This window comes from Xiphophorus couchianus, chromosome 5 (assembly GCF_001444195.1).
Source record: "Xiphophorus couchianus chromosome 5, X_couchianus-1.0, whole genome shotgun sequence".
NCBI lineage: Eukaryota > Metazoa > Chordata > Actinopteri > Cyprinodontiformes > Poeciliidae > Xiphophorus > Xiphophorus couchianus.
Genome location: NC_040232.1, coordinates 35,662,976 through 35,925,772, shown reverse-complemented (window position 1 = coordinate 35,925,772; position 262,797 = coordinate 35,662,976). Strand labels below are relative to the sequence as shown.

Sequence of the window (262,797 nt, the reverse complement as noted above, 5' to 3'; positions counted from 1 at the left end):
ATCTATTAAAGTGCTTCTGCTTCTCTATTGTCTGAAAGTCTCTTTGATTCACCCATGTTCATGTTCTTTGCTCAGTATCTTTTTGGTTTTTTTATGGTCAGCGTCACTCTTTTGACCTCATTTCCCTCCCATAAAACTTTGGTTTACTTAATTCCATCTTTCTATATGCCTCACCTTTTTTTGTCACTCACCATCTTGCTGTCTCTCTCTACAGATCTGTTGTGTTCAAACGAGACATAAGCAGAGCTCACATGTAGCTCTTCTACTGCGAGGCTCTGTGTGACGAACTAGTCCTCGTTTACCATGACTGACGTCTGCATGTTAGTGTGTTACGAAACAATAGGATTGACTACGGATGACTTAATAAATGCCAAAGATTTAATCAATTTGATCTAATTTGGATCAAATTGACCAAGTTGGGGCACCACCTGATTATCAGAAAATAATAGTTTGCAATCTAAGTTAGTGAAAACGTACCTGATAACGCCTAACATCAGCTCAATACCTTAACTTCTCCCTCCTTAAAAGGGCCTAATTCTGAAGGCAAAACTAATGATCATGTCTTTGCTTTGTGTTGATTGCACAGCATCCACAAACATCATCAGGATCAGTAAACCTGCTAAATGACACAATTTATTCTTTTTAATTCCAGTTTATCAGATTTCGAAGGACACGCTTGAAGCAGAACTGAAAACTGAAGCACAAACATCAAAAAATATGAACGCTGTCAACTAAATACGTTAGCATGGTTAGCATAGTTCACTGCTCCTCTCTACCGTTTTGACGTACGTACAAATCAAAAGACTGTTTTGAGGAAGAGTTTTCTCACTGTTACCTAGACAACTTGTTTTACTCGGTGTGCCTACACTTGGAACAGATGGTCTCATTATGAACTCAACAAGAAAAGGAAACAAGCTGCTTGTCATTTTTTTGGTTCTTTTTTTTAAAAGCTTAAGCCAAACTTACAATGTTCTATTATTTCATATACACAGTGTAGGCAAACTGTTCTGAATAAGGATCTACCCAAACTCTAGACTAATAGAAATAGAGGAGATGAAACAAGAAATATAAACATATATTCCAATAAGTGCTGTATCTACCATGCACTACAGAAAACATGCAAAGAGGTAGAGGTGTTTGGAACTAAGTTTTTAATAATCTGTAAAAAGAAATCTTGTACTTTTGCAATAACAAAATCCAATCAAATTCAAGTAGGATAAACAGAGGCACTTTGTCTTATCCCAGGCTGTGTTGTGTCTGTACGCCCCGGACGAGCCCCCAATACATCACACAGCCTACACAGACACACACTTACACACTTACAGCAATAAGGGAAAGATTGAAGGGCCAATTATCGTAACCTTTGAAAATGAAATACCCATGTTTCACATTTTTAGATCCCATAAATTAAATGTGATAGTTTTCCAAAAAAATACAAACAAACTTAAATTTTAAAAGTCAGAAGGGCTTTTTAGTGCCAAGCCACTCGAATCAAGAAATCGCTTAAATAAGGCCTGCCTGTCATTGTTAAGTTGGTGAAAAGAGTCTGAAAAAGAAAGACCCTGTGCGCTGATGTAAAGGAATTCAACAACAGATAAGGAAACAAAATGAAATCCAGCCATTTGGGAAGGGTTACAGAACTATTTCTGAGGCAGTGGGAGTCCAGCAAACCCCGGTGAGAACAATTTTTCACAAATGAAGAAAGCATGAAATATTGGCAAACCATCCTGGGAACAGCTGGCCAACCAAAATCAATCAATCATCGACAAATCAGGAGGTCACGCAGGAACTCAGAACAATGCATGGAGCGCTGCGGACCATACGGTAACCTTTAACACTGACCTCAGGTAAGGTCAGTGTTAAAGATTCAATGCTAAGATAGACGCATCCATGGGAGAGTGCCAAGAAGATACACGCCGCCGTCCAAAAACAACTTCTGTGCTTGTCTTATATTTGCTCACAAATACCTTATAGATCTCAGAAACGTTTGGAAAATATACTCTGACAAAAATGTATGTATAACCGAACAGCATTTCAGAGGAAGAACGTCATCTGTAGAGTGGAAAATGTTGGTGGCATTGTTACGGTTTGCGGCTGCTTCAGAACTCGGAACAATTTTCCATAACTGAATCTCAGGTTGAGTTTTGTGAAAAGACTGAACGCTGGTTCACTCGGGAGTTTTCTACGTGTGAAACAGAAACAGAACCCTACAAAAAGTTACAAACTAATAAATTGATTCAGACCGAATGAAAATTGGTTCATTTGGTGTCAAAATCAACTAAAACTCACCAGCAAGTGAATGGATTAAAGCAAGAAAATGTGACATTGCTTCAGAGTGAAGCAAAAGATTAACTGCCAATCATCAAAAACACTTAACTTTCTTGATTAGCTCCAAGGGCTGCAAATGTAGTTGACTTAGGTGGCAATTATTTATCCAAATATGGGCATGGACATCTTTTTCTCTTAATTTATGAAACAATCTTTTGAAAACTGCCTTTTGTGTTTTCTCAAATTATCTTTGACAATCAAATTAGAGGAAAAGTGGAGTACGGTGGAGTTAAATTTGGAAAGCCTTCTTACTGTATTTATTTATTCTAAATGTCTGGAGGTTTTTTTTTGTTATTCCTTGCTGTCCTTACTAAACATTTTTCAATTTATCCCATCTAAAAATGTAGACTGGATATTTCGAAAGAACCACGACGTGCTAAAAATGACAAAAGTATTTTTCATCGAACAGACACCGTAGCTGTTTGTAAACTAAGGAGGGTAAATTGAATATTTTCTGAAAATCATTAAATCTTCAGGGACTTTTGCATTGACAGCCTTGTACCTCTCTCTTCTGTTCTGGTTCCCTTTTTCAAGGATTTATCGCTACCAAGGAAATCTCATCAATACTTTAACAGATTATGTGTTGGAGTGCATCCTTTGCTTGCGCATTGTTCAGGCGCCTCCTTGTTTATATGATTTATTCATCCGTTCCCAGTGTATTTTATCATTTCTTCAATGTCACTCTTTTACGCCTATCATTTTCCCCTCAAAAATTGTTTTATCCACTTGCATCTTCTGTTATCTGCGCCAGCTCTTTTATTACTCACCGTCTCCTTTTATTCATCTCTTCGCTGCATGAGGAAAAACCACGGCCGTGTTGTTTTTTTTTTTTTTTTTACAGCCGCGTTACCCAGGGACTGTGCTTGAGTGCTTCCTTTTGTATGTTTTTGAATAAGAGTAATAAGAAAAAAAATCCACATTTGTCTCACCTGTTTCTCAATTCACGACCTTCTCGCAGGTGCTTGCGAGTATCTCCCCATCATCTGACTCATCTAGAGCGCTGAGGTCAATCCGAGTTTCTTTTTGATTAGGTTCAGTGACTTCCTGCGTTTCAGACTCGAGCTTCAGTATGTTTTTGTTGCCGTTCTTTTGTCGTCTGTCTTTCACTTTAGACTAACGCAGGAGCGTCAGACTCATTTTTCATTTTGGCCCATATCAAGTTCACAAATGTCCTCTAACTGCCTGTTGTGGCTAAAGCTACCCATTAACAAACTTTAACAAACTGTTAAAATATTAATAAATACTGTAGACTTCTCTGTGTGACGGCTATTTCTCGACTCACTACACTCTGCCCTGTTCTGAGGTTTCTCTCCAGACGTCTGAAACAAATACAACCATGAAGCGTCGGGTTTGTTACACTCTCTCTTCAAATGTAAGTTAGTCATTTTGTCAAAGTGTCACATGTCCATACCGGCATGAGGTAGCTACAGTCCTTTGTGACTGTGTGAGGAAGGAAGACTCGCTCTGGGTTGCCAGGGGTGATGGGATGGTTGACCCAGGCAGTCGTGAAGTGGACTGCTGACCTCTTTGCCCGTGGCGCTTTCGTCTCCTTGCCCGGTTCAAGACGGTCCCCTCACGTCTCCGATCCTCCATTTTCCACATCGTTTCCCGTTGATGGTTCTTCAGTTGGCAGCGCCACTGGAAGTACCGGTTCTGGGTCAGACTACTCGCTCATTTGAACTTTTGCACGTAGCCGTTTCTCAGCCCACATAACTATAAAAACAGCTTGGATTTTGCAAAGGAGAATGGACAAGCATTTGATTAAAAGTCATAAAAAAGAGGCATGGAGGACCTGCTGGGACTGTGTCTGAGGGGGAAGCTGCTTCCACAAAGTATTAACTCAAGCATCCTTTCTTTCCACTTCACAGCTATGTGCTTTTCCAGGTTGGTCTACCACATAAAACCCAATTACAGAGCAATGTTGTGGTTGTAGCATCAAATAAATAAATCTGGTATCATGTTTGGCTGGTGTAACAAGGCCTATAAAAACTATTCACCCCCTTGGATGTTTTACCCTTTTTTGTTGCGTCTGCAAATGAATCATAATCAACTTTTTCACAAAATGTACAAAAAACCCAACATTTAATACCAAGGTGAAGACTATTTTCTACAAAATATTGACAATGAATTAAAGTGTGTAGCATAAAATAAGTGGCCGCATAAATATACTTAATAAATACGGTTTATTAGTCAAATAGCTTTTGGTCCAAAAAAAACAACTAATTTTGTTGATTGTGATTGAATTGTATTTTGTTTTTTAACCTGGTCAGTTGATTTAGAACAGATTCTCATTTACAACAACCTTTTAGGAAACATTAAACAGAACATCATACAGCAAACAAAAACTGTAACAGCGGCAAAAGGTTAAAACATCGAAAGCAGTGTGCATTTTTACAGGCACCGCGTTTTGCATAAACTGAGGGAAACCATGTCTCAGTGTTTACTGTACAAAAACACCACGTAAAAGCCATAATTTCATGTAATTGATTACGAATCTTATTTGTATATGAAGAAGTGGAAAACCAACTTTTTTTTTTTTTATTATTGCTGGTACTGGCTTCTGAAGAAAAGCAAAAAACCAGAGTCAGGCAGGCAGGCTGGACTCAACCCACTTTGAGCAGGAAAGAGCTGCAGATGAACATGAAAACAGTTTTCTATGAATTTGTGCCAGAACAAAACAAGCCGGTGACGGAAATAATGGCGTGCAGTTTCTGCTCTGTTTTATACTACAGTATGTGTGTGCTGTGGGTTTTTTTTTATTCATGCTTCAGAGAGCTGCAACTGGTCAAAACCTTATTATCAAAATCCACCCATCTCACAGACTCTCACTATTTAGTCACCCATGGCATCTTTAAGCTTTTTCTTCTTCACGTTTTCACTATTTATCTTTTCCTTCGTATGACTTCTCGTTAAATTGACAATGAGGCAAGCACACACACATACACGCCCACACGCCTACACACACACACACACACACACACACACACACACACACACACACACACACATCCCCACATGCTAAGGAAAAACGATATGTCTGACTTTTAAAAAAGTAACCCAGGACTCAATTCCATAAACATTTTGAATTATAGATAAGTGGGAAATGAAAACTGTAACGCCATAAAAAATAGGCCCAGCAGAAAGCAAAAGCAGCAGCCCAGAGCGTAACTGAAAGCTAAATCGGGGACATCAGTGAATTTATTCATTTTTTTCCCCAAACAAAAATCCCAAGTTTCTCCTGCGCGATCGAACACAAACCTTCTGCTTCCAGGATAATTTGATCTTAAACTAGTAGTTTGACGAAATCAAAAGCCAGATAGATGTTCTCTTGAAACTGAAAGTTTAAAAAAATAACTATAAACCCACAGAGAGAGAAAAAGAGAGACAGAGAGAGAGAGAGAGAACTGAAACCAGATGTTTACAGCGCTGTGTAAAAAGACGAAACGCTTTTCAGACTCTGCTTCAGGTCAGCTGGGATTACTAACATTATTTCTATTCGCAAAGACACAAATTTCCTCGATCTGTGGTAGAATTTGTTGTTACATTGTATGACCTACAAGTGGAATAATTTTTGTTTGCCAGAGGTTCCGGCTCTTTAGTCTGAACTGGTGTAACTGAGTCAGCTTTTAAGCCAAGTTGTAGCCGATTCATCTTCCTGCTTAAAGCGACCGTCAGTTTGAAAGAACCATTTGTGCTCAACCTTTAACCCAAGCGGCTACTTACAGACGTTTCCCCAACTTTCCCACATAATGTTCTCTACTTATGATGTCGTCTTTGTAGTGAAGTGTGAAAATGCAACAACGGTCACTAAGGCCGAGCACTTCACTGTTGGGTTCATCGGATGACGGGACATCAAATTACCTTCTTTGTCCCTGAAGGAATTAATAAACTATAACCAGACTTTCTTTTTCTTTTTTCTTTTTTTAGCTTGAACCAGCAGTTTTATAATTTATAGGCTGAGTCAAAATCCTGATATTTGGGTTTGGTTTGTTTTGGCTTTAACATGTTGCACAGGAACACAGTGGCTTTGAGAAGTGCTTCTTATTATGTCGGTGTATAAATTTCACTAAAATGTTGTGAATTAAACTTTTCCAAAACTCACAGCAACCGGGACATCATCAACTAGGCTCTCTGAAATTGTTTAATAGGTACAGTAATCTGAATCTGTGACATTAAGAATTGCCAAAAAACTAAGAAAAAATAAAAATCTCTGTCATTAGTCTGGCATTAAAGCTGCAGAATGTGACTGTCATAAAAAAAAAAGGTTTTTAGATGTTGTGTTAATAAAAGATAACATAAACTATCCCGTGTTCATCCCTTCCCGCTTGCTCTTTGCTAAACTGCCACGAATGCCAAGACAAATTAGCATAGCCACCGATGATGGCGGATAAACAGTTTTCCTGTAATGGTAAGTTGTTTATCCATCATTAGCACATGAGCAGCGTACAGGAGGTTGATTGACAGCGCTAAGACCCTCCTCCAGGCTCTGATTGGCACCAGGGAGGTGAAAGAGCGACATTTTTTCCCACACATTACCTGTCTCATACCATACTGTCACGACATGATCGCACTTACAAAACACGGACAAAACATATTTTTGTAAAAGGTACATACCGCGGCTTTAAGCAAAGTAAAGGTTGTAGTAGAACCAGGCTGAATCAACAATCTTTCTGAGCAAGGTAGCTTCTTTAAAATTTGACTCCACCTCCGAAACTACTTTATTTTTTACTTTACAGTTAATAAAAACATTTCGCTCTGGGCCTGTTGAGAGCCAAGTCACACCGGCGGGACGCGGATCGACCGTCTGCAGTCGTGACACGTCGTTTTGACCCGCGAACAGAGAAGGACGGCAAAAACCTCAGTTCCTCCGCGAATAAAATACTCTCTCCGATTAGCAGCGAGACCTGCTAGTGGGTTGACAAGACAGATTCTGAATAAGGGTGATGCTGGAGGCATGGAGGGGAAGGGATTCAGTTGGGGAATGGTGATAAGTCCTATAAACAGATGGCGGAGGACGCTGGGAGAATTCTCTTCCCATCATGAAAGGCCCATCAAGCACAAATCTCCAGCTGTGAGGCGCACTGACAGCAACCGCTGAAAGGCAGCAGCCTGCCAACAAACACCCACTAATTAATAGAGAGAAAGAAAAGCCTGATTCAGAGGCGCGTTGAATGTAAATAAGAGAGCACGTGGCCTCGCTCTGGTGGGGCGAAGGAGGTCCGAATACCGTCGTCCGCATTTGTCAAATGGTCACAGCCAGTTTCTGCATGATCCGCAGGATTGGATAGATTCAGAGTCTGATCACCAGTGACAGGTGGGAAATGGAGGGAGTGGATTTCCAGAGATTTCTTACGCCGCTTCGGTGGTGGAGGGGGGGGGGGCGCGAAGGAGACAACGAGGTGCAGAGTGACAGAAACAGCCATGCAGAAAAATGGAAAAATTACGCCAGAGAGGGACTTGTAATGGAGAAAAAGAATGAAGACAGGGGTAAATGGGTGGGTAGGAAAATATATAAAAAAAAGAAAAGCAAAACTGAAAGAAACACCAGATGTAAATGAAACAAGATCGAAGATGGAACACGAGCAAAATGTACAATGCGACGTTTATCAAATCTGCACAAATATGTTGCCGTACTTCTTGTTTACAATATCTGAATTGATCATTTTGCCTTGAAATTATTTGTAACATGTCATGTTACCCTGCCGCGTGCTCTTTCAGCGAAAACCAATTTGAAAAGAGAAAAAAAAAACACAAAAAAACCCCAGACTGCTTTTCTGTGTGTGTTGATATTCTCTTTGCCCTCGCTCCCCACCCCATTCACCACCGAGAGGCTGCCAAGTATACAACGAGCAAGCCAATTTTAGATTTAATTTCAGCTCAAATTAATCCAGAAGCAAGGGGAGTTTTATACAAAAAAAACAACAAAAAAAACAGACTCTGTTGGATTTCCAAGGATTAGCCTCTCCGCTCTGCCGCTTTCTGTACGTGACTGATGCTTGACCAGGAGCTGACGTTCTGCTGCAAACCGTTTCCTCCGGATTTCTTTTCATCCGAGGGTCTCGAACGAATACTAGAGATGAACCTTTTGCCTCGATTGTTGCCTATATTTACGGGGGCCGAAGCATCGGCCGTTCGTTCCGTGTTCATCAGACAAAAAGAAATCTCTGAAGAGGGGCCTTTGAGGACGCGAAGGCTAACAGAGTTGTAAATGAAAACATTTCATTTCGGCTCACCGGTTGGCAACTCCAGAGCGGCGTTAAGCTCGACTGCCTGTTACTCTGTACGGGCCCCGTCTCTTAACGGCTGTGATGAATAAAGCCCAGCGGTGGCGCTTCTTGCACGGAGGACGCCCTGGGCAAGCGCCTCGTTGTGTTGCCCCGGAAACCAGGCAAAGCACAGGAATAAGCAGCAGGAAAAATTGAAACTAACAGAAAAGTTTAGAGACTTAATTTACTAATTGAGTGGCTTTTGTCGATCACTTTTGCAGGCGATTAATAAAATGGTCCGCTGCTAAAAATGAACTCATACAAATATTTAATTGTGGTGCTCAAAAAATAAAAAGAATGTTTGTTTTTTAAGGAATATGAATGTTTTTGCAAATAGGTATGTTACTCACTTTTGCTAAAGAAAGTGCTGCTCTAAAATGATCATATTTAATCGGGAAGTCAATGCAATTCTTTAATTCCAAATGTATTATTATTATGCCCCTCAGATTAGAAGTACTTGAGTTAAAACTCGCAGTTTATTTAGGTCATGTTTTGAATTGAATCTTCATTTATCTTCTTAAAAGTTAGCAGCAATGTTGTTGTGAGCCAAATACCCCGTGATGGCAAAAATAATTGTATAGAATCAATCATCTCCAACAGATAAATTGCGGATATTAATACAGTGAATGCAAAAGGAACCCAATATTATTATAGTAAAAAATATTCAAACCTGCTTACATGTGAACATTTGCATGCAAAATGCCATGAAAGCCCACGAACTGCACTCACACTGCAAATACATCAAATCCTACCAAATGTTGTTGGTCTGTTTTTTTGTGCAAATATCTTTGTACACTTGAAATAAGACAAACTGACAGGCAAGTCATTTTTCAGAATGATATTGGAGCTGATATTCAATAATATATTAATACTGATAAAAAAAAAATACTAGTTATAAGTGAAATAAAATGCCAATGGAACAATACATTTTTTGCCATATTATAAATTAAAATATCTTATTTCACTGGCAGATTATTTCACTTAGAGCTAGTACCTTTTTAATAGAAAAAAATATATATTTTTGTGGCCCTCAAGAGCTTTTAGGGGTTTTTTTTTTGTTATTATTACTGGCTTATGATTTCTCTCTTTTTTTGAGTTGTAGTTCTACGCAGAATTCCAACACCTGGCTCTTAAATGTATTTTATAATCCAAACAGCTGCATACGTTACAACGTGTTTGCTCCAAGGAACATCTGGCGAGTAATTGACACTTTGACCGGAAAAAAAAAAAAAAAAGAAAACACGACAATTTTCAAACATGACAACAGCAAGCGACTGTCGGTGTGGAGATGAAGGTTTTTGGTACGCAGGAACACAACAACGCGTCTTCAAAGCGACGTCTCGCGTTCCTTCCTCTCTGTCTGAGTTTGAACTTTAATTGTAACTTTATCATATATACAGTAAGTCTTCTGTCGGCGTACGCTTAGCCGATCACATTCTAATAATACCGTGACGACAGAAGATGGAAGGAAGTGTTGTGGGACTTCATTTTGACCGTCGTCCCGGATGCACGCTGTTTTGTCAGCGGTAGAATCCCGAGCCACATTCTGGTATCAGATCTGAGGCAGCCCCGATTAAAGGAGGACAAGTCAGGATGCCCGGAGTCTGCCCCGGCGGGCCGATGACCCTGGAGTCCTCACCCTGCACTTTACTTTCACAAAGGCGTTCTTTTTGTCCAAATGTGACTGTTATGAATTTAAAACTAAGGGTGGGATAAAGCTCAAGTGTCACCAGACTGAGAAAAACAAAAAGATGACCTCTCATTTAAATTAAAATTACAGTAGCTGCTGATCAATACCAGATTTGAAATGAAAACAGCCTCTTGCAAAAAAACAATTTTCTGTCATTTCCATTATTCACTTCCCTTTCGCTGTTTAAAAGTGTATATACCGTTGCAGTATAAAGATGTATTTACTGTGTTTTTCTGTAGTTTGCTTCCTCTAACTGAGCAAAAAAAAAAAAAACATTAATGGGAAATAAATGAAAGCCAATTAAATCGAGCAAAAAATAAAGTGCTGAAAAAGAAGCGATAGTCTTGAAATCCTCACGGGTGTCAAATTTTAATATTAAACTAGTCAAAAATCACAAGAATGATTTTACTTTGGTATAAAGGATATGAGATTACCTAACTGTTAAACCTTTTCACTCACAAATAGACACTTGTAATTGGACCTGTCACAACAGGTGGACGATAAATTGTCCCAGAACTTATTGCGATAAACGATAATATTGTTGTTTTGAGGCCATTTATTATAATTGTAATGTCATAATAATGCAAGAACACATTCTCAAGGCTCAATAAACTTTAAATTGTAATGAATATTTAAACACTTGAACTGGGAGACATTTCAAATATCTAAAAATAAACAAGCAAAACAACAGAAACAACAAATTAAATGAATTATGAAGTCTGCGTAAACAAAGTTATCTCCCAAGGAAAGACCAAAGCACCAATCTGTAGACTTTTATCATTCAGTTTTTGATTAAAAATAAATAAATAAAAGAGAGAGAGAAAACAGAAAAACGACGACTAAAGGAAATAAAAAATATTCAGTTTCTTTTATTGTGCGATTAATTGATTCATTGTGACAGGCCTACTTTTATTTGCTTCTTGACTCAATTGCAGTAAAGTATCTGGGCTGAATTTCAAAATCCTTAAAATCTTAAGCCATGCTACATCTATTCAGAAATGACCACTGTTGTTCTCTTAAAGATTAGAGTGGTTTAAATTGTACATTGCATAATGTGGAGAAAAATATTTTTGCACTATGTGTAAAGAAATCATAACTTCAAAACTGACTAAAGGTGTACCTCAAGGCTGAAGTTCTTGGTCCACCTCCTTTCTGATTTTTTTTTAGTTTACATATAAAGGATTTCCCATATCTGTGTCTTGTTGCAGGTTTCCAGATATGATCTGATTTTATAAAACTAAAATGCCATCAAAACCCATTCAGGCATCTTAACAGAAATATGAATTCAATGTCATTTGTAACAACAGTTAGTGCATCTTTTAGGTTTTTGTACCAGATGAGCAACTCAGAGATGGTTTCATCCATTTCTAACCAACAGCTACAGTATATGCGCAGTCGCCGGTGAACACACACACACACACACACACCCACACACACACCCACACGCTCTCTTGCAAACAACTTGGCAGGTGGTGGACCAGCAAACCAGTGAGGCATTAAAACAGACAATCACAAATGTGTGTCCCGTCGCACACAGACACACACGCCGCTGTCCTCTCTATACACAGATACGATTCCTGCCATATCTTCAGATTGCTTCGCATTCTCCGTCTCCTTCACAGCCCTTCCATCCCTGCTAATCTCTCTTGACATTTTTTCCCATTTCCCTGCTCCGCTCCAGCCCCACAGATGCTGCCGTCATCCTGAAATGTCCCAGCTAAGAGGCGGTTATGCGTCCCCCTTTTGTCGGGAGGACAACGCATCTGGACCTGAAGACAACGTGGAAATCTACTTGAGTTATCCACAGAGGACAGTGGGGAGTCAGGGTTGTTTGAGTCTGTGGCCACTTTGCTCAAGGATAATCAGTCACTCTGCTTTAGCAATAAAAAACAAAGTACACCGGGGTTTCAGGCTGTTAAAAGATGCTGTAACTACTTTATTGCGGGCTCAATTTCAAAGTCTGTCTCAGAGCTTCAAAGGGTTTACTTTTCCTTACGGTCCAGTGATCGATTAGATACAAGTTTAGAGCAGACTTAGAAAGTCCAGAGAATACTTCAACTTATCTATCATCCCAGAAGTCCAGAGGATACTTACTTAATTACACTTATTTAGCAACCCAGAACAGGGATTAGAACTTAGAGTTCAGAAAAACTACCTTAGCAATCACTTTTTAGACTCCTATTATTCCAAACCAGAAAAGGAATTAGACCAGAAGATACTTACTTATACTGATCTAGCATCTAGAATAGGAGAATCTAGTTTATTTACTTTGGATCATTATTAGCTTTTTCTTCTTTTGCTCTTTTCTTTAGTTTATTCTGTTTGTATTTCCTTTTAATTCCTGTAAAGCACTTTGTATTGTCTTGTTGCTGAAAATGTGCTTTATAAATAAAACTACCTTTACCTGAAAAAATAAACCAACAGCTTTGACCTGAATCTTCCAGAAAGTTTTAATAAAATAAAATAACATCCTCGCCGCTTATGTTAAGCAGTGGTCACAGCGGCTCCACAAAATACACTACACTATATATCGGTATTTTTAGATCCTCACATTTGTAGTCTGTCCTTGTGATTTCAGAACTGATTCGCCAAATGTTGTTTTTGCTCTTAAACAGATTTAAGATCAACTTCCTTACTCTACTGTAATCTGTATTGTTTCCAAGAAGTTATCAGGCTGTTACTTTTGGGTACATGAGGTTACTTAAATGTTACATCTGTGCAGTCATATCCAGAGACTTGTAATTGCTTCTTAAATATACAGAGCAACTCATGACACAATCAGAATACAATATCTGGGTTGGATTTTAAAATCTTTACATTTTAAGCCATAATATTTCTATTCAGAAATGACAATTAAGGAGTTTTTTTCAAAGAAAAGCTTAGTATATTGTGGAAAAATGTGTTGTCATATGTGTAGAGAGATCGTTGCTTCAAAAATGACTATAGGTGTACCCCAAGGCTTAGTTCTTGGCCCACTGCCTTTTAGTGTTTTTTTGTTTTTAGCTTACATATAAAAGATTTGCCATCTCTATGACCTGGTGCGAACTTCCAGATATGTGTTGATAACTCTTTCAGTATCTGGAGTTTGTTGTTTGACATGTTACGTCTCACATTAAATGCAACCAAACACCGACTATTTTCATGTGTTCTCGAGCTCAAACTATCGTAAACAGTAATGATTTTAAACTGACGACTCTTCTCTCTTCTCCGTTTTGAATTGCGAGAATCAGCAAGTGGGTTTCACAAACAGAACAAACGCCCAGTGAACGCGGTCAGCGCCGTGGCCAGAGCTTATGTGCTGCAAGCACGCTTTGAGCGGTGGGTCAGCGGGTTTGGGCGGCTTCCTTCAGCATGTTGGAGACGAGAGCTGGACTGGAACAGGATTGTTTCCTCCGCCTACACTTGTCTCCTGCCTGTAAGGAAAGCAAACCGGTCATTTGAGCTCCAGTTCAAGAGCAAAATTACAAAAGAAAGTAGATGCCTTAGTCTTTCAACCCCTAGGGGGCGCTTTGATGATTTTGATTGTTTTTTTTTGACAACTTTTTTCGTTTTCTTTTATATTTTCTGCTTTAGTCACCTCACGTTGTAATTTTTTCGTTTTTTATTACACTATACTATAACATAACATAATACGTTTTCAGAACCCTCGTACACATTTTGTTTTATGGTTGCTCACTGATGACGGCGGTGTTGTGTTGCCTTAGTGTGAAATTGATGTCTTAAAAAGGATGATTAATATGAGCAAAATATCTTCATGCAGGTTTATTGCTGTGAAATTTATGTACACTATACAATGGGGTTTGTTCTTTACAGAAAAAAAACCCTAATCTCTAACTGAACACACCCTGAGGCCAAAGGTGAAACAATGTCCAAGTTTTCACTCAGCTGTACTCAGTGAAAAATGTTGTTTTTACAAAGTGATCCAAGTTTGCATCAAAAGTTAACCACAGCTATTCTGAAGGACTTGATCATAACGCCTGGGTGTGACGTTTAGACCGCAGAGAAGCAGAGAGGTGAATAATTTCAGAAACAGGATGGATTATAAACTAACGCAGCGAAAGCAAATACCAGTGGGTTTTATTGGCTTTGGTTCCACTCGGGTTTTAACACGGACACCCATCCACTTTGTCCAATCGAGCGTCGCTGCTGTAGCGCCTTTGAAAGCTGCTGTGCCGTTTCCCACTGTGTTGAGGACATTTTTATGAGGTTCTCCTTCATTTCTGCTGAGCTGCTTTACATTAAGCACCTGCTGAAGAGCCTCTGAGGCTCCGTTTCTGCGGGTGTCAACACGAGGGCAAAAGATTTTTTTTTCTTCTTCATTGTACGAGGCACTTAGACATTCTGATTCGTGTCACACGACGAACGTGGCTTTTTTTTTTTTAAAGCTTTCGCGTAATATTGAACCTTTATGAATGGACAGGCGCTGGCCACTTAGAGATTTATTACTTTATAATTAAATACAAGGCCCTGATTTGCTTTAGAAGTAAAGCGCCACATGGCAATTTGTCAACAGCTAAAGACTCGACAAAATTATGCTTCAGAATGGTCTCGTTTAACACCTGGATTGCACTTGAGTCCATATGTCAAAGAAGATTTCAATCATCCTTTGCAACAAAAATAAAAACTAAAAGGAACCCCATTCTGGTTCTTCTTTCTCTTGGTTTGCGTTTGTATTCACGGGATGGGATTTCTCATTTCTTTTTTTATTGGATTACAGGAGGAGGACGACGTGCTGTGACAAAGTTTTGCCTTTCAAACAGAGGTAAAAATGATAGTAAACTGCATTTGTAAATAAAATAAAAATAATGAAGGCCTTCTCTTTAATGAACAAATGAAAACCTAACCAAACAATTTAATCAAACTCCTACAGGGAGCACTCCAACGTACAGATGCAATTCATAAAGCAGAGTGATACAGTTAGTGTTAATTTTGGTGATTAGTTACATCTTATAAGAAATCAACGATTCTAAAAATAAATAAAAAAATCCAATGAGAAACTCAACAAAGACAGGCAGGCCAATGTCAAAGCATTTGGCTGTTCGCTATATGCTGCATTCAAAGCGTGTAAAGGAAATGTTTAGTGGAAGTAAAAAAAGAAAGAGCGATATAAAAACCAAGGCGAAAGAAAACAAACGGACTGGACTCTAGGATACCCTCTTCAGCTTTAAGGACATTTCACATGCAATGTGGAAACCGAGGCTCCAGAGGGAGAAAGTGAAGATTCCAAGTCGCTTGAGGTCCTGTGTAGCATTTCCTCAGGCAGGGACGACTTATGGAGCCGCATCATCTGCTGCCGTTGGTCCACCGTGCTTTACCAAATCTAACCAAGTCTGAAGTCAACACAGTTGTCAGCCAGGAAGTTTCAGAGCACGTCTTGCTCAGCCGAAAAGCTTCGTGGAAATGCAGATGTAATGTTTCAGCATGACTTGGTGCCTGCCAACACTGTCAACACAACAGTACCTGGTGTAATAACCACATTTTAGGTGTGCTTGCTGCAAGCGCACCGCAAGCAGCTCGAATAGAAACGTTAATGGAAGCTGACAGACTCCAGATCTAGAAATGTAGACAATCTGGAGATCCCTATGAAACCTTGGTCTTAAAATAATAATAAAACTTTTTAAGACAGAAACATTTTTCAAGGCCCTATTTTTCAAGTTTTGCAAGTTCGTCAATGAGAACCGATTTGGGCAGTTTGGATGAAGCATGTCGGGGCCTTCTATCACAAATATTTATCGATGTTCTGCGTGGATGAGCTTGTTCATGCTATAAAATATCATGTCAGCATCAGATGTAAACAGCTGAATGAGATTCAGCCACGGCGCTGGCGCTCATCAGCTATCAGCCAATCAGAAGAAACGTCAGCGTCTTATTCAGGCGTTGGAGAGACATACATCTATTTAGAAACAGCTGAAAAAACCCACCTCATCCAAGCTCAAACCCTTAAGAATAAATGTCAGTATTTTATTTATTTCTTTTTTAGATAGGTGTGTTTCCATTCAGCAAATATACTTTGGTCATTTCAATTTGTGCAATTCTTTGATTAATGGAAACGGCAGCTGCTGAATTACCAAACATTTCATCACAACCAAATGGGCTGGGTTAGCACTATTTCCTCATTGGTGACTAAAATGTTTCTATTCAAACAATTTTTTTCTTTTTTTTTTTTAGCAAGTCAACAGTGAAATGAGAGCCACAGCTTTCAACCTAATCAAGGAGATGGAGCTGAGGAGCTCAAAGTTTTACTTGGTAGTTTGTTGATCTTCTGCAGTCACACAGACAGCGGAGGCCGCGGTGGAGGACGGAGTCAGGAGCAGCATTTCAAAGTGGCTCCCGTGTAACAACGTTCCTCCTGCGTGTGTTTAAGTAGGGAAAGGTTGGACTGTAATGTACTGGAAGAAAAACTCCAAGGAATAGAAAGAGAGAGAGAAGCAGAAGAATAAAAACAGATAAACTGATATCAACCAGACATGCTGCTGGTTGGTGTCCGTGTGTGGAGTAGCCAGTGGTCTCCTCGCTGTCAGCCCATTTTCCGTCAGCAGAGGAACGAGAAGACAGGCACAACCGGGGACTAAGATCAGCTGTCCACTAATGTCTGGGCGAGAGACATAAAGAGAGGCTGAGATCACGAAGGAGGGAATCTGCCTGTCTGCCGCTCGTCTTGCCTCGCTGCTGTTACTATGACAACAGGCTGAACCCATGAGAGTGGCGCTTGAGATTCCCCTCGTACTCCTCTTTCTTGTCTTTCTCCTTTTCTTCAGACGTCTTTTCCCTTGACCCGCTCCCTCTCTACTTCCCCCCCATCGCCTCCCTTTGAGCTCCTGCAAAATTCCTCCAGGTCTCCACATTCCTTCTTCTGTTCTCCGTTTGACTCATTATTTCTATTTACTTATTTATCTACAGACATACATTGTACGATAAATCTCATGACGGTCGACTGGACCCAATTCCTGGTTTCTTTCTGTATTCTCCACTCAGTTTCACCACCCAACAAAAACACCTCTGAATGCCAGTTTCTCAGTGAAACCTTTCTATTGTTTTGATGGTAATACAATTAGCAGTCTTGGTATCATCAAAGGATGTAATGCAAGAGGACAGGCGACCTGTCCAGGGTGTACGCCTCCTGACCAATGTCCGCTGGAGACATTCACCGTACTTTATGGGAAAGAAAATAGAAACAAAGTTAATGGCAGCAGCAGATCAGACAGCGTTTTCCACTGTACAGGTCTGGCTTAGTTGAATGGTGTCATCATTTGATTTTGCAGTGTTCATTTTTTCACCGGTGTAAAAAAAACAAAAATCCATGATATTACCTTTAACGAGACGATACGTCGCACTCCTACTTCCTCATAAAGAGTTTGGCCTCGTCATGAACGCACGGACCAGATCATTTTCATAATTCTGTCTTAGTGTCTTCAGTCAGAGGCTCCGTCGGATTCACTGTAACACGGGCTGCTACAAGAAATCTCTCCTGTCAACAGCCATTACCATCAACAATGACACGTTGAAGACTTTGAATTAATGAGTTACAACAACATTTCATTTTCTTTTGGGGTCAATAAAGTATTTTTGAATTTGAATTTTAAACTCTGGGACTTTTTAAAAATATGTTATTTTACCTATTACACAGGTAAAAGTAAAAAGTCCTACAAACCTAGTGTTGTCTTTTACCAAAACACATCCTGGCCAAAGACAACAACCTGTGTCCAAGTTAGTGTAATCCAGAATGAGTGATAGATTAAGTAGTTATTGTCCAACTGGTCCTTGTCTTCTCTTTAGCCTTGTCCTCTCAAGAGGACTGAGGATAAAGCCTCAGAGAAAGACATTTGGTTTGACCAGAACATAACCGTCGACAACACAAAAGTGTGACTATACGGCTTCAACAACAGGATGAACAAGCGGCACCATTTATGACCCGCGTGCGGGCGGCGGTTTATTGAGTCGGATCTTTCCGTCGAACGCTGCCAGCAGACGCTTCTGTTCTGTTCTGTCACTGCATCCTTCAATGTGACGATCTTGTCAAACTTTTAACGGCGCTGGCGAGATAAACAAACGGTCTCGCTCAAATGAAAAGTGGTTTATGACATTTATTGGGACGTACCTCCGCGTCCAAAGTGTTGTGTAACAGCGAGAGTGGTGTGGAACGGCTTTGCAATGACAAAGCCTCTTCACGCAGTCATTAGCAACCGTTTAGTTTACGACCTCGTGACGGCACTGTTAACCTATCAACATGACGTACCAGAACGTCAGGGTTTATACGCCTGATATGTTCTTCTAAACGTCAATGTCTCCTAAATAACTACACGTTCCTTACCTGAAGTACAAGTGCAGATATTTGGGACAGAAAGAGTATGTTCTATGTGTGTGTGAGTTATGAACAGATCTACATTTAATAATTGTTCTCAATGATAAATCTTTTTTTTTTTTTTTTTTACATATACTGCCCTGCATATTCGTGCCCAAGCCTAACAGTCAACGTGCGTTCACGTGGTTTTGGGATGTTCGTCTTCACACACACACACCGATTTGGTCGCAGAACAAGTTGTGGTATACGTTGTCGTTTTACAACACGCCGATCACGGCAGAGAGAAAAGGCTATTCCGAGTGTACAGCAGCCATATTGTTTTGTGCAAAGTCGGAGTACCCCGGGAGAACCCATGCAGGCACCGGGAAAACACGCAAACTCTGATTCAGTTTTAAAAGCACAAAATCTTTTTTTTTTCTCCTACCATTCTGATGGTTCAAAGTCCTTCTACATAATGAGATGCCAGAGAAAGTCCCAGAGGGACCAATTTTCTCTGAGCAACGCAGCGCTGCCCTTCCCCCACATGTTGTTGCTCCATGCCGGCTGAAAGAAGACTGCTGAACCTTTCCCCACCGACTACAAGAAAGAGAAATTTGGTGATTTGGAAATGGTCCAGAGATGGTCAAAAGTAAAAGCTGGAATAAAAAATAAAAGAAGCGCGACCCTTTTTACTTTCAAGACGGTGCCGTTTTAAAGCTAGAGTTGGCAAACTATACGCAGCATATCTGGGAGGTATCCAACTTTAGACTTTATGAATGTTTTACCATTAAACTGTTGTTCACTTGTTTTGGCGCTTGTTGGGTAAATTGTATTATTAGTATTATCAAATATTCGTTGTATCATGTAGTCTTGTAGTTACATTTAGATAATGTTTCTGTGTGTTAAATAACTTTGATTCCTTCCTGTGACTTCCTTGAGATGCCATCAGCAAAGCCTGGGAGATAGCGGAGACAACTCTTCTAGCAGAGTTTATTGCCAGCAATAAACTCTGCTCTCCTGTGTTATATACAACTTGTTTTACTCAATGCCGGCCGTGTCTGGTACTCGAATGGAGCAGAGGGATTTAGAGTGTATATAACATGTGTCTAAATAGTAAAAGTCATTAGCGCTGCAACTATGTGATAAATTGTTTTGCCCCTCCCTTTTAGAAGTTGCAAAGCGCCCAATGTACGAGGGTTTCTGAGAGTAATAAAAAGAGAGGAGCGGCCAGATGTGTTTCAGAGCGGTAGGAGATTTGTAACTGAAAGCACATCTCTGTCCGTTCTCCTCGCGAGAAACAAAGAATCTAACTCTCTTGTCTTTCCTGTGTTTGTTTAAATTGTCTCTAATAGGTATTTAGACCTGACAGCGCTGTAACTTTGTTGATGCTTTTTGGCAGAATCTGTGTGACTTTATCCACAACAACATAGAAGCACAATTTATTCTGTTATGGGAAGATTTCTTACTTGGCCTCACTAAAATCATGCTTAACAATTCTGAGTTTCTCATAAATCCTTTATTGTCACTAGCTAAATATCATATTCATTGTTCCAGGTAGAGAAAGCCATGCCTTGCTGCATTTTACAATGAAGTTAAGTTTTATATCCTGACTATGAAAGACTCTGACAAAAAATAGCCACTAAAACAATTTAAATCTGTACTGCTTTGAGTTGGGAACCGAAGCCCCTTAGCTTTTTCTTGAATATGTTTATCTGTATTTGTTTTTCTTGAGGCATAACAAATGTTTCACTCTGTCGTTATACAGTGTATCTGAGAATAAAGTTTTAAAAAAAACATCCCCCCCCCCGCCCACGCAACAGACTTCTTGTGGCTTTGATGTGAAGCAGTGATGTCACTCATCCTGTCTGTGACATCACTGGTCACTGTCTCTGTATTCCCAGATTCCACAGAAAAATTCATTTGCAGTTTTAGGTTCGACACGAAGAGACAAGTACCATGGCAGAGAAGGATTTTTTTTCGGCAGAAATAAAAACCACTTCAATGGGAGGAAACGTTTTCCTGGTGGAAAGAACAAACAGTTTTGAGAGGAGCTGCATGAAATACGAGCGCGAAAACAAGGAGCTCAAAGAAATGGTGGCAATGTTGAGGAAAACAATCGAGCGTCTCCAACGTAGCCAGAGCAAGAGCGACGTTAGAAACTGTCAAACAATGAACGAGATGCTACGAAGTCGCAATGAACATTATGAACAAAAAATCAGACGACTCAATTTAGATTTGGACGAAGCCAGGAATACGACACAACGATTACAAACTGACTACGACTCCATGGCGAGAACCAATGTGCTCCTGGAACGGACAAACAGAACTATAAAAGAAAACGCACGGGATTCTCTGAGGAAGATGAGAGAAAAGATTGAATGGCTGGAAAGGGAAAATGATCAACTTAACAAAGAGATTATTGTTTTGAAAATGAAGCTGGACAGAGCCAAATCTAGGATGGAAAAAAAATCAGAGGATGAGATGTTGTTGCTGGAAGAAACTCCAAAGACCACAATATTTCACAGAATCGGGCACGCTTTTCTGGACATGTATGAGTCGGGAACGATAGGGAACTGGTTGTCATCATGGTTCTTTTAATTTTTAAAGTCTTCTGTGTCCGTTCCAGGAGCACATTGGTTCTCACCATGGCCTGATTCTACCCCGGAAAAGGGTAGAGTGCCTTCTCCGGGTCAGGGGGGGTGTCCTGCCCCAAGTGGAGGAGTTCAAGTATCTCGGGATCTTGTTCACGAATGGGGGAAGAAGCGAGCGGGAGATCGACAGGTGGATTGGCGCAGTGTCTGCCGTGAAGCGGGCGCTGTACCGGTCCGTTGTGGTGAAGAGAGAGCTGAGCCAAAAAGCGAAGCTCTCGATTTACCGGTTGATCTACGTTCCCACCCTCATCTATGGTCATGAGCTTTGGGTCATGACCGAAAGAACGAGATCGTGGATACAAGCGGCCGAAATGGGTTTTCTCTGTAGGGTGGCTGGGCTCTCCCTTAGAGATAGGGTGAGAAGCTCAGTCATCCGGGAGGGACTCAGAGTAGAGCCGCTGCTGCTTCACGTCGAGAGGAGCCAGTTGAGGGGCATCTGGTCAGGATGCCTCCTGGACGCCTCCCTGGTGAGGTGGCTCGGGTACGTCCCACCGGGAGGAGACCCCAGGGAAGACCCAGGACACACTGGAGGGACTATGTCTATATGAGGGGCTATAAACAATGACTATGGCCTGGGAACGCCTCAGGATTCCCCCGGGAGAGCTGGAACAAGTGGCTGGGGAGAGGGAAGTCTGGGCCTCCCTTCTGAAGCTGCTACCCCCGCGACCCGATCCCGGATAAGCAGAAGAAGATGGATGGATGGATTTGCAGTGAGTAGCTTTGTCCCATGTTTATTAAGATTGCGTCCGCCTCTTCCAAAAAAGGTGAAAGCGCTGCCAATAGATCTAGAGGTTATTGATGAAGGTCACTGAGCTGGCAGAGCAGCTTTTAATCAGCCATTTGTTTATCATGCCCAGCCTGGAGTGTTTTTTGTCTGATGAATTGGACCACTGAGAAATAACTTCATTTTTAACTTTCCCATAGTGTTCAGAAGAATATTAAAGTCCTTTTTCAGAAGTTTCTGCTTTGCCAGATTGTTGGCTCCAACATGCACAACTAAAGTAACATAAATATTTGGCCGATCAGCGGTTAGAGAGAGAACTTTGCGAGTTAAATCAGATACAGTGTCACCAGGAGAAGAAATCACTCTCATTTTCTTGGGATTGCAAACGTGACTGATTCCATTTACTGCCTCATCTCCAACAATAAGCACTTTTGGGATACCTTTCGTTTAGCTGGTGGTTTACCTGCTTTGTCCTTTAGGGTTTGGGGGGTGGATGTGTTGGTGTTGCCTCCTTGTTGATGTTTGAAGGCGAGGTTTCACTCAGAGGCTCAGGCTGGAGTGCAGAAAATCTGTTTTTCAGTGGGATTCCCACAGATTCAGAATGTTTTGAGGCCCGGGCTGGTAGCTCTGTCTTTGGGAGCGCGGTCGGTAGAACCGTTTTGGTTGCAGCTGCTTGTTTGTTTTCTTTTGGTTTAGCAGGTGTTGAGGTTGAAGGTGGGTTTCGGCTCAGAGCCGGCCACGCCAATTCGTCCAGGTGAGGGATTTCTCCCTGTTAGTTGTCTCCACGGATCTGCAGTGTGAGACTTTTGCTTCGGCTTGGCACCCAGAGCGTTCCAGGGTGAGCTGCTTGATGCGAGGCGTACGGCCAATCCGTTGATTTGAGGAAGAGTTGTCTGATTTCCACAGGTAGCGTTGATCTCAAAGTTCACTTCCAGCAGTTTGATTTTCATTTCTATAGACTGAAGTCGTTGTATAATACTGCTAATGTCCCTTGGGGTTAGCTGGAGGCATTTTGCCCTGGTTCAACTTGGAGATGAAGAAAAGTAAGGTAAAAAAATAAAGGTAAAAGTAAGAAAATCCCCCAGTCCTTAGGTTTGAAGTAATCCAGTTATCATGTCGATAATGTAAATATAACTATAAAAACTGTCACTTTAAAAATTAACTCACAGGCAAAGTTACCAGTAAAGACAGGAGAGAGCAGGATAAGCTGTTCCTCCTTCAGCTACCACAGCACAATATGTCAAAAAATTTAATCGATAGAGTGATTTATGACCTTAATTATTAATTGCTTTTAATTTCTGGTGACTGAATGCCTCCCTCTCTCCCCCTCCTTAAAAAAATAATCATTCTTTTGACATCTGTTAATCCCATCTTTGTGACACTTTGTTTTCATAAACTCCTTCTCACCTCTATGATTTTTTAAAAAGAATACAATTAAGTAAGAAAAACAATAAGTGTTACACTTAATCAACAATACTATGTACAAATAAACCACTGGTTTTCCATTATATAAAAGATCAGTTCTGTTTAATTAAATATCCTGTAGTTCATCTAAACAGATTTAAAAAGTAAATTGTAGCTGACTACATCATCAAGCAGCTTATGGAAGGAAAAAAAAAATTAAGAGAAATGTAATTTCTTTGTTTTGCCATCAGTAGGCGATATTTACAAGATATTTTCCAGGTGACAAAAACTCTGGGAGCGTCTGCTACACAACGGCAGAGTGAAACGGTACGGAGGAAACAGCGGGCTTTTGCTGTGTCTTTTGAACTTCAGCGGGGCAATGAACTCTGACCTTGTCTTGGGGGTGGGGGGCGGGGTTGCACAGTATGGTGCTTACTGCTGACGAAGTACAGACGCTCTAGTTTCAATGATTTATGTTCCACCGCATACTTCAGCGTGAGCAACATCCAGTTTAAAGGCCTTGACGTTGTTGGATTAGTAATTGTGAGACTGTAGGCCACTCAGTTTTATAGCTGATCAACCAGCTTTAAAACTGCATGTAAAATTAAATTAATATGAATAGTTGGAGTGGTAGGAAGTTTACTTTGAAGCTGGTTTATGTAACTCATAAAAGTATTTTCACCTTCCTAAAATAATAGCCAAAGTCATTTTTTGCCAATAAGTGATTTAAGCAAAAAAAGAAAAAAAAGAAGACCCCAATGATGAGTAAAAACATTGGACTTGGTGTTCCCTCGCCCGGACGCGGGTCACCGGGGCCCCACTCTGGAGCCAGGCCTGGAGGGGGGGCACGATGGCGAGCGTCTGGTGGCCGGGCTTTTACCCATGGAGCCCGGCCGGGCTCAGCCCGAAGAGGAAACATGGGCCCCCCCTCCCATGGGCCCACCACCCGTGGGAGGGGCCATAGGGGTCGGGTGCACTGTGTGATGGGTGGCGGCCAAGGGAGGGGACCCTGGCGGTCCGATCCTCGGTTGCAGAAACTGGCTCTTGGGATGTGGAATGTCACCTCTCTGGTGGGGAAGGAGCCGGAGCTAGTGCGTGAGGTCAAGAGGTTCCGGCTAGAAATAGTCGGTCTCACCTCGACGCATGGCTCTGGTTCTGGAACCAGTCTCCTTGAGAGGGGCTGGACATACTTCCACTCTGGAGTTGCCCAGGGAGAGAGACATCGGGCAGGAGTGGGCATACTTGTTGCTCCCCATCTCGGCGCCTGTACGTTGGGGTTCACCCCGGTGAACGAGAGGGTAGCATCCCTCCGCCTACGGGTGGGGGGACGGGTTCTGACTGTCGTTTGTGCTTACGGGCCGAACGACAGTTCAGATTGCCCACCCTTTTTGGAGTCCTTAGAGGGGGTACTGGAGAGTGCTCCTCCTGGGGACTCCCTTGTTCTGCTGGGGGACTTCAACGCTCACGTGGGCAACGACAGTGAGACCTGGAGGGGCGTGGTTGGGAGGAACGGCCCGCCTGACCTGAACTCGAGCGGTGTTCTGTTGCTGGACTTCTGTGCTCGCCATGGATTGTCCATAACGAACACCATGTTCAAGCATAAGGGTGTCCATATGTGCACTTGGCACCAGGACACCCTAGGCCGCAGTTCGATGATCGACTTTGTCATCGTTTCATCGGATCTGCGGCCGTATGTCTTGGACACTCGGGTGAAGAGAGGTGCGGAGCTGTCCACTGACCACTACCTGGTGGTGAGTTGGCTCCGGTGGTGGGGGCGAAAGCCGGTCAGACCTGGCAGGCCCAAACGTGTTGTGAGGGTCTGCTGGGAACGTCTGGCGGAATCCCATGTGAGACGGAGCTTTAACTCCCATCTCCGGCAAAACTTCGAACACGTCCCGGGGGAGGTGGGGGACATGGAGTCTGAGTGGACCGTGTTCCGTGCCTCCATTGTCGAGGCGGCCAATCGGAGCTGTGGCCGCAAGGTTGTCGGTGCCTGTCGCGGCGGCAACCCTCGAACCCGTTGGTGGACACCTTTGGTGAGGGATGCCGTCAGGCTGAAGAAGGAGTCCTATCGGGCCTTTTTGGCCTGTGGGACTCCGGAAGCAGCTGATGGGTACCGGCGGGCGAAGCGGCATGCGGCTCGGGCGGTTGCTGAGGCAAAAACTCGGGCGTGGGAGGAGTTTGGAGAGGCCATGGAGAAAGACTTCCGCACGGCTTCGAGGCGATTCTGGTCCACCATCCGGCGTCTCAGGGGGGGGAAGCGGTGCAGCACAAACACTGTTTATAGTGGGGATGGTGTGCTGCTGACCTCTACTCGGGACGTTGTGGGTCGGTGGGCAGAGTACTTCGAAGACCTCCTCAATCCCACCAACATGCCTTCCACTGAGGAAGCGGAGCCTGGGGACTCTGGGTTGGGCTCTCCAATCTCTGGGGGCGAGGTTGCCGAGGTGGTTAAAAAGCTCCTCGGTGGCAAGGCCCCGGGGGTGGATGAGATCCGCCCGGAGTTCCTTAAGGCTCTGGATGTTGTAGGGTTGTGTTGGTTGACGCGACTCTGCAATATCGCATGGACATCGGGGGCAGTTCCCCTGGATTGGCAGACTGGGGTGGTGGTCCCCCTGTTCAAAAAGGGGGACCGGAGGGTGTGCTCCAATTATAGAGGGGTCACACTCTTAAGCCTCCCTGGCAAGGTCTATTCAGGGGTCCTGGAGAGGAGGGTCCGTCGGATAGTCGAACCTCGGATTCAGGAAGAGCAGTGTGGTTTTCGTCCTGGTCGTGGAACACTGGACCAGCTCTACACCCTCGGCAGGGTCCTGGAGGGTGCATGGGAGTTCGCCCAACCAGTCTACATGTGTTTTGTGGACTTGGAGAAGGCGTTCGACCGTGTCCCTCGGGGAGCCCTGTGGGGGGTTCTCCGGGAGTATGGGGTACCGGGCCCTTTGATACGGGCTGTCTGGTCCGCATTGCCGGCAGTAAGTCGGGCTCATTTCCGGTGGGAGTTGGACTCCGCCAGGGCTGCCCTTTGTCACCGATTCTGTTCATCACTTTTATGGACAGAATTTCTAGGCGCAGCCAAGGTGTTGAGGGGATCCGATTTGGTGGCCTTAGGATCTCATCTCTGCTTTTCGCAGACGATGTGGTCCTTTTGGCTTCATCGGATCGTGATCTGCAGCTCTCGCTGGAGCGGTTCGCAGCCGAGTGTGAAGCGGCCGGGATGGGGATAAGTGCCTCCAAATCCGAGGCCATGGTCTTCAGCCGGAAAAGGGTAGAGTGCCTTCTCCGGGTCAGGGGGGGTGTCCTGCCCCAAGTGGAGGAGTTTAAGTATCTCGGGATCTTGTTCACGAATGGGGGAGGAAGGGAGCGGGAGATCGACAGGCGGATTGGCGCAGCGTCTGCTGTCAAGCGGGCGCTGTACCGGTCCGTCGTGGTGAAGAGAGAGCTGAGCCAAAAAACGAAGCTCTCGATTTACCGGTCGATCTACGTTCCCACCCTCATCTATGGTCATGAGCTTTGGGTCATGACCGAAAGAACGAGATCGCGGATACAAGCGGCCGAAATGGGTTTTCTCCGTAGGGTGGCTGGGCTCTCCCTTAGAGATAGGGTGAGAAGCTCAGTCATCCGGGAGGGACTCAGAGTAGAGCCGCTGCTCCTTCACATCGAGAGGAGCCAGTTGAGGTGGCTTGGGCATCTGGTCAGGATGCCTCCTGGACGCCTCCCTGGTGAGGTGTTCCGGGCACGTCCCACCGGGAGGAGGCCCCGGGGAAGACCCAGGACACGCTGGAGGGACTATGTCTCTCGGCTGGCCTGGGAACGCCTCGGGATTCCCCCGGAAGAGCTGGAAGAAGTGGCCGGGGAGAGGGAAGTCTGGGCCTCCCTTCTGAAGCTGCTACCCCCGCGACCCGACCTCGGATAAGCGGAGGAAGATGGATGGATGGATGGAAGAAAAAAAAAATCAGTTTTGGCAAAAAAAAAAGACTCTGTCCATTATTTTTAGGAAGGTGAAAATATTTGGGGGGTTTTTACACATATTTGTTAAAATGATCACTTTGATGCGACTTAGACAGATGAGCTGTGAAAAGCTCACGTTCCTCCATCTCATGCCGGTGCTGCTATTGCCGTCTGAAGAAACGCACCGCTCCGGTCAAAAACAACCAATCAGAGCCAGGAGGAGCATCTTAGTGCTGTCAATCATGCTTGTGATCGATAGCGACATCCTGGGTTTGAATTCTAGCTTGGAGTCTCTTTCTATGAAGCTTACCTGTTCTCCCTTTGGATCCTTAGATTCGCTCCAGGTTCTGCTTGGTAATAGCTAATTGATGAATGGATGGCTGGAAGCTTTATGCAATAAATAGCCATGATAGGAGTTAAAAATGAAGCCAATTCCACTAGATTCACCTCCTGCTAACAGATGTATTTATTTGAGTCATATAATTTTTTGTTCTTAGAGTACTAGATTATGATTACAATATAGGAAAATAATGAAACATCCCCATTGGATGTGGATTGAGGCATTGCCAGTACAAAACCTCCCAGAGTAAAAGAGGGGCTTCACACCAGAAAAGTGGCAAATGAAACATCTAATATTTCAAGAGCCAAATGAGTACACTGCAAAAACAAAACATTTTTGCCACGTTTCGTTTGTCTAGTTTCTAGTGCAAATATCTTAGTACATTTGAAATAAGACAAAAACTAATTTAAAAGTAATTTTTCAGCCAGATATAGGAGCTATAGGAGTCAATAATTCTTTAATATTATGGAAAAGGTAGATTATCTCACATATAACATGGGGAAAATGTCTTATGCGAAGTAATCTGCCAGTATTTATTAAAGTCAATACTAAGAAACGACAGACATGAAACAAGTTCCTGGATCTTGCTGAAAAGTTACTTGTAAGTTGGTTATGTCTTATTAAAAATTTACTAATATATTTGGATGAGAGACATAAAATACTTGATAATATTTTCTGTTTTTGTGGTGCAGCAACTTTGTCATTTAACTTAGAGGTATTGATGCAAATGTTAAGTGAAACTTTCGGGTTAGCATTTATTACCTTAAATGACAATACGTCTGAGTAACATTATGAATGTCTGCGGCCTTATTATTAAACTCAAATAGGAAGAATCAATATGGGAAGGTTTTGCCCTTTCTGGCTGTTTGTTATCATGCTGCCACCCAAACCGCTGACACCCCACTTCCTGCCTGGTGACTGATTTGATTGACTCGTCCACGTACACAGTCTAGGATGAAGAAGACAGCGGTGCCATTATAAACCTGAAAGGATGCTCGTAGACTCAAGCTGGCCCACTGGCACCCCTCACCCATCTGACCCGCCACCTGCTGGGCTATGGGTACAGGCCGCAGACCCTCTGCTTCACGGCCCCCTTCCGAGTCACTCTGCCTCAGCAGAGTCACCTTGACCAAGTTGCAGGAGGGAATGAGTTTGAGGTCCAACGCCACACTGACTGTGCCACTCTCCCTGAAGACAAAGTCCTTTTTCTGATTCGGAGATCCTTTCCCCAACAGCCCCATTTGCGGCACCTGGGGGCTGGTCTGGTGGAAGAACAGAGGCTTGTTCCGTACTGCTCCAGATGGAAGGCCAGTGTTGGCCACAGAAGCAGTCATAGAGGATGAGATGGCAGCAGGGACCCAAAATAGACTGAGAAGACTGATGCCGGACTCATCGCCAAAGAATCGTACATTGCACTGAGCTGGAGAGAGGATCTCAAAGCCAATGGCATCCCCGGGACTGACTGTGGCGGCTCCTGACAGAGATATAGATGTGTCTCGGTAGTGAACCCCTGGTTTGAAGACCCGAAACATCTCAGTGGAGGTTCCATTTTTGTTGAGATATGCCACGAGCTGAAAGCCGTCACTCACACAAGCTTGGCCCATAGAGTACAATGCTTGCTGGAACACAAAACGCACAGATCCGTTCTCTGCGAAACGGATCCCTCGACTGTCGTGACTCAGCCCCACTACGTAGGGGTCAGAGGTGGAGGAGATGCGGAAGGCCGGGTGGTAATTTGTGTGGTAATGTGCAGAAACCACGGCCTGTGCTGTCATGGCAACAGCCCCGGTGTCGTGAGAGAGCCAGAGGAGGGAGAGCATGGCTGCAGAGGTGTCGTAAAGCTGCAGACCTTCGCTGCTTTGGTTGCAGTGATGGCTGGCGCTCCGAAGAAACAGGGACATAAGGTGACCCGGGGCGACTTCCGTGACCCCACTGATGCTGACGCCTCGAAGAGACCTTCGTTCCTGGTGCTCCACCCGTATGCCGCTCAGGTCACGGCCGTCGGACCCGTCTGTGTGGTTTACACGTAGGCAGACCTGGATGAAGCTACGGCAGCCGTGACCAAGCGACAGAACTCCGTCGAGCCAGACCAAACCGTGCTGCTTTAGGATCAGCTGCCCATCCTCAGCTGAAACCAGACCCATGTCGTCTCTTCCCTGTATGTGAAGCTGCGCGCTGGGGAAGGCCTGACCCAGGATCTGGCCTTTTGGACCCTTCAGACTTATGTCTCCAGACCAGGAGAGCGACAAAGCGGGAACATCGTTAACGGAGCCGGAGCAGACAGCGTCTGTGACTAAGGTGCAAGGGGAAACAACCGGTTCCCCATCGCACTCGCTGCAGGCCTGACATTCATCCATCTCAGAGTTGTAGAAGTAGCCATGGCCACACATTCCAGAGTTGGCGTCACGTACCGTCATGCCCTGACACTTGAATCCGCCTGGTGATACGACAGGAAGCAAATTGGACAAGTAGGAATAAAAATCCGTGAATCGGAAAAAGGAGAGAAAATATTGCAATGTCGATAAATAAAAGCATGATTCATCGTACCTGGAGTGTTAATGCACTTCTGTTTATCTCTGCACAAGTCTGATATTTCAAGACATTCATCTCGGTCCTGTAATAACAACAAACTTGTTGGAGCCACTGGTTGCAGTGAGCAGATGATGAATCAAGACTCTGCCTGCTTGTTCCCTTTACTGGAGAAATACAGTTCAACCATTATTTTATGTTTCATTAGCACATAATAGCCGACAATAGCTGTGTTTCCATTGGCAGTGCAATTATGGGAATTGGAACTGGAAAAGAAATTTGCTAAATGGAGACATGTTAACTTTGAAAAAAACTCACATTTTTCGAGAGAAGGTTTTTACGGATGAGGTGGCTTTTCAGCAGAATTGAAATGGGTGTGTATTTCACAAATCTCCAATATAAACACTTTTTTGCATCTCACGAGTCATGTGACCTGTGTGACGTTACTACCGGTGGAAAAAACAAAGAAGAAAAAAGTGGTAGGAGGATGACGGTGGGACATGTTGTTTTTTTTAACAACTTATCACATGAACAAGCTTATTCACGTGTAATTTTAATTTCGCATCTTATTGAATGGAAACACTGCAATTCCTAAATTTAGTTTTTTCGACATTAGCAGAGTATTGGCAAAGTTTAATGTTCAATATATATATATATATATTTTTAAAGTCCAAACTGGCAAGACTCAGTTGAGTTAAGAAAGCCATTCGTCGAAAGCGTAAAGTTGCAAACCTGGCAGATCCTGTCAGCATGGACAGAACACTGGGCAACCAGGAAGAAGCCAGGAGGGCAAACCGTGCACTTTTCACAGCCAGGATGTCTGCTGCTGTAGCTGCAGTACTCCTCCGGACCGCAGCTCCCACAGGCCAGCTGGGGTTGTCTCACCTGATCACATTAAATGCAGTAAAGTGAGAATCCCTGAACCAGTAGCAGGACTGAAGAGTTAATCTGGTGTGATGGTTCAGGAATCTTCCCTTTTTTAAAAAAAATTTGAGGCAAATCTAGATACCTCAATGTCTAGAATAACATGAGCTCACCTCCATCACACTGGCCTCCATGTCCATTTTATGCAATGACATAGCTTGTTGTGTTCGATGGGGTCTGACTTGCCCACTCAGGGTTTCCATGTGACTGTCCAGCTCCTCCTGAAGGTTCTGGAAGGACGTCTGCTTGACGGTGTCCATCAAAACGCTGTACTGGGCTTTTACCTGCACACATAAATCTCTTCAGTTCGGTGTGATCATTCGACAGACGTCACACTTTGAACACAAAGATGCAAAACAACACATCCATTCAAGGATTTAGAGAGACTTCAGAAAGACTGGGGCTGGACTCAGTGCATCAAGAGACAAACAAATCCTACACATGGACTGCAAATGTTACATTTCTCGTGTCAGGCCTCTCATAAACCAGATCTGGACTGTTGCCTTCTTCTGACGAAAACAAAGTTTGTGTTTTATTACGTCAAGTCGAGGTCCCAGAGTCTGGAGGCAGAGTGGACAGACACGGAATCCACGTTCCTCGAAGTTGAGTGTGAAGTTTCCACAGTCAGAGATGATTTAGGGTTTGCCATGCCATCTGCTGGTGTTAGTCCACTGAAGTCCTCTGCGATGCAGCTGTCTACCCGGAAAGTTTAGCACACTTAATGCTTCTCTCTGCTGACACGTTTTGTGGAGATGCTGATTTAATTTTCCAGCAGGATTTATCACCTGCCCACTCTGCTAAATGTACCAACATTTGGTTAAGTGACCATGGTGTTACTGTGATTGTCCAGCAAACTGGCCTATCCTGAAACCTAAAGAGAAGCAACGGCGTACTGTCAAGAGGAAGACGAGGAACTCCAGACCCAACAGTGCAGATGACCTGGAGTTTGCTGTCAAAGCAACCTGGCCTTTCAGTACAACCCAGCAGGACCACAGACCAGTCACTTCCATCCCACATTGCTTTGATTGATTCATGCAAAAGGAGCCCCAACCAAGTTCTGGGTGAACAAACTTCTCAGAAACCTCACATTTCTGTTTAATATAGCTCTTAGCAATCAATATCTTCTATTATTTTAAACAAGAGTGGGAATAGTTGCTGCTCTAAATACAACGGAAGAATTATGGAATATGTTTTTATGCAGCTTGACTCGAGGTCGTCGCACTTTAAGAAACTCACACCAGTCCACCCCGACTGCTTTGATAGGAAAAGAAAACCTGGTTAGCATTTGGAGCCCTGTCATTTGTTGGGGTTACACTAGCAAGGCAAGAGAAATTATGAAACGGCAAACATAACGCTGAATGTGACGCTCGGCGTTGCTGTCCCTGTTTTTGGTCATACAGCTCCCTAAAGGTCTGTCAGCCTTCATCCCTTACTATGGAAATGTACCCACTTCACAACATCGCCCCACCTTCAGCGGTTTAAAAAAAGTCAAATCTTAGAATATCTTCCATCTCCCCCTTTCCCTCGTTTTCCTCTTCTTAGGCTCGCTTTACTACTTACTTTCCTCCTCTGCAGAGAAACAGAGGTTTCCTATTGACTGTCCTCAAGCCACTTTGCAAATTAACACATATTTCATCCAGAGAGAGAAATCCACAATGACCCAATAAACCGCACAGCTTCCCCAGTTTCTATCGTGCGTACCCAGAGTATTTTTTATTTTATTTTTTTATGCAAGCGTATGCATGTGTGGGTGGCAGCGTGTAAGATTGCATTACAGCGGCGAGCCTCGAGGTTGTACAAGTTATCATTCCGACGCAACACAAAGCTATTTGAGAAACCGGGCGCGTTTATTCCAATGGATCCCGCACTTCTGCTTCACTTGGTTGAAGAGCTTCTGTTTGTCGTTTATCTTTCTCTCCGTCCCTCGCTCCCTTGTTCTTTCTTCTGCTTTTGTCTGAAAAGAGTGATAGCGGTTTCCTGCAGGGTTTACTCTAACTGAATCAGCGGCACCTTCAGCCGCTCCGCTCAGCTTTTCCTTAGGCTTCCCCCTCCTTTCCTCCCTCTCTGTCTCCAATATCAGTTCATTTGGACTCCTTGTCTTTCTTTTCTTCTTCGGTCTTTTTCATGCGTGTCATTCCTTCAGAAGTAGAAATGGCCTCTCAGGACTTGACCCAAGTTCTCTGTATTAGCAGCCAAAGGGCAAACGGGATTCTCGGTCCGTGAAAATGTGTTAACGGTGATGTAGACTTCACTGCAAATTCGGCCAATTTCAACATCTCTCTGTCCTACACTGCAGGTGAACAGTATATAAGCATGTTCACCAGTGAACTGGGTCTTTAAGAACGGATTTGAACCGTTATTACTTTCAAGGGTGTGATGGTTGTGCGACCAGAAGATTAAACGACTTTTTAAAACAAGAATTTGGTAAATAAAGAAATAAAAAAATGCACCCTGGTGACGATATTGGAGATAAAAATGAAATTACGTTTTACACCTGTCTGAGTCAGACAATTGATCAAACAGAAACTTTGCATTTTGTTGTAACAGACTTAATTTTCTCGTCAGTCCTATGATGGAACTAATGCTGCCCGTAATAAAAGAGACCTTACTTTGATTACATCCCTCCCAGTAATGTGCAATTACGTGTTTAATTGCTTTGCCTTTCACTCGCAAAGTAACACAAACCTTTACAAAATGATAAGCAGCCAAACTGTCAGCTTAGCCCCTGAACGATTAATACTTCAAGAATATCTTTGTGGTGGGCGTTAAATGCATATGAAAACACCAAATATTTCTCTAAGTAAAGAAACCTTGAGCACAGCCTGGAGCTGCCTCCCGTTGTTCTCCGCCTGCAGCCGGAGCGCGTTCAAGTTTCGGCTATTTGAACGTCCGGCGTTCGCCGGCTGAACGAGGCGGGATGACAGCAGCATGCCGGCTTTAATGGGCCGTGAGAATACTTGGTGCTACTGCATTTCTGAGAGCTCATAAAATATTTCATGATGCAGATGATGGCTTCAAAGAGCTGCATGACAAGATCCATTAGCATTACAGGATGGATGGAGTTGTTTGTACCTTCTTATTTGAGTGCGGCCTTGTTTTTTGGGTCTCGTCCTGCTTGTCAGCTACACTTTAAGTTAGATAACTAAAAAATAGAGAAATTTAATTCTCTAACAAACATGCTTTATTTACATTGATTGCTTTGAAAAATGAGAGCAACAAATCAACACTCTGGAATAGGTGATGCTATTGTCTGATATTGAATGTCTTAAACTCTTTCGGTTTTACTTCTTCAGTTAATACTGTCGATTCAGTCTGTCAACTCCAATTTTTGGATTAATTCAAACAGCAATAGAAAACAGGCAGGTTTAAGTAGCCTTAGCTTTTTTTTTTTTTTTTTGAAGCTAAAAGGCATAGCTTCAGAATAGAACAAACAGGAAGTACCTTAAAGGTTCCTGGAATATGGTTTGGATACCTTTACTGGCAGCCCCATTAGCCCTGTTAACCTCGTTAACCCCGTTAACCCCATTAACCCCGTTAACACTGTTAACAATGTTAACTTGACATAAATTCATCTGCTATTATTTTACACTGACATGAAATAAAGTCACCTTTTAGCCGTCCCATGGTCTGGACAGTGGCAGATGCCCCATGACCACTGTCATGGTCGGGCAACCGGGGATACAAAGGGTTGACCCATCAAAGGGTTGACCCATCAGACCGTCAGTTCCCAAAACCACGCACAAAAATATCCCTCCAAAGTGCACGCCGGGTCAGTGTAACCCCACTGGTAAAAAGCTTGTGTGATCCAACTGACCTCGTCTCTTAAGACTGTGGGAGGGTTAATGTGTTTTAAGAAAATCACAAGTGGCACAATGGCTGGAGAAAAGATTGTACGGGTAAAATGTTAAATTTTAACTTAACTTTTAAAAAGTTGACAAAAGTTTTTACAAACTGTAATCTACCGTATGACTCTGTTTCCCTGGTGTATAAATATGACATGACTCAAAAGCTGATTACTTGTTGCTATGAACCAGTGGAACGGAGGAAGCTTCATGTTTACCTTTTACCAATAGTGTCAATAAATGTAGGCGCCGCTGTATGTGGAAGCTATAAAAATGTAACTCACAGAAAGTAAAAAAAATTATTTATTTGGTGCTGAATCACAGCAGCTTTTGGATCAATAAAAGACAGAAGTAAATTGAGTTTTTTTCCCCTAAATGTCAAACTTTTGAATTGTTTGAAACATTTAATACTTTTTGGACAGGCAGAGGTCAGAAGAGTTACTGCTCTTGCATGCAATGTTCTCAACAACGTAATAAAGAGGAATGACATGATGATTAAAGATTTATTTGGCAGTCGTGTGTGAAACTCTTATAATAACACTATTTTTAAGCTCTTTAAAACATTTTTCACAGGTAATTTAAGTTAAAATTAGTCGATATTCAAAATACATGTTGTGAAATTACATTGTTTTCGGAAAGTGTGGAACCACTTTGAGACTGCCACATATTTTTAGCGTTCCGTCATCGTACCTTTGAAACTGGCAGACATTTTACTAATGCCAAAGAAAATTGCCAGCATGTGGCGGGAGGTTGTAATGTGATTGTCTTGTGATGAACTACCAAGATTTGATCTCTTCATTGGAAACACACTTACTTAACACAGTATTCGAAAAGCTGACTTTCCCTGAACTCAACATAATTACCTTTAAATGTGCCAAACAGAGACTCTGTGAGGGAAACATTCAGTCACTGTAAAAGGTTACGGGAAATGAAATGCATTATTACCAATCCGCTAAGATTCAGCACCAACATGGTTTGAAGGTACGATTTTTTAAATTCACTCGGCTTAATCCATGTATTGATACTATTAATGTTAGTATTCTAACTTTTGATTGCAAAGATGCAAAATGACCAAACGGCTCAACAGGAGCAATATGTTGGTTTTCATTTCCCTAAACAGCCTTTGATTCCAATGCCTTGTTGCTCCATGTGATTATTTTCTTAGCAAAAGAAATTGAATATTTGGACAGCCGCCGGAGAATTTTGATTGGATGATTCATAGTTTTCTGATTTGGTAATTTGACAATGACAGTAGATTGGCTGACTGGAGAACAATGATTGATCACTTTTGCCTTCTCAACTTGTCGCAACCAAAGATCTGTATGTGCACCTGCGTGTGTGTGTGTGTGTGAGTTTGTGTAAATATCTCAGGTATTAGGAGTGTGTGCACACGCCCGTGTGTTTTGCTGGATGTTCATGTGCCTACATAAGTTTGGAGGGAGGTAAAGTGAGAACCTCACGTCTGCAGCTGAATCTTTAATTGGCAGGTGATGCCATGTGGAAAAACTCCACTTTCTCTGCCGCATTGAGAAGTGAAACAACCGTCGGCGATTTGAAATCAAGCAAGTGCAGCTCGACAAAGAGACTGAGCTGCACCCAAAATCAGCAAAAGAAAAAAGAGGTGGTACTGAATAACAACAACCCCAACGAAGCAACGAAAGAGGGAAAAAACAGACCTGAAAAGACAAGAATTGTAACTCTGTTGGTGAGGAAATGCCTCACAGGGCACAACTAATACGTTTCACCTGGTAGGGGATGGTCCAGTTCAGCGTTTCTTAGCCCCGGTCCTTGGGGCCCGTTGTCCTGCAGGCGTTAGGAGTTTTCCTTCTGCCACACACCTGACTGAAATGAGTGGCTGATTAGAAAGCTTATGCAGCACTCAGAGGCGCGCCAAGAGGCCAATGTAATCATCTGAACTGGGCGTGTTGGATTAGAGACGCATCGAAAACATGAAGGACTACGGGCCCTCAGGACCTGGACTAAGACACGCCGGTCTAGTTATTAGCAAATATGAATGTGTCTAAAGACATGTTAATTAACATATTTCCTCATAAAATGAGTCACATTTTTCTTGAACGCCTATAACCCAGGAGTTATTAACACGACTGGTTTCAGTCATATGATCCTACAGGAGTGAATTTGTCACCAGTAATGAAGTTTTGAAGTGGTCAAAATAAAACACAATTAAGCCTGTCCATAGCGAGACGCAACGTAAACAGGGGGACGTGAAAACCTTTGCAAAATGCCAAACATGTCACTGCAGTACTACTATAAAGTTCAAAATATGCAAAAGTCTGTTTTTAAAGCTTACTTGAAACCAACACAAACCACAGTTGGACTAAAACACGGAATAAATCAAGTAAGAGATAGGACCCATAAAGGTATTAATAATTCATTTCAAGTAGAGCAGAAGAGTTGTCTTTGGTTGCAATGCTCTCTCCTGGACTCGATATGACAGAAACACTGTTGTTGAAAACACACAGTGTTTAATTACATGTCAGTGAATTAGTTCTCCTGTACATTTACAGTAGGATGAAATTGCCAGTTATCTAATAAAAAAATGTTATTGCAAAATATATATATATATATATATTTTTTGGTTGTTTTATATATATATATATATATATATTTTTTTTTTAAGACATTGTACTGAAAAATCACATAAAAACCCAAACATATAAATAACAGAGTCTTACCTGTGGGGTTTGAATTCCTTCAGGTCTGCGTTTCATTGGCTCTGACGGAGACAAATCAACCGGTGAAGCTGTCAGACGTGACACCATCCAAACTGTGATGGACCTGTGACCAGAGCCGAATAATTGGCTGTTATTATCTCCAACGACTTGGTTGATGACAGCAGTGATAGCACTACAGCAACAATGAGACATGCTGCTTTCTGTGGATGGAACTAATGGACAGCCCGAGCTGAGCTGGGTGACACTGCAGCGTGCACAAACATCACTTCTGCATATTCAGACCTTTATTTTCCTTTTCTGACCGTTCAAACCAGGACAATGCAATTTCCATGACTGCTGTGGGTGAATGAGAAATCTCCAGTCCACCATAATAAGCATGAGTCGGGTGGCTCATATGTGGGACACGTTTGGGTATTTCTATTAGAGGGCGTTGAGAGACTTCAGTCTGGACACACAGGGAGACGAAGAAATTGAAACTCTTCACTGGTTGGAAACTCCTATGAGATCAGGATCATGGAGGAGGAAACAAAAGTATTATTAAAAGTATCAGAGGTGAAATTGATTAAATGAATGCAATAGGAAAATTGCTTGTGCACATTTCTGAAATCTTGCTGAACTCTTATGAAGACAGTGATTCTTTCTGCGGCGCCAGCACTTTGACAAACTCTCCAACAGGGTGAGTTCTGTTAATATTTAAAAGTATTCACTAAATTGTTCCGTGCTGTAAAAATCTACTGCGTGTGTAAATCTATAGATATAGATGAACTGATCTGATATTAATGTCTGTATTGGTAATGAGGAACATTCTAGGGCTGGACGATAGCAGAAATACCTAATATCCCAACATGTTTCCTTTATATCATGATACACAATATGTATCACGGTACTTTTAGATAACCACATCTTATCATAAACTACATAGCATGTAAAATGGCACTGGTGTGGACCATCGTGTGTATTTCATTGAATACAAAATCAAGATAAATTTCAATATTTCATTGTAGCCATCGGTCGCACACAGATGTTTTTCACTAATGAAACGACTGCTGCCTGTTTCTGTGGACAACACTAGACCTTTAATAAACAAGACGACAGCAGCAAAGAAACAAAGCCCTTTTAGTCTTTGTAAATTGAAATACTTGATACATACTTGACACATTGCCCAGTCCTAATCTGGATTCAGCCCAATCAATGTGGACAATGTGCCCAATATATAAGGGCAGATCTACTCAAATTCCTTGATTTTTGCTCTAAGCGACATTGTGCTTTATTATTTATTTGACATTATATTTAGAATTCCTAATTGCACTTTCTGAACCATTTGAAAGAACGTTTGTTGCAGTTTATTTTTACGCATTTGACCAAGACAGTCAACCTATTATTGCTGTCAGTTTCAGTTTCCCTGCTATTTATTTGACTTTGGCTCTTCTACATTACGATGTCACCAGGTGACTCAGAGCCCATCCAATCACTGAACAGATGCTTAGAACAGATAAATGTGTGGATGTGCCAAAACTTTCTCCAGTTGAACAGAAACAAAACTGAAGTTATTATTTTTGGACCTAAAGAGGAACGATCTAGAGTTATAGATCTAGAGTCAATGCACAGCTTCAGTTATTACAACTAAAACCAGAGATCAGGCCTGAAACCTGGGAATAGTGATGGACTCTGAAACTGAACCTCCAGAGCCACATAAAGACAGTTACAAAGTCGGCCTTCTATCACCTGAAGAACATTTCCAGGATTAAAGGACTGATGTCTCAGCCAGATCTAGAGAAACTCATCCATGTGTTCATCTTCAGTCGTATTGATTATTGCAACACCGTCTTCACAGGTCTGTCCAACAAATCAATCAAACAGCTGCAGCTGATCCAGAATGCTGCTGCTCGCGTTCTCACTAAAACCAGGAAGATAGAGCACATAACACCAGTTTTAAAGTCCCTCCACTGGCTCCCTGTAGCTCAAAGAATAGACTTTAAAATACTGTTGTTAGTTTATACATCACTGAACGGCTTAGCAACACAATACATTAAAGATCTGCTGTTGTTGTATGAACCTTCCAGACCTCTCAGGTCTTCCGGTTCTGGTTCTGCTCTGCATCCCCAGAACCAGAACCAAATGAGGAGAAGCAGCTTTCAGCATCTATGCACCACAAATTTGGAACAAACTTCCAGAAAACTGTAAAACAGCTGAAACACTGACTTCTTTTCAATCTAGACTAAAAACCCACCTGTTTAGGATTGTATTTGAAACGTAATCAATTACAAATTTATTGATGGAACTTGACTTAATGTCGTGTTTTGATTGTTGATTCTATGTTGCTTTGTGTTTCTGTGTTTGTTATGATGTAAAGCACTTTGAAATGCCTTGCTGCTGAAATGTGCTATACAAATAAAATTTGATTGATTGATTGATTGATTCTAATCCTAATCTCACCGACTGAACAAATTAAAGTTGGGTTGCTTTTACCTGTTTGCCTTGTGAAGATATTCCTCCCTTCGTCCAAAAACATTCATGCTGGGTTAACTGATCTCTCTAAATTGTGGTACGTATACCACTACGGTTCGTTTCGTGGCTCTCTGTTGTCCTGGTAACCAGTCCGGGACGTACCCTGATGATACCCTGCACACACCGGAAGGTACAGGCACAAGATGGAGAGGCTAACGAAGCTGCTGTGGTAAGCTAAACCGTGAAAATATTAAAATAGTTCTGTGTCTAGCTAGACAGATCATAAAACAAAATTCTAATTTTAATTTTATTTCGATTTCTCTTGCTTTTAATGAAAAAAAAACTTTTGTCAACTGGTGGTGCACAATTTCCAAATGAATTGACACAAACATAAAAGCTATCATCAGAAAATAGCCGACATAGTTTTTCTATACTTCTATGTTTTTCTTTCTGTCAACAATCAACTAAACCGTATTACATTCAGACAAGAATGCATGCATTTCCTTCTGAAAGAAAGTATTTTTTCGCCTTTCATTCCTTAATACCAGAGCTCACAACAACAAGCAGCAGCTGTTAGTGTGGTGAAGTTATCCCTCTGAAAGTTATGAAAACTACTGGAGCATATCGACACATCTCAAAAGAGCTTTTTTTTTTTTTTTTTTCTTGCACAAAAATAACCTCGCGTTTCACAAAATGACATTGCCGAGATTAATTAGGAGGAGAAAGACAGCTCAAGGAAAACTGGTGACGATTAAAGAATTAGACTAAGCTAATTACCATCAATCAGTTTTAGCATTTAGGTTAAAAAAAACAAAACAAACAAAAAAGACAGCGAGAGTTTGCAAATGACAGCGGGTAATCCATTACCTTTAAAAGTTGCACAGCCAAAAGGGCAGCCTTCAAAGCAAAAATAAAAATGTAAAAGCATGCAAATGATGGCAATATTGTTGCCACCATTAGCCTTAAATTAAATAAAAAAAAGATAAAAATTGTGTAATGCTGAGTTTGTTTTCCGTGACAGATCTCTCTGCGTCATGAGGAACACAGACAAAAACCACGAGCTCCGATTTTAAATAAAGCCAACAATCAGCAAGAAAGTCATTGAATATCAACAGCAATAAGTGCCAGCCTGCATAATTTTCTACTAAAACGCCTGTTTTTGAAGGAAATGCAGAGGATATTGAGCCCCTGCTGGAAATATCATGATTCATTTCAAAAAGGTGAAAATGTGCTTAGTTACAAAACTTCACCTCAAACGCAGCTGAGGGCCTCAAGTCGGCAAATATGCAAACATTTTTCTTGCAGATATTATGTTGTAATATGCTACAGCTACAGTGTGTAGCTTTTATTTAAAAAATTATATATACATTATTTTTTTACATATTTGTTAAAACTGTCACTATGTTGTGACAGTTTGGTCTGAGGCAGATAATATGTGATAAAAAGTAAATCAAGCTAATCTGCCTTCTCCCAGTTCTCCCTGCTGCCCTCTGAACAAGTACACAGCTCAGTCAGAAACAGCCAATCAGAGCCAGGAGGAGGGTCTTAGCGCTGTCAATCACTCTGGTGTACAAGACGCTCACATCCTGACCCCTGGCTCATCCTGCAATTTTAAAAACACCACTGATAAAACCAATTTAAGAAACTATTTTTAAACTTTTGCTCAAATTATGTACGCCTTTCTCATTCTGTGCACTTTCAGTGAAACAACAGCTGCATACCAAGTTGTGCTACTATTCCTGGCTAACTTTGTCCTGTATTTATTTATTTACCCCCTCCCCCCCTACCCCTTGTGTCTTTTTTGCTGATGCAGCATCTTAATATCTCCTCCACGTAGGCCAGATAACTTCCAGACCCTCAAGATTGCTGTGCTCTCAGCCGCCTGCTAGGATCTTATTTTAGATTTAACAATAAGAGAGAGAGAGAAAAAAAAAAAATGGCTGACTCATTTGTTGTCCCCAGCACAGGCGAGGAGACGGTTTTGTTACTTTGAGTGGACACGAAAGGAGCAACTTGCTGCAGTGAGGAAAAAAAATTACATTTGTCTCACGCCGTTTGCAACACATTGTAGGTTACAAGGAGTGGGTGTGTAAGGGAACGAGGGGTGTGTCCTTTCAAGTAAGAGGAAGCACTTGCGTGTGACTCAGAGTGCAGTTATGATCTGATTATGTCATTTAAGTCAGAGGTTTTCTGCCGGATACATTCACTCATTAATGAATTTCAATATTTAACATTCAAGCAGTCCACTCTGTGGCTCTGGAAACCGAACAAGTCTGATCATTTGCCTTAGAGTAGCTGGAGGAAAACGGTCATCCTGACTCTGATCATTCATCAGGTGATCAAAAGGTGCGTTGCCTTTGTTCCCCCGTGGGATTCGTTTTTAACTTCTGTTTTCAGAGAGGGAGCTCAATCGCTACTGACGTTACCTTAAACTTTAGGCCCTAAAGCTTTTTGGGCTCCGTGGGGAATACTTTAGTCAGACAGTTGCTTTGGCATTAAATCGAAATTTGCAATGGCGGCACTTAACGTGACCCTCAGCAGAGGAGTACGAATGTCTGGCCGTGTTCAAATTTAAACAATTTACACGTATCTATGATACTGTTTAGATGTGAAATGAAATAGATTTTCCCGGGTTTCATTCAGCACATTCAATGTTCTCACTTTAGTTGTTGAAATCAGACAAACCAAACTTAATTTTACACCTCCTGCCACCATTATTGTGTAGCTGCTTTGCAGTTTAGATGCCAAAATGAGAAAACATTTGGTTTTAAGTAAATCTTCTTCTCTTTCAGCCTTTTTCCTTTCAGGGGCGGCCACAGCAAATCACCTGTCTTCATTCAGTCCTGTCCTCTGCATACTCTCACACCACATTGATAAATCTTGTTTTTGGGCTTTGTCTCGGCCTCAGCGTACTTCTACCAACACGATCAGTGTTTCTCCTCTGAACCTCACTGACTTTATTTCCAAACGTATAACATTAGACGTCCCTCTGATGTACTCACTCCTGATGCTGTCCATCGTCTTCACTCCCAAAGAGAACCTTCTCAAATCTTCATGCAAGAGCACGCAGTTCCCTCTAGCCTTCCTTGTACGTCTCCATCAGCATCTGTATCACTCTTTCTTGGCATAAAACTCACAAATGCTCACTTCTGACTAAAGCCTAGCTGCCAGCACTCTTTCCCACGGCGTCATCCTATGGCTCATTAGCTTTATTCCCCCGTAGTTGAAAAGGTTCTGCACGTCTCCCTTGTTCTTAAAAATCAGCACCAGGACATTTTTCCTCTATCCCTCAGACATCTTGTTCTACTGCCACCCTCTCCTAGACACTTCCATACCTCCACAGGTATGTCATCAGGACCGATTGCCTCCCCGCCCCCTCTTCATCTTCTTCAAAGCTCGCCTCGCTTCACCCTCGCTAATCTTAGCGGCTTCGCGATTCACAACAGTCTCCTCTTCCACTCCACATTCTCTCCCATTTTCCTCACTCATCGGCTCTTCAAAGTACTTTCCATCTTCCCATCACACACTTGGCACCTGTCAGCACCTTTCCATCCCTCTCCTTGATCACCCTAACCTGCTGAACGTCCTCTGCAGCTCCGTCTCTCTGCCTCATCAACCTGTGCAAACCATTCCCTCAGTCCTCACCGTCCAACCTGGCGTACTTGACTTTAAGTAAATAACACTCCAGAAATCTTGCACCATCCCCCTATTGCAGAGGATTTTTTTTGTTTTGTTTTCCCCTCCTAAACTACTCTTTCAAAGTCAAAAACACAGTTGTGCTGAATGACTGTCGCATATCGCTGTGAAGTTGCCTTGGGATGGCAGAAACACCAACTCATTATAATTCTGCAAGCGTAAAATGAAAATAAATCCATGAATCCAGGTGGCATAGGCATAATTCTGATCATGAGGTAGTTAAAACAGCATGAAAAACAAAACAACCTGGATCTATTTAAACACACAAGCTAACAAACTCCTCAGTCACGTAAATGAAAGAAAACATTTGTGCTTTATTTTGGCTATATTTGCTTGTACGACAGTCTGGGGCTGGGAGAGGGGGGATGATGGAAGGCAACGTCTCTCCTCGACCCGAAGAATTAGGGTTAAAAAAAAAACTAGACAAAAAAATATACATTATTCATCTCCTTTCAGCATCATATCAAGATCTTTTCTGACGGAGCACATGCATAAATTACTCGCTTTGGAAAAGTTGACATGGAAAGCTGCGGACGGACATGTACGAAGGCAATGTCTCGAGGCTCAAGAGGCTGTGTGGAAGAAAGTTTGATATCAGAAAGTAAAGAAAAAAATTTTTTATTGGTTGATAAAGGCGTCAAAATACAACCAGGATGTAAATCTTTGGAGGTAATAAGAGTTTCCGTGTTGCTGCTGCAGTTTGTCCGTCTGTGATAAAACAAGTTTCCATTGCTGTCTTGACTTTCTTGTTGATAGTTAGACACTTCTGTAATTACTCTGATTTGTGAAGGTAAACTTGGGTGTGAGGAGGCAGGTGAATGCAATCACACTGGTCAACAGCCAAAGAAATTGTCTGAGGTTTTTCCATCTGTTTCAGGATCATTGTGATGAGCTGAACCCAAAAATCACTTTGGTTTTGCTCAATCAGGTCAACTTTCTGAACTATGGAGCAACATGAGCATCAAAATGCATGACTTGTTCTCACACCTGGATCGGTTTCCTGAGAGTGACGAGGGGAGGAGAGATTCCACCAGGACAGAAAAGAGACGGAGAATTTTACACAATGAAGATGTAATGTTCGATTCGCATGTCCTTACTCTTATCAGTGTTTGCAATTCAACTTACAGAAATCCAAGTTTGTAACATTTAGCTAATACGCTCTGTTAGAAAAATGTTTTTTCTCTCCTAAAACTTTTTTTGGATGAGAAATATTAACAAAAATGAACTGATGATGTCCTAAAGACGCCATTGATTTAGGCAGAAGATCGGATTTCCCTGAATCAAATTAGAATAAAAACCTGACCCGACTGAAAACTATTGATGTCGTTTTTTTGGATTCAGCCGTGCAAAATTAATCCTGATTCAGTTGAAAAAAACATAAGACAACTTCCAAAAAATATATTTCTTTGTAACCCGGTCTAACTGGTTCCGAAGTTTATTCTGCAAAACTGGGTAAAATCTTTTGCTCCCCCTCAAACTGAACATCATTAAATTATGCCAGAATCAACGTGAAAAGCTGTAATTTAGATCAGAATTCTCAAAAAAAATAAAAAAAATATAAAAATCAGCTCCACAAATCACTACTTTTACCTGAAACAATGACGAAATAATAACGTCACTTAATCTCACACCCAACGCTGAGGCTTCCTCTGATGAAAGTTAAGTCTTACTGGCGTGTTGAACACAGAAGAAAACCAGAAGGTGAGACCAGGTTTCGCAAGAGAAGACTGTAAATTTCACATCCTTTATTCTGATCTGTATGTAACCTAAAAATAAGGATTTTCAAGAAATTGTGAAAGCCTGGTTGAGGTGCTTTCAGATATTTTTTCCCCTCTTTCCCCCGTCAACTCAACACCGACTGCTATGAAACTAACAAGCTGTGAACAAGTAAACTACTTTTGGTTTGGTGAATTCTTCCTCCTGTAAAATGCAAACGAGTCTCTTTTTGTACTTTAGCAGATTGCTTTGACAGAGGTACGCGTCTTTGCGGTGTTTGCTGAGCAGCTTGTCCCTCATGAATCGGATATAATAAACATTATTATTATATGTTTTGTTGTTCACAAAACATATCTTGTTGTTCACTTTAAAAATAATCCAAGCTATCCAGGATCTCTGGGCTTCATTTAATCAAGTCTCATTACCCGCAGGAGCCATGCGAAACAAAATCAAAGCCTTCTGAGAGTGTGTTTTCCTCCTCTCTCTCTCTTACTTAAATGTGTGTGTGTGTGTGTGTGTGTAGTAAACCCCAGTGGTGATGTAGGCCATTGAGCTCTACTCATTTGTGGTAAAAAGAGAGTCCAGTTCATTTCTCGACTTGCCCTTTCAGGCGTCCCTGAGTCCCAAACATTGACCCCTGCCGTCCGTCTATCTGACAGACGGCGCCTCGTCTTTTTAAAACTTTATTTACCGAGGGAGGGTCTGCCGAGCTGATTTTCAGCTGTGCCCTTTTTCTCACCCCCACTGGTCAAGTATTCGTTTCCTGCGAATAAGCTCGGACTTCTATGACTTGATCATGACCCGAGATGCGAGGGCGTCTCACGTCTCACATAAAGATCTTTATACACCGACCCCCTCCTCTGGGAGGGGGGGGGCTTTTTTTTGTTTTAGAAAATCTAATGAAGTAGACAGTTATAAGTCTTAGAGGGAGCGGAGGGGTTCAAGTTTCTGTTTGCTTTCTATTTAACTTTCACGTTGATGCTGAGACCCGTAAATTTCCCCAAATGAGGGACAATGAAGGGAATTATTATTCATTCAAAAGTATTGTGACTAAAATGGCAAAATTAGTAATTTAATGTTCCTTTATGACTTTCCAGTGCCACTAAATGTCTTCTCCACTGTTGGGGATAATTAGGGCAGATTCACTTGAAAGTTCCCTGTACATAATGAACCTTCGTCAGACCTCCCGCTTGGTTCTCAGTCAGATCCGCTCATTACACTTATTGCACGTTTTGTTCAGTGTCTGCACTTTTTAATTTTCTTGCCAGCATTTTGCTTCATGTCGAAATCAAGTTACTCGATTCAGATTTCCCACTTACCTCTTTTTCTAGGGTCCTCTTCTCGCTCAAACAGTTGATGATAGCAGTGTTTGTGTTGACTTGAGAGCAGCGTTTGGCTCATTATGAATAAGCTGTGAAGACTATAGACCTCTGTTAGGGTTAGGGTTACTGTTTGTGGCCCCCAGGACTTAGGAGAATTGGTAAAACCATTTTCAGTATTTTTATGACTAGATCATTTTTAATCAAGCTTTCTTCTCTAGATCTATAAACTTGTGAAACTTTAATAGGACCGGAGAAATAGTTTGGGTATGCCAATGCAATGGTACAAACACTCAGAATGGTCACATGAGTTTTTCTGCACACAACATGGTGGTACAAACGCCGATCTCACCTGTACATGAGGTGGAGAAAAGACCATGTTTGGACTCGTCGTACAGTTCTGTTACTTGTCTCTTAATGGCCAGAGGCAAAAGGAAATACTCGTCCGAATGCGAGGGTGAGAGCAGAGTGGTTGTGATTTTTGACAACATCCGATCTGATATTACAAGAAACTAAGGAAGGAGTGTGACGTACCTTTCTCTCTACGTAACCAGAGCCTACGTTTCAATTCTTCGAGCTTTTCGCATCGAGTGAGCCAGCCAGCGAATCAGGCGGCAAGCCAGACAGGAAGCACGCACTGAAACATTTTCCTATCCTTGAAACTTTTTCATTCTTCTCTCACTGTGTTGTACAATCAATCGTCACCTGCCGAAAAAACTCGACCTAACCGAAACCTGACTGTGTCGTGTGGTTTAGTCACAGACACAAACGATTGCTTCCATACGTGAATGATCATCCATATGTATATTTCTCATAACACAAGGTTTTTAAATGATACATTTTGTGTTTCGATCCTGCGGGTCGCTAGGGAGGAACACGCTCTCTACCACTGAATGATTGCAGTGCCACCGCTGCGCAGACAACCTGCATCTCGTTTGTTTTTTTTCCCTTTATATCATTGTTCTACCAGCAGGAGGTGTGCCTCTGAGTTGTGGAAAGCAGGCGCCTGTTTATCTGAACATCAGATAAAGCTCTTGAGGTTCTCTAGATAAAGCAAATCTAAAACAATAGTGGCAAAGAACAAGAAAGAAAAGCTTCTCAAGGAATTTTAAAAAGAGAGAGATCGAAGTCTCTCCCAGTTGTGCAGATTCTAATTTTGAATAAACCCAAAACAAGTTATTCACATATTCATATTAAGAACAAATTACACATGGTCCAACTCACTCCAAAACAAATTTCAATAGAGGCAAATTCACTTGACTATGTAATGCACAACTGGTAAAAACATTTAGTAGGACTGCAGCTACTCACAGACTCCAATCGCATTAGAAAGGAAGCGTTTCTTTTGAGCAGGTCAAGGCTCAAAATGAGCAGCCATCTGCTGCGACTGGCTGGAGCTGAGAGGACAGGAAGGGCAGAATTACTGGAAGAGGAGTACTGTCTCTTGAAAAGGAAAAACGAAGGGAAAGGCAGCAGCGTCGCCGTCGGCGACTCAAGACGGTGACGCGGCCGATCACAGAAGCATCGAGCCGGGAGAATTTTCTCAAGCAAAAAAATAAAACAGAAGAAACAAAAAGTTAACGGCGCCACCGTATCCGTCAATACATCCCTTCAGAAAATAGCCACAAACAATAAACAGCTAACCAAGGAGTATTTTCTATGTGAATACAATTATAAACAGATCTAATGCCGTTCGTTTGTTAGCAGTCAGAAAAAGGCAAAAATTAGGTTTCCATTGTTCCACTCCACCCAATGTTTTCCCAACATGGGAGATCAATGCTAACACGGAGAAGATTGTTGTACGGCTTTTGTTGGGATTGTATCTGAAGGAGTATTCATTTCACAGTAATGAGTGTCCATGTTGAACTGAACTGTACTGCACCGGCACAGAGGTGCCCGACTCCTGCAGTAGACAATAATCTCATCCGTACAAGAAAGTGTACATGGATTAAATACTATTTGCGTGTTTCAAGAGCCTAACTCAGATTTGTCAATAAGCCCGTGCGGATGCACGGTGGTGAAGACACTGCTGTAATCCTCACTGACGGAAAAAAAAAAACATTCACAAAGCTGTCTGTTTGCCTGCTGAGCATGTGATGAGATAATGAGATTGCTAGGGATATTTGTGGAGAATTGTCTTCCACTTTGACAGGACACCAGGGAGAACAAGGGGGAAAAAAGAACAATAATAATAAAGGAGATTGGCTGCATTAGCTGAATCTGGCACTTCTGAAGGAACTGCGTACATTATAGGATTGTTGAGGCCCGGCTTGCGTTACTTCAGCTGATCTGTCTGACAACCTCAGCACTGGCAGAGTCCAGGACTGCTCCACGAGAGCGCGGCTGGATACTGTTTTTACAGAATGTCAATTGGAGGGGGACTAACACAAACACGGCACTTCTTCAGGAACAACTTTCCCCTTAAAGACTTGAGCAACATTGGAATTAGAGAGTAGACATGAAACATGGCCAGTCGTGAACGCATTTCTACTTGACTGAGAAAAGGAGATGAAGTTCCAGCTCTAAAGCCGGTGAGGTGAGAAATGCCAAGGTTCATTTTTGCGCGTCAGGAAGGTGACAAACTTTGGATGAAAAATGTGAGAATAGAATCTGCACCAGTCACATTGTTTTGTGGAGTGCATGTTTATGCTTATAGGCAGAGTAAAGGAAACCCTTAATGAGAAAAGAAACAGACTGTTGATTTACAAGCAGCTCGCTAACTGACTACAAATAGTGGTTAGAATAATATAAAACCGTCATTTGAGTCCAATTTTAGTACCGACATCTGACTTTTGTGCCAGAACCAAGAAGTCTTAAAACAATCCTCCAGACCAACGGAATCAAAACTGGATCAGCAGCAGAATTCACTAATTAAAGGGAGATATCAATCTCCAAGGTAGACAAAAAAAGAATGTGCAGATAGTTCAGGGAACAAATGGAGAAGTCCAAATCTATAGACAAAAGGAGGAAAAGACGATTAATGTACACCGAGAATTAATCTGAGAGCATGGCTCATCTGATGCCAACAAGGATGCTCCAGGTAAATCCATTTAAATGAAAAGAGAGAGAGAGAGAGGCAGCCATAGGAGGTAAGCAGATCTGCTAAAGATGTGAGACAAAAAATAAGAAGCACACAGACAAGTAGAGGATGGCTATCTCAAAGCAGCTCTGCCTCTGAAGCTAAATACAGTCTATCAAACTTGGAGACCTTCATTATTCCCTGAAGGATTCCTATTTCTGTCCGCTGCACCATTGCGGAGAGTTCTCAGCTATAACGTAAGACACAGAAACATTTTTTGCCTTTAATGTCCTAATTTGTGTCTGAGGAATGGATATGGATAATCACAGAAGAGCAAAGGACTGAAGATATATTGGACTCCTGTCTGTTTTGCGGTTACGTATTTGCAGGTTGTCCATTTCACAGTTTTTTTGTGGAGTGCAACTCTAAATTATTTGCAGAAAGTTTATTTACTGATCTTTTTTTTTCTGTAAGGCATATCTAAAATATTCAGAATAAAATGCAGCTTGTGAAGATGACATACCTAGAAATGATGCTACTTCACTCCTTCTTGGCTGCCATTTGCAAAGCAGCCAATCCGTGGGCACCAGTTATGTTCCTTGGCTTTGATTGGCTGCAGCCAAGATAAGGAAGGCGGCAGATGTTAGCTTCTGCTGTAAGACTGATCCACTGTGCATATGTGAAGGTGTATTTGATGTTCAAACTATTGAAACAGACAACTAGTCCGTACAGTGGACGTTTCTGATATGTGTCAAAGCATGTCGCTAAAAGTGAGAGAGAACGTGAACAATTCAGCTAAATAGCCCACAAGAACCGTTTAGCAATCATTCCTTGGACAAAAGAATTGACTCACCTATGGCACACAAAAAAAAGCAACAGTGAGAAAACACTGACTCCACCTGGTGGCGCTCCGTGTTGCTGTTGTGATTTGCGCCCTGTGACTCTGGCGGTGCGTCTGCACTTCAATTTCACAGCAGAGCAGAACATCATAAAACCGTTTCTATTTGCCTAGATGGTTTTTGTGGTTTTTTTTTTCATTGGTATCTTAATCAAATTCAGAAAGAAACCATTAAATCATTTACTGGATCGCAACAAATGGAAACGTAGCCCGCGGTCAGGGCCGAGTAATAACCAGTGATCAGGTTTGTTTGTTGGTTTATAACTACAAATTACACAGACGCCCCGATTCACGGGAGGGGGACAAACATCTTAGAATAAGACAATATCCAGGGTAGAGTCACTGCACTGGACATTCACCACCAAGAGCATTAACCCCCATCGCTTTGCACTGTTATTGTTAACAGAAATCACCCATTTTGCATGTCGTTAGCGGAGTCATCGAGAGTGTAGACGCTAAAACAAAAATGTTGGGGGAGATAAACATGATGCATTACAGGAATGGGACGGTTATTATTGATTCATTTCCAGCAGGTTTATTGTCTCCACCGTGTAGGTGTTCAGAAAAGCAATAAGCTGATATGACTTGCTGGAATTTTGAAGTTAAACACTTCATCACAACACGAGTCTGTAATGGCAACTGCAAATCAGAGAGAAAAGTCATTTCACCTCCTCGTCGTGTAGTTCGGTATGCACCGAAACCCCTGATGATGTTACCTTTCAGCTGCTTTTAATGGCTTGTTGCTCTTGTTCCACTGCAAACAGACGAGAACTAACCGCTGATCCCCATGGCCGTGCAGTCACAGCGCGAAAGCGGTGACCGGAGTCTGAATTCATGGGGCGCAGAAAACATGTGGAAGAAAATGTTCTGAGTAGAAGGCAACGTGTGTTGAAACTTCAACCCACATGCAACATAATGTACGTAGAGGAAAAGCACGCCACGGGGGCAGGAGGTTTTGGAGTGGCTATGAAAACACTGTCGAAACCATTTCAGGCGCTGGATCTTGCACCTCTGACAACTACTTTTAAACTCTTCCATAAAAACGTAGCCGATGTGTTTTTCTTTACATTCGAACCCGCCGTCATAAAGCCAGTAACGGCGGGCGCATGCGCCCGAGCCCCGGTCTGCTCTTCTTGATGGTCCATCAGCCTCAACCAGGAAGCGGCGGGAAATTGCTTCCCCTCTTTAGACGAACCGCAGAGGCCACTGAGCCTCTCTTTCGCCATGTTGCTCACCTAAAGCAAACAAATGGGAGCCAATTACACAACACACTGTTTGTCTGTGTTCAGAGCCAGGCAGGTTGAAATGAAAACCGAATTTAATCTGCAGGGAAGCAAGAAGAACGGAGTCAACTAGAAGGTTCTGGTCATGGACAGATGTAAAGTATAAGTGTGATTGACCTGTTATTATTTCTTATATCTGTCTTTTTATAAGTTTCAGAACCCAAAATCTTTACTTTTCACAATAATTGCTTTATTGTAAGCATTACTATAAAATATATGATAATAAATAAATATTCTAAAGCTGGAATACATTTTTTTTGTCTTTTTATATGTAGGCTATACTACCAATATAAAACAGTAATTATAATCATAGTGATGACGAAATTGATAGCTAAAGATGCATAAGATGCTTAAAATGAAATAATATCTTAATGCAGAAGCATAATTTCACATTTCACAAATATGTAACCTTTGGGTTTGGTGGATGTGTTCAGTGGATGAAAACATCATGTTAAGAAATGATTTCCATCATAATAAACTATTAGTTTTTACAGCCCCATTTAACCAGTATGACATCACCCTGTATGTTCCTAAAAAAATGAACAATGTTGAAGAACAGAGAGAGGAAACGTTGATTCTTCAACTTCAGCAGGTCTGAGAGCCGAGGAACATTTGAATGATTCTCGGTCTGGTACAAAGTTTCTTTGTCGACTTTGCCATGACGTTTTGGATTATTACCCTTCAACAGACTTAGTACTTCTCTGGTAAAGTCTACTGCATTTTTATTTAAAATGACATTTGAAGGGAAACGGGCGCCCGCAGCACCATAGATCTTCTTCTATATGTAGCAGCAAACAAAGTGCAGTTTTTCCACAAAGCTGTATTTTGTTTTACACCACCCGTCTGAAGCTAATCCTTGACCAAAGCCCAGGCTTGAGAGGAAAGTCCCCGTTAGTGCTCACCAGACATGTTTAGTTTTGTGACGGTTATGATAGAAAAGGCTTTTTTTATTTGGCATCACTCCCAAAGACAAAAAAATAAACCAAACAAAACTGGGTAGCATGTCGACGTTGTTTTATGGTTGAGACTTGGTGCTTTCAAGATGTCACCATGCTCTAACAGTGAGAACTGAAGATACTTTTGATACGCTCTACATATCAAACCTAAAATCTGACTTCGTAATTTGACGCCTTGAAATTGGGGCTCCGTCTCTTTAAGAAGCTCCTACTCCTCCTGACAACTCCACTTTCAGCACGTCGTCACAACAGCGCTTCTCCTCACGCTGTTAGCAACTGTTCTTAGGAGCGTTGGACTGAGAAGTTGTTCCTACCAGATGCGCAGCTAATTGCTGCTGCCGCTAGTCCGGAGGAGCAGAGCCGGGGAGGCGTGAGGAGGAAACTCGACTGGTGACTGCGGCTCAAAGGAAGAGCAAGTTCAGGCGTGCCGAATGGTTGCCGAGGGAGATTAAAGGATTTCTCAAACATGTGGGAAAGAGTCAAACCAACACACTGTTATGCTTGTGATGAGGGAATAACATCATAACATGATGTAGGGCTTCAAAAAAAGTCAATTTTACATTAAAAAAAACAAACCTTTAAATAATTTCACGTTGAATACAAGTCTTCCAATCAGAGATCAGAACGAAGCTCAGAATCGACCAGTGATGTAAGCAAATCAAAAAATCAAAAACAATCCAAAAAAAAAAAACTGCACTGAAGCCGTTCCATGCAGCAGCGTGGACGTGAGAACTCTGAAGAAAACTGCAGAAGAAAAACACAGAGAGCCACACAGGCCCCTTTAACACAGTGGGGTGCTTTATCACTCGGCTTGGGAGCGAGACACAAAGATTGCGGTCTGGTCGTGTTGCATAGTCCTGGCGTATCTGCGGCTCCCTGCTGCCCTTGTACACAACCGTGCCTAAAAGTACACACACATAAATTACACTGGGGCAAAATCAATACATTCCCAGCTGCCGGCCATGATGTCAGCAGCACAAATGTGTCTCCCTCTCACCCCCCCCCCCCCGACCTGCCCTCCCAGTAGGCGTATCCGTGTGCCTGTGTGTGTCGGTGGTGACTCCCTCTGAGGAGTGTGTGCTTCCCAATTGTGTTGCTATGTGGCCATATTGGGAAGAAGCTGTGTGCAACTGCAAAGACTAGGTGGCTTCAGCTACAAAACAAAAAGGCGTGGTTGTTTAGTACAAGGTGATTTTTCTCTCTCCTTACCGCAAATCATACAAAGTAGCGTTAAATATTTGGAGATGATGTGCAGCCTCACAGTCTACGCGGACGTCAAATTCTCTCCGCTTCCATCAACTGCAGGTTGTGTCTCATTAATTGGAATCGTTACGAAGCTAATTTATGCTGGTAGTTTAATTAGAAAGAGGGAACTTCGAATATTTATTTTTTGTTAACTCTGAAGGTTGTGGAAAAATACTTATAGTGGGTTTCTGAGAAAATTGAATATGATATGAAGCCAATAAAGGAGGCTTTTAAATACAAAAAAAGCTTCGTTATGGCCTGTGTAATAGGACAGACTGCTGGCTTTAAAGATGTGAAGCAGACAGTCAATGACACTCTTAGCATCGCAGCTCGAGCCATAAAAGATGATTAGAAACTAAGCTTGTTATTCAATTTGCTGCATGTTGAGTGGAAGTTGTGTGGGTGGAAAACTTGCAACTAAAACGTGCAAGTTCAGACCGGAAGAGACTGAATTTTTTAACTTGTCCAAAATCTTCTTTTAAGTTTTTAAAACAAAATCTTCAACTTTTTACAGAGACTGCAGAAAAAAAACAAAACGCAGATGCACCTTGCATTTTTAAAGTGACAAATTAGGACAAAAATCATAGCAAATTTCAGAATCGCTCAGGCGTCCAACTGTTAAACTCTTTGGAGTTTTCCTTTTCCCATTTTCCGACCAGACTTGCCCGTTGCTGACACTGACACAAGCAGGGGTGGGCGGATCGATCCAAAAATATCGATAATACCGATACCGTCTGCATCAGTATCGGATCGATGCTAGCGTGGCGAGATTGATACGTTAGTTTCAGATTTAAAAAAAAAAAAAATCTTATTTCATTTTTGCATTAAAGTTTCTCAACCCAAACTCAACAAATATTCAGTTGTGACTTGCTCTGAAATGTAACTTTTTTGTACTTTATTTAGAAATAAATACACACAAAAATGTTCTGTTTTTCTATTGTTTCTGTTTGTCGCGTTAATATGTCATCAAACTATTTTGTAGACACAGATCAACTTTGTACAAATTTTATTCTAAGTTTTAGCCAATTAAATCAAAGGAAAAACAAGAAAAGCACCTAAACATCAGAAGTTTGATATATAATCAAACTAATAAAAAGTATCTTTATCCTATTAGTATCAGCGATACTGTATTTATTTAGTATCGGTTCCAAAATGCACAGTATCGCACATCTCTAGCCTATTATCCAACAGTCTCTCCTAACTCACAACAAATGTCATCTCAAGGCACCAAAAGACATGACATATAATCAAATCACCCCAATTGAGTCACACAAATCAATTTTAATCATATAGTCGCCATCAATAATTCCATTTGATTTTCTCGATAAAGACATAAAACGACACATTCCGCGTTCATTACCGCCGAGTTGCCTAATGATACAACTAAGAGCTGCACTTAGAGCCCCAGCTGCTTCTAAAGCCCCAGTGGGAATATTACTGTGGCATTTAAATGGAGCTCGTTCTGCTATTTTCACTTTAACCTCGCATACATTTCCAAAATACCATTTCTGACGTAAATAAAACAAATCTGGTGTCTCGCGGCGTCTCTTCTAATCGCGCCCCCCCCCCCCCCAACCCCCGTGTTGCCCTGTAGTTTTTTTTATCACTCATCTGGAGCAGCTGCTGTTCCGATTCAGCATCATGCCTGCCTCTGTCGGACTGAACCACCCCCACTTCTACTTGCGTACCCACTCTGTGTGCATGCACCCCTCCTCTCTCTCTCTTTCTGCTGGAACGCACGTCCAGGAATCGCACTCACGCTTTCTCCGTCTTTGCTGCTGCAGAACGGACCGTAAAGCTTCGGGCTGCTGCTGCTTCTTCTTCTTCTTCTTTTCCCTTCCTCCTTCATCACCAGAGCGGGACTCCTAGTGCGGTAAGAGGAGTGTAACATATCTTCAGTTTGCGTGCGTGTGTGTGTTGAAGCTGAACGCTCGCTGGGAGGGTTGCTTCACTTGTGGGACGCGCACCTGAGACGCATGTTGCCACGTTGATCGGGGTTGCAGAAATCCAAAGAAAGAAAGAAAAAACAAACAAAAAAAGGGGGCTTATAACTGGGAGTCCACTCTGAATCTCATAGAGTTGCTGCTTCGGATCCGTCTGACCCGGATGGTTGATGGTTGCTGCTTGCTGCTTGCGCCACATTCATAGTAACAAGAGAACCATGCAGAGGCTGATCGGGAGGAGAGCAAGGCGTGGTGGTGATGGAATTCGGGTGTAATTGTTGTAGGTCCGGTGTGATGTATAACAGCAGCAGCGGTTCGCTGTGGCGGACCGGACAGCTGTTGAGCAGGGAGCGGGATCAGGAGCAGCTTTTAGATTTGATCCATATGTTGGTGGATCCGGAGCTTCCGCGCTGATCCGCTCAGAGCAGGGAGGTGCAGGGTGCCAAGCCCCCCCCCCACACACGCACACACACGCAGAGAGGCAGCAGCTGCTGCTCGTGGTGTGTGTGTGTGAGTGTGAGAATGCGTGTGGGTAGTGGGCGTCTATTCACTGTCATCTCAACAGCGGGGTCTGCGAACGGGATTGGTGAAAGTGATAGGGTGTGCGGCAGTCAGCTATGCCTGTCAAATAAATAAATAAATAAATAATACCGCCTGCGTGCGTGACTGTGTATGCCGCGCGCGAGGGAATGTGTTTTGAGTTTTAAATTTCCACCTCAAAGCGATTTTGGTTTAAAAAAGAAGAAATATATATATATGGAAACCATTTTTCTGTTTGTTTGCTTTTACTCCTGTAAGACTAACTTAATTGGATGCTAGTTAGAAACATAAAAAGACGTGGAGATGGAGGAAAGATGAATCAAACGAGGAGGGAGAGGCACGTGAGAGAGAGAGAGAGAGAAAGAGAGAGAGAGAGCAGAAGACGTGAGGTAGAGAGATGGCGCCCTACACCAGCGCTTTTCTGAGTTATTTGATTTATCGCCTCTCCAATGCGCACTGACGCACACAGCTCTGGGAGCCCCCCGCTTTTAATACTTGTCATCTTCACCGACTGATGAAGATCACGTCGCACTGAAGGCTGGCGACCTATAATGTCTGCCGGGAACGCACCTTCTCAGCCCCCCCACCCAGGAGGTTGCCCCCCTCCCGCAACCTCCTCCTACCCCGGCGGGCCCCCACGGGGGCGAAACACACGGTTTTTAGTCATGGACGATTATTACCGTCGCGAAAATGTTCATCATCGCCTGATGCGATTTGACTGAAGCGAGCCGGTGGGCATCCGGTGCAGATCTGTGCGGCCCGCTGAGGGATCGGGATTTCATTTCTGCCTCAGAGTCACACCGCAAGTTGTAAGAAGTCGTTTATGCTCCTCGTTGTGATTGATGCCTGCATCACTCATTCCGCCGGTGCGGGCGAAGGGGAGGATAGCGGGAGGCTTTTCGGGACGTGTGCCAGTGTGTGAACAGGCTTCACAGGAAATGCCGTGACTGGACGGTTTTTCAACGGATTCTCTTGAAAGAAGTGATTTTCTTTAAACGCCAGGGCCATAGTTTGTAAGCTGTGAGCCCCTGGGCTGTGGTGCCCACTGGAGAGATGTGGGAATAGTAATTTACCCTCCAAGTCAAATCAATCAAATCCATACCATTTGATCTGCTCCCACAGTCCAGAGGTCTAATTTACCAAACCGACATTTAACAATTATGTTTGAATCTTTTAGCTCGCAAATCCACACACCAAACGCTGTTTCCAACTGCTTTTAATTATTCTATAAAGTGTGGTATTCAGAATTAAACTTGAACGTTCATAACCTGAGCATATTTTGCAAAGTCCACTGAGACAATATTTGTTATATAAATGAGCTGAAATTAATTAAAGAGCTTTGGTTCTGAACTGATTTCCTGTCATCCAAGAAGTTTGTCTCTGACAGAAAATGAGGCAGACATCTCCCAAAAGTGTTGCTTTTAACATTTTTTTTAATTAGCATTTTATGAAGGAATTACATGTCGAGACTTAAAAAAAAAAAATCAACAGAAAGACATTTATTGAGATTACAGCAGTAAAGCTGTTCCAATATTTGCTTTCCAGCTGGTGAATTATAGTTTTGTCTTCATTGATGAGCTTCAGGTGTTTTCAGGTTGGAAGGCCTCCTTGCCATCACCCTAATCTTTAGCTCCGGACAAAACATTTCCCTATCAGATTCAAGTCAGGACCTTGACTAGGCCACTCGAAGATGTCAACATTACCTCCAGTCAGGAATAAGATCTTGGTAGAATTACATTACTTCAAATATAAATATGCCATGGCTATGACTAATTTGGGGCTTAATACTGTATTTAACAAAAAAATATCTGAAGCAGATTGTCATCTGTTGATATCCAATTTCTAAATGTCTAAATGATGAGTTGTAATGTGTTCACATTGTCTATTCTTTGGTTATATACAACACATTAGAGGGTCTTCTCTCTTAGTTTTCAGATTGTTAAACTAATAGGAGACCATTTTTATAAACCAACATTGATTACGTTTCTTTGTCAAGTTGTAAACAGTAAGCTTGTTCAACGGTACGCTATGAATTGCAACTTAACAAGCAAGTTGCTACGTAGTCAGTAAGTGAGAGAAAATGATTCTTTCAAGTCTGAAGGACAGGCTTTTTAAAAAGAATATGGACCTGTCAGACATAAAGTCTGTGGCTTATTTACTAGCTTGGTTTCGTTTCAAATTACACGAGGTAAAGAATGTGATTGAGGCTTGAGGATTTAGAGAGGAAGTCTGAGTCAAGTCAGTAGTCAAAGTCTTAAACTCGAGTCTTTCTCCCTCTATCGAGACAAATATCTCTTACCAAAGCAAATTACAACTGACTGATAGTTAGGCACACTTTAAGTCTGGAGTTCATAGGCCTTGTCCACGTAAAAAGTATTTCCAAGATGAGTTTTGTACTTGTCCCTTCTGACTATCACATCACTTCTAGGAATATCTTCGTCTATGCAAACCCCCCCCCAAAAAACAAAATTTTATAGTACTTTTGATAATTGAATGCAGTCATCGTCTGCATTACAAAACTTTGTAGATATTGCACTAATGTAGAAAAAAAATGTTTGTAACTAAAATCATGGGAATATGCAATAAGTCATTAAAAATCATGCCGCGCCATAACTCTCAAACTACTTCCTGTCGTCTTCTTCGTCATTTCCACCAGTAGTACTTATACACACTGGTTATTTACAACCAAAAAACATCCATGAAAACAAAAAACTTTAGCTGATAAAAGTATAGTTTTGGGAACATACAAAAATGCCCAATTCGCAAAACATTCATTAAACAAACTGAACCCTGGTGTGAATTTTTCAACTTCTCAACATCGTCAATATCTAATTTGGCCTCATCGTTATGTTTTTAATTCTTCTCTGTGTCCTTGACTCGGTGTTCATAACCACCTCCTCCTCTTGGTCTACCATCACCACTAAGCCCATCATCATCATCATTATCATTACTTTCAGCAGCAGCAGCGGCATTATCTGCAATTTTGGGCAAAACATTGTTTCAGTGTGGGACGAGATCCAAATTGTCTCCCCTCCCCTCCTCTCGTCTCCTCTCCTCCCTTGTCGCTGTCAGGTTTGAGAAATGAGACGCTGTGAGAAGACAGAGGTCTAAAAATGCCCCCAGTTCACAGACGTCGTGTTCATAAATCTTCTGTTGGGGGCGATAGGCGAACGAGCAGTACCCTGGAGTCTGACGTGATGCTCACACTCTGACACATCGCCAAAGAGGCAACTGAGATTACAAATGTATTTAGGATTCCTAAATAGAGGTTTTGAGTTCAGTTCATTCATAGAGAGCCAAAGTGTAACCAGATATCAACTCACTGCTCAAATTCAGTGAGCGGACAGTGTATGAATGTATACATTCATACATACATTCCCTACGAGAACACAAAGTCTTTTGTGGTTACCTGGTCTTTCAAAGTAAACAACTGAGGCTGTTCTTTGTTGATTCCTCTGTGACTGGAAGTTGTACGGTCATGTTAGACAGTATGTAATTTGAAGCACGTTTGTTTCTTAGTACTGGAAAGCAGTGGGAATCATTCAAGTGAGTGAAAAATGTTCACAGATTAACATGAATGAATTTTGAATGTATGAATTCAAAATGTGTGAATGGCAGAAAATTGTCCAAGGAAATCCAGGCGATCGCATCAAGTCGTGACAGATTTTCCCCGAACAGTTCCCAGTGAAGCTTAAAAAAAACGAGCCCGGGCGTGCCGTGGTGGCGTAGTGGTTAGCGCGACCCGTATTTGGAGGCCTTGAGTCCTCGACGCGGCCGTCGCGGGTTCGACTCCCGGACCCGACGATATTTGCCGCATGTCTTCCTCCCTCTCCTTCCCTGTTTCCTGTCGGCCCACTATCATTTAAGGGACACTAGAGCCCACAAAAAAGACCCCCTGGAGGGGTAAAAAAAAAAAAACGAGCCCCTCACTAAGCCGCTCGTAAATCACTGGAGACACGCGAGCGTCGGTCAACCAAGCCGGTACCGCAGAACCATCTGATGCTGGGAGTGGATCTCATAGGGTCGATACAGAATGATGCTCATAAAACAGGAGCTGTGCATCTACAATGCTGAACGGTAAAACGCATCTCTGGCGTATGAGGCCTTATTGATCTTGTTCTGTTCTCAAGGGTCACCGTTACCAAGGATTGGCTAAAATCCAGAGGCTTTATGTCGGTCTGAGCAGTTCTTGTGCAATACTTCCAATATGTGCAAAATGGTGAGAAATGGTGTGTATATTGCATCCCTCGCCACCTTGGCTCACACAAACCCTCTGGTAGTAAGGCAAAGTGTGGCTTAGAAACACCAGCCGTTTTTAAGGCGGCCCTACCTCGAGATTCAACTTGGACTGGTTCGCTTAACTCTCCTTCTTTCCCTTTTCCTTATATAAATTGTGTAGATGTGTACAGAAGTGTCCAAGTCCTGACTTGTGTGTTTTGTGACAGAGGCTACAGACTTTGCAGCAATCCCTTATTCTGAGAAAGCAGAGGACGCCTTACTGCGTTGGGGATGCAGTAGAAGTGGAATGAAACAATTCCCTTTAGGAAGAAATCTCCATCATTGGGCTCTGCAATATGGACTTAAAGTTTTATCGCGATATTTTGCAGTTACCATTGTCATAACGATAAAAGTGACGATAAGAACTATTTATTACATCTCCTTTAGGTGTAATAAAAGAGATGTATAACTGCTGTGTGTCACAGCAGTTATTGTCCCATAAACAGAATCAATGCTCTTGAGTAATGTAACAAATTTGTATCGCGCTCCTTTAGAACACCAGTCATGTAAAGAAGTGTGGTAATTGTGCCACTAAACTACAAACGGCAACTCTATTTTCAAATTTATTGGCATTTATTTATGCTTTAATTGAACAAACTGTGGTGAAAATAGTAAAACTATCAATCCTGACAGTGCGGACAGCTTTGGTGGGTTTCAAACATCATTCATTGGGATTTATCATGATAATGAATCAAATTTCTCATCATGGTAAGAAATTTATCTCGATAAACAATACGATAAATGCCCACTCCGCAGATTCTTTGGTCTAGTGTCACTTTCTATGAAATAGAAAACCAGTACCAACAGTCAATGCCAGCCATAACTTTATTGGTGGCTTATTCTTCAAGGGAAACCCTTTACTTTAAATTACTTTTTTTTTTTTTTGTATTTACCAAAAAAAAAAAAAAAATCAGGGCAAAATTTAAGTTTAGGTAAAGCATCTGTTGTGTATTCATTTAATTTTTAAAAATATATATTTTTGACATTTGTAGAGAAATGTGAAATATAATAGATATTTGTGGAGAAAATGCTTAAAGAAATGCAGAGGGATGTATTCTAGGAGAAAATGGGTCAAATATGTTTATGTAAAAAATGAACATAGAAAATAAGAAAATGTGTGAAGCTGTCTATTAAAGTAAAAATAAGTATGATCATCTTATTGCCCTGGGCTGCGGTTTACATTTACAACAGCAGAAATATCAGACTGCAGTCTGCCTTTAGAAGGCTGGACGTTTTTGCCGCGTTCGTCTCTATTTTAAGTCCTTTCACTGTGACTACACGTTTTGATTTTGCTTTGTTGTCTGCTTCGCTTCGCTTTGTTCAGCCTTGAAAAGTAACTGTTAGGATTAGGAGCTCCAGCAGCATGTCAGAGACTGGAAATGGAACGTCATGAACAAAGAGAAGACAATTAAATGTGTGATCAATAAACACACCTGGCGTACATCTCCACAGCAAGTCACAATTAAGGCAGCGAGGGAGAAACAGATAAAAAGAAAAGTATTTATACTGATTTGTGCGTGTATGTGATGTCATACCTACCTTCTTGGGTAAATTAAACAAATCTCTTGACAATTGCAAAGCTGACAACCGAAAGCTATTGCAGTTAATCATGAAAGTTGAACAGAGAAAGACAAAGTCATAGATTTCGACTGGGGTTTACTTTAGAGAGAGTCATCTGGCAAACTCTTGCCAAATGATATAAGTGGTTGAGGCCTGGCCCTGCTTAAATGACAAACTACTGTACGCTAAACCTTGGAAGAGGAATGTTAAGAAGAAATTCTCAAGTTCTTTTTATAAAAATGAATACAGAACAGAACAATTGCATTCTCCCAGCCCCACTGCTGTCAGCTACAATCCAGTAGACTAGATAAAGCACCCTACCAGTTTCTCTTCTCTGATTCAAACTAACAGAAAATGTCCATTTGGGTTTCCAACCAGGTAGCCCCACAAGATTGTAGCACTGACATTCTCAGCTACCCAGTGATGTCTCACACTTTGCCTGCTGGATCTCCAGCACATACTGAGAATGACAACTTTCTGTCCTGTTGTTTGGAATGGTCAAGAGTTTTACATTTATACACAAGTGCACTTTTGCATCCATTTGTATGCCATACATGCTTTTCCTGCAAGCATGTTATGCCCAGCTGATATGTGCTTTACTGTTTCAGAGTGATTATTTGCATAACCTGCATCTTGTGTCCAGCCTAATGTGGTAGACTCTAACTTTAATTGCTCTTGTGCCCTGTCCCTGTTCCTGTGCTGCCATGACCTCTGACCTCTGTACTGTCTTTTAAGGCCAGCCTTCTGAAGACTGGGTGGAGCTTTTAATTTGAGCCATTTTCACAGTCTGCTGCTAGATGCTATGCAGGTGGATATCTTTCCATGTTGGTTCCAGGCACCCAAAAGATCCCCGGTGCTATGAGATAACCCAGCTGATCGGCCTCTGTGATGGTCCTGGTGAGTGTAATCCAGAGTTAACTTGCACAGGGTACTGTGACGATGGGTGGAGTGCAGCAGTCACACGTTGGAAACACCTGAGTTGTTGCTTCAGTCCTGTATAAAAGTGAGAGGCGCCGTATTGCATGTTGCAAACATTTATAAATCATCATGTCCTTGTGTCCTTTTCTCTGATTTTTTTTTGTCAAAATCCCAAAGCTAGGTTGTGAAAAATGGGGGGTCGTCCGGGATTTGAACCTGGGACCTCTAGCACTCATACTTACCTCGTGTATCTAGTCTATAGGAATGATAATAAATTCTACTTTTATATATTAGGACATGGTGCCAAAAGTAGATTGTAGGTCAATTTAACTGTTTTGTTTTTTAAAGCTTCCATAGGTCACATCCTGCTGCATAGCCTCACCATCAGTTCAGCAGCTGTACATCTTGTTCTATTCGCCCACCTCTCATCAGAATGTCCTGATAGTCCAATGTATGATGCGCACACTGTAAATACATCTAACATTCAAGCTGGTATGACATCATCTATATATATATATATATATATATATATATATATATATATATACATATAATTTGCAGATTAAGCTATCCCAAATGGACAAATTCATTCCATATATCTCTGTGTATGTATCTGTAATTTTGCTTATCTTTTAAAATATGAGCATTGTTTTCAGACGCATGTCTCTCAACACACACGACATGGATAGCGTGAAAGACAGGACGGCTTAGGAGACAGATGCTTTCAAATGGTAACTTTACTGTTCGTCTACAACAATAACGCCAACGCAATGGGGAGAGAAAATCTCATAGACGTCCAACTGTTTGTTCTCTGGCATTGTGAAGAGCGAGACTGTGGCTGGTGGTGATAACTTGGCTGCATTTTCTGATGAATGCAAACCGGATGGGAAGGGAGATATGAGCGCGAGGAAGAGGGGTGGCCTCAGGGCAGGACAAAAAGAGCTTCAGCCTGGTTGAGTTGTTATAATATGGGCCTGGCATTCAGAGCTGCCACAGGCCTTTTTGTAGCTACTCTGCATTCACAATGAGCAGCAGTTGTCTCAGAAAATACCCTTTCACTCAACAAATGAACAAGCTTTGGAGGTATTTGTGTACTGCAGGTAGCTTTTTACAGTCAAACTGTAAATTAAAGATGGCAAAGGCTATAAATGTGTATATTGCTTTACAGATCATTTGGGTCTTTGAAATAGAAATTGCTGTACATGTTAATAACCTAAGTGCATTGAATAGTGATGGACTAGCATGTCGTACCACCTTTTTGACTCTGTCAGCAGCAACATGAGGGAAAGTCAGACAACAGAGAGAAGAGATGAATAATAATGGAGCTGATTCTGCAGTTTATTGAATACCGGTCTGAATGTATTTGATAGTACAGCTTGTACAAAGAACAGAAGTTTAATTTGACGTCGCCTTAGTAACGACTTGATATTTGATAGGCTTTTTGACCCAAGCCCCCTCCTTTATTTTACCTCTTACGTCTCCTAAAGCGGTTCTGTTTTGAACCTCTTTTTTTTTTTTTTTTTTTACAACATGAAGCATTGTAACCCTCTGCTTTTTGGACAATGGTGTCAGATGTTTTCAAAAGACAAGAATAAAAAGATGTAAATGAAAATCAAACTTTTGTCTACATTAAATTGCTTAGATTTTCCATTTGTAGTAGGCGTACTCATGTATTTTACTTCCATAAAATTTCTATAAAAAAAAAAAAATTGTGGCTTGTCTCTTGATTTTCTTTTTTTACTTTTAAAAATTCAAACTTCTAAAGGAAAACTGTTACAAAACTCAGATGACTCAGTGAAATAACGAATAGCAATCTAGCAAAAACAATTGAGTGAAATTGTCAAATTGATCTCCATCATTTCTAATATGTCTATTCTACAAAAAAGAAATTAAAAAAATCTTAAATTAATCAACTTTTTACTGTCCCTTTAAACAAATGTGCAGCAAATATAGTGATATTAGTATGGAAATAGAGTAAAATATAATGAATCAAAATACTTTCAGTTGTTTTGAGAGGAAAAATGTCACCTAATGGAATTAGTAGAGATTATGAATCATTCTGAAATATGGATGGATTTTTTTTCTGCTCTTCTGTGGGTTTTTTTTTTTTCCCAAAACTTCCTGTGAGGAACAGAATCATTTCTTTTTCGTTTCAAAAGTGGCAAGACTGACCATTTTAAAAATAAAGTAATCATTAAAATTCACAAATCAAATAATGAAATTTACCCAACCAGTACTGCTCTGATCTAGATTAGCAGCTTTTAGCTCAACTTTATGTCAAGGATGCCCACTGTGTGAAAAAACGTACTATGTTATATCTGATAAAAATATTTTGTTGTGTGACATTTGTCTTTCATTCAGCACATTTGCATGCTGTGCATTTTGCTTCGGCCACATTTAGGGGTGGGCATTTACAGCATCGTTTATCGTTTGTCACGACAAATTTCTTGTCATAAGGATTTGGATTCATCTTCAAAATAAAATTCAAATAATGCAAAAAATTTTTTATAAATTTTTACTTTTTTCCTCCCATTTTTTCACCATGAGAGCATTAGTAAATACCAATAAAGTCCAAAAGTATTATTATTATAATTTTACGTGTCCTAAAATATTTATGAGTGTGCCACTCAAAAATATGATCAATTGAAGTATCTTGCATGAGTAAGAGTATAAGAATCAGACTTCTTTAAGTATGTGGCATCTTAAAGAAACATATTTCACATAGGAATGTTTTCCAAGAGCAGCACTAAAGCAGTGACCTACAGGGTTTTTCATTATCAGTTTTACTGTTATCACAATGGCACTAGAAAATATGGTAATAAAATCCTGAGTCCACATCACTGCTGTTTCAAAGACTGCTTCCCTCCCAACGTTTGGACCGATGCAGTGCAGGCTAATTACAGTCTGAGTAGCTAAAGAACACAAGCCATTCCTTATTTAACAGATCTCAGTTTGGTTCAGCGAATGGGACAGAGAAAAACAATTTCAAGCAGAGTTCGCTGGGGCCCGAAACAAGACAGGCCCGATGTATGATTTTTAATTGATTATGCGTCCACAGGCATCTTTAAAAGCCGGCAGATGAAAGATGCTAATTAATTTTAACCATTCCTTTTAATAAAAAAAAAAAATCCAAAAATCTATGGAGAAGAAAGGAGTCTTTCTTGTTCACGGATTGTTGTATCGACTTAAATAACATAAAACTGGTCAAATGTTCTCATGTCAGCTAAACTTCAGTTACTTCAGATAAAATCATTTTAATGCATGCTGAGCTCTGTGACAGTAGAGCTCACAGTAGAACATCCTACAATCCTACATTTATCTTTTTTTCCCCTCAACTTTTACATTGCCACTACAGACTTAGAGGAAGCGTCCTGCCACGGAGCGTCGGTCTTATCTTGCACAACAACTGTACTTTGCCGCTTAAGATAACGTGGAGACTGTCTTCTTTAATGCCACCGTCTGCATCAGAACAAAATTTGTTCGGTTTACTGGAAGAACGGCCGTGCTTCCCGTACTCTCCGAAAATCAAAAGGAATCCGTTGCGGCCGTGATTTGCTGCACGGGCCTGAGAAGATCTCCGTAGAGTAATCAGACAGGTTGATAGATGTGAAGAGCAAGAACGGGCTTGTGGGGACGAGATGCGACAGGATTTTCCTTTTCACTGTAGTGTCTGTGGCACTTTTTTCATCGTGCAACCTCGTGTCATTTTCAATTCGCTCTGTCCAGATAGTCACTTATTTATTTACATTTTTTTTTCTCCACCACTCATGCCCAAATTCACAACAGATCTCATTAAACTTTCATCTAATCTAATCTAAAAAACGTGTTAGCTGGAATTACACATTTTCAAGCAAACCACTCAGAATAAAGTGCCAGATTATTTACGGTGTTTGTGTGGGTGTGTGTGTGTGTGTGTGTGTGTGTGTGTGTATTTTTCAAACATGCGCTAAGACATTATGAAGGAGCATAACAGCTTTCAAAAAATAAGAATCTGGGTCTTTTTAAATTGTCTTTTTTTTTTTTAGACCAAGCAGCTGCTATGAGCTGCATAGTGTCAGATTTCAGCCCCTGCATTAATAAGGTAAACATGACACTGTGTTCTCAAAACGCTGCTGGAATTTTTCACAACAAAATGCCAGGGAAATCAATCATCTAAGCTTTTCCGGCTACCAAAAAAGAAAAAATGGAGAAAGACCTCAATGTTTCCTTCTGCCTTTATATCATGAAAATGTTGCACAGCTGTTGTTATGGCAACAAGATAACCTCTTAACTGCTTACTTGAAACAAACATGGCCAGCTGTTTTTTTTAAAACAAAAAACAAAACAGCTATTGTTTCTTTTCCTTTTTTTTTTTACAGTGTAAGTCAAATGTTTACATACACGTACCGTGGGCGTGAACGTAACACTCATTTTGGGCTTTTAATGACTCACGTGAAAATTTTTTTTCCCCCTCTCAGTTTGGACTGCAATGGTTTTTAAAGACAAAAGGTCAAAGTTGAGCATAACAGAATAACACTGAAAGAAAATTTGAGAATCTACCAAACGCTTTGATTAGAGGTTGAGGCTTCGAGCAGAGTAATGGTTTTAAACACACACCAGAGCTACAATGGAACAGTTATAGATCAATGAATATCTCCGTTTTAGAACGACCCAGTCAAAGTTCTGGCCTGAATACAGTTGAGAGTTTGTGGCAAGACTTGGAAAATTACACCTGAGAGATAATTTCCACCCACTGTGATAAAGGCTGAGCTGGTAAGAAGAATAAGAAGAATGGGCAACAACTTCTGTCAAACACAATACAAGTGAGTTGTTAAAATGTAGCGTGTGTTCACACCAGGCCTGTGTAGTCCGCTTTAACCCAACTCTGGTTCGTTGGTCTAAAGTCCGGTTCACTTGTGGAGGCGTGAACTTTGGTCCGCCTAAAAGCCTCGGTCTCAATTCAGTATAAGTGAACTCTGGTGCGTTTCAAATGGACACAAGTGGACCGGAGACCGCTCTAAAAGCTGGAAACGGACTACAGCGCAGGGCATTCTGGGTAAATACAACCAATATAAACACAGACAATCCTACAACCACTAATATCTGATGGTTCTCCGTTTTTATTTACATTTTGTGAAGGAAGAAGTTGTGCTCTTCAAATGTTTTCATGTCATTTCCTTCACTGGTTCTTTGCGCAGCGCCCCCACAGTCAAGGAGGGGAACAGTTTTTTCAATTAGTCTGGATTGTTTGACACAGTACAGTGTGAAAGCGAACCGCAACAGCTGAAAAAGTAACAAATGTTGCGAGTCTGGTTCCCAATCAAACCGAGTCTACTGGACTATCAGGAGTGGGAACACCTGTTGAAGGAGCATGGATAATTTGCTTTCAGCAAATAAATTCTGGGATAACACGCCCACTTGAAAATATTACAGGTATCAAAATGTGTGAGACTTCTTGCCACCCCACTACTCTAGCCTAACCTGATACAGTGGCCAGATTTAACAGACAAAACCAAATATTTGGGGGCTCCAATTAAAACAACGGTCACAATGTTTTATTGGCACGCTGTGTCAGTCGGCAGTTTGCCAAGCCTCGCTTAAATGTCACGGAACGCTTCGCTGCTGCGTCTCCCCGCACAGCAGGCGGAAGCAGAAATTCCTGATTGCAGACCGAGTGGCTTCACAGGCGTTTCAGCCCATTACACTCACGTGAGACGGTGTTCTTGCATAATGCAACCTGCGTCTTGTACAGAACGCTTAAAAAAAAAGATTTCAAAAAGAACAACAGCAGTTAAATGCAGGCAGTAGATCCGGTTCACCTACATGAGGAGATTCATGGTCTCCAGCTGCACAAGTCTTTGTCACAGACCTTATTTCTCTCAGTTCGGGCAATTAATGTGGGAATGCAGTGAATAGTAAATTAGGAAACAGAAAGCGAGACTGGAAAAGAGAGCCAGTGATGAGAGGACTTGGAAACAGGAGGCTCTGATAGTGAGATGGTAACGTCTCACTGCAAATGTGATACTGAGATGGTTAGATGATCGAAGAGCCAGAGAGAGAGATAAAAAAAACATTTAAAAAACCTGTGATTTTTAAGACTGAAATCTTGACTTAAGTTTCGAAGAGAAAAGCTGTGGTTGAAATATATTTGATTCAACAGGTTTAAAACAGTTTATCTGTTTTCACAAAGGACTTTGTCAATGTTTCTGCTTGTTACAGATAAAGATGTGCCGATATTAATATCTGAATAGGTCTTTATGTTTAAAATAAATCTAGATCAGGTATTGTAACAATGTCCCCCATCCATAAGGGCAGATCTATTAAGTCTAATTCTATGCTATTTGTTCTGAGTGATATGCTTTATTATTCATTTTACATTATATTTAAAATTTCTAATTGCTCTTTCTGAACCATTTGACAGAAAGTGTGTGGCAGATATCGGTATCGATATCAGGAGTGAAAAAAGTGGATCGGTCCATCTCTTGTTTCAGATGTGCTTTTAATTAAACCAGTTAGGCTGTAGGATGAATTAAAAGCCAGGTTGTCTTCTGTCGGACACTTATCAGAGCCTATTGTGTGTGTGTGTGGGAGGGGTGTGCAGTTGTGTGTGTTTGTTTGTGATACCTTGTGGGGCCGATTTTCCTGACACATACAGTGTTGTGGAGACCGAAGCCTGGTCCCCACAAGGGGAAACGCTGGCTTAGGGTCAGGGGTTAGATTTAGGACTAAGGTGTGAATTGAGTTTTGGTTAAGGGTAGGGTAAGGTATGTAATGTATAATGTTAGGATAAGGGTAAGATTTAGGCCATAGAAATGAATGGAAATCAGTGGAAAGTCTCCACAAAAATAGCCATGCAAACGTGTGTGTGCGTGTGTGTGTGTGTGTCAGAAGCAGAATGGGATGAGGCAGCTTGAAGGCTCAGTGGAACCTTAAGAAAGACAGATGTCAGTGGAGTTATTGACCTTGTGCCTGCTTGTTTTTTTCAGCGGCTATTACCATCTAGTAGAGGATAAAGTCACCTGAGTGAAGGTTTTCTGGATGTGTGCATATTAGATTTGCTGCCTTTTTGCTTTGCGGGTGTGCTAAGAGGACAACTTCAAGTTATAAACAGTGAGTTATTTTAGTATTGTATATGTTTGTTTTTACCTGCAGTATGTAACTGTAAAAAAAAATTTTTTTTGTTAAAACTACCACTATGTCATGACAGTGTAAGCTGCTATTGCTGTCAGAAATGCACCGCCATTGGTCAAAAAACAACCAATCAGAGCCAGGACAAGGGTTTTAGCGCTGCCAGTCAACCTTGTGAACGCGCTGCTAAATGTGCTAATGGTGGAGAAACAACTTACCACTGCAGGAAAACCTTTTATCTGCCGTGACAGCTGGCCATGCTAACTAGCCTTAGCCTTAGATTATGTTGTTGTGAACTAGCGGTAGCGTAGCAGAGAGAGAGGTGGATGAGCAGCATGTGCACAAGGGTGATAGACAACGATAAGACATTCCTCCTGGCTCTGATTGGTTGTTTCTAGCTAGCACTGTGAGAAGACAGATTAGCTTGACCTATTTAACAGATAATCTGTCTCATACCAAACTCATGTCAAAGTAATAGCTGTAGCAAATATGTAAAATGCGCATTTTTGTAAAAGTTACACACTCTGGCTTTAATGAACTCTTCTGCCTGCAGTTTTGCACAACCTACAGTATATTCCAAGTTTGTCTTTGCCTGTATAAATGTTGAATTTAAAACCCCACATCGCTCTCCCTTTTCACATTTTATCTCGCAGATACCCTTTTAAAATGTCTTTTTATAGGCCTCTCCGGGTTTGTCTTAATGCGGTTTTGTCTTTGATTTGAAAGGTCCCTCCATTTTATTCCAGGCACTTGTCAGAAACCCATTCTGACTGCTTGTTAGACCAAAACAGTCTCCTGCCATTTACTTAAAAGCAAAATCCATCATCCACAAATGAGCCTGAGTGTGTCCTGCTGCGGGATCCGACATGATGAGAATCAAAACTGCATCTTGTTTTGAAATGATCTGACAGCACTGTCCATCAAGATGCGAAATGATGCATAAGAGTTAAAGATGAAAGCAGGCTCTCCTTTGTGCTCTGTTCTGATTAAAGTTGGAAACGTTGACAATAAAATGTTCCGAAGTAAAAGCAGACACACACTTTGTCTTTTAAGCCTGAAGCCCTTCGCCGTTTCATGCTTTTGTGTTGTGAAAAGCCACTTTCCCTTCGTCATTTCACATTGACCATGTGTCGATTTAAACCGACTAAAAAGATGCTGCATATCAACTTTTACCTCCAATGATTTCAGCCATAATAGGATCATAATCTCTTTCCACAGTAAGAAAATTTAGCTTTGTGACTCTATTTGTTATCATCTCAGGAGGCCACTGACAGTAACTGTGGTGTAATTAGGGTTCACAATTGCTCATAGTTGTAAAATTAAAGAAAAAGGTTGCAATTTAAAGTGGCCAAATTTTGGGGATTTAAAATTTTGAGGTAAAACTTAACTCAGAATTTAATCAAAAAACATTTAAATCCCTATTGACCTCTGGAGAAAAACACTGCTCCCGGTCAGAAACAACCAATCAGAGTCAGGAGGAGGGCCTTAGCGCTGTCACTGAAGCTCGTGTATGTGCTACTAAATGTGCTAATGGAGAGCATACTGCAACAGGAATACTGTTTGTCCGGCGTCATTTGTGGCTAAACTAACTAGCCTTAGCATTCTCTGCAGGCTTTCAGTATGGTGAATCAACAGTAGCGCAGCACAGAGAAAAGGGGGAAGGTGTGGGTGGCGCATACACAAACGTAGCTGACAGCACTAAGACCCTCCTCCTTGCTCTGATTGGTTGTTTCTGACTGAGTGGTGTATTTCTGCAGTTAGAAGGCAGAGGAGCTTGATTTATTTTTTATTTTTCACAGATTATCTGTCTTATTATTATGTGGAACTAAAATAGTTCTATAATTTTAACAAATATGCAAAGCATATTTTTTCTAAAAGTTACATGCTGCAGCTTTAGGTCCTTTGTACTAGAAATGATTGTATAACTGTATGAAAGATTCAATTCTGTTCACTTGACAAGCGCCATCTCTCAGTAAATGTTATCTCAAAGTATTTTACAAAACAGAGACTGTATTCATGTCCTGTTATATATAATAAGGTCAAACCAATCTAATCATGCAGACAGATTTGCTTTTAATTAGATACCTTCCACTTCAACTCTAATTACGTCGCAGTGCCGACAAATTCAGTGCATAATATCCACTGGTAAACATTATTTATCTAAGAAAGCCAAGTGAGACCCAGTGGGTTGTGGAGTGCCTACTCTGAAGTAGATTCTCTGAGTTTCCAGTTCAAAATGCTAAAGTGGAACATTTTGAAAGTCTGAGGACTTTTCTAAACCCTGACTCCAGAATCCAATATGGCTGCACGCATGCATGCACATTTAGTGAAAGCTTCTTATCGAGAAAGATTTTACATAGAATCCAAAAAATGATGAGCAACCCTAAGCATTCTCTTTTCACGAGACTGTCATAGAATAACAGAGTGTCTTCAGTCAGAGGCTCCTTCAAATTTGCTGAAATACAGACTGCAGCAGGAGATCCTTCCTGTTTGCAGCCATCACAATCGACAACTCTTTGAAATATCTTCAACAATTTGACTTACATAAACATTTCATTTCCGTTTGGGACCGATAAAGTATTTTTGAATTTGAATAAACTATTTTTTAGCCCTTTTGATGGTTTGACTCCCTCTACAGCATCCATCCATCCATCCATCCACCCGTCCATCCATTTTCTTCCGCTTTATCCGGAGTCCCGTCGCGGGGGTAGCAGCTTCAGAAGGGAGGCCCAGACTTCCCTCTCCCCGGCCACTTCTTCCAGCTCCTCCGGGGGAATCCCAAGGCGTTCCCAGGCCAGCCGAGAGACATAGTCCCTCCAGCGTGTCCTGGGTCTTCCCCGGGGCCTCCTCCCGGTGGGACGTGCCCGGAACACCTCACCAGGGAGGCATCCAGGAGGCATCCTGACCAGATGCCCGAGCCACCTCAACTGGCTCCTCTCGATGTGAAGGAGCAGCGGCTCTACTCTGAGTCCCTCCCGGATGACTGAGCTTTTCACCGTATCTCTAAGGGAGAGCCCAGCCACCCTACGGAGAAAACCCATTTCGGCCGCTTGTATCCGCGATCTCGTTCTTTCGGTCATGACCCAAAGCTCATGATAATAGATGAGGGTGGGAACATAGATCGGCCGGTAAATCGAGAGCTTCGCTTTTTGGCTCAGCTCTCTCTTCACCACGACAGACACAGCGCCTGCTCCAATCCGCCTGTCGATCTCCCACTCCCTTCTTCCCTCATTCATGAACAAGATCCCGAGATACATGAACTCCTTCACTTGGGGCAGGACACCCTCCACCCCGACCCAGAGAAGGCACTCTACCCTTTTCCAGCTCAAGACCATGGCCTCGGATTTGGAGGCTCTGATCCTCATCCCAGCTACTTCACACTAGGCTGTGAACCGCTCCAGCGAGAGCTGCAGATCACGACCTGATGAAGCCAAAAGGACCACATCATCTTTACAGCAGAGGGGCATAAAGTGCTGAGAGTTTGTTACCTTTGAGTTTTAACTTAAAAATGAAGAAAATAGCATTTTATCATCTTCCATACAATATTTCCTATCGGCTTGTTTTAATACAACTGGTGTACAGTGGCCCTAACACTCTAACTTCCAAAAACACCTAAATGCAGCGTGAGGCTTTAGTTTTATAAGAAGTTTAGAGTTCTTGCTAAATACTCCCAGCCTCAGTTTGGTTCACAGCATACTGGAATAAATGTTGAACCTTCAGCAAATTCACAAAAGCTCATCTTTTACTAAGAACAACCTTTTGCTTACTAGACTTTTCCTTTTTGGTTGGTTGCTCCAATTCGTTGTGCTTATTGTATTTACACAAACACACAAACTGTGAAGAAAAAAAATCAAGTACTTCCCGGCAGACTGTGGTGGCTTTCATACCAGAAAATAAATAAATAATATTAATTTTAAAAAAAGCTAAGTGAGCCTCCGCTGGTGGCTGTAGGCTGCTAGGTCCAAAGTCCACCCCCATATCTACACTGCATATGCTCTGTCACTCGCTGGAGCTTTAAAAACATTTTTGTTATTTTTTTATTTTCTCCTCTCCCGCTCCTTTCACTGCGGCTTGTTTTGTTCCTTCTCCCGTTTGCGGCCACATTCATACATTGTCTGCTTTGAGTTTTCACCCGGTGCTTTTCCATTGATTTGCTCGGCACATTTCGGAACGCTGCCGGCTCATGTGAGCTGCGACCGTCCGGAAACGTCAGCTGGAAATGCAGCTAATGCTGCTTTGAAGTTCTCTGAAATATTAGCTTCAATTTGTTCCTGATTTCACGCCGTCGAGCTGCGAAGTGGTTGGGTTTTTTTTTTCCCCCCATAAAAGCACACGACTAAAATCAGTTAAAACCACATTTTGAAATGGATCTACCACGGCGGCGTGTTATCTGAATTTACTTATCTTTGAGCTGAAATTAACGCAGCACTGACACAGCTAAGGCTCTGGTCCACAAAATGGGGCCTCATTTCTGCTGCCTCCTTGCCACAATAAGCTCTGCCGGCTCATTCAACAGTTGGACTGCAGTTGAGGTAATTAGACTCAACATGGTGCCTCATTTTTTTATTTATTTTTTTTAATTTGCTCTTCACCAAAGCTGAGAAGGCGGTAAACATCCTATTCAGCGAAGTCTGCCACTGTGACAGTTTGACACAAAATGTGCCAGGCTGTGAAGTGTGTTCACACATTTATCAACAGGTGAGAGGCACTCAGACCGTCATGCCTGCTATTAGCGTGTGGCTGAGGCACCGAGATGCAATAATGAATCTGAACCACACACAGGGGGGAAAAAAACAAAAACAAACACTAACTGGCAGCTGTTTCCATTTCTGTTTTTATGGAGTTCATTTATGAAAGATAATACAGGAATAATTAATCGGAAAATACACCAAATATTTTCTAATGGCTGCAAAGAGTGATCACCAAAGACCAATTCAACAACCTGGTTCTAAATTTCCTAAATGTCAGTAACAAATAATAATAAAATGTGTTATATCACAGAGAAACGTGTATGGAGATGTTGTAAAAACAACAACAACAAAATACTATATCTGTGAGGATTCAAAGTTGCCTAAAAATATTGAAATTGTAATGTGCTAAATACTGACATCTACTGTAGAACTTTAGAAGGCAGGTTTGTTTCTTGGAAACATATCGAGGATTCAATTGTTTGTAATGTTCCACTCTCCACCACCAGAGAGAAAAAATGAATATTTTTATGCTCATATGCATTAAAATGCATTAAAAACAAGAACAGATTTGTACTTGGACACTTTGTCATAATCTTACTTTATTATTGTTGCACAAAGACACCACAGTGAATTTGTCAACAAAATGTCGTTGCCTGGCTACCAAAGTGGACAGAAAATAATACTGGAAAACACAACTATGACAACACATTAGCTTTAAGGCACATATGTCAGAGTCAAGGCCCGCGGGCCACATCCGGCCCGCGAGAAGGTTTTTTACGGCCCCTGGAATGATCTTGATTTATTATTAGAACCGGCCCGCAGACCGCAGTAAGCCGGCACCCCGTCTGAAAAAAAAATACCTTCCTTATTTGAACTGTAAGTAGTTCTTTAAATGTTCTGTGAGATGATGTACTTACCCATGTATCCATAACAACCGGAACTTTCAATATCCACCAAGTTATTGCCGAAATATACCATCTACTAAAGGAGTGCCCCCCGGATTAATTACACTCTCTGCAGCTGCAGCTGCGAAGTTACAGTATTAACCCGATACTTGCTGGAAAGTGCAACGTCTCCCCTTTCAGAAACCGTTGGAACTTTTCCACTTAGCGCTACGTGTGGCGGAATTACGGTACTGCAAATTTAGATGTGTCGCCGGCGACACGTGTAGCTGCGCATCCAGGCTGCTCAAACGTTGTCTATGTTTGGCAGCACATACCTGTGTGAACAACTGTTTTCTTTGATGAACCTGAACAAAACATCACACAGAAGTCGACTTACTGCTGAACACCTTCACTCAATTCTGAGGATTTCCTCAGCTCAGAGCCTTACCCCGAACATTGATGAACTTGTGGAAAAGATGGGACACCACCAAGTATCACCCTCAACCTCAAACAAGTGAACATTACTGTGCAATCACATATTTAGAGTTTTTACTCAGTTCAAGTTTAAAAGTTAAAGTTTAATATTTGTTTTCACTGCATGTTACTTCTCCTTGATGAAAGTGCTGTTTTTGATTAATAGATTTTTGCACTTTATTTTATTGTATTTCAATCCAATTATATTTTAAAAATATTTCAGTTGTGTCTGTTGAAAATTAAAGATTACTGACAGAGCCATAAGAAAATATTGCTTTATTTATCTGATCATATTGGAATATATTTGTTAGGTTTTCAGTAGGTTCAATTAGGTTCACTAGACTATATGCGTCATTTAAAAAAATTTCAATGAACATTCGATCAGTCCGGCCCTCGGCTTGTAGCTAAATTTTTTATTTGGCCCTCCGTCCATTTGACTTTGACACCCCTGCTTTAAGGAAACCAAAACGTACCTCCTTCAGTATAATCACATGAAGGAGGTAAATGCTGCACAGAGGAGGAACCTGACCTCTAGTTACTGCAGCTTAGTGTTAAAGATGTTTTGAAATGTTTACTTTCATATATTTCTATTCGGATCTAAACTATTTAAATTTTGTGTGTACAGAAACTCAGTGTCACCTTCAGATTCACTCTGGGTCAGTTTTTTTTACCTTCACCATTTTTAATGATTTTAATAATAATTAGAATTAAAGTACGTATTGTTAACAGTTATTATTTTTCTAAAAATTGTATTATGACTTTTATCATTTAAAGACCCACATATGGCCATTTCATTGTAGCCTCCTTCCGTTCTTCCTTAGGTTCTAATTTACAAAGCTATGAAAGAGGATTAGGGCCACTGAAAAAAATAACTAATGTTTGACTTCTTTTTTTCAGAATTTAAATTCAATTCAGATTCAAAAATACTTTATTGATCCCAAATGTAAATTAAATTGATTTAATTAAATTCTAAAATTAAAATTTTAATTCTGAGAAAAAAGTCAGAAATATCAGACAAAAATGTCAGAATTTCAAGATCAAAGGCAGAATACTGAGATCAAAGGCGGAATTCTGAGATCAAAGGCGGAATTCTGAGATCAAAGGCGGAATTCCGAGATCAAAGGCGGAATTCCGAGATCAAAGGCAGACTCTGAGATCAAAGGCAGAATTGTGAGAATTAAAGTCAGAACCCTAAAGGCTAAGGAAAAAAAGTCAGAAATTTGAGAATAAAAGTCAAAATTCTGTGATTGAAGTCAGATTTTTTTTCAGTACAGAACTCTAGTACAGAACTCTAAAATCTCATAAATTTTAGATCTTGTGACCAGGCCCCTCTCATTGTGCCACCTACAAGTGAAGGCTTTTGGCAACATTGCCTTTTTAACAACAACCCCATGACTATCTCTCATATAATGTGAGAACTGTGTGGACTCCACCAGGCTCTATAAAAATGAAAGTAAAAAAAAATCCTTTTAAGTTGTTATACTGTATTTACAGTGGTGGGAAAAAGTATTTGCCCCCTACCTGATTTACTATTTTCTTTGCGTGTTTGTCACACTAAAGTGTTTCACAACATCAAAACAATTTAAATATTGGTCAAAGACAACACAAGTAAACATAGAACGCAGTATTTAAATGAGGATGTTTATTATTAAGGGAGAACAATAGAAACCTGCATGGCTCCGTGTGAAAAAAGTGAAATCGGGAAGTGGGCCGACACTTTTTTCCAGCACTATCCAGTACTATCCCATGTTTCTATTCAGTTAGTTTTGCAATCGTGATCCATGAAAGGTTGAATGTGAATTGAATTTTACTTACGGTAGTTTTTTTCCTGTAAGTTGAAATATTTGCATGAAATATTCTGTGCTCTCTTTGGGTCGGCCTCGCAGAATGAAATATGACAGATAATAATAAGCCCTTATCAAACCACCATAACTCAGTGATAGACTGTAAACAGTTCTTATCAGAGTCACATAGCCACACGTCTCCACAGTGTGTTATTGGTCGATAATATACAATTCCTTCAAGTCGTTGATTGTCACAGTGTGGGCAAATTCCCGGTGTGGCAGGTAAAAATTGACATGTGGTCAATCTGAGCCGTCCTGAAGCTAGAGTTTAATTCCACACACACAGAAAAGTAGGTTATGAAAAGTAAAAAAAATAAAACAAAATTCCAAAACAACAAAAAGAAAAATAACCAGATTACCTTTGATTTTGATTGGGGGTTTTTTCCACTACAATCAATGACAACAGAATGTTTTGCTGCGGTTCAGAAACGTGTGTTTATCTCCCCTTCCAGAAAAACAGAAACATTCATGTTAATTTTCAGACTTTTTTTTGTATGAACTTTGCTAGCATGGCCTTACTCACTTTGTCATTTCCCAGTCGTGGCCAAATTTGGTCTAAATGCCCCCTTTTAGAGCTTTTCTAAAACTTTGTATTCTATATCCTTGAAAATCTTCCATTGTGACCATTGCCATATTTTAGGAATTGCTGTTCACGGACTCTGTTTGTGATTTAGTCGACCTTTTAGTGCCTGAGGAAAAGTCTTCCCAACCGATTACACTTCAGAGTATCCTGAAACACATCGCAGCTTGTGTGGCACAGGCAGGGAAACTTCTCAAACGTTTAAAAGGTTAGTGACGGCCAAGTGATTTCATACAAACACACTGTAATTGTGAGTGTTTTAAATCAGCTCAATGCTAAGAAAAGCCACAGAAACTTCAAACTGAAAAAGTTTTAAGATGGGGGGAAAAATATATTTTCATGACCAAATGGAGAAATTTAGATTTCTTTCAAACTTGAGAAAATTAACTTAAAATCAGGGCTGTCACTGCTAACGCATCAATGTCTGTGATTAATTTGAACATTTTAACATGTTAATATTACATAATGCAGACTAATTGAAGTGTCTGTTTTGATGTAGAAGCCTCTCTTTGTCCTGCCGAGGGTTTCCTAATTCACAGCCGTTTCACTGAGTTATTGACTCAACGAACGACAGCTGAAAGTGTTTCCACGACGGCAGAAAGAAAACTGAAAATGTTTCAACTTTCTTGTGTCACGTCGTTACGATGTGTGTTCACGTCCGAGCTCATAATTTCACATCACGCGAATATATTTGAACAAGTTTGCAACTATTTGCAGCATATGTAGGGAAGTAAGTCTCCACTAGCTGCTGTCGAGCAATGGGAGAATACATTACCTGCTTTCTGCTTCAAAACAAATTTTAAAAAAAAATCTAATAATTGCTTACATTTTGATTGGTTGGAGTGCAGCGGAAGGCGGGGCTTGCCAAGAACCACACCTACGTACATATTTATATGTCAAGCTCCCAAAGTTAGGCATAACGATTAATCGTGATTAATCACAGGGCCAGTGTGATTAATATGATTGCATTTTTAATCGATTGACATCACAAATTAAAATACTAAATATTTGGGATTAGATTTAATACATCAGCTTAAAATGAAACCTCGGATGTTTGGGTTTCCATTTCTTTGTGTTTTTGTTTTTGTTCCATCGGCTCACAGATCCTTTAAGTTCAGTTTCCTTTGTCTTTATAAGTCTCTCTCCTTCAGTTCGCTCTGCCACAGCTGTTCTGCATCACCTCTGACTGGCTCTTCTAGTTCCTCTGTCACTTTCCTCCCCTGCCTCAGTTTCCATGCTCCTGGTTTCTCGTTGCTTCTTTTCTGGATTCTTCCGATGCCTGTAACTTATTCCACGCTCCATTTCCTATTGACCTTGTTCAAGTTTTCCCCCTTTTACTTTTGTTAAACCTTCTATTCTCAAGTTGCCATCCTCTTTTTGAACCTCCTTCAAACACATAAAACACGACGATCGATATACGTCTGTATGTATGAGTTTACAGTGCGATGAAACATACGGAGTCAAATAAAACAATATAAACTTTATGTTCAATTTCCCACGTTTTCTGAGACATTAAACACTGTAGACATGAGAGAGAGAGAGAAAAAAGGAAACTATAACACAAATCTCTATATTTTTTCTGTTATGGGATGCAAAAGGTGTTCACTGTATTGATCGCAAACAAGATGTTATTTTTTTTTTTTTTTTTTTTTTGTAGTCCCGCAAAGCATTTGACCTTTTATCTTCTGCTCTTTCATTTTAATGGTTCAGCAGTGATGATCGCAGAATAATAGCAAGAAAGCAGTTTGACATCCAGGTTTCAAAATGGTACTTAACAGCAAATGTTTCAATGTCTCAAAAAAAAAAGAAAACTTTTTTTTTGACGAAGCGGCTTTAAAAATGTTCACCTTTTTTTCCCCTTTGTTGTGATTATCGCTCTTTTATGCCTTTTGGTTTGTTTTGTTTCTGTCTCAGAAATGAAAAAGGGAGATGTTTAGCTGGATGATTTGTCTTTGTTCTTTGCAGAAATGATGCTGTCTAATATTTTCACGCTAGTTCTTTGTGGTTCACGTGAAGCCAGAATCTGGCTTGAGCCAAAGTGTCGTGATACGATTTGCCGCATTTGGATTTCTTAAGAAAGTTTGCTACTTATGCTTTGAATTAGTGACAACTTCAAACTCTGACAGATCTGTGTGCCTGCTTACGTGTGTGTGGGTGTGTGTGTGTGTGTGTGTGTGTGTGTGTGTGAACACGATCCAAACAGTGCAGCTCAGGTCGACTTGAGCCTCCTAAACGGCCTCAGGGATGACTGTGAATGTCTGCGTGTCCGTGTTATCTCTGCGTTGGACTGGTAGCCTGTCCAAAGTGTCTTTCCACATCTCACCTAATGGGCTTTAGCTGGCCAAGAACCTTCAAAGGATCAGAAGGTGGGGGGGAAAAAAAGAAAGAAAAGAAAGTTGGACGAGAGAATGAATAAATGAAGGCTGATGTTTTGAAAGGTTCCTCGGCAACGCGGCTAAATTAGGCGCTGGTTCCGTCCAAGGTGCTGGAATCCTTCATGGCCAGATGAGCTCAGCTCTTTAGACATCTGTCCACGGTGCTGAAATCCAGCAGCGCGCGCCGAGCCACCAAACACACACACACACACACACACACATGGGATACACATGTACCAAATGTGCTTCACTTTTAAAGAAAAAGACAATTTAAAGGTACTTTTCAAAGTAGACGAACAACTAAATACACAATTATTGTGACAAAAGTCACAAATATTTCGTTTTTTGTTTGTTTTTAAATGGTCGTATATTTGTTTCTCGTTTTGAATCTGGATCACAGTGTTTAGACTGAAATTAGATTTCCAGAGTTTTTCATCTAATTGTTAGTGTTGCACCGATTGCAGTTTTCTGGCCGAGCTGCGATGTTTAAAAAGCCTGATCTGCCGATTCCATTTTGGTTTTGGTCTGAAATGTTGCTAAATATAGTAAAAAAATTTTAAAAAGATGCTGATTTCAGCATCAAACGGTGTTATACAAACATACAGTTATCGGCTTGCTGATTTATCGCTGCACCCCTACTCATTATGATTTGTAGGATTGCTTACTGACCTTTTTTCACACATTCAATAAGCAGAACACAGATTTTTTTTTCTTCCCCAAAATAAAACATGTCAGGTAAAAATTCTAAACAATTTTAAAAATAAAACCAGGTTTTTATTTATATATATGTATATATATATATATATATATATATATATCGAACATACTCTATCCAGAATGACAAATACTTTTCTTGTTGCAGCAGTTTGAATTTCTTCACAACTACTGGAGGGTTGTCGTACAAAAGAAAGAAAAAGAAACAAACTAATTCGGCATCAAGAGACGACACTAAGGCTGAAGATGACTCAAAATATTTACTTCCTGAAATAAATCACGCCAAACGTGGAAGTAAGAAGAAAAACAGATTCCAGACGTATTCCTGCTTTGTGATCAGCAAACATTGTTTTTTAGTCAAGTAAAAACAGGTAAATATTTACATCTAAATCTGACAGCAACTGTGGGAGAAATCTTTGTATCTTCTTTAATGATACATAGAAAACAATGATAGAGGAAAGTGGAGCATGTTTAAACTTCAACCTGATCATTTAGGTTGAAGTGAGGACATTTCTAGACCCCCTGCAATTTGCCTACCAGCCCCACTTAGGAGTTGACGATGCCGTCATCTTCCTGCTGCAACAAGCACTGTCGCACCTGGATGGTGGAGACACTGTGAGAATCACATTCTTTGATTTCTCCAGTGCCTTCAACACCATCCAGCCTCTGCTGCTGGGTGAGAAGCTGCGGAGGATGGGTGTCAACGACTCAGTGATCTCCTGGGTGACTGACTACTTGACAGGCAGGCCACAGTTTGTCTGTCTGGGCAGTGTCCTGTCTGATGTGGTGGTCAGTGACGTAGGAGCTCCACAGGGAACTGTGCTTTCTCCCTTTCTCTTCACCCTGTACACCACTGACTTCCAGTACAACTCTGAGTCATGTCACCTACAGAAGTTTTCTGATGACTCAGCGGTTGTCGGGTGTATAGTTGATGGAGGGGAGGGGGAGTACAGGACACTGGTGGACGGCTTTGTGGAGTGGTCTGACCAGAATCACCTGAGGCTCAACATTAGTAAGACCAGAGAGATGGTGATTGACTTCAGAAGGAAGAAGATACCTTCACGGCCACTAAAGGTCAAAGGGGAAGTGGTGGAGGAGGTGGAGGATTACAAATACCTGGGAGTTGTAATCGGCAACAGACTGGACTGGGCATCTAACACTGACGCTGTGTGCAGGAAGGGGATGAGCAGACTCTATTTTTTAAGGAAGCTGAGATCCTTCAGTGTGTGCAGCAAGATGTTGGAGACCTTTTATCACAGTGTTGTTGCCGGTGCCATCTTCTTTGCTGCTGTGTGTTGGGGAAGCAGCATCAGAGCCAGCGACTCTAATAGACTAGACAAAATCATCAGGAAAGCTGGCTCTGTACTGGGACTAAGGCTGGAGTTTGCATGAGTTTGATTCAAACTCATGCTTTGGTTGCACAAATGCAAATCTGGTCTTCATGTAGGTCTTCAATTTGGCGGTGATTGCGGAATTTGTCCCACATCTGTCGTTAACGTGGCCAGAAGGCGCGCATTTGATTAGACGGAGGATAATTATTGTTATTTTTTATCTACAGGAGTTCGTAAAGCGCTTCAGGACAGATTAAATGCTCTCTGTCCAGCAGAATACGCATCGCGTTCATCAGAGGGTAGAAACTTTTTCAGCTATTCTTGGAAAATCCTGACAAACAGACTCAGCCAGTGGAAGAGATCAGAGGTGAAGAGAAGTGTGTTCCAGCTGCTGCCCACGAAACATATATTAAATGCTCCAGTTTGATTGTTTACGAGGGTTTTCTGTGGTGGGGGAATGTTTGAGTAGTTGATACGTTTATGATGAGAACAACAAAACGTCTTGCTTCGATTCCACCTCAACGCACGTTTTTCCCGTAACGCGCACGCGCATCTCCGTCTGACTAACCGGGGGGGAAAGCAAATTTGACAGCTAAGATTTATTTCCAGCAGTTTGCTGTATTTACATATAATGTTTTTTATTATTATTATTTTGTGAGGCGGTGTTTTTCCATTTCTATTTGTGAGCCGGTTTTTCTTCCCTCAGCTTTGTGTGGGTTTGCATGTAGGTGAATTTTCATGGCCTTTATGCTCCATCTGCATGGAGATTTTTGCCAAAAAGAAAAAAAAAGATATAAATACACGGTTACAGCTGAAACATCGGTTGAAACAAAAGTTCACTTTAAGTTTGTGTTTTTACAATTGCCCGACGAAGGGTCAGGTTAGCTACACGTGTGCAGCAGTTTTGCTTTTTTTTTTTAATGAAGTGTGTAATTCTGTTTCAACTCTTAAAAAAAACATCACCAGAAACTATATTTTATCCCAGAACCAATTTATATATATATATCTTTTTCCCCCAACACTGCAAGATGGCATATTTGTTGCTTTGGTGAATTCATATTCAGCAGCAGTGTGTGCTCAGCGGCGCGCAGCTCGCTAAGTATTCAGTGCTAAATAGTTTATTACTGGTCCGCTAACTCATCTGTACCTGCCAAAGACTCACACATGGAAACACAGTGAGGGGAGAGGAAACCTTTCGGCTCTGCTGATGTTGCACCTGCTTCTTGAAAGGAAGGCACACTTTTGAAAATACCTCATATTAGGCGTTCATCTTTAAAAATAATTATGTAAAGAAACTTTTTAAAAAAGAATAACTAAATGTATTTTTAAGCATTTCTAAATGGAGAAAAATTATTTCATATCAGGTCCATTGTTGTTTTTTCACCTAAACCAGTAAATATTTCTCACTGTTTTGTTTAAAATCCAGTTTTCCTCACAGCTTTTTGATGTGAAAATATGTTTCCAGTGAATAAATTCAGTGGACGAAAACATACGGAGAAATTAAAGGGTTTTGAGCTCTTCTCAGTGGCGTACCTCCGCTATATGATGGAGACGAATAGAGCCGCGCTGCGACTGTGAAATGCAATCTCATATTTTGGAACTGATGTAGTGAAGAAGAAGAAAAAATCTCCCAGAGTTTGATGTGCTATTAGTGCACATCTTGCTGTTACAGATAATGTCTTCGTCTGATGCTGAACAGTCTGCGTCAGTCGCTTAGAGGTCTAAATCCTTTTTTTTTTTTAAATACCAATGTTTGCTCCCGTTGCCAAAAGCATTTTATTTTCCGTTCCTTACTTAGCTGCCTATGGCTCGCTCTTCCATAAATTACCTTGAAAGCAATTTGTGCAATATTTACTTAACCATATTTTGTAATAAGTTGCTAAATGTAGCATTTCAAGCTGCATTACAATCCGTCACATACATGCACTCGCATAAGAGTGGCCACCGAACTCAGTCTGCGTTTTTTTTTAAAATTCCAAACTGAAAAAATGAAGAAACCAAAACAAACAAAATGTTGTCGTTCTTTACTTTAACTTTGCTTGTTCCTGGGTGATCGGCATCTCTCTGGTTGGTGCTAAACTACGTCCACAAAAAAAAGTACATGTTGGACTTGAAGCGATTCCTAAAGTAGCAATAGCAACATGCTAGCTCCTTTTTCTCTTATTTAGGCCGCCATCTTGTAAGTGTAACACGTTTTAGGCCGCCATCTTGTGAGTGTGTGTAGGCTGCCACACACACACTCACCTTTCATGAATTATAAAGGAAAAATAATTTAGAAAATCCTCCGATCTCTTGGATAAGTTAAAATAAATGGACATTATTTTTTTTTGTAGATTTATAGAACATAATGGATATAATGTAACAATGGTGGTTCTGTTCCCAGTTTATTCAAAACAAGCTTCCAAGTTTTTAAAAATCAGACACATCTCAAAAGCTTCAAAAGAGTGCAGGAGTGTTCACAAAATCCTGCCAGCTTCTTCTCACCTCATCAATTCTGCTCTTTTATTTTCTGTATTCTCTCTGAGAGCCTCCGTCGTCCTTTGAGCGTCGCTGAAGATAATATCTGACATTTACGCCGTTTTAACCGGTGCAGGACTTAAGCCCACAGAGTAACACAGCAGCAACAGCCAAACATGCCGAGCTCAATGCTATTATTGACAGAGGCAAACTCAGCGAGGACGGACGACTCTGGCGACACCACAGTTGGAAGATGCACACACTCTCACACACACAGCGAGCGCCAGGAAGGTTTCACCTCCTTGTGAGTGTGTGGGCACTTTCTGACATCCTGCATTAAGCATCCGGCCAGGTCTTGGACCCGCAGAGATATCTGAGTCACACTGATTAGTCAGTCCTGCACAGTTCGGCAAAAAGCAGCCTGGCTGCCGCCTAGTTTATATGCTGTGGGTGTTTGCGCGTGTGTGTGGGCGTGTGTGTGTGTGAAGGGCAGGTAGAATATTAGCCTGCGAGGAGCTAGGTCCTCGTTAGCAAGCATGTGGCAAGCGGGCAGATGTAGAGTGACAGAAAGGTTCACGGTGTTCTCTCAGATGAGCTGACAGGAAACACGCATTCACCCAGGAACACACACACACACACACCCCCGCATGCGGACACACACAAATCATTTATTCCCTCTTGCTTATCTTGCCACAGCGCAGGACTAACAAACCGTCAGGTGGACATATACAAACAGCTTGTGTCAGTCATGTGAAGGTGTTGGCGTGTTCAATTACCTTCAACATTTTTACTCACAGGGTTTTTGACACACATCTGGGGAGAAATTGTTTAGTTTTGGAATCTGGGCCTTCACACGGAGGAACGCCTGAACACAAGACGCTGCTGAGATTTCAGAGGTTAGAAGGCAGGATTATGTCTTAAAGGGGCAGTGTTATGTGTTTTCCAGGCACATTGATCCATTTCATAGCACAACCAAGTAAGTATCTTCCCTTTAGTTGTTGTGAAATTGCTCTATATATCAAATATGGCTAAAAAGAAATTTAACTTTGTAATTTGCAATGTCACTGCCTCTTTAAGAAACTCCTGCTCTTTCTGAAACTCCGCCTTCAGGAAGTCATCTCAACATGACCCCTCTGTTAACCCTTTAATAACAGCTTTATCAGTATTGCTCTGAGAAGTAGCTCCTATAATAAATTCAGCAGTTGCACAGTTCAACCAGGTGTTTGCTAATTGCTGCTGGCTAGTCTGAAGGAACTGAGAGGGGAAGTCGCAGGGAGGTGGGGAGGGGGGAGGGGGCTGCTTTGTGAGGCGGAAGTTCAGAAGCTTGGAAACTGCAGCTTCGTCTTGAAGGTGGAGCTAGCTCCTCCCAGCTGAATGGTTGCCATGGGAGATTAAATGATTTCTCAAACATGCATGAAAGAATCAAAGTAACACTCCAGGTCTGTTTTTGAGGAGGGAATGACATCAAGACCCAAAGCTCAAAAAAGTTGATCTTACATAACACGGCCACTTTAAGAGTCAGATTCCAGGCATAAGAGACATCCCTGAATAGAATTTTGATGATTTCGGTTTTTGAGTGTCAAGAAATGGCGAAGCTCCGTGCTGACATAATGCCTTTGAAAGGAGTTCAGCGACAGACTTGCATATTAACACTTACTTGGCTCGTGGCGTCGTACCATCTGTGCCCATTAGAAGCTGCGACTTTCCTCCCAGAGGCCTCAGAGAAACGGTGACAAAGGCAGAGGAGTGGCCGAGCCAAGACAGAATCTGGGAGAGAAATCTCAGCAAAGTCTGACTGCCACTCTCCTGTCTGGCTGTGGATCTCCACGGCTTTAGAACAGGCGTCTGCAACCGGCGGCTCTTTGGATCGCTAACAATGGCTCTTAAAGGGGCAGTGTTATGTAAAATCTACTTTCTTGAGTTTTTTAAAATAATGTTATTCCCTTATTATAAACATACTTGGAGTGTTGCTTTGACTCTTTCATACATGTTTGAGAAATCCTTTAATCTCCTGTGGCAACCACTCAGCTGTACAAAACGCCTGGGTGGACTGAGAGGAGGAGCTTTTGTCCAGGAAGGCGGAGCTAGGTCCACCTAGACGTTTTGAACAATTTGATGGTTGCCACGGAAGATCAAAGAATTTCTCAAACATGTATGAAAGAATCAAGACAAAGAAGTTGATTTTCCTTAATACTGCCCCTTTAATAACATCATTTAGGTTGACAATCATTTCTCGCAAAGTTTGCAGTTTTACCAAAACCTCTGAAGTTTTCGCTGACGACTTGAATGTTGATTGATGAGGAACTTAAAGCTTGAGACTTTAAATTCCTGCTCTGTCCTTAATGTCTTCGTCTTGGTAATTGTTCCCAAATATTCTCTAAAAAGCCTTTTAGGTTTTCACGGAATGACTGCGTGGTTTAAATTCATCTTATGCAAGGTCAATCTGTGCACAGATTAGAAAGAACCATCTTATCTAAAATGAAAGAGGCTTTCGTACGTGTATATTAGAAAAAAAATCATTTTGTTTTTCTCCACAATGGCATTTTAATGTGCTTCATCTCATTGCTGTTTGTTTTGTTTTTTTCCTTAGCACCGTGCCATTTCAGCTTAATCACACGGCTCTCTGTGTTTACTGTGATAATTCCCGCTAATACGGACAATTGTTTTCAACAAACGTCAACAACAATGAACCCACTGCGCACCACCTGGATTCAGGACAAAAGATGACATTCTGTTGTGCAGAGATAGAATACGAATGTGTGAGAGTTATTTGCTCATTTCAGCTGGATAATAAAAGGTTAGTCGCAGGTTGACACCGAACTACAGTGCCTTACAGAATTGCTCATGACCTTTGAACTTTCCCACATTTGACCTTGTTACGACAACAAAACCTATCGCCTTTATAATGGGCTTTCATACAAACACAAAGTAGCCCACAATTGTGAAGACAAAGGAAGTTGATAGGAGGTTATAGTTTGACATGTGGGACAAGCAGCCCTTTACTCCTCAATGAAACATTAATTAGAAAATGAAATACAAAAACTCAAATTATTTTTGTTTTGTTTTTGTATTTTCTGGCGCAAATATTTTAGTACACTTGGAATAAAGCAAAACTAACATACAAGTAAACTTTCAGCAAGATATAGGAGCTTGTTTTAAGTGAATAATTCCTTAATGTTGATAAAAAGTAGATTATTTCACTTACAAAGTCTTGCTATTAGTGAAATAATCTGCCAATTGAACCAGTACTTTTTCATCAATATTAAGGAATTATTGACTTAAACGAAGCCCCTACATCTTTCTGAAAAGTTACTTGTAAGTTAGTTTTGTCTAATGTCAAGTGTACTAAGTTGTTTTCACTAGCAACTAGACCAAAAATGTTAGGGGTTTTTGACATTTATTAATTTCTTCTGTAATAATTTTACATTTTAGAGCCGAAAAACAAACTGAAATTCATGTCAATGTGGAAAAACTTTGGTTAAAAATAGAAATAGGTGAAAAATAGCCACAAAACATCTGAAACCAGCATACCAGGCAACAAAATCAGAGTCAACAAAAGAACAGGCAGGAGGGGCTGCGGTGGCGGAGGCGTTAAGGAAGCCTCAGTCCTCGACGCGGCCGTCGCAGGTTCGATTCCAGGCCTGGTGACCTTTGCCGCACATCTTCCGTCTCTCTCTTTACCTACTTTCCTGTCCTAGCACTTTCAAATAAAAGCCACTAGAGCCAAAAAAGAGAGAAACAAAACAGGTGAAGGTATAACCAATATCACTTTCCACTTGGTAAATCCAGATTCGATGTTCGCATTTTGAGGATGTGCCGCCTGCCGCGTCGCACATTTCCCCCCCGTCTGTCCCGTTGCACCGACACGCGAGAAGCTCCAGACTCTCGTCCGTCTCGGGTTTTGGTCCAGAGGACCTTCCAATTTCACAGTGGCTTGCAGAATGGTAATGCAGGCCGAGCGCAGAGGGAAACCGAACTCTTAACCCAGGCGGTGTTTGAGTCGTGCCTGTCTCCATTAAGCTTCACTGAGAATAATGACCCTGATCCCCGCTGATGCTGTTGTGCTGCGGCGCGGGTCAACAGGTGCAGCTTTTCCACACAGTGGGAGGAGGAGAATGATTGGGTCCACCTGAAATTCACAGAGTTGGGTTAATGTTAGTCTGGACGCCAAAACAAACAGATCACACTTTTAGATTATAGATGCTTTCCCTCTATCTGCTCAGAAATGAGAATACAATCATTGAAATGATAATAATAATAATAATACTCATAAAAATAGTAAATGAGGCTTTTTCAATGATGTCCAACAACATTAAATGCAGGGGGCGGGGGATCGTCTTGTGATGGAAGTGACTTTCTAATAAAATGAAAACTTTAATTTGCTTATTTCACATTTTCTGTCTTTGCTAATCAGCTGTAGCGCTATTACGGTTGGCAAGAAATATAGAAATTAAGAGGCAAAAATAATGTTCAGCTTAGTGTTCACTATAGTGACAAGAAAAAAGAATAAGTTGCTGCAAGGTTGTCCTACATCTTGGCACTCTGTCAAAAGAATAGCTAGCTAACCACCTCTAATTGGACAGTCAAATTACTGGTTCAACATATGCAACAATGGCAGCAGAGAACTGAGAATTAGTGAGTGTTATGTGTGATTTGCATCATTTTTCCATTACTGACTGATTATTACATTTTTGATTAACTCTTTGAGGTGATATAAGGTTTTCTTCATGCGTTTATGATGAAAAAAAACATCTGTTTTTATTAGTTTGGACTGATTTTGACAAAATAGGAAAAAAAGAAGCAGAAGGCAGGGAGCTAAAGTTTCTCATTCACAAGTTAACCAAAACAAAAATAAACTTTCCAATTAAAACGAACATAAAAAGCTACTGATCCGATTTTTTTCCCTAAGCTTTCGCAGAAACACATTTTACATTAAGTCTCAGCCGCGTGTGGCTCTATACTCCGTGGTTTGTTTGCCTAAAGCCGCAGGCACTGACATTTTCAACAGTAAACAAACATGATCTGGCTGGTTGATTTTTATTATTATTTTTTTTTATTTCTTATTGACTGAGCCCCGTGGAGGAATACCACCTTGGCATTTTGCATATTTTCCTGCTCCCTTGTGTATCAAGATCCTGTCTTTGCTTCGGAGTTTCCATGGGCTTCTGTTTGCTCCGAGGGACATTCATTTAAAAATCAAAAGCGACAGAAAAGAAGGATTTTTAAACATTTTTATTAACTTACTGCAAGGTCTCAATCACATTCCTCATCACATTTAAGTATTTTAAAGTATTTTTGTTAAACCGGGCCTGGGTTTCTTGATACATCATCTTTTTGTTTCACTCAATTTAAATGTAAATTATCTCAATTTTTGACATTCGATGCATACATTGAACATCTCTGAGCTCCAATAAGGTAATATTGTATATACTGTATATATATATATATATATATATATATATATATATATATATATATATATATATATATACAGAGAGAGAGGACTTTAGTAAAATGATGCATATGCTCGTTCAGTCATGTGTTTCTGTGTGTGTAATGATGTAAAGCACTTTGAAATGCCTTGCTGCTGAAATGTGCTATACAAATAAAATTTGATTGATTGATTGATTAACTTCTCTCCTCTCATTTTCTGCGTCTCCATTTCCGCACACACACATTACAAAGAAATCTATACCATTCCCTTTTCTCGATTGGCCCATCTGATTCTTTTCCAATTTAACCATGCACATTTTGTTTTATTACAGCTCTTCTCTTTGTCCTCTGTATTTCACTTTTATATACCTTTCAGGGCGCTCTGTTCCAACCTTCCAGCCATCCTCCTTTCTACCTGGTTTGATTTTCTGAACACTGTTAGAATATGGAAATGTTGTTTTGTTTTTTTTGGCTTATGACTTATTCAAAATGGTGGTGTAGTTGGTGAGTGACAGCATAAAAAGCTATGCGGTGGCAGAGACTGATAACAAATATGAACATAAGCCCCCAGGAGAAGAAGAGCATATTTTAAACTCTGACCTCAGGCAGTGGGGATGACTGGCACTGCACCGTGTTGGATGCTATTTCTCACTACACCTCTGATAAAGAAAGTATCTCTGTATTGTTGATTAAATGTAAGCAGACATAATAGGCAGAAAGAACAAATAAACCACATGTTCACCGTAAATCTGATTGGTTTATGGTGAACATACAAGGAAGCAAAAACAAAAACAAAAGAACTTGCAAGCTAAAGCTCACATCGTTAACGCTTTGTTACTATTTACTCATTAAAGAACTGGTATAAAAAAAACTAACTTTCTTTCTGTTGGCGCTACCTGATTCAAGCTCAGTTGTTGAAATATGCAGGTTTGGAAAGGGATGAAGAAAAAGAATAAATATTTGTAAAGTTAGTCAACAGCCACCATGATGTGTAAAAAGTACACAAGTTCACATTAAATCAGTCACACGTGGTCATAGAAAACGTGTCGTGAATATGTAGCTACACTGTTTGAAAGTCCTAAACACAAAACACACTTATTAGCTTGTACTGATAACAGTAGTTAGCCTGGTAGCTTAGCATGCCAGTTAGCCTAGTTATTGAAACTGCACTCAGACCACAAGGTTTAAAGTCTTTTCAAGATTCAAGTTTCAACTTTGTGTACAAATGGAGCAAAACGCAGGTAGCTAAAAGCATTTAGCAGTTTGTTACTCTTTTCCAATATACATACCAGTTAATATGTTATTTACCCTAAAAAGTACAGCTGTAGCCAAAGCAACCACACATCAGTGGCACTTATTAACGGAAACCACTAGTGCAGGGTATTCTGGGTAAATACAATCAAAATGAACTCAGGAATTTAGTGCCAGCGGGAGAAATGGCTTGTGGCTTTTTACCAAAGACAAAAGAAAAGTCCTGCAACTGCTGAAATCTGACGCCACTCCATTGTTATTTACATTTTGTGTAGAAAGAAGTTGAGTTCAGTGACTTCTTCAGATGCTTTTGCATAAGTTTTCTGCAGTGGTTAGTGGTGCAGCGCCACCACAGGCCAGGAGGTGAACAGGTTTTTCAAAAGTTTTAAATGTGTTTGACACAGTTGAGTGTGAAAGCAAACCACTGCCAGCTGAAAATGTAACTAATGTTGCAGCTTTGGTCCTCAATCAAACCGAGTCTACGGGACCGTCAGATTTGAAAACACCCTAACGGAGCAAATAGGTAAAATCACACTTTATCTGAGAGACTGAACCGAAACAAAAGTCTGTGCTTCTCTTTTCACGTCATCCTGGACGTCATGTCAAAGTGCAAATACTGCTAATCTGTTGAGATACACTTTTTGCAATATTCTACAGCTATAGGGAGCATTAAATTCACGAAACCTTTAAAAAAATCACTTAAAACAAGCAGTATTTAATTGTGTTGCTTGTGAACTTGTTTTATAATTTCACACACAGCAGAATCAGTGTTTCAACTTAAGCGTCTTGTCATGTAATTGGGTTAAAGAATTTCTAGTTGCTGTAAGTTAAGCCGTTTATTTTCTTTATTATTTGTGCTCCTAATTATGTTTCTTATGCACCGACGTACAGGAGCAACTGTTTACTTTGTTAAAAAAATATTTAAAAAACACACACTTTTTCCCTCTGAGTTGTTCCAAGTTTCTAGCCGTCAGATGAACGAGGAGTTTTGTTTTCAGAGATTAACTCTGAGACATAGTTATACAGAAATGGACAGCAAAGGTTGGATGATTAATGAACTCTCGGGTTTGAATGTAATACGGTTATAAACAACATTTCAATCAACACCCTCTGGGGTTTTCTTCTTTATTAAAAGGCTGGGACAAAATGCGGTTCCGGATTAGGCGGCCCACGGAGAAAAAGAAGCCACAGCGATTTGATCCAAAGCCAGCAGCCTATATGTGCCTCCAGAGACAGCCGAGTAAACCTTCTGTTGTCTCATTTCACTACTGAGTGACTCCTCTCCTCACCAGCTGCTGCCGTGCAGTTAAACACCATTTGGCCTTTAAAAAAAAAAGAGAAAAAGATGACTATTTCTCAGCTGTGCAGCTCAAACAGAGAACAGACACCAAACCCTGCTTAACACAATGTTTAGCGAGAGTTGCAGTTTCTCCTGTTTGATTTCCCTCGTGTTTGTTATTGCTCCCCAACTGGTCTCCTTTACCGCTTTGGCAATAAACTTATCACGAAGACACACGCCAGTCGGTGAACTCTCAAACCCACGCCCGTAGGTTCCTCAGCTGATTTGTCCCGCGGAGATTTTTTCTCTCTCCTTAACTCTCACCCTTACACTCCCACTCCTTCATCCCTTCTAGAGCCTAATTAATTGACCCGCTTGAGCCAACTTCGATATCTTTCTGGCAGACTAGACGTCGAAGTTGGCTCCAAAGGAGGCAACCGTTCCCTCTTGGTCTGATCTTTAACGCATGTCTTCCGTTACCTTTTTCATGTTTCCCAATGTGGTTTTTCTCTTTTACATCGAAACTTCCACCAAACCATAAAGTTGGGCAAATTGAAAGTACGGAAATAAGTTTGCTTTATGGAAACATGCCAATTGTGAAAAAACTCACATTTTTCGATAAAAAAAAAGTTTTGGTGCTGGGACTGTTTGGTGTAACAGTTCAAGGCCACATGCAAATAGATGTACTTCGCAAAACTGCGGTGGAAACACGTTTTTCACAATATACACGAGTCACGTGACCAACAGCCGGCTGTTACTACTGGTGAAAACCCACGAAGAAGACTACTTCGTTTCGTCTTTTTCGTGATTTGTAGTTTGTTTTTCGTACAATGTGCAGCTGGTTCCGCCAGAGTTCTCACAGCATCGCACTGTTCATGAAAAAGTTGTGACTCATTCCAGCATGTTGAATCCATACTTTAAAACACATATGTCAGAGTCAAGGCCCGCGGGCCACATCCGGCCCGCGAGAAGGTTTTTTACGGCCCCTGGAATGATCTTGATTTATTATTAGAACCGGCCCGCAGACCGCAGTAAGCCGGCACCCCGTCTGAAAAAAAAATACCTTCCTTATTTGAACTGTAAGTAGTTCTTTAAATGTTCTGTGAGATGATGTACTTACCCATGTATCCATAACAACCGGAACTTTCAATATCCACCAAGTTATTGCCGAAATATACCATCTACTAAAGGAGTGCCCCCCGGATTAATTACACTCTCTGCAGCTGCAGCTGCGAAGTTACAGTATTAACCCGATACTTGCTGGAAAGTGCAACGTCTCCCCTTTCAGAAACCGTTGGAACTTTTCCACTTAGCGCTACGTGTGGCGGAATTACGGTACTGCAAATTTAGATGTGTCGCCGGCGACACGTGTAGCTGCGCATCCAGGCTGCTCAAACGTTGTCTATGTTTGGCAGCACATACCTGTGTGAACAACTGTTTTCTTTGATGAACCTGAACAAAACATCACACAGAAGTCGACTTACTGCTGAACACCTTCACTCAATTCTGAGGATTTCCTCAGCTCAGAGCCTTACCCCGAACATTGATGAACTTGTGGAAAAGATGGGACACCACCAAGTATCACCCTCAACCTCAAACAAGTGAACATTACTGTGCAATCACATATTTAGAGTTTTTACTCAGTTCAAGTTTAAAAGTTAAAGTTTAATATTTGTTTTCACTGCATGTTACTTCTCCTTGATGAAAGTGCTGTTTTTGATTAATAGATTTTTGCACTTTATTTTATTGTATTTCAATCCAATTATATTTTAAAAATATTTCAGTTGTGTCTGTTGAAAATTAAAGATTACTGACAGAGCCATAAGAAAATGTTGCTGTATTTATCTGATCATATTGGAATATATTTGTTAGGTTTTCAGTAGGTTCAATTAGGTTCACTAGACTATATGCGTCATTTAAAAAAATTTCAATGAACATTCGATCAGTCCGGCCCTCGGCTTGTAGCTAAATTTTTTATTTGGCCCTCCGTCCATTTGACTTTGACACCCCTGCTTTAAAATGACCAGCTACAATTTCCCGAAAAAAGCTGCTTACGTAGCCACTTCCAAGTAGGCGGGGCTTGTGGCTCCAACGCCTGAAAGGCGCCGACGTCTCCTCTGATTGGCTGATAGATGACGAGAGCTCGCACCATGAATTAATTATGAATACACCTCATCTAACTCTTTACATGCATTACTGTCATAATTTTTAAGAAGTTAAGTTAGTGAAGAAATGCATTCGTGTGTGATATTAATAATGTTTTTTTCCCACTTTTATTTAATAATTAATTAAACATTTTTTTAGCATAAAGCAGCCTCATACCTTCTGATTTCAGTCGGTCTTGAGTTTTTAGGGTTTTCTACAGCAGGACTGTTCCTTTACTTTTTTTCTTCTCATAATCTTTTCCATTTTGTGCTTGCTAGCTATGCTAGCTATGCTAGCTCAAAGAGCAAAGCAGCTTAAATTTGACTGGAAGCCTACCAGAAAGATGAGTATGCTAAATAACATTTCAATAAGTTATTTTAACTTGTGTTTAACAACAAAGATTACACAGATTATAGTTTTATTAGTAAAAAACCCCACATACAATTGAAAATTTGATTAAAAATGTATTTTACCTTTTTATTTATTTATTTATTTTTTTCTGGTCGTCCATGGCATCCACTTTGAAAAACACTAATTTAAAATGTCTAATATTTCTTCTCCATGGTCTTGGCTAGACAACAAAGTGAGCTGACCAAAAAAATACAGTACTGGAGACAGGTGTGTGATTTTATCCCATCCTTTGCTCAGTTCCATGCGTGATGTTTTTCCGGTGAATCTGCAGATTTTCCTCCTCCAACACTTTTTATATGCAAAGACCACCTGTTAGCAGCCCACCTGCTCTCCCTCTAAAGACCCCAAAACCATGTTCTCATTCTGTCGCTCCACACACTGTAATTACCAAGGAACAAAGATTTAGTCATACCACTGTTTGCTTCACTTGCATCACTATCAACATTCCTAATAATCAAGTTTTCAGAGACCTCATTGCTTTGATACTGAGGTGGTAACAATATGATTCTAAACAGCGACGATTATTCACAGTGAGGAATGTCTAACATCGGAACGTGTTGCTCACACTGTCTGCCGTTCAGATTTTTACAGACTCAAAATGACAACGCACAGTACCTTGCAAATGTTTTCACCTATTTGTTTTTAACCAAAGTATTTTATTGGGATTTTATTCATTTGAAAGAACATACACGCGGTTGAAATCTTTAAGGATTCTTGCGATTCTTCAGAAAGGCTCACGCTTGGCTAGACTGGATGGAGAGCAATCGGTAAAAATCCCTTTTTTTCAGTTTTGTCACAATTAAATTACAACAAATATGTAACACTGGATCTGGAAGGCATTTTAAATATCCAAAATAAATCAACAAAACAACAAACGGAATGAATTCTGAAGTCTCAGAAGGCAAAACTGTCCTTCAGAAAAAAAAAAAACGGTCTAGTTAAGACAAAAGCACCAGACTGAAGGGTTTTGTCATCCAGAGAGAAAAATGATAAACCATGCTAATGAAAATTATTGTTATTGAATTTATTGCGCGATTAATTGATTTATTGCAACAGGCCTAGTCATCAATGCTGAAAAATGCATGAAACACTTCATATTCTGATTAGAAAATAAAATCCTATCTCTTTACCATCTTATGCAGCTTTGTGTCGAAAAGCCTGCATCATGGTGACAATAAACGCTCTTTATGGAGTTTGGCCTCGGATGAAGTTTTGCTGACGCCGTGAGCCGCTGCTCTCCTGCGAATTAACCCAGAGTTTTAGCAATTCTGGTAGTCTGCCATCAAAGGTCACGAGAAGGTTTTTTGCGGCACCTTTCGGCTAATTACCTGGCCATAAATATGCTCTGCATTTAAAATTTATATAGCTGTCAAATGACTGGCAGTAGACCTGACACTGAGGAGTGACTGAGCAGATGGAGGCGAAGACTGACTGATGGAGTCGGGGTGGCGGGGAGGGAGTCGAAAACAAGAGGGATGCAAAAAAAAAAAAAAAATTAAAAAATGGGTGAGGTGAAGGGGAGACAACGGGAAGGTTGGCGATGACAGACTGATTAGAAGAATGAGTGAGATAAGTGGAGACAGAGACAAACGGTGAGCCTTCTGTCCTACTTTGCTTTCCGAAGAGGACGGCGCAGCACTTTGAACACGATGGACTGGAGGAGAAAAACAGCATAATTAATCAGGGAAATGGGGCTGATATTGATATTTTAAACTCTCAGACACGCTCTGTGCCCACACCGCTCCGATCCATGTTTTATTAAACATGGAGAATTTCTTTCAACAATGTTCAAACGCAAAACACGCCCAACAACTGCAACATGCTCTTCTACATAACTGTACATTAAAGAAAATATCATAATAATAATAATAATAATAATTTTTATTATTATTATTATTATAAACATGTCTAACATTTTTCAATACTGGTACTGATGTAAAGAAAACAACACTAGTATTGTGTAATAAAGTTGAAAATCAGTGGAAGTCATAAAAAGAATTGCAGAACCAGAAGATTAAAAGATTAATTTTTTAATTAGAAGATTTTCAGATATATATATGTATTTATATATATATATATATATATATATATATATATATATATCCAGATCCAGTGTTACATATTTGTTATAATTTATATATCATAATTACGATTTTCTATAAAATACTAGTCCCAACCAAACAGTTATTCAGATTAGCCTCTTGGAAGATCTTTTAATCTTACCAGCATGTGTTTTCTGACTGGAAGAAATATTAAACAATAGGATTTTTCCAGGAACACTTTATAGCACAATCAAGTAACTATGTCATTTTCAGTTGCTGCACGTGTCAAACATAACTTAGAAAAGAAATTTGACTTTGCAATTTGAAATTGGGCCTCCGTCTCTTTAAGAATCTCCTGCTCTGTACTAGACTCCACCTTCAGTAAGTCATCACTGCCATGTTTGTCCATGAGGCTGTGTGCTAACAGTAGCTGTTAATGCATTAACAGCTACTGTTAATATATATATATATATATATATACATACACTGTATATAGATCAAAAGTTTTGAGCTTAACTGTAATATTTTAAAAAAGGAAAACTTTTAGAAAACTGCTTAGTCGTGATTTTTTTTTTTTTTTTTCTTTTTTTTGTAGGTATTGCCCACATTAGCATTTCAGGAACCTTTTAATTTGTTGCCTTCACAAACAGATGACAAAACGACGGGCGTGTACCACTTATCTCCAGCTCATTACCGGCATGTGACAGCGTGGGTTCGCCCGTAAGCCGTTTTTACCTTTATTTCCGGTGGAGATGGAATGCTAATCACGGGATGATTAAAGAACAGGCGAGGGAAGCTGTCGGTTTGAAGGGGAGCCACGACTAAATAAATAAATAAAAAGAGGGGAGGCATCAAAAAGTGAGATAAATCCTGTTAAGGTGGTATTAATGTTCTTATGCCTACTGATAGCCGCTGCACACGCGTGTTTGTGTGAGAAAAGAGAGACAGTGTAAGAGTGCTACAGGCTCATTAGGCTACAGGGTAGAATAGCTAAAAAGGATTATAGCAGCGCGGATTATTCACGCATGAAATACTGGTACCAAGGAGGAAAAGGAAGAACGAGAAGGAGAGATGAAGAGCGGCTGAATGCGAATGAGGAGTTGAGAGTATAAATATGTATGTCTGGGAATATATGGGGCGGAGGGGGCGAGGAGTAGCAAGCAAGAGTGAGGAGGAGGCCTGGTGCAGGGCGAGGGTGAGGGCGAGCTGCAAACGGATGATTTCTGAGATTTAAGAAAGAGCTTGAGATTGAGAAATCTGCCGAGTGTAACGGAATGAAGAAGTGAAAGATGGAGGGAGATAGAAAAAAAAGGAGAGAAGAGGAAGACGAATTGGGATATAAACTCGGGCAGAGAGATGAGGAGGGAGAACGGAACATGAGTAAAAACCACAAAGTGGAGAAAGGAGAACTGGAGCTGAGAGAGGAGATAAAACGGGATGAAATCTGAGATTGGAGGAGGAAACGGCGAAGGACGAAGGATGTTTGTCCAGCACATCCCACAGACGCCCCGTTATATTAAGATCTAGGAAACCTGGAGGCCAAGACAACACGTCGAATGAAGTGTGCTCCTCGAACCATTTGGTGTTTTAATGAAAGCATGTACATGGTCTGTAAGGAAAAACAAGGCTTAGGTAGGTAGTGCGTGTCATAAGAAAATGTCAGCGGATGGCAGAACCAAAGGTAGGGCCCCATAAAATCAATTTAAGTTTTTTTTTCCAAATTCCACTTTTTCTATTTTTGATTTTTCATTTTAACCATATTTAATTACGTAATTATGGTGTGAATGAAAAAGAAAGCTGTTAAATCAAAAGCTAGAGGTCAACGTTTCCAATCATTCTGTATCACAACTATAACAGACTGCTGTGGTTCAACAGAGCTTTGGCTTTACAAGGTGTTAAAAAGTGTTTCCCCATCATGTTTTTGAAGAACTCGAGCATTTTGTGCAAAACTAAGATGCTTGTTTTTAACATGAAAGAAAATCTCCCCTTTTAAAACGAGTTGAACTCAATAGCAAAATAAGATGGAAAAAAGAACTATATGAAAAAAATCTGGAGAAATACTTTTCTTAGAAAAGAGAGCCAGCTTCTTAAAGAAGCTAGCTTTTGAAGTTCTTAAAGCTAGCTTCTAGAAACATAGAAGCTAGCTCTCTGTTTGAGCTAACTTCTCAAACATAAAGAATTTAGCTAGCAACTACTAGCCAGCTTCTGCATGCTGTATGTTCTTAGCTAACTTTTCTAGCTATCTTTTCTGTTTCTGAGGAGTGGTCATATATTTGCGACTCCAAACTTACAGAACTGTTTTCTCCCTATTCATAAAACCCGCCTGCCATGAACCTTGCGCTCAGCTTCCATTTTAGGGGAAGTTGTTGATGTCTACGAGTGTTTTCCGCTGTGGCTGACCAGTTTATTCTGTCTGTGTGGAGAGGAGAATCGAGCAGACGCAGAGCTGAGTCCCGTGTAACCAGGTAACAGCGGGTACAGGAGCTGCAGAGGCCAAATCAGTACAGAAATTACTGTATATTTTCCCTTATCACCAGTATCAGCTAATTCTGTGAAATTCACCTTTTTCCACATGGATTTAATTTTGTTTACATAAATATATAATGGTTTCCCTGAGGAAGATAAGATCAAGCTAATCCAGTGGGTTTGAATGTTTCCCATAGTAAATCCTGGTTAGCTTTTCCCAGGTAAGTGAAGAAAAGAAGGAAGGGAGGAGGGAACAATCCAAGGGCCATAAATACTTTTACATGAACAAATATGTATAGATGGAAATGTAGGATGGAGGGACTGACGGTTTCAGTAAATACAGCCGAGTGGCATCTGTAGCCAATGAATTGGAAAGGCAAAGAAGGAGCCACACACACACACACACATGCCCTCCCACTTTCATTTGCACAAAGAAGCAGCACAGTGCGCAAATATTCACCAAGAGCAGACAGGATTTAACTTTCATCAAGCCAAGTCATCCGCCAGCACAACATTTGCGCTCAATCCGGGAAGGAACTTGCAATTATGTGACACAAAATGTAATTTTATGCAACTGTGTGCAGTGGGGTGAACAATATGGGCAGATTTATATATAATATATGTGGACATGTTTGTAGAAAGGGCAGCTAATCTCTTTAGTCAGTCAGAGCTCATTCGGTTCCAAACCTAGAATTAAACATTTACGCGTTTCTGGCTTAGCCATCGACCACACACACACACACGCACACACACACCCTCAGTATGTCTTTCTATCTTCACAAGGACTTTGCACAGACTTCCATTCATTTTACCTTTATTTCTATAGCCCCATCCTGATGCATACCCTAAACCTAACTAGTACTATTACAAACCTAATCCTAACTCTTCTTCTTATGGGTCCCATAAAGAGTAGTTGGTCCTCACAAAGCAGTATTTGTTGGAAAAAAACGGACCTTACAAGGTAAGAAATTCTAAAACACACACACTCGCATACAAAGAGCACATTTTAAAAATTTATTTATTCTCACTCAGTCCTCACACACCAGATGTGATGTGATTTTTTAATTGTTCATCAACACTCTTCGCTCTTGTGCGCTTCTTTATGTGAGATTTTTTTTATGCTAATTCAATTCTTTGAAAAGTGTACTCCAGATGAGAAAATAAAGATGCAGACAGGGAAGTTGAAGATAGACTCAAATGACACATTAATTTAACTGCACTGGGCTATTATACCTTAAAGTCAAATGGACTATTATGCTTGAGTATTAACATTCTGGTCTCCACACTTTCATTTCCTTGCAAAAGTATTCATGCCCCTTGTGAAAAGATCAAACTCCTCCATTTTCTCCCTGACCTGCTATTGCCGTCTGAAGAAAAGCACCGCTCCCGACCAAAAACAACCAATCAGAGCCAAGAGGAAAGTCTTAAAGCTGTCAGTCTTGCATGCACTGCTCAATGAGCTAATGGCAAATAAACACCTTACTGTTACAGGAAAACTGTTTATCCACCGTCTTCAGTCGTCATTTCTTCACCAGCATGCTGGAGTCGTTGGGTCTTACTGGACTGGAGTCTCCAAAGTAAACAGGAAGGCTAACTTTATCCGAGTTGATGTTTTTGTTGTTTGTGAAGCTAAATACACTAAACTTCACTATTTAGAGGATTTCTAAAGGTAACTGGTTGCACTGAAACGTTTAGAGTTATGACAGTAAAGAGTAATTTTTATAAGAAAAGAGAATGACATAAAGAAAAGTCAGCAAGGTTCTTTTGACAAGACCAAATGATCATTGGATATCATCTTAAGTGTGCATATTTATTCATACCAGATCACATAACCAACAGACACCTCCTGTCTTCCACCTTTTATATTATCACTGTATTCATTTTTTCCACACCTCTTCCAGTTTCACTCCTCCTGTATCCCTGACAAGAAGAAGAAAAAGAAACTTTCATGGATAGTTAGCTTCAAGCTGTCACCTCTGCAAAGCCTTGTTTTCATTTGCATGTCTGTCTCAGAAAAAGCAACTGGCTTCACAGTTTTTCACACCTTTTGACTGGTTTGTCTGACAATTGTTAAATGAGACGGATAGAAAATTTCATTTGTCTCCATTTGAAAAGTTTTGTTCTGGAGCATATTAAAAATTCACGATCATAAGAATGACTTTAGAACATCTGGATTTAATGAGATTCAAGCTGTTTCTTATTCATTTTTATTACATCTATCCTTATGAACCGAACATGACTAGATCAGTTTCATACAAATCTTTTTTTTCCCAGCAAGTCAACACCAGAATATTGGGCATAACGAGCAATTTGTTTTATTTTTCTGAGAGAGCGATCACTTAGCCAATCAGAGGGATGCTTGCTCCTGTTCCTTCATAATCCCAGAAAGAGGACTAGTGTCTAGGGGGAGAAAACGCTGTATGCATAACTGTGTGCGCTTGCGTTTGTGTGTTTTTTGCTGAGATTCAAAACACTTGAATTTCGAGAAGTGAATCCGAAGAGTGTTTTGATTTGACTAAATGTAATCCACTTCTTTATCAGATCCAGACACTCTGGGCGAAAGAAGCTCGGTAAATGTCAGGAGCATTGGCAACAGAAAAATGAAGAAACCCTTTTAGAGATTTCACGCCAAAAACAAGCAACTGTTTCATGAATTTACAATTTAATCATTTGTTTTTCTCTCTCAGTTTTAGTCAAACTTTTAACTACTCTCATGCACGTGGGTCCCACTCTGATGTTCATTTCAGCTTCGTTCTTTTACGTCATTTAGAATTTACTCTCATTTTTTTTCTTGAGATTAAATGACGAATAACATGATATTTTTTAACTGTTTCTTTAAGATGCACCTGTATGTGTACTATGTTTACACATGCATTCCACACATTGATTTAACCATTACTTGTTCAAAGGGGACACTCTATGGCTTCTCTGGCGTGATGGTGACTTTTGTGGGTCCCTTCCCAGGTTAATTGTTCTGACCTGACAGAATTTGATCCTGCCTGCCATCATAAGTCAGTTTTTCGGTTTCCTCTCTGTACTGCAGCAGTGACTCAGCTCCCAGGGCGGATCTCAGAGAAATGACACAATACTCTCTTGACTTTTCAACTCTTAGTGTAAGCAGTCAGCGTGGGCATGAATGTGCTGGGAAGCCTGGGATGGAGCCACGGTGGAAAATATGTACAGTAAAGTGTAGACAGAGAAAATCAGCTACCATCTAAATGAGAAGATCTAATAAAAAAAATATATATTGCTTTAAAGCAGCAACATTAGAGAGCCACAGAGAAGCTTCCCCCCCTTTTTTTAATCACACTTTCACATGTATAATTAAGTTAAAAGAGCTTATGTTCTAAACGATTGCATTATCACTGAGAGGCTTCAGAGGGAGGCACGGGGGTGTAATATTTCTTTCATAAAATGTCTCTTTTGGGAACAAGCAAAGCCCCAGACTCAGACCCTGCCAACTTAATCTGGTGTTAGCATGGAAAGGGAGGTAACAGCAAGGTAGCAGGCAAATCCTCAGCATTCATCAACAACGTAGCTCGTGTCTATATCAGCTGTTCAAGAAAATCATCTGTTCAATTATTCATATTCATATCTTATGAAACATCCCAAAAACATGTCATAGTTTCTGTGTTATTCCAATGTTTTTCTGACTGCCTGCTAGCTTAGCGTACTCTTCCCCGACCCGAAGCCACTCACTTACACCTGCCCTCCTCCCTGCATGAAACGCTGCCTCTTCATGAGCATTTCCACTCCTTCTTACCGGGCAACAGCAACTAATCTGACCGCTTCCTCAGTCTGTCCCTGGCAGTGGTCACATCTCTCTCAGCGTTCTCCTCCAACGACAACAACACCCCTGAATCACTAATTCTCCCTCCTGATCCGCTCCTGAATCTGCTCCAGCGGTCAAAGCTTGTGTGGTTAAAGTTTGACAGATTTTTCTGGATGGGCCGAGGGGCTTCTTAGCCTTTGCTAACCCGTCACGTAGCCGCTCATTTCTCTCCCAACTCCGGTTAGCTGAAATGGCGCCATTTCTAACCTCAGAGGAGAGGGGTGGGTGAAGGAGGACTGAGGGATTCCATTGGATAAGCCCAATGTCCGTCAATAAAATCAACCAATGGGCTGTCGCGGTCAATAAAAATGATTTTTTTTTTATATATATATATATATATACTTTTTTTGTTAAAATATGATAGCCTCAGGCCGCCTCAAATATGTGCATTAATCTATACCCGAGACGACCACTCCTTACCTGGACAGGAGTTCAAACTGAAAGCGTTTTTTTTCCCGTTCGTATTGTCAACCCCCGACGGTGGCGGGCGCGTTGCTCCGATTTACATGTCACTTTATAGTTTTACCCGCATTTGGCCAGTGGCGGGTGCTAATTTCCACCCCTGCTTCTTGTAGTAATTTATGCCAACACTTGTGCTCTTGCAATTAGATGTATTTATTGTAGTATCCACGATCAACATGGATGCTATTTCAACTTTGGCTTGATTGTTGCTTGAGAAAATCACTTTAAGCATGGAAATCGTTAAATTCGCAACACGTAAAATAGCCAGACTTCTAGGTAATATAAACAGCTGCAGGAATTTAAAAAGAGAAATGTGACAACCCCGTCATCAAGACAATAATCAACATTAAACCGCTGTAGTGCAGTCATAAATACAGAAAGCTGTCCAGCAAAATTTTAACAGCACATTTAATTCTCAGGAAATATATTAAGCCTTTTTAAACACAAGGTAATAACGGGTTTGTTTTTTAATTAGCTGAAAAAAACCCAAACTTAATTAACCCACATTGGCAAGAGCTTGGGAGTGGAGTGTACCGTGTGTACAGTCTACTGTATGTCTTAAGGTAATAAGAGCACTGCAATGAAACCCTGTGGTAGGACATCTTTCAGTACAGTTTTGTGTAGCACAGTAATGAGTATTATTAAATTACACTAATGGGCCAAAGGGTTTGACAAAGGAGCACAGTGGTGTGTAAACGAGACGGAGACAATAATGTGAATTTAAAGAACAAACCAGCTTTTGCTGACCAAACCACAAATTTGACAACCATGTAATGAAAATGACAAAAAAAAAAAAAAAAAATCAAAATACATAAAAGTACAAATATAAAGACTTGGCACAGTCTCAAAAAAATTGTGAAAAAAAACATAAAGAGTGAGAAAATGTGAGCCAGTAATCTTAGGTATTACCATGGGTGTGTGAAGGTGTGTGTGTTCCCGACCTTACACACCGCGGGGGGCAGCAGAACTCATCAAATGGAGGGGAGAGGAGAGGAATCCAGATCCAGGTGGGAAAACTCTCCATCTAATTCAGTGGAGGAATCCGCCTCAGGACCAATCCAGCATAGAAATAACTCTGACCTGTCGACAGGCCGAGCTGGGCGATCAATTATTAATTACTCTACTTTAAATCAGGGCTATAAACCCCACCTGCTTAGAGGGGCCTTTGACTAATAATAACTGCAACAATCAATATATTTGATGTAGATTTCATGACGATTATTCTTGACGAGTTTGACGACTGCATTTGGCCAAATTTAATGTTTATTGTTTGTTCCATAATTGGTTACTGCATTATGTTTATTTAAGGTGTAAAGCACTTTGAACTGCTTTGTTGCTGCAATGTGCTATACTCTGCTGTCTTAGCTAAAGTTCACAACTTAGGCTTCTTTAGGCATCAGTATATCGCCGTGCATTATTGTGGTGTATTATCAAAACCGTTTTTGTGAGGTACGGAAAAAAAAGGCAACAGGAAAACTTTAAAAATGAGCCAAAAATCACAGCAATGCTATAGCGTAAGTCATCATCTTCCTAAAATAGCAACGTAAATCTTTTTTTTTTTTTTTTGCCAAAAGTGATTTTTTTTTCTCCTTGCTTTTTTGTCTAAATCATTGTTTGGCAAAAAAACAAAATAACAACAGCAACTTATTAACCACTTTTTAACCAATTCAGATTAATTGGGATGTAAATAATGTAATGCAACAGATTAGAATATGTTATTTAATTTGACATGTTGATATATGGATGAAGCATATTCTTTACTTGATCGAAGCAAAGCTGCGTAGCGGTTTAAGACATTATTAAAAATTATTAGCAGATGGAGGGAAAAAAAGAAAGAATGCTTTAAACTCCTTCTTGATGCCAACTGTTTGCGAAAACGTCTTGAACTGCTCGAGAGTTTCATTTAGTTTGGAAAGCCCCTAAATATCATTAATTCATCATTAATTCTGATGCCGTGATTCATTATTCTGAATGCAGCGTTGGAAGCCTTCGTTCGGTGAAATAACTGCCATTGTTTCTCCATGAAAAATAACTCGATGCCTACGACTCGGCGCTGGATGATGAATGATGGTTTTGATCCAAGAACAAAGCACCTGCAAAGAAACATTAATCACTTCTCAGCTGGGAGGCTTTAGACAATAAACGCGCAACTTGATGGGAGTTCGGTCAGCTCGCTTCCAGACCGATTTTTGGTTTTTGAATGGTTTATAAGCTACATTTATTTTAAATTAAACTCTTTTTATTCAGTAACAGAAATGAAACTGCGAATGCAGAACATTTGTTTCCAGAGTATTTTTGTCTGAATGTTAAGTTGCTGCGTCCTTGAGTAAAATAAAAAGAAGCTTTGAGAATTAAAATAACTTTCTCTTCTTCTAAACCCAATTACAGATCACAACTGATCTGTAATTCAGGTCAAATCCTGAATCGCTGTTGTTCCTTTCAAAACTCACTGAGGATTTTCTCATCTGACAAAATCCTAGAGTCCATCTCACATTTTACTGGAGGTTGATGAATTGATGTCGCTCGCTATAAACGGAGGAACAAATTTAGTCAGAGCTGTTGGATGCCAAAGAAACCTATTTAATTTTGTAATTCATTTTGGGGAAGATGTCTACCTTTTAAAAAATTGTCTCTTGCCCATGTGAAAGATTACCGTAGCATTTCTTCCACCTTTAGACGTTTACAAATTTTCCGATGTTTGCATCCTTTTGAATTCTTTAGCTTCACAGCGTACTAAAATGACATAGCAACGAGCGTTCCACTTACATATCAATGATGTTTCAATCCTACAGTCTTTCCCATCACCGTTTCTGAAAACACCGCTCCCAAACAAGTTTACTTAACAAAGAAGGCTACTAATTCTTACATGTAAACTAAAGTCATTTTCAAAATTGATAGTCCGATAGACTTGGCTCCTGTGCTTCGCTTTCATACTGCGTCAAACAAACCAATTGAAAACTAATTGAAAAACCTGTTCCCCTCTTCACCTGTGGTGGCGCTGCACCAAGAACCACTGAATGAAATGACACGAAAACCACAGAAGAAGACATGAACGCAACTTCCTTCTTCACGAAATGTAAACAAAAATAGAGTGCTGTCAAACTTTATCTGTTAGGATTTCTCTTTTGTCGTTCGTAAAAGACCACGAGCCATTTCTCCCGCTGGCGCTAGACATGAGTTTTTGTTTTGGTTGTATTTACGCAGAATATCCTTTGCTAAGCGTTTGGGGCTTTGATCCGCTTGCAATTTACATATGCATTCGAAGCACATCAGAGTCTACTTTATTCGAACTGAGACGGAGGTTTTTACTAACTAATATCTGACTCGATACACTGAAATACAACTACCGTCTTAAATAAGCCAAAATGTATTCTGATTCTGAAATAGAAAAGTCTGCGAAGTAGAACCGAACACCTCTGATTCTGATTCTGGATTTTGTTCCTGCTGATGATTGTTTGTCCTTTAACTTTGTTTAAGGACAAACAATGACATGACTTCTTGATGATTTGGTTTGTAACACATTTAATTGTAGTTCCTGTTATTTCCGTTTAGATGAAAGGTTCAGAAATGTTGCACTTTCTTTTTAAAAGTGGTACAGTTTAATGAAGCGTTACAGTTTCCTTAAGTGCTGCTCCCTGTGTGGCCCCATGAACTGCCTGGAAACAGAAATACAACCGCTCCTTCACTCTGAACGTCGTGCTAAAATACAAAAAAGGCTTCCAAGATGACGGACAAACAAAGCTTTCACAGACAAAAAAGGTTGAAAGACTATTTACATCATTTTGAAAATTGTGCACAAGAAAATAGCGAATACCAAACATTTAGATATTCTACACCGTGATCAAACACCTGGGACTGAGTTGTGAAACTGACAGAACAAAATAAATACCTTTAGACCTTATTGTTTGCCTTCTAGTAGGAATGCTTACCTTCATTCATGAGTTCATATGACAATACAGAATCTTTAAGAAGAAAACACAACTTAAAATATGGAGTGTATGAAAACTCAAGCATGGACGGTCTTTGACTATTTCTCTCTCACACACACACCAACCCCGTTTCTATGATTGCTTTATCGCTCATAGATTCAAATTGTAGGACTGTAGGCTGTATAAGTATTCAAAGATAAACACGGCTATAATTATCTAATCAAGTGTCCTCTCGTCTGGCTAGCAGCCTTAACAAGCTCTCTCCGTCATTATTCAGCTAATTAGGACATCATCGTAATCAGACAAACTCTGGCTTGTTGCAGATGAGATGCCACATTAACACGGTAAACAAAATATGGCAGATATGGCAGGAAGACGCGGATAATTACAGGGGAGAGGATAAAAATACAAGAACAATCATACATTCATGTAGGAGTTCTTTGGAACTTGTGATTAGAAAATGAAAAAGAAAAAAAAAGAAAACCTAAATGTAAAAAGTGAAAAGCAGCGATGCAGATTTCAAACCCGCAAATCCTCCGAATTACGTCAGACCTGAACACAAATGTATCTGCTAAATATGACCCACAGCCGCTGTAAAGACGTAACTCTGCCTTTTATGGCTCCTGCAGCTCATTTTAAGTGCAAGTGTTTTGAAACGACCCACCTGGATAATCGCAGGTATAATTAGGACATTGATAATTCATGATTCAACAATACTGTAGTTTATTATGAAATACTTTATTGAAGGGAGAGAGAAGGCAGAGAGAGTAACGTAATGCAATGGTAATGTTTAAGTCATATGACCAAAATAAACATTCAATAAATTGGAATATTATTGAAAAATTATATTATTTCATCAACAACTCACTGAGTTACACACACAGACATGTTTTCAAGCCTTTTTTTATGAGAAGGATGGTTTTCCACTAATACCAAATAAAAATATGATATTTAAGATAAGAATATTACATCAAATCAGCAAAAAAACAAAACAACAAAAAAACATTTTTAATACCTGCTTAAGTAATTTTTAGAAAGGTATTTTTAACCTGAAAAACAAGTCTCATTGGATGAATACTCTAATGGCTATGTGTTTATTATTGCTCTAAAGTAAATCACTTTTTAGCAAAAGGTTTTCTTTTACAAACACAAACTGCAAGTTCACAGGCGTACCGTCCTACTTTTGCCTCATTTTAAAATTGCATTTTAAACCTATTATTATTAAACCCAAACCCATAATGCATACCAGCACAACTGAGTACAACAAGGAACGTACACAGAGCCGTATCCATGCAGCCATTAGAGGCGGAGCCAGGAAATGTTGGCAGGCTAGGCGAGGCAAACCGTTGCTAACTCAGTCGGCTAAGGAAAAGGATAAGATAGACTGGGCATATATATATATATATATATATATATATATATATATATATATATAACTATTGATGAACATTTTTTAAACTAGTTGGTGCACACACATTTATACACAGGGCCAGATTTGATTTCATATCTCATTGTTGTTAATAAATTACATTTTCATTTGAAAACTGTATTACTGTATTCACTAGAAAATGGAAGAAATCTGTAATGGAGTCTCCAGTCCAGTGTATCGTCCAGGTGAACACTAAGCTATTACGGTACCTTCATTTCTAAAACAACACAGGGGTTTGATCTCACACCGTTTCTTTAGAAATCTATAATCATCTCCTTTGTTACTCTTTCAAGCGGTAATCTGTTTGACTATTCAGATTTTACCCCAGGTTGGTTCCTAAATGCCTTTGGTAGGAAACCAGCATTAAAACTCTTTGACACAAAGCAGCTGGAAGTACAGAGGAGAAAATAATTGCTTAGCTCCATCAAAGTTCTCAGTGGGCTGATAAGCAGAGCCAGACAAGAACTGGCTTTATCCAGCCAGATCCCTCAAAGGGTTTTTGTTTCATATAAAACAAAAAGAAAATACATGAAAAATATCTAAAGCTTACCAGACTTTGACACAGTGCTGCATGTTTTACATGGTCCTCAGGTTAATGAAGCTCTAATATGAGGCCATATTTCTTCCTGTAGTTAAAGTTCATTAGCCTTTGATTTTTTTAATGTAAACACAAAGTGTTCCTTCTAGCAGTCAAACATCTACCATCCTCCATGATGTGTGCCTCTTTGACCTCTTGCTCTTTACTAGTGAGGCGTAAACGGACTCTGCCATGAATGTGAGGGTAAAAGACTAAGGGTACATTTACACCAGCCCTGTTTAGTCCGCTAAAGTCAAACGCTGGTTCGTTTGCCCTGAAAGTCTGGTTCGCCTGGCAAGGCGTGAATGTGCAAGCTAAAAAGCCAAAAAGCAAACTCTGATCTGCCTAGAAACATCTGTGTCAGTTCGGTTGAAGTGAACGCCGGTACGATTCGAATGTATATGTGAACGCCAAGGTGACAGGAGACCACTCCAAAAGAAGGAAGCGGACTACAGCGCAGGGCATTCTGGGTAAATACAAGCAAAACAAAAAAGCACTAGCATTAGTGGAAGAAATCGCTTGCAGTCTTTTATCAAAGACAAAAGAGAAATCCTACAACCGCTAAAATCTGATGTTACTCCATTTTTGGTTACATTTTGCGAAGAATGAAGTTCTTCTTTGGAAGATTTCATGTCATTTCTTCCTGTGGTCACCGCAGGTGAGGGGTGAGAACAGGTTTTTCAAAGGGTTTGGTTTGTTTGACCCAGTGCAGAGTGAAAGCGAACCGCAGCAGCTGAAAATATAACGAATGTCGCAACTTTGGTCCTCAATCAAACCGAGTCTACTGGACACGGCAACTTTCTCAAACCTGCGAGTGTGGTACGATTGTCAGAGTTGACTGACAAAACTCAACAACCCGTCCACCTCTTTATGTCTGATGCTGCACCTTTCTCTCCTACCATTTCTTTAATCACCCTCTCTTTGTTTACCACCTACTCTGCCTTCCACCACACCATCAAACGGCCTGCGTGTGCCTTTGTTTTCCATGCCGCTGTTGGTGCATTCGCCACTTCTGGCAAGCTCTGCCAGCGTTGGACATGCAACCAGCTTGCAGTTGCCTCGGTGACTGGCCCCGGCGCTGAAAGCCCCCGAAGACTTTACGCAGGTGTGAGGAGTTTGATGTTGTTGGATTGGCTTCAAGTGGCGGCAGAGCTACCCGTAAGCCGCTGAGGCGCTTCAAAGCCGTACGTCGCCGAAGGTCGTGATGTATACGGGAGCATGTCTAAAGGCCCGGTGATTGTCTGAGATGTGTTTGACTGATCTCTATGAACAAAGCGTGTTGCTAAGCAGTGAAAGTCCCCCTGCTCCTTGGCTGCAGTTTTATTTCATGTCATGCAGACACTGCAGAGATTTTTAAGAAGGAAAATGAAGTTTCTTTTTTTTTAGGAGGTAATGAGTTCTTTCAGAGTTTTTGTTTTTGTAATTGTGGCTCTTCTCCACTACAAAAGTTATCAAATTGGAGCTGCAGAAATAGTTGCATCATATAAAGTGAAATTTGTGATTATGGAAAATTGCTGCTGTTTTACATGTTTAAAACGTGACACCTTTAATGAACCTAGTCGAGCAACCTCTGAGAAATAGACTTTAGATTGGTTGCTGCCAATGCGCAGTGACTTTTTAAAAGGGCAGAAATGTGAAAAATGTACTTTTTTTGGCTTTATGTCATGTTATAATTTTCTAATCGAAAACCACCCTTGAGTGTTGCCTAGATTCTTTCACGCATGTTTGAGAAATCATTTAATTTCCACGCCAACCATTCAGCTGTGCAAAACGCCTTGGTGGACCTAGCTCCGCCTTCAAGGACAAATATTGCTTCTGGGAGCTTATTAAAAGTTTTCTGTTTCCAGAAACTTCAACACGGAGAGCACCTGCATATTAACATTCCTCTGAAGTCATAATCACTTTAATAGACACATATTGATCCACGCAAAATCCATTTTTACTGAGAAAACTATGAATCACAGACCTACCATTAATTAAAAACAGTGATATGAAATGATCTGAAACCTGCCATTGGAAAGTCTGACACTCAGATGTGTTGGACGTCCAACGCCACGAAAATCCATCGAAATTTACTATAAACAAGTTTTGTTTGTTTTTAACTGATGTCAGTTTGATGGAGACTAGCCAGCATTTACAAACCAGCCAATCCAGGAGCACCAATTATCCTCCTTGAGGGGGAAAGGGGGTGATTACGCCTGTCCCCCAAAATATGGAAGAATATTTGCATATAATCCACAAATTATCTTTTTTTTCACAGATAATTTGGATAATTTAGTTTCTGCAGCAATGTCAACACAGTTTCTACTGTCCTTGGGCTTTGAACTATTAAAATAGCATTTCTAGACCGAACTGCCGAAACACATTCTCATTATCATGGTTGTGTGACAAAAATTACATTTTGTTCTCACCTTCACGTCGTCTGCCTCTGCTGGTCACAAGGCCCCTGCCCAACTCTCCTTTCACTTTTAGATTTGCATTTGTTTTCAGTCAACCAAAGGCCTTTTGTTCTGCATGGAAGTTAGACAAGCATCTCTACAAAGAAAATAATATGACGTGAAAGCATTTTGAGAGAAAATAAATGTTCCTTAAAGAATTTATCAAAAGTTGGCTATACCTTTGTTAATAATCAATGGGCTTCCTTATTGGGATAAAACCAATGTTTTCACTGGTAGATAAAAATTATCTCAAGGATTAAAGTTCTGACTCTAAATATTAACATTACTTATAGTAAGCAGAAACTTGGCAAAATGAAAAAGACTTAAACCTAAATACTGTATGTCTGGAGTATGACTGACTATCGTCCTTCATTTGAATTCATTTCAAACACATTTCATGTTTTCCGGAATCATGTTCTGCTTTCCGATGAGGAACGATCCCCAGGTTTCTTTCCCCTGAAGCGATGCAGACCTCCTGCATTGATTGCAAAGTAAAAACAAGATTTAATTGCCATATGAATCATCCTACCATAATGAGGATGATTAGCTAATTCTTCTCTTGCTTTTCATTTACTATAAATTGCCATGGGGGAAGTTAAAGTAATGGAGAAATTCACCATAAATTCATAAGTTCAGGTGAAAATTGAAAATATGTTTGTGTGCTCAAAAAGAAAGAAAGAAAGAAAAGGTTTCATGGTCATAGTTCATTAAAAAACAACAACACTTGAATTGTAAATGATTTTTACAAATTCTTCCTGAAATATCAACTTCATTCCACTGCTGGTATAACTAAAGTATTTACTCAATGGCATCCAATATTTTACATCGATAAAAATAACTGCAAGTTTACTATGGCATCCACATAAGAACTAGTTATTACCAAATTGCCTGCAAATATGCCGTAGCTTGTGATGATGTCTGCACTGCAAGGCCAAACTGTTTTTAGCCAATTTGTTGGCGCTGCGAATCTGACTTGTTGTAGTTTCAGCGTGTAGAAATGTGTCATATTACCGTTTATTTTACTACAGGTGCAATCCTCTGGTGCCGTTCTAATTGTTTTTATATGAAAGACCGCTGGCTTCAGAAGTCTTATTCTGAAGAGACCTTGTTAAGAGGTTCCTGGGTCTGGTATGTGACGTGTGAGGGATGCCTCTGAATGAGGAGCAGAGGAGGCATTACACATGCCTGTTGTAAAAATTTGCCATGTCATAAAAAAAAAAAATGGATCTATCCTGTTGTTGAGCGTAGACTAGAGTTTAGATTTGTAGCCTGAGTCGGGCCAAACCCCTCCCCAAATTCATTGATATTCATTGATAGTCGAGTTGGACTCGGGCTTCTGTGGCCCAAGTCCAACAGAGAAAACCAAACAAGAATGTACGATATAAAGATGTTAATCTACTTATTATACTCTAGACAGAGGAGTTGGTGCTTAACAAGTTGAGGAAATAAAGAAAGTAGGGTGTAGAAGTTGATGTGTATGCAGCTCTGCCCTGCTCCACTCCCATCAGTCACACATCCCAGAGGATTTCCCTTTGACTTACCCTGCGGTTACAACAAGCGACAAAATGGAGCTGGAAGACGCTAAACAAAAACTAAAAACGGGAGAGGTTACACATAAATGGTGGTCTGAAAACAAAAGCAGTAAAATGACAATAAAACAAAATGTCTGGTTTACAGGTGTGTTGGGTTTGGGCCTATAATTAAAATGAATTAGTCGGGTTGGATTGGACTTGGACACAATGTCTATTGGCTCGGGATGGATTTTTTTAGGGCTGATCTAAACTCTAGTGTAGATCACAATCAGCTAAGTGTAGCTTTATATCATGTTATAATGTCATTTCCTCATCAAACACCCACCTGGAGTTTTGCTTTGCTCAATCTCAATATCTCAAGTCTTGTTTACATCCATAATTCTTGCTGTTGGCTGGTCTGAGACGCCATACATTATCACTGCATCGGCTCACCCCTACAGAAGTTGAATAATGTTGGACCTGGAGCTACCTCCATTGGTGAGTCTGAGGTATAATAGGTGGGCTGACTTAACACCACCACCACTGCATTGGTAATTTCACAAACAGACGGGTAAAAGGCACCTTGGTCCTGCTTTGGCTTGTGGCGAGAAATGGCATAACAGATTACAGACTGATCAGAAACAATCCATTGATAGGATAACCTGGTCATTCAATATGCAGCAACCCCAGAGCACAGCACTGGCTCCACATCCTGGTACTGCAGACACTAGGCATGATTGGTTCATCACTTTATCTGCCTCTCTTCTTGCCCCGATGTACCATTCTCTCTGAAAGAGGGTAAATCTGGACTCATCAGACCGCATGACCTTCTTACCTTGTCTTAGGGTGCATTCACACCAGCCCTGTTTAATCCGCTTTAATTGAACTGCGGTGCATTTGCATTGAAAGTCCAGTTCATTTGGGGAGGTGTGAATGTGTAGTCAAACTCTCACGTGGACCAAAACACTAATTCTGGTCCACCTAAAAACCTCGGTTTTGGTTCGATTAAAGTGAACTCTAATGAGGTTCAAATGTACATGTGAACGCCAAGCGGACTGAAAATCGTTCCAAAAGCAGGAAGCGAACTACAATGCAGGGAATTCTGGGTAAATACAACCAAACCAAATACAGGAGTCAATAGCGTTGGCGAGAGAAATGGCACTTGGTCTTTTACCTAAAAGAGAAATCCTAAAACTGCTAAAATCTGATCCTGCTACAGTTTTGTTTCCACTATGTGAAGAAAAACGTTGCCCTCATTGTCTTCTTCTGAGGTTTTTGTCATTTCCTTCAGCAGTTCCTTTTACAGATTTTTCAATTAGTTTGGATCAGTTGACACAGTACAATGTGAAAGCGAAACGCACCAGCTGAAAATGTTGCAAATTTTACAATTTTGGCCCACAATCTAACCGAGTTTACCAGACTGTCAGGTATGAGAACACCACTAGAGTCCAATGTTTATGCTCACTTCCAAATTGTAGCCTTTTTCCTCTGGTTAGTGGTTTTCTTACGACTACACATCTGTTTTGTCCCAATCCTTTGGGTTCCCTTTGTTTTTAATTTCACTGTTAAACATAGTCCTGAGTTCTGCTGTTGTTTTACTTCAAATTGATGTCACCAAATGTTTTAGATGATCACCACCGATCACAGTCATTCAGGGGTTTTTTTAACTACATTTTTTCCTCAGAGACGATGGTTCCCCACAGTCCTGTCAGTTTTTATCTGCATTGGAGAGTTTTCAACTCAGTTTCAGTCGTTTCTTCAATCTCTTTAGATGTTTTCTCGGTTTTATGCATGCCAATGATTAGGATTTCCTTAAACAGACTAACATGTTTTTACAAGCCCAAGATTTCTTTCCACGTGGTTATTTAAGAAATTAGACGCTAGTAATTGCATCAGCTGGTGTTAAATGACTTGTTACCAGGCGGTAGACTGTAGACAGCGCAGTAATTGTCCAATAGGCAGCTCATACTTATTTGCACATTTAAATTCAAGTGGTAGCTCTCTCTTTCAGCCAGGCAGTGTTAACCATAAAGTATTTCCTGATAAATATCACAAGTAGATCAATTTAAAAGGATAATGTGGGTCTTTTCAATTTTTAATCCAGTTTTTCAAAAATTGTTTCTGTTTTTTCATAAATCCACATTCCTCTCACTTTCAGCCCACTCATTGTATACTCAGAGCTTTCTCTGAATCATTACACTGTGCATAGCAAGAGCACAGCTTCCAGTATGTCTTGGAAACCCAATTTAAAGTGTTCCTTGCTGCTTCATGTTCAGCAGTCAGGATTCGGGGGGGGTTTTGTTGTTTTTTTAAGTGCATGGCCCCAGAACTCATGCTGACATACGTTTGTGTTCACATTTTTAAAGTGCAAGCTTACGACATTAGAGCCTGTCCATGTTCTGCTTTTTCGTACAGACATGCAAATCTCATCAATATTACACTGAAAAAATAGAGAATAGTTGATTGAAATTAACTGACTGAATCGCTTCAATGACAAGTAAGTAAATTAGGTTTTTTGTGTTGCTGCATGGAACACACAAAAGGACTCAAAAACATACATTTATATTTAGCCATCACTTTCTTTTATAGGAACCCATAACGAGTGCAAGTTATGCAGAGTCATGTGGTGAAATAATGAAACAGACATACACACAAAATAAATGAGCCTATGCTAGCCAGACTTTAGACTGTCCCCTCCTCTCTCCAAGTAGGCCAGGTGTGACTGCGTTTAGGTGTTTTTATCTTTGTCACTTTTGATTTATGTGGAGACAGAAAAGGACGCAGGTTCTGCCATATGCAAGGACAGGACAAAAATATCACACGGTAGATGACGGTGCAAGAAAAGTACGAGAGATGGGTCTAAACCTTTATGGCTCATCATGGCATAAAGTCTGAAGGCTGATAGTTTGGAATGCGATTAGGAATAAATGGTGAAGTTTCAGTCTTTGTAATAACTCCAGTATGTGTTTTCATGCTTGGTGGGTGACCATGGTGTTTAACCAGCTTGTTAAAGCGAACTCTGCAGAGCAAAAGATCAGCGTTGTGATCAATACAAAGAAACAACGCACTCTGACATGCGATGCCGTGTTGATGTACGAGGGAGGATGAATGGTGAAAAATGCATTGATAATGCACAGGTTTTAATAATCAAACTTGCATAAAAATTTGCTTTATTATTAACTTTTACCATGGCGTTTTATATCTGGATCAAGACCAGTGATGAAAATCTATCAGAATTTTTTTTTAAAGTTAATTTTTCACCGTATTTTTGCTTTAAGGAACAGAGTCTTTTTTTAAACGAGTTAAAATAGATTTTCCAACTCATTGTTGGAATTGTATTGTCGAACAAACAATAATGTTCAGTTAGGATTCCGGATTATATTGATGCAGAACGTGGTGCGGAAATGTCTGTCATTTAATATTTATAACACCTGTGTTCGCAGGCGACTGTCCCCACTGTGGTCACCACATTGTTTAAGGCCAGCTCTGTTACAAAAACAAGAATGAGTGGTTCAGCCATGTGTTGAAGGTTTATTTACTTTTAGGGAGCGCCATATGCACAGTACATTAGCATAGAGTACTTGACTCACAGTCAGGCCAGTCTGGGTTCAAATCCTCTGTGCCTTTTTAGCTGAAATTAGGCTCTGTGAATTTTCCCATTATTGGTTATGCATTCAAATTACATCAGCTACCTTAAGCTGATAAAAACCTGAAGCAAACAAAGTCACAGAAATGCAAGTCAGGTGAATGTCAATAACATTTTTTCTAAATCAGAGTCTGAACAGGAGATGTATAAAACCATCTAACATCTTCAGATAAGCTTTTGGGTTGATATACGGTGACTGTAAATACAGTAGTATTCATGCTATTGGATGATTTGACCTTTGTATGGCTTTTACAAAAAAGTCACCATCAACAAAATTTGTTGAAATTTGGGGGTGTTCAACACCATAGAATTTTCTTTTCTATATCCATCCCCTGACCTATACTTTTTGATAATATCTTCTCTAATTTGAAAGGAGAGTTCTTTTGTTTTCACGCTGTAATTGTAGGCAGGAATAATAATTAATTAACAAATTAATGACACATATGTTTTTATACAACAATCATTGAGACGTTCTCACTGCACTCATGTAATCCCCCACTCCCCTCATAGTGAGACAACTAGTTGACTGGACCTCTGTTAAATTAGTCCAGTCACTTTAAAAGATGTTAATATTTATTAAGTCACTTATTTTTCATCTAACTTTTTTTATCCTTGTTATTTTGTAAATGTCAGTTTTCACTTTGACATTAAAGAATATTGTTTTGCAATTCATTTGTCAATTTGTTGATTATGATTGATTTGTTGATGCAAAAATGAGGGTAAAAATATCCAGGAGGTTGAATACTTTATTTAATTTCTTTTATGATAGCTTCCTGACAGCACCTTCAACTAAGTTATCTGTTCTAATGATTTTTTTAAAAAAAAGTAAAGAATAAATTAGTTTTAGAATGGAGTATCTCTCTATGGTTCCAAAAATTTAGAAGCATAGGATGTCAATATTTCTATCAAGAAAAACACCTCAGAGATTTCGTTTGAATCTGCTTCCACTGGTGTAAAATTATCACCAAAAAAAATCATATGACAGATACTACGTTTTTTTGTAATACCTGGAATACCAGGGAAAATCCAATTAAAAGTTGTTTTGTTTTTCAGATCTGTAGAGCTAAACACATAGTCTGGCAGGTGGCAATAAACTGCAGCAGGGTGTCGCTATTTTGAGATTATTTTCAAAGTTGTGTTAAAAAAAATATTTGGCAGGACTCTAGCCACCTATTATCACAGGTACCTCCAGGGAGAAACAGGTTTTTAAAAGTTGTCACTTCCTTCGGTGAAGTATCTAATACAAGCAGCATGAAGGAATTACAATATCAGAGTTATGGTTTTGTTTATCCTGACAACCATGTCAGTTGTCACAGCAACCAACTAAAACAACTTTCTGGATAATTTCAATGGCGAGTGATACTGCAGCGGACAGTATAATGAAGTCACCCTGTATCATCTCAGTGACTAAGTCAAATTAATAAATGTCAAACACACAGTTGCACCTTTGAAATGCTTATTTAGGTATTCCTCTCTCTGCCCTGTTTACAGCCCATCATGTTGACTGATTTTGACCTAATTGGTATCAGCTCATTTTCCACATGTCACCAATTAGAAAGACCGGCTCCCAAGGAAGCATGCCAATTGGTTGATCAATCCCATTAAATGCAGGCCAGCTAGATAAATGATAAAACAGGTATAAAATGGGCTTTGCACTCTCTGAAAACAAGAAGGCTTTTAAAAAAGGAACAAAAAAAAATAACGTTCATGCAAATAAAGCGTTGTGAACCTATAGGAATAAAAAGGATGAAAGTGATAAGATACAAGATTAACCTTTTTCTGCTTATCGTATTGTCTGACAATAACAGATGAGGTCATAAAACTTGTTTGTTTTTGTTTGCGGAGTCGGTCATGTGTCCCACCTGCGCCGCACAGCGAGCGCCGCCATATGCTTTTTGACTCTGTTTAGATTTGTTTCCCGTTGTTCTTTTTTCTTTCTCTATGGTGTTTGTTTTGTGATCGCCCACCATTTTCCGTCCCCCACTGACACTTTGGCCTGTTGCGTGGGGTTCCCGTGCCAACTCCCAACCCAGACAACCCTAATTAGAATGAGAACTGCGCCATGGTGATTTATGAGACCAAAACAACAAAAAAACAAGAGACACAAAAACTCATTTATCCATATTAGCCTTATTAATGAGGGAGCAAAGCAAATGCTGTGTAAAGATAGACAGAACCGTGATGGCCATTCAGTTCAATTCGTTGTAGTTTGCGCTCCCACTGTTGATATTGATAAACCATTTGGCCTCATTCTTCTTTTATCCATGTTCTGTGAGTTTCATCTTTTTCAAAGCTGAGTGGTGGCAGGCAAAGAGAAAACAAAAGGCCACATGTATTTGCTTTCCTCCCGCTGAAGCGAGTTTCTGAAGTGTTTCTTTGCTAAACATTCACAAACAGTAACCTGGATGTCCACAAAAGTAAGCAAATGTAAATCCACCCAATGGTCATTTTTAAACTTCAGTGAATATTATCCATTTTCGGCAACCGAGGATTTCCAGTCATGATTCCAGTACAGTGTTTTTGCAATAAACAACCGAAAACAGAAAAGTAAAAACATAAGAACTTGAGTTCACCCGGGAAATTTTGAGATAAAGCAGCCAAACCTGAATTTGAGTTTTCTCTGAACTTGTATCCAGCCCTTTTAGAACAGCACTTGACTGATAAACAAGCCTCTGGTCACTAGGTGGCAGCAGTGTTCAAATTAATCAAAAGGCTGCCTGTTTAAGTCAGTAGAAGAAGCAGCCAACATGCTGGTGTAAACGGAGCTGACAATGGAGGATTCAAGCGCAAACATATCAGCGGCAGAGGTTAGTAAAACGAGTATGATGGAGTACTAGGACCAGATAAAGAGAATTATTTTTAAAAAACAAGACTAAAGTCATAATATTACGATAATAAAGTCATTACCAGAATAAAGACATTGGCAGAATAAAGACACATTACTACCTGTAGAAAATTGTAAAATTATAAGGAAAAACGTCACTTTATTAAAAAAAAAAAAAAAGCTTTGATAGAGTTATAAAAATCTGATGTGACCAGCTCAGCAAGTTCTTTCTTTGAAATGGACGGTGGTCAGTTGTTTCAAAGTCCTGTGTCTGATAATAATTTCATTCTGATTTGTTAAAAGGTTAAGCATATGCCTATTTGTAAAACCGATACTAACTATGAATTCATAAGATGTTCAGCATTTCTCATTTTGGTGTGGAGTTTTATGAAATTACAACTTTATCCTTGTATTTAACTCTCTTATGGTATTAAGAGACCGGCTCATTTAGACCCCAGGAGTTTTTTACTCTGCCTGTGCGGTCTGATGGGGTCGCAATGACGCTGCGTGTGCTTTTACCAAGTCTAAATATGCACATAATCATTTGCACGTTTGCTCTTTTGAAAACTTGCGTTAATAATTGAGAAAAACTGGTCTATTTGTTGCCATTTTCAGTGTGATTTTTGTGCTTTTTTTTTTACATATCCATCATTCACGCAATGCAAGGCATGTAGTAATATTACCATTCTGCTTTCAGACAGAAAAGCCAGCAATCTGTCAAACCAGTTGAGCAGACAAAACCTGGTTTGTTTTTGTTTTCAGGAAGAGAAGGTCTCTCTAAAGTTGAGAGAGAATTTAAAACCAAGCAGAATGTGCTCACCATGTCATTGCTACATACATTTTTAGATGACTGTTTTAGATCAAGGAGCTTACCTTCATGTCAAAACAATCTTTTTAAATCTTGTTTTTATCTGCACACTGCAGAATGTAATCAACAGTGAATCACAGTTTGTAATTTTGGGTAGTGCCATGATTTGATAAATGAGAAGTGTTTTCTACAAAGGGCAGGAAATTGGAATAGAGGAATTTTTGCGGTACTTTGTTTTTCTTTGCTGAAGCGCCTTCACCTTTTTGAGATTTCTTTGGTACTAGTGACCTTTAGTCACCGCGTTTCGGACAAGAGAGAGAGGGAAAGGATAAGAGATGCAGCAAAGGTCGCAGGGTTGGGAATCTAAACTCCGGACATCTGTGTTGAGGGCTAACAAAGGGCTAACGACCTTCACTATCCGGGCACAAGCTCCAACACCACGTTTTCTGAGGAGAAGGGAAAAAAAACCCATCAAGAAACAGCAGAGATGTGCAAGTTATGAAGAAAAAGTAACCTATCTCATCTCTTATATTATGTCGCAAACTCCTTCCATATTACCAAACAAGCTGAGAATAAAATCTCTGTTTTTTTGTTGTTGTTGTTCCTTTCATCTCATCTTCCCACTACGCGTAGCTTTTGGTGAACATTAGATGTGCGTTGGCAGCTTTATATCCTTCTTCTTAAACCATTGAGTCATTTGTTTTATGCAAGTTTACCCAAATAGCTGCTCATCTCTCATTGTTCACCTTCGCCGTCCTCCGCCAACTTAATGTCTTATTTTTTTCTTCTTCTCTCTCCCTCCTCCCAATCTGCTCATATTTTCTTGTTGTCATTTTGTCCTTTTTCTACCTGTATCACTTTGATTCCTGTTTGAGATATTGTTTGATGATGAAGGGCGGGCGTTGTCTATTTTCCAAGTAACTACGTTACCTTTAGTTGTTATGAAAGTGCTGTGTATATCAAAAATGAAATTTGATCTTTCATCATTGCTGTATGTGATACATTGAAATTAGCCTCTGTCTCTTTAAGAAGCTCCTACCCTCTCTGACATTAGTAATCCCTCCCCTTAAAGGCCCAGGGAAACAAGAAGTTAGTTGCACTGAGTTATAATTATTTATTAGCGGTTCATAACAGAAAGTACTTTAGTCAGAATTATCTTACAGAAAATTAGTCATTGATTTTGTTAAACAATAATTATTTTTGAATGTAGTCATAGTAGAATCTACTCAATGTAAAGGCTTTAATTTAGTTTTAGTTTTATACATACTGTATTAGTACATAATAAACATTACTGCCTATTTGTGGTGAAACTTGTGGATTTCTCTTTAGAAATTGAGAACATTTATGAAAAATTTGTCCGTTTGCTGATTTTTTTTCTAAAATATTTGAATATTTGGATTTTTACCAGTTTCTCACGGAAGGTGGCATTGTATTTTTTTCCTACTTTTCAATGATCCACTGTAGTGACTTTAAAAAAAACAAAAACTTTTAGCTGTTACACAATGACACTGTGCAGATGAAAGGATAATTTGAATGAAAATGGAAATCTGAAATATCAATCTGGTACTTTTAGATTTTCAGGAGAATTTTTGTTTCCTCTAATCTTTTGTACCCTGCAGTTGAATTTCACCACTAAAAACATAGAAAGTGTTTAAGGGTGGCAGTTAAGTGGTTATAAACTAGTTTAAAACTATTTATAGATGTAGAGAAAACAAAAAAATCAATTTTTAACATGTAGCTTGAGTCTTGTCATATTCAACTTTTATTCACGGTGTGGCTCACATTCTAATATTTGCTCACAGTGCATTGTAATATTTAGAAAATAAAGAGGTAATTTATTTTTTACAGCCTATTTGGTTTGCTAATGAACTTTTATTTATATATATTTTTTGGTTCACAGAAAATGGCAACAATCTTGCAATTAGAGACATACCTCGGATTTATATATACTTTAAAATCTCTTTGACAGTCGGGCTGAACTGGTTTCGACCAGTCCGGTTATGAGACGGTAAAACACTTCAAAATTCCTAGAGTGTTAAAATAAAAAAAGAAATCTACCCCATTAATACTGACAGAAGCAATGTGTTCTGACTGTGTGGCAGTCATCCAAATGTCATCTGCTCACCCACTCATATTTAAAAAAAAAATAAAAAATGCAGACAGCTGAATCACCAAAACACATTATAGCTGCAGCATTAATTTTTATGTATTTTTTTCACTCAGCTACTAATAATTTAGAAAATATTGGATTTCAGATGAGAAATGAAAAAAGAATTGGACAGAATGAGCAAAACAAACACGAATGTGAAGATTTTCTCCATGCTTGCGTCCCTCACTAAACGGACGTTATCCGGGCTCCAGCATGCTGTGGGGAGAAGGTGAGGGTGAAAAAAGGAAAGCAATAGAGCAAATGGATTCCACTGACAGCTGATGAGAAACATGCAGCCATCTACTCAAACCCCCACTCTATGTAAATCTATTTTATGTTCTCTCTCCTTCAAAGCCCACACTCTTTTTTCTTCTTCTTACAGACCCTCCGTCTACTGACATGTATGAGCACAGACTGTATGTTTGCATGGCAGCAGGCGTCTTTTTCTCCTGCAGCCTCGGCTTGCTGTCTGCTGTAGCGGCTGGCTGTCTGCTGTAAGACCGGGTGACATTTTTACTGTTGGCGAACTCTATGGAGAGTAAATAAAATCATTTCTCGTCAGTTTTCATACTTGACACGGTGGTCAGCATGGTTGGTGACGTTACAGGTCAGAGGCTCGTTGAACAGAATTCAAGTCCAATCAAATAGTTAAAGTGCTGCGTTAAACAGTTATATCTTTGGCTTCTATTTATATGTTTGACAAGCTCATAAGTAGCACTGGTTAGCATCACAGTACACACAGAAGAAAAGAACCTTGAAGGGGCAGTATCATGTAGAATCGACATCATGTTATAATGTTTTTCCCTCATCAAAAACAGACCTGGAGTGTTGCTTTGACTCTGTCATGCATGTTTGAGAAATCCTTTAATCTCCCATGGCAACCATCTGGCTGTACAAAACACCTGAATGATACATATAGCATTTCCATAACAACTGAAGGTAACATAGATACTTGATTGTGCTATAAAATGGGTTCCACCAAAATGCAACAAATCTGATCTTATATTAGGGAATTGTATAAAGTAGCATTATTGATAAAAGATAAATGAAAATTGATAAGTAAGAAAAAAACAAAACACAGCCCCCATAAGCCTCTTACTCTGATCCAGCTCACAACAAAGTGCAAGACAAATATTCCTTGAATTAATTCAAATGTATTGTTGCGTTTGCATTTTTTCCTCTTTTCTCCTATTTCTGCATCTGCCAATCCAGCCATCTGTCGTCCTGTGCAGTAATGCACCGTGTTCCCTTCCTCTCTTTTTCCATTTCCCCAAAACAAAATAGCCTAAAGCTCACTGTTGGGCATTGCTGTGGATCAAAAGTTTATTTTGACACATTTGTTCTTGTCTGAATTCGAGCCAGAATCTTTTCTGTTTGTTTTTCCTCCCTTCCTCAGTCAGAGATAAGAGGGGAAAAAAAGGGCTTGTGTTAATACGCTTCTGTCACCTTTGCTAAATCCCATTTATAGCTATTTCACTTTACACAGAAAAAACAAAAATCCCAAAAAAGCGTTGAATACGTCAACGCTGACATTAATTTCACGATGAGATTTCCAACAGGTATTGGTAACAACTCAACTCACAGAAATCAAAAGACGTTAATCTATTATTTAGACAGTACATTAAATGATTGAACAATAAAACACACTTTCTGAAATGTAATTAATGCATTTCACAGATTTTAATGCATTTCACAGATTTTAGTTTGACCCATTCGTCCACAAAACATCTTTGAATTGAAGCTTCTGAGGACTTTCTTTATGAACTTTGATCCTCAGTTCACACAGAAACTGATGTGGTGACTGACTGGTTGACTCTAGCAGTTCTGTTTTATTTTCTGAAACCAGCTGAAATCTTCCTTCTCTGTGTGTTTGATCACTTTACTGTCTGGCAGGACAAATCCAGGCAAGTTTCATCTTTAGAGTTTCATTATGGATGTTCTGATAAAACTCTTCCTTCTTTTGTTTCCTTCAGTCATGTTCCTTATGCTCAAAGATAACCCAACAAAATGACCTGCTGACATCACCGTTGCCATGGTGTTTTTAGAACAATGTGTAGTGCCACTTCTCCAAACATAATGTGTAGTGATTTTTAAAAGTTAAAGTATAATTTGAGCAAATATACTCTCAGTAGGCTTTAAGGACTATATTGTGTTCCTCACAAACTTTAACTGAATTTCCACGTGCTTTTTCTTCTTCAATGGAGTTTTGAATTTAAACACCATTCCAATTGAGCGTATTTCTCATCAACTGTGTTTCCATTACAAATGTGCGCAAAACTTTGTAATGGAAAGTCTTCTGCTAATGTCAAAAACACACAATTTTGCAATTGCTGCGTTTTGGCAAAGAAGTTTGTTTACGCAGTAAGTTACTGAAAACCATCCGACCAACTACTTCCTGTCGTCTTCTTCCGGTTGTTGATCACGTGACTTGTGTGATGCGAAAAAATAGCGCTTCTGTTGCAGTTTTGTGAAATACACAAACTTTGATACGGCCAAAAAAGCCACCTCATCCCAGCACCAAAGCGTTTTATTAAAAACAAATTTAGTTTTTATTTTCAAAAGTGCCGTGTTTCCATTAGGCGCATTTGTTTTCACAATGTCAAATTGCTTTATGCTTATGCTAATTCCAGGTCTTAGGTCTTGGAAAGCTCTTCTGATTATTGTATTATTTTTAACTCATTTATCACAAGTTTTGCAAGGAACAGATGCTCTTTGCTGATTTACGGTGAATTAATGTTGTTGTTTTTTTATTCTGCATTATGGTTCTGATGCTGTTCATTGCCATCAGTAGGTTTGGAAAAACAAGTTTACAAAGGTTATGAAATTTTTCTTTATTTTTACCTATCACCATATGCTTCTCTTCTCACCGCCTGTGTACTTCCACTTTATTACACATAACCTAGTTCACAGACGGTTTGTTTATTCTTTATGTGGATTACTTGTGTTGTTAACATTTGGTGTGAATTTCATGTCAATAGCTCAATTACAAACATATTTACTGAGGACAAACATTGACCTGTCTGATGCTTATTTCCACAGCTGTATTTAGTGTGGATAATGACCAGGTGTAATTGTGAGCTTCTAAAAACACTTTTTATTTTTATTTTTTGGTTTCCAATAAATGTCCAAACTGCCATCTTCTTCCTTCTGCTCTTCTTCTAGCACTTATATTTATCCCTCTACATATGGGGGACGTTTCCTGCCATAATTCAAGAGCACACATGTTCAGTCTGAAAGCAGGACTTCATGTTTTTTGTTCTCAAAATCTTTAATACTTTTGCTTACAGGAAACAAACACACCCAGTTCAACACTCTCATTCTCTCGTTGGTAACCTCTCGTTGCTTGAGTGGTTGCCAAGCAACGGTGCATTTTTGCTCCAAAAGCAAGCAGAAAATGTTTCGTAAGCGAGCAGAGAGTTTTGCAAGTGGAGACAAGTTCTGAGCGCGAGGAGAAAGGTTTGAGTACAAACATTACAAGTTTTAAGAAGAAAGACATGAAGTGAGGCTTTCAAAATGAAAATGTAAGCACGAGTATTAAGTTTTAAGAACAAAAGACATAAAATCCTGCTTTCAGACTGAAAATGTGTGCTCTCAAAGTATGACTGAAAAATTCCCCCATGTTCTCCACATGTTCTCTGGTCTGCTATCCTATTGAATTACAGTCAGCCATCTTCCTTAACATTCAATCTAACTTGCTTTTCTTCTTTATTTTCTGTCCCCCTATCTTCTAACCTTTGCTTAACGCCAAAGGCCTCGCAGGCCGATGGAGATAAAAATACTCATCTTGGTTCCTTCTACTTAATGTCTCTCCAGCACCTGCACCAGCTCCATCCTCTAACTCACAGGTTATGAAAGTCGATGGTGACCTGCATTAATGTGCTGTGACATTTAAGTTTCCCATGCCCCCTCGCATGTTCTGGTATTATGTTGACTGTTGGTCGACTCATCTCTTTACACTTAACCACACGCGTTTGATATTTTTGATTTAAGAACCGCTTAATGAAGATTTTCTGCCGTTTATTCTTTTGATACACGACACAATGTACAGAATGAACTAAGGTTGTTTTCTTTGCTGCGTTCAGAGCTACAGAAATGTCAGGCTAATATAATCATAATGTTGATTTTAATAGCTTTAATGCACTTGAGTGCAGTTCACAACTGTTCATAACAAGGAAATGCAAGTATTAGATAGAGGCTAAGTATTGGCTCACTTCTGTTGATTACTGTACAATCCCAGGCCGGGTTGGGAAATCTATTTTCTTTTTTCTTTTAAAGCTGTTGAGTCGAGAAAGCCTTCAGATGTTTGTTCCAAGATCACATCTTTTAAGAAAGTAACGTTTTCACAAAAATGTAGAAAACACGTTGTGTCATATTAACTGTAAAAAAGTCTAAAATGGTGATACGAAAACATTTCTTTGGACAGATTTACTTTGATATCCAGTTCAGATTGTGTCCTAATGCTCCGAGTCCAAACAAACCTTCCGAAAAACCTTTTTACCTCCATTAAACTCGGCTGAATTCAGCCTGTTTGTGGTTCTACTCTCTCTATACAATTAAAAAATGGTCAACCAAAGGCGAACCGACTTCAATTCGTTAGTGGAGCATTTTGCTTTAGGCAGGATTTAAAAGTTTCCATTTATTTAGCTCCATGTAAGTTTCCATTTACGTCAAATTGATTTGGAACATTTTTTTTAATTACAGTCATTTGCTGCAAATCAATTTAAGGGCTGCAGATGGCTTCACTTTAGACACTACGGAGCTAGAGAGCGTCTCTGGCAGAATTTCAGCTCGTTTTCTCAGACCTGTCGATGTAAGATTTGTATAAATCTGGTATAAAAGATTATATATTAAGAGTAACAATATATGGTGTTAACTTTGTCGTAATAATTAAAGCAGGTATAGTAAATACCCACATTTATGCAGTATTGAAATTCTATTGAATAATACTAATTATTTTTATTTGCTCAGTTCTGGTGTGTGTTTTCAGAATTCATATAAAACACTCTTTTTTTTATCATTAACATTACTACATTTTTTTTTTTGCAACATTTGTTAGCAAACAAGCTGCTACAAGCTGTGAATATTTTCCACGTTTGTGCGAAACTCTTCCATTACTGTAAACAGATGCTTCCCTCATTCCTTATAATTTATGAACTTTTTTTCCCTTCCAGTTTGAATGTCATATCTAAGCAAATGAGTGAATAAATAATAAATGACCTCACTTGTCAACAATCATGAACCATTCCTGCTGTGAACTATTCTCAAAGCTGAAGCTGGTCCGCACTGTTTTCCTGGCACCACACAGAGACATTCGCTGCACACTTAATGAGACGCATTTCAGCTTTGAACTGGAATGGAAATAAGCCATAAACGGGGCCGGTGACATGGACTTAGAATGTTATGATATTTTGTAGTACTGTCACGGTAACGATAAAAGCATAACAAATACGCTTTTTTTTAGGACACCAGTCACATAAATAAGTGTGATCTCTGTCACTAAGCTGCACACAGTCACTGCATTTAATCATATGTTCAAATGTGTTGATATTCGTTGATACTGTCATGGAACAAATGGTGGAGAAAATGATCAAACTAGCAATCGCGACAATGCAAACTGTTTTGGGTTTTTAAAAACATATTTAATTGACATTTATCGCTAAATCAGAGGAATTTATCACGATAAATGACAAACGATACGATAAACGTCCACTCATAGCTGTAGATACTTAGCAATATTGAGCCAGAGATAATTTCTACAAAGATGTACAATTAATCAATACTCACTTGGTTTTCCTTTGGAGTTTCATTTTCTGTAAATATGTAAAATAAATAAACAAATAAAACAAAACAATAAAAAACCTACTTACATTTTCTTCTCTCTCTTTTCTCTCGTTTTTGTCCAGGGGAAGTGTTGCTACCGAAGCTCCTCGGACACAGGAACCGGATCAAATTGGACATGGACCTCTAGATATAATTAGACTCTTTGGGAGGGGTAAAATATTACCCAGCATTCAGAGTCTGAAAGAGTTTCACTTTACCGAAGAAGTTAGAAGACTGTAACCAGGAGGCGGTGTTCTCGGAGCGGATAGGACGTCTCCATCTCTGCATGTTCTGAATTAACTCCAGCTCAAGTAGAGGTGAGTTCCTCCATTTGTACATTTAGTTCCAATATGAGAATCTGTCATTTCAACCAGCGGGGAGACATGGAGTTTGTTGCTCAGTCTTGTTCTTGACGAAGCTTGACGGGTCTCCATGTTTCTGGTGAAGGTTCCTGCACTGAAGCTTTTTTCCCCGCACAGCAAGAACAAATGGTGGCATTCAGCTGCGCTGCACCGTGAAATATAACACAATAAGCACAATAACACTTTTTTTGCGTCTCGGGGGAAGGCGGGTTCTGACCAATCCCGGCCCAACTTGTGTAGCTGGTGAAGCAAGGCAACTGTTGCCAGTGATGCCTTAAAGAAGAAAATGTTCTGCAGGAACTTTTCTGAACAAGTCTGCTCTGTGGAAGTGGATCTGTGTGTTCAGCCTCATGTCATGGTGAAGTTTGAAAACATTGCAATGGAAGATGATTAAATCTGTTGTCATCTAGGAAAGACAAATATATTTCTGAGCTGTACCTGTTTGGTTTCAGCAGGACAACCTCCTTGTCCTCTAATCTCTGGTTTTGGTGAGATGCACTGATACACTTTTAGTGGATTGAATGTAGTTTTGTTTGAGTCTGCTGGCTATTTTTAATAGTAAGGAGAAATTTGAACATATGGTTAAATACAGTCACTGAGTTCAGGTTAGATCACACTTCTTTAAGTAAGTGGCATCCAAAATAAGAATATTTCAAATGGGAATGTTTTCCAAGAACCATGTTTGTGTTTGTGGCGCTATGAATGTTGTACCATACAGTTCCCTTAAAAAAAGAAGTAATAAATAGTCTTTTACCACAAAACAAAATTTTTTATCACAAAACTAAATTCTAAGTCCATGTTGCTTTGTCTGGGATCTATTACTGAACTTCAGTTCATTAGCATTTTGAAAAATAATCAAATTTGAATTAGAATGAAAGTAGTGAAGGTCTGTCACCACTGAAATACAAGCAGACTATCCATTTAACCAATGACACAAGTAATTAGATTCTTGTGCCTTTTGGCTTTCTGTAGTTTTCCTAAATCATTGTTTTAGAATGTGTGTGTGTGTGTGGGTGTGTGTGTGTGTGTGTGAGAGCTGTGTGTATTGGGTAGACTTTTGCATCCATCTACAATTACTAACGATGGCAATTTATCATTTATATCCTACCTGCTGCTTCAGTTAAGTCATACTCAAAATAAAACAATGTTATGTTCCTCGATGACTAGCTTTTGGTAAACATGTTTGGACTGTGATTAGCGTAGGGCTAAACAATGAAACCCCAGGATGCTAAGCTAATCTGCTTCATCATCTCTTCATCCATATTCTCCCTCTCCATTCTGCCTGTTCGGAGTGCCAGGTTCTCCTAAAGCTCCTCAAACACAGTGGAAAGCTGTGAGACGATGCCAAGCCCTCCCCTTGCAGACCTCCCATGCGCATGTATGAAATGACTCGTCCGAGGCCTTATTTCGTCAAAGACTCGACTCGCTTGCGTTACCTGGGAGTTTCCCTCCTTGAATCCCTCCTGACGAGACCGAGTCAAACCACAGGCTTGACTTAGTTCAGTCGCCTGGAAATCAGCCGTTGTGTCAGCGCAACTCTACCGCAATGTGGAACACCAGCCGCGCGCCAGCGGTAATGTAGTGAGGAAGAGCCATGTGCATTAGCCATGCTAATCTCATTAGCGGGGGGGGCCATGATTGAATCCTGCAAAGAATCTTGCCACCGCTGCCAGGAAAGACAAGGGGCTTGTATATTATTAAAGGGTTGACACTGTTATAGAGGGAGACGGAAAGGAGGGGTGAAAAAAAAGAAGGGAAAACATGACGAGAAAAATTAGAGTGGAAGATGGAGTAACTATGGATGTGGATGAAAAGCGTCAGGGAGATGGAAGAGTTGATTTTAGTGCATGCTGAAGAAGATCACTTTTGAAACGCCAGGAATCAAAAGACTCTGGATGGATTATAACCGCTAATAGAGAATAGACTAGTTGATCTACTTTGAAATTAGCAGTTTTGGCTAATTAACAAATGAACTTTACTTTAGAAATTTTCAATATATCATACATTTTCTCAAATTAGTCAGTTGTAATGCTGCTAACAATGCCATAAATGATGCTACTAACAAGATTAACAGGATCAATTTCATTTTTAAGTGGCAGTATGATGTATTTTTCAGGCATACAGAGCCACTTTATTGCACAATCAAGTAACTATGTTAGTGTCAGTTATTATAAAAATGCTACACATATCAAACATGACTTAAAAGAAACTTGACTACAAGATTGAGCCTCTGTCTCTTTAAGACGCTCCTGTATTTTCTGAAACTGCCTTCTGGAAGTCATCACAACATGGCTCCTCTATCAACCCTCTGATGCGTAAGTGGGTCCTTTTGGACCCGGTGAGGTCATCTTTTTGCAATATCTTTGTAATGAAAAGTTTTCATCACTTCATACTCCAGGTCAAAACATTTGTTACTGATATCATGCAATTAAAAACAGCATTAGTATCAGACGGATGTAGCGACCACCTAGTGCTTCATCTGACTCTGAGTGATCAGAAAAATAACCAACAGGTCAGAATCACTATGACCTTTCTCTGGCATCCCATGGGAGCATACATAGAAGAGTTTTTGTCTTTTTAGCAAAGCAGCAACACATGGCTCCTTTGTACAGAGCTTTGGCCCCACAAACTAAAAGTTAACCTTCTCTCCTCATCGACATTTCATCCACATCTCTGTTCTTTCTGGGGGTTTTTTTCTCTACCCTTGCACCAGCTTTCATTTTACTGTCCTTTGATGTCTTCACTCTGTCCGCGTTCAACAGGCTTCTGTCTCGTCTGCTTCCTTCATCGTATTTGACGCAGATTTAGTCGTTTATAACCCACAAGGTTTTAGATGATCTGATTATAAGCGTTGCTCATAGCGTGTGATTCATTGGTGCGTAAACAACAAATTCACTTGTTGAGGGGATTTGGTGTTAGTTTGCTTGGTGTTTTCAGTGTTTGTGGATCTCTTTAAATTCTAAGTCAATTTAATGACAAGAAATTATACCTCTTAAACGATGCTTCCCATTATTCATCTGTTGTTCATAATTGTTGTTAAAGAAGACATAATTACCTACAAAACGGATGCGTTCTCACCTTACAATACATGCCAGGTTATAGAAGCTGAAGCTGGTTACTATTTGAAAAATGTCCACAGTGTCATGGTTTTTAAACGTCTTGAGTTTGATGAGCATTGGCTCTTTGATGTGGATGGGAAATGCGATGTACTCCATCCTGAGACGGTAGAGCGCTAAGAATCTGACCCATTTTGTCCCAATACACACACACTGCACAATACACACTTAACCAGCATCTGCTAAGTGTGTATTAACAGATGTTGGTTGTCTATAACTGCAACTCTTGGAACGCATTCATGAGCACATGAACATCGGCAGCCATTTTATGGTTTGCAAATTTTTAAATCTCAGTTTTGCCTTCAAACCATGACGAATTTGGTTGATTTCAGAATATCTTTTTCTCTTTTCTTTTGTTAAAAAAGTCCCCATCTCTATCTTTGTATTTTTTTTTTTACAGCAGTATATCCCCACATCCCTCCATTGTCACTTCTTCTCGCCCCTTCCTCTCTCGGAGCATGTCCACTTGTACGTTTATTTGGCTTATCGATGTTGTCAGAGGCAACACTCAAAATTGCTTTCATGCCAGAATCATGACACAGCAGCCAATAAAATAGTCCCAGTGGGTTGGAGCCGCAGCACTAAACAAGCCTCAGTCTAATCTCTTTAATGCCTCCTCGTGACACAAAGCGTATATTTACTCACGGAGTTTGTTTCTTCCACAGTCACCACAGCATTTTGTCTTTTAATTGAACTTATTTGACATAAATATTTTTTCCTGTGTCCAGGATTCTCCCTCCCTCCAGCATTCCCCTTTTCTTCACCTGCATCTTAGTTTTAATGTTGGGATTACTTGCTTTTTGCTTTGTAATTTTTTTGGAGCCCTATCTGCTTGACTTGAATTTTCTTTTAATTTTCTTTTTTTTTTTTTTTTACAATTTTTGTTACATTTCTGTGGACATGTGATGATCCACCGGCCCATTCATCCAAATCCCGTGACAACAATAAGTAAATTATACTTATATGTATGTAAATTTTAGCCATGTAGCACTTTTGCCTTTATAAAAATCAAAAAGGGCTTCAGACAAAACTGAAACTTTAAACATGATTTAAATTAAACATTGAACAAAAAATGTCATGCAGATAATTAAACACAAACTCAATGATAAAACTTTAGAATTTACTTTCTCCTTTACATTTTTATGTTTGTTTTATTTTAGTTTTTTCATAATTGTTTTTTATTACAGGCTTGATTTTCTCACTTTGCATTCTCTTTTTGCTCTTTCTATTTTTACCATTTTTACTTAAACCACAGCTTCTACGGTTAGTCTTTCATTTTAAAAAGCATTGAAATTTTCTCTTTTTTCTCTTCTGACCTGATATATGTATTTTCTATAATTTACCTTTTTTACTCTGGCTGGTTGGTGATTCATTCACTCATTAAGCCACATTTCAGCAAAAAGTGCTCTGATTTCCTCTTATTCTTTTCCTTTATTCCAGCCTGATTGGTCAAATAACTTCTTCCCTCTCATCAGGTTGTCATCATTGAACATATTCTTGTGCTCTGTACTCATTTTTCTTCTCTGTTTTGTTCAACTTTGGACAAAAAGCCAGGAGAATGTCTTGTACTCAGTTTCATTCACGTTCTTGTTGCAAATTGGAAAATTGATCAGAGTTGTGTTGCACTCTTTCATACAAGAATTAGCTTCGTAAAAAGTTACTTATGGCAGGACATTTTAACTTAAAATCAGTTAAAATGATCATCTGTAATCGATGTGTGTAATTCCGTTGTCAGCTTGGGGAAGCAGATTTTCTGTTGAAACGGCCATGTTGGCTGTTTGTTTTGCTTTTGCCTGGCGTAACACAGTCAGTGCAGTCAGTGTTTAAAAGACGGAAAGTAGAAAGAACAGAAGCGGCCTGGAGAAGGCTTGGGTTTAAAAGAGGAAAGCTCCAGGAACGGACGCGGCTAAACGTCCAAAAACGGGCAACTTTTTCTTAACTTTTTCTTAACTTTTTCTTGCGGTTAGAAACATCAACGGAGGACGATGAAACTGATAACGGCTTTGAGCGCAAGCCTCAATGAAATAAATCTACATATTGAAGCAGCCCTTACTTTCACTGAACTGCAAATGTTTTAGAAAAATGCACTGAATTACAAGACTTTACAGAAAACAGTTCACTATTGAAGACTTAACATGAAATATTATAATAACATGTTATTTAGAATCATCATTCGCCTGTCTGAGACATAAAACTCAGCCCTACTCCAGACACACATTAACGGAGAATATTTTGTATTTTCCAGTCACATGATGTCATTTTATAGCACAATCAAGAATGTTATAAAAATGCTGTATATATGAAACATACCCTAAAAGAAATTTAAACTTAGTATGGGCAAGCATCTAGGCACCACTGGAGATCCAATGATTTCTCAAACATACACAAAAGTATGAAAGCAACACTCCACGTATGTATTTGATGAGGGAATGACATAATTATATGATACAAAGCTCCAAAGTTGATTTGACATAATGTCCCCCCTTTAAAAAATGAATACACAGCTGTCCCTACTAATACAACCGGAGCAAATCAGATCAACCCAACTTATGATTGGCAGTAACAGCACAGCCAAGTCACAGTCTGAACCTGTCTTATGTTCTTCAAAACCTTTTGCTGTTCTTCAAACCTTAGTAAATATCCGTCGCTGGTCGGATATTTACTAAAATTATAGTTCAGCGTAGGGAATTATTTTTCTTCAACAAGTCATACCCATTTTTTAAACATAAATTACAAAATCACACACTAATTTTCACTGACCATCATGCGCCTGCCACCTTTTGTTCAAACGCACAGACATGGCTCAATTTATTTTTTAAGCTGTGACCAAGTAAATTGCCCCGAAAAGAAAGACATGAGACAATATTTTGACCGCTCAGTGATTTGTAAAAGCGTGGCCGAGTACGTCTTTAGTTCCTTTTAACTGGAATTACAAAACAGAAAAGAAAAAAAAACAAACTTGACCATTATCGTTATTTGTAACTTACTTTGGATTTCCTTTATGATGAATAGTTCTCTTTTCAGTTACTTTGCACTCTTGATTTCTGGCTCTAAGCTCTGATGTCACAGATTTGTTGGTTTTTCACCAACAATAAAAGCGTTTATGCTCTGCTGAATTCCCCCGGGGGGGAAACGTCTGAAGGCTGCTGATGGAGCTGCGCTGCGCTTTTGAACTTGTTTATGCGCTTTAGCAGCACTTCAGGCTAAAATGTTGCATCTGCAACACGTCAGATCACTTACACTTACATCTCGACAGCAACGTTATTGAAATAAACCAGGCGGTTTGGCATGCGAGACAGAAAGACAGGACTGTACCAAAACCATTTCAGGTATAGAATTATAAAGGTCAAAATGAATATTTGCCGATACTTATTTACATGTCACCTAAGAGGTGGCAAAAAGATATTTTGATCAGTCATTTTCTCACGTTGTTCATATACTGTAAGTCACATGTGTCAAAGTCAAGGGCCAAATCTGGCTTTTTATCCGTAGCTTTTTATGTGGCCCTCTAGACTCCAAACTACATCAATGAATCCCTCCAGTTGTTCACAAACCTCCAAAATTCACACAAAATAAACAGCTTCCCACATTTTCTCCGATTTTACTGCAAATTTCTCTCAAAATTGGTCAAAAACACTGGGTTTAAAATCGCATTTAACATCATGCATTAGCTCAAATATCGTAAACGTTCCTTGCAAATATTTCTAAATTAGCACAGAAAAATCTGTGACTTGGATTGCAAAAAAAAAAGAAGAAAAAGAAAAACAATCAAAATCCTGGAGGGACAACAACTTATTCATATTTTAACAGTTTAATGAGTTTTATTAATACATTCTAGCTCAACCGGCCCTTTAAGAACATTTAGATTTTTGATGTGACAAAATGAACCTGAGTTTGACACCACTGATATAAGTAATATAAGTAGCTATCACTCAAATGGATTACTAGGCATTTAACCTTATTGCTAACAATCATGCTATTCATTTTGAGATGCACTAAACTCAAAACGACATCAAATTACATGCAATTCCATATTTACTATTAAAATATTACTTTTCTTTGATGCAATTGGAGCTATTCGTTTATGGAATGAACAGCCTTTTGAATAAAATTTTACTGGTTCATTTTGGGGAATAAGTCTTCGTACAGCCTCCTTGTTGCTGATTTCTCCAAGAAACTAAATATCCGCCTGGCCGAAGCCAACTTTTGTGGGGGGGAACTTGTGGGACAAAAGAAAAGGGATGAAAGGGTAAACATTTCTGAAGTTGCTCGGACAGAGGCAGGGAGAGGGGGATGAGGGACGGAGAGGTGTCCAGTAAATTGGTAAGGAAGATCAGCCAACCAGATCTAATATGGTGTTTGAGTCTGGAGGCTCACCCGGCACAGCCTATCTCATCTGAACGCTGCATTACTGTGATGTGATGTGTGTGTGTGTGTGTGTGTGTGTGTGTGTGTGTGGCCACGTGTGGACAAGCTGTCAGACCCACATAACACACAGAAACCGTAGCAAAAAGTAATTTGTTTGGGATCTTTATACATTTCCTGTCTTCCTCTGTGTTTTTTTAAACCCAAACAACCAATGAAAAGATTCAGTTTTTCGTGCAATCTGAATTTACATCTGATGTGGACGTGGTTGTTTTCTTCCTTCGACCCTGCCATGCTAAAGAGAAAAAAAATCTGATTTTAAATGACACAGCAGGCAGCAGGCAATTCATGTGAGTTGTTATTTTATTTATTTTTAGGTTTTTCTGGCGCTAGTGGCGCTTATTTGCAGATCGGATAGAAAATTGGAAGAGAATGAAGGAGGGGAAGACGTGCAGGAAATATTTTACATTTTCAGTTAGCCAAATATTATTGTGTGTACTTGTGCCAATAGAGGACTTAAAATAAACTAAGATGACAAAATAACTTAAATGGGGCTCATAGGTAGTTAGCAGACAGGGGTAAAGAATCCAAAAATTACACTCATCAAGAGTAGCACTACTTCAACTTATTTCTGCTGAAGTAATGGTGAGTTCACACCAAACGTGTTACACGCCTGAAAAACACGTCTGACGTTTCAAGTTCGAAGCCTGATGCTCAAAACGTGTTTGGTGTGAAAAGTAGTAAAAAGTAGCCGTCCAAGAAATTACTAAAGTAAGCCTAAAACAAAAAAAATCTAATCAAATCTACTCAAGTACTTAGTAACTGATCACATTTTTAATGGTTTAATATTTTAAAACTACATAATCAGATGGACCAAAATATAATCTTAATTGGAAATGTTGATATTTTACAGACTAAAATGACAATAATTCATTTACGTAACAAAAAATAAAGTCAGGCAAAAGAAAATGTTTCCAAATCAGTTTCATTCAATAAACAAACTTATGAGACTTTAACAAAAACTGCAGGTGTGTGTCTGAGTCTGGTGATCTTTTGGTTAAAACATGTTTGTTGTTCATTCAGTTCACAATAAAATTACACAAGTAAAAGTAAACAGTACAGAGTAGTAAAACTTCTGTGAAATTTAATTTTTTTTTCCCCCAAAAAAGTTACTCGCGTAAATGTAATTGAGTAAATGTAACTATTTACAACCCAACTCCTGTAGTTAGGATCTTGTGTTTGAAATTTCTTCAGCGAGCAAATGGTGACGACGTTTCCAGAGAGTCAACTGGAGAAAGGAACAATTCTAAAGTTATCCTAGCAGTTCAGAGGAACAATGTTTTCCAAACCTTTACATCTCCTTTCCAATATCTGTTAATTTACGCTGAAGTTTTGAAAATGCGCCTTGGTCTGCCATCCATTACCAGTTCTTTTTCTTAGGAGTAAATAGTAAAATCAAACTAATCTCATCTAATCCAAATTCAACACTATGCACCTTCTGCCAGTGACTACTCATTGATTTACTCAATCAATTACTTGCATTAGGTCTGATTGGGACAGAACAGCTCATAAATCTGGATCGTTGACAAAAACGTTTCATTGCATGTTAGAAATATAGATAAATCAATAAAAATGTCCAATAGGTTAGAGGAAATAAAATAGCTTTGAACAATCAAGGATAATTAAAGCAGATAGTTTGTATATTTTGCCAATAACCCTAATTTGTAACAGAGGTTGGATAATTTCAGCATTGACTGTGCTTGGATAAGTTGGTGAGTTTATTTTAAAGCTGGGTTTATGTCGGATTCATGCTGATTCATATGAGAAAGAAAATGGCGTGAAATCCTGATTCTCAGCACAGAAACTGAAAACACACCTTAACCTTCAAAAAAATGGAAATGGATATAACAAGGCATCAAGAGAGAGTTATTGCAAATCCACGGGATTAATACAAACCGGGCTCGTCCAAAGAGAACAGGTACAAATATAATTCAGATACAACAGCAAACACGGGAAAACAGGCTTCCTTAAATTATACATCACCAACTTTTAATGGATGTCCAATATCTCCCTCCATTTTCTTCCCCCCTTTCTTGCTCCTTTCTGTTAGGTTTCATCAGATGGCCCTTGCCGGTTCTGGTCTCTTGCTTTCAGATTACACTACTCCCCAAAGGCTGAGCCTTGCTTTATCATCCTCTGTGTTTATCGCCTACTCTTGTCTGTTTTCTGCCCTCATGGGGGCAAAAGTCTTTGTCCTTTTATCTCCGTCTCCCGTCTTTTCCTCTTTTTTTTCCCTGTTTCTTCCAAACTCCCGACACCCACTCAAAAATTGTACGATTTTGGGGGTTGATGTGTAGCGAGACGAGGAGCATTAACAGATTTCAGGTCTCTGTGCAGTAAGGTACTCTAATTACTACAGAGCATGCTGCTAACTAGACCAAAAAAACAAATCTATTGCCTTTCAAAGTATCTTTTCATTGTTGTTGCTGTGTTGTTCACTACTGCCAGGTAAGGGTTGGAACTAGCGATGATTTTAGTAATTGATTAATTGATTATTGTGATGATTAATCGATTAAAAAGATTAGGATATTTGGCAGACTTTTTATTGAACTACTTAAGCATTTTCTAGGGAATATTAGAAACACATTAAAAGATGGAAAAACAAATAATTCAATTCCTTTTTTAACAAGAATACATATTAATATATATTGTACAGTTTTGGCTTGATTATTGCTCTGAATGTGCTGTTTTTTTCAGCAAATTGCCTTTTTTTTAGTTTGCCTACTCCAGTTAACATTTAATCAATTATTAAATTAGCTGACATTTATTTCAATAATCGAATAATCACGATTAATCAGAATTAATCACAATTAATCCAATTAATCCCATTAATTGTTTATGCCAGGCACTATAAAAGTTGTAGCCTGGGCTACCCTTCAGACTGCATCGCATGGTATAAATCTGAAAAATATGATCCAGGTTTTAAATTTATTATTCAGTAGTGTTAGAAAAACACAACAAAAATCAGAGGTATGTTTAACCAACCTATCTTATTATGGACAACAGAGTAAGAAACCAAATTCTGACTATGTTTCCTCAGCAGTCAGTGAACATGAACTTAATCAGGAAATAGATTTTCTGTCAATGGTTTTAAATTTATATATATATATATCTACTTTAGAAATCTCAAGAGGTTGAAGCCATTTTCTACTACCTGTGAAAAAAGCTTACACAGGTACAGACCGGATGCCTCAGGAATCTTCTGGATTAATGACTTCCTGAGCCTGCGTGACAGACGGCTTTCTGAGAGGGGCAATGCAAAGTTTCGTACTCTTGACAAAATAGTCTCTTCCACTTCTAGAAGCTTAATTTTCTACTTGTTCTCAGCAGAAAATATTAGAACGTGTCCACCGTTTGAATCAACTGATTGTGTGGGGACAACACGTTATTTCTGGTGTTCAGCACAGCAAATGCTGAGATCTATTAACGATCGGGCTGCACGGTGGTGGCGTCGAGTGTCGGGTTTTCATGCCTTCTCCGTAAACTTACAGGTTTTCTGAGGGTAATCAGATTTCATCTCGGTTTAAATACATATCAAGATCGATTGGCTCTAAATTGCTTTTGGATGCGTGAGCACACACGGCGGCGTGGCTCTGAGTCGGCCCAGTGATGGACTGTCAAGGGTCCAGGTCAAGTTAAAAAAGGGCTTTGTCCATTAAGTCTATTGAAGGTCTCAAGGGGAATTACATTTGTCACACTGCAGCCGCTGAGTGGGAACCTTATCAGTCGTCCAAATGACTGAGATGCATTTCCAGGCAGATTGTAGGAGGATATATGGAGAAATAATCCATGGTTAAAGCCAGGTGGCTTATCCGTCGGCTGGAATTAGGAGATCGGCGGAACAAGGCGCTAAAACGTTTTTCAGAAGCTGTCTAGCAGAAGACTTTTGTTTTCTTTTTTTTACATTTCATCACCCACAAATTTAGATTTATCAACATATTTACTTATTTACATCATAGACCATCACAAAGCACATAACTGAAGAAAAATGTGAAAACTGTGGCGTGCATACGAACATGTTCAACCACTTTCAGTCTGATGAGTCTGCCTCGAAACTCCACTGCAAACGGTTGCTTTGAGACCAAATTAACAGAGCGCTAATATGTTGTCCTCTACTGTTGTGTGTTCATCCATGTGAGGGAGTGTAATTGGTTTTTTATTGATCTGTACAGCACTTTGATCTGCTTCTAGTATGATGGGTGCTTTGTAAATAAAATTGATTGACTGATTGATGGATTGATTGAAGATCACAGAGGCATTTTAGAGAACATTAGTGGTGTAGTAATAATAATAATGAAAGAATGGCAAGTAGCTATTGAGATGATATGATGATTGCTGATTTTCAAGGACAAAGTTTGGAGAGGTAAAAAGTGGGCTTGAAACAATTTGTCGGATTAATCAAGATTAATCGACTATGGAGATAATCGTCAACTAATTTTGTAATCGATTCATTGTTAACTTGAGTATACAGGCTCAAAAAAAGGCTAGTTGTTAAGCATATTCAGAGTAGGGATTAAGCCAAAAGTATGCAGAAACATATATAGCTTTTAAGATAAAAATATCTTTGTCTGTAAATGTTTTGCCAAAGCTCCTAAAGTGGATTAGCTGTAGCTTCACTTGGTTCAGATTTACTAAAGGAATGCGATGCTATTTCATTTTTGGCTAATGTTAATTTTATTATTGGAAAAAAAGAACTGAATTACTTATTTATCTGCATCTTTTAATGGATTTCTATTACTGCAAAATAATAAGTGGTAAATGGAAAATCTGTGGATTGTGTCATTTTTTAAAATCTAATTAATCACCAGGATTACGCATAGATTAATCCAGTGGTTCCCAAAGATTTTCTATGGATTACAATAAAATCCCCCCCAAAAAAGAAACAAAAATCAACTGGGCACACACATCGTTCTACCAGACATCAACCTAAACACATATTTTGTTTTCAAACTCCACTGAAGTTTATTTCACACTTCCAGTTGCAACGAAACAAACTACAAACCATCTTTACAGTGAAACACTTTTGTGTAACTTTTTTTAAAATTTATTTATCCATACCTCTTCCCTCCCCCCCTGCAGTGGCACTGCGCACAGTGCCACACTTTGGGAACTACTGGATTAATTGATTAATAATTGCTGGTTGCAGCCCTGGTAAGAAGACGTTTTCAAAGCCTTCTCCAAAGATGTATGAAAACATCCAAATTCTCTAATAATCTAATTTCATTAGATAAGAATCGATTCTCTTTGTGTTGTTGATAGTTTATAAACCTGGGAACATTTATGCTCCTCAAAATGTGTGAAAATCATTGTGTCTAGATGTGAAATTTCTGAGTGTTCTTCTTGGTTACCACACTGGGGTAAATGTGTTTCCAAACCTTCACCGCTGGAAAACATTTGTTTTAGGCTCCGAGTTTAATAACCGATGATTGCTGCCCTGCAGGAGGAGGGAGAGAAAGAAAGATTCTCTGCTTCTCTCTGTAATGGGGACCGCAGGGACCGGTGAAGGAAAGCGGAGAGGAAAGGAGCGGCTATGGGGATTCTGAGAACAAGACTTAATGGAAGACAGAGGGAGACAATGACAGAGACAGAGGGAGAGTGGCCAGATAATGGATGAACGAATTCAGATGGAAAAAGCCAAAACAGAACAGAAACTGAACAGAAGGGAGGAGGAGGAAGGACTGGTGAAAGACTTGAATTGGGCACAAGAGAGTAAATCATTGTAGACTGAATAGCAGCAGGTTGGAGTTTAGTTACAGGTTTGTCCAAGTCTGCAATGTGAAGATTACTTTGTGACTTAGACAGCTGCACCGCCTAAATGTCCGTCTTCATTTTGTAACTGAACAGAAATCAGTACTGCTAAATGGGAAGTTCATCCACTGGACTGGAGGCACATTTAGATGTCTTTTGTTTTCATATGGATTCATACCTAAAAAAATAATAAAATCACTGTTACGGTTAATAGATGACTAGAGAAATAAAGGGCAGTACAGCCAAGATTTGACCTTCTTGCCTTGGAACCAGTGAGATAAACACCATGGGAACATATAAAAACATCCATGTGGAGACAAATCTAATTTACAACCCTAAACCCTTTTAGACTCAGTCAATTATATACTAAAACAGATAAGTAGAGCAGATAAGACCAGGGCACGGCATTTCCACGTAAAACGATGTAGTACATTAAGCGCAATTTCAATTTTGACGTTTAAAATTGTCTAGTGCCCTGTGATGAACTGGTCATGCCCAGGATGTACCTCGCCGATCACCCAATGACTGCCAGAGAAAGATACCAGCGTCCGACAACCCTGTAACGCTAGGCGGCTAATAGCACATGTTGTCTAGTAACACCTAACTGAAGGTTTACGTTAGTTGGTCTACAAACAGCTTCTTCATGTTGCAAGTAGGCAGCAAATATTAGGAATACGTCAAATTCTTATATCCTGTCACATTGTTGCGCACTAGGATTTCTTTTCAACGTTGCTGGGATGCATTAAAAAGTGATCAGGCTTGATACTTTTGGACTTATTAGAGAATTTCCCACAGTTAATAAAAATAATGTACATTGCACATGGGCATATTGCTGAAACATGTATCACGATATAAGCGTTTCATATCGGTCAATACTGATAATTATTGATTTGTTTTTTGTTTTAAATATCTGGAGACGTGTCCTTTCCTTTCTTAGCTGGCTCTGAAGTATTTGCTCTGCCTACATCCCCCACAATGCCTTGCGGTTCTATATCAGAAACCTGTGAAAGTAGTGAACATTCTGTCCGACGTATTTTCTATTGATATTGTTCACCTGTCTATCGCCATATGTATTGTTATTGAGTTATTGCGGATATACACAACTACAACAAAAAAGTAACACTACACAACATAATGTCACATCAATGACTCGTCAATGACTTATCTTACCTTGGGAGGTTGAATAATTGAAACTGAATGTGAAAACGCATCAGTGACTTGGGGCCGCTTTAGATTTTATTCTTAGATGGTCAGTTAAATTGTTGATACGAAATTAAAAAAAATACAGAAACAAATTGAGACTCTGATTTCACAGAAATGTGATATACCTGGGTGTGACACAGCAGGACACTGTGGACACCATCACCTTCAACAGCAACAAAAATACATCAACAACATGACAGGACTTCATTCAAAATATGCATTTTTCAAAAACATACAGCAAGCATGGTGAGAAACGAAAGCTTTAGACTGTCTAATTCTGGGTAACACTGATAAGCTAGTCATAATAAATACCTAGCCAAAATGTTTGAGAGAGCAGGACTAATATACATGCAATTGGCAAAGCACCACTTACTGCATCACTAGCGTACGGTTTTTCAGCCAACATAACAACAAAGGCATCTTAAAAACGTGGGACTCTAGTATCCAGAAATAACCCACAGAAAACAGAAGTGACTTCATACTCTAGAAAACATGAAACATAATGAAGGACTCTGAACGGCTGTCAGAAAGCAAAAGGAAAGGTTTGGCCACACTGAGACTTGGATAATTAGCTGAGACGAGCCTGAGTCTTCTTTTAAATCACCATGCCATGACTTATTAGCCCGATATAGCTCCCTTTAGCTCCCACAGTTTAAATTATGCCACTTTACATTCTTAATATGGCTTTGAATCGCATTTTGTTCCCAGTACGTACAAGACTCATAAATTCTTGGGATCACTTCCAGACTTTTAGTCTTAGTTTAAATTGAGACCAATTGTTAAAGACAGGACAAATTTGCCAGGCAGACCCTTGTACACTTTCATGATAAATTGACGTAAAGTATATACCTTGGTGCTTTCTAAAGCATTGTACTTGCAAATAAACAGATAAGCAGACAAACAGCTGCTTTCTTGTGAAGCTCATGCTTTGGACTGACAAAATAGTCCAACTTGTAAGACTTGCCGCTGTCCTTTGTTTCAACTTTTGATCATAAAACCAAATGTAATCACATAAAACAAACAAGCGTTGCTCTCTTAATAGGTGAGCTTGTAAACACAGTAATAAATCTACATAGGCTAATCCTTTATTTGAAGAATCCACTTAATGGAGGAAAGCTTGTAAAGAGCGTGTTGGGCGCCATAAAAGAAAGTTGGTATTCAGGATTTAGAGTCAAGTCTGGAGGCAATTACTATGTGAAATTTAATGAGACACGTAGTCTCTGCCCTGTTTTCAGCCACTAATTGTCCCACCAGCGTTTTGGTGTGTTCAAAGACTTCAGGTCCCGACTGAGACTTGGTCTGATGCATTAAATTGAAAGTTTCTCTTTTTTTTACGCTCCTCCCTGCAAGGATTAAAGAAAAACAATACACTCCTTGTCGTATGAAGAACACAGCTAGAAGGTACTATCTCCACCAAAAAAAAAAAAACTTAATTAAACAACTCTGCATTTGAGTTATGAACAGTGACAATTTTCTGAAGTCAGTGTTTGAGCCGCTGAAATATAAACTCATTTCCTATTCTATAAACTCAAGAGTTGTATGATACTATTAGACATTTAGAAAAATTGGCCTAACTCGTCACAACACAAGTGCTACTGGCAGCTGTCATTCTAAAAGAGCTGCGTTGGACCATTATAAATTTAAACTCGCTTAAATATTATTTCTATCATATCACTTAATGTGACACCTGTCAGTTGATTTTCATAATAATAAAAAAAGAGTCACTGACAGTTTTTTTCCATTTGGTTTAATGCAAATGCATCAGTAGAAAAGCTGACAGTAAGACCTACTCTGGCATAACTTTGTTATTTAACGTTTGCACTGAATGTGGCCCACTCCCTTTAAACATGCACAGACAAGGTTGGAAAATAATTTGTAATCCTGACAGTTCTGACCCTGACTTTTACCGTCAGAGTAATCTAATTTGAATGTCTTTACTTAAGCATGCACTTTTATGTACACATTTGGTTCTCATTTATTGGTTTTTGTCAAATAAAACAGCCATTATACATATTTTAAAGCATTAATCCTGTTTTTCTGTGTGTGTATGTACTCGTCAAGTTTTGCCTATGAAATGTTAAACAGAAGTGTCAAGAGGTTTTATTTTAAGGCAAATATGAATATTGTGACTATTTCAGCAATTAATAACTGTTAATGTATGTTTGTATGTTACACACCTTCACTGACTGGTAATCGTAATATTTGTTTTATACTCTGATCCGCCGAGTTTCCTTCTTAATAGTATTTTAATTTTATTAGTTGCCTTTTTAATTTCAACTGTGAATTTAAAAGGCGACTTTGTCTTTTTAATAGTAAAAAAGGCAACTTTCAAAGGCAACGTTTTCAGCTTCCTTGTGTCGTTAGCCCTCGTGTTCATGTCTACTAGCTCGAAGCTTCACGTGCTCATATGACGGTGGTCGCTCGGCTGGACCGTCGCCTCATCGAACCAGTTTCACAGGAAATGAAAAAAGAGGGACATTTATGTTTTAATTAACGTTTAAAGCAAAATGACTTCCTTTAAACCGTCTTGAATATAAAAACTTGCAAAACTGAGAATCTTTAGGCATGTTTGGTTTGAGACAATAAAACGTTTGACGTTTTTTGAAAACGTGCATACAGTGGAGGTTTTTGATTTGGGCTTGATGGGCAGTTGCCCAGGGCAATATCAGAAAAGGGCGGGGCACCCAAGCACTAGGAAATCTTATGTCAGTTGTTCACTGAACAAGTTTGCTGCTACTTGTTGCCCTTAGTTGCAACTTATCAACAAAGATATTTATTATTTTTAGTCTTTTATTTAGATAATCCCATCAGATTCGTGCAAAGTTTCCATTAAGTTTTCAAGTGTTTCAGAAACTGCTGATTATTTATGAAACTTTGAAAAAAACACTTTCAAAAAATATTTAGAAAAATACATTAATGACATCATAATTGGGGACGTCTGAACTTGCTGTTTTAGTTTTGACTAGCTTCGTTGATAGGCAAAAAACTTTTACACAGCAAAAGTCTTTTCTAGGTTCCCATTAGATTTTGGTTTTCCTGAATATCCCAACCTGGCTACAATAGCTTTCCACATCACCAGAGCGCACACCCTGAAAAGCTCAAAGTAACAAATACAGATGAAACCAAATTTCCCAACAGTAATAGAAAAAAAGCAACAGAGGCAATAAGGTGAAAATCAGATTGTATTACCCGTCCTCCAGATCATTTTACAATCCTACATCAAGCCGTCAGATTGAAGAACAAACAAATTTCAGACCTCCGGTATCCAATTGGGGCAGATTGCATAAACAGCCGTTCCCGAATGATCACGAATAAGATTTTCATTTTTATGATGTGCTGAGCAAGATCACTTCCTTATCTTTTCAAATTTGAATGAGATGAATAGAGTTGCTGCTGCTCTGCACTACATAGAATGACTGTCCCCTTTTTGGTTTTGACAGGCAGGAGCATAATATCTGCATGTATACAAGTTTGGAATATGTCTGAGTCATTTATTATTCCCCATGTGTTGCACCTCCCTTGCTTTAAAACCTTCTTCGTCGGTGGAGATGACAGAAACTTTTTCTTCTTCTGCTTTCCACATAAATATTATCAAGTTATTTATCCAGTGTTTTTTTATCTGTCCTTTTCACTAATTAAATCCCCCTTTACTTACTTTTTTCCCTCCGTCTTTCTCCCTTTCAAACATTCTTTTGCTAAGTGGAGAAACATCGGGATTTTACGGAGCTGCGTTTATTCGCTACAATTCATCCCCTCAAAGAGAAGTGTAGAATACCGTTGCAATGCTCATTTTAATGCAGGCTGTGCTGACAAAAAGATACGACGTTGTCGTTATCTTTAAAGAAATGCATGCACACAAATTACAAAACTATGTACAGAGGAGATGAAGTGGAAACCTTTAGTTATGCATAGGGGACAGGTGTGTGGGAAGTAAAGGGAGGCGGATACTTAAATGAAAAATATATTTTGGGAATCACTTGTTTGAAACTTCTGCATTTAGCTAAAATAAGCAATTTAGTTGTGATTAAATCGACCGTAGTCCCCAGATCTGGCGGCACGGAAAGCACTAAGGAAGCATAGGACTTTATTTAGCGCTGTGCATTGCCGCACTGTGCCAGTGTGCTGGTTTTCAAAAGGCAGAAAATGGCGACAAAAAGTAAGCACTCACCTCCAGGTGCCCATTGACGCATTCAGAGCAGCGATTAAAAAAGTTTAAAACAATTTAAAGTTCAACAAAACACAGCCAGAGGAGGACCCAGAATTACTTTGTCGCATGCATGCAACCTCACTTCAGACTTCCCTCCGCGGACGTCTGCGTGTACTTGAAGTGGACTCAAAGCGGACGTCTGCTGGACACGCCCGCCCAAAGTTGAACGTTTACGACCGCGTCCGACTGTTTGGTTAGTGTTGAGGAAAAATGATGTTTGGTTAGTCACGGTTGAGAGTCGGCGCAGGCGTTGGCTAAGACTAGCAGCAGCTAGACTGTCACTTTGTGCCGCACTAGCAGGTGAGCGATGGCTAACCTGGAGGAACCTGGAGTTGGGTGTTAGCTGCCCAACTAGCTCATCAAACTTGCTGGTATCACTTTGGATTGTGGGAAATGAAGGAAGTTGTTGGAAATCGGTACACTAGACTATGAAATCTCAGTGTGCACAGGATCCTCGGTACTCACAGAATGTCTACAGTACGCCTGAGTGTGTGGGGGCCTTTAGAGAACTTCAGTAAATGTGACATTGGGGTAATTTATGTTTAGAGGGGCCGTATTGTAGCCTGGCCACTGCCTTCATGCCTTCCTATGCAATTCTGCTCAATTCAAATCGAGCTTTACAGACAGTCTGGACTTTCTTCCTGTTGAGTTGTATTCCCTTTGTGGTAGATTTTCTTCCGGGCCAGACAGTGAACAGAAGGAGAAGTTGTGAACGATGACGTTGATTTTCTGCGCTGGTCTAGAATTGTAGTTTTAGCACTGGCATTGGAGGAAGTGAACAAAGTCGTTCAAACCATGTTGGTCAAGGTACCAAATTGACAGCTGTCTCGTTTGTTTCAGCACGTCTCTCTAACATAAGACTGTGTAGCAGACAGGCTTCAAGGTGTAGAAGTTGTATCAGTTCTGCCATTATGCTGCACTTAGCTAACGGGAAGCTAAGTGTGTTTGTGAGACGGCCATGCACGTGGACATCAGCCAATGAAAAGCGGCCCCTCTGGTAAGGGGGGCTGCATGATGACTTTCTGAAGGCGGAGTTTCAGAAAGAGAAGAAGTTTCTTAAAGAGACAGAGGCCAAATTTCAAGGTGTTAAATTATGAAGTCAAATTTCTTATGTCATATTTGAGATATATATAATTTTTACAACAACTGAAGTTAACAATTCCTTGATAGTGCTATAAAATAACTATGTACCTGGAAAATATATAATACTGCCCCGTTAGAACAGCAACATACTGTATATAAATGCTTTTCTGTAATCTTTAAATATTGTGACTGTACTTTGCCAGGGTTAAATATTGTGCAGTTTATGCTCCTGGATTAATCATTAATTAAAACAGTCTATTCCATGATCAAATTACCTTTACTTAATACTCACCAATACTGAGGATATTACAACATGCACACCTCTGTTAAGTTCTGCAGAGTAAATGAAGTGACTTTATCGAAGGACTGGATGTTCCTTATGGAAAAACGTCTCTAAGTAATTTCAACCTGGGTATCAATCCGGTGATTTATACCCTCGGATACGGATGTAAAGCTGCTTTACCAACTATAAGATCCCTTGAACCCTGAGGTCCTTTGCTGCTGCACAGCCTGTGTAATGGTTCTGTGTGTGTGTGTGTGTGTGTGTGTGTGTGTGTGTGTGTGTGTGTTCTTCAATAGAGATAGTTTTCTGTTGTTCTTTAGCAGTTTAATTTGAAATATAATTTTATTCAATAATGCCTCTGTGGAAATCAGAGCAGAGGCTTGTTTTGCTTCTTTTTTTTTTTTTGCAATTGACTTGCTTACTTGAGGTTTAAAATAAAATCTGTTGCATTAATAAACATTTGGTTAGTGCTTTAGTTTATTTGGTAACATTTTATTTGAAGGGTTGTGCATAAGACTGACATAATACTGTCATGAACATGATATAATATCTATCATGAACATGAAGGAGTCTTTATGAATGTCTATGACTGTTCTCATGAAGTGTCATTCGGTAAATAATGACGCTTTTAATGCAGAGTTTTAGAGCAAATTTGCATTAAAAGTGTCATTATTTAATGAATAACAGAAATAAACTTGAAGACTCCTTCATGTTCATAACAAGTGTTACGTTTATGACAGTGTCATGTCACTCTTATGCACACCCCTTCAAATAAAGTGTTGCCGCCTATTTTATTTGTACAGTGTTGATCTTGCAGCAACATCACTTCCTGTTTGACTCTGTAGGTAGTTTGAGGTCAAAGTGACTGAAAATTCAGCATTTTTTTTTCTTTCCATGTGTGTCCAATGATATTCAACTTTAGTAAGAACACAGGATTGTCTCTGCTGTGTTGGGCACTGAAATAATTCAGTTCCCAATTTATAAATCACTTTTCTTTCCAAATGTTTTGTCGTTTCACATCTCAGTCTTTTTCGAAGGACCCACCTCACTCATCCTAATGCACCTCGGCTGCTTCCCCCCCCACACACCCCCCTTCTCTGCATCAAGACAAACATCACTATGGAAACCATCTCTGGCCTAAAAGGCACGTACCCGCTTTCAGGATGCTCCATTTCCCACCTGAAAAGTTTCTTCCTAATGACTACAGAGTGAGTGGAATACAAATTAAAGTCTAGCATTCAGTTTAAACGTATGTTAATGTTTTAATTTCGCTTGTGAAAAACATGGCAGGTGCAGAATTGTATCTCTCTCAATGTCGGTAACACGTTTCATCCCACATTTTGCTCTTCTTTGCAGTTCTTATTTAAATTTATCTAGTCAGATAAATTCAACTGCTACCTTTTAGCCTTTAGCATCAGTCCATCCTATATATTCTCACCCACTGTCTTTTCCCTTCTGATACTCTGTTTGCACCTCTGAGGTCTCCAATTACCACCTGTCTAAATGAATGGAGTCATCTGATGTGCCCAGTGCCCAATTAGTGAAGGTAGAAGGTAAAGATCAACTGGGGCGTAAAATGAGGCAGAATTTGGGTGAGAGTTTGAGAGGAGTGGCTTTTCCTTCCATCCGTTGGAAACTGGATAATGCTTTCTAATGAAAATTCAATAAAAATGTAAATACATTGGTGCAAAACAAAAAGTAAATATGAATTTTTATTTGGAAGCACTACATCGACGCTTATTTCAAGTCTTTTGTGTACAAAGGCACCTGTAGTTATAGATCAGGATCTCGATTGTTTTAAATAGATGTTTGAATCCTCACACAAAAAATATTTTCATATTTCATCCATTCTTTGGCCTTCTGCACAATAACTCCTGTCATATTTTAAGGGATCTTTTATTTCCTTATCCTTTGCCGTCTATGCTCCTCTTCTTCAAACCATGTCCATATCCACAAAAAAAAAGTTTTTTTGTGGGAGAGCAAAATTTGTTACCAGGCAACTGGTCCACTTTGATCATGTCTATGCGCCAGATGTGTTTGTCTTTACGCACATCATTGAGGCAAGGCTACCAGATATATTGCTTGTTAGATTGAATACATGAGACGATGGTTTGGCGGTTGAGTTTGCGTGAGTGTGTGTTTAAATACGACTGTTGTTCCCTCTGATATTTCACCGAGGAAAGAACAGAGGTGACGACTAATTTGTTGCAATCACAAACAACGTGTTTTATTAAGATTTTGAGTGATGGATGTGGAGAATTAAACGTTCTCCATGCTGAGTTCTTGATATATGAGGTCACAAAAGATTCAGTGAGTTGAATTCATGGATTCCATTTATTAATACCAAAATACAGCTGACCTGCTACCTTTAATAGCTAACAGACAAAATGGCCCCCCAGAAGGGGTTGTGATCTTCTTTGTTAGCCTCTATCTAAGTTATGCCCCAAAAAGGCTGTTCCCTAGTGTATCCTTTCCTCCACCCAAAGCTCTCATTTGATTTCCTATCATGTCCTTTCCTCTAGCTTTAGCTTAGCAACTAGCTAACAGAGATAGAAGGAAAACACAGGATTATTTATTCTCAACATAGACCTGAGGTAAACACATTTTCTAATTCAAAGAGCCATTTTAATAAAAAAAACAAAACATATCCAACATTTAAAGTCTGTTTTTTGTTTTGTCGGAGAATTTAGAAACAATTTTATAGCAACTTTTAGGTAAAACAAAGAAGAAAAAACATCAAACTTTTGTAACATATACAAATCATATATCAAAACACTTCCCATATCTGTACTATTATTGGCCAATAATATTAAAAGCCACAGTGGGGAGTGGGAGAGGCTAAAAGGCCATGTGGTGCAAGGTGCAGATGTTAGACCTGCATAAGGTTGTGTTTAGTTGCTTAGTGGGAAAATAACTCAAAAATATTTTCAACCTTGGGAAACATGAAACATGATGCGCTCTGTTAAAACGTGCACAGAGTTGATGGGGGGCCTACTAAAAGTTTGGATACATATTCGTATGGAGAGCGGATCTGTTCTGCAGCTCAACCACTTTTAATTAGTTTTCCCTCGTTGATTTGGCTCACACACTGTGAAAACACGACCGAGTGCTGAAGCTAATTAATGAAGGTAAATTTATGGAGCAGGAATGTCCGGACAGCACTGACTGCCGGCGATTAATTTAACAGGGCAAGTCTTTTTTTTTTTTTTAGAATTTCATGACCAGCTGATCAGCAGCCAAGGACTACATTTGAGAAATTTTCTGTTTTGTGTAAATTTACCTGGTTTGCAGTTTGAAACATTTCTTCTATAATTAATAAACAGCTGATATCAACAACTAAGTAAAAGAAAAAAAAAGAGTCGTTCTTAAAACAAATCTTCTAAAGTATAACAAGCTAATTCCACTGGCCTGCCAACTGTACAAACCTTAACCAGGTGGGTCAAAAACGCGCATACATTACACATCCTTCTGACCGAGAGAACTTCTGAGTTTGTGCACGATGCTGTGAAAAAACAGAAGGGAAAAATCCAAAATGTGTGTCCCTGAGTCGCCTCTCGTTCTACCACCTAAATGAAGTCCAGCAAGGATAACGTTTATTGCTTCCAATGATTGCGCTAAAGCACACTGAGAATGCCACGGCACACTGGATCACTGACGAAAAATGAAAAGGTGAGGGTGGAAATCCAGGAAGTGAAGAAAGGAAGACAGTTAGGAGAGAAAGTGGCTCGGATGAAATACGGGAGGAGGAGGGGGGAAAAAAGTAATAAGCCCGCCTGGCAAAGATTAATAAGAGAGGAATGACTGGGAGACATTATAACCCACATGAGAGGAGATGATGGTGGAGCTATAGGGGAGAAAGCACTTGTGTCAGATATGATCAAAAGAGGCTATGTGAGACGTATGAAAGGATGCAGGAAGAAGACACATTTTTGCTGAAAAACTGTCAGGATCTGTGTTTTCTGTGTTTATTTAGAGTTTTCTGTGTCCTTGAGTCTCTTCGTTGTCCTGTCCTCCCCTTGATTGTTCCCAGGTGTGTCTCGTTTCTGTGATTACCCTCCAGTGTATTTAACTCCACCTGTGTTCCTTGTTCCTCGTCGGGTCCTCGTCAATGTCTAGTCCGTTCGTGGTCAGTGTGTCAATGTCTTGTTGATGCGTCTCAGTGCGAGCTGCCTGTTGCATTGGACTTTGTTTTCGTCATTAAATTCATTATTCATCTTACCTGGGTCCGCTGCGTCTGCCTCACCACCCTTCACCACACCGTTCCGTGACAAAAACACTACATCAGATACCTCTTTGTGTGAAGTCATTTTTACGACGCGCATTTTTGATCCATATTATCGGCTTTCTTTTTGTTTCGTATGATTGTGGGTCTGTTTGCTTCGCTCCACATCTCCTCGTCTTCTAGCCTCCGTCTAAACTCTGCGTCGCTCTCAGATGAAAGTTGATTTTTTTTTTCCTCCCCCACCCTCACCGCCTTTCATGGCCGACCTTCCAGTTTTTTTTTTTTTTTTTGTTTTTTTTTTTATTCATGCTTCCCTTCAGATAAGATCGGATTTAATGATTTAGGTCACATTCAATTAATTTAAGCCTCTATTAGCAATGCTATCTGATGAGACGAGGACGTTGAACTATGGAGTCGCTCAGTGAAGCAAACTTTTAGAGGTTTTCTGAGTTAAATCAAAAGACAAAAAAAAAAAAATTCCAAAAATGAAATGTGAAAGTGAGAAATGAGAAAGAGTTACTGATGTTATACATAAATTTGAACTCTGGGTAATTTACTGACAATCTATTTTTGATCCACCAATAAAAGAAGAAAAAAATCCACAAAGTCAAATATTGCTTTTTCAGCTTAACAACACTCCTCTGGATAAGACAACTTTATGAAAAAAGCAACATTAGGTACACGAATAAATACATGAAGTAGGTCAGTGTATCCAACTAACAAATGTGTAAACCTTGACCTGAATTCATACTATTTAGATTGCTTTTACATATAAATGTAGATAGAAAATTCTAAGTGTTCAGGCTATTAAAAAAAAAGAAAAGCAGTTTAAAAATATAATACTTTTACAAAAAGCTTGTTTCAACAGGAACGTCTTCACAAAACAGGGTAGTTTTTTACAGCCTTTCTTTTCCTCCTCAGTTTTATCTTTATCAGTTTAGGTACAATTTGGTCACAAGAGTTGAAATTTACTTTGAAACAGCCCTGACATGATGGTTGTCCTTTTTGATTATTCTGAACTACTGGAAAGGAGTTTTAGGAAGACTGAATTCTTTGAATTTTTCTCAGCTTTTGTCTTTTCTTTTTTTGTTTAAGTTTGACTGTAATAGAATTTAAATCGTGGGAGTCTGATTGTACCTGTGTAGGCAGAGGAAGATTATTCTTAAGTGAATGTTGTGTCTTGTGAATCCAAGTAATTTTTGCTATGATTGAAACATTTTATAATAAAAAAGAATCCAATACCCCTCCTTGACAGACCAGTCAACATGCTACAGAAATATATTTTAGCTAACTTTACTGTATTTTATTTTATTTTTTTTTAGCTAGTTTTGACTTGAAAACTAAAGTGAATGAAGTGAGTTCATGTTAGTCAATATGCTGGTAATAGGTCTTTTGCAATTCAGAGCTTTTTTGAGCTAACATTAGTTTTTTAGCTTATTTTGGCTGGTTTTTCACACTGAATTTTGTACGCTACTGTCAGTGAACATGCTCATGATACCCTTTCACTAACATTAGCATCTCGGGAAAAATTAGCATGTCACCTAATTTTGACATAAAAGCTAACGCTAACACATTAATTGGACTGAGAAAATGCTCGTCAACATGCTAGTGATAGCCCACATTCAATTGATAACATGTTAGCTAATATTAGCATTTTAGCTAGTTTTAGCTTTGACATGTTTTTTTTTCCCACAATAAATGGAGTATGTAAGCGTAGGTCAACATGCTAGTAATAGCACCTCGTGGCAATGTTAGCATGTTGGCTAAATATAGCATTCAAGATAACTTTGATATAAAAACTTGTGTATGTATACTTACGTATACATACACAAGTACAGACCAAAAGTTTGGACACACCTTTCTAATTCAATGGGTTTTCTTTATTTTCATGACTATTGATAAGGCAATAAATCCCACTTATTAACCTGACAGGGCAGGTTGACCTATGAAGTGAAAACCATTTCAGGTGACGACCTCTTGAAGCTCATCAAGAAAATGCAGAGTGTGTGCAAAGCAGTAATCACAGCAAAAGGTTGCTACTTTGAAGAAACTAGAATATAAGGGGTATTTTCAGTTGTTTTACACTTTTTTGTTTAGTGCATATTTCCACATGTTATTCATAGTTTTGATGCCTTCAGTGTGAATCTACAATGTCAATAGTCATGAAAATAAAGGAAACTCATTGAACTAAAAGGTGTGTCCAAACCTTTGGTCTGTACTGTATATATATATAAGTTGAGGTTAGACACAAGGCATGCTTCTGCTGTTAAGTGAGTCTATGAGACATACTGTATGTCATTGGTTTTATTTAATAAGCACCTGTTAATGTTGCGGATTTTAACACTGTTCCAGTGTCACTACTTTGTAAAAAATATGAAGTGGATCTTTGCTGGGTTGTATTCCTGCATGGAGGTCTCTGATGAGGGAACACATATCTGCTAAATTTGTTTAAACTACATTTTGGTCAAATTAAATGACTTGGCATAGATAATAAATTTGACAGTTATGGTTTTAATACAAAAAAATCCCAGTCTTTTGCTATACAACTGACTCTACTCCTGTCTAATTATGCCAAATCAGCATAATTACATAACGATCCACTTTAGTTATGTTTTCATCTAGTTTTGAATGACTTTACTTAACTGTTAAATTATAACCACTGTGAAAAAAATAACACTTCATGATCCGCTTCAAATATTGCGTTTGCAAACAGTAACAAATACTTTTACATTTAACATGTTTATGAGGTAATACGTGTCATGGATATAATTCACCTCCTGTTTTTGTCATGTTTTCAAGATAGCAGTTCTCCTGCAGTGCCCCCCTCTGTCTCACCACATGTAACGAACCTCACATAATTCACGTTAGACTTACCATCATTCATGTTGCACCGTGCAACAGAGAAAAACGCACAACAGCCAGAGGAAAATAATGCAACATTCCAGGAAACTGCATTCTCTGTTAAAAATGTTCCAAAACATGCAGATGAAATGCAATAAAAGGTAATTAAATGAAAATAAAATTCCTCAAAAAATATAAACATAAACTGTAACTGAATGAGACAAGACTGCGGTAACGCTGCCAGTTTGAAAATTGGCAATGTTGAGACAAAAACAACAAAAACTGACCAAACACGTCCATTTAAAAATCCGTCAAGCATAAAATTTAAAAAGAAGTAATGATATAAAATTAGAACAAAGTAATACCTTACAAAAAAATCCCATGAAAATCACATGGGATTTTCAACCACAACATTAGTACATATGCTAATTCCAAGGTGATAAATATTTGGACAAACTAAACCCATCTCACATTAAAAAAAAATAGTTGAAAATCTTCAAAGTAAAGAATAAACATACTTGCGTAGCAAAATGTCTAATAGCCAGACGTGATGTTCTTTGATCAGTGGCTAAAGTTTCACCAAAGTGGGCCGTGATCTAAAGCCCAGCTGGGAATCTACAACCGAACGGGTGAAACAGAAGATAATCAATGAGTTCCAATGGTGGAAAAGCAAATACTAATTTATTAATTCAAGCAGCTCTCTTAAGCTTCTGCATTGGGAAAACCAAGGCAGCGAATGCAAATTTGGTCAATACCGTCTCCTCAGTGGCCCACATCTTTACCAATGAGGAGTTGATTAAAGCTAAATTATTAATTGCTTGTGGTCAAGTTTCTGCATGCATGAGGATGAATGTGTTTCTATAAAAAGACAAAGAAGTAGAAATGCCTATAGAACAAAGATTTGTGTGAGACACATTCAGGCAGGAGCTGCCAAGAGCAAGAATAGCTCTCTGTCATTAGCTAATGAGCAGTTCACTAGATTTGGGGGAAAGGCAGACAGATTGTTACTCCTTTCCAAACAGTTCCTTTATGTTTGCCAGCAAGAATTAAACCTGTTGACAGCTGGGCAATGATTCAAATGCCAGTAATAGTGACGCTCCACTAAGCAACTTGTACTTTCTGGTTCTTGTTATTTTGGTCTTTGGAATAACTGAGATTTATTATATTGTGCGCAACAGAGACGGAACAGTCACTGATATGTTGAGAAAACGGCCATATTTATTTTCAGTTATTAATTCAGATTGTACTTGGGTAAATGTAGGAATGTAATTTTACTTTCATCTCACACAATGAGGCAAGACAACTTAACAAAGAAATCCAATCCAAGAAATAAATGTTCTGTGCTTGTGAACCAGCATGTGTAGCTGCAAGTTGAGTTTTGTATCTGGTAAAATAAAATGGCTAAAAACCTTATCATGTTTGAACAAAAAATACACATTTGCAACTCGGAAAATTTGAAAAAACGGAAAATGTTTGACTTTTTAACTCAAAACTTTTCAATTATTTTTTTGGGCGGAAATGTATCTATTTATTTATTTTCTATCTACAATGTTCCTAATATACAGTTGGACATACGGGTGTAAAAAAAAAAAAAAGATTTGTTTGTAAAAAAAATAATTACCCAAGTTACATTTTTTCTCTAAATATTAATTGTGAAAAAAATTATATTTAGCAAAAAATAGAAATGTTGGTAAAAAAAAAAAAATATTTTAAAAAATATTAATCAAAGAAAATGTAAAACTTAGATTTTATGCATGTCTGTATGAAATGTAAAACTTTTCAGAAGCAATTAAAACAATTTTAATTGCTTCTGCAGCTTCAAGTTTTTACCAAGGTTCTCTGCTTTTGAGCTGATTGGTCAACGTCATGTCAATCCCAAATTTAAGGACCCAATCAGATTACAGATAGATTTGGCAGCTCCACCCTCACACCGTTTTGATCTGATAATCTTTCTTCTTCATTCTGAGCTGTTTTTTTCTTCCTTGGCGCTGTTCCTCCTGCAGTGACGTTAGTTTTAGGTTGGATATGTGACGGAGTGTCTGTGATTCCCTACAGGCAGGGATGTGGTTTTGCTGCCAGATGCTGTCACAGAGACAATGCTCGGTGAGACGCCGTGTTCCCGCTCCAGAATCAACTGGTTCCACCAGGGACCGTCGGCAAATTCCAGTCGGTGGAAACACAGAAACGAAAAGACCGCCCCGCATTCAATAGAGGCCCAAACACTGAGAATCAACGCTGAACTGTGGCACTAAGCGAGAGACGCCTGATTCCAGAACATTTTCATTGATCTCCTACTTTTATAATATTTTTATTGTAAAATGATGCATTCTTCATCAATTGCTTCCAGGCAATGTGATCAGAAGGCAAGGCAACGTTATGTGCATGGCCCCTTTCAGTCAGAGACAATTCAAAGTGCTTCTGCAAAGAGTTTAGAACTAGGAAAAAAACAAAAAACACGTCAAACAGATTCAAATTAAAAAAGTTTTAAAAATAAGAACAAGTAAATAAATCAATAAAAATGAAAAAAAATTTAAGAGTAGGCAACAGCAAACAGAAATGATTTTAACCTTGTCAGAAGACTTCAAATCATTAATGAAATGTGTTGCACACTCTTTCCTATTACATATATATTTTATGCTAATAAGGACCTGTGGTAGGGAAGTAACCAACACATTGACTGGAGCAGTCAGCAGAAACCACTGGAGTGAATTCCACTTCTCTGCAGAAAGCATTCAGGTGAAGTCTCAGAGGAAACTCCAGGTCAATTTGCCAATTCAGACGCTCATTTTGAATGGACATATTTCCATACCTTCCATTTTGAAAGGCGTGGGTTATTTCGACTGTGTTGTTAAACCAACACAGGCTGGTGGCCGTCTGGCTGTTTGTCCTCTGCTGCTCAACGACCCGGACGGCTTGCTGTCGGTGACGGAACCGTGAATTCCTCTTTCTGTGAGAAAGTCCTGCAGGAGGACGTCCCGCCATCACATGTCGCTGTGAGCCTTTCAGCATCTCAGTGAATTAAAACTCAAAAAACAGTGTGGAAATTTTGACTGACTGACTGACTGACTGACTGACTGACTGACTGACTGACTGACTCCTCAGTGAGCCAAAATTCCTTTACAGCGACGTAAAAGACTCATTGCCAGTTATCACATACACTAATTACTGTTTTGGCACAGGCATTTATGAGATTTACTTTCTCGGCACTATAAATAATAATAATAGAGCTACTCAAATGTCATTTAAAATTAATGGAACATTTTTATTTTTTTGTAAAAAATTTTTTTTTGCAAAAGCCTGTACTCTGTTGCCGCTTCTTTTGGGAACTAATCCTTTGTCTGCCAATCCACTCTTATTAAATATGGTCGTGTTATTGATACTGCGAATGTCATTCCTTTCATGAAAACTAATATGTTTAAATTGCATAATTTCCTTTCAAGAGCAAACTATAAGAACAATAAAAATAATAATTTTAACTCATCGGTTATTAAAACTGTTGCAAATGATTTCCACGGTGACTAAAAGGAAGCAGGATTGGTTGAAAACATCCATGGTTTTGAAGAAAAATGGACAATTATTCATAAAAAATATAAAGTAGGAGATCAATGAAAATGTTCTGTCTCGTTTAGCGTTGGTTCTCAGTGTTTGGGTCTCTACTGAATGCGGTTTCAGTGTTTCGACCGACTGGAATTTGTCGACGGCCCCTGATGGAACCAGTTCATTCTGCAGCAGGTACACAGTCTCCCACCAGGCCTGGTCTCTGTGACAGCATCTGGCAGCAAAACCACATCCCTGCCTCTAGTGAATCACAGAGAATCTGTCCAACATAAAACTAACTTCACTGCAGGAGGAACATCGCTCAGGAAGAAAAGAACACAGACATTTGGAGGGAAGGGGCAGGATTATCCAATCAAAACAGTTTGGGGGTGGAGTCAGACGTCTGACGCCACCTACTGAGAGCTGAATCCTTCTGTAATCTGATTGGATTGCTAAATTTGTCATTAACATGACACTGGATAATAAACCGATGAAGCAATTGAATACATTTTTACAAAAAAAATAATGTATTTTTAACAACTGAAACGTCTCATTTTCTCTGACTGAGGATTTGAGTTTTTAGCTTGATGTATTAGTTAGTTTATTTATTGTCATTTCAGTCAGAGCTATGTTTTTGATCGACAAGTTTTGTGTTTTTAAATTTCTATTGGTGGAAGCAGGGGAATTTAATGCTACGCCCGTTAGCTAAATATTAATTACTGATGTGTTGTTTTTATGATACTTGCTGTCCAATCAATGAATGAATCTCTCTGTCTCGCTCTAGGACTGACTTCTCTAAATATCATACTTTTCTATTCTCTAAACATAATTGTCCTAATGCCAAAAACATCAGAATAATCAGGTTTAGATTTAATCGGTCTATTTTCCTTGGGTTTTTAAGTACTGACGAAAAGTCCAGATTCCATGAAGCAACCTCAAAGTAGGCCAACTACCGCAACATGTCTGCTGCAGAGGTGGGCCGTTCTGGTCTTCAGGGACCAGTGTGGGGCGTGTGTTTCATGTCTGCCCCTGCCCCAACATCACTTTATTCAAATAGTTTAATTATCTCCTCAGTCGGTCACCTGGTTGCTGCAGCCTGCTAATGATCCATTCATTTAAATGAGCTGTTTTCTGCTGAGGAAACATTTAAGATATGCAGAACTCTAAGGACTGGAACTGACTGAAAAAAATAAATAAATTAAAAAAAAGCAAAAACAGAAGTCATTTGATCCAAAGTTCAGCTGGCTGCTCTGCAGAGGAGGGCAGAATACTCAATCATTTTACTCAAGCAAGAGTAGCACTACTTCAACATATTTTTACTCGAGTAAAAGTAAAAAGAAGCTGTCCAAAAAATTATTCAAGCATTTGGTAAGAAATCTGCTGAAGTACTAAGTGACTGATCAAATTATCAACCATTTAATATTAAAACATTACATAATTAGACGGACCAAAATATAAAGTTAAATGGAAATTTTGGTATTTTAAGAATCAAAATGACAGTAATTCATATAAGGAACAGAGCTGAATTTAGGATCTCGAGTCGTCTGTGTTACCAGTGGTTACTCTCTGCAGGTGTCCAACCCTGGTGTCAGACTCAACCGCATGACTTTGCACAAGTACTTTTTCATCTTACTTCATTATACTCTGCTTTTCAGTCTCATTGCTCCTCCATAATGCTGGGATACTCAAACTTCATTGTTTTGCTCATTTTGCACTCAGCCTCCTGCTTCTCCATAATCTTAGCGCCGCCTGATTCTATATTCAGACCTCTATCAGTGAGAGCTTCTGCTAATTAAAGTCTGGCCAAGGAGGACAAAGTTATTCATGAAGCATCATGTCAACTTTGACTTCTTTTGGCAGTCGGTGTTGCAACAACATCAACTTATTCTTGTCTTTTTTTTTTTGTATTATTTCTTGGCGCAGTACAATGGCCCTAATTGACATAGGCTGTTTTATAATGCACATACAAAACCTATTGATCCATGCTGAGTCCACAAGGTCTGTTTCCATATCTGGAAATGTTGCCAAGTCAAAGTCATGAATTTGGTCTGTGCTGAGAGGAGTTTAGCATACGAAAATATTCAATGAAATTCTGCAAGCTGCACTGGAAATCAGTCGGTGTAGAGTAGGAAAACGTTCAGTTATCTTTAATAAAATACAGGCTTTATTAGTAAACTGAAATGTATAAAACTTTCTTTAAATTCAAATAGTGAACCAATCAGTTGGCAGCATTGTGGCGGCTCACCCCCAACAAGAGTCAATTGTAAAATCTGCTTTTTTGTGGCTGAATACCAGAAACTAAGTGATGATTACATAGTTATCAGAATGATGACCAGAAATGTGAAATACATCTAATTGTCAAAATTGAAATGAATATTTTAAGCTAAAGATGATTATTATTCTTTTAAAAGTGTTTTGGACTAGTGATACCTTTATTCTAATTGTGACGAACAATGGTTCTAAAGTCATGAAATGGACTTTAAGAGTTTGAGATAACTTACGGTAATTTTTTCTCTTTAGAATATATATTCCTTTTGGATTACAATCTGTAGCTGATTAAAGGCAGCTGGGATTCATTAAAAGCAGCTTGCTAACTTTACAGTGTTGTTCATCAGTTTGGGTTGTCAAGGATACCAGGGAGATAAAAGCTTAATTCAAGGTGATGGATGTTGGTCTAAAAATGGCTGATTAAGCGATTTCATCTCTATAAACCTAATTTATTAATCAGACATAACATCTAACCAATCAACTCTTTTTGGTCTAAACATGAGGACTGGCGATGTTTTCTGAACAATGTTGTATCTTACTGCAGAAGATGTAGTAAACTAATTCCATGAGATAAATCCGAAATCATCAAGCATAAGAGTTTGCTGTGATATTTTGATATGAGCGGCATTCAAGGGGACGCCACTGTTGAAGAAAAGCTTCAGAAGGGCAGTATTTATAGCACAATAAGGTAACTATGTTACAGTTGTTATGAAAATGCAATAATTATCAAATATGACTTAAAAGAAATTTGACTTCAGAATTTAACACCTTGAAATTGGGCCTCTGTGTCTTTAAAGTCTCCTGCTCTTCCTGAAACTCCACCTTTCAGAAGTCAACACAACATGGCTCCTCTATTAACCCTTTAACAACGTTTTTACCAGCGTTGCTCTGAGAAGAAGCTCGATTAATGAGCTCAGCAGATGCGCAGTTCCACCAGATGTTTGCTAATTGCTGCTGGCTAGTCTGAAGGAGCTGAGTGGAGGATGTGGAAGCTTGAACACTGCAGCTCCGCGGAGAAGCTTCGCGCTCAAAGGCAGAGCTAGAGCCACCCAGGTGTTTTGCACAGCTGAATTGTTGCCATGGAGATTAAAGGATTTATCAAACATGCATGAAAGAATCAAAACAACACTCCAGATATGTTTATGATTATGGAATAACATTACAACATGATGTAAATCTCAAAAAAGCACATATTACACAATACTACTTTAAAAAAACTCTCAGAAAACCGTGATATCTACTTATCAAGATGATCTTAAAATAATGTTTGGACAAATCTGAACAAATAAATCACCCATTAAAATAACATTTTACAATGAAGTCGTAAAATAGAAATGTTTTAATGAGAGTCTAGGTATAAAACCCGTCGTGTTATGGTGAAGAATGTGGTGCACAGAATCACAGCAATCAGACAAAAGAAAATCCTTCACAAAGAATGTCAAGTGAAGCACAAAGAGAGAAATACAAAGTAAGCTGGGAACAGATTTACAATAATGCAGCTGCAAATTGGTATAATTAACTGTAAGTTTTGTAATAAGGAACCCATTTGTACAAATTGACTTTCACCGCATAATGGCTTTAGTGAATTTTAGCAGTTACACATTAAGTGCTTTCCGTCCATTTCATTTACTGATTTTGCCATGCAACAGTTAACTCCTGCTGACCTGGAGGTCAGCCTCCATTAAAATCTTAGGTATCTAAATAATCGCCAAACCTTTATTCACATTTAACATCAAAGTAAAGAAAAAAAGAGTGAAGATATGAGACTCCACATAGAAAAGTGTGTTGTAGCAAGTTATAGGAACAAGTTACTTTCATTAATTTGTTCTTATATGCATTATATTTACTTTAGGATGCAATAGTTATCAGGCTAGAACTACAGAGGAGGAGTAATTCAGGCGCAGTGAAGCATCACTTCCACGTTTCAATTGGCAACCGCAGAGGACAGTTTCTGTTCCTGCAGAGGATCTTCCAGATGAGCAGAGCGGGATTTTAGGCAGGAGCATGAAATTATCACAATAAACGCATCTTGTAATCATGATTTATAGTGAATGCCACATTATTTGATTACTGCAGCAGCAACAATAAAGTATACATATCAAAACTGAGCCGGCTGGAGTAAAATAAATAAAGCCTGCTGCAGCTGCTGGTGTTGCAAGTAGCGAGGTTTCACTGTGGTAGGCTGCCTGCTCTATCCACCTCTATATGAGGGATAAACATAAGTCACTGAAGTGTGTTAGAGGGAGGATGAGTAGAGATCAAAACGGAGAGAGAAAGACGGCGCACTGCTCCTAAAGAACCTGTAGTAATGCATGAACTGGAAGAGGAAAACATGATAGAATGAGAAACAGAAAAAAAGTCAAAGTATAGTAAACAAACTTTATTCACATAGAGCACCAATCACAGGTAAAAAGAACAAAAAAGTGTTTTGAAGCAAAAACAAGCATAGAAAACGCAAAAGGCAAAAACACATTACTGTAATTTCCAGACTGTAAGGCTCTACTTTGTTGCACACGTTTCGATCGCTGCGATGCGGATGATGTTCGGGTTTTTACCGACGGGTTTCCAAAGGCCGGACTGCTGCCTGACGAAGAGGGGAGAACCAGAACAGGAGCAAATTTGCCTCGTGACAACCCTGGCTGTGGTGTGCGCAAATCTTTATACCCACTAATGGCAAGAAAACACAATTTCTTAATTACGGTGTTTCCATTAAAGAATTTAAGCTGAAATCATGTTAGAAATCATGTCAGCGACGTAAACAGATACACGAGACATATTCATAAATTAGCCGTGGCCCTAGCGCTCATGATCTATCAGCCAATCAGAGGAGACGTCGGGTTCTTTCAGGTATTGGAGCAACAAGCCCCGTCCAATTGGGAGCAGCTATGTATGTGGCGGTTTGGGAAAATTATCATTTTACAGAAGAGCTATGGATTCAACATGTTGGAATGACGCACAACTTTTTATAAGCTGTGTGATGCTGTGAGAGCTCTGGTGGAGCCAGCTGTCTGAAAAAAAACAAACAAAAACCCCCGTCATCGTACTACCGTATTTTCCGCACTATAAAAAAGTTTTAAAATAGGCCATTCAATGAAGGTGCGCCTTATAATGTGGTGCGCCTTATAGTGCGGAAAATATGGTACTTCTTCCCCATAAATGATTTAGCTGTGAAACACTCAGTCAAATGCAGTTAATTTCCTACAATTATTTCACATTTTTCCATCCACTGCTCTGCGGACATATTTTTGACGTTTTTTAATTCAGTCGTTCCTTAAACTCTTTCTGTTTTTGAAAGCGTTTTAATCAGGTTTTGTTCGGAGTTCCTAGCAAGACTTTCCAGTAGTCCCAAAGGCACGTTTTTTTTTTTAATGGATCTTTTATGTTTTATTGCTTTAATAAAGGGAAATATTCTCAGGTACAGACCCTGTGGATATGAAGACTTTCGGATGACAGCACTGTGGGGGAGGCGTGGCAGCAACGCAGTCAGCAAAATAAGAAACAGCTTCATTAAAAGTAGGACAAGGTGATAGAGGGAGAGAAACTGAAAGTTGGCAGTTGCAGCAACGTATGCATCAGTGGCCGAGTGCAGCGTTATTGATCCTTCTTTTACAATATCAATCTACCACACTGCTAATTTACTAATGACAGTTTCACCACTGGAGAACCTTACCAAGAGATTGCTCTGAGACTACTCCCACTTTCTGTAGATCCTCTCGCAGGCCTGAGGATTTTTCCTTTGGTTTTTGATAATGTATTGATAAACTGGCAAGGTCTTTTTAACACGTGTCTCTTTTTTTTTGCATAATATGTGCCAAGTTTCAACTACAAGTCAATTTTCAGCTATTTAACATAAACCAAAGGTTGTCAGCATAGTTCATATATATATCTTGACGGGGTTTTAGGTTGATGTTTACAATAAATTGAAATGAATTGCACAGGTTTTAAACAAAATCTTAAAAAACAACAAAAAAAGAAATTACAACTAAGTATTCACAGTTTTTAGACTGTGTAGTATTCCACACAGCTATTTACTTCTGTCATATTTAGTTTTTATTTTGTTCTTATATATTTTGACATTTTTATTGAAAAAATATTGGAAGCTATAACCGAATAAAATGGAGGTATGCTCCAATTTGCGCAATGTCTCCTAATAGTCTTAATAGTTATTTATTTTCACCAATAATGTGATTTATTTTGAGATGTGCCTTTTATGTGTTGATTCACCTAGAAAATAATGTTTAGGTAAATGATTGTTTTGTTTGGTTTTCCAATAAAACAAGCAGATTTTAAATATTTGTTATTCATCTTGTCTGAAAACATGTCTTCACGGGGTAAGTTTAACAGTTCTATATTTGTTATGTTTTTTGAGGGCATAAATGGCTCTTTGGATTTACCCATAGTGTACTCTTAACAGTTTTTTTTTTAAAATTTTTGTATGTGTGTGGTTCTGGGAACTGACGGTCTAACAGGACAACACTTCGCTCCTCTGGTGTCTGATTTTGACATTCGTTCTGAGAGTCTTACTAAGACTACAGGCGAGTTAAAAAGTTTGCTTCCCCTGGTCTGTCCCATAAAACACTAATAAAGCTATATTAAAACTGCAGCAGTTCACACTTATGTCAAATTTAAGTTCTCACCTCCCCTCTTTCTATAGTGAATCATCAGAGATAGCAACAACATCCATATTAACACACCCACACACACACATCAGTTGAAACGTTGCACCTGAAAAGTCTTGTTTCATTTATTCAAACTAAAAAGCAGTATTTGAGAACCTTGTCATTGTCAAAGACACACACTTATAGCATATAGCCATGCTTACACTGGACTAGTTGCCTGGCAACAAATCATTCTCTTATAACAAAAAACCCCAAACCCTTCTTTGTGAATATGAGCATGGTACGAAGTAAAGGAGAACAGATTATCAAAGGATAAGGTTGTAAAAGGCTTAAAATCAGACAGCATTCATTGTGCAGAAGGTCAAAAACTGGATGAAATATCGAAATATTTTTGAGTGAGGATTCAAAAGTCTATTTTAGAAACACGTTGAGAACAAGAAAGAAGTCTGTCGCCGCTAGCCTCTGATCTATTAATACGAGCGCTCTGTACAGTGAGGACTGCATCATTTTCTGATAGTTCACTGCGCATTGAGATGTATGGAGTAACTAAAAGTAGAAGAAAAGAGAGACTTTCACATAGTGTCATCAAAGGTATTTTAAAAAATCATATTTAACTTTCTATTTTGCTAATATTTACAATTTTGCTGAATAAACATTAGAAACTCTAAACCAGGGGTCGGCAACCTTTTCTATTCAAAGAGCCATTTGGGACCGCCTCCCAATAAAAAGAAAGCACTTGGAGCCACAACCCATTTTGACGTCATATATATAAAACCTACAGTATATGCTGTGTACAAAAATCGATACTATGTTGCGTTTATGAAATCAACGAACTGCTGCAGAGAACACAAAATTTTATTTCTGCATGTAACAAAACGCATTTTACACTTTGTTGATGCTCAATCCATCCATCCATCCATCCATCTTCTTCCGCTTATCCGAGGTCGGGTCGCGGGGGTAGCAGCTTCAGAAGGGAGGCCCAGACTTCCCTCTCCCCGGCCACTTCTTCCAGCTCTTCCGGGGGAATCCCGAGGCATTCCCAGGCCAGCCGAGAGACATAGTCTCTCCAACGTGTCCTGGGTCTTCCCCGGGGCCTCCTCCCGGTGGGACGTGCCCGGAACACCTCACCAGGGAGGCGTCCAGGAGGCATCCTGACCAGATGCCCAAGCCACCTCAACTGGCTCCTCTCGATGTGAAGGAGCAGCGGCTCTACTCTGAGTCCCTCCCGGATGACTGAACTTCTCACCCTATCTCTAAGGGAGAGCCCAGCCACCCTACGGAGAAAACCCATTTCGGCCGCTTGTATCCGCGATCTCGTTCTTTCGGTCATGACCCAAAGCTTATGACCATAGATGAGGGTGGGAACGTAGATCGACCGGTAAATCGAGAGCTTCGCTTTTTGGCTCAGCTCTTTCTTCACCATGACGGACCGGTACAACGCCCGCTTAACGGCAGACGCTGCACCAATCCGCCTGTCGATCTCCCGCTCCCTTCTTCCCCCATTCGTGAACAAGATCCCGAGATACTTAAACTCCTCCACTTGGGGCAGGACACCCCCCCTGACCCGGAGAAGGCACTCTACCCTTTTCCGGCTGAAGACCATGGCCTCGGATTTGGAGGCACTGATCCCCATCCCGGCCGCTTCACACTCGGCTGCGAACCGCTCCAGCGAGAGCTGCAGATCACGATCTGATGAAGCCAAAAGGACCACATCGTCTGCGAAAAGCAGAGATGAGATCCTAAGGCCACCAAATCGGATCCCCTCAACACCTTGGCTGCGCCTAGAAATTCTGTCCATGAAAGTAATGAACAGAATCGGTGACAAAGGGCAGCCCTGGCGGAGTCCAACTCTCACCGGAAACGAGCCCGACTTACTGCCGGCAATGCGGACCAGACTCTGACACCGGGCATACAGGGACCTGACAGCCCGCATCAAAGGGCCCGGTACCCCATACTCCCGGAGAACCCCCCACAGGGCTCCCCGAGGGACACGGTCGAACACCTTCTCCAAGTCCACAAAACACATGTAGACTGGTTGGGTGAACTCCCATGCACCCTCCAGGACCCTGCCGAGGGTGTAGAGCTGGTCCAGTGTTCCACGACCAGGACGAAAACCACACTGCTCTTCCTGGATCCGAGGTTCGACTATCCGACGGACCCTCCTCTCCAGGACCCCTGAATAGACCTTGCCAGGGAGGCTTAAGAGTGTGACCCCTCTATAATTGGGGCACACCCTCCGGTCCCCCTTTTTGAACAGGGGGACCACCACCCCAGTCTGCCAATCCAGGGGAACTGCCCCCGATGTCCATGCGATATTGCAGAGTCGCGTCAACCAACACAACCCTACAACATCCAGAGCCTTAAGGAACTCCGGGCGGATCTCATCCACCCCCGGGGCCCTGCCACCGAGGAGCTTTTTAACCACCTCGGCGACCTCGCCCCCAGAGACTGGAGAGCCCAACCCAGAGTCCCCAGGCTCCGCTTCCTCAGTGGAAGGCATGTTGGTGGGATTGAGGAGGTCTTCGAAGTACTCTGCCCACCGGCCCACAACGTCCCGAGTAGAGGTCAGCAGCACACCATCCCCACTATAAACAGTGTTGGTGCTGCACCGCTTCCCCCCCCTGAGACGCCGGATGGTGGACCAGAATCGCCTCGAAGCCATACGGAAGTCTTTCTCCATGGCCTCTCCAAACTCCTCCCACGCCCGAGTTTTTGCCTCAGCAACCGCCCGAGCCGCATGCCGCTTCGCCTGCCGGTACTCATCAGCTGCTTCCGGAGTCCCACAGGCCAAAAAGGCCCGATAGGACTCCTTCTTCAGCCTGACGGCATCCCTCACCGAAGGTGTCCACCAACGGGTTCGAGGGTTGCCGCCGCGACAGGCACCGACAACCTTGCGGCCACAGCTCCGATCGGCCGCCTCGACAATGGAGGCACGGAACATGGTCCACTCAGACTCCATGTCCCCCACCTCCCCCGGGACGTGTTCGAAGTTTTGCCGGAGATGGGAGTTAAAGCTCCGTCTCACAGGGGATTCCGCCAGACGTTCCCAGCAGAGCCTCACAACACGTTTGGGCCTGCCAGGTCTGACCGGCTTTCGCCCCCACCACCGGAGCCAACTCACCACCAGGTAGTGGTCAGTGGACAACTCCGCACCTCTTTTCACCCGAGTGTCCAAGACATACGGCCGCAGATCCGATGAAACGATGACAAAGTCGATCATCGAACTGCGGCCTAGGGTGTCCTGGTGCCAAGTGCACATATGGACACCCTTATGCTTGAACATGGTGTTCGTTATGGACAATCCATGGCGAGCACAGAAGTCCAGCAACAGAACACCGCTCGAGTTCAGGTCGGGCGGGCCATTCCTCCCAACCACGCCCCTCCAGGTCTCACTGTCGTTGCCCACGTGAGCGTTGAAGTCCCCCAGCAGAACAAGGGAGTCCCCAGGAGGAGCACTCTCCAGTACCCCCTCCAAGGACTCCAAAAAGGGTGGGTAATCTGAACTGTCGTTCGGCCCGTAAGCACAAATGACAGTTAGAACCCGTTCCCCCACCCGTAGGCGGAGGGATGCTACCTTCTCGTTCACCGGGGTAAACCCCAACGTACAGGCGCCGAGATGGGGAGCAACAAGTATGCCCACTCCTGCCCGACGTCTCTCACCCTGGGCAACTCCAGAGTGGAAGTATGTCCAGCCCCTCTCAAGGAGACTGGTTCCAGAACCAGAACCATGCGCCGAGGTGAGACCGACTATTTCTAGCCGGAACCTCTCGACCTCACGCACTAGCTCCGGCTCCTTCCCCACCAGAGAGGTGACATTCCATGTCCCAAGAGCCAGTTTCTGCAACCGAGGATCGGACCGCCAGGGTCCCCTCCCTATGCTGCCACCCATCCCACACTGCACCCGACCCCTTTGGCCCCTCCCACGGGTGGTGGGCCCATGGGAGGGGGGGCCCATGTTTCCTCTTCGGGCTGAGCCCGGCCGGGCTCCATGGGTAAAAGCCTGGCCACCAGACGCTCGCCATCGTGCCCCCCCTCCAGGCCTGGCTCCAGAGTGGGGCCCCGGTGACCCGCGTCCGGGCGAGGGAACACTAAGTCCAATGTTTTTACTCATCATTGGGGTCTTCAGGCTGCACTTTGTCTGGTCCCTCACCTAGGACCTGTCTGCCTTGGGTGACCCTACCAGGGGCATGAAGCCCCAGACAGCATAGCTCCTAGGATCATTGGGACACTCAAACCCCTCCACCACGATAAGGTGGCAGCCCAAGGAGGAGTTGGGCTGCCACTTTGAAATTGATGCTCAATTTCAAACAAAATACCCTCTGTCTATTTGGGTCTTTGTATTTAAGAAATAAAAATCGAAACTTACCCAACCCGCACTGAAGGAAACATAGAAACAGAATGCAGTCACCTGTCCTCCTCTTATTCAGGAGATAAAAATCAAAACGTATCCAAATATTATCCACCGGCACTGAACGAACCAAGCAAACCAAAAAATGCGCAGTCTGCTTCTGTGTCCCGTAGTACGGAGCCCTCTAGGGGACATGGGGAATTTTTTTCTTTTGCGTTCCCTCGCAATACTGTACTGGTCAGTTATGCAGCATAATTGAATACTGCAAGCCTTTCTTACGGTGGGCGCGGTGCTTTCTGCTTTAATATAAGGTTATGTGAGGTTTTTCCATGAATGTTAATATCTTTTTGTGAAATATCTGAAGTTTTATATCTTTCTTTAGGATAGAAAGGCACCACAAACCTACGATATAAACAGAAACCTTCCGTAAGTAGGAAATAAATAAAAACACATCCTAATTTGGACTATTTCTGAGTTATTATCGCGGGTAATAAATCATCTGACAGTTTTGATTGTGTCTCTGTTGTGTTCATAGTCTGAATGGTTTAAAGAGCTGCTTTCAGTGCCGCTCCATCTTAACCTTAACAGACATAAACATGCAGTAAAAAATAAATCGATTTTCAATCAGTGTTTTGCACCAAACAGTTTTTACTATTAACAAGTTTTTATTATTAAAAACACGACAAACTAATGATGGTAAAGGGATTAACTCTGGATTAACTCCGGGAATCTCATCTGTCCGTGTATCAATCAACTCCAAACCTTTTCTTTATTCTGTCACAATTATCGATTTATTCCATTTTGATGATCAGGCTCCAAACTTTGCAAGGACTGACCGCCCCGCTCACCGCTTCCTAATACACACAAAGCCAGTATCCTTCCCATTCATACCTGGTGACGTCACTCCCACGTCGACACACCTAAGTGTCAAAGCCGCTGCTCCTGTCATATCAATAATTACTTATTTCATTCATATGGCTCTTACAGAGCCTCAGTGAAAACTTGTTTATTATTATTAACTGTTTGGTGCAAAACACTGATTGAAAATCGATTTATTTTTTACTGCATGTTTATGTCTGTTAAGGCTAAGATGGAACTGAAAGCAGCTCTTTAAATAATATAATTTTTTAATGATATAAATTTAATAAAATATTCTATTACCCAAAGTCACTGGGAGCCACAACAGAAGGATGAAAGAGCCACACGTGGCTCCGGAGCCATTGGTTGCCGACCCCTGGTGTAGGCCAAGTCTAGAGTATTCACTCCCCTGGTTGGAAAATCCACATACTGGTTGAAGTGAGGGAGAACAGTCTTCATGTTGGCCTGGTTAAAATCCCCCAGCAAAGATGGATAGATATATCTATTTATATATAGTAATGGTAATATTAATAATAATAATAACTATTATTATTATTAACATCCATCCATTATAAATCACACTAAATCTTTTTGGACTGTGGGAGGAAGCCGGAGCGCCCGGAGAGAACCCACATATGGACATGGAGAACCAGAAAACCCCATGCAGACAGAACCAGGCTGGGATTCAAACCCAGGACTTTCTTACTGCAAGGCAGCAGTGTTACCCACTGATCCACTGTGCAGCCCTGGTGTTTTATTCACACCAAAGGAGAATTTAGAAACTAATTAACCAAACAGTGATGACTTTAGATTGTGGCAGGAAGCCGGAGCGCCCGGAGAGAAACCTGCAAACAGGATGTTAACTTTTGATAGTTTATTCACAAAATTCAATGTTTCTTCCTCCTCTAAAAAAACAGCTTTGTTGTTTTGGAGGTTGGTCGCAGGAGAAACCATTAGGTGGGATTTTCTGTGGAATGTGGCGTTTCTCTTCATGTGTTTGCTTCTCATTATGAATCCTGCTTTTGTACATGTTTTCTTGAGAACAGGTTCAGAAAGCTCTAAAAACTGAGAACAATTTCTGAACCTGTTGGGAAACTTTTACAGAGGTTGTCCTCTGCAGAGGACGTCTTTATGACAGCTGGAGTCTCAGGATGATCTTTGCGCTGATCATAGAAAACTTCACAATCTTATTTTTTTTTTACCCCTCCAGGGGGTCTTTTGTGGGCTCTAGTGTCCCTTATATGACAGTAGGCTGACAGGAAGGAGAATGTTGTCAAATGTCGTCGGGTCCGGGAGTCGAACCCGCGATGACCGTGTCAAGGACTCAAGGCCTCCAAATACGGGTCGCGCTAATCCCTATGCCACCACGGCACGCCCCCGGTCCCAATTGTTTTCCTCTTCTTCTGAGGTTGAACTATCCCAAAAGGGGTAGTTTTTCTTTGGGGGAATCAGTAACATCCTGTTATAAAGTTCTTCCTCTTCTGGGGTCAAAGTGCACCGTCTGGGGTAGCTTTTTATTTGGGAACTGGGTACTTGTGGTTCCAAAAGTCTTTCTTCATCTTTTGACTTTGAGGGGTACCTTCTGCCCTCGTTCAGGGCAGTTTTCTGTTTGTGGACAGTCTTACTGCCTGGAGCTCCACTGCTGCTCCTGCGTGTTGAAGCTGACGCTCCGTCTGGGGAACATTTAAGGTCAGAGACCCTGGAGGATGTGCCATTTCTCGATGTCTTCTCTGAACACTCTGGACATAAAATTGTTGAAATCGTAGCCTGAGCTTTGAGATTCGCCGCAGAAGAAACTTCCCCAGCCGGGTCAGCTTGATCTCTGGGAACTGATGGAAGCCCGTCCCAAAACAAGTCTCTCTCCACACAGGACTTGGGTGCTTGTCTTTGCCTTTGTCTTCATCTTTGTCTTTGGGGTCTGAACCCAGCTGATGAGAGAAGTGCGATTCGAAGCCACAGGTTGTGGGCCTGACGGGTTGGTCCCCATGCGCAGGACAGTCTTCGGCCCTGTGGTCCCGGCTCTTCTTCAGCTGCAGAGTTCTTTGTCCGTCTCGATCTTGGCTCGAAGCTGCCTGGAGGATCCAACCAAAGATTCCTCTTTTGCACCCACCTTTTATAGGGTTTATCCACCATTTTGGTGCGTTTGCATTGGCTAGCACTGTTGCTGTGCTTGTTTCATTGGCTGTCTGCTTAGACAGATGATCTCATATCCATCACTGTTTTACAGACATTATGTCCTGATGTCTGTGCTAATGTCTCAGGGTTGCCCAATGGTCCTCCTACGTCCATCGCCTGCACAACCTTTTCTTTGAAACATTTAAGTTGTTCAACAACCTGTTTCCAAATAAGGCGTTGATCATCTCTGCTCTCCTGTTAGTTCCTCTTTTTCCCTTAACCTTTCACCTTTCACCTACCATCTACCTCCAACATATCAGTGATTTTAATTGCAGTTACACATTTTACACCATTTCAAGTTCAATGTCAAAATCGCATTTATAACTTCTTTAGCTTCTCTGATTTAGCATTCATTTATAATTTTATAACCATAACTTATTAATTACTCTTATTATAATCTTAATGTGAGTTATTACAGATGTTTTCTGAAAAGAAACCAATAATAATCCATGATTCTAATTATTTGATACCAAAGTTACAGTTACTTGTTTTACTTGCAAGCATTCCCACAAATGTAAATGTAAGTATTATTACAAGTATTAATATAAGTATTTTACTTTGAATCTTATCCAATTACTCAAAATGTTTAGACTTTCATTCTTTAAAACTTTCATGCTTTAAAATAAGGAATAGTCTCAACTATTTCTATAAATTTGCAGGCTGGAAACTTACTTCCTCTTTTTCCAGGAAACCTGCTCTTCCTGTTTCATGACTCTCTCTGTCTGACTATGATTTATTATGATTAGATAGAAAAAATGAATAGAATTAAAGCAAAGTTTGCAGGAGACAAAAACAACACACCAGATTTATTTTATTGATGTTTAAGTCTACTGTTGGGTCACTTGAGTGATTCATTTTAAAGATAACTTTATTTATTATTACTGTTAAACTTAAATCTCCAGCATGGGGAAGTTTTCTTCACAATATTTTATACTACCTTGTACTGAAATGATCAATAATGATGTAATTTGTTGAACAACTAATATTGGGATTGATTAAACTCAGATCTTAAACAAATAATAATTGAATAGAAAAGTATCACATATATGTATATAGATCTATATAGATCTCTCTCTCTCTATATATAGGTAGATAGATCTATATAAGTATATAGATCTATATATATGTAGATATATATAGATCTATATACATATATAGATCTAAATATACAGTACAGACCAAAAGTTTGGACACACAGTTGTGTCCAAACTTTTGGTCCATTACTTTATAAAAGATAACCAGGATTTGTCCACAGGTAGTCTGGATTAATTTATGATGCTGTGACTTAAAATATTAACACAACAGAAGTGTCATGTTTCCAACCCAACTGTCACAACCGCAACGTAACCTTCAAATACAACAATCAAGATGCCAAGACTGTACAGGACTGTTTTACATCTGACACAATCTGTGCAGAACTCAGTTTCTCACACGTCTTCTGGACAATCTGTTGGCTTGGCTGGCGTGTGACTCCATCAGCTGAATGCACTTAGATGATAACTAAACATGCAGATTCTCAAGGTAAACAGCAACTTTCTCCTCCTGATTTGTATGGAAGCTGTCAAACAAAGCTGTGGTAACATTTCCACTGTCAGCTGAGAAAAATGCAGCTCAAACTGTTAATTTAGCCGTTCCCGAAATGGACTCTGCCAGTCATGTTTGGACAGAACTTTGAAGACGGAAAATAAAATTGCGACTAGCATCTTCATATTTTCAGATGATTTATTGAACAATACTCTATAAGTTGTTCAAAGCATGAGATATTGACCTGTCTGCTGTGTTTCTCTCCGTCTCCCTGTTGCTGGTTTTTTCATTAATGTTCTCCAACAAACCTTCACATCACATTTGTATGGATACTAAGATTAAATTACCAAGTGTGAGTTTGCATTTACTATTTCGGTAACTTTTGTAGGCAATTGCTTACCTTAGGTTTTATGCTGGGGTATCTGGGTTACTTTATATGTGATACAAATCCAACACTTATTACTATTCAAAGACACTATATTGTCCTCCAGTGGAGATTACCCATAACTCTTTGGAACTCTGTACGCTTTAATATTGTTCAGAAAAAGACATCCATTTGCTTCTGTAGTAGGAGGTTGGCGATATGAACTTAATGTTTTATCACAATATTATTTTTGGTACTATTGTGATAACTATTATTATTATTCCTTCTATTGCTTCTTTTTTAGGTAACTATATGGCTGTGACTGCATGATACAGCGATCGTAGCCCCACAAACAAAATATTGGTCTTGAAAAACCCACCTGTTTGTAAAAGAAATGTCACATGTATCACTAAACTGCGCGCTGTTACTGTATTTAATCACATTTCAAAATCATTGAGAGTATTTGGTGATACTGTCATTGAAGACACATTGGAGACAATAGTAAAATGAACAATCACAACATTACAGACAGGTGTGCTTTCTTAAAACATCATTAATTGAAAGTTATTGTGTCAATGATATTATAAGACATTTATCACAATAACTGATACAATAAATACCAATCATAGGTGATATGGACTAAAAGTGTTATCACGATATTTTGTGATACTTTTGTGATACTTTTGTGATAATGACAAAAGTGAATATAATAACTATGTATTACATCTTCTTTTAGATAATTGTACGATTGTGACTTTGTGTCACATCAATTATAGTCCCACAAACATAATTAATGCTCTAGAAAAACGTTCCCATTTGCGACAGGCTTCTTTAGGACACCAGTCACGTAAAGAAGTGTGATTTGTATCACTAAGTGGCACACGGTAACTTTATTTTCAAATTTGTTGGTACTTATTGATGCTTTCATTGAACAAACTCTGAAGAAAATAGCAAAACTATTACTATTATCACAGTTTGGGGGGAGATTTCAAACATTGTTAGTTAATTTGACAACGATAAATCAAAACTTTGCGATAAGAAATACATCATGATAAACGATACGATAAATGCCCACTAAATTTATAACTTTTTCTATCACATCTTTTTATTGATTTGCTTTTGAATAGACAAATGGTACAGGATTTTTTTTTTCACAAACAAGAGTCATCAAGAGTTGTGATGGTGCCCTCTGAGGTGGTACTCTGTGGTACTCGACTCTAAACTTTTAGAGTCGAGTACCACCCATAATCCCATAAATGGTTACATGTTGCTAATCCCTGTCATAGGAAGACTTTTGTGTGGTCGTTTAAACATGCTGCTTGCCTACAAATACGTCTGGGCTACGACATGCCTAACTGGATTAGCCTGCGCAGCTGGTGCAGAACAGCACAACTCTGCTGGAAGGTAATTGAGAAGCTACATACCGAGCTCTAGTAGGCATAGTGCTCACACACTCTGCGCATGAAGTTATATGGGGATGGGCTCGAGAAATGAAAAGATGAATATGTTTAATATTGAGAACGCTCCCAATCCCATGGCGATGACTGTTTTTTTGTTTTTTTTTCATCTTCCTGTGTAAACACAAATATTTCCTCTTAAATGTTTTCAGCTACAGGGCTTGATGAAAAGGAAAATAACGATGTTGGTCTCTAACTGTGTCGTTCTTCATATTATCTTTCAGCTGTTGATGGAATATGTTTCTCCTGCCCGTGTGTCTTATGTTCACACACAAAACGAATTCAAAGTTCTGTCTGGCGCATCAATCTGTTAGAACAAGGCTTGTCTTTTCGGAGAGATCTTAGCTCTAAAAGATGGACTGTGTCGTGTGAATCTTATTGTTTTTCTGCATAACTATGCTTATTTCATCACTGATTTGAAAACACAATTAAAGGGATTTTCCTTACGATGGGGAATATTTTGTAACTGTATTTAGTGTTTCCTGACAGTTAAATCAACTGGACTGCGTGTACAAGAAGTCAGAAATCGTTCAGCTCTGTTTTTGTCCAACTCCCTACTATTCCCCATGTGTGTGCAGGCGCATAGGGGTGTGTGTGTGTGTGTGTGTTTGTGTGTGTGTGTGTGTGTGTGTGTGTGTGTGTGACTTAATGAAGAGCCAAGTGGGGCTAAATGGATCCCCTCCATCTCAATAAGATTGGAACCATGGGGTCAATAGCTTTATACATAGCTGTGTTTTTCTCTGTGTAATGGAGGTATATTATAACAAAGTTAAAGCCGTATATTTCAATAACTATAAAATTCCTCTTATTAACTTATTTGCTTATAAATACAGTAAACTATATATAAGTACATACTATGTATAAAAAAAACCTATAACATTTATTCCTCATTTTAAATCAGAATAAATATTTCCTTTCCTGTTTTAGGTGATTTGGGTCTGTCAATATATTTTCCATTTGCTTTGTTAGGTCTTTTATTTCCCACTGCTTTTTAAATTCTGAAGTTTCCATACATTGGACAGTAAGGTGGTGTCATTATGCACGGTGAAGCAACTCTGGAGGGCCCATCTGCACTCTAAATACAAGTTTATCCCTCTCTTGTTTACCGTAAACTGTAAAGCAGTGGCCCCCCGCCTTTATTACCCTACAGACCGTTAGATGGGAGGAGAGGAATTTCAACTTTCAAATGCTCCAACCTGCCGTCTCACTATAGTATGGAATGGAAATGTGATGTTTCCTAGTGGCAACATCGGATTTCCATTGGGGCACAGCTGGGCATGATGCCACAATATGATGTTTTGTGAAATACTGCCAGTTATGTCACAGCACACCTGAAATCCTACCAGAGATTTGTTACCGTACTTTTTTTTACAGTAGTCTTCCTGAAACCTGCTGTTATTCTACATCATTTCAGATCCGATTCTACGATGTTGGATTTAGTTTTTTCTTTTCTTGCTCTTTTTTTCAGAATGCCTGATTCCACAAAAGTTGCAGTAGACCTTGTAGGACAGGGATGTCCAAAGTGCAGCTCGGGGGACATTTGTGGCCCTGTGGAGGATTTTGTGTGGCCTCGATTAATCTATTGTGACGATTAATCACATAAAAAATATTGCCACATTCGGCAGATTTTTTCACTTAGTCAGGAAAAAAGGATAAAAGTCAGCAAACTGTACACAGCTGAGGCCCTCTTACAGTGACTTGTCCTTCTCTGCTTTTGTGTTTCATCAACATGTCGGATGTTGTGATTTTTTTTGCTGGGCAAAAACATTTTAAAGGAAAAATAATTTACAGTAAGAATTACTTAGAATTTTTAATAATAGAAAAGACCGGAGTACTTTAAAATTGGTTGATTTTTGGCCTACAGTCCAAAACGTTTGGACTCCACTGCTGTTCCAATGCAACAGTGAGTCGAAGCTACAAAGTCTTTCATTTCTGTATTGATTACTGCGTGTATTATGTGCTGATGCACATGCGTCCTGAAGCTTCCTTTCATGTGCTAACATGCATGTGGATCCTGTGGGAGAGATGCAGCCCGAGACTTTGTTCCTCTTTTCCTTCAGCCCATTGCTATGCCTTTCTGTCTCTTGACACTGGGAACATTTGTTTTTCTTATCCACCAAAAACATACTAGAATTTAAGTCCCTATCCGCACCATGCCCCTGCTAATTACACATAATTCCCTTTTAAGTTGCCAGAATTCACCAAAGTAGAATAGAGAAAGAGAGAGACGGAATAAGCCGGTGTGAGAAAGAGAGAATCAGACAGCCTGAACAAAAACAGATACTTATCCCACCGTAAGATGGTCTGGCGTAATAGGCTCCCACATGGAGCAGGGTTGGCTTGCCCACTTTTAATGACCCCGAAACATAAAATATTGAAGTTGCCAGACACCGCCACGTTCTTTTCATCCACTTTCTTTCTCCCACACACTTCTGAGCTCTTGTCATTTCTCACTGTACCCTTCAGTGTGTTCCTAGCTCTCTCCCTATATCAGCATCAGGGATGAAAATGATTCTCACAGTGGAAAGGGGGGAAAAAAAAGAAAGAAAGTGAAATGACGGTCCAGGGGGGTTTGAGGGCCTTTTTCTCTCTTTTTCCCCCACTCCAGTGTTTTAATAATTCATTGATGCATGACATTTTTTGTGTCGTTAAGCCGCTAAATATGACTTGGAGATTGGCTCTTGAGTCATTATTATTTTATTATTTTACCACTATCTCTCAACATTCACATCAGTCGCTCCCCGATTCTTTAGTCTTCTTTTAATTCTGTTTTTTTCTCCACCTACACTGAGTTATTAGGAAAGCTGCCCCACTAACATGTGATCCAGTTCACACATATTGTATGAATTGTGGCATTTCGTCACTTAACAACCACAAATCTCAGTGTTTTTTTGGGAAATTTGTGTAATGTACCAACACAAAGAAGTGCACAATTGTGAAATACAAGGAAAAAAGACTAATGTAGTGTAAAAAATGTGTTGTACGTCTGTTATTTACATGTGTTTATTATTTACATGATTTACATGTGTTTAATATCATCTCTGCGTAACACAGCTGCTTTGTAAAGACATAGGCTGTTTTCACATATAGTCCGGTAGACTCAGTTAGATTGGGGACCAAACATTTGTTACATTTTCAGCTGGTGTGATTCACTTTCACACTGCACTGTGCCAAATGAACCAAACTAGTAAAACATATTTTCCCTCCACTAAAAGACATGAGTGCAACTTCCTTCTTCACAAAATATCAACAAAAATGGAGTCGTGTCAGATTTTAGTGGATGTAGGAACTGTTGTCTTTGGTAAAAGGCTGTGACCACTTTGTCTCATTAATGCCATTCTCACGTTTCTTTTGGTTGTATTTACCCAGAATTCCCTGCGCTATAGTCCATTTCCTGCTCTGGTCTGCTTTCCGCTCACATATGCATTCGAGCCTCACCAGAGTTCACTTCAGTGAAAGTCGAGACCGGGCTTTTCAGGCAAACTGACGACAGTTCAATTAAAGTGGACTAAACTGGTCTGGTACGACTGCAGCCTTATAAGCTTGTTGGGGTGTTTGAATAAAAAAACTTCAGGAAGACAAAAGATTTCACAGGATAATGTCCCAAGTGCTAAATATCTGGAGAAGCAACAGAAATCTGATAGATATTAGTTGTGGAAACAACAGTTCTGGCCCACGTGGAAGAGTGGCAAAAACAAGGACGTCGCCCTCGTGTGATTTAGAGGAGACACAGAAAACTTTAGAACTTGGAATTTTTGCGAAGTCAGGGTGCCCCGATGTAACATTTTCACATCTGATCCGATACCAATATTGCAGCTTTGAGTATCGAAGGATATCGATGCTGACCTGGTATGATATCAGCATGAATCATGCATACTTTTATTACTTATTTTGTTGTCTGGAATTTTAGAAAAAGCTCAATCAAGTGACATTACTGAAACAAAGAACAATAGTCAGCAACAATAGGTATGAGATCAACTAACCCATTTATTATTAACCAATAATAAATTGGTGGGCGGGATACAACGGCTGCTGGTTAGAAATGCTGGGGTGGACTAAATGCTGGATCAGAGTGCGTACTTTGGAAATTTTAAATACAGGCTCATAAAATCAGATGCTCATTTTTTGGCTGGTATCAGAGCAATTTCCGATATTAATATTAGATCAGGACATCCCTTTTGCAAAGTCAATTTCAATGGGAGAAGGTCACTAAAACCTTCTTTTAATTTTGTTGTTTTCTGGCTAGATAGCAAGAGTATAAAACCTTTCGGCCCACATGTAAAATGCTAAAGCTAATACAACATATGACCCTGGACATCACCATCACACCATTCCCATGACTCAAAGCTGTTCTTTTTGCAACATCATGTTGTGAGGATAGTTTTTTTTCAACACATATCCTCACCTGAAGATCACCTGAGTCATCTTCAGGTGACTCGCCTGAATCACCTGGAGATGACTCGGGTGAGTGGTGGAAGAAACCCAGTTAGAGGAAGGCAAAGACTTGAAGGGGGAAAAACAGGAAGGTTCAGTGATCCCAAACATACAGCGGAGCCAGAATGTAAGGCTTTTGATTACAAGTCTAGACTTAATTCTAATTAAAACTTTAAGACTTTAAAGCAGATGTTTATAGACACCCTCTTTCCAATTTGAAGGGTGGCACTTTGACTTAGGGTAGAATGGTGAAAAAATGGTCAATTTCTAGATGTATAAACCTGGTAGAGACACACAGAGAGAGGAAGGCAGTTCTACAAGGTACTCATCTTACACTATTCAGAATGTAATTATTTTTTGTGCTTTATCCTGACACCACTTAAAATGATCCAAAAGGTATGAAGAATTTTCCACAGCTCTATTTCTTCATTATCCACTATAAACAAGTAGCACATGGTTTGGTACTGCACACAGGAAAACAAGCATTATCCATAAAACAAAGAGAACTTGGGTTTTAAAGCGTACTCCTCATCCAGCTACACTCATCATGTTCAGTCCATCCCACGCTGGTAAAAAGATTCAAATACGCCCGCCGTCTATTTCATTCAGTCAAGCTGTGGCTTTCCTTTCATGATGCTGGTGTGCTTAAGTCGTCATATTTCTGAAATAGTGAATGCCATCTATCAAATCGCTCATATAGAAAACAATGCCGCTTCCTTCTGTTGCTAATGTGGCTCCAGCCAAAACAGCAAAAATCCTGTTAGTGCTTCTCTTCCGTCCAGAGCTTTTAGTTTTACTTTCCGCTACCTCCTCTGCCGGTTCTTGCACACAAACCCCCACACGCCGACACACAACACAGAAAAAAAACATTTGTGTTTGAGACAAACTCAGTTTTCGTAGGGCGCTGTACTCTCTGCTTCCTTCTCCTATATAGTCTATTTGCTCTACCAGATATATTGTTTTAATTTGTTACTGAGATGCTAGCATAAGATAGTGCCCTGGGGGGATTTTCTTACTCTTCTACGAGACCTTTTACTGGGAATCGTTTTGAATTTATACAACTTATTGAGCAACAATCATTACATAAATACAGAGGTGGGCAGAGAAACCAAAAATTGTACTCAAGTTAGAGTAGCACCACTTCAACATATTTTTACTCAAGTAAAGGTCAAAAGAAGCCGTCCAAGAAATTACAAAAGAGTAAAAAAAGTAGTACATGGTAAAAATCTACTCAAGTACTGAGTTACTGCTCAAACGATCAATTATTTAATATTTAAAAATGATAATCCGACAGAGAAAATAGAGAATTAAGTGGAAGTTTTGGTATTTTGTAGATGACAATGACAATATTTCATGTAAGTAACAAAAATTCAGGCAAAAGAAAATGTTTCCAAATCAGTGTCTTTCAATAAAAAAACTTATTTTATATACATACTATGTCTTTTGTTTGTTTTGTTTTTTTCAGGTTTTCTCTTTACATTTCTGACTTGATTCTTTTCTCTCTTTTTGGTTTCTTCTTCCACTCTCTCTTTATTCCTTGCTTTATAATCTTTCTCAGGGAAGTGAAATTGCATTTTTGTTTTGACTGTTATGCAATGGTCTACCTGTCTACCTTATTACAAATGTTGAAGTTAATCCTGTGATGTAGAGACCTAAGTTTATGTATGTGATACTTTCTTGAGAATCAATAAAGATAAAAAAGAAAAAAAAAGAAAGTTATTTTATTTATTTATTTTAATGCAGGTGTGTGTCTGTGTCTGGTGAGTTTTGGGTTAAAACATGTTTGTTTTTCATTCAGTGCGTAGAGAATCCAGAAATGTTACTCCAAGAAGAATAGAAGTAATTCGTAATAAAATTACTCAAGTAAATGTAAAAAGTACAGCGTAGAAAAAAATGCTCCTAAAAGTATTTTCAGTGTTGTATAAAGTACTGAAATCTCAGAGTCAAGTAAAAGTATAAGTACCTTCTCCAAAATATGACTTTGGTAAAAGTCCAAGTCACTGACTGAAATGTTACTTGAGTTAAAGTCTTAAAGTATCTGAAACTTCTTGTACTTAAGTATGGAAATTACTGTAAAAATGGATGTACTCAAGTAATGTAATGAAAAGTACAAGTAAAAAGTAAAACAAGGCAAATGCAGTTTGAATGACTTTTTTTTATATTTTGGTAAACTTGTCAAATACACTTAAAGTAATGTACACAACCAAGTGCAGGCAAAATTAAACCTGCTAATAGATATACCTGCAGGCATCATTTAGTTAAGAAAATTAGGTGCTTTACCTATAGCACAAGGTTAACGTAACCTGCTTTACAACTGAACCAGCTTCTTAGTAAACCCTCCAGGACAGAAAATACAAAGTTTTTGTAAGCCTTAAGTTTTCCCTTCAAGTAAGGTCAGTGCTGAAAATGAGAAAAATAAATAGTACAGAAAATGCGGCCAACATGAAGAAAAAGATCTGTTACGATTACTCTACTTCACAAATCAGTGAACCAGTCAATGCTACAGTCAGTAGGTGGTGCACACAACTGGTCATTATGCAAAAGAAAAAAGAATTGGGAGGGAAATGCAGCTTATTGGCATCTCTGTAAACCTGGTTTTGAACTTGCATGCCTTTCCTATATTCGTTAAATTTAGTCTAAATTGCTATCGCTATGGCTTCTGTCCCCCCTTGAACAGAGGAGTCTAGGTAGCCTGCTACAGTCAACATTAGGCCTAAGCTAAATACACCACGTATGGAACTGAAACAATGCCAAACAAAGTTCATTTATGGTCAACGTTTCACAATACAGTAGTGTCTAGTGACCAAGCTATAGTTACTGAAACAGGAGGATTATAACCATTTCATAAGACGTTACCTCGATGTGTTTCTTCAAGTTGGACGGGGAGTTTTTGTAAGATAGAATTTCCACATTTTCGGGCAGGAATAACATAAACTGCATGCGGTACGACGAATCTTTAACACCCACGAAAGAGTATATTGTGTTTAAATAAGGCCATGGGCTCTCATCACCAGCTGGTGGTTCCCCTGGAGCCGTGTCCGACGTAGTTGCAGTCGTTGTGGTCTCCGTCTCCTCCTCCATGTGGCTGCTGCTGATTGCGAGACTTGCTTTGTGTTTAATGGGAGAAGCGAAACAGGTGTATCCTATTGGTGGTGATGAACAAGCCCAGGCAAGCAGGCTACCGACTTTGTTCGGTAGCCTGCTTGCTACTTGCTAATCAGTAGGTGGGGTCAAAACACTTTGTTTCTCTCTCGCTTTTTTGTAACGAGTAACTAAACCACACATTGAAAATGTATCGGAGTAAAAGTACGCAATTAAGTTCGGAAATATAGTGAAGTAAAAGTGAAAGTCATCAAAAATTTTCATACTCGAGGAAAGTATGAAGTACTCCAAAATATACTTAAGTAAAGTAGTGAAGTATTTTTACTTCGTTACTATACAACACTGAGTATTTTTTCAAAAAAAAATGTTGCTAGGTGCTACCTAACGTTGCTTAAATGCAATAACTGAGATTCTTGACCAAGCTCAAAATCACAAACCATTTTGTTTGTCTCCCGGGTTTGAAAGTATTCTATTTATAAAGGTGTTTTCTAAATATTACATGCTGGCAGTATATGACTGCTAATAGTATTTGTGGAGTTCTTAGTTATTATTCTGTTGGTCTCGTTTACATCCAATTAACAGGAAATGCAACAAGACGTGTCAAAAACGGAGTTATAAAAGAGTCATAATGTTAGGATGGAACACTGCATTCTGATGCAGAGTATATGACTTTTAAAATGCAACGTGAATTTAAAAATTTTGATAAAACTATTTTTACTTATCAAGAAATGGCAATTTGTTTTACTCATTAGCAAATGTTTCAATGTTTCAACAGGAAACTAGCTAAAGATTTGTTCATTATTTTCAGTTCTATCTATAAACTTTGCCATATTCGTGTCATTTTTAAGGTTTATTTGGTTTGTTTTTGACAGATTTAAATATCTGTAGGAAAAACAAAAACAAGGTTTTTCTGCACATATTCTGTGTTCTTTATTTGTTTATTATTCAAACTTTTCTGCCACTGCAGTTAAAATGATGCTGATACAAACAGGCATCTCGATCAGCATGCTAACACATTAGCATGCAAACTAAGGAACGTGAAAACCAAGTTGCTGACTTGGCGAATATGTTTTACTTTCTCTCTGTCGTCTTATTTCCTGATTCTTATGGTGTTTATTGTAATGACTTGAAGTTTAGGGTGGAAAGAAAAACTCTCCCAGGATTTTTGACGTTTATTCCGTCAATGGGAATCTCTTGCTTTTTCAACAATGCTAACCTGCTTTGCTTCTTTTCTTCTAATGTAATTAACCAATACTAATTGCACTGAGCACACAAAGAGACTGCTCACTTGAAAAGCAAAGCAAACTCTTCAAGACGCCATTCATGATTAAGCGGTCAGTCACTTGTGCTAAGGTTTTCCTGGAACGGTGAAAACATGAAGTGGATAACAAATCATTTTCAAAAGGTGTTAGTTATAATAAGATTCTATAAAGTTGATGTCTTTAAAAGCCAAACAAAAGGTCACTCTCTTTCTGATGCAGTCGTCTTTTGCTGTGTCACATCCTTTCAGGAATGATAGCACTTAGCTTCTCTCCTTTCGTGTTCCGGCTGGTATTTCTTTAAAACCGTTATCCTGTTTTCACCTCAGTTTTTACAGACCCAGATGTCAGTAGATCTTTTGTTGCGGCTGTTTCAGTTTTGAGTCTTGTCTTGGTTTGGAAACACACATGAAAACTGGCACCACATCTGACATTGTGTGGCCATTTATACAGCATGCGGACGGAAAAGTTCCGTCATTCCTGTCATCGTCTTCTTTGTTCCTATCGCTAGACGTGAGTGAGCCGTGTTGTCCCCCAGCGCTTTTTGTTGGGTCCGTTTGTATATGACTCCACTGGATCCCTCATCGCTGAATAAAAAAAAACGCATGAAATAAACCCGGGGGATGAACAGGAAGCTCTGACTCTATGTGTCTGCATATTTAACGCAGAGCCTAAATGGGCCTTGAGGGTGTAGAATATTCAGGGTGCGACTGAGTAATTACTTTAGCAGCGATATTTCCATCTCGGTTTTTTCTTCCTTAAGATTACCAGACCATCTGGGAGAGAATACAGAGACTTCCAATGCATCCGAGTGATCAAATAAATACAAGCTCAATTAAACAGTGATTGGGTCAGTCTGCACTGTCCTTGGAGTGACTTCAGTCAATTCGATCGCCGAGGTGAATGAATCTTCATCAATGCAGATCGAGCCTCCTGTTAAGATCAAGTGATATTAACGGCTACTCGTGTCTTGTATGTCTGAGCTGCAACGTTTGTGCCATAGATTGAACATGTCCAACAAATCCTAGCTAGAACATTACAGGGCTGGTGTGTGTCTCTGGTGGTCACAGGGTGACAGGCGGGTTCACGCTGGACAGGTCACTGATCTTCATACGCCATCGCAGCACATGGTAGATTTGAAGTGGTGTGACGTGGGATGTACGCAAAACAGATTGTTGTATAGCTCCGTTAATGTATTTTAGGCATTTTACATATTTCTCAACTGTGAACTGTGACCACAATCACAAGATATGGATTTTTAACACTCAGTTACATTGAACTATTGCCATGACCAGGGCCACATTTACAAAAATGTGGGCCCCTGGGCTAGAGCCAGTTCTATTACTAATGCAAATTATAATGCATTAAGAAGTAGTCCTTTACTGCAGGGTATGAAGTGATGTATTGTAGTTTTAATACGGCCATGTTGTTCCTGAAAAATTGTGCTATGGCTTCCAGGGTTTCCCCCAGAAACCTGCTAAGCCCAGTGGTCTAACTGTGGTCCACCATTTTTTGTGTTAGTACACGTCAAATGTCGACAGCAAATGTAATATAATTGGAAGACTTTGTTGACAATATTTAAACACACAATTAGAGAGACTTAACAAGTTGTGTAATGCTGGATACATTCAGAGCCAGAGGAACTGAATTTTAACATAGATCCTAAGACTAGAATTTTAATGAACAAGAATTCTATTAAATCTGATTTAATGGTTTCAGAGATGAATTAAAAGTCGGCTCCTGGCCTGGCGCCCTGTTCAATGCATCAACTATAAGCCCGTCTTTACTGTCACTGTAACTGGTGTATAATAAACCTATCTAAAATAAATAAACAAGCTTTGTTAGCCTGGTGGTGGGGTGGGGTGGTCAGGGGGTAAATAAATCCTGGTGGCCCGCCAGGCTTTTAATACACTGAGAGAAACCCAGAGTTAAAAATGTTCAAATACTTGATTATTGTTTCTATTTTTTTTAAATCCCAAAATAGTAAGCAAATTCACTTGATATGGACATATGAGGTTTATATAACACAAAACATGTATTTAAAAAGTCTTTGGGGTTCTGGGCTACTGGCCCTATAAGCCTTTTTTGGCCCAAGACAAGAGACTCAGTTCCTGTCCACACTGCCATCTCGGTGGACAGATGGCACCGAGATGGCAGGTGTATTTGTGAAAGTTTGTGTAGACTGTCCATCATCATCTTGAGAGACTAGAAACGATCATCTTTTAAACCGACTTCCAGAGTGGATACGTTTCAAAACACCAGTTTCATATTTTCGAATCTTTTTTAACATTGTTGCTCTACCTTTCTATCCTGCATGTGCTCCGTTATCATAAATAATAACAATGGTGCTGTTCTAGGTTTTTTTTGTTGTTGTTCTGCGGCAGTGCTACAGCGCCACCTATTGGCCCGGCTCACCCGTTGCTGTATTTTCTGTGGTGCTGCGTCCTGCCGTGTGGTCTTCCTTAATCTTTTCTTAATCGTTTACAAAAACACACCTCGCTCGTCTCCGTGGCTACAGGGCCTCGGGTGTGACCTTCGTAACTAACTCATGGATCAAACTGAGCTTTTCTTGGCCAAAACAACAAGCAGACAAAAAAACAGACATAGTTTTCATCTTGGGGATGGATGGAGGTATGGAAAACAGCCTTACAATGTCCACATGATTTAGAAATGATTGTATTTACACATTTGTGCGTGACATAAAATTGAATAATAGTGCAAATGTAGCTGGATCTGGTTTCAATAAAATGCACCTCTTTTGGCACCGTACTGTTTTTGTGGGGGTTTTTGTTTTGTTTTTGTTGCTAGGAACCAGTTTGGACCTCCGGCTTTAACGCGGCTCTTTGTTTCAACTAGCTCAGTCGGTTCCCATAAAACATCGCAGCAGAGCGGCGCACATTCAAATCATCCCGTATTGATTACACAGCTTTATTACAGTTTGAGTCCTATGCATTATGCACGATGGAACGCTCGCGATGTCCCTTCCAGCATTTTGCGTTTACCTGGTGTGTGTTTATGAATGCGCGCGCCCATTTATCCAGAGTAAGGGAAACGGAGAAGTTACTGGGGGGGAAGACACACAAAATGCATCCATAAAGAAAACCCGAGTCTCATTAGTGTGACGGCGAGAAAGCAGCATTTTTCAGACCTTGCTCTACCTCGTATGTTTCTCTTTGGCCCCTTCTTTTTTAACTCTCTCGTTTCCGTCCTCCCCTGACTCTTCTCTACGTCAATCATTCAATGTTCATGTCCATCTTTCTCTACTACTCCTTTGCTCGTTCTGTCACCGTGTTTGACTCCTCATTTTCAGCCGATCACATCTTTGCTTCACACATAATGTGATTTCTGGCACAATCTGCCCGCATCTTTCATTAGATGAGTAGTTGAGAGCTGCTGGTTCTCAAACCCCCTCTGTCAGCAGACTCCGTCTTTTCTGTCTCCCCATTTAACTCTGGCGGCTCCGTAATTTACATGTCTCCCCTGTAATGTTACCGGTTCTTTCTGTGCCGCAGACTCTTTAGGACTAATTCGGTTTTACCTCTATCACTGGTAATCTTATTACTAGAGCTAAAAACCAGATTCTGTCAAACACATCACTTTTGTGCAATGCTTCTTGTTTCTATAACAATCTTTCATTTTTAGTCCACACCAGCGATGCACCGATCCGATACTAATATCTTTATCTGTCTCAATATTGAAAATAATTCTGTGCTTTGTGCTCTGAGTGATGTGATGCTTTATTATTTATTTTACATTACATTTAAAATTCCTAATTGCATTTTCTGAACCATTTGAAAGGTTTGTTGCAGTAAATTGTTTTCATCTTTGTCCAAAGTAGTCGGCCTATTGTTTTTGTCAGATGTCAGTTTATTTATTTGACTGTTCTACTCCTACTGAACAAATTAATGTTGTGTTGTTTTAACATGTTTCACCAAGCTTGTGATGCTACTGATGTATATATTTGAGTTATCAAATACATTTGGAAATCAGCACATTTATGTTTTTTTAAAAGTTAAATGTCGGTTGAGTTATCAGATATTGTTATCGGAAGGGAAAAAAGCTGATTGGTGCGTCCCCACTCCCCATTTCTTGAATATGTTACATGTTCTCTCTTATACTGTACTTCCTCGCTATCATTACCATTATTCTTTTCATTTATCTCTCCCATAATGCACTTTGCTCCTTCTCCTCTTATCTTCCTCCTCTTTAATGTAGTTCTTCTCATAGGTTTATTTTCTTGTCTTCTGTCCCAGCAATCAGGCCTCTATTAGCCTTACTTTCTGTCCTTGCCACCTTTTCATTTCTTTTTTTCTGCCCATGTTTAGCTATTCATTGCTTGCTCTGTTGGTTCTCTTCATTCTGAATTTCTTTCTTCATTCCTCCTCTCCTGTAAAACATCCCAAACTTTTCACATCCTCGCTCTGATCATTTTGTATGACTGCTTTTGTCTTCCAGACTTTTGATGTTGATTCCTCTCACCGCTCCTCCCATGGCTCTTATCTGTGGATACATGTCAGCCACTTGGTTATTAATTCTCTTTTTCTTCTGTGATCTTTACTTTTCCATGATCGTCTCCTGCTGAGATTATACATCGACTCTCCTTTTACCTTCACATTAACATTTTCATACACAGAACGCCTTGGGGAAAATATTAATACCCTTTGGACGTTTTTTTGTTTTGTTTTTATTGCCTAATAACTGAGATTGTCACGATAGAAAAATAAATTTAGCCAGACGATAAACTGTCCCAGTAATTATTGCGATAAACGATAATATTGTTGTTTTGAGACCGTTTTCGACTAATAAATTGATAATGGCATAGAAATCATCCTCTCAAAGACAGATAGACTTTAATTTTGTAACACTTCACACTGGAACTGGGAGATATTTTAAATATCCAGAATAAAACACGACAACTAAAAACAATAAAGTGGGCAGGGGGAGAAAACACAACCAAGATCATAAATGAAATGGATTATGACGTCACATCAAAACTTCAATAATTAGAATGGAAATGATCAAACTCCTTTTAATTTATCATGCAATTTATTGATTATTTACTTATTGCAACAACCATAGACCTTAGAATATCTTATTGTTTTCTTTGTTTGGGTTTTTTGTGATATAAAACATCATATGCAATGCAAAATGATGCGTGCTTTTCAAAAATGTTTTAAAATGATAAGTATAAAAGGTTTAGTTTGGACTCGTATTGAGCGCCTCTGGCCTCGTATTGTGCTAAGACATATTTAACTGCAATTACAGCAGCAAAATACAGGGTTTGTCTTTTCCAGCTTTGGACCTGCAGAGACAAACAGCGTTCATTCTTCTTTACAAAGTAGCTCAGGCGCTTTTCAAGTCAAATTTAGCTGTCATTCAAAACATGAACATGCTTTAATTTGAACCACTGCGCTTTAGGACTGGCTGTAGAGCCGTAGCCATGCTGGAAGGTTTTTGCAGGTTTTTCTTCCACGTTTTCCCTCTTTTATGCTTTTGAGGTCTTCAAAGGACAGAAGGATTCATACTGAGATTAAAAGACAGATGTACATTTGCAGTTGGCTTCACTGAATTAAGTTAAGGGTTAAATAGTAAAAGAGCCACAGTATTCATGTGCGCCTTTGCTTTTAAGCTTCTCAATCACGTTTTGTTATGATGGCGACAATACAAGGGGATAATAGTTTTTCAGCGCGCTGTATTTTACTTTCTGATACTTCAAATCGAGTTTATTTTGGCTCCTCTGTTGAAAACCCACCAAGGTCACTAGTAGGTAGTTACTGCATGAAGATAATAAATAACCGATATTTTATTAGTTACACGTCCTATTACGTTGATATTCTGTCAAAGTTTGGTTTCACACATTCATTAGCTTTGTAAATTCATAAAATGAATGTGTTTTGTTTTTAGAAGAACAATGTCTTCAGTCAGAGGCTTCTTCAATTTCTCTGTAATACAGACTGCTGCAGGAAATCCTTTCTGCACACAACCATCACCATCTACAGTAACTCTTTGAAGAATCTTCAATTAATGACTCACAACAACATTTAATTTCCCTTTTGGATTAATAACGTATTTTTGAATTAAATTGAATTTAAAATTTATTTTTGCTCTTTTTAAACCCTAAACTTCCATGTTTTGAGTCGTCTTTGTTGTCTCATTTAAATTTGACTTAGAATTGATGATAACTAGCAGGTTGCAGTTTTCTTTTGCGTTGTTTTTAATTCGAGGGCCGTCAACAAACAGCTACAGAAAATGTTCAAAAACAGTAAAAACAACAAAAAAAGTAAATTAAAACAGTAAGCTTTTGGAAAAAATCAGAAAAATAAAAGCATCCTGTGCTGGGAAAGATTTTTTTTTGAGAAACACACAATCAATAGAATTATAACGCAGCCAAAGTTGCAGGCGTGCAGACTTGACCAGACAGGGCAACTAGCCAAGCAATATTATCATGCTTTCAGGCCAAAACCTTTATCAAGGATGGTGTCCAGGGAAGGATGATGGGATTACTCCCGTAGTAAATTCTGTCCTCAGAAGAAGCACTTTGCAGACAATCTGATGTGTCAGCAAAATATTTCATCAGCAGGGACTTTGGTCTCGGTCACCTGGCGAACGTCCTGTGATGGAATGATTGGTGCACTTGAGAAAGGGAACACCTGCGTTTTGTTTTTAGCATGTAGCAACAACAACAACAAAATCTTTTGAATATGTTTCCATAAAGATGTGTGGATTTTATTTTATTTGTTTTTTGTACAAGTTCCTGTTTAGCAGTTGAGAATTAAAGTAAATTAACCTAAATTGCATTTTCCAGATTAGGCTCCAGAAACACCAATGACACCAGAAACATTTTTAATCGAGTCAATTGCCAGCTCTGTAGTTAATCGAATTTTAATCCAAAACCTTATTTTGACTAAATAAGCAACATTCTTCATCCGAAACCTCTTTATGCTGCTAAATTACTGAAACAATAAACATGTGAGCTCAACAACAAAAGATATTATTTAGGCTATCCAATCGTTAGATTGGTGCAAAGTGCAATTTTACCATTCAGTTTTCAAATGGTCCAGGAAACAGATTATTAATGTAACTTTATTTTGAAAAAATAAAACACACAAAAAAACGTCTTGAGAAAAAAATCTGTGTTGCTGTTTTTTCTTCTATTTTTTGCATTGAGATGCTATTTTAGGCTTGAATAGCTTTGGTAATAATCTAACTCATATTTGCAAAACTTGCACACAACAATCATCCTGCATCACATCAGATTTTGTCAAGCAAAAATGAAGCCAACAGAAGCGGCTTTGCCGTCCATAGCCGCTGAGGTCAATTGTGCGTCAGATTTACAGGCGTACAAGAAACACGCAAGCACATAAGTTCCACTCTGCACATTTTTGTGTGAAAAAACCCCCCACAAAAAAACACACTATATATGTGCCATTAGCTCAAGCTGACAACGTTTTTCATTTTGAAAGTTGTTTCAGAAAAAAAATCAGTTTGCAAAAGTGAGATTTTCCAAAAAAAAAAAGTAAACCATTTCATCTTTTTGGAGCGTTACAATTCCAACACAATTTCTGTGAATGGTTTTCATACAAACAAATACAACACGCAGGTCTTTATTAGTATATTCGTCTTTACAGTAGAAACTTGTTGATGGCGCATTTTTATTGCCATATGAAAAACCACAAGTAAAACATATCACATCTACTTCAAACTTATTAAGATAAAATACATTTGAGAAGAGTCCGGGATTCTCAGCTGGTGGTTTTGGTGCTCTTGTCAAAGGCAGAAACTGAACCAAATAACACAAAATTAACTTGCGTCACTTCATTGTGTTTTTTCCATTTAATCGTATTTTAAAGAGCCAACAACTTTAAACATCTCACTTTCCTTCATGGTAAACATGATGGCGCTCCACTATGCTACAGATGTTTTGCTATTTCTTTTCCCGCACCTAAATTAAATATTTTGATGCGTAGTTTCAATCCAGGCCCCATGATATTGTGAAGTTGAATTTCTGATTGTTACATTCTTTCTCTTTTATTGCTTTCCGAATGCCTTGGCATCGTGGCCTTCTTCCTCAGAGACCAGTGATTACCAAAGTTGTGAGGCGCTGTTTACTCCAAGCGATCGGCTGCAGGTCATTTACATGCAGATCACAGGTTTCGCTTCCTCCACTGTGCAGAATCAGCCCAACAGATTGGTGTCGGTGATTGAGGTCGATGCTCGAAAATTACGCGCGCGCTGGATCTTCGGAGATGTGTCCACTTTTACGAGATTAACAAAAATTGATTACTTTGAAGGCGTCGCTTTCGAAAACCTAAACGCCGCGGTTGTAAGATGCTTACAAGTAAATACCGAATAAAGCATTGAAAGGTCTTTAGGAAAGCCCAAAAGGCAAAATATACATCCCATTATATACTACATATATTTCTGATTTTCTCTCCATTGAGGACAAAACAACAAATAAGGACTTTTTCCTCGTTTTCCTCTTGCTTTGATGTGAAGCTACTGACCTGAAACAACCAGCAGCCTCCATTTCCCCTGGAAGACTGGATTGTTTTTCAGCCAATTAAGAAAGAGAGAGCATTGTTGTGTAATAGGGCACCATTTCAAGGCAGATCAGGCTGGAATCTCTGCAGACAAGAAAATGTCCAAACTCCTGGTTCAGTAGCTGCAACTTAGTAGAAGCTCTGCTATCTTAATTAAACAAATGCTTCACAGGTTTTCTTTAATTATAGGTTACGTGGCATAAAATACCAGAGTGAAAAAACTCTTGAACATTCTTTTCTTTTTTCTCTCTTTTTTTGCATTTTGACGTCATTGCATAAGATTAAATTGCACACTCTCTTTTAAAAGAGCACTGAAATCTCATTTTAAAAAACCTAGTTTGTAAAATGACAAATTTTGTGCATTTTAAGTTAATGTTGATGTTGTCCTATATTTTGTATGAATATTTGTGTATTAGACCACAGGACGATTTGTTGCTACTTTGGTGGAAACTAATGGAGATCCTAATAAATAAACACATTTAATTGTTTCTTAGTGGAAGTGATCAAAGCGATATGATCAATTATATAACACCATTTTTTTTCACAAAAAATAATCATTTATCAGCACTGTCCCATTATTAATGTGCAGTGATTGTAGTTTAGAAACCTTTACTGGCACCTATATATCTCCAAACAATACTGAAATGTCTGATTAAACATAATATACACAGCAATTTTTTTTCACATTTTAAATTGTGAAACTTTTCTTAGACTTCTGTATCTTCATATCATTTATGTAGGTGGTTTATTTTATAAGAAAATGAAAGGGAAAGGCAGAAAAGAAGCAAGATGAGAGGTTATTTACTGACAAACCCACATTTGCACTTTGACAAACTGAAACTTAAAGGCTTTAGTTGGGTGAAAAACCAGTAAAAGTCTAATTAAAACAAAGTAATTTTGTTGAAAATCTTTTTTCTCTCTCTTCTTAAATCTAAGGAACGCTTGTTTTTTGGGCTGATTATCAAAACAAGATGCAACGTAACATAAACATGAATTCCTGTTGACCCCTCGCATGTTTTTGTTTGCATCTGAAGATTTGTAAACAAAAAGACGATTCTGTTACATGCCATCCATAGAACAATAACTTTACCAAAATGAAACGTGGAGATGTAGGTATTATTAATTCAGTGTGCCACAGCAGAGGGAAAAATAATGCAGGAAAAACCGTTAAAGAATAACTCAAAGCCATTCGTACTCTTCCTTTTCCTCCATCTCTGCGTCAGCTACTCTTCACACAGACTGGTTGCCATAGCAACTGACAACAATGCCACCAAATATACCAGGATTCAACATCAACCATTTCCCACACAAAGAACAGAACATTCAGTACATTACAGTATTATGTGTTTATGCTTGATGTTTATTGTGTGATTATTAATAAGCGATCGTTGTGGTAGATTAGCCACCACTGCTATTAGCTAAGCTAACACTGCGGTGGTAGATTAGCTAATTCAGACATCTGTGTGGGTCGCTTTTTAAAAAATATTTCTCTAAACCAAACACACCGAATTCTACAGCACATCAACATGTTAGGGCTGCCAAAGTCAAGCTAGCATAACAGAACTACTTCCCTCTCCCTCACTAATTGGTTTCTTAGTTAAAACCTTTTCTCTGACCTTGTTGCCGTAGTGGTGGCAATTAGTAACAAAGCACTGCATCCCTTTTTCTTTTATATATCAGACGCATGTAAGATTCCGTGTGTTATATTGACAACTTAACAGCTAAAACCAATGGTAGTCATCATCAGTCAGCAGCTTTTTGTCCTCCAGCAGGGAGATGCGGCGGGATCCTGTGTGTGTGTGACGTCACACTGCAAAGGGTCCATTAAAGGTTACCACAGTGGTAACTTATCAGCCTTAGCAAAATTATAAAGTAGATCATTCTAATACGTCAAACTAAATAGAACACGTAGGAAACCAGATTATAGAAAGATATTAATCCCAAATGTGTGTTTTTGTTGTGTCCAATGACTATGTTCTTAAATATGTATTTAATTTCAAAAGTATTTAAAAGTTGGATGTGGGTAATAAAAATATAAAATAAATCCACTGAGATGCTCTGGTAGCAACGTCTCTGTCTCTGAGATTCCATACTGAGAAGGTAATATTTTTAGCACAACTACCAGCCTGACCTGTGAACCCTTTCGAACTTTGTTTATCCTGCAGTGCAGTAAAGCAAGATGAGAAATCTGCCCTGGGTTGATACCTTAAGGCCAAACTCTGTCTCCAAATGCTCAGGAGAGGAATTTCTTCCATACACGACGTTTTAGTGGGAACAGTGGTTAAGGAGAATAAAACTGAAGCTGCACATTGTTTGGCTGTATGCATGAATAAGAAATGAATAAAGATAAAAGCATCACAAATTATGATGTTATTGGAATATGATTGTCTGGTCCTATGTTATTATTACATGTATCCCAAAAACCATTGTGACCAAAAGTCTAGCATTTTATCAGCAATAAAAACATTATTTTATAATACAAATCTTAACATAATTCAACCAAAATATTGAACTTAATTTTTTTATTTTTTACTATATTTAAACGACACAGTGTGTTTAAGGAGTGAGCATTTATCACACTGTTTATCGTTTATTGTGATAAATGATCAAATTCTTAGTATCGGAAGAATTTGAATTATTATTATGATAAATTCCAGTTAACAATGTTTAAAACCTTAACAAAAAACTGTCCTTGTTGTCGGGATTGATGAGTTTTACCATTTTCTCCACTGTTTGTTCAATAAGAGCATCAAAAAGCACCAATACATTTGAATATAAAGTTACCATGTGCAGTAGGAACGCACCGATTCACTTCCATTACCAAAACCAGAGTCTGAGGTTTAGCATCGGCCGATACCGATCCGACACGGAAAAACAGTGCTAAATATATTTTGAACATTTCTTTTTAAAAAAACAGAGAAATAAATATACTGAATTACAAATTTATTTGATAACTACACCAGTACAACACACTTAAATATGTTAACAACTTAGTCAGACATGTCAATAGGTTGACTATCTTGGTCAAACATGCAAAAATAAACTGCGACCAATCTGCTTTCAGATGTTTCAGAAAATGCAATTAGAAATGTAAAATTTGATGTAAATGAATAGTAAATCATGACTTTGCTCAGAACACAAATGTATCACAATGTCATCACAATGGTAGGGCGAAATATTGCGATGGAACTTTGCGTCCGTATCGCCCACCCTGGTGTGTTCTTCCTCGCTGAAGTGAGAACAGCAGCAGTCAGTCGGTTAACGCGACGCGCCGACACACAGATCAGCGGCCGTCCAAACACATCCTGACGACAGCTAGAATGTTCCATCCCGGGGTGAGACGGTACATTTACCGAGTGAGACTGGTGAGGCAAAACAGTGGAGGCGCTGCCCTGAGGGAAATGCCCCGCTGTGTTCTCCTCCAGACTACAGTGGTGATTAATGTCTGTGTGTGGAGCGAGGGCGTGTGCGCCGGCGATCGCCTCAGCAGAGGACCAGAACACGGGTTTTGTATTCTTAGAGGCGTGACGGTTATTTGGACACATGTGAACCAGACATCTAAAGCCTCCTTGAAAAAAATATATATATATATTGAAAAAGGAGAGAGAAATCCTTTTTTTCCCTCCCCTCTTTCTTTATCCATATCCATCACTTGGCCCGGTTGTTCCGTGAAATCCCTCGACTTCGGTTTCTTTCCGTTACTCTTGTCATCCGTCTCTATCTGAGCCACTCTCTCTCTCTTTTTTCTTTTTTTTTTTAACTCACCGAATTGGATCGGTGTCCCCTCTTTCCAGAGGTGTCCATCCTCTTACCTGTTCTCATTGATTCAAGCTTTAAACTTTCGCTCTCACTCACTTACCCAGGAGGTGAAGTTGAATTACAGCCATTAGCAGGGTGTTTCTGTGCCTCTCTCAGCTTTTCTGTCTCTCTCCTGTCGCTTCGGGGTGCTCCGAGACTCCGCCGTGTTCCAGTCCAGCACTCTGATTTATTTTATATTGAGAAGTGGTGGAGGGAGGTTAGTGAAGAGAGTAGCCATTCGCTGCCATTATCACCGCCAATGTGGCCGACTCATCACTGCGCGTCGCGGTGTATGAGTCTGTGAATGAATAAGTTTCCTTTCTTTTTAGCTGGCAATGGCACTGCGGAAAGCTGATGCTGAGCAATGCTGCAATGGAAAATCCTTTGGTGAAGCTCGGAAAACTGTTACCGATAGTAACTCTGTCTTGAACTTTGTTGGTCCAATGGTGCAAAAAGAGGTTAGATTGTGGTTGATACTTTTTGTCTGTAAAATCACGACATATAATGACTAAGTTGGTTAAATAACACGCTTTTAGACGTGATACCAGGTGTTCAAAATAGAGGCGGGCGATATGGACATAAAAGTTTTATCACGAGATTATGGGGTGCTTTTGCGATAATGATAAAAGTGATAATAAGAACTATTATTGCATATTTTTAGGTAAGTGTGTGACAGAAATTATAGCCCCACAAACATAATTAATGCTCTTGGAAAATGTTCCCATTTGTTTAGGACACCAGTCACGTAAAACAAAAGTGTGATCTTCTTTCACTAAACAGCACAAAATGACTTTATTTTGAAATGTATTGATATTTATTGATGCTTTTATTGAACAAACAGTGGAGAAACAAATCAGTCAAGGAAGTATGGACAGCTTTGTGGTGTTTTAAACATTGTTAAAACTGAAATTTATTGTCACAACAATAAATCAAAATTCTTGCTATGACGACAAATTTATCATAAGAAATAACAAATGACACGATAAATGCCCAACTTTAGTTAAAAACCTTTAAACTTAAGCATTTTTCCCAGTTTGATTTTTGTGTAGGGTTAGTTGGGATGAAAGTTCCCAAATGTGAGTGAAATTTTTTGTGCACTGGAAACAAAGTACAGTTTGTGGATGCTGATGTGAGCTTCTCGGCTCTGTGGGGGTTCAGCACTTTATGAGTTTGACACAGCAGGAATTATCTGCCGCCTATCTGATCCGTAGCGCTGCAGGAGGCGTGCTATAGCTGACTCCAAATGTTAACAGTGAAGTCAACGAATGTACAATTTAGTTTTTTGGGTTTTTGGTTTTTTTTAGCTTTGAGGCTGAACCAGCTCAGAGACGTTCTCTGATGTGAGGAAAACAAACCACACGTCATCACCAGAGAGCTGCAGGAAAACAGACAATAAGCTCAGTATAAATAATGCAAATTTAACATTCCCCCATGTATTACAATGTAAAAAAAGAGCAGCAATTTCCCAAATTATTGCACATAAAAAGGTTAGTAAGTTAAAAAATGACTTTGTGTTGGGCGAACTGGAGCCAAAGAAAGAGTGTTTCTAACCTTTTTTAATATTCACATGTTGACCTAAAGGTTAATTATACATTGAAGAATTTTCATTAGGTTGGCTTAAAGTCAAACTCTGTTTGAAAGCAAGGATTTTAATGAGCTCTTTTTTAATCCAACTGTCTTGAATATCAAATGATTCCATGTTTGTTTGAGTAAACTTTTTTATTCATCCTAAAGAACAAAGAAACAAAGACAGAGAATAATCTAGTACATCACTTCTTGTCAACTGCCTGGTTTGCTATTATTGTAATATAAGCAGGCATGTAGTTCACTAAAGCTACAATATATACGTTTTATAAACAATATAGTTTTTAAAATATTTGTTTAAAACTGTCACTATGGCTTGACAGTGTAATATGAGACAACCTGTGGAGGAAAAGAAAAAGAAAAGAAAATCCAGGTCTTCCGCTTTGGTCCTACAACAAAAACGTACCATCCCGGTCAGAAACAACCAATCAGAGTCAGGAGGAGGGTCTTAGTGCTGTCAGTCATCCTCTTGTATGTGCTGCTCACTTCCTTCCGTTTATTCTCTGCTGGTCTGCAGCCATATCCATTCACTGGAGCCGCAGGCTAGCTAGCAAAGCCAGCAAAGACAACAGATAAACAGTTCTCCTGTAACATTGAGTTGTTTCTCCGCCATTAACACATGCACAAGTGTGATTGACGGCGCTAGGACCTCCTCCTGGCTCTGATTGGCTGTATCTGACTGAGTGCGCTGCATCTCTGCACGTGGCAGTAGGACCACAGGGAGAAGGCAGAGGAGCTGGCTTGTTTTCTTTGGTTTTTTGTTTTTTTTAACAGATTATCTGTCTCATATAAAACTCTCAAGACATCGGGGCAGTTTTAACAAATATAAAAAAAACATTACTGCACCTTTAAACCTAACAAGCAAGTTAAATAGGGAATCCTACTAAATGTTTACCTGCTTTGCGTTAGCGTCAGCTGACAGGCAGCTAGTAACTGCTTCGTCACGGTGTCTCTAAAGAGCCCGCCATGCGTTCATAACATCTAAAGCAGAGCTGTTAAACACTTTACGCTGGTTAAAATATCCACACTTTAGTTTCACTGCCTGCTCCTCACACCTGCGTGCTTCAGATAATGCATTCAATTGAAACTCTTGAGTTTTTAATCGCAAGGTGGTAACAGTGACACTAACTGTGCTAAGAATTTACTACAGCCATTAGCCAGTTCATTAATTAAAAACAATATGTCCTTCTCTCCCACATGTCTAATTTATAGAGCCGCATGCAGGAAAAAGACGGAAACCGAATCTGACGCGTCTGAGCTGGTGCCTGACATGGACCTCACAGACGATCGCTCTGTTTTAATTAGAAACACTTTTCCAATCCTACGTGGTATAATATTGTCATACCACTACAATGAATTACATTAAGGTTTATGGCTATAACGTGATAAGATGTTGAAAGCTTGAAGAGGTAGAAAGTACTTCTGCGAGGTTTGTAGCTGGGATCACATCACACCATGACCCAATAATGAAATTACCTAATCGAGCACAAAGACGCTTCACTCATGCGGGAGGCTGGACGGTTACTTACTTACTATCTGATTAATTCAGCTAATATCATCTGACCTCTTGAGTGAGCCTGTAGGGCACTGAAAGCCTGTCTTCACTCGCTACAGGAACTTCCTCTCATTTCTACATGGAAGAAAACTTTCAGGACTTTTGCACAACTGGCAATACAGACAATCGGTCAACACCAGCTTCAGCTTAAATTAGAGACGAACCAATCCGATAATATCTGCATCAGTCTCAATATCGAGAAAAAACAACAACAACCTAGATCTGGTGTCGGTCCAGTGTGCCCAATTCATAAGGCCGGATCTATTTAATCTAATTCTATGCTTTGCGCTCTGAGCACCATGCTTTATTATTTATTTTTCCATTATACCTAGAATTCCTAATTTTACTTTCTGAGCCATTTGACAGAAAGTTTGTTGCAGTTTATTTTTTACATTTTTGACCAAGAGAACCTACTGTTTTTGTCTTTGGCTGCTAAACTCCTAATAGCACCGACTGAACAAATTAAAGTTGCTTTTACATGTTGTATCAAGCTTGTGACTTTATTGGTGTATTTATGTGTACTGTAGAGGTGCAGGTTATCAAATGAATTTGTAATTCAGTACATTTATGTCTGTGTTTAAAGAAAGAAACATTCTATATGTATTCAGCAATGTTTTTCTGCATCGGATCGGTATTGGCCGATACTAAACCTCAGATATTGGTATTGGTATGGGTATCGGAAGCAGACACTGACCTTAAGAGCTAATTATCTACCTTCCATAAATGTCCTCAGGACAGACTATAAATACACTTCACTGGCTGCCTATTTTTAAACCAGCCATGGAAGATTCCTTTGAGAGGCAGAACAGAAACTTCAGAGAGTTTAGCAAAGTGCTGAACACAGAGATAGAATGTTGATTTGATGGTTTATCCCCTGGCATTAGTAACAAATAGAAAATGAGTGAGAGGCGGAATGTTGCCTCCGCAGTTTTATTTTATTTATTTATTTCCCCCTTTTCATCTCAAGGAAATGCATAGCTGTCATAAAAAGACAAGAAGAACATGAAGGTGTTTTCATAAACATCGGCAGAGTCGAGGTGAAGTCGTCGTCCTGAGTCAGTAAATAAGTGAAAAACAGCCAGAGTTTATGAAGAACACGTAAAGTTTTTCTCCAATTGTTATTGACTGACCCACAGGGGCAATTAATATATTTATTGTGTTCTTGAAATGTAGCAGCAGTACCTGGTAAAGCCATGAATAATTGCACAATTTACATAAATGAGTTTGTAGAAAAAAGGGTTTCTGATGTCCTACAGTTCTGCAAAGCCATTGTCTGTTTGTTCAGTTTGAGGATTTCTTAGGGAACTGACCTTTAACATGGTTACTAACTTGATGTCGTCTACCTTTGAGAGTTCTTTTTCTTTTCACTCTATTAAATATAATTGATTTATACAATTTCTTTCATCAGATTTCTTTTTTTCATCAAAAAAAGGTGTCAACTAAACTGAATGTAGGACAGTGGACGTATTTTGTTCGTTCCTTCATGTTTAGCGACCCGCTACCGGGAAATATTCAGCCACTGAAATGCCCTGGTGACACTTTTGTGTAGAAAAGGGTTAAACAATAAACAGTTGAACATAAACCTCTGATCTAATCTATCACCTGAGATGAGATTCTTCACACTTCAGTCAGTTTTCAACAAAATAACTTCGTTGGTTTCAGCCGTAAGAGAAATGGTGAAGATAAGGTTTAAAAAAAACCCCAACAACTCCAATTCAGTGATTGCACAGAAAAAAATGAGAAGTCTAGATGTTGTGTATGTTTTTTTATCCTAAAAAGCTGCTTGCATTTCTGTGTTTGGCTTAATACCAGCAGACAGGAGCATCCGTTCTCTTCTGATGAGTTATAATATAGATTTTTTTCTTTTTTTCCCCACTTGGCTTTGACTACTTTGTATTCTACTGAATACAAAACTATGCCGTTAACTATGACTTTAACGCAGAGTTAACGTCATCTATGCTTTAGATGACGTTAACTTGATGTTTAAATACCGTAAAAGTCCCTTTTTTGGAGAATCTTGAGGAACCAGCGGTGCATCATGAGCAGTGGACATTCATGTCATCTCAAGTCTCTAACCTAACCAGACTCTTGTGTGTGTTGCTGCTGTGTGAACACACACAACTAGCCTCATCAAGGTCAGCGAGCAACACTTGTAATGGTAAAAGATTGCCTGTCAATACAAGTCGGTCTTCGGCAAGCAGGAGAGCCATTAGGGTCTGGAGAAACGAAGTCTCCTCGTGTTTGTGTTTCTGAAAAAAACCCCACAAAAAAACATTTGTTTCCTCACCATTCGTCCCATGTTCCTTCGTGTTGTTGACATCTCAAAGTTCAGTAGAGATGAATTAAGTCAGCTTTGACTTTCACTTCGTTGTCGTGACGAATCACCCGACACGCGGCTGATTGATGGCGTTTTGGTGGTTTGGCTATAGACTAAAGCATTCCCAACACTCCTTATCAACGAGGTGTTCCGTTTCACTGAGATTTGTAAAGGGTTTTGTGACAATAACCCAGACGTTTAGACAACACCCGACTGCAAAACAAGTCAAATCTTCAGAATGCATATTTAGAAAAACAGAAGTGCTGCAGGCCGTAAACATGTTCACCAAACACCACGTTTTCAGGAGAATGCTACTTTTGGAGGTGGCTGCAGTCAAAGTTAGAGACATTCAAGAGATTTTACAGAGCCTTTCCAAACAGAGCGCCTGCTGTACTGCTTACACTAAGACTTTACAGGATTGAGAGTAAACAAAACATTGGAAATGTTCATGCGTCAGACACGGATCCAGACTGATATTAATCAAGAGCAATCAATGCACCATCAATAGAAGCAAAACTATGTTAAGATACGTGATCAAGAGATGCCGTGATTATATCCAACTTGTGATTAAGTCTTTAGATCCACGAGCTCCTCCATTTACACACTGATCCTCTGTCTGTAGACTCATATTTACACATGAATCTAAATATTTCCTGATCAGAATCAAAGCTAGTTTTTATATTTTGTATTTTTCTATATTACGGTATATAAATTCTCCCCAATGTGTTTTTTTTCCCCCTCCTGCTTTTTTTTGTCTTTTCGCTTTGATGTCAGCATCTCCACCTGCAATTTTGAGGAGCGCTCGCCTGCGTTGTTCATTCCGGGTCGTGGATGGAAGCTGTAATTTTTTTGCATCTCATTTTGGTTTTGTTTATTGCAGCCTTTCATCTATGTGAAGTGGGTGATGATTTGACAGCATCAAACCCGAGGTAATGGTTCTGATTGTATAGTTGAAAGACGGCACACACCTGCAGCACACAAGGGTACATTTCAGAATAATTGTTCTGTCCATGACAGGTTTTGGGACGCGGTATGATTTCCATTCTATTGATTAATACTTTTTAAGGGGAATTTTGCATAGAGACGCACCATGATCCATTTTAATGATGGTTCTGGTTGTGTTTATTTTTGGTTTTATTTACCATTTCTAGTTGTTGTGTTTTATTTTGGATATTTAAAATATCTTTCAGTTCCAGTGTTAAGTGTTCTTTACAAAATGAAGGTTTATTGTTTTTTGAGAGAGCTAACTTTATGTCATTGCCATTATGTGACCTGAAAATGTTCTGAAAACGACAATATTATCGTTTATCGCAATAATTACTAGGACAATGTATCGCCCAAGAAAATTTGTTCTTGATAAGGCTAATCTTTCTGTCCGTCTGTAGTCAGGTATTGATTTCTGTTGATTATGATCATTTCCGGTTTACAATAAATGAAAACACTAAGCTAAGAATATTTCATCCTGTAAAGTGGTATGTTTAATACCTGCAAAAGGTCGCTATTTCAAAATGGTGAATTTAGTCTCACAAACGAACCTCACTGAATGTGACTACATATCAATACGATACAGTATAAAATAAACCACATTAAATCTTCACGCCCCTTTGATGGGATTTAATTTTCAGCCTGTCAATGTTATTGTGGATATTTAATGTTTATGTTAATTTTAGAAATGATTCATGATTCTGTTTGTGTTAGCAACAAGAATAATTACATTCTGTAAATATGGCAAATATGTAAATTTACCACTGGATTGAGTAAAGGGTTGTTTTAATTCTTTAAAAAATTTAGCATCAAACAGATTTTTTCACACTTTGCGATGAAGCTAAGGTTGTAAAGCGGTGAAAAAAAATCTACTAAAATGAGAAAATAAAGTGTTGTCACAAGAAACAACAATGGAATAAAATAATTGTCTAATCTGGAAAAATATTGATGTACCAACTTTACATATTATTACTCAAGAAACTGCTAACAACATTTTTGAGAAAATTGTGAAAGAGAAGCAAAAACAATCCAACTCTGTACTGAAGTTAGCGCCAGACTGAGAACTGATCTTCGGGGAGCAATGCGGCGCACTCAGAAGAGTAAAGAAACGAGAGTCATGTACATTATGCCACTTAATCGTCAGACGCATTAATGCAAATTACATGTAATGAACACAAACTCTGATAATTTAAGCCTGTTTTTAAAATGCTTTAAAGTGAAAGTGCTCCCTTCCCTGGAGGCGGTGGCAGCATCCGTCACCTGGGCTGACAGCCCGTCTGTTGTTCCACGTTCCCCTGATGTGACAGATGTGTGGATCGGCCCCCAGTGTGTCGCTCCCAGTAGGTGGCTGAGTACCATTCATCCACCGCTACTGAGCCGTGGTTGTTGTAATTAGTGTTGGTTTGCGACACCGGCCTCGCTGAAATAGTTTGGTTGGGGGGAAAATAACACAGAAGGCTGTCGGCTATTACAGCCAATTTACGATTCGCATTATGTGTTTTAGTTGCCGAGCTGGCAGTGGCGCCGTAGAGACGCCTTTCCTTTTCACTCAATCGGAAACATCAAGTAGAGAGCCCTTCTTTTTTTTCTTTTTAATTTCTTTAACGTGCTGGGTGTGATACTTAGAAACTCCTAAATCTTCGATCTTAGAGTTTTACATAATACAATTACATGTTAAAGTTTTTCAACACTTTGTGATGAAACAATTATCAGTGGGCAATATAGATTTAAATCTTTATTGCGATATTTTGTGGTACTATTGTGATAATGATAAAAGTGATAATGCAAACCATTTATTAATTAACTGTATGGCAAAGCAGTTATGGTCCCACCAAGACAAATACTGCTCCCATTTGTAATGTGCTCACCAGTGTGATTTGTATCGCTAAACTGCACCTGGTAGCTGAATTATATATAAAATATATATAATTTTTTTTTTAGATATTTACTGAAACCCGTTTATTGAACAAATAGTGGCGAAAAATCTTAAAAATAATCCAGACAATACAGACCGTTTTAAGCATTAACTGGAATTGATGGTGACAATAAATCAAAATCCTATCATAAGAAATTTATCGCCATAGACGATACGATATGATACGATAAATTTCCAGCTTTAGAAATGATTTATATGAATCAAATTTTCAAAGATTCATTTGAACATTCTGCAGTTGTCGAAAACAAGTATGTAATGCACTGACATTTATGTACACAGATGAGCAGTCAGTACAAAACAGACAATTTAAAGGAGTGAAACAGGAAAAGAGAAACATTTAGAAGAGTTGGATTGGGGGGAAAAAAAGATAGGAGCTAAGAAGAGAAGGTGAAGGAAAAGGCAATTTTCTTGGCACGGCCTTATCATCCTTTTGAGGAAATTTTGAAAATTGCCGTATATATTTAGCCACAAAAGATAACAGGAGCACACATACACACTCTTCCCTCAGCAAAGCAGTGATTTGCAATACACCGATGATCAAAACAGCATAGTCAGCTGTATCTTTACACACACACACACACACACACACACACACACCCCTACACGCACTGTGGCTGGTTGTTGACAGTTTGGTCTGAAGTGGATTCTGCTCATTAGGTGGTGTTGCAGATTGGTTTCTATTTATAGGCAGCAGCCGGCTCAGCAGTAGCCTCGGCTGCATAGAGGTGTTTGAAGTAGCACAGGCCTCCAGTGGGCCTCGCTAACGAGACGGATCGGCAGTCGATCACTCTCCAAACTGCGGAAGTTCGACCTAAACTTAGCCCGGCGTGGGCATTCAGGCCACTTATTATTGGCGCTGAGTAATATTCTCATTTTTTTAGTCTGGATTCTTTTGTCTTTTCTTTTTTTTCCCGGGAGAAAACGTTGATTTAATGGTGTACGCAGTGGCACACACGTTGTCATGGAGAGCACAGAAGGAGAAATGCAGATGTTCTGTTTGAGCTGTTCTTCTTTTCACGAACATTATTAAGCTTCCCTCTGCTGCTGCTTGTAGTTGTTAACATAAAAAAGATAGGAATTATTTTCAGTTTATGCAATATACATTTTTCTGCAGTAGTTTTAATTTTCAAGATGTTTTATTTTATTATTTTTTTCTCTTGAACTTCCATTGACATTTAGATTTCATGCTGCACATATTCCTTCCCATACACTGAACTTACTGTGGCCATAAAGTCTTTCCATGTATAACCCTGAACCAATGAACTGCCTCTGAATTTTGCAAAAATGTTTCCATTTTCTTCTCTGTACTTTCTGTGTAGAGGTCACCTTGGCAATTAAGGCCAATTTAAAAGGTTTGTTAGATAGAAAATACTGAAGAAAACTGATAAGTGGCTTACCATGATTAATGTGGTTTTGTTTAGCTTTTGTTTAGCATTTGTTTGGCACACTTAGCATCTACTAAATTAATTAATTCAATTCAAATTCTGGAGCACTAGTCGACATCTGTGTTGAAGTCTTGCTTATCGACTAAAGAGTAGCTGGACATTTATATTCATGCTCTTATTTTGAAGTGGATACTACTTAAACAGTAGTTCTGTTTCCTGTCCCCATGTTTTATTTTTGTATGTTTTCAAACAAGAAGCATAAAGGAACAAAAAACACAGATAGCATAGAACAAAATCTAAATATAAATAGAATATCTAAGGTACATTTAGATGTATGATGACAAATGTAATATTTTTGAGGTGGATATACTTAGTTGTGGCACATGTGTCGTTGGGACACATGCCACAACTTAGCTGCACATGTGTCCATGCGCTAACTTCAAACATGTTGAAGTTAGTGCTTTAGCATAATTCAGATAAATACAGTATTGCTGCAGCACTTTAACATTAGCGTTAGCCTAACTAATGTTTATGATTAGTATTTTAGAGTAAGTAAAACTAACTTTATATAACTTCATTTCAGGATCTGTCCTGTCTGACCTTTCAGGGTCATTGTCGTTGTCTCATGGAAACTTTATTCGTTCAGCAATCTGTTTAAGGAATAAGTTTATAGACACCTGTTAGCCACATGCTAATAACTGAGTTCGTTACCATATTGCATGTTCTAAACCTCAGTAGTTGTCAAACAGCTGATAGCTACAGCTTAACACCCAGCACTTTAGCAGAAAGTAAACAGCACCCTGTCTGCTGTTAAAGATCGTATCTGTCATCATTCTTCCACTTGACGTGTTTGGCATCAACACAAAGCATTTCAAATAAGTTTAGATTTAACAAGATAATTAGGTCTCATGCCATCTCCCTTCCACTGCACCAAGTCTCCAAGAACTGTTAACCCTCGCTTCCCTCTCCGCACCGATAAGCAACAGGATAGGAAATGAAATCAGAAGCTGAAGTAATTTGTCACACTTTTGGACTGGATTCCCTCTCTGCAGGCAAAAAAAAGTGCATATGGTGATACTTACAGGTCATGATTTTAAAAAAGGGATGCAACTCCTGAACACTGAGCTTGAAAAATTATTTTTAAAGAAAATAACTATAAAAACAACACATTTAAACTAATCATATTAGTGGCAAATTCTGCAAATATGTTGATGATTAATCCACATGACAACGAGCCAGTTAGTGGTCTTCAGTGTTTGATTTGAACAAAACCAAAACAACTTTCTATTCAGACAATGTTAAAGTGACCTTAGTGAGGGAGATTCTTCCCTCCACCATCACAATTTTTGTTCTTATTTTGTGTCGCTACGACGACAAACTTTGATCACTTTAAGTTGGGGTCTTGTGTGACAGATCAACACAAAGCAGCAAAGCAATGCAGTTTTTCATTTTTATGTTGTTTTTTCAAAATAAAAACCTGCAGCGTAGGGGCGTGCCGTGGTGGCATAGGGGTTAGCACGACCCACATTTGGAGGCCTCAAGTCCTCGACGCGGCTGTCGCGGGTTCGACTCCCGGACCCGGCGACGTTTACCGCATGTCTTCCCCCCTTTCCTGTCAGCCTACTTCATAAAAAGGGACTCTAGAGCCCACAAAAGACCCCCTGGAGGGGTTACAAAACAAAAAAACCTGCAGTGTGTGCTGTGCACTTATAATCGCAGTCTTTGTTTTACCTTTAACTGCAACAAATTGAACCAAAAAGTCACCTAATTCAGAATAAAAGTCCATTTTTATTAGAAGAAGATATATCCAAGGGAAAATCCAGACAGGTCAGGAAAAGATTTATGGACAAGTTAAACCAGGATTAGGGCTGTTTACCTAAACTGATACCCAGAACAAGGCCAGCATTAACCAGAGAAGATACGCTTTGAACTTTTGGAGGAACTATAGAGATCTACAGCTCTGCTTGTAAAATCCATTAGTCATGCAAATTTGACCTTCATATAATAATGAAAAAGAAGCTATTTGAAAGAAAGTCCTGTGTTCGGTTTACCACAATCCATGTAGGGTATTCCAAAAATACTAAAGAAAGAGCTTTGATCAGATAATAACTAAATTAAACAATTCGCATATACGTAGGATGCTATCTGTGGCAAAAATGCTAATGCTGAACATTTCTATGTACAAATCATCCTTTTGGGGAAACATGGTGGCATTAATATTTCTCCAAAGTAAAGTTATAGGATGCTAAATGCTAAACAGTTCATCTTTGCGCATGAGAATGATGCTAAACATACAACCAGAGACTCTGCTAACTGCTCAGATTAAAGTATATTCAGGTGTTCAAACCCAGACCGAAATCTAATTTGAAATCTGCACTCAAAGAAACTATCCAATGATACTGAGCTTCAGTTAATTTAATGTCATATCAGCTAACTGTAGTTTTAATTGACTTTTTGGGAATAAACACAAAAGCATGCCGCACTTCTCAGACTTTGAAAACTATATATGGTTTTCCTTGCATTTCAATGTATTTATTAGCCAATGAAACATACTGAAGGCATTGTATATGACTTTTAATACCATCTACAGGTATGCAAGAACATTTTTAAGTCTGAGTAAAATGTTTATTTGTTGGAGGAACTTGCAAAATGACGGCTGTTTGGACAATATAAACTGCTTAGTATGACTAATATTCCAAGTGTTTTTTTTTTTTTTTTTTACCATCTTCAACACAAAATGCCTGCTGCAGTCTCAAAACATTCAACTCCTTCATGACAAGTTTTTGTAGTATTTGGCAGAGAACCCTTCTACTGGAAACTCAATTGATAGCCTCAGCTTCTGGCAACACTCCTGAGAAATCTTAGCCCACTCCTAATGGGCAAAGGCCTCCAGTCCATTAATATTCTTGACAGATGCATGCTGGAATCCCCACCAGAGATTTTCAACCAAGTTCAAGTCACGCAACTATGATGGCCACTCTAGCATCTTCCAGCCATTCAGGAGCTCTTCAGGAGTCCTTTGGCGTTTAGGATGTGCTTTACTATCTGCTTTACTGTGGAAATGGACACATCAGTGTCACCAGGTTTTCTTGTAGCAAATCGAGGGTTTTTGACCACCTGCCTCCTCAGAAATCTGGTAGCAGGCGCCGATAGCTTCCAGGCTTTGTTGCGTTGGCAAGGCGATAATCCCTTTTCTGAACCCTTTGGATAATTCTCTTAATTCAGCTGCATTTCTAAAATGCAAAGGAACTTTACCTGCAACACTTCAGAGATTTAAGCTCTGCTATCGTAAATATAACTGATGCGGATATTAAAGCTGCATACGATGTGCTGGAAGTGGAGCCTCACTGTAAACGTTGATGAAGATTTCTGCTCAACAAGTTGAATAATTACTGCAGTAGTTATTAAAAGCAGGGATTAATCCTTGAAATATTGAATTCAACTATTAAAACAGGGTGTCACCGCATCCTTAAAAATGCTGAAATTCATCTATCTAAAATGAAGGCCTTAAATTGAGTAATTAAGGGCTTCACACATTTATGAAAAGAAATGTTATTTTGCCTTAAGTTAATTACAAGTCTTATATTTTGACGTGGCAGGAATAATCTTGTATTTTATGGAACATGTAATTTTCTGGCAGGTAAAAGCTTGTTGCATACCGTAACTTGAGGCGGTTGAGGCTACCGGTCACTAGCCACTAATATATCATTGCTAGCTAGCTTTTTTGTGTCTATCATGAGTAAGTGCAAATTTACTGCCAGTTGACTGGCTGATGTTTGTTTTCGCCAATGGCTCACTACCGCTAACTAGCCTCTAACATACTCTTGCAAGCTAGCTTGCTAGCTTTATTGTGCTAATTTATAGTCAGTTAGCTGGACAATATTCGTTTTCACCTCTGGCTCAATACTGGTAATGAGGTGCTAATATACCCTTGCTAGCTAGCTAGCTAGCTATCTAGCTTTCTGTGTCTCTGTAAAAATGTATCGCCAGTTTTCTGGACAATGTTAGTTTTCACCACTGGCTAACCACTTAGCAACTTCTGTCGCCAACTCGTACGATGCTACATCCATTCTGTGCAAATAAAGCTCAGCACTATAGAGGTTAAGACTGCAGAGGGCTATCTGCAGTGTGAGAAGCACAAAGCGGCCCCTAAGAGTCACAACACAGACCCCAATACAGCAAAAATAAAATCTGTTTTGCTGTTTGACTGTAATACAGCATCACCCCCCAAACATTCCCTATATTTATTGCTTTTTCTGTCTTAAATTTCCTTCAAGGTGGCATTAAAAGTCTTAAATCTGACTTGCTGAAACCCGCAGACACCCAGTAAAACTCTTGAGTAACTTGTTAATTTTTATCACACATTTAGTCATAGCTGGTTCTTTGAACGCACAATAAATCTTAATTATCTCCAGTACAATCTAGCTTAACTAAATACATTTCTAATTTTTACTCCTTCCCTCTGTCCGTGCCTCTGCGGCCTTATTTTTTACAGCACTGCCTGCAGATAAACAATGCCCTAGTTCTGTACAAGTCTTCTCCTTGTTCCCGAATCAGTCACTCTGAATGACACAGCGCAGAGGGAAGAAAGAAATGCTGGGCAGTTGCCTTGCAGTGCTGCATTCTGACAGAATCAGGCAGGAGATTTAATCCACATCACCAGGGCCGCTGGACGGATTTGGGGTTGTTTACTGTGTAAACATGCCTTTGGTTGTTCCGTGTTTTCATGCTTGGGAATTTGAACATCAGCATTTGTTCAGCAATCAGTTAATCAGCATCATCGAAGATCAGGTTTATGTTTTTGGGCTTTGCATTGTTCTTTTTATTTTGATGAAAATCTCTTCGAGCACAGAAACTTGAGAGAGAAAGTCAAGATATTGTCAATGGTCATCAATTCAGACGTTGCTTTTTCTAATCAAAGCACACCACTGCTGTTGAATGATTACATTTGTTGTTAAGTGGTACGCTATAAGAAAGAGCTAGAATCATGCTGTTCTTTTTTATATAGCCACACATTTTACATCATTCAGTACAGGAACCTTCACCCAAAAAAAACATATTTCAAACATTGTTATTTTGCTGTATTTTCCTCTTAGCAATTGTGCACAATTTTGTAAAGTCTCCTGATGCAAACCTCTGCCTCTTTCAAAGGCTGAACCCACTTGCATTACGGGATTGTGTTCTGAAAAGTGGCAGAAAGAGGAGAGCACCAAACACTTCAACCAAAAAGGCACCGTTCCGTAGCTCGAATAAAAAGTCTCGCATGAAACCACTAAGACTGTGAAGGTAAGAGATAGTGAAGAAGCACGTTTTTAGCAGAGATTAGCACACATAAAAACTTATTTTGGTCATTTGTGTGGAGACAGAAAGGCTCGATGCAGGAACGATGTTGTGATAACTTTGTGAAGGCATAGTGTCGGAAAGAGCAGCATTGTCTTAAAGTGACAGAGACCCAATTTCAAGGCGCTGAGTTGAAAAGTCAAATTAACTTTAAGTCATGTTTGATATATACAGCATTTTTGCAACTGAAGGTAACATATTTACTTAATTGTGCCATAAAATGCTCCATCTCCAAGGTCCTCTTCTAAAGCACCGTCTATCTCCTGTCCAACATGTCCAGACCATCTTAACTTTGCCTCTCTAATTTGGTCTCTAAAGCGTCCAATGGTAGCCATTCTTCAGATTTTTTTATTAGTAAATTGAATCATCCCCCGCAAAAAATAAATAAGAAAATACAGAAATGGGCACCGACCTACTTCAGTGGGTCACTCCAATTTAATGAAGCCCAGAAGGTCACTTTTATTTACTACAATAGTTGGCCATTGAGGTTGTAGATTACAACAGAGTATTAGGGCCATACTAAGAAAAATAAATATGGGAATAAAGTAATAAAATTACATCATAAAATTACGAGGATGGAGTTATGGTAAAACAAGGACAACATTTGAATACTATGACAATACAGTCATCGTTTTACGAGAATAAAGCTGTGCGGGAATAAAGTTGAAATAATACGGGAGTAAAGTCAATATCAGATTAAAGTCATATTTTGGGAGTAAGACTTTAGTCTCATAATATTTTACTAATAGCAGATTAAAAATGTTGAAGCGAAAAAAACATGGCTGTATATGTTTGGTTTTTTTTTAGGGATTATGCATAACTGTAAGGAAAACCTAAAGACCCTCACAATCAAAATGAAGACAAAAACCTTTTAAAAATAAAAGTCAAAGGTTTTGTCCTTCCTGCCAGGAGGATAAGTCCATCAAGAGAGACAGTAAATAGAACGAGAGTTGAATCTGAGCTGGACCTTTCAAAGGAGCTATAAAAGAAGAATGTGAAATAAGGGGAAAAAAAGAAAAAAAAAGAGCGAAAACATAGGAGGTGGCAAAAAGAGGCCTCAAGGGAGAAGAACACATCAGCCTGAAATGTCAGTTGCCATTGTGTAAAAGACCAAGAGAAAGGAAAGGTAGAGGGGGGGTTAGAGTGAAGGGGTTGAGCACAGAAATAAAAGGACTGTTAAACAGACAGACAATTAAAGAGAAAAGACTGTTGAGAAACTTAATGGTGGATGGAACAAAAAGACCAAACCGCGTGAATGGGTGAACAGGAGGAAAAAAATAACAAAGTGGAAAAAGAGAAAAGGTCAGCAGGAGACAAAGTAATGCCAGAAAGGAAGGAGTCCAAAAAAGGACCACTTTAACAAACATATTAAGCTCCAAAAGCCATTATCCCATTCACCTGCTCTTCTAAGACGAGAGAAGGAAAGGGCAAGCTGGAGACGGGCTGGCAACGCTTTAGAAGTAAAACGTGGTTCTCAGACATCCGGAGAGCAGCCAGTCGGCTAAACACTTCTGCGTACGTTGGTCTCGCTCGCCAAATATCCACGGTTCTCGCAAAGAGAGACGTACACTGTAAGCTTTGGGACAGCGGCAGCTTTGACTGAACAATAAGAGACAGAACAGCCTGTGGCCATGGAGGAGAATTACAAAAACCCTGCTGTCACATCAGGCAGTGAAGGGTGCTAAAATAAAACGCCAGTGTTTTTCTTTCTCGCAAAGAATGCCTCATGTGCACCACTACTGTCAGACTGGTACACTTCAAAACATAATTTGTGCTCCACTGTGAGTAAATAAATAAATGTTTTGATTTGAGAATGGATAATCTAGTGCAGTGGTTCTCAAACTTTTTTCAGTGATGTACCCCCTTAAAAATATATTTTTAGTCAAGTACCCCCTGACACGGGCAAAACATTTTTGGAATAAAAAAGAGGTACAGTGCTGTAAAATCACTGTCTGATTTATTAAAGCCAAACAACTTATATCAGTGAACCTGACAAATACATCCATATTGCAAACATTGCATGGTAAAACAAAAAAGAAAAACAGAAGACGGTGACCACCAGGAAGGTATAAAACCAGTCAAAACTGAAATATGCAAAACGCTGCTAATTTATATTGGTCTCTGTAATGGTACAAAATTTAATATATACATAAATAATAATTCAGTGCATGAACACACATTTATATTTTATCAAACTTTTTACAAACTAATTTTTCCCAAGACTTATTATGAGGAGCCTACTGATTTTTTTAAAGATATTTTGAAAAGGTTCACGTACCCCCTGCAGTACCTCCACGTACCCCCATTTGAGAACCACTGATCTAGTGCATAAACTGCCTTCACCATGTTGAAAAGCAGCTTGACAATAATCGGATTGAACAGAAGTCTTTTACTGAACAGAATAAAACAAGGGCTAGTGAAATGATCATAGTTATGTGCAAAGCGTTTAGTTATGACTGAAATTAACTTAGAATCACAATCATCATTTTTCGAGTCAAATAGGCAATTTTGAAAGGCTGAAAAAAATTATTTTAGAAAATTTTAAAATTTTAGAAACAGACAACTATGCAGTGTTCCAAAATAAACCATCAATAAACCAATATGTTGCAGTAATCAGAAAATAGATTCAATTCAAATGCTTAAATCAAAAAGGTTTGCTGGGATTTCTAAACAGGAGACACGAATTAGCTTCATTACGGTAATCAGAGGTGAGGAGGAAACATTCCTATGCATCCATTCTGTCTGTCTGCCTGTCTGTCTGTGGGTACAGACGTTTTTCCTCAGTGCCTGAGCAAAACGAATAAGAGGACTTCTCGCTATACCTGCCAACTGATTGTAATATTCATATTTTTCTTACCTTCCAACCATCCAACATGTAGAGTTGAGTTAAATAGACTTTTTAGTGGGAAAACAACATGTAGCGCGGTAAACAAAACAGCAGACAGACTCATAACATGTTGACAGACATATTACTTTAGTGCAGTTAAACCCTTAGATTTGACTGACAATTTTTACCCACGAAAGCTGAAAGAATTATGAATTCGGCATTTAAGCGTTAAGTTAAACACAGAAAAATTTCTAAATGTTCTTAATATACAGATTCTGTTTCAATGGTCAGAATGTGCCCCAGTTATATCACTCGATTTTGCACGAATATAAAATTCGGAGACCGTTTCAAATCCAACACTGAGCCTTGTCCAATGGCCTATCATTGTGTGTCTCTGCCTTATGTCTCCCTTTGCTTTCTCTTCCACTCAGTCTCAAGGGCAGCTAACAAACACAGTAAGACACATGTACTGCATAATGCTAAAGTGTTTGGCTGCCATGTCATCCATAGTGTGTATCCTCCAGATGGCACACAGTCAAATTTAAAGACAAGTGTGTCTCACAAAAGCTTTTCACACAGCTGTCACTTTGTCTTAGGTGAGAGGGGGGAAATAAGCGAGAGAGAGAGAGACAGAGAGAGAAAATGGATTGAGAAATGAAATATTTCAAACCAAGCAGGGATAGTGAAGGCCATGTGCCTAAATGGTCAACATGGCATCAAACAACATGGCTGAACTCAGATCCATTTTCACATGTGGGGTGAAAACCTTGTTTCATCAGAATAACACTTCTTCACGAAATCTCTTGAGAGCAGCTGGAAAGTCTATGAAAGTATTATTCTCAAAGTATGACGGCCTAATTTTATGTTTTTTGGGGTTAAGGTAACGCTGCTAAAATCTGGATTTAAGGGTGGATTCACCCCAGTCCTGTTTGCTTTAATCAGAATCTAGTGTAGAAAATCTAGTTCCTTTGGGGAGGTGTGAATGCACCAGTCTGACTCTGATGCGGACCAAAACAGCGGACTCTGGTCCGCCTACAAACCGAGGTCTTAGCGCGGTTTGAATGCGTATGTGAATGTCAAACGAACCCGAAACGGCTCTGAAAGCGGGAAGCGGACTAAAGTGCAGGGCATTCTGGGTAAATATAACCAAAACAAACAGGCTTGTCTAGTGTTAGCGGGAGAAATGGTTCATGCTGAGCCCATTGTTGACAAGGGTTTGTTTGGCAGAGTTGCAAAAGACAAAAGAGAAATCCTACAATCGCTAAAATCTGAAGCCACCCCATTTCTGTTCTCATTTTGAGAAGAAGGAAATTGTGCTCAGTGTCTTCTTCAGAGGTTTCGGTGTTGCTTCCTTCAGTGGTTCTTGGTGTGGCACCACCACAGGCAAGGGGATGAGCAGGTTGCTCAGAGGGTTTAGTTTGTTTGGAACAATGAAGTGTGAAAGCGAACCGCACCAGCTGAAAATGTAACAAATGGTGCCAATCAATCCTGGACTATCAGGAGTGAAAACGCCCTCAACCACAGGAAGAGGAATTGGAAGTTTTAAAGGTAATAAATGGGGAAAAAAAGATTCCATTTACAAATTACTTAATAAAAACACAAAAAAGAATAAATATTTAAGGGTGTTGAGTTTTAGGTTTAGAAAGACGAGGCGTTTTTAAATGACACTCTGCTAACCTGCTGATTGTGTCGAATTGTTGCGAATTTAGGGGAAAAGTTTTATTTTCCGACAACGGCTTATCTGACTTTATATAAAACTCAGACGTTCATGCTAATCTTGAACGATCCTTTGTGTTGTGGAAATAACAATGTAATAATTTAAAACAAATTAGCGAATACAAAAGGAAAGCTTGATGCGGCTCCAGAGTATCAAACTGTGAACCTTCGTCTGTAAAATTGAACACCAAACCCAACTAAGGACTTCACATTCAACAGCCCACAAAAGGATTTTAAACACAAATTCAGATAGTGTTATGAATGTAGATGGGAGTTTTACAAAAGAAACACACACACACACACACACACCATGCAGGCAAAGACAAAAAAGCCAACATCCATACATTAAGGCTTACCCAGTGGGAGACTGTTCTTTGACAATCTTTTGTGTTAAGCTTCTTATTCTTCTGTGCTGCTTGTGCTTTTCAAAGTGACACATTTTTCTTGCATAGAAATTGATTGTAGACATGCTGTATTCATGAAAAGAATCAACAAGAAACAGTTAACATTCACATAACTCCATAATAAATATCTCTAAACACATTCACCTCGGTCTGGAAACACTTGTCATTTGCCTCTGACACACATCAGCTGACAGGCTGAGACTCACCGGGAGCAGAATCCTGAACATGGAGTTTAGTTAGTTTCATTTCAGAGGGTTAGTCTTGAAAATATGGAATTTTATTTTATTGTAATAATTCTTTGATTCTTTGAGTGTTAGGACCATACAAAGAAAAAATGAAATAACTGGGAGGACGGTTCATCTGTCATCCAAATAACATTTTACCAATCTGATTGTGCTGTAAATAGAAATATGATCTAAAGTTGCTTTTGTTTCAAGTCCAAGAACATTAGCTCAGAAAAACGTTGCTGTAAATTTCAAATGTTCCGTGGCATAACGTTTGACACGTTTAGACGCCTCCAACAAAACGGGATGAATGAACGAAGATGGATGCAGGTGTGCAGAGACTTCCTCACAAGGACAGGCTCCATTTTAAATGTCCTTTGCAGATATAAATTCAGTTTATTTAAATGATTTAACTTGTTGACCAGAAACCCCAAAGCTCAGGATATACTGTAGTCATTCTCTTTCTCCTCAAGAAAAGTCTTTGTCGGTTTTAGACGCACAGAAAAAAAACCCCAAACATAAATAAACATGACACCTTCTGACAGAATAGTGGAGATGTGGATCATTGAGAAGTAATTAACTTTTGGAACTGTGTCAAAAAAGCAGGATATTTAATGAATCAAATGGAAACTTTGATTCATTAAATACTTTTCTTTTGAAAATATGTTCACAAAAAAAAAACTGTTCAAGGACCAAAAATCCAAAACCGTGAAGCAAAGAAGTGAGATACTAAGTAAGTCCTAAAATAACAGAAACATAATCAGAAGACGACTGATCAAACCATGGGGCAAAGCGTGACTGAGCAGCCGAAGCTGCAGTGACTGAAGAAGAAAATGGAACCGCACACTGAGGAGAAGTGATCAGTGGAACAAAAAACAGATGAGACTAATTAGCAGCGTGGGAGAAGCTGAGGGTGAAACCAGAGAACAAAGAGCAAACAAGAAAGATTCAATTAGGAAGAATTCCAGAACTGGAACTAAACACAGAGACCAGGAGCTAGAAACCAGAACGCAAACAGACATGGGAAACGCTCAAAACCAGCAGGAGACTGGAGAACAGAGAAAAAACAGGAGGAGAACGAAACACAGAACAGAAAGAATCAGTCTATCGGAAATACAAACTACCAGGAGACGACCTATAAAAGACCAGAAACTAAAACTTAATTACACAACAGAATAAACAGAGCTCAACACAGTCTATTTCAAAATGAAATCACAAATGTGACAAAAGAAATGTTTATTTTGTGCACCATGTTTAGCATCTTAATGGTGACCTGTTACGCTTCCTTGAACACATTAGAATAGGTCTATTACATTTTTGTTTTGTGCAAAATTTCATATTTTAACGCAGCTCTACTGTGCTTTACAACAAACACATCAACCTCTCAATGGAGATGGGTCAAAATAATTTGAACAGTTTCATATTGTTCAGAAAGTTGATCAATGAAGAATGAAATCAAACTGAGCCACACTGTTTAGACCTCTGTCAATCATCTACTGAACGCAACACTTAAAAAAAAAAAGAAAACAACAAAGAAGAGGAAGGAACTGACTGCAGACCTAACAATTATGTTCTGTTTGATTGACAGTTGCATTGTTTTTAGGAATTAACGCCATTCTAATTTGCTAAAGATGATAATCAGCTTGTTCAGTCAAATGGTTGTTTGGTCTGTAATTTATATTGATATGTGGAGTTGTCTATTTAAAAAAGACACAATTTTATTAATTTATTTTTTTTTTAAAAACATGTTTTGGAAATTAACATAGGTTTCTGTTTTACTTATTGGACGAATACCGATGTCTTAAAAAATTACTAAGATCGGCCAATACCGATGTTGATACCGATATATTGTACAGCCCTTGTAATTATTTCCATTCTTTTTAATTTCCATTGACTTTACAGTCATTTTTTGTACCTGTTGACTTTTGAAACCCTACATGAAATATATTAATTTATTAGAAGGAACCCTTTAATACGCTAAGAACAAAAGTCTTCTTTAGTTAGACTGATTAAAGTGTTTCAAAACTGGGCTAAGTGTTTGCTCTTTTGGAAATCAAAATATGGCCACCTCATGGTCACCATTATAAAAATATGCTGTCAGAAATGGTTAAGTAGCACATTAGTGATACCCAGTATATAGTAGAATAAACTCCTGGGGTTGATTTTGTTTCATCCATCATATCTAGTTCATACGAGAAAAGCTGAAATCAGCTGTCTGAAATGACCTCATACAGAGTAAAGAAATGTTATAGGTGTCAAAATGATTCTCATTCACTGCCAATATGAATGGATTTGCAGAATTGTCCAGTCGTTGCTTCGGGGCACCTTTTCCTCACACGAGAGAATGGCTCGTACTTTCTGTTGGCGGCGGGCTTTGAAGATTTCATGCTGCCTGGATTAGATTTTCAATTTGTGACGGCTCCATCCGTGATTCACTTTTAGATCTCCAGGGCAAGAGTGTAGCCATGCGTGTGCGGGCATGTGCGTGTGTTTGTCATACATCCGCACTTTTGGTAAGCCATGCCAGCGCTCGTAACCATCATTGTGATGCATGTGCACATTTGTGTTGCTGTTGATCTGAACATGATATTCAGCAGGTATTATTAAGGGGTGATGACAAGCTGTTAATCGCTGCTGTCACCACGATGTCGCTTAGTTTGATGGCTTGGTTTGTTAAAAAAGCACAAATTGTGACATTCTTTCTTATTAGCATTACATAAATGAAACCCATCTTTAGACTGCTGACCCCCTTTTTACATGTTTCAGTTGTTAGTTTGACCATTTCTACCAAGTATTTGAGGTTGGACGGCAATTATCCTAATCTTTAGCTCCATCTACAGATCATGACTGCCTGGGCCTTTCTAAAACAATTACCCTCAGTCAGAACAAACATGTTGATACAATTAAAAGATTACATTAAACCCAAATCTGCCTGAGGTCTGAATAATTTGGACTCAACTATACAGAATATATTGGAGTCACTGAACCATATTTTCTAACAGGAAACATGGAATATATAGAAAAGTATTGAAATCATTATTTGCAAGTATTGGAGAAAATGAATTCAAAGTGGATACCAGCTGACACACGTTTGGCTACAGTGACTAGAAAAGTTGCACACAAAACTACAATATGGCAGAAAAGCAAAAGGAATAATGCCTGGGAATCATTTTAGCTAGATTGGCATGCTAACGACTCCGCTTTCATAAACTCACATCAAAATGTTACAAGTGAGCTCTTTTAGTAGAGTAAAACAGTGAGAAGAAACAGGAAATCCTGAGCGTCTCACCTGTCTGTGAAGCAGCTCAAGACCTGTTTCAAATTCCTTGATTTATTTCCTGGTTTTCATGCTGCTTTTAGCTCAAAAATCATTTCTAACTAACATTATCAGCTAGGGCAATGTTAGCTAGCTGTTCTGAGAGGCGTTCATGGAACAGCTTGATTTATACTGAGATGCACCGCTATCTACAAAGTTAGTTGTGCTAACGTTAAAGCATTAATCATAAACATTAGCTCTGCTAACTCTTAAGTCGCTGTAAAAACACTGTATTGAGCTGGAGCTAACGCTAATGACATTACTTCAATTAAAATTTTATCTTCTCTTGAAAGGTTGTACAACCCTCAAGCACTAATTTTGGTATAATTTACATGTTCTATGATGCCCTTAGATATTGTATTTATCGTTATATCTTGTTCTCTAAAGTTCCTGTAAGATAAGATTTGTTTGTCATTGTCATCAACAGATTACAACGAGATTGAGAGTATGTAGAGTACTGTATGTTTTCCGTTTGTCAGAGAGTTAAAGGGGAAATAGATTGAGGGTAAATATTTAGCAAAAGAATAAGAGATGATTTTTGTTCCTTGATTTTTCTACAAGATTCATAATAAATGACAAAAAAGATTAAAATAAAAACAAATCATTGAGACTTTTTAAACTCATTTTATCCTTCATGAAATTAAGTTTTGGTATAATACTTGCTAAGACAATCAAAGTAACAGGGACTTAGTCATTAATTTTCCAACAAATATTTAATTTATTTATTTTTTGTCTATTTTATTTGTGTTTATTTAACCGGGGACCAACACTAAGGAATTAAAAGCGCGCGACTGGCGTTTTTCTTTCTTAAAATAAAAGAACAAAAAGGAAAAATACATATTTAAGCTGCGTATGGATTCGAAGAACAACACAACAAAATTACATGTCATCATAAGTAACAGGTTCACGTAATTAGAGCGAACAAAGTGCTTTTGGCTTCTTTGTCACAGTGTGCGGCCTGCTCACTTCTCAGCAGGGATATTTTCAGCCATTAAATGTGTGGTGGAAAACTTCCCCCAGTGCTCTGACATTTGAATGGCTGCTTGCTGCAGAGAAAGATCTCCGCAGGCCATTCAGGCGTCAGCCATTCAGCTGATGCGTACCAAAATACATACTCACACAAACTGCAAACTCATTCATGCATGCATCGGATCCCATTGATATAAATACAAAAAAGCATAGAAGGTCTTATAAGTTCAGATTAAGCTATTTCTTCTGATTCTGTAGCTGAGGTATTGTTTTATTCATAAAATATACAGTAAAAAATGAACCGGGAATGGTTTTCATATGCCGTTCGTTCACATATATTTTAAGCTGCAAGCCTGCCAATAAGGAACAAACATAAAGAAGCGGAGCGCAGTAGCTAGCAGCCAAGAGTGAGAGGATGATACTGGCATGGACATATGCACACTGTGTGCAGAAAGCCATGCAAATCTAGCAAATAAATGCAAATTATTGTATATGTCAAATATGTTGCTTCACATCTGCTTTCCTACACATTAGCACAATGTTTTATTAGGGGCATTGTAGATAGAAGAGAAAGGAAGAGCAAATGTCCACCCAAAAACAGATTGCCAGATTAATCTCAGAAATTAATAAAAAAACTTGGACATTTCTGAGTTTCCAACGTTGAAAAATGTTTGAAACTCAAAATTTCCAAGTTTCTTGTAGAAAATTTGTAAGATTAATCTCAATATTTCTGAGTTTCATTTAGCAATTGTTTTTGACTTTTCAAGCTCAGAAATGTCCACTTTCTTACATTTCTGAGATTTTATTTTATTTTTTACTAGAAATGTACTCTCTCTTTTTTGCCCCATCTACAATGACCCTAATTCGCCATCGTACATTACTGATGGGTCACGCTCAAAGGCATCCGCTCCTTTTTTCCCTTTAGCTGTTCAGCTCTCACTCTCAGTTGCCATGGTAAATAGCCGGTCCTTGTTTTTGCAGTGTTTTGTGCATTTGTTTTTGTGTCAAATAAAAGTTTAAAGTTTGATTAAAATATCAAACAAAAGTATCAAAGCCTGCCGTCTTAACATAACAAATACATAAAACTGGAAAAGGCTTCTCACAAAAAACAGTTAATGCAAAAGAATTTATTGATGCACAAATCATTCATATTTGCCCAGATAAGCTAAAATACAGCGGTAGATGATAATAAATCGAGAGCCGTTTTGGGAGCTGAAAGAGTCGGCTCTCTTTTTGGGAGCCGTGCCTCAAGATCCGGCTCTGAAAAGAGCCGAACTTCCCATCACTAGCACACACGCCCCTCAGCGCGTGTCTCTTCTCATTCGGGAAAAAGGCTCGGACAAGTGAGCTTAGGCAAAGTTCATGGTAAATGAGTATCATCCAAACACTAAACCACCTCCAGAAACTATATGTAAGCATTTAAAATGACAAATCTATTCATGAAGTAACATCTGCTGGACGCTCCGTTGCCGTTTACAGAGTTTAAAGGCTGTAATAAAAAAAAACTAGCAACTGTATTGAGGTGAGATATCCAGAAGCTTTTCAATATTTTGGTCTCCAGATTAGGTAGAAAATCAACATGATAATCTGGATAGCTACTTGAGCTTTCCACTCCTCTTTGATTGAGGTAATTTATTAAAACCCAGAAAGCAACATGGCACCCAAGCAGAGAAACATTTTCTTTCATTTCAGTATGTATGAGCTGAATTTATCGAGTGCTCCGATGCTTGTCCATCCGAGGCGGAAAGATGATTTTGGACTTCACGAAGTCTAAAACAAACTTCCTAAATGGTTGCTTTATTTATTATACATATCACTCATTATTTCAACCCATACACCGGATAGAATATTGAATACATTGTAACCCACTATTTTCTTTTTTGTCACAGGGAATAAATTACTCTTGAAACTCAAGGATGGATGTAGAAAGAAATAACGAATTTAAATGATGTTGGGGAGAAAAAAAAAACTGTCAGGAAGTCGTCTTCCAGATCATTTCACAGCTTTCCAGTTTTACTTGTTGGCTGTCAATTCCTTCTGTCACTCAGTTCTTGTCTCAGGCATTTCTCACTCAGTCAGTGTCCTGTCTCTGCTGGTATGTCTGTGTCCTTCTTTTCCCAGCGTCTTGTTAATGCTATACTTGACACTGCTCAGGCCATAGTACATATGTGTGTGTGTGTGTGTGTGCGGCATGTGTGTGTGAGACCAGAGGAGAAAAAATGTTCTCTGCTTCTGACCATTTCAGAGCAGGCCTGAATAAATCAGTTAGTCGCTTGATAAATTAAAGCGAGCTCAGTGATTTCCATTTGCATGATTTATTATTTTGTCACTCTTTCTACCAAAAACTGGATGATAAAAGTCTTCAGTCTGGTGTTTTGGTCTCAACTAGTCCATTTTTTTGAAGCACAGTTACAGAAACTAACATAATGCATTTTTTTATTAACTCTTTCCCTTGTTTAGGTTTTTTAATTTTTTGGATATTTAAGATTTCTTCTAGTTCCAGTGTTAAATGTTGATTACAATTTAAAGTTTATTGATCTTTTAGAATGCGGTTTTGCATTATTACGCCATTACCATTATATTGTGACAGGCCTTTTTCAGAGGTGGTGCGAATAAATCTGGGCATCTTTCTTAAAAGTTCTAATAAAAGTTATTTTCTCTTTCAATCCCTGCAGAGAAATAATAAAAGGCAAAAAATGATCTTAATAACAGTTACAAATTTGCATATATAAAATAAACAGTCACTTTATTAGATATACCTTGCTACATCATAACATTGGAAATTTTCTATGAACCCTTTTCGTTTCACAACGTCCTTAATTATTGGAATTTATGGTCTCTATTGACCTTTTCCATCACATATTAAAGGTACTCTATTGTACTGAGATATGGTGACAGTGGAGGCTCTTGGAGTGCAGTGAGCTCATTGTCATGAATAAGAAGCCAATTTGAGATAAGTTGAGCTTTGTCACTTGATGCATTAACTGGTGGAAGGAGCCATCAAATGACAAATACACTGCGGCCTTAAAGGGCCTCTGGCACAGGGCTGTGCTGTTTAAAGGGGCAGTATTATGTGTTTTCCAGGTACGCAGTAGCACTTTATAGCACAATGAAGTAACTACATTAACTTCAGTTGTTATTAAACAAATGTTATATACAGTATATCAAAAATGACTTAAAAGAAGTCTGACTTCCTAATTGAATACCTGGAATTTGGGTGTCTGTCTCTTTAAAAACTCTAGCATGATGAGCTCAGCAGATGCAGAGTTCCGCCAGGTGTTTGCTAATTGCTGTTGGCTAGTTTGAAGGAGCCAAGTGTGGGAGACGTGAGGGAGTGGTGTTTTGTGAGGCGGAAGCTCGGAAGTTTGGAAACTGCAGCTTAGAGGAGGAGCTTCGTCCTCGAAGGCGGAGCTAGGTCCACTCAGGCGTTTTGCACAGCTGAATGGTTGCCACGGAGATTAAAGGATTTTTTCAAACATGCACGAAAGAATCAAGGCAACACTCTAAGTATGTTTATGTTGATGGAATATCATTACAATATAACGTAAAGCTCAAAAGAGTTGATTTTACACAATACTTTCCCTCTAAGCGAAGGTCCCAAGTGTGCTGAGAAAAAACCCAGCAGCCTGGACCGCTGATACGAGGCAGGATTGATCTTCACTTTCTCATTGTTTGCACCGGATTCTGACCCTGCCTTCTGAATACTGCAGCTGCCATTGAAACCCATCATAACTGGTGAAGTTTTTAAAATCTGTTTTTGGCCAAATTGTCTGGGAGAGTCTTACTATGATGTAGTCTTCTGTCTGTGGCTGCGTTGTAGTAGCTTACCAATCATCAGCGTGAGAATGGGTGAACGACTGACTGTAGTGCAAAGCGCTGCGGGGTTCTCTAGACTAATTAAATGCTGTACAAAATCAGGCCGTTTGCCATGACAGCAGAAGAGGTGCTCATAGATGACACTGCTTAAAATGCTGGAGGTCAGAGAGAGTGACTGAAGCATCGTAAAGACAGATGACGGAGAAAAAAGTGATGCAAATGTATGTATCAAGTGATAAGTGTCGTTGCCTGCATAGATAGGAAGACATCAGCTGCCAGAAGCTACTGGAAGGACTTAGGGTTAGGTTAGGGTGCAGTACCATCAAGTTTTAGAAGACTAAGACTGCATCAATGCTTAGTGTTATGTTGAATTTTCATAAGCAATGCCTAAAGGTTGAATTGGTTAAATTTACTTTACAACGTTTTTTCTGAAAGGCTTCTAGCTCTTAATCCATTTACAGGCAATGAGCCAATCAGGCAGTAAGACAGGGGTTAAGAACCAGCAACTCATCTGTTCTTCAAAGACACTCCAACCAAGTTATCAAACAGTTTATAATAAGCATGTTCCACTTTAAGCCACACACCAACACCTTTGATCAAGTTGTGTCTAATTAAACAGCATTCAACCCAAACTTTGCTTCATCTTTATTTTTGAGGCTCTTAATGGGAACATTGTAAGATCTCACAAGTTTAGGTAGACAGACGTGCGAGCCAAGGGTCTGAGTGTCCCACATTTTGTCTTTTTCATATCTGATTGAAATCAGCAGACATCTGTGATGACCTACAAATACTCCATCAACAAACTGAAACAGTAAAATCTGAAAAACTTAGACTGTAATCATGCAGAAATAACCAAGAAGATTTGACAATAAAGCTGTTATCAGTTAAGCGTATTACCGTCATTGTACCAAATCTTCCCAAGTTGTCATCCTTCAAAAAAGCCAATTGTAATTCATAAATCTTTTTTTACGTTGCCGCTTCTTTCATTCGAAATTTTGTAAACTCCTCTTTTACAAAACATTTACGTCACAAAGCCCAAAAGATGATTTGACTCTGGGCGATCACAAATAGAAACGCCACCAGGTGACATTTCCCACACATGTAGTTATGCGGGAAATGTCACCTGCAACGTGGCGCCGCATTAACATCAGCTCCACACTTCAGACCTTTTGTCGGACATGTTGACAAACCAGTCTTTTCAAAACAGTAATGGCCGACAAACTCTTTGTGGCGATCGTGTTTAAATGCTTAATTTTTTAATTGTATGCCTCACTTCTTTTCTTTTCCTTTTTTTAACATATTAAACTCTTGTGGGTAGGTGGTTACACAAACTGTACGTCATCACTACATCACATGCTGGCTTGTTCCACACAAGTCAGCTGATGGGGGCTATGACTATCTCGATTTGAACTCAGCCAAGCGTATCCGTCCTTTCACGAAACGCATGGAGAGTGTTTTATAAAAGTAGCTTTTGAGTTTCTTGCAAAACTGTTTTGGAACAGTTTTGGAAAACCTAACAATCACCAAGGACAACAAAACACTTCACACGGGGCTCGCCTTTCCATCCCAGCATTGTGTCCATGCATCAGCAAAGGCATTTTAAGTGCACAAAAGGTTTTTTGTTTTTGTTTTTTGATAATGAACTTCAAAAGTGATTCAAGAGAGGACAAAAAAAGACAAGAAAGTAAAATATGAGCAGCTGTGGGACTTCATAGCAGGTCAGATATTTTCAGTGGGATGGGAGTAGAAAAAAACTGCACACTGACAGCAAGGTAGAGGTGAGAAAGTTCTTTAAAAAAACACATAAAAAAAAGAACCTGTTCAAAGGGACAGCAGTACAAAGAGGTGTCAGGAATCAAGGTGCCAAGAAAGGAAGAGGACAGATTTTCATGGGTGCACTGGAGTTATGAAGGCAACGTCGAGTGAAAAGAAAGTAGGCTAAGTAAATCCAGAGGTGTGGATTTGAGGACTACAGGGGGAAGTAGACTGGTATAGACCTTAAAGACGACTGTAATAGTTACCGACTTTGTGTATGAGATTCAAACTTTTTCAGGAGCTTTAAGCAAAGAAAAGAAGCACTTAGAACGGACACAACAGGTTCTGGCTCTGGTGCACGGGAGCGTGTTATGTTCTGTGTGGTGTTGGTGCTTTTTTTAAAAAGTAATTTTTGATTGCTTAAGACTTTGGCTACAGATTAACGTTATCAAAAGACAATGAAAGGAAGACTATGGGCATTGCTTTGAAGTTTGGGCATTTATTTTAATAAGGTACATTCTCTGCATTTGATCGTAGATTGGGGCTAGCAGTTAGCCAAGAATCTAATTAGATGTGAGGCAGGTGGTAGCAATGAACTAAGAACTGAATGGTAAATGGACTGAACTTATAAAGCGCTTTTCCAGTCATTTTGACCACTCAAAGCGCTTCACACTAGAGTCACACTCACCCAGTCGCACTCAAAAACACACACACATTTATACACCGATATGCAGATCGGTAGGCAGTTTGGGGTTAAGTGCCTTGCCCAGAGGCACATCGACATGTGGCAGGAGGAAGCTGGAATCAAACCTACAACCTTCCGATCGAAGACGACTACTCTACCAAAGAGCCACAGTCGGCCGCTGAAGCTAGCTGTTAGCCATAAAGCTAACCTGTGAAGATAGAAGCCAGTCAGAAGTGGTTTGTGGTCACTGGAATTGATGGGAGGAGAGTGCACAAGGGGCGGACTTCCTTCTGCACTGTCCCCAATTAAGGTAAAAGCATTGTAAGGGAAACGCTTATATGTCCTGAAAACTTCATTAGGAGTGCCCATGCTCAGAGTCCCAGTGAAGCCTGGCTGGATGGATGTGGGGGGCCATGTGTGTGTGGAGAGGGGCGGGGCAAATGGCGGACTTGGAACCCGTTTCTAACTGCCTGCAGTTCTAGTTGATAACCGTTTCTGTTAGTATCTGAACCACGACTCATACTAAAGGGTTTCTACTCAAAGAAATTCTAACTATTCAAGGTTTTTGAGATTAAATGTAGCATTATGTCTTGGAACGTGTTCTTGCCCTCACCCAAGACTAAATTAAACAGTAAACTCACAAACAATAAGTAAACATGCTTTTAAATATATATATGACATCTGTTTGTCGCTCCAGGCTTCTTTCTTTCTCTATCTTGTATAGGCCATCTGCTGTTTTAACCCTTTAATTACCACTGCTCAAATAAAAGTAATCTTTTGCCTGCAGCTTTTCTTTATTTGGCTTTCACAGTGGTCTTTAAGCCTGTTTGTGTTGGCATTCAGCATGGCTTTCATCATTATGCAGAGTCTCAGCTGAAACGTCTCTTGCCGCACCTTCTTTGCCTCCGTCGCGCGCCAATGTAAATTCTCCACTTCAGTTTCTTTATTGGCACTAAATTAAACCATTTAAGATTTTCTTATATAATAGTTTTGGTGTGTATAAATGTTAGCAATCTGAAGAAAAAAAAACTGTTCTAATTATTTTTACCCGTGTTGGAGGTTATGTCATTGAGTCGTAAATATACACGTCGAGTAATAAATGAAAAAAAAAAAAAAAAAAAAAAAAAACATGCCTTTTCTGTATGTTTTCATTCAAGAATGATGTATTTATTTCTAATCTTAAGGTTTTTAAAAATTCATGGTAGAAAATTTACATTCACATTCAAGCGGTGGTTTCAAATATGCTCTGCTCATTCCGTGTTCTTCTTTAGGACATGCTGCTTGGTTTGGAGGAATACTAACCCTACACCAGAAAATTGGGTGAATGCTCTCTAGTAGCTTTTTTTTGATAGACAGCTACTAGAGAGGTCTGAATAGTCACTACATTTAGCATCAAAGTTGCTAAGTTGGTGAAAGATGAAGTCAGTAGTGGCCCCGTTTGGTGCGATCGAGTTAGAGAAGAGGGGGGAAAAAAGTCTGAATCTTGCTATGGTTTTCTTTTCTCTTTTTTTCTTTTCCTGCCAGAAAGATGTCAGGAAGCGGTTTAGAAAGGGTGAGTTAAAAAAAATCTCTCACGCACTTCCTTCTTCTGTTGGCTTCCTCTTTAGACATGGAGGAGCTCTGATACGTTTGGCACAGTTATAAAACACGCAGAAGTTATTTGGGCTCCGAAAAAGCGAGCTTTGCCCTCTGAATCGGTGTGTAGAACAAGAAAAGAGTTTCTGTGAGAGGGAAAGCATACAAAATAATTCCTTGCCTTGCACAAACTATATTTACTTTTTGTAAGAGTCTCTTTTTAAATAAAAAAATAATAAACATTTGACTATGTACTGTACATTTTTTCTTGTAGATGCCCCTATGCCTGTTTGACTTTGATGGTGTACTGTATACGCAAAAAAATGTTCCAAGTTTCATAAGTACTCAACTAACCATGAAAGTCCATCTAAAACTATATCTTCATCTATTATTACACTTGATATTATAAACACACCAACAAACATCAGAGCTGCCGTATCTGCCAGATGCACTTACGCTCTTATTTCGCCTCTTTCCATTTATCTCTCCTTTTTTTTCTACAAAGGCACCTTAAAGTCCCTGCAAAGTTCACAGCTGATATTAAACATACTTTGACTTGTTTACTCTGTTTCTGCTTATCTGTTTTTCACAAGCCAGACCTTCCTGCTGACATAAATGAGATTCCAGCGTGAGTTTCAATCTGATAAAACCACAACCTCTGCTTCAGCAGCTGTGCCGCTGTTTTCTTCCATCATTTAGTCTTATTTATTTATTTACATGTTTAATATTTGCTATTTTCGGGTCCTGTCAGACACACACTAATGTAAAACAGCAACAGCAAAAACTAGGGTTAGATCAAAGAATAAAAAGACAAAAAAAAAGGAACTTAAACATTTATCTAAAAGTTAGAAGTCCACTTATCAAGACTCTAAAGACATTAATCCGACTCGTTAAATAAACCTGCACTGTTCCATAAGTTTTCATGCTGAGCAGTTTGTTGAAGCGCACAGCCTGTCTTTGTGTTGGGCTTAGGCCGATAGCAGGTGTCTGGATTAGAAACAAAAAAAAAAAATCATCTAATTTTTGAACAAAATCATTTGTAGATGATGAGATTTCACCTCCTTAGTTCTGATTCTGTTGAGCTGGTTTCAGAATGAAATGTTTAGGCCACGCCCCCTGACTCAGAGTTTAGAGTTTAAAACTGTGCATCATTTTGAAGAGTAGAAAGTTGCACTGGCTCCAAACAGATGTGCAATTTCACAACCATGCATCTTTGACAGAAGACAAGCAGAAGTGGAGCCTCCTGCAAAACCATCAGGGATGCAGCGAGCGGTTTCTGAATAGTTAACTCTACCAGAAACAATTCTTTTATTAGCTTCACCTCCTCTTGGTGAGGGACTGATTGTGACATGATAATTGGGACGTTTTTTGTAACGGCTCCTTTTCCAGACACCAAAAAACAAGAAGTTGTCACCAGAAAATAGCTGGGTGTTTGTTTTAAAGTGTTTGTATTGTTTCTATTAGCACAGTGGTTCCCAAAGATTTTCTGGGCCGCCCCTATGGATTACAATAAAATTCCCCCCAAAAAAGAAAAAAAAAAAAACTGGGCACACACGTTTAACCAGACATAAAACAATATTTGTATCATGTTCGAATAAATAAATAAAATAAATAAAAATTTCAAATACACATAGTGTGTTTTGCAGCAAAACACACTACAAACCATCTTTACAGTGAAACACTTTTGTGTAACTGTTTTGTTTTGGGTTTTTTTCATTTATCCATACGCTTCCCGCGCCCCCCTGCAATGGCATTGCGACCCCTAGGGGGTGCGCACCATACTTTTGGAACCACTGTATTAGCAGTAGAGACTCAAATGAAAGTAAAAACTATTGCAAAAAGTAAACTTTGCATAATAGGTCCCTTTTAAAATCCTACATAGCGAATGTACAGTATTTGCTCTCAAATTAAGAATAAATAACTTAAGTAGAGGCTGCTTGTGTGATGTCAATATGGTAAAAACCCACGTGGAAATGAAAACGTTCTTCAGCTAAATTACTTTCCAGAGATTTAAAGATCTGACACAAACAGAGAGGAAAAGAGCACAGAAATGTTTCTATCTGGAGCGATAAAGCGATATAAATCAGTCTTTCGGTCAAAATAGAGGAATAGTTTTATTTACTGTAACTCTGTTTGTGTTGAACACAACAGTAAATACAACGTGAAAAAAAGGAAATTATTGCACATTTATTTTCTCTATGGCTTATTTTTCCACTCTCTCTCTCTCTCTCGATCAGACAGGAGCCATATTCTATATCTTGTTTGCACAGGGACATTTAGTAGAACAAAACACTCTTCAAATTCAATCCCAGTGACGGACGTCTCTCCGTATGCCCGCCATCTCTCCTCTGTGTGTGCCGAGAGCTGAACGGTGCATCATCTTCAGCATGTGGATACTGATCCGATTGCATGCGCGCTCTGCTCATCCAATGAGTTCCACTCTGATCTGTGGTCCCATGACATTTCAAAGAAACCTCTTTGATTATTGTGTTTCCAGAGACTTAGGAGCGTCCGCGTCTACGCTGCGCAAAGATCCTTTCTGTTCGCCGTTTCTCTCTGACAGGTGTTTGTACGAGTGACGGATTATTATTTTATTTTTGTTACCCAGCAGGAAGTCGGATGGCAATGGAGGAAACTACAATAAAGTCTTTAATATTTCATCCTGTCTTTCCTCCAGTTGGAAAGTGTTGGAGGGCGGTGGGAAAACACACTATCCACTGCGTAACAAAGCACCAAACTATTTATTTTTTTCTTCTGGGAGGCGGAAGGATCTGGTTTTAGTTTAGCTGCAGAATATTTTGCTGGTGTCTCAGTGAGGCCTGGCCCGGACATCAGCAGTGATGTCCCTCTTGTGAAGTTGTGCTTTGGAACCGGGTTTTACAGATGGAGAAATAAATTCATCTTTTGACACATCAGCATCAACTTATTATCAGTAGCTGAACTTTGAAATGATTGAGCAAACGACTGGACAAAAAATACTAAAGCTCCTGGTCGAAGTTTTGCTCTCATTAAAACAACTTTTTTCTCATATATTTTTTTTTAAAAGATGTTCTTCTGGTAAAATTGCTTCTTTATTCGGCCGATACGGTGATTTCATTCGCGTAATTAAAACAGAAATTTCTCACAGCCAAGTGTCACACAACTCAAAGAATGGATGCTTGAAATAAAAGCCACTTCTGGAAAACATTTTCTGTCATTTGTAAAAAAAGAATTTCTCAGAATAGAAAGTGAGAAAAAAAAAGCTATTACAATCGAAATGGGAGATTTTATTTTGCAGCCTCACCAGGCAATGAGGCTTCAAAATAAAAGCCTCATCATCGCCTGATGATATGCTTCAATCTGTCCTCTTGATCCGATTCCCCATGTGTCGTGATCATTTTGACACAAAAACAATTTTTATTTAGCTACTTCAAATGCACAAAATAGCAGTCCGTTACAGTAACACTAGTAAATCCATTTCCTTTGCTTTCCACCTGTGCCTTCTGGTGCGTTTTTTTTTTGGGGGGGGGGGTTATTAACTTATTTTCTACTGAAACATTCATTTCCAAGATATAAGTTTCCCTCTTTGCATATTTCGATAGCAGCTTGTGAGAAACTACAATACAGTGAGAAGCAAACGACTCCTCAGGCAGGCGTTGAGCCACACACTCGCCTGCCAGCAGAGCGGGGAGAGGCTGAGAGCTGGACAGCCTCCATGTGTTAATGCCTGCATATGCGCAGCAATTTCTCCTGCTGCTCCCACTGCTGAAGCCGACGCCGGCGTTGCATTTCATGAGGATTTTTCTTCACGATTCCAACAAACATCACCGTGCGGCGGGGTTTCATCTTCCAGACAATTTTCTAGCTCTGGTTTCTTTATAATTTAGCTCTTTTCCCCCCTTTTTTTAATAAAGCATTTGCTCATATTCATCTAATATTCTGACCACACCTAATCCTCGTCTCTCAATTTCACGTAAAGGTCAAACTTGAAAAGAGATTCGAATCCCAGTTGGGTTAACCTGATGGGAGGATGGAAAAAGAGAGAGAGGGAGAAGTGGGATTAATTTTGCTGCAACACCTCCCCTCTCTCTCCCATCTGTTACCCGCCCCATCTTTCTTTCTTTCTCTCTTTCTTCCTTCCTTCTCATTTCCGTTCTGTGGGTTTTTCCTCCGGCCTGCCTCCGGAGCAGAGCTCGTGGGGGACGGGGTTCTTTCATGAGTTATGAAATAATTAAGACACAGAGGTATAGAGGTATCCACACACCACTGAAACCTCAGTGGAATAATAGCTGAAATAGCTGCAGCGTGGCTCTGTATGTTCGGTTCTAATGCGTTTCCTGAAGAAAATGAACAACTCTGCATGTCCGAACGCAAACGGATGCCTTTCAGGCAGAGAAAGTACAGGAATCAGAGAAGCGGATAGAAATCAGTCCCCAGGAAACTCTGGGACTCGTAATAGAAAGCAGGCCAGTATTTCAGAGAATACATGTTTCCCTGTGCTGTTAGACGTTTACATTTTATATTCTACATTAAGTTTTTGGGCTACAATCAGTGAACATTACCTGAACACAACAGTCATTTCATAATAAGAAAGTTTTAGTTTTATGTTTCCAATTACAGCCCACATATTACCATTATGTATTAGCTAATTGTGGGCTGTAAAGTATTATTCTTATACGTGTTGAACAGTCAGTGCTGTGGTTTTATTAACAAAACTTTACATAGAAGTTGTCAAAATGTCTCAAAGGTCGCCAAAGGTCACGTTGCCAAGGAGACAATCATAACTCTGGTTTCAAAGAGAGATGGATTATAATATGTTTTATTTTGTATTCCAGCTAAATCTATAAACAACACTACAACTATATACACAGTACAGACCAAAAGTTTGGACACACAGTTGTGTCCAAACTTTTGGTCCGTACTATATATACAGTATATATATATATCTACACTGCCTGGCCAAAAAAAAAGTCGCCACCTGGATTTAACTAAGCAAATAGGTACAAGCCTCCTATTGGATAAGTACTGCATAGGCGATTATCTTTCAGCTGGCAACAAGTTATTTAACCCCAGCTGATGCAATGAGTAACTCCTTATTTCTTAAACAACCATGGCAAAAGACACATCCTGTGGTCGTGGAAAAGACGTTAGTCTGTTTAAGAATGGTCAAATCATTATCATGCATCAAGCAGAGAAAACATCTAAGGAGATTGCAGAAACTACTAGAATTGGGTTAAGAACTGTCCAACGCATCATTAAAAACTGGAAGGATGGTGGGGAACCATCGTCTTCCAGGAAGAAATGTAGTCGGAAAAAAATCCTGAATGATCGTGATCATTAAACGTTTGGTCAAATCAAATCGAAGAAAAACAACAGCAGAACTCAGGAGTATGTTTAATTGTGAACGCAAAAGCATTTCCACACGCACAATGCGAAGGGAACTCAAGGGGTTGGGATTGAACAGCTGTGTAGCCGTAAGAAAACCTCTAATCAGTAAGGCTAACCAGAAAAAAAGGCTTCAGTTTGCTAAGGAGCATAAAGATTGGACTCTGGAGGAATGGAAGAGGGTCATGTGGTCTGATGAGTCCAGATTTACCCTGTTCCAGAGTGATGGGCGCATCAGGGTAAGAAGAGAGGCAGGTGAAGTGATGCACCCATCATGCCTAGTGCCTACTGTACAAGCCTGTGGGGGCAGTGCTATGATCTGGGGTTGCTGCAGTTGGTCAGGTCTAGGTTCAGCAACATTGTGTGCCCAAAGAATGAGGTCAGCTGACTACCTGAATATACTGAATGACCAGGTTATTCCATCAATGGATTTTCTCTTCCCAAATGGAACGGGCATATTCCAAGATGACAATGCCAGGATTCATGGGGCTCACATTGTGAAAGAGTGGTTCAGGGAGCATGAGACATCTTTTTCACACATGGATTGGCCACCACAGAGTCCAGACCTTAACCCCATTGAGAATCTTTGGGATGTGCTGGAGAAGGCTTTGCGCAGTGGTCAGACTCTCCCATCATCAATACAAGATCTTGGTGAAAGATTAATGCAACACTGGACGGAAATAAATCTTGTGACACTGCAGAAGCTTATTGAAACAATGCCACAGCGAATGCGGGGTGTAATCAAAGCTAAAGGCGGTCCAACAAAATATTAGAGAGTGACCATTTTTTGGTGGCGACTTTTTTTTTTGGCCAGGCAGTGTATATATATTTTCCTCTTCTTTTATCTTGTATATATATTTTTTGGGAGATAGTTTAAAACATGGTGGATATGTTTCAAAATCGCTCATTTTGACTGCAAGAAAAAAAAATCACAAAAACAATCCTGAAATCTTGGAACAGCTGTATGATGTCAGATGAGTATCTGATAAAACATTTTTAAAAAATACACAAAATACATCTTTAATTTTTTGTTGTCACTTATCAGTTGTGACAGAGTCAAGACTTATTGATGCTAAATAAATTTACAGTACATGAGTACTGTAGTTCTAGAACATTACTTTCCTAGAATTACTTGCACCCTTTGGGTCCAAAACCAAGACAAAAAATGATAATAATAGGATATCCATATTGCTGTAATATTTTTTAAGGAGATTGGCGTATTATGTGCCTGTAGGTACAGTTTATGAAAAGCCAATTAAACATGGAAGAGCTTTGTTCAGAGATCCATCACAATCAAACAGACTGTTGGCTTGTTGTTAATCAGAGTCCAGAACATCAATGTCTGTAACCAAGACTGAGAAAATCAGTTTACATCAGCGCAGGCTGCCTCGGATGTGACGTAAGCGGATCCTGTGATCCCAGCTCCGATACACTGACCCACATCTGGCTGCATGAAATCTTTTATCGGTCTCTTCTTACTTGCAACAGAAAAGTTTCTCTTGGGGAGATGTGGAACACTGCGGCGCGGCTCAAAAGCTGGGAGGTGAAGTTTGAGAAGTCGGCGAGCCAAACGAAACTTTATTCAGGAACTGGCGATGTTTCATATTCCATCAAAGGGTTCGGTTCAAAAAGGGGGGGAAGTTCTTTGAATGAAATCCAGTCCTGATGAATGCAGATTCCTGGCTGCCGTTTGCGCTGCGACGAATGCAATTTAATTAACCTTGAATAGTAAATTAAAGAATAAATTTAAAAATACACTATTTAAGAGGAAAGTTATGGCTTACAGATTTGTACTCAATATTATTTGAAGAATTTCTGACTAAATCTTAGAATCAGAACCTAAAAGGTAAATACATTTATATAAGATGGTGGCAGTCTGGCTGATGAGAGTCCTTGGAACAGGTTGCACCAACTCTCAAACCTTCTCAAAACAGTGAAATGTGGAGACAGTTTTTTGCCATAAAACTTTACCTTTGTGTGGACCAGACCAGTCTTAGTGCTGTCAATCATACTTGTGTGCACGCTGTTTAATGTGCTAATGGCGGAGAAACAACTTTACGTTCCAGGAAAGCTGTCATTGGTGGCTATGCTAAGTAGCCTGAGCATTCATATTGTCAGGAAAGAAGCAATCGCATAGCTCAGAGCAAGAGGAAGGGTGTGAGCAGCCTGTACTTAAGGATGATCGAAAACGCCAAGACCCTCCTCCTGGCTCTGATTGGTTGTTTCTGACTGAGGGGAGTATTTCTCTATTTAGCACCGAAAGAAGGTATTTTTTTCCATAGTATGCTGTCGTGCCGTAGTGACAGTTTTAACAAATATGTAAAAAAATATATACAGTATGTATACTGTATATATACCTGTATGTATATATAGTAATAATGATTACAAATTATTATAAAAGTTTGATTCCCCAGCTTTAAGAATATTAATGAGCTAAAGCCCTTAGTCTCCAAGGAGTGGACTAAGAATAATGCTGGCATTAAAAGTTGAATTTTGTGCAAATTTTTGACAACATATGTGTATTTGTACTTTAAGTATACTGAGTAACTATTAGCTAGAAAAAAAACTAAACTTAAAAAGCTTACAAAATTGTGTGATCTAATGTCAGGACTGGTACTTTTCTATAAAGATCAAATAGTCTACCCGCTCCGTGAAAATACATCCACTATGGTGACTGATTTAAGAAACCTCAGGTTTCGCGGAATATTACATAAAATCCAAATAATAACCCACTGATGTAGCACTTTCTTCACAGCGTGTACCAGCTAGCATTCACACAGCGCTGCAAGCTGCTGAACACACACAGAACCTGAGGGCTTCCTTTCTGGTCAGCTGTGCCTGTGGGAGAATGTGTGTTACACAGCAACAAATGTTACACACACACACGCGCACACCCCCTCAACTAAAGTGAACAGAGGTCAGAACAACAACAGCAGACTAAGTGAGGGAGGTCCCTGCAGGTAAAAGAATAAGGCCTGGATATCCGTTCCTGGAAAATGTAAGAAACCTACTGAGACGTAAACTAAACGGAGCAACAATAAAACGACAACAAAAAAAAGGCAGAAATTATTATGTTAGTTTTGAACTAAATGTCCACCAGCTTTATGAAAACTGAAAGAAAGAGGCAAATAAGAGAACCTGGGCAGGGAGGAGTTTTGCTTCTTCCACTGCATTTCTCTCCGCACTTCACCTGGCAGGGATAAGTGACTGGATCGCCGGCTGAGTGTTGGTTGGACATGTTGGTTGGCTTGATGTGAGGTTTGGTATTTGACTCATTCGCCGTCGGATCGGCGGAACGCTTTGATTTGGCCGGCTGACAAAAATATAGTGGCTGTTATGCATGTCAGACTTGAAGATTGGATGAGTGTTTGATTTCTGAATCACTGGGTGAGCACTTGACTGCTTCACTGAGCAAATTGTGATAAAAAAGGAAAAAAAAGAAAAATAGCAGTGCGTCACTCTTGACTATTTGTTTCCTGTTCTGCCTGCTACCATGTTACTCTAATCTTGTGTGTATTGGATCTCTAGTAATACTTTAAAAAAAAAATTCTGAAATGCCATGTTGACTTGGCCTCTCTGGTCCCATATGCAGTTTAATCTTTACTTATTTTTGTAAACTAATCCACCAAAATGATTGTCTGTGAAATAGACATTCAACCTCCAAGTGCCAAGAATTTGACCCTTTTCATGTGCAGTTCAGAAAATACAATTAATATTCATACCACAGCTATTCCAGTGGCACTTTAGAGTTTTATTTTTTATGTTACATTTTTTCTCGAGACTCAGTTAAGTCTCTTCTGTTTTCTACTGTCTCCTGTAAATCAGAAATAAAGTAGTGGACAGTTCTCAGCTAATATTTTTTACATTGCCTTGCAAATGTATTGATACCCATTGATTTTATTTTCACTCATATTTTCTTGCGTTATAACCATAAACTTCAATACATTTAATATAAACTGTGCTTTAGTGTGCGATACTGAAATATTGCACACCTCTAAAGCACGGTATCGACAATACTTTTTGTGTTTTGATATATAGTCAAACTGCTTCCCTTTAGGTAAGCACTACAACAACATCTACATTTTCACTTTTAGGTGTCTACAAAATACTTTAATAACATACTAACATGATGCACAGAAACAATAAATCTCTGTGCAAAAAATATTTGGAGAGTAAATCAAAACAAAATCTTATTTGAGGTCGAGTTGAGTTGAAGTTTCAAGAGGGAATGTGAATCTAAAGAATCGATCTGTGTTGCCTCAATTCTTTCATGCATGTTTGAGAATTTTTTAAATCTCCATGGCAACCATTCAGCTATGCAAAACGCCTGGGTGGACCTAGCCCCGCCTTCGAAGTGCAGCTCCTCCTTGGAGCTGCCTCACAGAGACCCTCTCCCTCACTCGGCTCCTTCAGACTAGCCTGCAGCAGTTAGCAAATGCCTGGTGGAGCTGTGCATCAGCTGAGCTCATTATAGGAGCCACTTCTTAGTGCAACTCTGGTAAAAATGTTAAAGGGTTAATAGAGGAGCCATGTTGTGATGACTTCCTGAAGGTGGAGTTTCAGAAAGAACAGGAGCTTTTAAAGAGACAGAGGTCTTAAATTACAAAGTCCTGACTTCGTATTTAAATACAGGCTGATATATACAACATGTTTATAACAACTGAAGGTAACCTAGTTACTTGATTGTGCTATAAAATGCCTCTATATGCCTGGAACGAACATAACGCTGCCCCTATTACAAATCAAAACTGAGTAATGAGACATACATTTGTATTCAGCCCCATTTTTTGAAATCCAATGCACTGAACCATTTGCCTTCACAAGTCACCTAGCTAGTCAACAGGGTCCACCTGTGTATAATTTTATTTCAGTATAAACAGAACTGCTCTGTGAAGGTCTCAGCAGTTTGTTAGACAGGATCAGTGAGCAAACAACCCGAGACATATCAGGGAAAATGTTGTGGAAAACTGTGAAACAGGAATCATTTTTGTGAAAAGGGACGATAGCACACTCCTCCATTTGACGTAATGCCCAGAAATTGCATGTATTGAGAGTGAATGAAAAAGGCCGTGTGTGTTCTCGTTTGTTTCCTTTATATTTTGCATTTTAAAACCCCACCCAGTTAGATTCCCACTGTAGACCACACCAAGGCTCCCACTCATGTCCTCATTTACACAGAGAGCCTCTCTGGAACCAATAATCAGTCCAAAATGTGAGCTTTTACAGAGCAGAAAGAGGCTGGAAACACATGGAGCAAACCCAGACAACCGTCACGCCGTCAGCTGACCCCTTCTGGGAAATCCCTCGTTAATCTGTCACAAATGATAACAGCCAATACTTATAGTTCGGTGGATTCCATTTGCTAGGTGATCCATGATCAGTGTTTTTTTTTTGTTTTGTTTTTTTGTCAGGTGCGATAATCTCCTTAAATTTTAAGCTATGAAAGTTGACAATACAAAAGAATTAGAAAAAAAAATAGGTTGGTCTCTTTTTTTTGATTCCTTAGAATAGTGTTTTTGGTGATGAAGCATATTCGTTTGTGCCTCGAATTGAAAGGCGAGCGAGATAAGCGGGCTGAGAACAATACAGATAGGAGGAAGAGACGGATGGAGAAGGGAAGGAATAAGGAGGCTGGCTGTCAGATAAAATGAAATACAGCAGCAGACGACTGCAGAGAGTGACGGCGGGCTGACCCAGATGATGGGATAAGACAAGAGCGACGCGGTCAGGATTATTACGGGATCATAAGGGGGGGAAAAAAACCGATGCTGATCTAAGCATTTGTGACTGGACTGCGCAGTAAACAGCTGGCTTTCAGGTGAATCATGACTGACTTGTCTTTCATGTCTGTAGAGAGCAGTAAACACCATGTCAGGCCAGCAGTCGGTTTACATTGAATATGCTGTGAATATGAACTCCCAAAAGGAGAGCGTAAAAACATGCCGTGCCTGCTTTTACGCTCTTTAAAACCTTATCCGATTTGGAAGTTTTTATAAAAACCACAAAAAATAAAAATAATTCCTCTGCCTTAAACATTTTCACATTTTATCTCATTGCAACCGCACGCTTCATTTTGTTTTATTAGGATTTTATTTAATAGACCAGCGCAAAGTAGTGCATAATTGGGAAGTGGGGGAGATGGTTTAGCAATTCTGAGACGTTCGCCTGAGTTCAACCCCAGAGTTAACATAATTCAGACAAGAAAAAAGAGAATAAATGTTAAACTTTCAAGTTAACAATTATTGTCAACACTGTTCTCCATGTGCTGCTTACAAATAGCAAAATTAGTCCCCCTCAGAGCTGAAGACACAGGACAGAGGGGTGGTTTTATTAGAGGCGACATGTTAGCAACTGTATAGCACAGCCATAGGAAACAACATTGGAGGCTAATTTATCAGAGTGATCGTACATAACCAGAACCGCTCCATCCTTTGGCACTGCTCAGGTCAAATTTGCCACCAAAAACGGTTTTAAACATCTTTAATTCGATTAAAATCCTTGTTTTCAACAGATGTAAGTTAACTCCTCTAAAAGTCATTAAGTAAATGTGGAAATATAAACTGTGCAGAGTGTGTTTGTAAGATGCTGACCCAGTGCAGGTCAGGATGCTCCGGCGCTACACTGAGGTGTAATAGTTTCCAGAAAACAAAAGTAATTTTGATCTCGTGTATCTAAAAGTCGTATTGTGCAAAGCATCATGTAAAATTTACACAAGCCTTGCGCCTGAAATTGGGATGACACAACCATGTATTAGATTTTCTTATACTAATCTGTTTGGAAGTTGTTAAATTCTAAAATCATGTTTCAGAATAAAGTCTCTGGTGAAGGATAAAAGTGTTTTTCTGTTTCAGTAGCAGAAAAAAAGAAATCAAATGCTAACAGGATCACCTACAATAGCAATGTTTCTATAAACATAGAAATTGGGGGGGTTTTTGCACGTTTTTCTGTGTCACCTTAGAAACAGTTGGGAGGAACGGAAAAAACTATAATTTTGTGAAAAGACAAAAAGTTTTCACGATCACTTGAGGTGTATTTTGGCTTCTCCAAAAAAGATTGAACTTATTAAAGGGCGGCGAATAATTTCTGACGTAGCTAACTTTTCTATCCGCTGACCATACCAGAGACACGAAACAGAGAAATTTCAACGTCCAGTCCTCCGGCTCGGAGGTGAGGACTCTATTTTTCAGAGATGCCAGGTGTTTTTTTTTTTACAGCATAGCTTCAACATCTGATGAAACGTTAATTAGCATGGCAGCTACTGGCTCGCTGTGACACCAAAGAAGTCAGATGTTAGATTCTTTTGATCCGCCCAAATATGATCTGTAATCATCATGTGCTTCCAAATCACACATTGTGTACTTTTGGGTTTCCATCTCTTTTTTTTTCTTATTCTGTGAGAGAGAGAAAAAATCTAATGGTGAAAAATAGTTTAAAATTCCCAGAATTGAAGAAGAGTAATTTTCTTTCTTACATTTACTATAAAGTCCCTTTCATTCATGTCTTCTTGATTTTTTTTTTCCTGGGAGGGAATCAAAACTTTGGTAACAAATTAAAAGACTGGATGCTGCCGTGATGAGATACATAATATTTTACGCCGGATTAGACGCTAATCCACGGTTAATCCCTGAGGAAAGGTAAATAGCTAAATGTCAGCTGGCATCCTGTTAAACATGCAAATTACAGCAGCCTTCTGTCTTCAACTTAACCCATCTCTCTGTTTCGGTTTTCTAACTGCACTGATTCGGCTCGTATTGTTTCATATTGTTCATCTAGCCAGTTGTAAGAGAATTTCAAAATGGCAAATCTTGTAAATGACGATAGAACTAATTATAATATCAACATGTTTGTTGCTGCTTTGTATACTAATAAATGTAAATGAAGATTTGAAACTTCTCCACAAATTAGATTAACGAGTAATTACAGAGCAATTAACGTCTAATTACATTGCAAAAGTCAGAACACTTCTGAGCTTTATTAATATTAAAAATGCATCTAAAGTTTTTGAATTCATTACGGCTGTACAGTCGCAAAGTGGTTTAGCCGAGATCAAAACAAACTGCTAATGATTTTCTAAACGTTAATATCAACAATAGATTCACTCCATTTTTTTTTTTTTTGTTTGTCTCTGTTTTTGTAGACCCAGAACCTTTCTAGGAGACGGACTCCCGCCCGATCCATTCAATTAAAACCGCCGTCATCAAGCGCCATGAGCTGCTGCTGGGGTGACGTCCTGCCGAACCCGCTGACATGGAACACCTGAAACGGAAACGGGACTGACTGCCGCACTCCGACTCCCGCTTTCATCGTCAACGAGACCTCGTCCTGCTCCATTCCGATATTCCTCCGCACTCCTTGCCCGGACCTGAACCGCTCCCAGTTTTGAATTTGAACTGCTGCTCTCTACCTTTCCTTCCCTCCGATTCCCCGTCCCTCACCCTTCTCCGTCAGCTCCTTTTCTTTTCTGTTCTTTTTTTTTTCTTCGCCCTTCTCCTTTCAACGGAGGCGACATCAAACACTCTGAATTCAAACCATGGCCGCCAGACAGCTTTTGTCCTTCCCGTCTCCCTCCCTGCTCCTTCCCGTCCTCCTTGCTGCACTGCTGCTCCTGCGCCTGCCTGCTGCGGTGAAAGGGGACTGCTGGCTGATAGAGGGGGACAAAGGTTACGTTTGGCTGGCTATCTGCAGTCAGAACCAGCCTCCGTACGAGACCATCCCCCAGCACATCAACAGCACGGTCAGTTCCAGGTTATCGGTGAACTTCCTCCACCCAGAATGAACCACGTTCCTCCCTGGAACACAGAAAGCTGCTGCCAACACTGCTTTTTCTCACGTTGTTGTTTAAACATTCTGTTGATTTCAATTGAGAACTTGAGAACTTTACATTTAAATGTCTTTTTGGACAGACAAAATGGCCATTTAACAAGGCTTATCAACTAAAAATACTGACTTGTAACAAAATAGACTGAAAAGGCGAATAAATTGAGATTTGGTGAGATGAAAAATTCTCAGTGAATAAAGACATATAGATGTGTAGTAAAGGAGCCCTTTATAAAGGAATGGAAAAGTAAGATGTGTTTTAGATGAAGGGCAGGAAAATGAAATTGGAACATGCACTATATTTTTAATATATATAGACATACAAGAACCTGTAAGCACATGTAAAGGGTCATTTCTTTTGCTCGTTAGCTGTAGTCCAATGTAATAATAATGTGACATTATCTAGAAATTCGATTTTGACCTTCGGTTTAGAAGCCCCTGGTCCAGACTTTGACTTGTCCATTACAACATCTTAATTGTTTCTTTTGAACAATTCAGTCTTTGCTTTTCCACTGTGTTTAGGATCCCTGTGTTGTGAGGCTTCATATAAAGAAATTCATGATTGTGTCAGTGAATTTAGAGAATTATTCAGCAGGGACTGTTTTTTTTTCTCTCTTGTGAATATTCCGTTATATTCCAAATTATTTTGGCCTAAATAAAGGTCCATGAACTGCAGAACACCTTTCGCCGCACACAGATGTTATTCTAATATTTTCCTCTGAAATTCTGATGAAACATCTCTAAATGTTAGAAATAGATACTTTCATAAAGTCGGTTATGCTTTTTGAAGATTACGGTGGTTACATTAGGACTAGCACGTTTTATTCATTGTGCAATTGCTTCACATTCCTCTTTTCTGTTAAAGAATAAGCTATCAAGTTATGAAAATTTGCGAAGTTACTAATTAGTAAATCACTGTAAAAAAAAAACCCAAAAAGCTTTTGAATGACTTTCTCTACAAAGGCAGGCAAGGTGAGGCAGAAGGCAATTTCAATGGCATAGCACATTTCAGCAACAGGGCGATTGAAAGTGCTTCACATGATTAAAAAGAAAATGAAAAACAAAAGAGGAAAACATCACATTGAAGTGGCAAAATAGAGGAAAGTGATGAGACAATGAGAAACGGATTATAATTTGTGATGTTCCAGCTGTTATTTATCAAAAGCCACTCTAAACAAATGGGGGCTTTTAGCTGTGATTCAGAGGAACTCTGTTTCAGCAGTTTTCTAGAGGTTTGTTCAAGATTAGAGGAGTAGAAAAAGTTAATGCTGCTTCTCCATGTTTGGTTCTGGTTCTGGGGATGTGGAGTAGACTAGAATCAGAAGGCTCAAGAGGTTTGGAAGGTTGACACAGTAGATCTTTAATGTGTTGTGGTGCTTAGCCATTCAGTTTAAACTAACAACAGTATTTTAAAGTGTATTCTCTGAACTATAGGGAACCAGTGTAGGAACTTTAGAACTGGAGTGATGTGCTCCAATTTCCTGGTTTTAGTGCGAACACCAGCAGCAGCGTCTTGGAGTTGTGTGATTTTGAAGTAGTTGTAGTTATCAGTTCAACTAAAGACTGATGAGTTTCTCTAGATCTCGCTGGGACAATAGTCCTTTACTTCTGGACATGTTCTTCAGGTGATAGAAGGCCGACTTTGTAATTGTCTCTATGTGACTCCGAAGGTTCAGGTCTGAGTCTGTTGCTACTCCCAGACTTTGCGCCTGCCTGGCCAGTCGTCTTTAGCTGTAATAGCTGAAGACATTTGCTGACTTTTGATCGTTTCTCTTTTGGTGCAAAAATAGTTCTGTTTCTATTCAGCAGAATAAAGTTATGGCTTACTCATTAATTTTTTTCTATTCATGTACTCAGCGATTAAATAAGCAGAATACATCATCTGACAAAAACTGATAGCATTTTCCAGGTAACAAAAATGCAAAACCTGGTATAAGGCAGCTTCAATAAGTCACCTCATTGAAACTACATACAATTATTTTTGACTTTCATTAGAAAAATATCTCAACTAAATATCTAAGAGGGAATTAGGTGCTTGCAAACAGCAATACTTCTATATTTGAGTTGTTTATGTTGAAATAAAATGCTTACCTGCAAAAAGAAACCTTTGCTTTACTATTGGTAGAGGATGTTTATCTGTCACTGCAATACACATCTTAAAAACGTCTTCTTTTTTTTGTTGTCTTCAGGTTCATGACCTGAGGCTGAATGAGAACAAACTCAAGGCTGTGCTCTTTACCTCGATGTACCGTTTCACAAACCTAACTGATCTCAATCTAACTAAGAACGAGATAAGCTACATTGAGGATGGAGCCTTTGCTGGACAGGCAAACCTTCAGGTTGGTAATCATAGACAGGACTCCGTTTTTTTGTGATTGTTTGCGTCAAGATACGGCGCTTGTCAAAACAGTTGAAACTAGAAACCTACAAGCAGGAAGCAAATGTTTTGCTTCTCAATTTTACACTAATATGCTTGTTCTGCAGCAAACACTGAACAAGAGATGCAATAGCACTCTTGGTTTATAAATTGGCCTTCTTTTGTGATCACCCAATGTCCATTCACATGCTTGGAAAAAGAAGGTAGAGTTAGGGTATTCTGTTGGAATTTCCATGTCTTAAATGATACACAGTCTTTAAATTACTATTTAAAAACCTTTTTAAATAATAAAGAAATATTTGCAACGTTTTCTCTTCAGCTGTTTGTGGTATAACAAAGTCTCCAGCTTGAATTGGAGCTCATACAGTGATCATTTTCTGAAATGTTGCTTTACAATAGTTGGTCTACTTGTAGTATATGGACTGAACATATACAGTGCATTTCCAGTCAGCCAAAAAGCTTTACACTAGAGCCACATTCTCACATTCATACTTGGGGTTAAGTGCCGTGCCCCAAGTTGACTCGCCTGTTAAATGTGATACACTACATCACACATGCACTATGTGATATAGAGCATATTGCACTATTTCACATATTTTTAAAGAAATTTAATATGTGTAGATAATGTTAACAAGATTAAATAAATACTATGGAAATTATTTTGGTTGCACTTTTATAAAACATTTGAAGTACCTACTCTGTCTTTCCTGTCAGGTTCTACAACTAGGCTACAACAAACTGACCAATCTGACTGAAGGAATGTTGAGAGGCCTGGGCCGAATGCAGTGCCTCTTTTTACAACACAACCTCATTGAGGTCATTGCCACCAATGCCTTCTGGGAGTGCCCTAACCTTAGCAGCCTGGATTTATCTTCAAATAAATTGGCCCGTCTTGACCCCTCTACCTTCACTTCCCTCAACAGGCTAATGGTTTGTGAACTAGCAGCGAACCCGTTCCATTGTGGGTGTGAGCTCTACAGTTTTCTGACTTGGCTAGAGGAATTCAACAATGTCACCCACACTTACGACCGGCTCCAATGTGAAACACCACCAGAACTGACAGGGTATCCACTCCTGGGCCAAGCGCCTGGCCAGGGAAGGAATGCTCGGAACATTCTTCTGTCCGCCTGTCGGGACGGTGTGATTATTCCAGGGATGACCTCCCAGATGCCAGATCCAGATGGCTCAGGGATGGGTTTAGACAATTCTGACCCAGGTCTGTACCCTCAGCCAACCACAGCTACTGCCGATCCCAACTATGTTCCTCAGATTTCCATTAGGCTTGAGTCGGTCTCCCTCTACACGGCATCTCTTCTTGTGCAGATTCCAAAACCGTACACTAAGATGTACATCCTCTCCCAGTATAATGATACCTTTGCAACAGAAATTATGTCCCTTACAAAGAAGAAGGAGAAGATTCCCATAGATAAGCTGAAGCCACACACCAATTACACCTATTGTGTGGCTTCTGGAAGTAAAACTCAACGATACAACCATACTTGCCTGTCTTTCACAACGCGGGCTATGGGCCCGGAGGACCTCCGTTCTAATCCATCCACAACTACCCACTACATTATGACAATCTTGGGATGTCTGTTTGGCATGGTGATTGTGCTTGGATTTGTCTACTACTGCCTCAGGCGGCGACGCATCCAAGAAGAGAAGGAGAAGGCTATAAGTGTAAAGAAAACAATTCTGGAGATGAGGTGGGAAGATTGTTTAAATACATAGTTCATTTTAATCTCTGAAGGGCACATTGCTTTTTTTCTATTCTTAGATATTGTAGCAGTTTAATTTGTGATTGAAATAATACGTGTCTTTAGAAGAAGTTTTACTCCATTATCTTTAAGATTTTATATCATACTACTGCACGTGATTTATCCCTGCTTGAATCAAAAGTGAGACAAAGTTTCGGTCATTCTACTTTATCACAAATAATGCCTTTTTTATGTCAATATTTGCTTCCTTAGATATGGTCCAGAGGCAGCTGCAGCAGTGGCCAATGATCCAGGTGCCATTCAACGTCTTCAGGAGCAGACTCATCACCACCATTCAGGAGGAGCGGGAGGCAAGCTTCCACCATCTGCCTCTTCTAGCACCGGGATGCTCCATGGATCAGCAAACACAAGCTCTTCCCGCCTCTCCACCTTGCCCCAGGTAGAAAAAATGGCCTCTGCCTTCTCCGAGGCAATGGGCAGCAAGAGCAATTACATGGATGTGAGGACAACGGGAATGGTCGGGGAGAGCAGGGACGGAGTACTGGTTGCTGGAGGAGTAGGAGGTGAAGTAGTTGTTGATATGCGCGGTGTGGCTGAAAATGGGACAGAGGCTGGGGAAGACTCGGATGATGATGGTCGTGGCTCTGCATCGGAGATTTCCACCATTGCTAAGGAGGTTGACAAAGTGAACCAGATCATTAACAACTGCATCGACGCCCTCAAGCTAGATGCCTCGGCCAATATTGTGTCGACAGCTGACGACGGTAACTCTCTGTCCTCCTCCCAGCCACCTTGCATGGCACCTCTTTCCCGCAATCTCCTGCCACTCTCCACTGCCTCCTCTGGAGATCAGATCATGGCCTCTTCTCCGAAGGTGCATCCAAAGTCTCAGCCACACCCTCAGCCTCATCCTCAGCCGCAACCTCAGTCCCATCCTCAGTCTCACCCACAGCTACATCAGCAGCCTCATCCCCCTTCTATGGCCCCGGTGCCCCTGGTCATGCCCCTGTCAGAGCGACCTGGCATCAGTGGAGGTGGGTTCCTTTCCCCACCTTACCGTGACCCACCCCCAGCTAATGCGGTGCGGCCCCTTCAGAGGCAGCAGAGTGCCGACACTGCAGTAGTCAAGAATCGTTGTGGTACTCCTGCTGCAGTATCTGTCAAGAACACAAGCCTGTACAGTGTGGATATACCGGAGCAGAGGAGTGATCCACCCAAGTATCCAACAGAGAAGGGGAGTCCTGCCGTTTGTGGTGGGATGGGTGGAAGTGGGGGACATGGTGGTGTAGGAGGCTGTGGTGGAAATGGCAAGGGAAACATAAATGGTGGTGGGGTGAGTTTAAATGGAGGCGGAATGGGATGTAATAATGGGAATGGAAGTGGATGTGGGGTTGTTGGGCCTGGACAGCAGCAGCATCACTTAGAGGTTCAGCCAGACTACCACAGCTCAGAGCACCGACACTCCTTTCCTGCGCTCTACTATGAGGATGGCAACGAATCTCCCTTACCAGCCCAAAAAGCTTCATTCCTCAAGCCACTGGGACGCACCAAAAGGGAGGCCACAGCCACCTACTCCCAGCTCTCTCCTTCTCGTCACCATAACTACAACTCCGGGTACTCCTCCAGTCCGGAGTACTCATCAGAGAGCACGCTACGCATCTGGGAGAGATTTCGACCGTACAAGAAAAACCCACGCGAGGAAGCCTCCTACATAGCCGCGGGCCACGCATTGCGTAAGAAGGTGCAGTTTGCCAAGGATGAGGATCTTCATGATATTTTGGATTATTGGAAGGGCGTTTCTGCCCAGCAAAAGCTGTGAGTTGGAGGGGCGAGGGGGGAGAATCAAATGCTACGTGGGAGATTTTAAGCTGAACACCAACAGCGGACTAATACAGAGGTAGGATGAGAATCTTTCTGCAGAGTGACGTGGGTAATTCATCTGGCAGATCCAGAGTTGGCTAATCTCAAGATGAGTTTGGAACATGTATTTGGTGACAGTTCATTGACATTTTAAATGGTTCCAGAGGATGACATTTGTCACCACAACCCTGAGTGGTCTGTTCACCTGACAGCCTCGTACTGGGCACTTTGGTCCTTGCAGGCTTCGCAGAAATGCTAAGTACATTCTGATAAGCAAAGTTAACTTGGTGACAAGCGTCTTCTACCTCATCACTGGTACACCTCATCACTGTAGCTCAACTATCTCAGTAGAAACAGCAGCATTTATAACTTAAGCTCTGTCCATCTTTTTTTTCTATTTCTATCAAACAACCATTCAAAGGACATTAATTCCACGGCACTGCTTCCACCTGGGTTTCTATAAAAACATCATTTAGAGCAGTAATGAGAAACTAAATTGAAGATTTATTATTTTTTGTATTAGAATACCTGTCTTTGGGGAAGACATTAAGCGATACTAATCTGGCTTATTGTTTTCCCTGGCAATTAGCCAGTGTAACAGAAGGTCAGGGACAGTGTTTGTTGAGCATGCTTATTGATGTAAAACACCCAACTACGCATATTCAGTGGTGTGTGTACATACAGGTTGTGGGTTTTATTGTGAGAAATCCCATTTTAGTTGAAGAGGGAAGTAGGGGCTGAGTCATTCTTTATCTCAGGCTTCTGTATAAGAGCAAAAGGTTTTGTGATAGACAGATTAGATAACAACCTACAGTAGCTGGGAAGGTCTGTGAGTATACTTGTGAATGAGTAAGAGTTTTGCTCATTTGGCATATCTAGATGTCGTGAAGCAAATCTTGTGAAAACTTCCAGGCATTTTTGGCCTATTTACAGACACTACTTTGGAGTTGGAGCATTTACATCTCAATAGGCCGAGTCGTGCCGAAATTACTTGAGGGTGGGCTGGAAGTGCAGGTGCAAGCTCATGTAGTAAAGAATCAAGTAATCACATTTCGGAACAGAAGCAGACTCAGAGCAGGTTAGAGGTTTCCTGTGAACAGCCCAGTGCCAAAGCGGAGAGGCAAGGTTCAGCGGTTTTCAAGCTGCGGCTGTATTCCATCATAATGCTCTCTCCAATGCACAGTGGATGCAGGATAAAGGACTGAAGATCAACGTGGTATTTTTTTTTTTGTGCCTCTGCCTCGATAAAGGTGACATCTCTCTGTGCTTGACAGTGCTCTGTTCTGGTAAAACAAAAACTGGTAGCTTGCTATGGACCAAAGTGCCCTTAGGAGGTGAGATTTAAAGGATTTTAATTACACTTGCCTATCTTCTTGTGTGTGTGTTTTTGTTTTTTTTTTATGTTATTTTTATTATTATTTAATGTGCTGTGATGCTATTATAGCTGGGTGAGGGAAAACGGAGCAAGGCTTGCCAACTACCCAGGAGACTATTAGTGTCTATTATTTCCTGGATATTTGTTTTTATCTTAGTTTTTTTTTCTTCAGAATTGTTGAGAATCATGTCAGTACAGAATATTCACTGATTAAATTTGTACCAAATTAACCCAAAGAGCTTTTTATGAAAGTTATTGAAATTATTTGTCTGGTCAATGTTAAGAGTTTGACCAAGAAAACAAAATTGAGATAGATTATGAGATTCACTTTTTGGCCAAGTTAAATCTATTGAAAAACATTGTTGTTGTTTTTTGTGTGTTTGCTGTTATTCAAAAGGCTGGCAGATATAGAATTATATTTGTTGCATGAAAGAAAAATAATCATGTGTAAAGCAATTTCTCAATACGCTTTATTTTTCTTCTCTTTTTAAGCAGAACAGTTTTTCCGAAAACTGCAAGACTCGCCATTTCTAACTCTTAGAAATTCTGAGTTGTGGTCTTGTATTGCTTGTTTTTCAAGTGTTTCTTTGCTTTGGAAAGCTCCGTTGTGTTCCAACCCAACAGAGCTGGTAGCATTCACAAAGAGAATATCACAGCCTCATCATCACTGTAGCATCAGATCAATACTACTTAATCTGAGAGTGAAAAGAACAACATTAAATGCAGACAGCAAATTCCCTTGAGCTCAAGTCTCAGAGAGAGAGAGCAAAATGTATTCGTTTTGCCTTATCTTCACTTTCTGCTGGGAACTTTCTCTATATTAGGTGCAAGGGATGACCAATCAGTTAGTCTTAGATTATCCAGCGTAGGAACCTTTTTAAAATAATGACTGTATTTGAAAGACTGGGGAGAATTGATCTGGATTTACCTCCATATTCACTCAGAGAGTTTTTGTTAGATGTAACATAACATTATCCGAGTTACTCAACAGTTCAGTGAATTCAATCAGTTGCTAAGAACAGGTCAGCTATCCATTGAAGGTTGTATAAATTTCACCTTTTTTTAAGCACTTAGTTGTTTTTAGATTATTCTTGAAAGAAATGATATGCAGCCAGGTTTGTTCATATTTGCCCTATTAAGGAAATAGTAAGCAAATTAATTTGAAGGTCTACATGTGGTGATCAAGCCATGCTCCTGTGTTCCCTTCAATATATTTCAGGATATCAAAGTTTTCTTTTTATGCCACTCTCTGAGAACAAAGGGAATTTGCCTTCAACCCCAAAGGACCAGAACCCAGGAGTCCAAACTGACAAGTTTGTTAGCTGATGCACCAGTCAGATTACCAATGTGTAATTTCTCTCTTCAGTTAACCACAGTGATGAATCAATCTAAAGGATTTACTGTCAGTGTCGGGGCTCCAGAGGTAAACATGGAGAGGAATGAGCTGAAACTGTTTGACTTGTGGTGGTCTCTTGGGGAATTAGTCAAATCCTCTCCGCTCACAGCTGTGAAACCGAAAGGTACGTTGACAAGTGATCAGATCGGGTGTTTGATTTCGGAAAACCATTTAAACAATTGTCTTGAATGAAATTTTCAATCGATATTAACATTATTGTCACTGTGATCAAAATGCATTTTAATAGAAACAGTTCTGGTGTTTTGGTAATCGAATATATAGCTTTTACCAATCTCAAACAAATCCTCACTTGGGGATTCGTCGCTGCACGGTTTGGGTTTTTGCTCTTCTTAAGTTTTGTAATCTTTTTTAGGCTCAGGTTTCTTCAAACATAAATCAATAATCAGAAAATTGTGGGAACAGTACTCCAAATCACCTCCCTTTAGAGTTCTCCTTGCCCTTAATGTGGACCTCTATCAAAGAACCTGAAAACTTGCAAAGCCTTACTGGGGATGGCTGCAAGATCTCTTCTGCCTTTTCTGATTAAATCTCTGAGTCCATGCTTTACGCTTTTGCAGTGGGACTCATGGACTCCAATGTTGTAAACATTAAAAAACTCTCACATTTACCAGTTAATACCAAGAGGCTCCTCTCCCCATTGCCCTAGGCCACTTCTGTGTTTAACATTAATAAAGTAATGGACCACAAGAACCTTTGCTGCAGCGAACACACTTTTTACTGGTGGTAAATATCAGTAGATAAAGTTTGGCAGAAGTGTTGCTGTTAAAAAATATCATTTGCTAAGGGTGTTTCACATTTGACCATACCATAACAATGTTTATCTTCTGTGCATTTTACTGGACAAAATATTATATTTATGTTGTGAACATGTATAATAATAAGAATATAATTATGATTTATTTTTTGTTTTTTTCTTTACAATCAAGACATCTCAGAGAGCACAGCTTGATGCAGTTTGGAGATCATGTGATGAAGTTGAAAATGGTTGAACAGTCCTGCTTCCAGCTAAAGAGCCAAACCTCTTAACAGGCCCCCCTCTCTGAATCCGTTGTCAAATATCGTTACATCAAGGATCAAAATCAGTACAAAGAACAAAGTGTGATTCATGTTTTTTTCTAACTAAATGTATTTCTAATGGTAAATTTATTTATTTTTACTCTTTAGTATCTATATCTTAAGCCTTGCATAATATTCTTTGTTTTTATGTAAACATAAGGCCACCTAGGAACTGCCATCGCAGACCAACTAAATATTTAGCTGTAAAGCTAAATACTTAGCTGGCAACGTAGCTGTAAGCAAAGTTTTATCTCTAAACTAAATATTTAGTTAGTAAGCTAACTTTCCGCTTCAAGCTAAATATTTAGTAAGCAGGCTAATTATTTGGCTTTGAGCTAAATTGTTTTTAGCAAACTAAATAGTTAGCAAGCTAAATACTAAGTTTTGAGTGAAATATTTAGTTAGCAAGCTAAATAGTTATTTTGAAGCTAAATATTTTTTCTAAGTGTTTACCTTGCTAACTAAATGTTTAGCTAATAAGCTACTAGCTAAATATTCAGTTTGAAACTGTGACTTGTATAAATTAATGAACAACATGGTGAGTTTTTTTTTCTCCAGAAATGTAGATAAAAAAATCCCGACAAACTAATAAGTTAGGGGACGTAGTGTGTAAAGAGCAGCAATTGTTTTGTAAAATTTTGATATTTGAAGGATTTTAAAATTCTTCACTATTTTGTATCATATACTCATTGCCATCAGGCGGCATGTGTTGCGTAATGCACAACCTTAGAGAAAAGCGAGCTACACAATGAAGCTCGCTTTGACGTAATCACTGTGAAAATGAAGCATTCGTTTAAAGAGATATCATTTAGGCCTAACTGAAAGCTACCCAGTTTTGACCATTAGGTCTTTCTGACTTGAGACCCTGGGTCCTTTCATTTGCTCTGAAGAGGAAGCAGGACTGTGATTTTAACGCACACAGTGTACAGTGATCTGTCTGCTGCTGAGGCCGTAAGTTTGTTGATTCATTTGTTGTTTGGCCTGACCTTTGTGACTCGCGCGTCGACCTAATGAGAACAACCGAGAGCGAAGGTAACACAAACACAATGCAGAGGAGTTTCTACCGGTGGGCAACTGTGACCAACACACCCCTACACACACACACACACACGCACACACACACACACACATCCTAATGTAGAGAATCAATGAATATACTGTACGTGTTTGAATAGCTTAGATACACACTTTATGGACATGAAATGTATTAACACACACAACATGTACATTTTCAAACAACACACACACACACACCCGCACAGACACGTTTTTGTACACAGACATGAAGCAAATGCCTACACATGACATGAACTGAATATTTAAATCAACGTTTACAGACACAAATAGTCTTAAAAGTGCCAAAAAAACGGCAAGGTTAATAAAGGAGCGATGCAACCAAACAGCTGTGGAAACAATTACTTCTTTTTTTTTTTTTTTTTTTTAAAAAGCTGTCACATTTTTTGTTTTAATGTTATTAACTAATTCTCCTGAGTCTGTTTATTATGATTTTCTCCAACAAAAGCCTGGTCATTTTGTCGTGCGCCGTTACAACAGAAGAAATGGATTGAAAATGTCACCTCTGCAGTTGCTCTCGTCCCTCTGCTCTGTCGCTTCAGACTCGCGTTCAAATATAAATCAAAATGACCTCACCCAATTAGATCCACGGATTAATTGAAAACACAATTTATAGCAACTTCACCGATTAAATTTAGTTTTTGGGCAGCTTGTACTTTTGAGATGCAACGGATTTGTTTGGCGTCCGTTTTAAAGATGAAGCCACATCCAAGCTCAGCAGAATATCTGAACTGTCTGTCTGTCTGTCTGTCACACTGAAGCTGCTGCTACCAAAGCCTCTCAAAGTGTTTTTCCCTCTCAGTGCTGCTTCAGGAGAAAGAGTGCTGAAGACTGTATTGCCACAAAGGGTTTAGGCCCCTTTACTTAAAGTGAAGACACCTTCAAAACTGTCAAAAAAACAAAACTAGTTTTTGTGTGTTTCTCGGCATTCTTTTTTCTTAAATATGCATTGTTTTTTCTCTCCTGACAAACTTGAAGGTTTTTTTCCCCCCCCAGGTATGTTACAAGTGTCTTGTAGTAAACCGAGACTGGCTCCATGTCTTAAAGTCAGGCCTGTGGTTCTGCCGGATGAGTTTAGAACTCTGAGGGCCTCATTTAGCAGAAACTGGTGAAGCTCTGGTCAAGTTTTACCTGTGATCTGTGGCTAGTTCCAGCATGCTAATTATTGGGTGTTGGAAACAGCAATCTCCATGAAAAACCTTTTATTCTTTTTATTTCTTTTTTCTTCATTTTGGATGGTTTTGGGCACAAAATATGTAACAATGTTCATCAAAATACAGTAAAAAAAAACCCTCAAAAAAACAGAAATGTGAGATTTTAAATGACAACATCACTTTAAAACACAAGTGCTCCACTACAGCTGGTGCTTAAATGTGATCATTCCTGATTTCTGGCTGAAATTTCCCCATATCCAAAAGGTTTAGACAGGTTAGAAGATCAAATCAACTTCATAGCTACTCCACTCTGCAGAAAACAAATCTACGCTCTCCAGAAACAGCCTCTTCTCCCGTGTGCAACAGGCCATGAAACATCAGGAGCAGAGAGACTGATTAAATCTAATAATGGACTGGACATGATCTTGCAATATGTAATGTCCTATGTCAACTGTAAACAATATAAACACACAGTAGAGATTTATATTGTAAAATTAAAACAGCCATTTTCCTAAATCCTGAATTCAGTCACAGGAACGGTCCTTTTCATTATTATCAGTCCTGTCAAATAAATAGGAACGGGTAAAATTTAAATTTTTTCTGAATAAATCTCTTTGCACAACCTATTTCAGATGTTTTTAAATCAGACTCGGTGATAATCAAAAAGAAGAGATGAAGAAAAAAAACATTTGTCAAATATTGCTCTATTATTTGAAGCCTGTGCTACAGAACATTTAGCAGTAGCGTGGACTGGTCATTTTTGCCGCAGCTTCTCTGAAACGATTCAAACCGACACACACATCTGCACAGAATCCTGAACCAGGCATGTGTTATGCTCACATCGAAAAAGATCAGCCCATAAAAAAATTATAACTCACAGTATTTATTGGGTGGGGGCGCCAAACAAGCTTTAAAAAACGAGGAGCGATATGTTCGAGGTACTTCATTTGCAAAGCAGCTGAATCAAGGTATTTAAAAGTCTGGACTCTGCCTTAATTTTTTTCCATATGTTCTGTGTCCTTCTAGGTTATGTGCGTGTGGGTGTGTGTGCCCTCTACATGCTTATAATGCATGAATACACTGAGAGTTTTACTGGGTAAGAACATGATGACGTGAGCATGTGTGTGTCTGAGTGAATATTACTGAGGGATTTTGTCATGAAGCTCCGTTCCGAGGCTGGAGGGTCGGCAGCAGAGAGAGGGTATCTGAAGCATTTTTAATTAATCTGCCTTCCTGTCTCCAGGGCTCTCCAGTGAGGCTGCACTCATTCATTTGCTTGCCGTCACTCACACACAGCGACACTCGCTTGCTCTGAAACACAGGAACAGGTTTGTCAGACGCATCCTTCGCAAGTTTGCAGTGTGAATGCGAACAGTTGCCCAAACACTAATGGCTCACACAAAAACACTGAAACGTGTTCATTGGAATAAATACGTGACAATTCTAATTCTAACATCATTATCCACAAAATGTCACTGTTGCTTCTTCGTTTTGCTGGTTGAGACAACTGCTTTCCTTCACTCCTTACCTTCCAGACCAGAATGCTACACCAGATTAGCATCATGACCTTATTAGCACTCTCAAAGCCAAACCACTGATTCTCATATAGCCTGGCCATTGCCTTCCTACACTATTAGACTTGACTCAACTCTCTCTTCAGTGATTCATCTGGACATGATGAAGCACTTTCCAGGTCAATTTCTCCCATTGACCTGGATTTCTCCAGGCAGAATCTCAACCGGGTCAATCAGGAAACAGAAGAAGTTCAAAAATGCTAGCGTCAGTTTTCTGTGCTGCCTCAGAATTGTAGTCTGTTGATAGTTTTAGCAACGACAGTGGAGGAAGTGAACGAAGCCTCTCAGTCCGTGTTGGCCACGCTTCTAAATACTGAATTAACATTAACAGTCGTCTGGTTCGGCCCAGCATTTCTCTCTTCACAGAGGTTGTTTACAAGCGCAGGCCATTTCCAGTAAGCTTCATCACATATAGCACAGGCAAATGTTAACAATTGGGTAAAACTGAAAATCCCAACAGGGTTCACACCTGCAGGAAGCAACTGTCTCTCAACAAAGCGCTGATTTTTACCAGGCTATCATTGAACCAAATCTTTTGAAAAACCTATTCCCCCATTCGCCCTTGGTGGCGCTGCACCCAAAACCTCTCTGGGAAGCGTCACAAAAGCATGTGAAGAAGACACTAACTTCCTTCTTCACAAAATGTAAACAACAATAGAGTGGCATCCGATTTTAACAGTAGTAGGATTTCTCTTCTGTTTTTTGTGAAAAGACAGCAAACCATTTCTCTTGCTAGTGGCAGACATGTGTTTGTTTTGACTGTATTTACCCAGAATGCCATTAAGCTCCATAGCATTGAACATGCACATTACATACATCACGGACAAACGTTAGTGGCTGGGTAAAATTTTAAACCTCAGATTGCACGGCTCCATGAATGAATCGTTTCTCAGTAGTGGAGAGTCCAGACCTTCTGTATGAGGCGAAACGTGGAACAAGTGGCTGGATTTTACCTGGCTAGCGTCTTTGAGCAGAGAACAAAGAAAATATACAGTAAATATACATTTTTGCATAGAGATATATTGACTGTAATGTCTTTCAATTCTTGCAGCGATACCTGTTTTACAGCTGATTGGAGCATGCAAATATGAGAACCCCCCAAAAACACAAATACACTGTTGAAAAGTGAAGCTCGTCTGGAAACTCAGAGGCAAAGAGTCTCAGTGTCAAATCCCTTCAATCTGTTCAAATGAGACATGCTCTGTGTTGCGTCCAGAAATAGTTCTTTAGGCGTTCTCTGCTTTTCGTTTAATCATCACTTACATTCCCATCCATTTTTTATTCAGGTCTGTCTTACTTTGAAATCTAAACTATTTCTATTAACCACATATCTGTAACGTTTCAATTATTAACAGGGGTGCATAATTCAAGAGATGAACCAGGCTTGTATCCAACCACAGCAGGAAAAAAAAGCCAAGAACTCATTTTTAAGTTGTATGTTGATGTATATGATGATCCTCCCACCTGATCTGGTACCTTACACCCTCCGTTAGCCATTGCAAAGATTCATTTATTGATTGATTATAAATATTATTCCTAATTATAGAAGGTGTTCCAAAAACATGCCAAGATAATATTTGAAGTTAATAATATCTCTTCAAATTTTAAAATGATTAAAATAGAAGGTTAGCCAAAAACAGAGAGAGTTTAGTGAAGCATTCTGCGTTACATTTTGGCGCTCCGCATCTTTCTGTGTTGTTTGATTCATCGGTGGTTTCTTCTGCTTGGGCCGTGCCTTTGGTAAACTCCTTCGTTTGGCCCCCAGGCTTTAATCCTCTCTCAATGTAAAGAGATACTCAAAAGAAATATTAAAACTCTCAAACAGGTTTTTAGTGCATTTCTACACCACATAGGTTAAATTTGAGGTTTAGCTAGAGATGATTAAATGCCATCCGCTCGTCTTAAAAGATAGCGAAAAGAAAATGTTTTGCGCTGCTCCAAATGAAAAGCTGGGAGTTGGATAATGTCTTTAGTGTCGTTAGCCAGATGTGACCCACAGCCAGATTTTTGTGTATTGCCTGCATTGTACGCCACACATTGGTGCTTCCAAATCCCCTTTGAAAAAAAAATCCAACATGCAAATGAGCAGTAAAATGTGGCTTATGGCGCACCTGGCCATAAGTTTTTCCTTCCAAGTGTCGCCGCCCCATGACCGAATATTGCCCTACAGCATATCGCCCATTTAAAAATAAATTTTAAAAAAAGACCTAGATAAAAACAGTTATTTTGACACATGCTCAAATATATGTGATGTAAATCTAAGACAATCACCTAAACCAACTATAAGTGAAATAATTAGCCAGCTATCCAAAATAATTCGGTCCCTGTAGAGTGAAGCATAAACCACATTAAAATATTACTAGAAACCAGCAGCTGCATGCAGCCGTCCTGCATCTTCTCACTTAAGTAACAATTGCCTGGGCAATTACTAACTCCAGAACATGATCTGAGGGAAATGCGTCCAAGTCTTCCAGCACTCCCCGGGGCAAACGAAGCCTGTAA

General features: G+C 39.6%; 2 protein-coding genes across 2 annotated transcripts; one reads left to right on the top strand and one right to left on the bottom strand.

Moving 5' to 3' along the window:
* Positions 1-27,532: 27,532 nt before the first annotated feature.
* LOC114145589 (uncharacterized) lies at positions 27,533-31,510 on the bottom strand. Its single transcript, XM_028019227.1, has 4 exons — positions 31,196-31,510; positions 30,891-31,043; positions 30,177-30,243; positions 27,533-30,066 (listed from the first exon to the last, which is right to left on the bottom strand). Exons 1-4 carry the CDS (start codon positions 31,340-31,342, stop codon positions 28,502-28,504), a joined length of 1,932 nt encoding a protein of 643 aa, XP_027875028.1. The 5' UTR covers positions 31,343-31,510; the 3' UTR covers positions 27,533-28,501.
* Positions 31,511-55,475: 23,965 nt separating this feature from the next.
* On the top strand, positions 55,476-256,889 carry LOC114145557 (protein phosphatase 1 regulatory subunit 29-like). The gene is made up of 6 exons (XM_028019184.1): positions 55,476-56,073; positions 130,432-130,665; positions 246,011-246,607; positions 248,880-249,029; positions 249,782-250,773; positions 251,038-256,889. The coding sequence occupies exons 3-6, from the start codon at positions 246,404-246,406 to the stop codon at positions 252,602-252,604; spliced, it is 2,913 nt and encodes a 970-aa protein (XP_027874985.1). The 5' UTR covers positions 55,476-56,073; positions 130,432-130,665; positions 246,011-246,403; the 3' UTR covers positions 252,605-256,889.
* Positions 256,890-262,797: the final 5,908 nt, after the last annotated feature.

What these genes read in the sequence shown, in the direction of transcription:
- LOC114145589 (XM_028019227.1), bottom strand. Translation starts at nt 31,342, where the DNA reads ATGGACACCGTCAAGCAGACGTCCTTCCAGAACCTTCAGGAGGAGCTG. An exon ending in TGGAGGCCAGTGTGATGGAG is followed by an intron (nt 31,044 to 31,195) that starts GTGAGCTCATGT and finishes TAATGTGATCAG; the next exon opens with GTGAGACAACCCCAGCTGGC. An exon ending in GAAGTGCATTAACACTCCAG is followed by an intron (nt 30,067 to 30,176) that starts GTACGATGAATC and finishes TCGTATCACCAG; the next exon opens with GCGGATTCAAGTGTCAGGGC.
- LOC114145557 (XM_028019184.1), top strand. Translation starts at nt 246,404, where the DNA reads ATGGCCGCCAGACAGCTTTTGTCCTTCCCGTCTCCCTCCCTGCTCCTT. An exon ending in CTGGACAGGCAAACCTTCAG is followed by an intron (nt 249,030 to 249,781) that starts GTTGGTAATCAT and finishes CTTTCCTGTCAG; the next exon opens with GTTCTACAACTAGGCTACAA. An exon ending in AAAACAATTCTGGAGATGAG is followed by an intron (nt 250,774 to 251,037) that starts GTGGGAAGATTG and finishes TTGCTTCCTTAG; the next exon opens with ATATGGTCCAGAGGCAGCTG.